Source organism: Sparus aurata, chromosome 21 (assembly GCF_900880675.1).
Source record: "Sparus aurata chromosome 21, fSpaAur1.1, whole genome shotgun sequence".
NCBI classification, from domain to species: Eukaryota; Metazoa; Chordata; class Actinopteri; order Spariformes; family Sparidae; genus Sparus; species Sparus aurata.
Window position 1 is genome coordinate 11,537,944 of NC_044207.1, and position 225,549 is coordinate 11,763,492.

At 42.0% G+C, this 225,549-nt stretch overlaps 12 protein-coding genes across 24 annotated transcripts in view; 5 read left to right on the top strand and 7 right to left on the bottom strand.

Annotated features, from left to right (window-relative positions):
- LOC115572929 (WW domain-containing adapter protein with coiled-coil-like) overlaps positions 1-851 on the bottom strand; it is an 11,454-nt gene extending 10,603 nt beyond the window's left edge. The window contains exons 1-2 of the mRNA XM_030403438.1: positions 509-851; positions 30-63 (exon numbers count right to left, since the gene is read on the bottom strand). Coding sequence (XP_030259298.1) covers positions 30-63; positions 509-549 — 75 coding nt within the window. The 5' untranslated portion in view covers positions 550-851. The remainder of the gene's footprint in view (positions 1-29; positions 64-508) is intronic.
- A 610-nt stretch (positions 852-1,461) lies between these two features.
- Positions 1,462-32,670, top strand: LOC115572057 (MAGUK p55 subfamily member 7-like). 2 transcript variants are annotated; one of them, XM_030401832.1, is made up of 19 exons: positions 1,462-1,640; positions 3,632-3,666; positions 3,971-4,089; positions 6,074-6,151; positions 7,646-7,726; positions 13,690-13,824; positions 15,984-16,065; positions 16,203-16,288; positions 18,141-18,218; positions 18,899-19,095; positions 19,207-19,265; positions 19,477-19,488; positions 19,969-20,013; positions 25,702-25,875; positions 27,650-27,730; positions 27,834-27,927; positions 28,063-28,171; positions 29,462-29,605; positions 30,564-32,670. In XM_030401832.1, exons 1-19 carry the CDS (start codon positions 1,594-1,596, stop codon positions 30,792-30,794), a joined length of 1,887 nt encoding a protein of 628 aa, XP_030257692.1. In that variant the 5' UTR covers positions 1,462-1,593; the 3' UTR covers positions 30,795-32,670. The 2 variants fall into 2 exon arrangements, with proteins under 2 accessions (XP_030257692.1, XP_030257693.1); XM_030401833.1 differs by lacking the exon at positions 19,477-19,488.
- A 4,381-nt stretch (positions 32,671-37,051) lies between these two features.
- On the top strand, positions 37,052-45,822 carry LOC115572955 (homeobox protein Mohawk-like). The gene is made up of 6 exons (XM_030403483.1): positions 37,052-37,525; positions 38,190-38,349; positions 38,438-38,591; positions 39,091-39,429; positions 44,870-44,903; positions 45,190-45,822. The coding sequence occupies exons 1-6, from the start codon at positions 37,332-37,334 to the stop codon at positions 45,527-45,529; spliced, it is 1,221 nt and encodes a 406-aa protein (XP_030259343.1). The 5' UTR covers positions 37,052-37,331; the 3' UTR covers positions 45,530-45,822.
- A 2,193-nt stretch (positions 45,823-48,015) lies between these two features.
- LOC115573229 (ras-related protein Rab-18) lies at positions 48,016-55,056 on the bottom strand. The gene is made up of 7 exons (XM_030403927.1): positions 54,842-55,056; positions 54,375-54,430; positions 54,203-54,264; positions 53,106-53,178; positions 50,916-51,034; positions 50,243-50,309; positions 48,016-49,568 (listed from the first exon to the last, which is right to left on the bottom strand). Exons 1-7 carry the CDS (start codon positions 54,907-54,909, stop codon positions 49,396-49,398), a joined length of 618 nt encoding a protein of 205 aa, XP_030259787.1. The 5' UTR covers positions 54,910-55,056; the 3' UTR covers positions 48,016-49,395.
- Positions 55,057-56,109: 1,053 nt separating this feature from the next.
- Positions 56,110-60,937, top strand: ptchd3b (patched domain containing 3b). The gene is made up of 4 exons (XM_030403463.1): positions 56,110-56,872; positions 57,290-57,411; positions 57,496-57,641; positions 58,549-60,937. The coding sequence occupies exons 1-4, from the start codon at positions 56,141-56,143 to the stop codon at positions 60,078-60,080; spliced, it is 2,532 nt and encodes an 843-aa protein (XP_030259323.1). The 5' UTR covers positions 56,110-56,140; the 3' UTR covers positions 60,081-60,937.
- Positions 60,938-60,972: 35 nt separating this feature from the next.
- On the bottom strand, positions 60,973-69,914 carry yme1l1b (YME1-like 1b). The gene is made up of 18 exons (XM_030403464.1): positions 69,707-69,914; positions 68,914-69,048; positions 68,557-68,734; positions 68,107-68,196; positions 67,534-67,640; positions 66,955-67,105; positions 66,791-66,874; positions 66,251-66,424; positions 65,993-66,145; positions 65,689-65,821; positions 64,778-64,840; positions 64,513-64,625; positions 64,204-64,359; positions 63,814-63,965; positions 63,606-63,732; positions 63,380-63,453; positions 62,950-63,036; positions 60,973-62,859 (listed from the first exon to the last, which is right to left on the bottom strand). Exons 1-18 carry the CDS (start codon positions 69,731-69,733, stop codon positions 62,716-62,718), a joined length of 2,148 nt encoding a protein of 715 aa, XP_030259324.1. The 5' UTR covers positions 69,734-69,914; the 3' UTR covers positions 60,973-62,715.
- Positions 69,915-71,041: 1,127 nt separating this feature from the next.
- LOC115573418 (acyl-CoA-binding domain-containing protein 5A-like) lies at positions 71,042-80,773 on the bottom strand. 2 transcript variants are annotated; one of them, XM_030404207.1, is made up of 14 exons: positions 80,668-80,773; positions 80,295-80,416; positions 79,838-79,961; positions 79,426-79,498; positions 77,628-77,778; positions 77,409-77,447; positions 76,851-77,081; positions 75,718-75,933; positions 74,723-74,817; positions 74,385-74,571; positions 74,006-74,214; positions 73,728-73,802; positions 73,495-73,610; positions 71,042-73,380 (listed from the first exon to the last, which is right to left on the bottom strand). In XM_030404207.1, the coding sequence occupies exons 2-14, from the start codon at positions 80,398-80,400 to the stop codon at positions 73,368-73,370; spliced, it is 1,635 nt and encodes a 544-aa protein (XP_030260067.1). In that variant the 5' UTR covers positions 80,401-80,416; positions 80,668-80,773; the 3' UTR covers positions 71,042-73,367. The 2 variants fall into 2 exon arrangements, with proteins under 2 accessions (XP_030260067.1, XP_030260068.1); XM_030404208.1 differs by lacking the exons at positions 76,851-77,081; positions 77,409-77,447.
- An 835-nt stretch (positions 80,774-81,608) lies between these two features.
- LOC115572267 (abl interactor 1-like) lies at positions 81,609-107,302 on the top strand. 4 transcript variants are annotated; one of them, XM_030402178.1, is made up of 11 exons: positions 81,609-81,867; positions 89,097-89,264; positions 94,594-94,770; positions 97,667-97,681; positions 98,215-98,318; positions 98,493-98,633; positions 99,738-99,838; positions 100,052-100,267; positions 101,822-101,911; positions 103,956-104,141; positions 104,240-107,302. In XM_030402178.1, exons 1-11 carry the CDS (start codon positions 81,751-81,753, stop codon positions 104,413-104,415), a joined length of 1,491 nt encoding a protein of 496 aa, XP_030258038.1. In that variant the 5' UTR covers positions 81,609-81,750; the 3' UTR covers positions 104,416-107,302. The 4 variants fall into 4 exon arrangements, with proteins under 4 accessions (XP_030258038.1, XP_030258040.1, XP_030258039.1 ...); XM_030402180.1 differs by lacking the exon at positions 101,822-101,911; XM_030402179.1 differs by lacking the exon at positions 97,667-97,681.
- LOC115572268 (amyloid beta A4 precursor protein-binding family B member 1-interacting protein-like) lies at positions 100,703-124,509 on the bottom strand. Of its 6 annotated transcripts, none has more exons than XM_030402183.1 (15): positions 124,241-124,431; positions 123,576-123,749; positions 119,397-119,456; positions 117,714-117,801; positions 116,285-116,475; positions 116,129-116,200; positions 115,888-116,047; positions 115,468-115,589; positions 115,288-115,362; positions 113,620-113,763; positions 111,143-111,253; positions 108,975-109,073; positions 108,502-108,574; positions 108,172-108,282; positions 100,703-100,829 (listed from the first exon to the last, which is right to left on the bottom strand). In XM_030402183.1, exons 2-14 carry the CDS (start codon positions 123,651-123,653, stop codon positions 108,200-108,202), a joined length of 1,356 nt encoding a protein of 451 aa, XP_030258043.1. In that variant the 5' UTR covers positions 123,654-123,749; positions 124,241-124,431; the 3' UTR covers positions 100,703-100,829; positions 108,172-108,199. The 6 variants fall into 6 exon arrangements, with proteins under 6 accessions (XP_030258043.1, XP_030258042.1, XP_030258046.1 ...); XM_030402182.1 differs by having other exon boundaries at positions 100,703-101,885; XM_030402186.1 differs by lacking the exon at positions 100,703-100,829 and adding an exon at positions 122,879-122,954 and having other exon boundaries at positions 106,674-108,282; positions 123,576-123,643; positions 124,371-124,494.
- Positions 123,833-134,945, top strand: LOC115572266 (uncharacterized). 3 transcript variants are annotated; one of them, XM_030402175.1, is made up of 8 exons: positions 123,833-123,985; positions 124,488-124,595; positions 126,727-127,343; positions 127,480-127,685; positions 128,031-128,201; positions 130,671-130,823; positions 131,981-132,047; positions 132,216-134,945. In XM_030402175.1, exons 2-8 carry the CDS (start codon positions 124,582-124,584, stop codon positions 133,787-133,789), a joined length of 2,802 nt encoding a protein of 933 aa, XP_030258035.1. In that variant the 5' UTR covers positions 123,833-123,985; positions 124,488-124,581; the 3' UTR covers positions 133,790-134,945. The 3 variants fall into 3 exon arrangements, with proteins under 3 accessions (XP_030258035.1, XP_030258037.1, XP_030258034.1); XM_030402177.1 differs by having other exon boundaries at positions 124,509-124,595; XM_030402174.1 differs by lacking the exons at positions 123,833-123,985; positions 124,488-124,595 and having other exon boundaries at positions 126,414-127,343.
- A 3,156-nt stretch (positions 134,946-138,101) lies between these two features.
- anxa13l (annexin A13, like) lies at positions 138,102-147,449 on the bottom strand. Its single transcript, XM_030403828.1, has 11 exons — positions 147,267-147,449; positions 146,429-146,504; positions 144,191-144,285; positions 143,917-144,087; positions 142,729-142,762; positions 142,385-142,464; positions 141,696-141,764; positions 140,444-140,545; positions 140,231-140,306; positions 140,021-140,133; positions 138,102-139,449 (listed from the first exon to the last, which is right to left on the bottom strand). Exons 1-11 carry the CDS (start codon positions 147,279-147,281, stop codon positions 139,330-139,332), a joined length of 951 nt encoding a protein of 316 aa, XP_030259688.1. The 5' UTR covers positions 147,282-147,449; the 3' UTR covers positions 138,102-139,329.
- A 1,678-nt stretch (positions 147,450-149,127) lies between these two features.
- On the bottom strand, positions 149,128-223,954 carry gpr158b (G protein-coupled receptor 158b). Its single transcript, XM_030403596.1, has 13 exons — positions 223,098-223,954; positions 214,349-214,454; positions 195,396-195,498; positions 187,685-187,896; positions 185,432-185,500; positions 174,721-174,830; positions 171,922-172,160; positions 162,987-163,125; positions 156,965-157,070; positions 154,306-154,452; positions 153,863-154,106; positions 152,713-153,269; positions 149,128-151,964 (listed from the first exon to the last, which is right to left on the bottom strand). The coding sequence occupies exons 1-13, from the start codon at positions 223,952-223,954 to the stop codon at positions 151,020-151,022; spliced, it is 3,834 nt and encodes a 1,277-aa protein (XP_030259456.1). The 3' UTR covers positions 149,128-151,019.
- Positions 223,955-225,549: the final 1,595 nt, after the last annotated feature.

A 225,549-nucleotide genomic window follows, 5' to 3' on the forward strand; every position in this document is an offset into this window, starting at 1 on the left:
TGACCGTTAGCAAATTGACAACATCATACCTGATAGGATTGTGAATCCCTTCTGTCGTTGCACCTGTGGAGACAAACAGGACAAAAAGTGTTAGGGGATGGTAATGTAACACGTATATAGGTTTTCTAACCGTAGTAACATACTTTCTGCAACATATTTCGCTAATTAGCGGCCGTTAGCCAAGTTAGCTAGCTAGATTTGTCACCCTAGCAACAGCTGTCTGCTCTTTATGTCACTGGTAGAAAATAATCGAATACGTTAAAATGTATACATCTCCAGTATGTGACATACCTACGCATGGTTTACTATTAACGTGTTATTTGACTAGCGTTACGTTAACGTCAGTCGGCTAGCTACAGGAAATAACCAGAACCCGTAGCTAACAGCAGGGAAACTGCTAGCTAGCTGCTAGCACTGGTAGCTAACAGATACACGCAAACGTAAATAAGACGCCTACAAATTAGAAAGCGCAAAGCTTTCAAAATGTTGACGTTGGTGCCTAATTTACCCATCGCTGACTCTTGCTGGTTTCCTTGCATACATCACCATCAAGGCCGTGGTGATGTATGTATGTGTGTGAGGGGGAACCGTGGCCTCCTGTCTGACTGCTCTCACAGTTCTCTTTTCTTCAGCTTCCTGATATCTAGACTCCGTCTATCTTGCCAAACAGATACCTACAAGCCGCGCGCCGGGCACCAGCACTGCATAGCGGGTGGTCTTTATTAAAAACCACCCTCAGTGCATCATATGGTATGTAGTTTCGGTATGCGTTTGGCTCGGCCGATGTAGCTCAGCGAAAAGCAGCAGAGTCAGGAGGAAACGGAGAAGACGGACTTCTTGGTAATGTTTAGCTAGGAGGCGAGTTTCCGGTTTTGCCTTTCAAGATAAGAGTAACTGCTAAACACCAAATGAGCGAAGAAAAAACAACAGTGGGGCAGACAGGGAAAATAGCATTAGATCGACTTGTTGAAACTCGTGACAGTGATGACTACAGTGTCTTGAAAACACATGCGCATAACTGTGTCAGGTAGACTCGTGAATTCGAGAGTTGAGATTTTTTCCCCCTTCTCCTTTACAACGCTTCATGATGATGAATAACACCACCCAAACATTGGATAAGAAAGAAAACATAACATAGCAAAGATTTACTGCCAAGCATGGCAAAATACAGTCACGTTATTCCTACTTCGCTACGAAACGTCTTTTGCGCTCAATCACTCTATAGTAATTTTGCTAATACTTCACGTTATAACTAGTTATTCGTTTATATTATACAACCAGAAACGGTATATTTATCCTGAATGTATGTTTTACAATGTTTTTCTCATTTTTTGTCAATATATAGAAAACAAGTGACTGCACGACAATTATTTGTTTCTCACAGTGGCGGATTTGAAGTTCGTGCTGTTATTTTGAAGTAAGTAGCTCCATTTCCGGTATTAGCCTAGCTGTCTCTGGATAACGTGACGCAGCTGAAACACGGCTCGCTGCTGCTGAGGGCTCCTCCTCTCCGTCCACATCCCGTTGGCTGGACGCTTTACGGGACACACCCACAGTCTGTCCGCTGGTCTGCTCCGTCGTCTCTAGACGTGAATGCTCGGAGGCGAGCATACTCCACAATGTCTTCTTCTACTTACTCGGTATGTTGACACTGAGGCAACGAGACACGCCTAATTGTCTGCTCAGTGTTCAGACGAGCAACAGATGGAGCTCTGTTTCTGCATTTACTCCATCACATTATTAAATATGCCCTTTGCAGTTTAATATAATCGAATATTGTGCCATAAAGTCTACGTTTGTGACAATTATAAAACGCCTCTCAGTGTGTGTAGCCCAGAAGAAAACGTCCTCTCGCTGTGAGCTCAGTAAAAACCACAAGCACTGATTTTACATGATTTTATGTCGACACAACCTGAACTCACATTTAGGACATGTATTAAAGCTGAGCCGTTATATTGTATAGTATCAGACTCTACAGGTGGAGGTTAAAGGAGCCACTTTGTGTGTCTTGGTCCCTAAATGGAAGGCTCAGTTATCTACTCACACAGAGGTCAGAGGTCACAGTGATACTGTGCTGTTGCACAGCTCACGGCCCTCATAGAAAGACCTGAAGGCAGTTAACAGGTGTAGCTGCATCACCCTCGAATCTCACCTGCTGTGATTGTTGAGGTGTTCCTGTTAACCCATTTCCTGACATGGTGCACCTTTAAAACCTCTAGGTATTTATCACCGTGGAGAAAAGTGTGAAATCAGTCTTTTAAAGCAAAAAAATGAATAAAATGTTAGTGAACAGGATGCATCTGCTGACCTCAGCTTCAGTTAAAATGGCGACAGTCGTATGTGGGGAGTGATCTGGTGCAGGCTGACATTACGCCCATTGCTCTTTGATTGCTGCATTGATTGCCCGCTGGCTTGATTTAGGTCAGAACCTGACACATATCGACTCAATAAGAGACAGTCTCTTTTACAATCCGGCCAGTCAAACACTATAGAGCCTCTACCGACAAGTGGATGTTCAAATGCAGCTCATGCTCTTCAGACATTAAGCGATATGGCTTGCCTGAACCGGGCCTAATGGACTGGACGGTCTGTGGTGAGTGCATTTTAAGGTTTGCTTGTTTGTTTGAACAGAAGATGGATTTGCTCTGCTTAGAATGTGTTTGACATAAACTTGTGTGTTACACTTATTGAAGGTATTGAATCCAAATTATTATAACAAGAATTTCATTTATTATCCCTCTGGCTTTGACATTTTACATTGAAATGAATGATGTTTTTTTTTTGTTTTTTTTTTTATCATCACCCTTTTAGGCCCTCAGTGACTCTCCCACAGTAGAAATAGCTACGTAGCCTACACACACAGAATTGTATCTGTTCTATGAGCTAATATCATTGTGTTTTATGCTCAAGCCCGAGGGTTTATTGTTGTATGTGGCCGGGGATTTAAGAAGGTTTAACTCACACTGAAATGGACTCAAAATAGATTTGAAACTGTTGTGTTTTCTTATTTTCATTCTTATTTTTTACTTTTATACTAGGCTGCCGCTATATGTTTTATTTATGATCAAAGGAGACCACTTTTTATTTTGTACATGCACCAAAACATGACATCTTTGAAATGGAAATGCAATGTTCAAGTACTTTCTAAGCACAAGTATCCCTTTGCAGAGCTGCAACATCATGTGAAAACATCAATGAACGCTCATTCAGGCCTGGTGATAATCCTGACAGGCGAATTTAGACTTTTTATGCAGTGTTACCTGTTTATTTGACACAAATGTGTTTTGCTGCTCCAGACAGATTTTTTTATTTATTTTTTTATTTTTTTTGCTGATTGACATGGGCAAAAATGGCTCTTTTGCTAGTAAAGGTTTCTGACCCCCTGACCTGGTGGAAGAGTGTATCACCTTAATGTTGAAATATTGCATATCAGCATTAGGGGGCAGTAATATCTCATAAGAAGCATCTTTTACATACCATGTGAGCAACAAATACATTTCCTCTCCTGCTCTAGTCATTTCTCTTTCTCTGTCTTGGCTGATAAAACCAAAGAAACACTGAAGCAGATAACTTACTTTGAATATATGAACTGTTTTTTAATGTTTGTTGAAATTTTCTTTCCATTTCTCAGAGTGAGGAGGATGCTGAGCAGAACAGAACACAGAGGTATGTCCAAAGTCCCTTTCCACCTCCCCTGTCCGGGCCTAATAGATAAAATACTCACAGAACTGGTAAATAAAAGCAATGATCCCAATAACAGTGACTCTTTTAAAGGCTGAACCCATGGGAGGCTTTTCAGCACACCTTCAAGTTAACCTTTGACCTCTCTTCTTGGGCTCTCGACCTCACCTCGTAACCTCCAAAACAGGCACTGTAAAAGAGTAACAGGCTCAGGTGGAGTACATATTGATGTGTGTTTATGTGCTGGCATGTCTTCCTCCTCCTCCTCCTCCTCCTCCTCCTCCTCCAGGCGTGTGCAGGCTGCTATCATCAGTGATGTCTGGAACGGAGTCTCATACAGACAGAGAGGAGGACTACAGGTTCCTCCACAGCATGTTGATGGAGAAGAAGCTCCACCTGCTCTTTAAGGTGAAGACACATCCAAGCTTGTTTGCTCCCACAAATTTCAGTCACAGCATCTGTTTTTTAAAACAGCACTATCGTCTGCAGGTTGGAAGTGTTACAGAAATAAAAGTACAGAAGTATTACCAGCAAAATGTTCATAAATAATCCACAGTAACCACAAAATGCCATAATGTTTTATATAGTAAGACAGGAAGAAGGGCTTCTTACTATTTTATAATTACTCAGCGCTACTCAGAAGAACTAGTAAAAGTAAAAGTAGAAATACCATAGTGTAGAAATACTCTGAATAAAGTTGTGTTTTTCAAATGTTCAAAAGTATTATTAGCATCAAAATATACTTAAAGTTGATACAATTACTCAATATGCAGATATAATATAATACAATATCTAATTATATAATATATTATTGCATTATAATCATTGATGCATTGAAGAGGCTATATGAAGCTTTGGAGATTAAATACAAACTCAAGATTCTAATATTTACAATATTAATGAGGTAGTAAGACACTCTCAGGAAATCTTCTGTTCTCAGGGGAAAATAACGTCCCAGAACGCTGTTTGAAGCTAGAAAGGTGGCAGGGTCCGCCACATGTAAACAAAGTAAAACAGTATAAATTGTGTTGTCCTTTAATGTCAGTTTGTTTAAACAGTTTATTCAGTCATGAAAACAGAGAGAGTTTGTTTAATTATTGTATTTAGCCATAAAAAGTCTGAATGAAAGTCGTTCTCCTCTCCTGATTTAAATGTCTTCCCCAGAACTATATAGTACTCCTTTAACCACTTGCAGTATGTGAGAATTTTAGTTAAAGAAATTGAAACGTTAACTCAAACGATCCACAAAGAGTGAAGAAATAACAGTATTGACGTTATGTTAGATATGCCTCGTATTGTGTTACAGTGATATCTACTGAAGTTAGCATGCTAACCAGCTAGCCCCGGCCTGTGCTGCTCCAAAGCTCCTGTGCTAGCGGTGTGAACTCCAAGACCATGTTCCGATATCCATACTTACCGTACTTACTATACTTAGTTTGAGTACTTAGGGTGTTCCGATATCGATTGCGGCAAAAAGAAGTGTAGGACCATATTGCAGGATTGTAGGATTGTAATTGTTAAAAAGTAAAGTCGTAGATGTCTTTTGTTCACCGTCAAAGTGGAATGTTTTTGGCGGGTGACGAGCCGCAGCGGCTGTCGCGATCGTAATTTCCAGTAAGTGCACCACAGAGTATTAGATTTGGAACAACACTCACCTGCTGAAATCTGCTTAGTAAGTGCGGATAGTGTACTACGTTTAAGTGTACCCATGGAAGTATGAATATTGGAACACAGCTCAGCACTCCCCTGGGGATCCGAGCTCCGCTAGCGCTCAATGAGCTTACCAAGCTAACTAGCCAACAGCAGCTAAAGTTAGTCAGCAGTTAGCAGTTATTCTGGTAAAGTTTGTGAATTTCCCCTTGGGCACCGATGAAGTTTAATCTTAATCAATAATCCTCAAACTATATCTGCAAATTAACTAGTAACTTAAGTATTCAAATAAATGTAGTAGAGTATAAAGTAAAATAGAGGAATAAAAGGTATAAAGTAGCATTAAATAGAAATATTCAAAAAAGTACCTCAAATTTGTACTTAGGTAAAGTACTCCCCATATATTTCCATATATACAAGTCATTGAGGGCATTGTTTGATGCTAGAAAGGTGGGTTCTTGGAGAAGTCTTTCTAAAATAAACTAAATAAAATAGTAAGAAATTGTGTTCACCTTTTAGGACAGTTTGCTTTTATCAGTTTCTCTTCTCTGAAAATGTCTTCTACAAAACTGCATACTGCACCTTTAATTATATTTGAATTATTTAATAAATTAATGTAATTAGTAGCCTAGTAGAATAGTAGTAGCAGCTTTGTACTTAGTACTTCATATTCGCAGTAGAAGTTTCAGAGAGTGCCTTTTCTGCTGCAGAGAAAACTTTTATTGTGATACTTTCCTAACAGATCCATGAGCGTCTGAAGCGGTTTGAGAAGCGAAGCCCCATCCCCGTCCAAGAGCACGCAGCGAGTCTGGCCTCAGATGTAAGCGACTCCCTCCAAACATCTTTTGCAGATAGACACGCTGCTGAGGATGACAGCTCGACGGCAGAGGGAACGGGGAAGATTTTTCATCATTCAAACTGTTTCCTCTGATATACAGACGACTTTCCTGTCACACAGAAGCACGAGTGGAACGCGCATTCCTCCCCATGTGTACTGAATTATGAAATGTTAACTCAAAGTTCTGTCACCTCGGAGATTATTGCCTGAAAGGCTGTGTTTGACAGCAGATATCATTCTGTAACTGTGTGCCAGGAGTTAGGTCACCGAGGACAGTGCCGAGCAAAAGGCTGCTAAAATCATTTTGTGTGTAGTCTAACGTTTCAGGTTGGAGGAATATAATTAATTTCAGATTTAAGATGAAGTGACAGAGAGCACTCCCACTACTGCTGCGACTGAAAACGGCACGACCGGTCCCTATTCCCCTTCATATTTCACTTTCCAGTCCTCTTCATTCCTGTCACCAACTCATCATTCTTATATTTCCATTTCATCCCGCTATCTTCTTTGAACCATCTTGGTCACGTTCCACCATCATTTCCTCATTTTTCCCCTCTTGTTTCTGGACAAAGTGTTAAACAAGGATGTTCTTTTGACGCTTTTCCCTTACGCTTTGCTTCCATCTTTTCTTCTCTCCATCCCCGAACCACCCTCTCCTTCCATTATTTCTATTCTTCCCCTTTCTATATTCTTTCCCTTTGTCTCCGTTTGCTTTCCGTTATCTTCTCTCTAATGTAAACCCTACGTAATGTAACTCCCGCCATGTTTCCATACCGTCTATCTACCCCTATCCTCTCCCCCTCACCCCTCACCCCTCTTCGTCTCCTTTCCTTCACTCCCTTCGCCTCAGATTTGGTTCGACAGCCACTCTCTGCCTGGCTTAAATCATCAGGACCTACTGGAAGGGCCAAACCATAGGTCTGTTTCCCTTCAGAGAGGCTTCTGTTTGCTCACAGTGGAAACTAATGACCTTCATGCATTGTGTCTCTGGAGTGTGCCTCGACATCTTGAAGCAGTAGAAGTCATTACAGTAATATGCTTGACAAGACGGGCGACTGCACACAGTCACCCTCCTCCGCCTCCTCACTTGCCGCTGACAGCCGAGGCTGCTCTGTTTTAGCTGTCGCCACAGCTGTCGTGTAGCCTTGAATATTCGGGAGCTTTTTTCCGACAGTGGCTAGAAGACACAAAACCGAAACAGGAACAGGGACAAACGGTCAACGCGAAGAAGAGAAAAGCAAAGTCCCAGTGAGGTGAATGGGGCCGTATGACAGTGTAGAAGGACAGGGTTGATGATGTGTCACTGCACATGAAGTTTAATATGACAGAACCTCTTTGACTCTCTGCACGTTTCTCTGTCTCCCTTGGGTAGCACGATGTAGACTACAGCAAACCTCATTTAGGCCATGATATAAATGTATACCTCTAATTATAAAAAAAACATATCCTGCCTCTCCTCTTTTCCTCTGCTTCCAGTTGGCGGAGGAGCTGATACACCAAGGCTGGAGCGATGAAGTCAAAGAACTGGTTGCCCTCTTTTCCCAACCCCACTTCAAGGTGAAGCCTATTCCCTTCCTGGTGGTGTGTTCCTTTAGCTTCAAGCTTGTGTGTGTCAGTCCAGGACTCCCTCAGCCAAGTCCTTTGTCCAGTCAAATAACATCATGTCCACCACAGGAGCACACTGTCGAAAGATCTAGTTTTGGGACAAGATTAATAAATATGAAACCACAGCCAGCAGCTAGTTAGCTTTGCTTAGCTTAGCTTAACACAAACATTAGAAAAAGAGAGATGCAACCAATCTGGCTTGTTGCAAGTTTCCTTATGAAACTGCAACTTTAGAGGTTTACTAATCAACTCTCCAATTGCACAATATAGTGTGACAAAGTGCATATTCACTTTATGAACCGCACTTCCTTTTTCTTCCAGTGTTAACTCTACAGTACATGTCTGTAGTTGGATCAGTGCTCTTTTTTTCGTAACTTACTCCCTTTATTCCGTTCACATATGTTGTTAACCCATAAGAACCCACCGTGACACAGGTGTCACACGTCCTTTAAATGTTCTGGAAAATTCTATGAGCAGCTTTATCCTTGATTTTAACTCATGAAGTCCCAGAGTGACACATACTTAACATCCTGGTGGGTCATGTGACAGGTCATGTGATTTGGTCTTCCCATAACAACATTTCCAAGATGTCTGTGTGCCAGGTTACGATTAGCGGCAGAGCTAGCTAAATTTAAATAGCTTGTTTTGGGTAGCCAGAGGTAAGATTCAAACCATTTAAGAATTGTAATGCAAACATAACATGTCCTTTATTACATTTAACCTGTTGTGAACACTTGTCATGAACAAGGTGACATAAAAAAAGTCAGGAAAATATCGTTGTGACGTATATGTCACATCGGACGTTTAACCTTAAAATTGTCATGGAAAACCCAATGTGACATATATGTCACAATAAGAAAAATATATTAAGATCTGCTCAGTTAACTTAACTTATTCAATGATATTTTGTTAATATATTTTATATTGTTAAATTTAAAGCATATTAAAACAAAAAAACATTAAATGAATCCAATTATTAATGAAATATGTAAGGAAACAATTTTTGCCCATCAGTAAATAAAATAAACAGACCCTATATCACTTTTTTCCAACCTATATTATTTGAAAATGTAATTAAAATAAATAAATAATAAAACATTTTAAAACATTTATTGAAAAATGTCATTTAATTGTATCTGCAGTATGGATAATAATCGATACAGTGTTCAGGATGCATTTGCAGTCATCCATGTGGACGACAGTGAGGGATGTGAAAGTAGCTCAGATGAAGACCTTGAAGACCGTGATTACACTCCCAAAGACATGGAGAATGATGAGTCAAGTGAGTCTAGTGATTCAGACTGCAGTGAATCAGGTGATTTAGATGAAGTACCTCAAACAAAGATAAACCCTGGACAGCAAAATACAACTACCCAGGACAATGACACATCTCCACCACCACCTCCCAAAAGAGTTTGTGTTGGAGTTCCAGGTGATGTTCACGTAGACCAGGTTGCACACTGGCCTGTGAAATGCAACAGGCATGGCCATTGAACATTCTGCAAAATCAGTGCAACCACCACACTTTGTGAGAAATGCGACATGCATCTTTGCTTCATTCAGAAAAGTAATTGTTTCAAATCTTTCCATTTGACCAAGGCTTAGCTGCCACACATGTTAATAACAATGGTTCAAACATGGTCCTGAGAATACAAACTTTTTTTTATTACACTTTTTTGTGTTTACAAGTTTACAAGTCTGTTGCTCAGTTTTCTACAGCTACAGTAACGTATTACGACCTCCAATATGAGGTATTTTTTAAATTTGACTCAATTTGCAGACTTTTGCAAATGTATTCATTTTTGTGTTGGAAAACAAATATGAAAAGATTTTGTTGTTACACCTAAGAGGTAAAGTTATAATCTTTGCTACCAAACAGAAAAACATGACCAGAAAAACACTGTTGCTCAGTTTTCTACAGTTACAGTGGCTTGTTGAGAAGACCTCCAATATGAATGGGCAGTCCTTTTTTTAATTCAGTTTGCAAACTTTTGTATTATGAAATAAATCAAAATTGTGCTGTTAAGGGTTTTGTTGTTAAACCTAACAGGTAAAATGATAATATTGTGGAAACGCAAATCACAAGACAATGCTTTGTTTTAGAACCAAAAAAGACGATGGATGATTTATTTTCAAATGAGGAATGAATTTACTATTAACACCCACTGACAGATCTTTGACACTAGGGAGGTATCCTTGATATTTTTTGAGAAAAAAATGTCAGAAATGTGTTCTATATGGTCTATTTAGTCTGTTTTATGTCCTCCATAATTTTCATTGATGGAGAAATTATCCAGGTTCTTAACGCCCAATGTGACATATATGTAACATTTCAGATCTCTGACAGTGGTGGGTGGCATTTTGAAAAAAATGTCAGAAATGTGTTCAATGTGGTCTATTTAGTCTGTTTTATGCCCCCCATAATTTTCCTTTAAGGAGAAATGTGTCTGGGTCCTTATGGGTTAATAATTTCCAGTTTGTTTTAGTGTATATTGTTTTCAGCATTTTTCATCATCAAATCACATAGGTGTTTTTAGCTAGTGAGTTTGGCATGTCAGTTCGCCTAGCTGACAGGCTATCTAGAAGATCTATAGTTACTGCTTCTTCATCCATAACTTCGTTAAAATACATTTTTTGTATATATTGTTTTTAAAATGTTTGATCCTTTCGTTAGATACATAATTGTTAGTAATGTTAGCTAGCCTCACGCAAACGTTAGGCCACTACAGCTCGCTTATACACTCAGTGCTTGGATGAGCTGCCAAAAATGACATACACCGTCTTGTGCACGCAAAAAGTGGACCTCTGACCTCGTTGCTAGATAAAGGATTTAAATCACATATCAGAGAGGAGAGAACTATTATGTGTATATGCAGACATTTTTAGGATAGGGGAGACTGGGGTAACATGAGCCATTTTTCATATTTAGGATCACTACATCAAGGCAATCATTGTTTTGTCACTAACTAATATATCTGCATATATTTCAGGATGTTGTGCATCCCTTCAAACAAACAGAATGAGTGTAAACATAACTGTTTCGATAATATAGCATGTCCAAAAAAAGTGGTCTTGTGGCACAATTTACCCTGTGTATGGGGCTAAATTGAGCCGTATCCCTACTCCCCTCCCCCCCTCACTTTCAAGAGTGAAAAATATTTTTGGAAATAAATGTCTAACCACTTTACCCATGTGGTTCTTACCTTCACAGACTCCATGAAATGATGCCTTTCTCCTAAATATTTGGTCACATGATCAATGTTTTTTACCGTTTACCAGCAACAAGGGGTGGCTCAACTTACCCCAGTCTCCCCTACCCGCTAGGCTAGCTGACGGGCTAACCTTGCTAGTTAAAAACACCTCTGTGATTATCTACATGATGGAATATGTTAAAAACTCTTTAAACAAAAACAAACAGTAAATTAATAACAATATGTAATGTATGTAAAGAAATCTGTCTTTTTTCATTTGCTTGCTGAGAGCTAAACAAGAAGCTTGTAAATATGAAATTACAACCAGAACCGTTAACTTTGCGGAGAGATTCAGAGCAGGGGGAACAGCTAGCTTTGCCCTGCAAAAGCAGAAAAACAGCTTTGGGGCAAATAAAACACACACGTGGCTTTGTGTATGAATTAAGGGTTTAAAAATATATCTATAGAGAGAATTTCATTTAAAACATTCATAAACTAACCTTAATTATCAACAGAAAGTGAGCAAATACCAGTTCTGACATTTTGTCAATGATGTTTATTGTATTGAAGCAATATCTATTAAAGTTAACATGCTAACCAGCTAGCCCCAGACCACCCTGTCTCGTAATGCCACTTTGTATCTCTAGAGGTGATAGCGGCTACTCAAATCCACTTCGGGCAACTAGCTGTACGGAGCTTAACTAACTAGTTAGCTGCAGCTAGTTCGTTGGGGTTTAGAGGTGCTGTATGGCAGATTGTATCATTTTGGACAGAGCCAGGCTAATGTTTCCCCTTTTCCAACTTTTATTCTACGCTTATTAAGCTAACTGGCAACTAGCTTCCAAAAAAAACAGACACGACAGTGATATCACCCTTCTCTGCTCTTCTCATTCTGAGGAAACAAATAAGTGTGTTTACAGGCATGTTGAACGATTCCCTCACACGGCTTCTTAACCTCTGTAATTTTACCCCAAATTGTGCCAGAGTTCAGTTTTTTATCACTGAAGCATCTCCTGTAATTGCCATTCACACGGACCATTTATGGAGCGAGAATGTGATTCACTCTGAAGATGTTGTTTTGCTTCCTTCAACTTTAATGCCCAGATGAATCACTAGAAATAAAAGAAACCTACCCGTGAATGGTGCGGTTCAGTCATCTCCTGACATGGCGAACACTGGAACTGTAGTCTGACAAACTAATTCACCATGCACTCACGCTTCATCTGAGCCATTCTGATGCCATTCAGGAGGCTGAACACACACATCAAACGGCCTGTAGTATTCTGTTTCCTACATTCAGCTCTCATTTGGGTCGCACAAATTGACAAATTAATCCGACTGTAAATTTTATTTAAATTGATTTCACCTCATCATCGTTCTGCCCACTGAGAGGTGCTGACATCCATTAAACACACTGGCATTGAAGCTAATCTACTCCCTAGTAATGTTTATTAGTGTTCGCTCATGCGGAGGCCCAGACTACTCAAATGCATGTTTCCTTATTTTAGATGTGCTGACAGTCATATTTCAGACACACACACACACACACACACACACACAGAGCGTATGGTTTTCCAGTGAGCTGCAGAAGTCGTGGCTTTTCTTAATGAGGAGCTGAAGCCAGCCGAGAACTAACAGGTTTGTTTAAACAGTCTTAATGACCTGTTTGTTCTTGGCCTCGTCGCTCGCGCTCACACATACTTATGAGAAACTCCAGGTTTAATATTCTGTAAATGAATGTTTGTTTTTTGAAAACCTGTCTCTGAAAGTGGCCAGAGACACATTGCTCACGCGCTGGCAGCTTCTGAGCAGAGCGACTGTCGACGGACACGGGGATAACAAGTAGACTAACTGACAGATGGATTGGCTGATTGTTAAAATTGAGTTGATGAGCAGATGTTTTCCCCCCCTCTTCTCTTTCGTTCTTATTACAGTAAATTCACTTTTCGGGGGGAATTGTACTCACGGTGAGAGATTAACGTTTATCCAGAATATTGTTTTTCTGCAAACAAACCTGTTTTCGCACTGCCAAAGTTAACAAAGAATGAACTTAAACGAACTGTCTGGGCATTGATAGTGAGTCATATATCAATTCACAGTCCTGCATTGGAAAAGGAGTTTTGTCATGTTTGAGCAGAGCCAGCACGACTGCAGGCGGAGGCACTGTAAGAAGTGTGGGGGGCTGATTTCAGGTGGCCCAAAGGCTGGCAGTATATTCCAAATTAAATCAAATTTGTCATGTTGGCACGGGCAAAGGTGAAGGTTTGCCACCGAGAAGAAAGGGCTGTGTTTGGATTCAGCTGCTGCAGTGAGTAGAGAAACGACTGCCGGACTTGTTGGAATTTAACCCAGTCACCTTTAATCAGTCAACAGGGATTGGTTGCATTTGTTGTTTGAGTGACTTTTAACCTTATCGATTACATTTAACCATCTTTAGCCTGGCCAGTCGATGTAAAAGTTTGTTTTGAACCTGCTCTGGTAAAACTGGTGACATTCGTTTTTTCGGTTCGTTCACAACGCCAAACTCGACAGCAGCCTGACAGCCAACACCCCGATTTCCATTTTGTTTGGAGTGTTCTGCTGGCCGCTGCCAGTTTCCATATAAAGTGAGTTGCTTTAGAGAATACTATCCCCAGCGTCACATCTGTTCGCAGGATCTAGAATTTAAAGTGACTTATGGGAATGCAGATCAACACCTTCACTGTATTTGTGTTTCCTTCACAGAGTCTGCTGTCCGTCCACGACACTGTTGCTCAGAGAGACTTTGAGCCCACTCTGCCACCGATACCTGACGATGTGCTGGACGAGGACGAGGATTCGGTCAAAATTGTCAGTCTGGTCAAAACCAATGAGCCCCTGGTCAGTACACGTCTTCATGTTTCAAAGGTTGAGGTTATAAGTGTTCTGACAACTGATGTAAATGGGGACAAAAACAACAGAAACGATACTTGATACTTGATATATAAGCTTTGGTACTTTACGCTAATTCTGTCTTTGAACAGAGGCAGTTTCCCCCTTTTTCCAAATTATTATTTAATTATTATTATGCTCAGCTAAGATAACCACCTGAGCAGCATGTTCATGTTCTTTTACAAACGTGAGTGGCATCTATCAATTTCATCTAACGCTTGTGAAAAAGCAAATGTGCATATTTTCCAGTGGAATCATATGCGTAACCTCTCAGTTAGAAAAATGTCAAGTCTGTAGTAAATACTGAAAAAGTTCATTTCTATTGTTGTCACAGCTCTTGCAGCAAAAGTTCAGTTAACCCTCATCAACAGAAAAAATGTATTTCCCACCTTTCCTTATGTGAATTCTCAAAAAGCTTCTAAAAATAGGTGCAACTGTACTTGACTACATGTCAGCCTGTGTCTGATTTGCTCTACGTGGCCTCATAATGCACACAAAACCAACACAAATGCTTGTGTTTAAGTTAAGACAACCATGTAACAGGGAAAATGGACTTAAACAAGTGTAATTTGTCCATCCAAAAAAACATCTGACACACACAGGCAGTTCAAAGCAGTAAACATACCCCGGGGACTCAGCTGAAGTTTTCTGTAATGACTGAATTTATATCATGTCGTCAAACAGCGTGACTGCTGCAGCCCTGTATGCCAGGGTGTAGCAGGCCCACAGGCTCTGGAGTGACAGGGAACAGAAGTACAGGTTCCAGCAGCAGCCTGGATCACCTTTGGGTCTGGCCTGCTGCTCAACCAGGAATTTACCTCATCAACTCTTCCACATCTTTGTTGCCATATATCTGCTGTGAAGCACAACATGGTTTCAGCATTGTTTGGTGTGTTTCTCTCTGAGTTCGTGCATATTACGCATGAGTGTGCACTGCGAAACCTGAGTTCTCTGGAGCAGCATTTAGACGGATCGGGATGATTTCACTTCTATCTCTGATGGAAATCAAGCACCGTTTCAAAGTCTTTAATCATCGCTCATTTTCAAGCAGCCGTATTCCAAGCCATTGTCACTTATTTCTATAAATTTCCTGGATCAAGTGAAACTGGACTGAAAACTTGTCAAAGTACAAAGAGCGCATACTTGCTCGCCAAATGCTGCAAAATCCTCTAAATTTCTTATTTTGATAATAAAAGAAAAGGTTCTAATTTTTTTTTTTTTTTTATCTGCATCTGGATCAAAATCTAAAACTCAAAGAGTGATGGACAGTTGTGGGGAATATCTGCCAGATCTCTTTTCATTCAAGTGGCTCCAGTGGTTCATTAAAATATATCAGAAATGTTCAAAAATGCCCTCAAGCACAAAGTTAGAAATTCCTTTAAAAAAATTCCTGGACCCACATCAGAGGCTGAGCGTTTGTTTCTTCGCCGTTAGTCTTACTTTCCACCAAATTTCACTGAAATCTGTCAACAGGTTTTGTAGATATCCTGCTAACTGAAAGACAAACAGGCAGCAGCCAAAAACACAACCCCTGTGGCGGAGATGGGTTGAATCTGTTTTAAGAAAAATTTGTTTTTAGGGGTAAACGTGATAATAATTGACTTAATGATGGCCTTTTTTTGTCAGTGTATGTACGCTGGTGCGTTAGTGGTTGAGCTCTCGGGGGGGAAATGTGCAGAGGACCAATAATAAAGAACACACTTTTGTATTGATCCCAAAACTAGATTGGAAGGGGACTGACCTCTTTCTGACACAGTCTCTTTGATCGATCCAGCATGTTCCCGTTTTTCCAGACAACGGGGTTACACCCGAGCGTGAGCTGATTGTAGTCAACTACATAAGATGCTCTTTCCATTGCGATTTGCTCCACATCAACAACATCTGTTGAAAATAATGCTGATTTGGGTAACCTTTTCCAGCGCTTTGTGTGTTACATGAAGGCAGCCGGCTAAATGGTCCCGTCTTGATACAAATAGCCTTCAGTGGAATGAAGAAGCTTGTCTGCGCTGTAATCAAATCAACGTGTTGTTTTCACTGTCCATGCTTGACCTCTTTGCCTCTGCGCATCATCCTTTTTTCTTTTTTTTTCACCAATCACTGTCTTCAAGGGGGCAACAATTAAGAAAGACAAATCCACCGGGGCTATTGTCGTGGCGAGGATCATGAGAGGAGGCGCAGCTGATAAAAGTGGTAAGCTTATGATAAACCTTATTTGTGTCCATTCTGTACTTTCCTGTACCTTTACATGAGGGTGTAGTGACATTGTCATGGTGCATAGAGAGGAGGATGTGGTACAAATGTCCGTATGTATGTCCAACATTTTGAAGGCCTGATCCATGAAGGAGATGAGCTGAAGGAGGTGAACGGAATCTCACTGGAGCACAGGAAGCCAAAGGAAATCCTTCCTCTCCTGGTTAGTCTCACCTGTGCTGTTCGGTCACATTGTTTTCTTCAGCGTTGTAAAAGATAAGGCTGGCTGTTTTATATTTTTCCATATTTTTCTTTTGCTCGAGGCATCAGTCAGTCTGTCAATGCCTTTCAATTTCTCCAGCAAGTCTGTGGCTCTCAGCTCCAACCTCCCCCCCCCCTTTTATTTTTTTTTACTGTGAAGATGTGAAACTTCTTAAAAAAGTCACATACGTGGACTCTTTTTCTAGAACAGAACAGAAAAAAAGAAAAGAAAAGAAAATCTCAGCTATTTCCTGAAGCAACTGGCCACTGCACTGTTTAGCTGATGTTACTTTACATCAAAACGTTTGTTTGGGACTATTTCCTGTTGTGGACTAATCTACATCTGGTTTATTGTGAGTGTGTACAGGAGCACAATGTGTATTTGTGTGTATTTGGGATTGATTCTAAACCATAACCACACTGCAGATGGTAATAATGATCGAGGAACATCATCGTCCTCTGCAACACTGTGGATCATTGATTTTGTTGGGACAACAGTGGAGCTCTGTGACACAGAGAATTAAGACCAATCAAGTTTTGGCTACACAAACAATGTTTGTCAGTAGAGTTTTTTCATTTATGTTCTGTCTTTCTGTCACAATTTCCCCACTCCTATCCTGGAATGGAATATGAAGCTACAACCCAGAATTGGTGAGCTTTGGGCCTGGTCCACATAAGGTGTCTTACAGTGATTACACTGTGAGTTTTAAAAGTTTGAGTTGACTCAGGAAACCAATCACCTCAGAATTACCAAGTAAAGTAGACTAATAAATCTAATGAATAAAGTTGTACAAGCTAAACTTATGCTAAAGCTAAAATTATGAGTCCATTCTACTTGGTAGTTTTGGTCACTTTGTCAGATTTTATCGTGTGGGAGAGCCTGGTTGAAATGCCTTCAAGGTGCGAGGGGAAAAGGCTCTGCATGCTGATGCTATGGATACAGAGCGCTGATAGACACTATAAAATCTGACTAAGTTACTGTACTTTGGAAAAAAAAAATCAAGGAAACCAATTTCAAGTAGGGTAGACTAATAATTTCAAGTTGATAAAACGTTTTAGCGTGCACAACTTAAATGTACTAGTCTACCTTAGTTGATAATCCTGAGCTAATTGGTTTCCTGATTTTTTTAAAGTGCAGTCAACTTTAAAAAAAAAAAAATGACATTGCAGCTGATGATGTGTACGGGGATAAAAGCTAAACACTAAGCTTAACACTAAACATTCTGTGTATGGACGATCTGCTCCTACAGATGGGCTGCTCTGTCTCCGTTATGATGAGTCTCTGGCTGATGAAGCTCAGGAAAGTTCAGAGCAAGCTTCTCCTCCAGGAGCGTTCAACTAAAAGTGCTTTTGACAAGGCGGCCGCACGCTGTTGCAGACGCTGTCTCCTTATTGGTAACAACTGACAAAAAGACACCGCCGCTCTGATGAAAACATTATGTGGACACGGGCCTCAGCTTAAATATAGACTATAAATAGGGGGAAATAGTCGTCTCACTACAAATCTACCAAGAAATCGTCTATGTTACTCTCCGTTCTTACTCTTCCATTTTCGACAAATGATATTAATATGTTGATTATTGAACTGGTCTGTGCTGGTATGCTCCTCTACTAAGAACTATGGCAGCTCCTTTCCCCCTGCTTCGATTCTGTATGCAGTGCTAAGCTAAGTTAATCGGCGGCTGACTGTAGCTCAACAGTTACCATATAGATGTGAGAGTTGCATCAGTCTCCTCGGATGAGTCTCAGCAAGAAAGCCCAGGAACTTTTCCCAAAACATCAAACTCATACTCCTCACTACTGTTCCTGTGCAGGCTTGTTCAAAGGGTGAAGTCAAATTCAAAATCATTCCTGCCTCCTTCAAGGAAGAAATGGCATCGAATAAGAAGAAGGTAAAGTAAATGCTATTAACTACACATATTTCGTGCTGTGAGTCCTTTTTAGTTTAGCATGCAACTTGACTGCGTGGAGAGAGCTGCCCACCTGGTTTCAGTAAAGGAGATGAAATCAGCGGTATCTTGTGTGTTTGGTTATATTTTTTGTGTGTTTGCCACAGTGCTGTCAGGACGGCAGCACGTTGTCAAGAAGTAAATTCAGATCAGACAGTCAAGGATAAGACACTCACTAACTGCTCCACAATTTACAGCATTTTGTGACATGTCCCCGCGCGTTGAGCCGCATCGAGTCAATTTAATATTAGCGGTTAATACAAGCGCCTCGTGTGGAAAAGATGGAGTTCCAAACGTCCCCTTTGTTTAGGATGAATTCTGGACCCCTGCCAGCACATACATGCAGTGGATGTCCAAGCTGGAAACGGTTAGAGCGCGGAGCATTTGTAAAGGATTAAGACAAATTATTCCTGTGATCGCCGCCATTTCTCAAAAATGACACCAACACATGTTAGAAAGCGCCAGACGAAGGTTGTGTGTTCGTCGCCAGGGTACAGAGGAAGTTCACGGAGCTGCAGTAGGAAAAATAAGAGAGGAATGAACAAATACACAGAATAGAACATTTCTTTTTCACCTGTTTGTCTGTTTGAAGGCAAAACCCAATCAGATGTTCTTTCCCCCAGCTGTTTTTGCGGGCTCTTTTTGACTACGATCCCGATGACGATCCCGCCGTTCCGTGCAAGGACGCAGCCATAGGCTTCAAACGGGGCGACGTCCTCCAGGTTGTCAGCATGGAGGACGACACCTGGTGGCAGGCCTGTCACCTCAGGGACGGCAACGCTCGGGGAGGGCTCATCCCCTCGCGGCAGCTCCACGAGAGGTGATAACAGGTGTCACATTTAGTCCGTGACTGATATTTTCATTTTTTTAATACACTGCAATATAAAATCTATAAGACATTTTGCTTGAGAATAATGTTACATTTCTACAGGAGAGTTGCACTGCAGCGACCCCAAGCCCTGTTCAGGCCTCGCCGAGTCAAACCACCAGGTGATGAGCCAACATTTGTTCAATAAAACCACAGCACCTGAAAAGAATAAAAACCTTTTAACACATCCCAATAAACAGATCAGAGCTCCTTTAGTGCTGAGCTGCGAGGTGGACGGGTCACGTCTGAGGATCACGGCCAAGGTCATGGGTGGGCTGCGCTGCCCTACTGTTGTACTCACGGCCTTTTGTTTTTTGTCCACATGCTCCGCAGATGAGGGCGAAGGTACTGTCTGTTTGAATTTGGCTTTTTAAAACTCACCTTCAGCATAATTTCAGATGATATCATGCGCGTGTGTATTGAAGGTTTTGGGTTTGGGGTTTTTAAAGATTTAAGAGGTGTGTTATCCAACAATAACAGTCGTGTAATGCTCCCCGTACCACATTTCCAAAATGGAAAGGATTCTGTTAAATGTTCCTCAGTTGTAAAGAAGCAGGTTTAAAGTGTGGCCCGCTGCAATGTGCTAGTTTTTCACTAACAATCACTTTGTAAGCGTAAGGTAGTTATTAATAGGTCTAAACTGTGGATATCATTTCTACATAAAACTATTATTTGAAGTTCCAAAGCAAAATATTAAGACATTTAGGTCAGAACACATGTTAATACTTTGAGTATGAAATTTCAGAGCAACACAGATATCATCCCCCTGTGGTTTGTGTCACGATTTCCTCACTCTTTCCCTTTTCTCTCTTCCTGTTATTCCAGTCATGGAAGATGTCGACTACAGTGCTTTAACAGGGATCCACATTGGTGAGTTGTTCGACTTGTTCCACGCTGATCCGAGTGGTACTGGAAAAGGGACCAGTATGATAAGAGAAAACACAACAACCCGCATATATTGAATATCAGTGGTCGAAAAAGTATGCAGATCTTTAACTTAAAGGTTACCTCCAACAATTTTACACACTCACGTGTGTTTACAGGTCTTGGGGAGTGATGCTGCAAATGTGAGAAAAGCAATATAAAGCCTTTTGTGGATCCAGAGGAAGTTGCTTGGAATCTGATTAATGCCCCCAGTGATGTCACTCAGTGGCAAAGATTCAATGTGGGTAATGTAGGTTTTTTAAAAAGTAAGAGGAACGTGTGGAATATAACAAGGGTGATATTTCTAGTTTGTTTTTAAACTGTGTTACAGACCTTAAATGCTGGACTAGCTGACTGCTTTCCAAAACCTGGTCCCTACATTAACCACTGCAACTTAGCCACTGAGCCACTTTATGATTTTTACATATATGCAGTAGTACTCCCCCGACGTGTAAACACACTTTGATGTGGAATATGAGTGCAATGATCTTTAAAGTCAAAGTAACAATACTAAAAACATATAAATATGTTATTAGTAAAGTTTATGCATTTGAAATTGTACTTAAAGGTATTATTGATAGCATTCAGCTGCTATAAATGTGCCGTTCCATCTCCCACCTTTTATTGCATTCACATCAAAACACAGCTGTTGTTTGAATCTTCAGCCCAAGGACGTCACATTAAAACATGGCACATGGACATGGGGCCACATTCATTCCAATGAAAGCTGCTCAGTGGTGCATGAAGCCAAAATGACTCGACTTCCCGGTGATAAACATACCTGGATCTTCAGTGTTGTGGGGCCCATAGAGCGAGCACACCAGAGCCTCCTGCCTATTGAGCTGGCTAACTTCGAATCATTTTTGTGGGGGCGTGATGCCCCCACAAAAATGTATCTACAGTTTTACAGCCCCTTCTTTAACAACATTAGCTTATGGGAAAAAGTATTTTTGAGCCGTTGTTCATCACGTGACGATGTTATTACACGTTTTGGCCATTACAAAACTGGCTTCAGAGCCTGGTGCTCCTCCTGGGAGCATCTGCCCCCATAAGTTGTTTGTGTGCTAGTTAACGTTGTTGCCAACCCTAGCTAGCAAATGTTGACGATGTCAAGGCTAGCTAAAGTTAACATTGCTAACACTAGGTAGCTAACATTAGAGCAGTAAAGTATGCTGGGCATATACTGTAGAACTCAGCCAGTCTGTCAACGAGAGTGTAGGGAGAGTGTTGATGCTGACGAAACACAGATACCACTTGATACCAACGGTGTTATACTATTGGCTGACAAAACCTCGCTAGAACCAACCGTCAGAATTCTTACACATACATAAACAAAACATCACAGACCTGAAAAAAGATTTTAAAATTACTGATAAACAATCCCATTAAGGTTTTTAATGAAAATAGATTGTTGATTATACAGCATTTGTTGTGATTTATATGAACTTTTAAAGCAACTGATAACTAAAGTTATCAGATACATATAGTAAAAAGTACATTTTCTTCTTAAGTCTACTGGAAGAATGGAGTGTGTACAAGTACGACCTTGAGTACAACTTGAGTAAATGGACTTTCGCCACCTCTTCAGACATAGCAATAAAAATAGATGGAGGAAAAACGAGCAACAACAGGAGACCCTGGTTATATTTTCAGTACAAACCGGTTCATGTGATGATGTAGTTTTGTGGTTTGGAGATTTGTTGGAGACGACTGGAACAGCAAATGTGGTTTTCAGCCTTCCCATTTATCCCATTTGTCTTGATCTGGTGGATTGGATACGATGTGCTTGATATAATGTGTGTGCATACGAGCCATGCAGGATGTTCCTAATGGGGGCGCGCACTTCAGGCTGATTGTAAAAAGGCTCCTCACGTTTGTACAAGGCGAGGTAATTAGAGGCGTTGCATTGTCGCATCAATTCTGAGAGTCATGTGCATTTAATAATCAGCAGTTCATCTTACTGCAGGCCAGGTTCCACCTGAGGACGTGGTTCAGACTCTGTTTCCTCTCTGTCTGGCATGTAAACCCTTATTGATGCCGCACGACCCAATGACTTCATGCAGGGTAATCAGAGCAGAGAGTGAGTGAGGGAGAGGGGAAATAGTTGAGCGCTATGTGTAGATGCACAAGTGAAGGCATGAAGAAGAGAAAAACAGACCAACAGCTCGTATCCTACAGGGTTCTTTTGCAAACAGATTTTTTGTTTTTTGATTTTTAATGGTTATCCGGCTGCCCATAAGTAATAATTTGACACTATGGGAAATGCTTTTCTCCCATCTCCCTTATTTTCCCAACAAGAAGATTTATACTACTCTCATATCCGTCTGTTGAACCTGGAGCTAAAAGCAGCAGCCAGTTAGCTTAGCATTAAGAGTGGAAAAAGGGGGGAGCACACAGTTCCCAAGAAACCCTACTAGCTCTTTTTACACATATGTTGCGCCATGAATTATACATATGAAGTTGGCCAATTTAAAAGATAATTTTCAAGAAGTCAGTTTGTTGTAAGGATGGTAAAATACTATTTAGTTTATTGTAAAACCACTTGGTGATCGTATCCCTCAATATAACCAACACCAACATGGCCGCCACCTGTACAACAACTCTGGTTATACTGACAGCTGCAGAGTTAGCTAGTATGCGTGATCAACACTACTGTACATGGTTTCAATTATGGGTTTTATTGAGCGTTAAATGAGACATCAATTACGCAGCTGTGGGATGCATTGTCTTTCAAATATGTACTTGATTGAACAAACTGCGATCTACTCAAGTTGAAAATTAAGTATTTTGAACTGACAGACATCATATCTGCGATTGTTATTGTCTACTGAGTTTTTCTATAAAAACACTGATGGACATTATTTTAAGCCACCGGCTGCTGGCTGGTTTACCTGCTCACCAGTCTTTATGCTGAGATAACCAGTTCAAGTTATAATCCTCTGTGTTAAATGTTTAGTTTACTTGTCTTTTTCTCTTCCTGTTTTGATGACACATATTGAACTCCAAGATTTTATAAACTAGCGACAAGCTAGTGATCATTTATAAAGCTGCACTTGACCGTCACCTGTAGGTCAGAATGATGAGCCTTCCGCTATCTGGCTATGAGTTATTTTGAGTTAGTATTAGTGGCTAGCAAATAAGGTTGAAAAATGCAATTTTTTCTATTTGAAGGATTTGATCACACCGAATCCGGTTGCTTCAGGTGCTTTAGCCTCAAAAACGCCTGGAAAGTGCATCGGGTGTGCCTGCTGAGCGTGGTGCAGCGGTTGTCTGGGCTGAGTGTGACACTGACATGCAGTGTGTGTCAACACTTTTCATTGAAAAGTTGAACAAATTTAATAACCACAAGAAAAATGTGACACGCCGAGCAAGAGTGGACATCAATGATTTTGCTGGCTACTCATTAGTAGCAACACATCTCGCCGCAATTGGCTGCTAACTCCTGTTTCATCATTACTTAATGAACAGATACTGTGTGTGGTAGCATTTTCTCATCTCACTCTTTGCAAAAATGCTAATAATTGCAATACTCAATATGTTGAGCTGTTTCTTTGAATGATAATGGTAGGAGCCCTGAATGGTCACATGTATGGAGGACTAAGATAAGAACTGCAGGTTGTGGCTCATATCATATAATCTTGACATTATATGTGCTGCATGTCATCGCTCTCCTCTCAGTCTTATCTCTCCTCTCATCCTTACTTACTGTCAAGTGAGGCAGAAACGTCTTGCAGCATTTCCAAAAAAGAAGCAAGATTTTACGGCTGAGAGCATTTTCAGTAACAGATGAGAATTCCGCTGCCAGAATTAGTTAAGATTGACAATTGCATAACGTTTTCCTCTCGACCTTATTCCATTGTCGGAGCGAAGATTTCTCATTGGCTGAATAATACTGGTTTTAAACACAGCGTGTATCACCTTTCACATTTCTGAGTGAAATCATCAGTTTAAATTCCACATAAACAAAAGTCCAAAATCTCTTCCCATAGTGCCGTGTTTCTCAGAATGAAGCCCGGAGTGGAAATGGACGGATATGCTTGCAAAGTGAAATTACAGCTGACGTCAAAGAAAGCCTGGCAGCGCTCCATCACTTAGCAGCAGTTAACATCATGAAGGAGAGTGGGTCTGCCAAGCCAGGCCAGACCACAGTCGCATGGCAGACGCTGGCTGTCAGACGGCCCACAAGCGATGCGTTACAGACAGAGATGCCGTGTCTTGAATGTGATTTGTGCTGTTAATGGCTGTGTTCGGGTGGCAGGGCTGATGGTTTTTTCTTACAGTGCGATGTGATCTCAAACTGTAGCTCTCCCTTCTGTCTAGGGATGTATATTGATAAGGATTTAGCGATTCCGATGCCTGTTTATCGATCTGTTTTTTTACCGATTCTCTTAGCGATTCCCAAATAGGCTGAAAAACAAGTAGTAAATGAGTACAGAAAAGAATACAACCTGGTTTATTAATATAAATCTTAATTATACACTGCTGAGAATAAACAATACACAAATGAGTCCTCAATAAACAAATAAACAATACTCAAATGAGTAAAATGAGTCCACAAGTCAAGTGGCTATTGGCTAAGGATAATCCCATAGAGGAACAAGAGGAACAACAAACAAGGAACGGGCAGGGCTGATTAAATTAACCTCATTTTTATCATTATCACACGACGTTAGCCAGTTGTTTAATTTTACCTGTTGTGCTAGTGCTAGCACTGGTGCTGCTAAGTGTGTCAAACACACGGCATTGCTGGAGTATAATGCCGTGTTGTGTGGCCAAATGCTTGGACATATTAGTTGTATTACCGCCTTTGGCGCGCAGATCCCTCTTACAGGTATTACAGGTGACGATCCCCGAGGTGTCGTCCTTCTTTGTGAAATGCAGCCAGACTTTGGATCGTTTTTGCCGGGACGACATTTCTCCACAGTGCATCGCATGTAGCAGCTCAGCTTACCTCTACTCTGCAGCAGCTTTCCTGTGTGTGACATCATCGCAAATTTGCGAGTAGGGTACGTTTGTTTACAGTGGCAGCGCAGCCCAGGAAAAATCGATAGCGGAATCGTGAAAGGTTTTTGTTGGCGATTCCAAAGAATCATTTGACTCAGAACCGGTTCCCAAACGAAACCGGTTAACGATGCACATCCCTACTTCTGTCATGGCCTGCGTTATCATCTGGTATCTCTGGTACTTGTTGCTTTACAATCAATCAATCTATCAATCTATCTATCTATCTATCTATCTATCTAGATAGATAGATTGATAGATAGATAGCCACTGCTGGTGAGCTTAGCAGAGCTTTTAGCAGCTAAAGAGCCTGTTGTTTCCCTCAGAAATCAGTGCAGGAAAAAAACAAAAAATAAAAAAAAGATAAAAGCAGGGTTCGTAGTAGACTTACATTCACCAGGTGGCCAGAAATGTGACTCTAAGTGAATGCTAACGTCGCTCTTGTTCCCTAACACATTCGCCTTACCGACTTTATAAGCCGACAATATGCTAGATGTTGTGTTGTGCTGCATTTTAGTGGCCCAAAAAGTAAATTAATACAGTTTTTAGGACTGTCGTAAAGAGTATATCCTCTTGTGAGTTTTTAAGTAATACACCTGGGATTTCTGAAGTCCATCTCTCTCTCCTATCCAGCCGGTTTAAGAAGGAGTTTCCGACTCGGAAGAAAGAGCAGTCGGGCCAGAGAAGCGGCGCGGCGCAGGAGGTGGAGCACAGGGGTACACGGCCCAACCCGTCCCCCTACCTACATAGAGGTGATCCCCTACCACAGAGACCCCAAGGAGAGACACCGCCTGGTCGTTCTGGTTGGTACGTATAAGCTAAAGAGGCAGCCTACCATCGCGTGCAGAAAGTTTGTTTTGAAAGCACAATGCAGCGGTAAACTGCATTCATGACATGCTTATAACCTTGATCCTTATAACGTGGGCGTTACTGCGGTAATATGCTCAGTATTGCACATTGTGGTCAGTCGTGTTCTGTTTTATATTATCCCACTGCCTCTTTTTTCCATTCAAAAAAATATAATTAAAAAAATCCAAATAACGTGATCCCATTCACTAAAAGGACAATATTCCTGAAGCTGTTGTTGATCAAAAGAAAACGTAATGCATTGATGAAGATTTATGTTCCCTGCTCTTGAGTGCAAGAACAATCCTTTCCCATCACAACTGCGTAAACACTGTCAGAAATCTCCAAGTCAGAATATATTGTGTTCTCTTAAGTTACCTTGTGGCCCACCCCAGATCCACTTCCCTGCCAATCCTGCAGGCCTGCTCTATGTATTTTTTGAGCTATATCTCTCCCCAGGGAATCGTATGCTGAGCCCTGCTGCGGGTCTTTTTAATGTCATATTACGATACAACTGTAGGTCATCAGTGACCGGGGAAAGAAGAGGAGAGACGGAGGACGAGGGGAAGGGAAAATCGCGGTCGGAAGGCAGAGCGGGGAGAAACACACAATGAAGGTGCAAAAGCAAAACCAGATAGAGAGGAGATAAATGATCGACGAATGGAGAGAAAGGATGAGTGGATTGCAAATAAGATCCCTCATAATGTCAGCCAAGTGCTCCATCATCAGACGAGAACAGTTAAGACAGCTTGGATTTAGATTTAGACCTCTATAATTGAGTTGGAGCTAAACCCGACTCTGGATTACGTTTTACTGTCTGCTCCGAAGGCTCTTCATTGACCGGAGGTCATCATTAAGAATATATTCTTATTGGCAATGAGAGTTATGGGCAGGAAAACCAAAACCTGGATCGCTAAAACAGGACCAGCTGGATAATGTCCGACCAGGTTGAAAATATATCCTTTTTTTTTTTTTGTTTGCATGGCACACGCACTTTGAAGGAAACAATAGGCCGTTATGCCCCGGGACCATTGGTGAAAGTGACTGCCAGCCGCTGTAAAGCCCTACAGATCGTGTGACTCCTGAAAAAAAAGGTCAGGAGAAAGTATCCACAGAGCCCCGATGATGCTCCTCTCCAGTTCGCTCTGTGGCGCAGCTGTGAAAGACATCAGCAGTGTAAGAGAGCACAGTCTATAAACTTGATATTTTGTAATGTATCGAGCTCATGCAACGCTGTGATGGAAAAGGCAGGTATGTCAGGAATCCTACTTTCAGACGGCGCTCCATTAGAGGCTGATGCAATCTGGGGCTGCACAGACCTACTTAAGGAGAAAATCCCAGATGCTACGGCGCGCGCGTTCGTGTGTGTGTGTGTGTGCGTTTCATCCTGTGCATCCTACACTATAACGACACTGATACTGTGTGACTTTGCAGATGTCACATTTAGATGGGATGCTATGGATTTACCAGAGGGTATGCGAGCATTTAACACAGGAGAGGAAGAGTGAGTCCGGTCGGAGAATCATTCTCAGACTGAAATCAGTATGAAATCAGAGCTCTGTCTGTCTGTCTGACTCTCTCTCTTGCTCCCTTTCTCCCTCTCTTGATGATAAAGACAGATGTGTCGCCAGATTGCTGCGCCTGTTTGATGTTGTCGTGAAGAGAAAACATTAGTGATGTTGGGAATGAATACCCACGTACGGAGCACAGTTCACAGTTTGATCTTTGTCTCCAGGGCCCGACGGCGTTGGCGTTAATGAACTGAAGAGGAGGCTTCTGCTATCCGACCCCGACCACTACGGAGTCACCGTACCGCGTAAGACGGACGGCCTCAAGTGTAACCTTTACCTTGTGGACACAATGTTTTTTTTCTCATCTTTTAAGAGCCGTCGTCGGCCTCCCGTCTTGCTCTCTTTCAGACACCACACGCGAGAAGAGGAGGCAGGAGAAGGAAGGGGTGGATTATCATTTTGTGTCAGTTCCCATGTTTGAAGAGGACATTCTCAACCATAGGTGTGCTCTTGTGGTTTCCTTTCCCATGGTGTTAAAAATTACCCACTTTTCATGAGGGTGAAGTCCTCCGTTTCTACTGCAGCCTGATCACCATTTTATACCATCTTTCCTGTCTGTGCCTGCCCCTCCCTCTAGGTTTATAGAATATGGCAGATACAATGGACACTACTATGGAACAAGTCTAGACTCTGTGAACAGAGTGATGGCTGAGGGCAAGGTGTGCCTCCTGGATGTGCACCCTGGGGTAAGTATAAGGACATCAAAAAAGTTCATTTTTGGCTAAAGTTGGTGATTTACACAAAACAAAAAATCTTAATCCCTGTCCATTCTGATACACCCGAAAAGGTGTTGAAAACACTGCCAGCAGCCATTTTTGTCTTTCTTTTCCACCACTGTAATATCAATGCCCGTCACTGACTACCACGGCTAAGTGATGAAGTACCCTCTAAACTTCTGCTAGAGGATGTGAATGCGGCACTAAATACCACACCTACTGAATCCACAACCGAAACCAACAGGCTGATACACACCACAGCAACAGTCATCCTTAGAGATGCTTGGATATAAAATGAACAACAGTCGCCACAAGAAACAGGATCCTCCATGATGAAGGAGGCTAGAGGGGAAAATCAAGGCAACACGGAGAGAAGTCAGCCAGTTATCAGAGCTGCAGGGAGGTTTGTTGAAGAAATGGGCTACCTGAGAAGTACAACAAGCTGTCCACACCTGAGGCACTGGAGACTGCCAAACAAACACTCACACATACCCGCTTAAGGAAGTAGAGGCCAGGAGAATAAACAGGTTGTTCGCCAATGTAACCATCACATAATCAACCAAAATAATCAAAAATCATTGTTGAGCAATCTTAATACAAAGAGCTGAAATCAACATCACCATTTTTATCCAACACGCTTTTTCCATGTTTCACCATCAACATAACACAAAACGTCTTGTGCCAGCATCAGGTTCTCTCAGTCACTCTGGACTCAGTCACATAGTGTTGTAGTACTCGAGACCAAGACGGATCTCGAGTACTACAACACTACCCAGTTCACATCTGCCACTGACGCTTCATACACTGATGAGACCCAGTCAGAAAGCAAACGTGGATTTCGTCATCATTGTTGCCAAAAATCTCAGTTTCAAAGGACTTAGTTTGTGATCATCTTTACCGCTGAAGAGGTTTTGCCAAAAGCTCTGTTGTCAGTGACCCAAAACATAATTTACATGTGTACAAAAGGCTAAATCGCACAACAAAACTTTGTTCAAGTGTGCGTGTGGACAGGGCCTTAACCAATAATGCTATTTAAATCATCAATATTACCAATCCTCTACACGGGGCAACCGCAGTGTGTTCCAAAAGTGAAGGGACCTCTTTCAAGTTTAATGCTAGTAGATTCAAACCATGCATTGGTCTCAAGGGGCAAATCTTCTAAAGTGGTGTTTCTTCATTGTTTAGACAACTTATAATAACACAAATATTGACTTCTGCCTTCATTTAAGCTCTGTCTTTTCTGTCTCTCCGTTACTGCAGAAAATAAAGCATGTGTACACATGTGAATACAAACCATACGTGGTGTTTGTGAAGCCCCCGGGTATCGAGGAGCTGCGCCTCACCAGGCGGAGAGCGAAGTTCATCTGCGGGGAGGAGGACAAGGGCTCAGTCAGGGTCTTTTCGGTGAGAGAAACTATGACACATCAGGTGCATGTGTGAGGTCAGGTGCTTGTTCCATATCTTGCTAACACGGAGGGCGGCGTGAGGTCGAACATCCACCCAAACGCCACAGACGTGCACACGCCTAAACTCCCTTACTCAGGCGTGCACCCTGCTTACACATGGTCGACCCCGTGGCGAGCGTTTAAGAGACGTTTAAGAGACGGGGGGGGAGTTACAAGGCTGCTCGGTGGGTGGCGTACAGGTGAGAACATTTTGTCCAGGAGATGAAGGCCTACGTATGTGTGATCAGCTGAATGACTCAATGAGGGGGGGCTTCACATTTTATGTTGTCCTGGAGGATATTTAAGCAAAAGTGTCCATGTTTGATGGTAGATATGTTTTAGACATGACAAAAAGATGACAGTAATTTTAATAATCCCATCTGGCTTCTAACTCACAGTTTGACCCCGGCTGCCCACGTTGCCCTTATTAAACCCACAAGGTCACACACCTGTGTTACAGCCCAGTGCCAGGCGCCGCAGCCCTCAGACGGTTCAGGCACATCTCACAGGACTGTGCCTTCACCTCACCGTACAGCTGGTGTGAAAAGGCCTCTTATCCTTTACTCTCAGCATGTAACGACGTGTTACGCCTTGGTCTGTATAGCTGAATGGTCATGTGGATCCGTTCCACTTCTTGTTACGTTACAGTATGTGCAGTTTATTGTACAACAACTTCCCAGAGGATGTTTTTTTTTTTTCTCAACACATGGCCGTGTTTCAGCAGGTCCGTTAACATTCTGTCAAAAGTACTAACAGTGAGATCATCGTTGATCATTAATTGCTGTTACTGTATGTTTTAATGCTCCTTTGCTGTGCATATGTATTTATCTTTTGCTTGATGGTCAGTCAAAGGACACACAAATCCAACTAGTAAACGTTAATACATTTTGTGATGCTCTGGTCATCTCTTGTCACAGGAGGAGGATTTTGAGGACATGATCAGCTTGGCTGACGACATGGAGAGCCAGTGCGGTCACTTGTTCGAAAAGGTGATCGTCAATGGCGATATCGCGATGGCGTTCAGAGAGCTGAAGGCGGACCTCGAGAGGGTTGAGCAGACAGAAGTCCAGTGGCTTCCCGCGGAGTGGATGTGCTCCTCACCAACGAAAGCTCGGAGAAGCTGTGGCCACTTGGATAGCTGGATATGAACTTTGAAGGAGAACATTTAAAAAAAAAAGAAAAAAAGAAAAACAATTCTCGATTATCTGTAGGCTATGAAGTTAGAATTTTTGTCATAGCTTGGATATTCCTTCGATTTGTAAACAACTCCTGTGACTGCAGCAGTTTTCCATCATGTCCCTCAGCGTGTCTCTCATTAAGCAAACAGAATCCTTCCCTCCCTCGCTCTCCCTCCGTCTGTCTCAGAGCCAGTTTTTCTGCTGGCATTTGGCTGAAATAACGTCGGCTCGCAGGACGGACGAGGAGAAGAAGAAGAAGAAGAAGAAGAAGGAGAGGGGGAAAAAAAGGAAATTCTCCAGAGCTTGTGGCCGAGTGTAATCCTTCCCTGCCAAGTCGCAAACATCAGCATGTAATTATTCTGACAGCTGCTGCACTTCAATTAAATGTAATGCACACCAGAGAAATATTATTAGTAGCAGTCAGGGAGACACTTTGCCAACAACATGCTCTACAAAATCGGGACACAAACAAGATGACAGTCAATTAGACCGTCGATGAAGGACAAGGAAAACCTGTTGTACACATGCAAGTACCAGAATTATGTACGTATTGTAGATGAGGACTATAGATGCTTTTACCAGTGTGTGTGTTTCAGTGAAGAATGTTGACTTTAGAAACTTAGTTGTCAGTATTTATAAGACTTATTTTGAAGATCTATTTTTTTAGTGACCTGAATCAACGGTCTAATGTCTGTCTTTGAATTTGGTTTAAGGAATGTAAATCACCATTACTTGAAAGACGGTCTAAACTGCTGAGATGGGTCGCTTTCTACCCCGAATTCAAGCCCGCAAGGATTGACGGGAGGTTTAAAAGTTGGTATAGTGGGGGGATTACTTCTCACTGCTCATCGAAGGGAGAATTGGATAGTTTTCAGAAAATTTCGGATACATATGCGTTAGAAAAATTGTATGTCTTATCTTCAAATCAGGTCTTATTTTAATGATGAGATAAAACCAACAGAGGAATGTGAGACCAACTTAATTGACATATTTATTGACATGTACAAAAATAATGCCAATGAGAAACTTCTTTCAAAACTGTACTCTCGTATTCGATCTAATAAGAAACACTCAACAGATAAGGTTAGATTGAAATGGGAAAAAGAATCTGGAACTGTCATTACAGGAGACGAATGGTTGAATAAATGCTCTGTGCAGTCAACTTCCACTAGCTCCACTAGTTCTGGTCTTTTGAGAGTTTTCTGCTGGCGGAATCTGGTTAGATATTTCATAACTCCTAAGTTAAAATGTGTGCAGACAGGGGAGACGGCCAGGGGTCTATGTTGGAGGAACTGTGGAGAACAGCGAGTACACATTTTCATATATTTTGGAGCTGCCCAGCTATTCAGTCATACTGGCAAGAGATTACACGGGTAATACAAAATATCTTTGCTCTTTTTCTACAATCTATTTGGGTAGTATTGCACCCCATTTACTGGTGCGAGACAAATATCTTTTAAAAATATTATTAGTAGCCAGCAAGAAAGCTGTAACCCCGAAAATGGTTGCAGGCCACACATCCAACAGAGACAGACTGGATTGATATTGTGACTAATATTCAAAATATGGAAAGAATGACCTTTTCGCTAAGTCTAAGGATGGATAAGTATTTGCAATACTGGGAAAAATGGATCGTGTTTGTGACCACAAGAGATGCTCACTGAGCCATTACTGTATGAACTGACTTGTATCTCCATCACTATAATGTCTGTATGAATGTGTAGGTGACCAACTGTTATATGTCTTTCTGTATGTTGCATGTTGTTTATGTTCTTTCTATGAAAATAAAGTACAAAAAAAGATATAATTTTTAACATCTCTGCATTAAAATGACTGCAAAAAAGAAGACCTTTGTTTTATGTTTTGTTGAGTTGTGCACTTACATTAAAGGTACAGCACGTAAGAATTGGTCACCTTGAATTGAAAAAAAAAAGGAACAGCATTTCACCAGAGCAACTGCTAACTGCATTATTTCTACAGGTTACATTCATGAGGGTAACTACTGTTAGCTTGTTAGCTTAGTTAGACATGCAGCTAGCCAGACCACCAGGTGAAGTAACCGTTGGTGTTAGCACAGGAGCTTTGGACTGCTTGGAGAAGGAGGCAGGGGGACTAGCTGGTTACTTCTACCTAACATCAATGCTCTCATTTCTTTAATATTTATTGAAATTGAAAAATTTAAATTTATGAAATTGTTGAATAATGCTCCTTTAACCTGAACGTTTTGAAACCCAGAGAAAATCTGTAATTCTATTCGAGGTCAAACTTGAACACATGACCTCATCTGTGAACATTTCTCCCTGAGTCACGTCGGATTTCATTGACCAAGGCGGTTGTTCGACAGCTCCCACGATCCCACGTTGATTCACAACATCATCAAAGTCCATCTTTTGTTTTCACTGCTTTGATTGAGCAGCAGAAATTACATGCACATTTAAGCACCTTATGCCCAGAATTAACTCCATTATGGGCCATCAATTGTGAAGATGTCTGACAAGGTGAGACAGTTAAAAATAATTGGCGGAGACTCACCCTTACCATCTCACTCCATTAACAAATACTCAAATTTGAGTGTCACAGCCGTCGGGTGCACACTCTACTGTTCTCCTTCGCTCAGGCTGCTTAATCTACTTCTTTTTAATGGCTGCATTCCTCTACATTCATGGTGTTTCCTTCCTCTTCTTGGACGCTGTGCTCAATTGGGTGTGAAGGAGCGTTAATGTGTCTATCATGTCGTGTTTGGGAGGAAGAGGGAGCTGCATGATGTGGGGAGACGGTAATGGCTTTCAAGGGACCCGGGCCTTCGCAGACGTACGGAGAAAAAATAGTTACGACCGCACATAAAAGCTTACTGTAAAAGCACGGTGAGGCTTTACATGGTGGATTAGGCTGCAGGGATAAAGAGCATGGCACTTATTTGACTTTGGCAGGCCCAGTGTTTGTCAGGCTCAGAGAAGGCACTAACACAAATGGACGAGCGGCGATGCACTCGTCGGCGTGTTTACATGTCTCCCAATCACCAAAACACACAGACTGTCAGGACAACAGTCGCACTTCTGCCAGGCCTCAGCAAAAAGCGTGGCAGTATAATTTCATCACACCACTGAGAATCTGCAGGCACCCTCTGAGATCATAACGATGCCATTTAAGACACCGGAGCGATCCAATGAAAACCCACCGTTTTATGTTCGCAGCAGCGCCCACTTCAAACATTACACAGAAGTATGATGTCAATTGGTCGCGGATAATTTGGCTCAATCATGTTAACTGTCCACTGGAAGTACGTGAAAATAAATACGGCTGGTGTTAAACAATATCTTCATCCTTGCATGAGATGTCCATAACTTTTAAACAACCAACCCAGCACAGCACATGCTGAAAGGATGTGGGGGTGGATTATGACAACCTAAAGCAGGAAAGGGCAAGGGCTTTTGGTTTGTTGACTGTACATTCCTATTTTCTGATTAACGGAAAACATTAAAGTCAGACTATGCAACTTTGAAAGAAGAAATAACAATATTCCTCTTAATAAGCAATAACGCTTCAGTGCTGATTTCTATACAGTTTAGTTTCTAACCCTAACCCTTTGCTAATGTAAGTGTAAAATGTAAGATTTTGTTGAATTTATACTCCAAACAAAAATCTACCAGAGTAATCGCTAACTGCTGCTAACTGTAAACTAGTTTGCTCAGCTAACCAGATAGCGAGCAGTCTAATCAGCTATTGATATTTGATCACCTTGTACAGTGATTACAGTGAACTGCAGTACAGTCGGAATAACAACTCAGCTAATCTGCTGTCTGCTAACAGAATGAACATACCCCAGTCTGACGGATGAACAGGCTCCTTTCAATCCGATGAAGCTTTTTTGACAACAACAACACAGACAGAGTCGACTGATGAATAAATAGTCACGTCATCAGGTGAGTCAGAGTCAGCTGTCAGTGCTGGTGATGTCAGCAGTAACATCACAGGTCACCTGTCGGCGGACGCCAGATCCATCAGCTTCGCTCTCCGTCCAGCAGGACTTGCTGTCTGACACTTACGACAGCTGGCTTTAGCAGTTGCCTATTTTCACGTCCAGCTTACATGGTGCAACATTACCATTCATGAGGAGTTGTGTTTCATACCACCTGATAAATGTACAGTTATTCCAATATTTAGTTTTCTATTAGCTCTGTTTTGTCAACTCCTGCACCGAATAGCTGGTTCCTTATTATTATTAAATGTTGAATTAGCTGGTTGCTAGCTTTGTTAGTTAGCTGTGTGGTGTTACGTAGTATAGAGAAAGTTCTTACCAAGCCCCCAGGAAGAGCACTCGGCTATGAAGCCAGAGTTTGTAGTGGCCAAACAGTGTCATTGTATCTCTATTCCAGTTAGCTGGGTGCTAAACCAAAGGTTAGCTGGCGTGGCCTGCAGAAGTCTCCAGTGCCACACAGCGCAGCGATCCTGGGGATGTTAAAGCGAAGGGGTCGAGCTTTTTTGGCTTCATGTGGCACCAAGCAGCTTTCAGGGGAATGAATAGGGCTTCACCTCTGAAGCTGCAGCTGTAGTGAACCAAAACAGTTCTCTTCTAGGCCATAAAACCAAAACAATGAGCTGAAAGACTATAAAACGCTTCCTGGAGCTGATGGGAGAGTTGTGGATAATTCTCTCACATTGCAGCGATTTGATGCATTGCTTATTATGAAAATATTGATTAGAGCAGCTTTGAAGCAACTAACTGTGTTTCGCAAAAGTCTTGGCACCGACAGTAACAGTAACCTAACAGCACAAAAAACATTTGACAAGTATTATGAATAATCTTCCATTTGGTTCTACTAAATTGTTAAATTTTCTTCAGGATATGTGAGTACACAATCAAGTTCCCCAGCACAGATTTTGCCAAATGCCTGGTCCCTTGGATAGGCCTGCAGTTTGTGAACCTGTGAGACACACACACACACACACACAAACACCAACACACACACGAGCGCCAAACTATCCAAACAAAAAAGAGATATATGTCCTTCCACTGTGTTTTTTACAGGTCTCCTGGCTGCCGAACGTGGGTGTGTTCCCAGCTTATATCAACAGTCAAGTCGGTGAACACATCACAGAGGGACAGGAGTCAATGGCGTGTGATAGCATGTAGCATTCTCTGACCACGGCCGAGGAATGTGAGCGAGGAATTTACGGCACCTAACGGGGATGCTTCTGGTCCATGTGTTTTTCAGCTCTGAAACCATCGAAACTCTACCTCCCCACTGATGCCGCTGCTGAATTATGAGCAGGGACGAGAGTTATGGGGTTCTCGAATATGATAAACGGTCAAACAAGTGCTGCCGTAGCCTTCAGAGGCTTCATCAGTTGCCGCATTTTTATCACGTTTGCTTAAAGATGATTAAGTTATGGATGCGCATGGCAAAGTCATTACTGTAGATCCAAACAGTCTTACGTAAGAGTGTTTGGATGTCAAGAGGAAAAACATACGTGGTTGACAACTACAGCCGAGCCACAGAGGCTTCGAATACTGGGCCCGGTGCCCGCATGTTCTAATATAGTCACACTAATGACGCTGCTGAGCTTCAGTCAAACCCAGTTTTTATTATTGTTCATGCACCATGTTGGAGACAAACAGGCGAATCTGAGCATAACGCTTGGATTCCCCGAACAAGGCCTGTAAGAGATGCACAATTCTGACGCTCAGACGCACACGCTCACACACTTCCTGGCTCGAGAAAACTGTCAACGACATGTGCGACGCTGGTTGAGGATTATACAGGCGAGGATCAGTTTCATTTTTCCAGTGTTTGCGTTGAATACATTATGAGGCAATTTGTACTGAAACCCATTTCGGCTCAGCAGGATTCGCCGCCCTAACACGAGGCACAGTTTGGCGGTTTCGCTGGTTATTAGCGACCGTGTAATTACACCCATAAATTTCCAGAATCCCCTCTTAAAACATGTATTATTTGCTGACCCGGTTTTTGGTAAAACCGCGAGGGATTCGCATGCCTCATGTAGAAAATATGATAGCGCGTGGAACTGCTTAGCACAGGCTGCAGTCGCAGCAGACGGAATCTCGCTAGTAAATCCGATGACCACATTTGCTGATATTCTTACATGTGCAATATTTTTTCATGCAGTCTGCTGAGGTGCTACTGGGGCTGCTGCTCTGCAAGCTTCTTGTTTTTTTCCCTCACACAGCTCCCCAGAGCAGCGATTGGACGGCGGGAGAGCCAATGGGCAGCCGAGCAGCAGGTTATTTGAACTCTCCTCACATAGCCTCGACTAAACCAGACAACATCCCCTGACTTTTCAAACATTATCCTCTCAGAAGAGTCTGTCATCAACAAGTGTGCTCAGTCACTGCTGCGGCGAGAGAGCAAGGGAGACTTTTTAACCCCTTTTTCTCTTTTTTTTATCACGTCAAGTATATCCAGGATGGGAACCTGCCACTTCTATTTACATCTGGAAGTCTGCTGATACACCTGTTGATTGAGGGAAAGCGCTCAGTGTTTAACCATGAACAAAGTTGCTGTGGTGAAGTCTGACACGCTGCTTCGTCTGGAGGACAGCAGGAGAGCGGAGACGGAGAGGAGCAGATTGGACTGCGTGGGCTTACCTCAGAGCAGTTTAACAGACGGCGAGAACACAGACCTGCTGCGATGCCAGGACGCCAGCGAAAACAGCTCTCCTATCAAGTACAGAAGATATGGGTACGCCCTTGAGTTGGAAAAATTACTTTTAATGGCATGATGAGCAGTTAAACAGGTGGTTGTGGGTTCTTTTTTGGAGTTGAAATGTGTATTTTAGAGAAGAAATTCAAACTTCTTTTGATATTTTGATATTTACAATATGAATTAGGTGAAAGTACAAACTCAGAAATGTGATTATTTTTTTCAATATTTGAATAAACAAGCTGTTCTCAGAGGAAAGCAAGGTTCCATGAACACTGTTTGTAGCTGGAAAGGTGGCAGGGTCCGCCACGTATAAACAAAGTAAGACAGTATGAACTTGTGTTGTCCTTTCAGCTTAGTTTGTTAATTCAGTTTATCGTGAAAACAGAGTTCTTTTTATTTACTTTTTTTTAGGTGTAAAACATCAGTCAGAGAAGATCTCCCTCTTCTGATAGGAATTTCTTCCCCAGAACTACAAAGTGCTTCTTTAATGTAGTTATACTTAGAAAGCACTATTTGAGAGTCCATCAAAACTGAAGATCCTTATCCAACCGGACATTTTGTCACGCTGAAATGTTTTTTGTTCTGCCTTTAGATGCATGATTGAACAGTTCTTTGCAAGTCTTAACACTGACATTAACATATAATTGTTACAGAGCGGATTTTAGTTGCTCTTTGTGAGTCTACCCTCTGCTTCCTCCAGGTCTCGTCTGGGTGGGGTCAAAGTTCGCCACAAGAGACAGGTGCTGCAGGACATGGCCCGACCGCTCAAACATTGGCTGTACAAACACCGGGACAACCCCTACCCCACCAAGACCGAGAAGGTCCTGCTGGCCCTGGGCTCACATATGACTCTGGTGCAGGTGAGAGACGAACCTCGAAATGCGTAAAACGAAGGGTGTGTGTTAAAATGAAGCAGATGCGGTCCTATAATAAGGTTCACGTGTGCAGGTCTCGAACTGGTTTGCGAACGCCCGGCGGAGGCTGAAGAACACCGTGAGACAGCCAGACCTGAGCTGGGCGCTGAGGATCAAACTGTACAATAAATACATCCAGGGAAATGCTGAGCGACTGAGCGTGTGCAGTGACGACACCGACTCAGACGGTATGAGCTTCAGTCTATACATTTATTTCTCTTATTATATTTGTGAGTAAAAAGACTTAATTAAAGGTGCATTATGTAGTTTTGGGGAAGAAATGTTAATCTTCATTGACTGATTATTATACTTTATATACCTAAACAAACTAAATAAACAAACTTGTATAAACACAATTTATACTGTTTGACTTTGTTTATATGTGGCGGACCCTGCCATCTTTCTGGCTTCAAACAGTATTCTGGGGAGCTTATTTTCCTCTGAGAACAGCTTGTTTATTCAGTTATGAAAAGTTAAAAAGAGTTTGCATTATCACTTCATTAATACTGTGAATATCAAGTTTCTGAGTTTGAATTTCTTCTCCAATACTCCAAAATGCCCTTTTAATATCTAAAAACTGCAGTACTTGTCATGGTTAAGTTGTGTAACATCTTATATATTCGATCGCTGAATCATTCCAGTCAGTTTAAAATGGAACAAGTCTAAGTTTTGTTTCCTTTACTGCAGATGAAGAGTGTCCCTTACAAACACCCATCAGCCAATCAGATTTTGGCAGGTCATCTTCTCACAAGAGCGTGCTCCAGAAACAGGGCAGCGTCCTCGCCATGGCGGACTCGGCCAACAGTGACGACAGCGCATCGCCTCCGTCCAAGTACAAGAGCAGCCTACTGAATCGTTATCTGAATGACACCCTGCGGCACATGATGGCGGCGAAGGCCGATGGCGTCACATCGGCCCGCAAGAGGAGGAGCCACTCCGAGTCATTCAGCTCCAACGAATGTGATCGAGATGTCGTCTCCCCGGCGTCGTCCTACGAAACTGAGGCCAACTTCGTCTACCACATGGGTGAGACATGTCAGTTTTTGTCAAAAATAGGTGGAAAACTGTGCGTTAACACCAAAATATGTGTGAACTGAACCACTGAGAGCGTGTTGTATTGCAAACACTGCATGAAGTTATGACAAGTTGAGCAATCAAAACAACGTAGACGGTAGACTGGGAGGAAAAGAGATGCTAGCACCCCCTGTCCACAGAAATCATTAAAGCATCTTCCTTGTTAATTGCAGATTTATGTTGAATGCGAGGTAAAATGACACTTTAACTAGCCTGCTTCCCCTCAGTTCAGTTTTAACACACCGCAGTGCACAGTAAAATAAGAACAGACCGAACAGAAACTTCCACATGGCTCCTCAGAGCTCCCTGACATTAATAAATCTCTGGCATTCCACTGCAAGTCAGAAGCTCTGCGAGATTCAATTATAAAGTTACAGCGAAACTGGGAGGGAGTTTGACACCTGGGTGCCCTCTCAGACCTATAGGGAGCACAGCACACTGACAACCCTCAAATCCGCTACGGTGCGGGAGCCAAAGCCTTTACAAACATCACTAATAAAGACTCATGCAGACGCTGAAATCCCTCATTTTAAAATTGGATGGAGCTCGTGCTGGCCACCGCTGCACACCGCAAATATCATTTCCATATACTAGAATGTGCCATTTGTTCCGCTTCAGCTTCTTGCCATGGTGGAAATGTCCAGTCCAGTCTCAAGGACAATTACAGAACGTCTGAGACTTTATTCTTCCCAGGGTGAGAAGTAGGAACCTCAGCCAAATGTACAAAATGGAGCAGTCCGTCAGCGAAGCACTGAAGACGTCTCGTAGAGTGGCTGTCAGAGCTGCCACTCAGCGAGTGAGACAACGCAGAGCCAGAACGCTAATATCCATTTGGCTCTCCCCATCAGTGCTAAGGGTGCAGCTTTGCTTCCTCGACCCGTGTGCTTTGGCATGCTGCTGCTCCCAAGTGTTACTTTCCGACTCAAAATCAATCTAAATTTACATTATATCATAAGAGCTGTGAAAAGATTTCTGTAACAGTTTATGCTTTTTTAGCATTTTTCCTTTAATCAAACAAGGCATGCTTTAAGTTCCTTTTTTATTATTTTGGCCCCACTCCCCTGGCAAACAGTAAATTCTTGTCCCAGTCTAAAGGTTACTGAATGGATATTATCATAGTCTGTGACGGGACTCAATATTTATCCAGGAAACTCAATTTAACCACAAATTGCCCTACAGATTGGTAATTTAACGATAATTAGCACAATTCGGCATGTTCACATGCTTGCACTGATAAAACAATTTGTTAATCAATGCAATGGTTTAGCTACACTGTCCTGCTAGGTGCATTGGATAAGAATTGGCCACCTCTTGAATTCACACGCGAAACAAATGTGGAACAACATATGACAAGAGTTACTGCTAAGTGCTGCTAATTGTAGTTGCCATTTGCTAGTTAGCTCAGCTAGCAACGCTGACAGCAGCCTGGATTAGGAGCTTGAAGTGGTATGAGAAAGGAAGGGCCGGGCTAACTGTTCTACATGCTAACTTCAGGAGTGATCTCTGCAACACATTTTTAAATCAATTCTGTTGATATTTAAGTTATTTTTCACTTTTTTTTTTCATCTAAATTTCTTACATATTGCACCTTTAAACTATTCAGAAACTATGATACAGTGGCACAAACATTTTACTGAGCATTTAAATACATTAAGCGATGGCAATACAGTTATTTTCACCAACCTTAGAGAGTTAGATGAGGAGATAGATACCACTCTCGTGCCTGTGCGCTAAACATGAAGTTACAGCTAGCAGCCAGTTGCGCAAGCTTAGCATTTAGAATGGAAACAGCATTACACGGCTAGCTTGTCTCTGCCCAACGGTAACAACACCCACTACCATCTGGCTTTTATCTTAAATGGGAAATATTACAATTGGCATTCATTCCTGCGTGTATACCGTCTGCCTCGATAGGCGGTGATGGAAACATGACAACCTGACACGCTAATGTCTGCGATGCAGTGACGCGCATTGAAGTTCGAGACGTTGGCGCTTAAATCGTCTTCCAGCCGTGTTCATTCAAGCAGCGCTCAACCATTGTTCATCCAGATTGAGTGTGAAAGCTAAACTCATGTAAAAGACGTAAAAAAAATTGACCACCATAACATTTTTACTGACCTGCGTGCTGCTAGCTAGCCTACTGCTGTCTGTTTTCCGACATGTTCACAACGTCAAATGTAACACAACATCAACTACAACAACAAAAGACATACACATACCTGCTAATTTGGGTTTGTTTAATTTTTTCAACAATTGGAAGCCTAAATATGGCAAATTGTATTATGGCAGACTACTTCCAAGCTAGGGGCACTAACGTTCTTCCTTCTGATTTTGAACAGATTAAGCAAATGAAACCCAACATGTTTATATATGAGTTTATAAAAGTTTTTTGTTAACTGTGGACAGAGCCAGGCTAGCTGCTTCCCCCTGTTTCCAGTCTTTATGCTATGCTAATTTAAGATAACAGTCTGCTGGCTGTGGCTTGACGTAAAGTCTACATGCGGGTGATATCAATCTCCTCAGGCCAGACAGCAAATAAGCGTATTTCCCAAAACGTTGAAATATATTCCAAAACATATTATTAGTCTCTCGTCAAATCATATTTCTTCTGGAGTATTTGGGGGTTCTTGATGTCATCACACACTGTGTGAGCAGCGCCGTTGAAATGTTTGTGCAAACCTTTAATGCATCCCTGCTGGTCACATTAAGGGTGTTTGCAACCCAGTACGGCTAGTCTGTGGAGGTGAAGTGGAAAGTCAAGCTGCCAAATTCATGACAGGCACTAACACCATTAACACGTTTATACTCCGCCCAGGAGACGACTTAAACAGTCACTAAACCTCAAGTGATGGACTAATAAGTGATGCCCACTACATGGTGTCTTATAACGACACTTTAAACCTATCAGTCTGAATCCCACAGGCAGTAAAAGTCTAATGGAATCGTTAGTATATGTTAGTGATGTTGCTATTTACCATCGACCCGCAGAACTATGAGGATGGCGACACCATGTAATATGGTACTCGCATCAACTTCTATGTTTCCCTTAAGAAGGCTGGAGAGCCGTAAATGTGACCGGCATCGTGCTTTATTGGACGCGGAGCGCCCAAAAACATATCTGGACAAACGCCTCGCTGTGTTTTCCACCCATTTGGTTTCAAATAAAAACAGGCATGCTGAGAGGGGAGTCTCTTGTTCGCAAGTGCACATCCGCATTGAGGAAGTAAGGTGTGACAGTGTTTTCTTAGTACACAGTTGTTTTCCTAATGACACACCTGTGAGATGACTTGGAGTAGGTTAACTGACCGTGGGTCGTCTGACTCTGCGGGAGAACATCCAAGACTTAAATCAGCTCATGGAGACATTATGTCACTGTGAGGCAATCAGGCCTCGTGAGACATAATTTATGGTGAAGAAAGCTAAATGCCGTGCATAGCATACACAACATTGTGGAAACGCCCCTACAAATTTGAATACGCTTTCTTGCGGATGATTGCCAGATGATGTTAGCTTAGCTTAGCACAAAGAGAGGAAGTAGGGGTACACAGCCACTTATGGTCACTTTGGACAAAAGCGTCTGCTAAATGCCCTAAATGTTAATGTAAATGGAGGAAACAGATTTCCTGTTTAGTAAGAGGTGTTGGCAGCTGTTTCCCCAGTGTTTATGCTAAGCTAAGCTAACCGACTGCTTGATGTAGCTTAATATTTTCTGTAACGCAGTACTGGTTCCCATTCATCCCGCTGCAAGAAAGTTAATATGCCTATTTTCCCTAATATTGAACTATTCCTCATCTGTTAATAAATAATGTTCGATGTTTGCGACACTAAAGACACCAGCGTTATTGCACCACTGCAGCACAATGTTATAATAAAAAAAATAACAGTCTGCAGCTTCGTTACCTCTGTAAACTTGTGTTGTAATTGATCGCTGCTGTAAATTTGAGAATCACCAGAAGTAAAACATTGTTTTTTTTTTCTTGCTAATAAATACAACAGAGGCACTGTAGTTCTTCTTTATTGGCAAAGCATGTTAGAGCTAAAGAGAGAAATGCTCAGGGACGTTCAGTAGCAAAAAAGCATAAAACAGCAAAATGATTTACTATCAATAAGTAGTTGCTCTTGGCCGTAGCATGGCTAAAGAAATCAGAGACAGGGATGTTTCGGGCTGTTAGCATTGAAAGACTGTGTTTCACAGTGGGCCTCTAATTTCCCTGTCTATTGCTCTCTGAAGAAAAATGTCGACCAGCCTCTATCTGCACCAATGAACAAAGGCAATATTCCAAAACTAAAATGGAAAATATGTTCTACATATCATGCACGCTTATGCACAGACCGCAAACTGAAAGTGCACAAGCAATATAACATTTCTCCAAAGTCCTATTTGTCCTGCTCATGCCTCTGAAAAAGACAGAGACACTGAAGTTTAAATTCAGGACTTTGTGAAATAAAGACAGGTCCTTGCTTAGATTTGTATGGGGTTCTCGGGGTATTCATTCATCAGACACTCCCCTGTCTGTTGGTAAAATGTTCAGGCATTTGTCAAAAAAGATAGGTGTGCAGGGACTGCTTTTGGAAAAGGGATGGCACACAGTGGACCGTCTCTACAGGTGCTAACAGCAGGGGCCCCCCTGGAAGCCACTGACAATCTTGGGGTGGCCACCAGAGAGGGAATTACATTTACAGACGGCAAAAATGCTTGGCTGGCTATGCATTTCTTATTTTCATATTTATTCACTGTTAATAAATATTACTGTTGTTACCAGTATTAGCGTTAAATAACACATAGAAAAATGTTATGCATGTGCAACTCACTAGCTGTTAAATAACACATAGAAAAATGTTATGCATGTGCAACTCACTAGAGGAAGGGCAGGCACTCCAGTAGGGGCAGGGTACTCGCAATTATAAAAGCGGGCCACGGCCTCCCCTGGCCCCCCTTAGGGATGCACCTGGCTAGCAGAGCTGGAAATGTGAAAACACAGCGTCAGTCCTCGAGACATGACGCAGATATCAGAATTTTTTTTATTTATTTTTTTCCCCTTTCAAAAGCTTAAAGAGGAACTCTGCATCGCATTTGTCTTGGCCGGAGTAGCGGAGCACAGGCGGACATGTGCACTTCACTGAGTCAAAGCTGTTTGGCACAGTAAAAAACATCTAGAAAGACAAATAGTGACTGAGAAATGAACTAATATTCAGAGATGCACGCACTTGAATTTTGTAGCACTCTGACAAGCACAAACAAAGTAAATCACCTATACTCAAACACTGATACTAAAAACTCTCATGCATTTATACCATCTTACAGGTGGCCATGAAGCCTAATCTGCTATTGACTGTTAAGTAAACTGCTTCATGTCATGTTTACGTGACCCCTTTTTCTTGTCTCTTGCAGATACAATGGACTATACTTCAACTAAATGTGATAGGTATGTTGAATTATTCATTTCTCCATCTGCAATCAGATCAGCTGATTGCACTTTTCAACTTTCATCAGTCTGAAAAGTAATCCTCTTTATGTTCTCCCGTGACGGTTGTTCTTGAAAGTGGACCGCCACATTTAATTCATCCATATTATTCAGGTTTTCTATCAAGGGGAGATATCCAAGCAAATGAATCGTTTGGATTTATTTTCCAGGTTAATCAGAGAAAGATGTGAAAGGAAATCCAGTAATTGACGTCAAAAACAGATGTTTTTCTTTCATATATTCACAGGGACCAGCAGCAGGGCCGAGGCCAGCCGAGACGAGTCGATCAAGGCTGGAGGGAGATCCACGCCGCTGTGGCTCTGACCAACTTGGCCCAGGGACAGAGCTGCCTGTCAGACCAGAGCAGCGTAATCGTGCCCAGCGCTGCCTCAGGGCAGAGCTGCACCCGAGAGCCCTACTCGATTACGAGGACCACTATCATAGACAGGATGTGTGTCACAGGACCCACCGCTGCTCTGAGACAGAGCTGCACCGCGGGGCCCACTCTCACCAGCCGCATCATCCAGAAGTCCTCTCATATCGCTGAGGTCCAGACTGTTAACGTGGCCCTGGCAAACACCGTGTAGGCATTTAATATGAGCATCTGGTCCAGGCACATGGTTCCATATGGGAATACCAGATGCTTAAGTGCCTTGCATTATATGTACAGCCTCTGTTATTTTGTAATGCTGATAAATTTTGACATTTTCAATCATTTTTACATTGTAAAATGGAAAAACTGACCTAACGCAATTGAGTATTTTCTACTGTTTTTGCCATGTTTTTCTAATGTCTTCCTATTGCCATCTGTTGCAGTAAGTTATATTAACTTCATGAGACTGGATTATCATCCAATGCTAAAGTTTGACAGCAGCTATTTGAATAAACCCAATGTGAAATGTTTTGACCAGTCGTTTGCTTTAAATCACTGCTTTGCAGTGGCTGTAAATGCATAGCTATGTTTGACTGAACTGTACTTAGTGGTACTTTTCATGTGTGCAATTGTGGGTCTCGCAGTTTCGTTATATCCTTTCAAATTGCTTTTTAAATGGTTGTAATATGGGCAGAAGGGTGGCATCCTGGACCGAGCAGCGAGACAGTTCTTCGAGCAGAGTAGACTGTGGTCGATGTTCTTCTGAAACGCATCGATCAAGGATTCACAGTGATAGCTGGACATGAGCAGTTTGGGATATTTAGTGCGGTACATGTCAATAAATCAGATTAAGTCCATGGAATAATATGTACAAGGCTAAAACTCACAGGGGACAAGTACATAGTATAAGAGCTGACTGTGAGTATGTGAAAGGGGGGACTTGTAGTGATGAAGGAACAGAGAATTATCACCCCATTCTGCTTTTTAACTGATTTGCTTCGGTTTTTCAGGCGACAACTTTACCATTTTGATTCACTCTGAACACTTACATAGCATCATTATGAGCCAAAACAGGCTACTTTAAAGGTGCAATATGGCCAAAATTGTAGTTATAAATTTCAAGTTCAACATTGACATCTGACATTATCAACAGAATTGAAAGTCTAGAAGGTTGGTCAAAGGCGTCAACGTATTCTATTGCAAAGATGTCTACTGCGGTAAGCATGCTAACCAGCTAGCACTGGCACATCCTGTTTCATCAGTTGGGGTAAGAGCTTCATCCAGGTCTAGCTGACTAGGGCCATACCTACAGGCAAACTGAGCTAACTAGCTATTGGCAGGTAGTAGCTACAGTCATGTACAGCTACAGCTAAGCAGCTGTTGGCAACTCTGGTGATAGGATGCCCTCTATTTGTTCACAGGTGGATGGCTATATGTTACACCCTAAACTGTTGTGAGAGAAATAGTCTGAACACTCAATGGGCTAATTTTTTCAGCACCAAACTGCAACAAAGTCACTACCTTGTAAACACAGAGCATTCAGAGCTAAAAGAAAAGTAAACATTACACTAATTGAGGTCACCATGAATATGACTAAATAAATGCTAACGTTGCTCCACATGGGCTGTGTGTGTACATAGCCAGCCAGTTTGACAGTGGCAAAACCTTGTATTAGCAGCATTATATGCTAGAAAGAAGCGACTTTAAAATGCTGGATACCTTTTTTTCTACGTCACAGTGGAAAGTCTAGAGGAGCGCCATGATTAAATGCTTTTTTCCCATTCAGTCAAGTGGAGGGCTAACCAAAAGTTAGCGCTAAGGACTCCACAAGGCAGAAGCTATGCAGAAGACCCGGGTAATTTAACATCCAGGAGGTCAAACTGTTTTGCTTTCGTGCACCACTGAGCAGCTTCCATTGAAATGAGCGTGGCCTCACGTCCAACGCTATTTTCGGGTTTTACTTAATTAAATCCATAGTACATAGGCTACTGCTAGCCAACATGTTCCTGTATCAACTTAAAAGTGATCAGTGTTGTTTACAGCTCGTTTTGGCTGCCACCAAATGGCCTAAAGGTCAATTAATGCGGAAATGGAAATGTATTGTAATGAAGGACTATGGTAAGTCGCTCACAAATACTTTGAGACTACTGAGCAGAATCTTGTTTTTTCTTCGTTCTCCTCAGCGGCAAACATTTTTACAATAAACACCACTGTCATCTGTTTTTGATGTTAAATGAGATCTCAGGAATTTCATGACCTCAATATGGGGTCAGCTACCAAAAAACTTATGTTAGTGGAAATGCAGAGAACACGATAAGCCTCGAGGGAATGTCTGGTACTCTGCCACTCTGAGGAGAGAGACTTGTGGGGAGCATCTTGTTCCATCTGGGGACATCCTAACACCAAACATAAGCTTGTAATCACAATCTGTCCTCTGGGACCATTCTACTAGACATGATTAACAGGATTTTTCCACTCATGTCCCAGTTCTGGTCTGTTTTTTTTTTTTTAATTCTGTGCAAGGAATGTTTTCAGTCTTGCATGTGCGACAGGCTCGTCATCAACAAAGTATTATGGAAAGAGCACCTCACTCCCGATCCCACCCTAAACCTGCTTTTGATTAGGTGGGCTTCGACACTACATGGAAACTAAATGGCAGCTCAAAAATGGCACTTAAAAAATGATTAGACTTGAGCGACAGCATCTTGAGGTTGTGGTTTATTTCAGTTTGAAACAATACAAACGTTACTGGACCATAACCCAAGCAAATGCCATTCAATGTTAAGGCAGATATCATGTTAACATATTGCTCAGTATGATTTAAATAGGTGCACTGCAAAGGCAACAGGGAAAAGTACAGGGGAGGGAAGGGTCATTATGATTCTAAACAAGAAAAAAAACAACTCAAACAAATAAGCAACAATACATCAAACAGGTCTTAGGAATGCTCTCATACCGTCATGTGTGAGAAATGCCTTCAATAAGTCAGTGGGACGTTACAGAGACCACAACTTCACACAGGAACTGCTAAATAAATGGGGAGAAAACAAGCTTACGGGGTCAAGCTGAGACTAAATTACATTTTGCCAGAGCTACTCAAGTTACTAAAAGAGTATATGTTATTGTAAGAGTCTTAAATACTGTAAACCTTAGACTTGTAGCGGTGGGAGTTATGGTCCAGGTCAGACATGCGAGGAAAAAGACAGGTTTGGTTGAAGAAAATCAGAAAAAAACAAAAAGATGATTACTTGTCCTGGATTTTTTTACACGGAACGAGGAAAAAGAAGAAAAAAAACAAGGACGTCCGTTTATTTGAGCGCTTCTGTACATACGTAGAATTTGATGCAAATCGCCATCAAACAAATAATTGATTAGGCTAACAGCAAAGATGAGCTCAGTAACTGTAAAAGTGTGTTTGTGAAATGTCTTATTTGACATTCACAGTGTTCTGATGTTAACGTTAACGCTAACATAACAAGTCTCCTCCACCACTGCCCTCCATCCAATTCACGTGTTATGCCCGAAATAAAAACTTTCAAATACACATGAAGTGGAACATTTTGTACTTTAACTCAGCTACATATGAGCCAACATTTACAGGAAACTAGTTTTTTTTTTGCATTGATTATAATAATTCACTGGGAGTAAAATTTGACAAGCTCTGTACTGTAATCTACAAATTGGTTCATGTTATAGGCACTATGCTATCAACCTGATGCCTTAATGCACAACAGAATCACTGTTGCCAATAGGATAAATTCAGACCAGACATGTACTCCTATGACGCACACTCTGCATGGTTATGTCAATTTAAAATGCTATACTTCCTTATAGGCGAGAGGCTTTTTTTTTTCCAAGTTCCTTTCATTCATGTTTTAAAAAGAAAGAGGTGACAGGTGATGGTTGAAAAGGAAGTGTGCAAACAGCAAAGTCCTCTCGACCAACAGAACCTCTCCAACTATTTTTTTTTAAAGTTCCACCTCTCTGTCTCCCTCTCCTTCTCTCTTCTCCTCTCCGTTTCTGGTCCGTAGTCGTTCCTTTCAGGATGGTGTTCTTTTTTTTTTTGGTTCTGTCCAGTTTTCAGGGTATGGAACAGTATCCTCCGCATGCCCTGCCACCGCCCTGCTCCTGCTCCCCCAGACGCAGCTTCTGACCCTGGTTTTCACTCTCCCAAAGCCCGGGCGTCTGCAGGATCTTCTCCACAAGCTCCTCGAAGGCACACTGTACGCCATCTTTGGTCTTCGCACTGGCCTCTGTACAAAGGAAAAAGAGTTACCAAGATTTATGAGATTAAGAAAAAAAAAACTGCAGAGCACTCGCAAAGAAACCAGCACGTCAGCTTTTAAATCCAAAACAGAGCAGAACATCTTTCTTTTTATAATACAATCAAACTCATGACAGAGATGTAAAAATATGTGTTGACAAACATGAAGATAAAGTATGAAATGACTTCATTACGGAAGCAGCAGATGTCCAGCGGGATGAAGACATCCTCGCAGCGGATTCAATCCACGACATCTTCCTGCCCAGCCCTCTTCAAAACCCCTTAATTTAGCCATTCTAAAATGGAAACTCCACAGAAACGTTAACCTAATTTCCCAGATTGGAGATGAGAATCAGGAACACGTGTAGACATGGATCCAATAAAATGAAAGCCCGCTAGATTTTAATCATAATGCAGTTCTTCTGGAGTGGCCGCATCTTTCAGTTAAGCTCTGACAGCAGAGACTCAAAAATGCAACAAGCCCAAACTAAACGCACGACTCTCCGAGTGATGTCTCCACTCGTTTCCAACTGCACAATTACAGTTCTGACTTTAGAGCACAGCACGGTACGTTTTAAAGGCTGTAAGTTTCATTTCATGGCTGTATTAGTTTAAACGACCATGTCTGACCACGTCTGATCTGACTGCAACATGGAGACTTACCAATAAAAAGCATAGAGTGTTTCCGAGCAAATTTCAACCCCTCATTTCTGTCCACCTCCTGGTCATCCTAAAAAAAAAATAAACGGGCATCTGAATGTTATTTGATCTATATTGAATACATGTTGTTTGATCATCATGTAAAACACAAGTCTAACAACACCATATACTGGTGAGTTTTGTAAAACACTTTTTAGCATTTCTGGTGCTGCATTATTTGAATTTTTCAATTTCAATTACGTTGGAGGTACAATATGAATATATGACATATGCAATGTTCACATTAAAAAGGGACGCTATGTAGTTTTTGGAGAAGAAATTCAAACAAACCGAATTTGAGTATTTACACTATCAATGAGTTGACAATAAAAACTTTAACTATGATTTTATTTATTTTATTTAACTATAATTTTTTATATCTATCTATCTATCTATCTATCTATCTATATATAGATAGATATATCTATATATAGATATATAGATACATATCATCTATAAAGATCTTTCTCTTCTGATTAAAATCTCTTCCCCAAAACTACATAGTGCTCCTTTAAAAGACATTACTGAGTCTTTATACTTAATATCCTGTACATTAGTGACTAGAAATCCAAGATCTGTCAAGGAGAACTGTTTAAATTAATTCTATGTGTCAAACTGGCCCAAGCTACACACTCACCTTATCAATTTTGTTCCCAACGAGCATTTTTACGATGTCATTGCGTGTTGTGTAGGTTTCCAGTTCATTCAGCCAGTTTTCAAGCTTGGTAAAAGTGTCACGCTTTGTGACGTCATACACTGTCAAAACATGCAAGCAGAAAAGACGAGTTAAAGGGATGAACTGATTTAAGTACAATAACATCTTCCTTACAAGCAAGAAGTGACAAACAGTTGCTGTGTCTCAATTCAGGGTCTGCATCCTTCGAAGGACTCGGCCTCTGCGGTCTTTGAAGGCGAGTCATTCGGAGAGACCTTGTTAACCGCGTCAGCCGTTGTTAAATTGTTAAATGGGACGGTTTAGCCTTTGGAGCATTACCTGGTTGTGTCTAGGGCTGCAACTAACGATTATTTTGGTTGTCAACTAATCTATCGATTATTTTTTCGATTAGTCACGATTATTTCGCATCTGTTTCTACTTTGGTTTTACCTCATATTCTCAGAGCAAATTAAAAACCCATGAAACATGCATTTGAAAACATAATTTTTTGAAACACAACTGGATTTTTAATATGTCAACTGAACTAATTAATACTAATTATTACCGTTTTTAATTGATTACATATCTTACAAATGAATTATTATGTTATAAATCATTGCATTAAGTGGAGGTTTGCTATTCAGTGTTTTATCCAATTTATATTATTACTGTTTACCGACTTAATATCCTACACATGAATTATTACTGATATCATTGCTGTCAGACAGAAACCTCTTATTTGCAAATTTGACTTATTTTTTCAGAATCATTTTACTGGCCACCCTTAACGTCTGTACACATTATTAGCCAATGAATGTATTAAAGAGCCTGTCTCCAGCTGGCCTCTTGGCTGATGACATGGGGCAGCACAACCACACTTGTTGTCATTCGAGATCTGTTGCATTTTTAATAACTATGAAATTTAATAAATCACTTTTTGGTTGCACACTAATGGATGAATATGTCTTAAAAATGCAAATCCATTTCAGTATGATGTGCTTGTAGGTTTGTAGGCTATTTTTTTTTTCAAATAACTCAAAATAATGAATGTATTTCCAGCTACAAAAGGGCAAATCTCTCTCCTCCCTCCATTGTCGTTTTGTCGCTGCGTGGTGTACACGTGAGTTCTCCTCATGCTAAAAACGTGACTTTTCGCACACGTGACATCACTTCTTGAGACGCAAGAAGAGAGCAAAAATATATATTTCTACCAAGGAAAATGACAGAATAATAGTAACGCACAGTGACTTGAGTAAGTAACGTTAATCTGATTACTGGTTTGGAAATTTTAACGCGGTGGATTACTCATTACTGAGGCTGGGCCGGCCGGGCCAGGACTCAACGTGCACCGGGTCGGGTCGGGTTTGATGTTTTTGGGCTCGATCTGAGCTCTACTACAGAGTGACACGTATTTAATGTCATATATTGATGATGGGAGGTTACCGCCCGAAAATGCTCCCAAACTTTGGACGTGTTTGGTTTCGCTTTCCTGCTCTCCTCAACATGTTCCGCCATCATTCATATTCTTCTTCTTCTGCGGAACCGTCTTCTGCTTCTATGCTTCACTGTGGTGCGCATTCTAGTAGCGGTGCTAAAGCGATTTGCTCCGGCTGAAATCTTTTTCTTTTTTTTAAATGATGATAAATAATAATAACAATAATAAATACGACGCGTCGACGCACAAATTTCGTGTCGACAAATTTTTATTGTCGACGTAATCGATTACGTCGACTAATCGTTGCAGCCCTAGTTGTGTCACCAGATGTTTTACCCTTACGTCACAATTTCTGCTGCCCAGGCCCGCGGAAGTGACTATCTACGTCATGCGATGTCGCCATTTTCTCTCTTTCTTTCTTCTTTTTTGGGCGCGCAAAGAATCTTGGGGTATGTGAGGCCACGAAGGACGGTAGCGGTGCATCCTCCAAAAAGAGGGAAAAGGCCGCATTTGTGGGCTGCATTTGGAGGAGCCTTCGAATTGGGTGAGTCTTCGCGCAGCGTTGTGACGTAATTGGCCTTCAAATGCTGCCTCCGAAGGATGCAGACCCTGAATTGAGACACAGCAAGTATGTCCTTGACCCTGGGAGGATCATGTGGAAATAAAGTGGAGAGACAATATTGTCTCTAGGTCCGGTAATAAACGTGTTGTGCAGCTTTTTAAGCATCAGTGTTTACCAAGTATGACTCCTTGTGCACCACGGTAGTAGCTGGGTGTCAGGGTGCGAAACCTTTCCTGTCCAGCTGTGTCCTGCAAAAGTAAAGACATTAGAGATCAATAGCAGATAAAGACTCCATGATACCAAACTTTTAAGACCAACTATAACCCCTTACTAAGCCTCACATCTCATTTACAGCTGATTTTACAATGTGAGCTGTATCCGGACACATTATCTGGATTTATGCAAAGTGTAAATGCAGCGCGATCAGAATGTGATCAGGTGTGCCGGCCCACATCTGGAGGAAGTCTGGTCTGCATTGTGTTCAGATCTTAGGTAGGTGTAAATGCATTTATACGCCACACATCAGGCAGCATTAACTGCCCTTGGGCAAGCCATTGAATGTCTAACTGCTCCTATGTGCCTCATACAACACAGCCCCCTCACTCTGACATCTCTTCAATAATGTGTGCCGGTCCCATAAAGGTCCCATTTGTGTGTGTATGTGTGTGTGTTTTTGGCCTGTGTATGTAAAAGAAATAACAACAGAGTGAAAAAACTACATTTCTCCATAAAGGATTAATAAAATACTCCTTCTTACTCGCCCTCTACATAAAAATGCTAGACATTTCTTTTTAGCTAAAATAAAGTAAAGTTTGTTTTACAAATTTAGAGAGTGAGCAAGCAAGAAAGCTGAGGGAGACGTGGCTCCAATGACTCAGATTACTGATCTGCTACTAAAGATGTAAGAATTGGCCATCTGGTGAATTTACTTCATACAACGAATACGGGCAGCACCACCAAAGTCGCTGCAAACTGCTGCTTACTGTACTCTGTGAGCCATGTTTACCTCAGGCCATGTGACTTCACACATAATAAAGGCCATGGTAGTGTTTAGGGCTCAGGTGGTGGCCTTGCTGTGTATGTTGTGTTCATGGGACATTAGGACAGGCCTACTTTATGCCTCATGAAAGGAGGTTTAACCTGTTTTTCAGATTCTTTCAGTGATTCTGGCTGTGCAATGTCACCATCTTGTGGGGTAACACCGTAGTTCATCATGTTTTTCCTGACAACACAAACAAACTGTAGACAATGCCTGAAGTACTTCAGCCTTACCCATATGGCCAGTTTTGCTCTGTTCCCATCGATTGCGAGTGTCTTTACTTTGAAATCCACACCTGCTCAATCATGACGAAGAGGAAAGAGGGACAGAGAAACGGCTTTAAACGATCAATTTAAAACACCTTCCATTTATCAGTGAATGTGCATTAATGGATGTGTGTATAACCTATTGTTGCCGACTGCTCTGGATCAAAAGTATCATCTGTGAACCTCAGGAGGAGACTGCAGGGGAAGAGAGATAACATGGAAATAAGCAGGGCGAACAGGACAAAGGGCTTTTGTGAGCTGACTAGAGGCCCCATCAGCCTTTACCTCTGTAAGTAACAAGGAAATTAACACAACTGTACAGTTTCAATGTTGACAACTGTCTGAAGATGAGCAACATCATCTCAAATCAGCAAAAAACACACAAGGAAAAGTTTTACAGCTTCATATGTGAAGGTGACGTCATGTGTCACCTAATTGTCAGCTTGTTAGCAGTAAGTATTAGGCCTGAACTGAAAGAAAAAAGGACAACAACATTCCCAGCTAGCTGTTGCAACAGCTGTTGAGAAGCGGCTAATAAACTTACATAACAAGAATATCAACACTCACAACAGGCTAGCTAAATGCTCGCTAAATACAGGGACGAACCTGGACTTCCCGACTCCACTTTCGCCAATTATCAACAGCTTCAGAGTCGTCAGCACGTCTTCGTCCATGTTCCCGTAGGAGTTAGTTTGACTTGCCCTTGGCGACGGTTTTATTCTTAAATTTCACTTGTTTTTAGGGCAGCAGTCCGCTAGCAGCTCCGGTGACAGCCTGCTGTTCACGCAACTTCCGGCAAACCTGCGACGCGTGACGTCACGGGGGTGGACGACGCTAGACGCTACCTGTCACGGGGTGGAAAATAAAATAAAATTAAAAAAATAATAATAATCAAATTAAAATAAAAGAAATGAATTAAAATCAATTTCAATAACATAAAGTAAAACAAAATTAATTTAAGTAATATAAAGTGAAATAAAATTGAATAAAATAACATCAGTATGTTACCAGTATTACCATATTCCTATAGACTGGGTTTTGTACCTGTCATTTTTCTGTATCTATTTGTATTTTTGGTAACATTTAATTAAACTAACTGAAAAAAATGAAAAACAAGATAGAAAATAACAAAAGTGATTAATATATATATATATATATATATATATATATATATATATATATATATATATATATATATATACTTCTTCTAGTCAGTATTTTCACATTCTAGCCTCTTCATTTTAAAACAGATATATATATATATATATATATATATATATATATATATATATATATATATATAGATATATATATATATATATATATATATATATATATATTTTGTCTTTGCCTATACACCACTACGCATCAAATTACCAACACTCCTTTCTTGTGAAAACTAACTTGGCAATAAAGTGAGTTCTTGTGCTCATACCCTGGAGCAGAAGTGGAGGGAGTGGAAGTCTACAATAGAGAATTACTGTCAATTGACAGGTAAGATCTCTGAATAGTCTTAAGATCCACATTATAATGCTTCTTTGTTCTGAGTCCTAGCTACATTTACTGAGTCCTCAAGTGCCCCAAATTTTAATGTTACCTCAACCATGAGAAGGAATCACCTGGGGGCTAAGCGGTTTTTAACCACTGACAGTAAGTATTGAAATAAAACCAGTGAGCCATATTACACCTCCTGTTTCCTCAACAGACTCTCTGACTGAGTCTTTCTTCATACCTCATCTGCCACCCTGTTATTATGCAAATCTTATCTCATGAAGCAGCTGAAAAGAGTCTGCAACACTATAAATACAGCTGGTTGGGAGTACTCACAACTCTTTTTAGTTACACTGCAGTTTGTGAGAATAGGTGCAGCTCTTCTTACCCCCATAAAATTGTTTTTTATTCTCAATGCCGACTATGATGGCCAGACTCCGCACAGACTGCATCGAGAGACCTCTACGCATCTGTTTTGAGCTGCTGGGTCATTTTATTGGATCTCATCCCTGGTTGTTCTGCATCACCCCCCTTATCCTCTCAGCCTGTCTGGGGAGCGGATTTTATCTCCTAAAGGACAGAATGTCAAACAACATCGAAGAGCAGTTCACACCTGTCGACGGACGAGCCAAGTTGGAGAGGAAATACATCCAGGAAACTTTTCCAGGAACTTATTCCATGTTTTCACCTTTAAGACTGAGCACGGATGGAAACTATGCGACTCTGATAGCTACAAGTGACAGGAATATTCTGACTGTGGAGGCACTTCAGGACATCCTCCACTTGGACTCAAGAGTTAAGAGTATGGTCGTGCAGTTTGACAACCAGGAATTTGAATATGTGGATGTTTGTGCGGAGGTGATGGGATCCTGCACCTCTAATGACATTTTAGGTATCATTCAATACAATGCCAACAATATAGACACAGTCAATTTGACATTTCCGTGGCATTATTCTGATTTCAGGAGCTTTGCGTTATATCTAAGTCTGGGGAGTGTGACGTTGTGCAAGGAGAGCTCAGTTGTTGAAAGGGCCAAAGCCATACAGCTCCATTACTATTTACATGAAGAGAATAAAACAAAAACTGATCTTTGGTTGGAAAGCTTCATTCATTTGGTCTCAAATGCATCATCAGCTTCCATTCAGGTAAGCAGAATCACAGTATACTGTTTTTGAACGGGCAATATGTCAGAAGTGTAAATGAATGTGTAAAATGTGTAAAATAGCTGTTTTGTCCATATGCTGTCTATGTATTGTGCTCGCTGTGATAGCTGAAGTTAGCTTGCTAATCACCTGGCTTGCTGGTATAAAGCCCTCGTGTTAGCAATGTAAACACTGACACTTTCTTGGTCCCCAAGCTCCCAGTCTTAGCCACTAGCTGCATGGCTAACTGAGCTAGCTAGTTAAGGCCGCTACAGTTAGCAGCAGTTAGCCATTACTCTGGTGATGTGCTACCACCCGTTTGTTTTAAGCATGAATTTGACAAGTGGCCAATTCTTACATATTGCACCTTTTTAATGATCAGCTTTTCATTCATTAAGCAGCTTCTGATTATCTTTCCAGGTGTCATACTCAACCTCCACATCAATGCAGTGGGAATTTGAAAAATCTCCGGCTTCGGTCGTCTATTTGTTCTCCATCACCTATGCCATCGCCATCACATTTTCCATCATATCATGTTGGAGGTTTGTAAAACATCTGCAAATCCAAAAATGTTATGCAATGGATTTTGGATGCACGGCTCTGTCTAATCACTGATTTTCTTTCAGGTTGGATAATGTGAGGACGAAGGTGTGGGTGGCAGCCTGTGGAGTGCTCTCCACAGGTCTAGCAGTGTTGAGCGGTTTCGGTGTGCTGTTGTTGCTAGATCAACCTTTTGTTATGACAGTTGCCTCCTGTCCTTTCATGATCTTGGGTAAGTCCTGTCCAACATCCAGATCCATGAGATCCACCTGTATTCAAAAAGTACATGAAACATTTACCTTGTTAACCAAAGAAGTAGAATAATCAGTGACATGACACAGCATTCATTCAACTGTTTTGATTTAAATAAAAAAGAGAGATTAACAACACCTACTGTAACACAGATTTGTTATGTCATATGTTTTAGTTCACATTTTTTAGACCAGATGTACTTGTCTGAAGACATTTCAATGTTTCATAATCTCAATACACACTACTGATGCACCCGTTGATGGATTAAACAATCAGGGGACCAATGGACAAACATTAGCCGTTGGCCCCCTTAGAGACTAGAGATAGTAAGTATTCAGATCCTTTACTTAAAGGTGCAATGTGTAAGAATGTTAGTTAAAAACATTCAAAAAATCAACCAAAGTTATAAAACGGAGAGTGATTAAATAACAGTTTTGTTGCAGAGATATCAGAGATATACAGTTAACAGCAGTTAGCACCTACTCTGGTGCTTTGTCACCCCCCATTTGTTTGGAGTGTACATTTGACAGGTGGCCAATTCGAACAACTTCAGCTCAATAACAAGTAAAACTCCTGTATTCAAAATTCCACCTAAAGATAATCAGTCAAATTGATGAGGATCGGCCTTCCCAATAGGTCACCAGATAACTGTGAAGGGTTGTTGAACTATAAAGTATTATATAATGGACAGCACAAGAAAAACTTCAGACTGAGAATGAATGGAGACACTGTGCCAATGGACAGTATGAGAAATGTATATTTTATTGAACATCAAGGCATGTAATAAAAATTTGATAGACGCAGAAAATAAAACTATGAACATTAAGTTGAACATAATATTGGACCTTTAAAATCTCTCTCTCCTCTGACTTTGAATGAATCCAAAGGTATTGGACTGGACGATATGTTCATCATGATCTCTTGCTGGCAGAGGACCCTTGTTCTAAACACCGTCCCCGACCGGCTGGCTGACACCTACAGGGACGCTGCCGTCTCTATCTCCATCACCTCCCTGACCGATGCCCTGGCACTCTTCCTGGGCTACAACTCGCCCTTTGGTTCGGTCCGGTCCTTCTGCCTGTATGCTGGGATTTCTGTATGCTTCTGCTATCTGTACAGCATCACTTTCCTGGGGGCGTGCATGGCTTTGAACGGACAGAGGGAAGCGGAGAACAAGCACTGGTTCAGCTGTGCCAAAATCCCAGAGGACTTACCGTCCAGCAACTGTAGAGCTTCCAGCATCTGCTGCGTTGGAGGGAGTTACGATCGAATGACTGAAAAGGAGGAAACTGAGCTCATGAGTCATATTTTTGAGCGGTTCTACGGACCATTTCTGGCCCACAAATTGGTAAAAGCATGTGTGTTTGTCATTTACGCATGCTATCTGGCTGTTAGCATCTACGGCTGCTTTATCTTAAAAGAAGGACTCGATATCAAGAATCTGGCTTTGGATGACTCCTACATCATCAGTTACTACAACGATCAGAGACAGCACTTCTCAGAATACAGCTGTTATGTGATGGTTGCGGTGAAGCAGCCCTTGCTCTACTGGGATGAGGTTGAACGGAAGCATCTGCATTCATGCATTTCAAAGTTTGAAAGTTTGAACTTTGTCAACAGCACCTTCGCTTGGTTTCTTTCCTTTCAGCGGTACGCAAATGCGACCAATCTAAACATAAGTTCTCGGGAGGCTTTCCAAACGCATCTGCGCCCTTTCTTAGAGCTCAACCCCATGTTCAAACAAGACATAAACATGACCACAGACAATGAGATTCTCGCCTCCCGCTTTTTCATTCAGACGCTCAATAGAACCGCAGTGGAGAACATGATGACCACACTCAGGAAAACAGCGGAGGATTGTCCAGCAGTGCTCCTGGTGTTCCACCCTGCTTTCATCTACTTCGACCAGTATACCGTCATCATGGACAACACCGTTCAAACCATCCTGGTGGCGGTGGTTGTGATGTTAGTCGTCTCACTCCTCCTGATACCCAGTCCTCTCTGTTCTCTATGGGTGGCTTTTGCAATTTGTTCAGTCATTGTTGGTGTGGCAGGCTTCATGGCGCTGTGGGGTGTAAACCTGGACTCCATTTCCATGATCAACCTGGTCATGTGCATCGGGTTTTCGGTCGACTTCTCAGCTCATATTTCTTACTCTTTTGTCTCCAGCCCCAAGAGTGATGTCAACGAGAAGGCCACGGATGCCTTGGCCCGTTTAGGCTACCCGATTCTGCAAGGAGCACTGTCCACTATTTTAGGAGTGATGGTGCTCTCCACCTCTGGGAGTTACATCTTCAGGACGTTCTTTAAGATTGTGTTCCTTGTGATCACGTTTGGGCTGCTCCATGGTTTACTGTTTATTCCAGTGTTTCTGACGCTGTTTGGGGCCTGTGGGAAGTGGTGTGAAGGACCAATTTAGGAACTTAAAATTACATTTTAATTCCTCACTCTTTTTATGTACAGAAACATAAGCTGTTGTGCATAATTAACAATTTTCAACAATCAACCAACATTAACCCAACATTGTGGTGTTGTGTCGAAGTGTGTTTTCCTCATTAATATGTGTTTTCCCCTTAATTTCTCTGAACCTCACCTTGAGCCCCCAAAACTCAACAGCAGAGAGCGGCACCACAGGAAGAAACACTACAAAGGGAACAAACTTCCGAACTAAGAGGGGCCTTTCCCATGGCAGCTGTTGACTGACATTTAAGGGTTGGCGTCACTAGGACATGTGCTGTGAAATCCTGCTGGGCTGGAGCAGATCATAGCCTTGTATAGCCTATGAATGTTGATATGTTTTTTGTCTAGTTTACAAGACCTGCTTATGGAAGTCAAGTATGGAAGCAAAAAACCTTTGAAAGTTGAGAATGGTCGTGTCTGCAATTATTTTTTTAAATGCTTGTATCTCGAGATCAACAAAAATAAATTGTATTGTGTGTGTGTGTGCCCACATGGTGTGAAAGTAAATAAAACCTACATTTCTCTATTTTGGTCATTACAAATTTGAGTAGCCACTTCAAAACACACAGAGGACGAATACTGTATATCAAATTGTTTATTTTCTTTTCGACCTCAATTCTTATTTTTTTTTAATTTCTTGTATACTACTTCTGTGTCGTATTAAGGAACAGAGTGACTGATTCTAAACATATTCTGTTTTAATGCATCAGATCTGTAAACCTTGTGCATGTTGTTTCATTTGTATCAATGTGCAGTGACGTACTGTTTTGTAAAAATTAGAAAAGAGATAAATAAATCTTCAGTAGCCTCCTACTCAGTGACCCCCCCCACAACCCAAAAATCAGCAGTTGTTTTTTTAATGTAGGCTTTTTATTTATTTCAGCTGCACAAACATTCATCAACTATTGCCTTCACATTGTCGAGAGATTTCGTCAATCAACAGCAGAGAGCCACTCAATGTGCTTAGAGCATAAAAGCATTCCTATACATCTATGTACAATGTTCCCACTCCCAATCATATATACAGCTAAACACGGATAAAAGGCTAATAAACAGAAGAAATAGTGTTGAATTGACGCAATAACAAAAAAGCAGGTAGAGTTCACACTATGAAGTAGAAGGTATGCTGGTAGAAATCTCGGCAAGAGCTACACCTTCAATCAAACCAATGTTCCAAAATGCTAAAATATGGATTACATACACGGTCGCTACAGAGACATTCAATATTACAACAGAGGCGCAACTGCAAGTCTACCCACAATCTGTGTTGAACAGCTGTCTTATTGAGAATCAAGGGTGTCAATTTACAATTAGACTTGCTACAGTTTAATGTCCTTTGTACACCGAGCAGCGCCTGTGAGCACCGAACACTGGCATCTTTCTTCCTCCGTACTGTGCAAAATGTGTTGAAACAGAAAGATAAAGAGCACTACGTGTGAGAAATCCCTCTGCCTTAAAGCATGAAGAAGGAGACAGCAATAGACAATACCTCACAGACACGGCCTTGTTGTTTGAATAATCTGAAGATTAAGAGTCTTTAATCTACTCATTTGCAATCATCAAACTGATATTTTGCTGAAAGGTTTTTCACAATTTCAGACATTTTAAACAAAACAGGTGAACGTCGCAGGGTTAAAATCCTAAAGATCCCAACGCTCTATCACTACATAAGCACAGCTTGTATTTGCAACGTGATTTGTGAGGCTGAGCGGCGGGTTTTTGATCCATCTGTACACGCAGCGTACATGAAATAAATTACATAAAGAGTGCGTAAGTGCTTTTTTTTTGTACACTTATCCAAAAGTGCTGAGACGCTATATACGTCCTACTGTACTTTGAAAAAAAAAAAAAAAAAGGTTCACACTCGCAGTACATTCCCCAAAAAAGGCCACCTTTAAAAATAAGTAACAGGGATGTATGCAGAGGGGTACAGCAGGACAGGAGAGGGTTTGTGCATGATCGTCAATGTATCAGCACCCCATCATCACAATTGAAGGAGCCCAATTGGGAAGCACACAAGCTAAAGTAGAGTATAAGACCATCAACACTGGAAGACGATTGACAAGTAGGAGCTGAGTGTTAAAATCTAGCTGTCAGGACACAGTAGCTCTTTGGGATAAAGACACTAGTGTTTTCTATTGACAGAATAGAAATCAGCGAACACCTGGCTGAGCAGAATGTGACAAAATTTCAACTAAAAGTAAAAAAGAATCCTTTTTCAGATGCCTTTTTCACGTTTGAGGTGTATAATCACGTCAGCATTATTTCCTCCCACCAGCCGATAACGTGACCTCAGCAACATCCTTGTCATGAGGCGTTTAATCCTTTAACCATTGTCATACAATGAACCTTAGAACTCTGGAGCGTCGTGCTTATGTTTCATATAACAGAACTACTTATCTGGGAACACTGATGAGATTACACAAAGGTGACAGCATGAAGATACGATACAGTCCCACGTGAGAATTTGTCAGTGCAGGCCGTGAATTCATCCTCTTCTGATTTGCTGCTCGTGAATTGAGTTCACCCTGAGCTCTTAAAATCTGACCCCTTCCCCAAGCCGCAACCCCCGACTGTTGCCGTCCCCGCTGGTTTCATCTGGTTTCCAGGGTCTTGCCCTCCAGCACCAACTGGATCTCTTTGGCGTCCAGCGTCTCATACATGAGCAGAGCGTCTGCCAGGTTCTTGTGCTCTTTGGCGTGAGACTTCAGCAGGGCTTTGGCTCGCTCATAAGACTCCTGGAGACGACAAGAGGAAAGTGGTCAGGAGGTTTTATACAGGTTTTTTTTTTGTTGTTATTCAGCTGTCCTAAACAAGCTGATACAGACCTTCAGTAACACCCTGATTTCATGCTCCACAGCTGCTTGCGTCTCTGGGCTCTGGGCTGTCACGTCAGCATAGGTCATCACACCCAGCTGGGAGATAAGAGGAGGAAAATGAATACATGTGTAAAATTATAGCAAAACTGTGGAAAAACACTGTGAAAAAAGGGCACTATGCAGTTTTGGAGAAGAAATTCAAAGTCAAAATTTCAATATTTATCAATGAGTTAATGTCTGAGGTAATAATACAAACTCAGAAATATTTTTTTCCATGAATGAATAAACGAGCTTTTCGGTGTCCAAAGTAAAACAGTATGAAATTGTGTTGTTCTTTAAGGTTCAGTTTGTTTATTTTGCAGTAATGAAAGCAAAAAGAGTTTGTATATATGACAGTAGTTTTTTTTTTTTAGGTGTATAAAGAAGTTATACGCCTTACCTTCTCACACATTCCGAATCTGGTCACCATCATCTTTGCGATCTTTGTGGCACTATCAAAGTCACTTGATGCACCTGGAGAAGAAGAAACGTGGCCTTTGTAAAAATTCCAGTATGCCAACCACCTTTCCTCGTGTAAGACAATCAAGATTTTCTACATTCAACCCCTCAATTATGTTGAAACCATTTTTGACCCCTGTTGTCCGTTTTAAGGAGCCCTTTCTTACCAGTTGTGATGTACTCATGACCGAATATGATCTCCTCTGCTACCCGGCCGCCCATACTGACGTCCATCTGGGCGAGCAGCTGAGAGCGGGTCTCACTCCAGCGATCGTCGTCTGGGAGCATGGACACCTGAGAAGAGACAGCAGAGAGGATTGAGAGGAGGAAGGTTTAAAAAATGACAGCTTGTTTACAAGTTTCATTTTTCCTTACATGTCCCAGACTGGGGCCTCTGGGCATGATGGTGGCCTTGTTGATCGGCATGGCATCTTTGGTGTAGTAAGCTACGATGGCGTGGCCTGATTCATGGTATGCAGTGATGCGTTTGTTCTTGCTGTCTATTTCTGCGCTCCTTCTCTCAGGGCCTTGAGGAACAGAGAGCGGGTGGATGAATTGAATTATTTCATAAACAAAAAGGAGGAATGAAACAAATAAAATTCAAGAAAAATGAAGATAGGAGGGCTTTTAGTCATAAAAATATGCTAGATTAAAACACAAGACCTGGATAAGAATTCTTAGAAAGATAAAGTATACCATAAAAATTGCAGGGAAGTAACGGAGAGGTCTTTCTTTGTCATCTAGATAAACTTCTTTATCACTCACCCATGAGGATTTTGTCTTTAGCGAACTCCAGCTCCTTCATGGTGACCATGTCTTTGCCATCCACTGCTGCCTTCAGGGCCGCCTGGTTCACCAGATTTTCCAGGTCAGCGCCAGAGAAGCCAACTGTGCCCCGGGCAATAATCTTGGCCTCAATAGCTGCAGAGACAACGCGCAACATTAACAGTCAGCCTGGGCCTCAGACTGGACCACAGTTAAAGCAGCAACGCATCCAAACAACATTGGGTTGTGTCCTACAGTGGTCAGAAGAACATATACCACATTAATGTGTTTGAGGAATGTTTCTCAGACCTGGATCCACTTTAATCTTCTTCAAATACCAGTTGAGGATCTCTGTGCGTCCTTTCACGTCCGGTTTGGGGACAGTAACCTGCATGTCAAAACGTCCCGGGCGGATCAGCGCGCTGAAACAGAACATCAGTTGGTCAGTTTAATACTGAAAGTGTGTCTCTGCAGTTAAAACCCATCTCATTCGTTCTTTGTTACTGAAAGAGAAAGCAGTGACTCAGAGGTTTGTTGACATTTGCACAGGCACGAGACTCGGAGGTAAACATACTTATCCAGAGCCTCTGGGAAGTTGGTTGCTCCGATGATGATCACGCCTTCATTTGGTTTGAACCTACAAATAATATTACAGGGTAAAAGTCAGTGTCTGCAATTCAGTGACTCTTAGTTTTGCAACTCAAATGCAGGCCAAGTTGCAACTAAATTATAGAAGTTTACCATAATTCATTGAGTGGATTATCTTAAAAACACATCACAATATGGTTATTTCATCTATGGATAGCTTCCTTATTCAATTTGATTAATCTACAATATCACAACATATAGTGTTATTGTAGTGCAGAATTATGCATATCATGATTGAAGATTTCATTCTGTTTTTACTATATCCAGGCTTCCCACCAATCTTGAACATTAAATTCAGTGACTTTCCAGGTCTAATAAAAAAAAGGACCCACTGCTACATATCTTGAGACATGGATCAAGTTGAATAACTGTTATAACACTAAAACATTTTTCATAATGAGAACTAGCAAATGTTGTAATACAGACAACCATAAAAAAAAAAAAATATTCATATTAATAAACTATGAGCCTTGAATGTGTAAACACTTGTGCTGTGTTACAGTGGTGGAACTAAACTGTGGGAGACACACATGCAAATATATATTTACTAATGTTAAAAAAGAAAATATTAAAAGGAACTTCAATTTCTAAAAGTCAAGCAGTTTCAAAGACTCATGTCTATTCTCTAAAACCTTTCAAGGTACTGATTGTTTTTCCTCAAAGTATTTCAAGGTCCTGTGAGAAATGTGCCGATCACAGACCCTTACCACATACACTGCAAACCCACCAAAATGCCAGAAGGATGTGCCAAATTTGCTTTAACCTGCATTAAATCAACTCCTCAATCATCAGTTTACTCAAACATGTAAAAACACAACAGATCATTTCAAAGATTACCCGTCCATCTCAGCAAGAAGTTGGTTAATAGTCTGTCTGGAGTATGGGTGCATGGGAGACTCAATCCTTTTGCCACCCACACTGTCCAGTTCATCTATGAAGATCACACAGGGAGCGTTGGCTTTAGCCTCCCCTAGAAAAAAGACACAACATTTAGGAGAGAAACGTTACAAGTTTAGATGGACCCAAGGAAAGAAACGGCTAACAGAAAGGTAACTTGTAATATTGATGTTTTAATAATAATAATAATAATGATAATAACAATAATAATAATAATAATAATAATATCTGAATAAAATCCCACTGAAAAGGTTCCTGATGCGGCTGGCTCCCACTCCAACAAACATCTCGTCAAACTCAGATCCCGAGGCGTAGTAGAAAGGAACATCCGCCTCTCCTGCCACAGCTCTGGCCAGCAGAGTCTTTCCGGTTCCTGGAGGGCCAACCAGTAGCACACCTACAGGAAAGAGAGTGTCATAAAAAGCGCTGTAATAATCACATCAGCTTTAAAGTTATCAAAGTCTTCATGCAGCTCAGAATGCACTGTGAAGCACAGCCCTACCTTTTGGCAACTTTCCTCCCAACACTGTGAACTTCTGCGGGTTTTTCAGGAACTCCACCACTTCCTGCAGTTCGTTCTTAGCTTCCTCAACCCCTTTGACGTGCTCAAACGTCACGTTTTTCATCTGGACGGGGTCAACTGCAGAGTCCAGGCCTGATGTGGTTCGGAACCGCACTATCAAAAATGGTTAGATTAAAGTTCGAAATCACACTGCATGGCACGGTTAATGAAACCCCACACACTCACATACACTGCCTGTTACTGAGGATTATTGAATGGCCACATGTGATGCATGCTAGAGCTTCAGTACAGCAGGTTAAAATGAGTTGTCAGGAAATCATTCAGTTATATCAGGCTTAGTCTTTTTCTTTGAAGGGTCAATACGCATTCAATATGCATTGATTAGTTTAACAGGCAAACGCAGATTTGTATTGTTAACATAAACATTTTTAATATATTAACAATGGAAGCATATTGGACAAGATCTCATGAATGCCATGAAATCAAAAAACAGGTTTAGAAGAGAAAAGGAGCCTTTACCCGATATGAAGGGGGTCTTTGAGATGCCATAGAGCCCGACAAGAAGCAGCACCAGCAGGATAAGACGAGTCCTCCTGAGAGAGTCTGGAACAGAAAACTAGACGTCAGTACTGTTTAATGCTTCATAATATATCAAATTAGATGGTGTTGTTATTAAATCTTGCCTTGTGTGCGTTGTGTCAAGGCTTGGGCTTTCAGGAAACCCTCGGCGAAGCCCCTCTTGAAAGCATCCTGCTGTCCATCAGGTACGTTCTTTTTCTTCAACAAGCTGTCTAGACTTTCAACTTCAATCCCCCTGTCACGTGTCAGGAAGCCCTGCAGTGTAAGGTAACACTGATCAGCAGGAGAATAACACTTCTAATACTTTCTCTTACCTTTACACTAAAGGCACTCACACTGTTTAGGCCTGTAAACGTAACGTACACCTGCCCTGCCGTTATTATTATCATCAGGAGCTGGAGGCCATTTTTGTTATCAGGCAACATCAAAGGCAGCTGCATAATTGATCCAATTAGCTTACTTAATAAGAAAAAAATGACTATCTATTTCAGTCATGAAATTATAGGCCTGAACGGACACCGACTAGGCAAAATTATAAATACCAACTTTTCCATCATTCTGTCTTGTGTGCAGAGAATCAATTGGAAGAGAGGCTAGTCTGGATTTTAATTAACTAGACAGAAGAGAAAAGAATGCAGTAATGTGGTGCATTTTCTACTATTTTAATTTCTGTAATTACATACCTTCATAAAAGACGATGTGAATCCTTCAGATTCCAGCGGGCGGTCGGCGGCTAACTGCATTCGTCTTGCTTTCCTCAAAGTTTTAAAGCCTCTGCTCTGGACCCACACTAGATATATACAGCAAGCACATGATTAAATCAGATAACAAGCTAACCATGTTTCCGAAGCATTTAACTTCACTAGATTAGCATGGACGTGGAAAATATATTAACTAATTTACTGGCCAAAATAAGAAAACTTGTCAGCCAACAGTTTGCTTAACTTGTGCATAATCAAAGGGTTGTCTTAATGGCAGAAATTTTCCTTTCATGCCGATGCAGATATTTCGTTTTACAGCCTTTATCAGCGAATATTAAAGTTAAATCAGTTAAATTAACAAGGTATGTGTAAAAATAGGAAACCAAAGATCATTTTGACAATTAACTGGAACATTTTGTCAGTCATGTTAATCTAAACTGTTTCCAGATAACATACACACCTATTGTTGTCATTTTTAGTAAGCCCTGAATAAAAACCTTTGGATCAGCAAGCAAACTATCACAGCACTTCTAAATGCTTGTAATCCATAGTTACCTGGCCAGTGTTGTAGCTCAATGCCGACAGCCTGAAGAGGTGAAGGGTGCTGCCTGGAAAACACCGGGGCTGTTGCACCAGATGAGAAGCCTGGGAACAGAGGACATAGTATAACTCTGTGATACCTCTAGGATAAAGTGGCAGCACAGGCCCTATTGCTTGTTAAGACGGCCAGCTAGGCCGATGAAAGATGAGATACATCCAAGTTTCACTTTTGCTGTATGCAGCAAAAGGGAAGAACCATGTTTAAAACTCTGTGTAAATTAGTAGTACTAGCATGTCGAATTCATTCATGAGTGACGAAAAGGCAAGGGGGTTCTGACATTCCAATAATCTTCTAGCAATGTAAAAGATGTTAAAAGTCACAGCTAATACCATGTTATGAGCACCAGCCATAGGCACACCTATTTAAGTGGGTCGAGGTACAGCAAAAAAGATGCACATCCTCACCATGCTTATTGTAAAAAAACGAAGGCGTGGAAAGATGTGACGTCCTCCAGGCCGTCTTTCCACCCAATGCAAGTGGCGCCTCCTCTGGACTCAAGCGTGGCAACACCCGGCTCACCAGCTCATCCAGCTGCTGCGCTCCCAGGTCTGATAAACCAAGCTCACGCAGGGTCCACATGGGCTGCACACACAGACATAGATGACACAGTCTGGGGTATTAGACTTGATTTATATTCCTCACCATCATATCTTGGAATAGGTTTTTGGTAAACAAAAGGAGAACAGTGGAAACAACTGTGCTGCATCACACACTCTCTGACTTGATGCAGCAATTGCAGATTATGTCCAACTTGTGTATACCTCTGTGCAGTGTAGATCCAAGTCTGGGGCATGCTCCTTGTGTTTTCTTGATGTGCAGGTGACACTGCTGCTGCTGCCAACTGAGCTCTTCATGGAGTGGAGGACATTGATGAGGTGGCTCAGGGGTACAGTCACCTGTGACCACATGTGAAGAGACAAAAAAATGTGAATGGCATGTTGTCAACATTAAAGAATTACCACTATCGTACATATTACAATTATCAACAACCTACTTTTTAGTAGTAGTAGTAGTAGTAGTAGTAGCAGGTAGTGCAAAGACAGCCTACATAGGTAGTACAACAGCTAGCTGGTGTTACAAAGCCAACATGATGGACACTTAGTTAAATCAAAGTAGCTTGTTCTAAATTTTAAAAAAGAAAGAAGCCGTATACCGATGATTAACATTAAGAATCTGTAGAAAAGTTGGTCAAAGTGCTGATTTATTAGACTATTCAAATCGTCAGTGTCAAACATGTCGCTCACTGACGCAGTTTCCCAACTGGCAGCTAAGGACACTGAACACATCCGCAGCTAGCTCAAACTTCTCTCAGCGGCCCACACAGTCTTCATTTCAGGTTCATTACGGTTAAACATAAATGTAATAACACTGACACAATGTTCACCGATGTGACTGTAATGTAGTGTTTCTTTCATTAAATCAAAACCACAACGAAAGGTCGTCCGGCTCGTAAGAGCGCGAGCTAAGGTTACCTATGGATGCTAGCAGGAACCTTAAAACCAAAACAACAACAATGCTAAGGTTAGCTCGGCCTAACGCTTCTTGCTCTCTTACCTGCGGTTGGACGGTCAAGGAAAACATCTTTTAACTCTCACTGGTCGTTAAAGGGTTAGGGGTTACAACACCGTTCCTGTCTGCTACGTGTTTCTTTCGCTTTACCCCTCAGTCGCAGGCATAGCAAGTCAAACAGCGAACTTCAGCGGTAAACTGACAGCTGAAAACAAACCGGATGTAACCTCTGCGGCGCTCTGACACATTTCTGTGTCCCCGTCGAAATCTTCTTTTAAGCTTTAAGTTCCGTTAATCAGTTGAAAAATATTATTCTGCTAATTTACCGTAGTCTAAAATATGATATACGCGATATCGTCTCTATATAATTATTACTTAACATTTTACAGCCTGTGGATTCTCATGCTGAAAATGGAGAAATAACGAAGATAGCAAATAAAATCCCACTTTCACAGGCAGTGGCAACTAACCCATTAAAGGATAAATTCGCCCTAAATTAAAATTTCAGTCAATATCCAGTCACATTAATTTGAACCCTCATGGAAAGTGAAGGGTCAAGTTTCTTAGTCCACAAAACATTTTTGGAATGTAGTATAAAATAACCATAGTAAGTAGATAGTGGTCAGTATAAAATAACCATAGTTCAAAGCTCAATGCTTTGAACCTGGGGTCAGTTTGTTTTTTTCACGGATTTTGTCTGTGTCTGATCTCGTTCTTTGTTGCCGGCAAATAAAGTCCAACTGCACTCAGCCTTGAAGACTCCTGGTGACTTTTTTGATCTTTGAAATCTTTTGGACCAACTGAGAAAGGTGAAGTCGATTTACAACAGGACCTATACAGAAAAATAGCGTTTCTGCATTCTTCTAAATAACTGACGCATATGGGGACTTGTTTTAAGAAGTTAAAAAAATCAACTGAAAAACAAACATAAAATGGCTCCCTACAGCTCACATGGCTTAGTTTCGAGTCTGGAGGAGCCCTTGAGTCACAAATTGATACAAAAATAATGTATACACGCCTTTTTAAAGTCGAAATCTTCACTTAAGTTGTTTAGCTGAAAGTGTTAGCACATCTGAAGTGGATGCACAAGCTCAGTCTCACATTGAGGTTTTAAATCACAGGATCTCAGGGCTTCCGGAGACTTCGATTATGCAGGGAGAGCTGTATCGAGTTATTTATTATTATTTTCATTATTTCTGTTCTAGCACAAATCCCCATCTACTTCAGATTTTTCGGAGAATGCTTCAATGCTTTTTTGCTGGAAAGTTCCAAAAATGTTTTGTGGGTAATAAAATTTCATCCGACTTCCCATCGGCACCGGAGTGAGTATATACCAACCAAGTGAACTTGTTCTGCATCAAAATCAGAGACTCACAAAAATAACTGTTTGTCACAAGAATGTGTTTATTGCGTTTCAGAATCTGGTTCATATACAGTCGTATTAGGTTTACAGATACTAAATGTATATCATGGCAGTCTTCAGTTCTTGTGATTTCTACAGCTCTCATTTTTCTGTGATGGAATGAGAGTAACACACACTACTTTGTCACAAGAAACATTCATGAAGCTTGGTTCATGTCTGAATTTATTATAGGTCTAGGAAAATGTGACCAAATCAACTGGGTAAAAAATATACATACAGTGACATGAGCAGTCAATTTAGATGATTATAGAATGTTGTGTGAATCAAAGTGTCTTTGTAGCACGGCCGCTCATCTTCTTCTGAGTGATTATGATCGATATTAGCTGGTGATTTGGGCCCAATTTAATAGGGCGTGTCTGATACACTAACAAGCCTCGGCAACGGACACTAGAATGAGAAAGTCTAAAGAGCTCAGCATTGATCTGAAAGAGCACATTATTGATTTAAAGTCAGACAAACAACTGCTTTTAAATATAAAGTGCACGGCATAGTTGTGTCACGGCCACGATCAGGAAGAAAAAGCAAACTATCACCTGCTGCTGAGAGAAAACTGGTCAAGATGGTCAAGAGTCAACCAAAAAAACACCAAAAAGTGATTCTGCACTTTTGCTGCTCACTGCTGGAAGACTGGTGACAGTGTCGACACTGTGTTTTGCATCAACGTGAGCTGAGAGGCTGCCATTCAAGAAAGAAGCCCGTACTCCACCTTAAAGCTTGACTGAAGTTTTCTGCTGATCACACAGACAAAAAAAAAAAAAAACCTCTGGAGGAAAACTCTGTGGTCAGATTAAACAAAAATTGAGTTAGTTGGCCACAGTGAGCAGCAATAAAGAGAAGATGAGACCTTTGGTGCTGGTAGTGCTACTGTATGCCGTGGGACTGTTTTGCTGCCAGTGAATCTGCTTCCCCTAAAGACAGTACATTGAATAATGAAAAAGGATGATCTCCAAATTCTTCAGGAAAACTTAAAGTCATCAGTCAGCAGATTGGGTCATGGGTTCAGTTGGGTGTTCCAACAGGACAATGATCCAAAACACACATCTAAAGTGGTAAAGGAGTGGCTAAAACAGGCTAGAGTTGAGGTTTTGGAATGGCTTTTTCAAAGTCCCGACTTGAACCCCCTCGAGAACATGTGGACTGAGCTGAAGGAACAAGAAAGCCAGCAAATGTAGTTGAACTATATCGGTTCTGTCAAGAGGAGAGGGTGAAAATTCCGCCAGAAGCTTGTGGATCTCTATCAAAAGCGCCAAACTGAGATGAAAATAGCAGGATAAATTCATCATTGAAGCAAACTTCATGAATGTTTTTTGTGACAGAGTAGTTTGTGTTCCACATGTTTGATCACAGAAAAAATCTGAGCTGTAGAAATCATTGGAACTAAAAACTGCCAAGATATACATGTTAGTTACAAGTGTATGTAAACTTTTGACAACGACAGTAATGTTGAGTGTGTATGTTTTACATTGGTATATTTGAAAGCACTGTACCCTTGCTCAAACAAAGTATTCTCCATTCTCATTGTACGGCTTACAAGACACGAGAATAAATATATGGATTGTCCTACTTTGTATCTCTTTTTTTTTTAAAGTGCAAACTTTTATTCTAATGCACTGAAACCACACAATAAATATACACTTTTACACATAAATAACCATATTTGTCACCATGTCTATTGGGTCTAAAAAGAAACCGCTCTAAAATATTTCTATATTTCGCATAATAAATATAAAATGCTGATGTCCTTCATTATTGGAAAAATTGTGTTGACAAAACATGAAAAGTAATATAAACAAATAATGCAACCAACACACAATCAATAAAACCAATGACAATGGGTAAAAGTCATTGCTTATGGTCCACAGCTACTGTATGATAGTGAATTTATTTCAATTTAAAGTTACCTCAGTTATGTGAGTTATGTGCATATTGACTTCCTGGTGATCTGTGAGATATGTCATAAATAACATCACCGGCTAATGCTACGCTAACACTACACTAACTGTAACAAAGAAAATGTGCCAGCATTTATAATGCATATATCTTCCCTTTCTTCCACACGTAGAAAGTATCCATAATGTCAAAATGCTACATTATATTGCAGAATCTCCCTTTAAACACATTCCTGACCGTTCGTTTATCTAAGTCACGGCCTCTCCATTTCTACTGCTGCATCATTACACTCAGGCTGTGGTGTGGGCTTGAAAAAGCCACGAGGCAACAAAAGTGCAACAATTTCACCCCAGGTTCGCCTTCTTTGATCGATGCCACTGGTTGTCAGACAATTCAAGGGATTTTCCTGTGAGGAGAAAGGTGAAACTGAGCTTAAACAGTCTGAAAAAAAAGGTTTAAAAGCCCTGCCAAAAAAGGGAATTAGAGTCAATCGGCCATTTTAGATCAGTATTTTGCTCACCTTCTCTTCCGCTGTAAGTAAACCTGGACCAGCCAATGAGCAATCAGAGGCCAAAGTGCAGTCAGCGCCACTGTTAGTGGACAGAAGTCAAAAGGCCACCAGGAAGGTCTCAGGAACTATGAAAACAGAAACTTGCACTGAACTGTTTGTTTTCTGACTGGATACTACTTGGTCATGACACTGCAATAATAAACAACAAAAACCGTTTAATTTGAAATACAAATTCAACGAACCTTAGAAAACGTTCTTACAAGGACCTTTTGTGTTAGGGCTAGGGAGTCCTCCTGTCTTGGCGAAGATGATCTTGACTGAAAAATGTGATAATATAGAAATCGATCAATAACTGTAAAAATCAATTGTATGGAGACAGCTGTTGCAATTTCAGTAAAGACGCCTGAAGGAAAATAAGTACAAAAATAATGGAAAAATAAATCAACATTTTGTGTGATAGCAAAAAAGAAATAACATTGTCTTGATCAGCACAGGCTACATAATGCAGCTGGTCTTTCACCTGCGACAGCGTAAGCGCCTCCAAAGCGTGCAGCCTGTCCAACACAGCAGCCATGTCGTGCTGCAGCCTCAGCAGAGCTGTAGCTATCTGCTCATTGACGTTTCCCCTGACAGCACTGACAGGACGGATGCTCTGTGACACACAACAGCAGGAGGCATCGACGGTGACACACGGCTGAGAGCTGCAGGTTGCCCTTGGTGATAGAGAACCTGACACGGGCGTCAGAATGTGACACGTTAATGTGGAAAACTGTCCTGTATTTGAGGGCATGTGATGCCTTTAAATGCTTAGGAACGTTGCAGAGAGTAGATGTGTCAGCAGACAGGTGAATTAGGGACAAAGCGTCGGCATAAATAAAAGTCGATTACTGTAGTCTCACCTCTCCCCCTTCTTGACAGGGAGCTGTTGTGGTGGCTTGTACTAATCCCTTCTTTAAGGTAGGAATCTCCCATGAGCACTTGATCCTCTCCTCCATTCAGAGTAGAGTTGCTCTCAAACCAGAGATCGTTTTGCCTCACTGAGGCAGCTCCTGAGCCAGGGGACAGGAGTTTTGATGTAGACAGCCCCTAGTTAGGAAAAGAAAGGGTCCATCACAATATGAATAAACTTGTTTAAGGGGGCTCTTTGTAACCATTTGTAGCAATTTACATGTATTTTTCACTCTTTATTGGCTACATGTGAGTAGATTGTAATGTGAGGTGAAAAATGAGACCCTACCTCTTCCATGGCCAGATGCTCCATTGAGTCACAGAATTCCTCGTTATCAGAGTCTGTGGATCGGTGGTTTCTCTCAGGAACAGCATTACTATGATCTGAACGGTGCAAGACACAGAACAACCAGCAATGATCAACATGGACTACATGGTGAATTATATAATTTACTGTATACTACATATTCAGTTTGTTCTATTCTCACAATGCGATATTGCAGTGTTTACTAATCTGTGTATTTATATATACAGCATATACACCAGAATGTTATCATTCATGTTTAAAATGGCTGTAAATCGAGAAAGGATCAAATAATGGTGTATGTGGAAGGGTTTGAGAGTTTCATTATCCCTTAACTCTTAAAGTTCTCCTCAGGTATACAGAGCCTTTAAGCGTTTTAGCTCATTGTTTTGGTTTTCCATCCTGCAATTTGACTTTTTTGGTTCACTGCTCACTGCTCTAATATCAATTTAGTCATCATACTCATTAAAAACAAATGGCTCAACACATATCCAGCACCAAACAATACAGAGAGTGTTAATGTATAGCTGCAGAACGTATCAATGCATTTAGCGGCTACTGAGCCAGATAGATCCTCCAAGAGCTGGTGGATAACAAAGCAGAGCCAGAAGGAGAGGGAACTTTGCACTGTATTAGTAATCGCAGACATAAGAAGGCTGTGGAGACCATTGGTAGCACACAGTATGACATCATGTGTAACATGTTCATACTGCTACAATTTTTTTAAGTGTTTTACTTTTTTTTTCTTGATTCTTTTTTACTTGATATTACTGGTTTACATCTGCTGCTGCAACATAAGCATAATTTATGTTTCACAATATCTTATTCATTATAGTATATTTCCCTACTTTTTTTTTTACAAAAAGCTAACTGGTCGAGCATAACTATTATTAATATTATTTGACAGATGCCTCATCACTTCCTGCGCTTTTTGTTAACACCGTTACACATGATATTTTTGCATCAATGTGTACACTTACTGTTCAGGTGTCCATTAAAGTGCATATAGGGGTTGTACTGCACACCTGGCTCTATGGAACAAGCCAGTTCCTCCTCCTCCATCTCGCTGTTGAGGGAGCTGTGCGTCCCGTTGGTGAAGGAGGACATGCTGGGCTCCATGCTGCTGCCGGACCCCCCGGTGTCAGACCTCCATCTCTTGTCCTCCACCATCAGCAGCCTTGGGTCAGGACTCCAGTCTGAGATGATGCAAAAAGAGAAAGAGAGAGAGAATGACAGGGCATTACAACAACAACAAAAAAAAGTAACGTGCCCTTTGTCCGGCCATATCTCAGCCTGTATGTACCATCTCTATGAAACGCTGTTCTCATTCATATAAGTATATTCAGAGGGAAAACACATCTCATTCAATTTAAATGTAATCTGTGTGTGTCTTTAAAACATAAAATTAACTGAAGGGTGTCATTTTACAATTCAATTCAAGTTTTGTGTCTTGTCGTTTACTCTGTTTATGAACAACTAAATAACACAGTAAAAATACTCAAACAGCTGCCTCCCTTCATCTTTACAGTAAGAAAACCGAGGCAAATGTAAAGGAAGACTAAAAGAAAGTAAAGCATGCACAAAAAAAAAGCATAGAATGAGAGAGTGCTCGTGTAAATAACTACTCTGTGTGGAATAGAAACTAAGAATTGTCTGTTTTCTGCTACAAACAAATCACAAATATATATAAATCCTTTTTTCCAAAGAAGGTAAGGACCTTCCTGAGACATCTTGGCTCTGTAGTTTTTGACAAATGTTACTCACACAGAAGTAAACTATATATCTTTCAGGGACTATTTTCAGCAGCGGACTGATACACATTTAGTACAATAGGGACTATTTGAAGGAGCAGAACGATTATAAATAACTACAGTGTCCGTATTCACTGTAGAAGAGGTGTTGATGTGTTTTTAGATGGCGTAGTAGAGCTCGATAGCAAAAAGGAATCAGATATGTCTGGCACTGTTTCGGTCTTTTCATGAGATCTACTGACATTGAGAAAAATATAAAACATCATATAAAACATCACCACCCAGCTCAGTATGTGAACTCCACAATACAGCAAACTTCACAGCACAAAACAGCCAGTGTCTATAACTACAGATACAGGTACCTTTCATATACTCCTCCTCCTCCTCCTCCTCCTCCTCCTCCTCCTCCTCGTCTTCGTCATCCGCATTCTCCTCTTCCTCACTTTTCCAATCACTACTTTCGTCCTTTTTCTCGATTTCACTATGTTCTTTGCTTCCCTCTGCCTCCTCACTACCGGCACTTAGGCCATGAACAGTGCTGTCTTTGTCAATCTCCTGGAGGTTTTGTATATCATCCCACAGATCCCCATAGCCTGAACAGTGAAGGAAACACGCTTGATTAAGTCGCTGTCAGAGTACATTTTGCACAGCGTACATCCACGCAAAGCAGTGACATACACTTCTACACACTGACGACTAAAGCCAACAACCAACACACTAACTACAGCACATACATGTCAGATTAATTGAGACATATGACACATCTAATTTTTTACAGTTACTGCAGTTTAAGCCAAGGACAATATAGAGGCATCTGTCTTGTGTCACCCACATGAAATGACAATAAAAGGAGCTTAATCATCTTTCACTGTGGGACCGGCCCATCAACTCTACAGCTGCTACGAACGCCAAAGACTTGCCTTCCATCGTTGGTTTCTGATATGGTATGACCCGCTCATCTAGTAATGAAAACACATGTAAGACAGGCTCAGCATTCAAAACATCATTAATCATTAATCAGTGTAATTAATTAACAGCAGTGCTACATCCCACTTGAGCTGCAGCGCCATCCCTGGGTTGTATATCTGACGTGCCTTCCAGTGTGGAGTTATTATGGCGCTGCTGATCACGTACAATACCTGTATGCGATGCAAAAGGCCTCGTGAAGGGTCTCTGGTCCACCTCGTTCTCTTCGGCTTCTTCTCCTTCTTGGTCCACCTCTGTGTAGAAGTCGCCAAGCTCATACACCAGCTCAGACACCTCATCTGAGATCGGCATGGTCTCCAAAATCTGACAAGACACACAAGTAATACTGCTTCAGCGTTGTGTTTTTGTATAATTGGTGTGGTAAGACTGTCAACAAAGCAGCCACCAGAAAACAAGTTAATTAGGTATAATTATACAAGTACAGGCTGACTGATTTATCTGTTGGACCAGTTAATTAAAGCTGATTAAAAACAGCTTGTAACTGGAGACGATGACTATCACAGAAGTGCCATGAGGTGAAAAATAAATAAGTACATTTGCAAAAGCAGTCTCTGCTGTTAAAAGAGTCTGTCACAGTTCAACAAGTTTCTTTCAACGCACACAAAAAAGTGAGCCATTTTTCATTAAAAAGGCTAAAAGTCTAATGTTAAACCAGCAGCTCCGTGCATTTCTAGTGAGACACAGCTACCTGCTAAAATTAGTAAGCCGACATGCTCACAATGAGGATGAAACATGCTAATGTTTTGCAGGTATGATGTTTACAGTGTTCACTATCTCAGTTCAGCCTGTTAACATGCTAAAATGTTCGAACTTTGGGTAAACACTAACTACAGAGGGTAACAGTGATGTCAATACCTTTGACAGAAGAAAATATTAAATTTCAATTTCTGCTGATAAAAGATTCTGTCACTGCTCAACACGTTTACAGTGAGCAATTTTTCATTAAAAAGGCTAGGAGACTCTGCAGCTCTGTGATCTTTTACTTAGGCTGCTAACATTAGTAAGCTAACATCCTAACATTGAAAATGAAATATGCTAATGTTTAGCAGGTATAATGTTTGCTGTGTGCCCTATCTTAGTTTAGCCTGTTAGCATGCTAACATTTTCTTACTGGAGTTAAACACAAACTACAGAGGCTAATGGTACTGTCACTATTTTTGACTGAACAAATGGAGATTTTGAGAAATTTCCATTTCTGCTGTTACTGCTTAACAAGTTTCTTAAACACACAGGAAAAAGTGAGACATTTTTATTTTTTTTATTAAAAAAGGCTAGGAGTCCAAAGTCAGGCTACCAGCTCTGTAACGTTCCGCTAAGGCAGCTACCATTAGTAAGATGACATCCAAACTATGAAAATGAAACATGCTAAAGTTTGCAGGTATAATGTTTTCTATGCTCAGTATCTTAGTTTAGCCTGTCAGCATGCTAACATTTTCCAATTAGCAGTAAACACAAACTGCTGAGCCACAGTCTGGCTTCCCTGCTGCCGTCTGGCAAAAGATATAGAAGTATCCACTGCTGTACCACCAGACCATGAAACAGCTTCTTTCCTCAGGCTGTGAGATTTGTTAAATAATTCAATGTGATACATGGACAAAGTGAAATTTTGCTCAATTAAAAGTTACTGTTTCACAATTCTGAGCCAGCCTTAGTATGGTACTGGATGAAAAGTCAGGGGATCACCATAGTCGTAAGACTTCATCCTCTGAGGACCATGATTATGACTCAGCTTTAAGACAGTTTATATAAGGAATATATCTATGCCTTGCATTATAAATAAACATATATATACTGTATGTGGTAAGCACACCAATGTCAAATCATTATTGTGAAGAGAGAAGCCTGCTCCAAATCTAACAACTGTTTATTATTCAGTGTGCTGCCTCTATTTAGTTCTATAAATCTATCAACATGCCTCTATTGAGCTTGATTTCCCTTGAAAAGACCTACCAGCTGGATGTTCTCAATGTAATTCTTCATGGCTTCCTCCTGTGTCATATTTCCCAAAGAGCTCCACGCATCCCTGGCAACAGAAAAAGTCTTAGTTCAACACTTGAGTACTGCCAACCCTGAGCAACTGCACAGCTACAGTGGTTTTCAGTGTTTCAGAAATCATCTCCAAATGTAATCTTTTCTGTATTACTGCGGGATTATCCTCTGGATTTACCTGCAGTACTGTGCAGTAATATTTGGATTATTCAAAATAAATCATGGATTTGGAACAATGGCAGTCTATAGCGGGCATGTGAAGTGTCTGTTCCTTTGTATGGACAGTGCATTTTCAAGTTAATGTCAACTATGCAAAGACATATTCTACTTCCTGTGTTTTGCTACCAGCCATGGTTTGAATTTGGTTGCTTACCATTTAGCTTTGCCACGGTTGTCCCAGAAGCCCATTGGTCTGGGGATGTCACAGGGCCCCAGGGTGGCCTGATTGTAGTAACTGTAGAACATCAGCATCATGTCATCGGATGGCTGGAAAGGACCTGAGAAGTAAAGGAAAATAATTATACAAAAGGTGAAAACATGCATGTGTGGGACCACTCGAAAATGTAATAAAAGCCAGAAATGTTATGATAATATACACGGGAGCTGCAGGAGTTGTTATTAGACTTAAGAAATGACTGATTCAGTTAATCAGCTCTTATCCTCACAGCAGCTTTATCAATAGAGGGCCAGGCAAGAGTGGCAGCTCTGCATCTAGGTCAGTCACCTGGGGTGTTTACACACCAGCAGGCACAGACTTCATACTACAATGCACCCGGCTGAACACTAAGTCCTGTCACTCTCATTCATAGATCAGGGTGGAGCAGAATCACCGTCTTCAGGCAAACTCCGGATTACTTTAACTGCTGCAGCGAATTTCGCCTCCAGGCTGTGTCTGTCCTCCTCCTGCGCCATGCTGAGTCCCACCAAGGATGGCATGAAGGAGTCCTCAGATCTTCAACATGAATATGAAACAGTTAATGGAGAGAAAAAAAAGATGGAGGCGGTCCACAAAGTGTTCAGTGGGGGACACATTTTCCCATCACCGCAGCTAGTTGCCACCTGTCTTATCTAAGGATGCAGACTGTTTCCTCCTTATTACAGGCTATTTTGGGGATATAATTGCTCTACATACTAAGCCCATGTCAGTTTAGCGCGAACAGACTATATTGTCTAACAGAAATGTTTCATTTGTTAGAAACTCACCATAAAGTTCATATTCGCCGGTGCAGTGATAATTTTATTAGCCCGGTGTCTGTGAGCAATCTGCAGCAGAAAGCCAATCTCGGCTCCGGTCAAGGATGAGCCAAACAGTCAACGCTTCATAATTAAATATTTATGGGAAATGTAGTTTTTCTCGAGCCTAACCGCGGCAAACGGTGGCTAAAGACACTCATATCCCACAAAGCCCTCTCAGCGGGTATTTAAACCGCGGTGAGCTCTGGGAAATGTAGTGTGGCCAATGAGGCACGTCGCGTAAGTTTTTTGTGCAGGTTATCTTTCTGTTCCTACTATCGTTATTGTTTTTGAGTCATTTAGATTATGAAATACCGTTTTTCTGCTAACAGGGTAATAAATTATGGAACACCCACAATGTAATAATGTTTTTCCATTCATGTTTGGTGACTGTGGTGAGAGGTGAGGCACGTGATGGTGATGTTGATGTTACCTTTTGTTTTGGAACTGTAAAATGTACCCTCACCTTTTCAGATATGAGCTCCTCAGCTTGTGATTCGGTCCTTCTTCTACGATCTGATCTGACTTTCTAGAATTACAATTTACAAATTTCCTTTTTGAGTTTTATTTTTTATTTTATTTTACTTTTTTTCCGGGGAAATTATATATTTATGTATTTAGGGGCAGAATGTCCTAATGGCCTATGTCAATATGATTTAATATGAATATAATCAATTCAACCTTAAATCGTTTTTAATAATAATACAGTTATTATACATTCACATATTTCTGGTAGTAGAAACTCAAACTGTTTATGTTAATGTTTTATTATTTGTAATATCATTACTTTAAGTTGCATTTAAATTGTACATTGGGGTTTTACGTCAACACAGTGAAATATCATTGGTCGACTCCTCTTCTCGCCGGCCTCTCAGCCAATCACCGGCCAGCGTTTATTACGTAGATGCTATTTGTCACGGGCTGGTTGTGAATCGAAGGCCAGCGGCCCCACAATGCCAGGCGGGGGAGCCCCTCTCTCAGCAACGCAGCACAGCATCACCGCCTCGCCTCACTGAAAAGGACAGAGAGGAGAGAAATGCAAAGGGATGTAAGATGGCAGAGCTACAAATGCTATTAGAGGAGGAAATCCCTGCCGGCAAAAGGGCTCTCGTGGAAAGCTACCAGAACCTGTCCCGGGTTGCGGAATACTGTGAAAACAATTATGTCCAGGTAAGACGAGGCTAACGGCCGTTAAATTGGGCGAATTTCTCCGATATCTCCGTCGTGTCTGCGGTGCCGTAGTAGAAGTGAGTGAAACCACAGGGACAGGAAATGCTGGTCGCAACTGAAAGGGACCCTCAAACCGCTAGCTACACGGAGTGGCCTCCTTTCTCCCGGTGTGTGTGGACTCGGTCGCGGCTCGGTGCCGTGTTGCTTCGTTTTTCGCTCGTCTGGGCCGGTCGGCCCGCTTTACTGGAGCCATGTTCACATTTAAAGACTACACTCGGTGTGTATAAAAGCTGCTGGGGGCTTTCAGAGGGTGTGTCGTTGTTATGACCCCAGTGGTTTGTCACTGACTGCATTCTCTTATAGGTATCTGTGTCAGAATATAATGTCGAGCCCCATTTTTATAAACACGTTCACATCAGCGTTAATTCTCCTATTAGGTTTTTTTTCTCATGGCTGTGAGGCAGGCGTCACACATTTGGGCCACATAACAGTGCTGTAAAGGAGGGAATCTCAAATTAAACAATTATTGTAGTGCAACATTAAGAAGCTAACATTAGCAAAACTATGAGTGATCACAAAGGAATATTTTATGGATGTAACTATACCAGAAAATTAATTACCACGAAACGCTTAGTCACTATAAACTCGCTATAACTGAGTAAAGACACCCTACTCACTTATACTGCTAAAACGATTTCCATGAGATACTCAGTCTTCCCCATTAGCTGTTAAGGCATCAGGCATCATTCATCTGTGGTTGCCTATCAGTAGTGGATATCCTTATGTAGGCCAGGCCCTTATAGACTTTAAAGGGAAAAACACAAGTCATGACAGAGAGTTAAGCCTCTCATGGTGCAGGTATCATGTGTCTGCTACAGGGGTTCCTAAGCATGTCAATGGATTTTGCTTGTAATCAAATGCACGGTGCAGGTTTGACATAGGTGTGTCTGCTTGTATTTTTTGCATACAGACTAAATGTTTAATCAGTGTGAGGAAAAGTATGAATCAGTAGTCACGAACCAGGGGACAGTTTCACTCAGCAGTGTGTTCATTTCGTTGACGAGAGTCATGATAGTGTGATTTCTCCACCTACAAAATGCTGTGAAATGTGATCCAGTCTGCACATGTTCAACTGCCAGATCTTTTCCCTCGGACTGGGAGTCTCCCCCGGATGAAATCACAGTGATCCATGCCTCAATTTGCATGAAATATTAAAACAATTTTGGGATTTCTACCCTGAAGAGCTGCTTGCACTAAACCTCATCACCCTGTTACTTTGCCGCAGCGAGAGTGTGCTCAGTAAATGTGTGTGAGAGTGTGAGCTGACTAGGTTGAATGGTCTGGTGTGTGTCAACAGCAGTGTCTGCTGACAGACCAGCATACACCAGACGCCCCGCTGTGCTCCGGCATGGTAATTTTTTGACTGTGGTGGTGAGAAAGCTCACAGTTGTGGCATAATAACAAGTCAGATCACTTCTCCCTGCTTGTCACTAAAACTGCAATGTGGGATACACCACTTGAATGTACGTTTAGATACTAATAAACTGTGTGTGTACCACAGTGTCAGCATGCAGAAAGCTATATGAGAATTTTGCATGGGTATGTTTTAAATGCCGATAATTCATATTATTTGGGGACACTAAATGGTGATTCTGGCACACTACATGTTGTGAAGTGCACTGGGTTGATAGCTTTACCCATCCTTGTCACTGCTTAGCAGAAAAGTGTGTGGTTCAGTTCATGTGGTTATGGATAAATCCTAGCAAGGACAGGAATTAAGCCTCCTGCACCACAACTCCAATTATTTTTGCTGATTGGTGACGCTCATGAATCATCAGTCTAGAATTTTTGATGCAGTGAAATTCATCTCAACAAGTCACAGCTAAAGGAAATGAAAAACCACATATGTGAGGTGTCGGCAGCACACACGTTCAGATCTGATTTTGATGTGTGATTGATGTGTAACGTTTCCCTGTAACGTTGTAGACGTTTTGTTTGTGTCATACTGCATGAAGCAAGAATGGAAAGGAGCAAAACAAGACAAAGCAGATGTGTATTTGTAGTGGACGGTGAGAAAAATATGTGTGTACTGGACAGCTTTTTAATTAGAGCTACAACAATTAATTGATTATTTGTCAATGATTAAATACGTCACATACTATTTGGATAATGTATTTGTCAGTTTGAATGTTTAAGGGAATTGAAGGTCAGAATTCCCTGATTGCAGCTTCTTAAATGTGAATATTTTGTGGTTTCTTCACTCCTGATAATAAACTGAATATCTATGGATGTGGACAAAACAAGAAATTTCAAGACATCATCTTCGTCATTGGGAAACACTGATGGCCATTTTTTTTTAATTTTATTGACCGAACGGCATCAATAATCAATCAATAATGGAGGAAATAACTGACAGATTTATTGACAAAGAAAGTAGTCTTTGGGTGTAGCCCTATTTTCGATTGTAGCGTGTTATGGCAGTGATCATTCTCAGTGCTGCAACATGTTTGCATCATATTACCATTCCTTTTTTTTATGAGTCACTTGATGCGAATAATTCCCAGAATGCACTGTGAGGATTTATTGGAAATCGCTGGCATCATTCAAACAAGATTCATTACCTTCATTGATGTTGCATCTGTGTGATACTTTCATGCACGATGGACCAAGAGATTTGAATGTAAGTCAGAAGATCTGTCAATTTAAAATGTCGTCAAAATGTGAAAAATTAAGCGTTGCATTTGACACAACTCACAACAGACTTTCAGAACCTTGTAACATAGTGTCACTTTCTGCTGCAGCATCGAAAATATCATGTGGAATATGAAAATACATGTAAGCAGCTTCTCCTGAATAATGATTTCTTCAGGGACATTAAAAACATTTGTCAGAATCCTGCACGCATATAAACAAACTTGACAAACACAACAAGGGAATTAAGCGTAAGAAAGCTGTGCAGGCCATTAAAGCTTATGCTGATATTGTGTACAGTAACACTGGATGTGGAATATGTTTCTCTTTTCTGAGTACACTTCTTAATTTAGCTTATTGCTCCCTCAGCATTAAAAAAAAAATGTCTTTAGTCAAATGCTGTTGTCATATAGCCAAACTAATACTTGGTTGTCTCGATTTTACATAGATCTGCATAATCCTGTGGGGGAAAACATTTTATAAATGCACTTTGTGTTCCGAGTATCAACTTGAACAATAAAAATGCACAAAACATCATAGAGGAAATGCATGCTGGATATTTAAATCCACTCAGGGAAGCTGGAGAAAAGAGTTTTATTCTTAGATTTGATGTTTGAAATGAACCATTTGAAAAAAAAGAACTGTCACACCCAGAATGATTGGTGGCTTGAAAGCAGAACTCAGCTTTGTTCACACCATCTTTAAGGCCTTTGTGTGCTAAAATAGCAACTCTTTGGATGATATCAAAGCTGTTTTGGGATGCTGATGGGCCTTTGCTGTTATTGGTTTGCAGTCTGGTCTAACATTTAGGTTTGTGAAATGTTCCATCATAAAATCTACACTACTTTCTTAATTTCGTTCGATGCAGTTTTTGCATAGCTCAAGCAAAAAGTGTCAGTCAGTATGTGTGTGTGGCACTTCTTTGGATGGACCAGTTGGGTCCATCCAAACAAGGGTAAGGTTTTTTGTCCACAAAACATTTCTGGAGCTTCACTGTAAAATAGTGTTGCAGTTTTCTCCTTAACAGCTGAAGTACTGTTGATGGGGATGTGTTTAAAACATAAAAATAACAAGTTTTAAACTAACATAAACTTGCTTCATGAAGCTTGTCTGCCAAATCCAAGTGTCTGGAAATTTAGGATACTAAATTGATCTGAAAAGACGGTATGTGCGTCCTTTTTTAAGATGAAATCTTCACTGTAGCTGCTAAGATAAAAGGGTTGGGACACACTAGGCCTGCAGGATATGAGGAAAATCTGCGATGTGCGATAACACTGTTCAGTATTGCGATGACGATATAACTTGCGATAAATAAACAAATATTGAAGTTTGCATATTATTAACTATACAGTTAATGATGGCTAACTTTTGAATTGTTCGTGTAGGTCTTTATGGTTGTATTGCAGGTGGTGGTGATGGATGTTGGTTGTATTTCCTCTAGAAGTTGCAACAACTGCTCGGCATGTTTTACACAGTACCTGTGTTTGTAACACGTCGTCTCTCCTGAATCCAAAATAAGTCCGTATAGCAGAAGTGCTGTTTCACCACAAGTTCTTCGTCAACCACATTTTCGTGGCTTTTCTCTCCTCCCTCAGCCATCATAACCTGGCAATCACCACCAAACTGATGCCGATTCATTTTGTCAGGGTAGCTAACGGCTAGCTGGGGCCTCATCTGAGTGGCCTTTGTATCCAGGGCTCTGTCTGAATGTTGGCATGCTCAAGGTGCATGCATGGCGCATCTAAACAAAATGATTTTTCTTATTCATGTGTGTCAGGCAGTCTTTTGCGATGTCTTTATTGCACATGTTCATATCGAGATGACAATGAAAATTTGATTTATCGGGCAGCCCTAGGACACACCACATCTGAAGTGGATGCACAAGCTCAGCGGCGCATATTTCCAAATCAATATAGGACTTTCGAGGCTTCTGGAGACTTGGATTACTATGAAACTTCACCTGACTTTAAAGGGCTGACTAAATTTCCTTTTTTGGATGAATTTATCCTGTAAAGAAAAATGGTTTCTACTCTCTTCTGGAGGATGTGTAGAGAAAAGGGTGCTGGGATAGAAGCCCATGAAATGACTTCAGATTTCCCTGGTGTTAACCCCCCACTTCAGCTCACATGATATCCCTCTGACTCATGGCTGCTTTGTTCATGACTCATGAGGTTAATGATATTCCAGGGACAGACCTGCTGATCAGTTTGATGTGACACTCAGAAATTACCTTATTTTTAATGCATTGTTCAGGTTGAGTCTGGTGCTTAACAAAAACGACATTCCAAGTGGAGCCTTAACAAAAAAGCCTATTGTGAGCTTAATGTGAAACATAATATCTCATAGCAGGAGAACGTGAGTAAAAGAGAGAGAAATCCATAATGAATTATGTGTGTTAGGGAGATGTAGGCTATTATTAACGTGGGGCTTTTATGCATATTATTTTCAGACTTTTTTAATTAGTTTGATACCGCTGAAAGATTTAACCTCTCTTTAAATCCCAGTTCACAGTTTTCTTCTTTAATCTCCCTCTCATTAATGCACTGCACTCTGTTAAAGATAATTGTGTGTATATGTCTAGTTCGTTTATGTATTCTCTAAATCTTTGAGTGTATGTGACTCATGAGGATAACGTAATGTGTGGATGTCCTTGGAAACATAAGTCAGCATTTTCCAAGCTCAGGTGTAAGGACCCATTCCAGTCTCTGTGATAGTGCTGAGCAAGCCAGCAGTGTTTCCTGTCTTTTACAAACTGGCAGTCAAAGATCTGCGGGGGACCGGCCGACCCGCAGGTCCAGCCAGATATCTGCAACAGATACTGGTGCTGCAGGTGGTTTGAGAAGTAGCAGGTGGGCAGGTGGTCCTGTTGTAAAATGGTGTCACCCTGGTGCAGACTGTTAGCCCCCTGCTACCACACACACACACACACACACACACACACACACACACACACCAAACCAAATAGTTGTTTGGTCACAGCTGGAAAATCATAGCTGATGTCTTCATGGCACTGACACTGCATTTATGGGATTGTAGATTAGAGCGTTAAAAGTAGGCACAAAATAATCATGGTGACTGAACAGCTTAAGATGGAGCAACAGATCCAACACAGTGGGAATAACCCACTCGTTTGCATTTTTTCTGAGACCTAGATGGGAAGACTTATCTTTCTCATGTCTGTCTGTTTACTACGAAGGCGGATTCGTGAAGTAATTCACTCAGATTAGTATAAAGACAGGAACCAGGGAGAAACAGGTAGCTTGCTTCAGCACGCAACCCTCCCATAGAGCTGCATTTTATTGCATTTCTGTTTTTACACTGTTCAGACAAGCAACTTATGTTAATAAGGGAGCACATTCTTTTTTTTTTTTTTTTCTAACTTTGGTTCGGAAAGAGCCAAGCTAGCTGTTTCCCCTTTCTTTCACTTTTCATGATAAACCACATTTATTGTTTTTCTGGCCTCTTGCTATATATATAATGCAAAGATATGAGAGTGATATTGATCTGATAATTCAACTCTTGGCAAGAAAGCCAACACAATTATTTCCTAAAATATCAATTCGCTTGCACAAACGTACCAAGTCATGCACTCAAGAGGGTGTCGGTTTTTCAGTTTTATTCAGTTTCATGCATTAAAGTTTTGGCATTTGATTGTGTTGAATGTACGTCATAGCTACCATGGAGCAGCAAGATGCCATTTCATTGTTCAGTTCAGAGTGTTGCACAGTGATGTAACTCATTCTTAACTTCCTCTTGCTTAATAAAGCTTCATGAATAACACAATTCATAGTTTTAAGTAGGACAAACAATATAAAGTTAATTTACCTTGAGAATAAGTACCTATTAAATTTAAGTCTAATTAACTCTATTTCTTAAGGTAAGGTGAGGCATTTTTTTCAGCTCTGACATTTCCTTCACTTAATAAGGAATTTATGAATGAAAAAAAAAAATCAATAGAATAATTTATATTGAAGCTAATTGCTGGTTGCAATCCTGCTTCCAGTTTCCTGGCAGTTCTATATTGGACTGGTTCTCTATGTGACTGCATTGTCCCTGTGTTGTTTCCAAGCTATAAATATGTCCATTCAGTCCCTTTGCTATTTAAAGGCATCCAGAAACAGATGGTTTGTGCAGGCTGGTGGAGATTTGGGACCCTATGAAATGCCTTGGCATTCCTGTTCACTGGGCTCTACTCCCACCACGCACCTGTCCCATGTTGTCCATCGGAGTTATTCAGAAGTTATTGTTGTCTGTTTCCAGGCTGCTTTGCATCCACAAAGTCATTCCCTCTTGAGAATCCTAAACTCTTGTTCCCTTCCCTTCAGATCTTAACCGGGCTTTGCAGTTTAAAAACAGTTGAGAATGAATGGTCCTGTCAAATACAGAAGGCTGCCCTCTCACTCACCACTCAAACTGATGGGAGAGTAATAATGAGAGTGCAGCATTTTTCTTTAGAGTTTTTTTGAAGCTTATATCTTAACCACCCACCCTTCCATTAATTTCTCTCCCTCTTTGTCCTTCTGTCCTCTCTCTGCAAGGCTCAAGACAAGAAGAAGGCCCTGGAGGAGACCAAGGCCTACACCACCCAGTCTCTGGCCAGTGTGGCCTACCAGATCAATGCCTTAGCTAACAATGTGCTGCAGCTGCTGGACATCCAAGCCTCGCAACTACGACGCATGGAGTCTTCCATCAACCACATCTCCCAGGTACACACCCCAGCACTGGAAGATACACACAAACACACCGTATGCATGAATGAATTGTCTTTATTTTGCCATTGTGCAAAATGGCTTGAGGGCCTTTATTTACCTTATCTGCAGAAAAAAGATAACCTTTATTTGACAGTATTAGACACAGGTTTACTTGAAATTCAATCTATTTTCAAAGTTTTTATATATTTCAGTGAGATGTTTTCCTGCTTTCTGATCTACTTTTGTTTTTATTGTTAATGCAATCTTAAAACTTCCACCATGTTTACCTGATGTATTAGTAAATCCAGGTTGTTGTATATTACCAAAGCAGTCATGTCATACATGCCAACAGTTAAGCACCACTTTGCTGCTTCTAAGCTTTCAGTGAAAGTCAACATTTAATACACAGGTGTTTCAGATTAAAAGATGTCTGCAGAAGGGAGTTTTATTGATGGTACCTTAATAGTGATTGAAAAAAGGTGGGTAAAAAAAATTAGTAAGTTAAAAAAACAATGTATCTTTTGAATAGAGAAATGTGGGGAGTTTGATGGAACTCAGTTGTTAGTAGTAGTGGATAGTACTGGTGTGGAAATGTACATCATCCTGATTTAATTTTTTCTTCATCTGTGACTTATACTGTCAGGCTTTATACTATACTGGCTTTTGTTTGTGAATGTATAATGTACCATTACTGGATATTCAAGTTCATAACTGTTCCTGGTTTCTACATCCTCAAGGTGTGGTTTTGAGGATTGTAATCTGAAGATTGAATTTACTCAAGTATTTGTATTTGTTAATATGATAGGGAGGATGCGATTTAACATATACAGACCAGAAAAAAAAATGTGCTTCACAGAGTTTCTAACTATTGCTTATTTTCGTTGAGCTTTTACACAGTCAGTATACAAATCTACAGCTTTCAGTATCATAAAGCCAAAAGAAGTGCAACAGAAAAACAAGAGAGTAAGATAATATTCAAAGAAACAATCAAAATTGAACACAGTTGAATTCATGAGTTTAAACGTCGTCTTAAAAATATTCTGTATATTATAAGAGCCATTTGCGACCCCATGGCTGCGGGACATCAACTCAAGAACAGAGGGCTGTTGTCTGAGACACATGAAGTGTTGTAATGTGTGCGCATGGGCATGTTACAGAGTAGTATATCTACCTTTATAATCCCCTTTCTTACTGAATGTATCTGTAATCTGATTACATCTTTTATCTGTAACATTACTGGACTACAGTTGCCCATTTTTGTGTCCTGATCACATAATCCCATTACTCCCCAAGAGTGACATTAATACAGTTGTAATAGATTAAACAGACTGGTATGTCTGGTGATGAGGGGGGTAACTAGTCGACTAATCGCAAACTTCACTGGGACAGACTTACTATTCTGTGTCAGAGCATCAAAGTGCACAATGACACAGCGGTACATTATAAAAACAGACAGATATGGCGGGGCATGGATCGTGCTGGAGCTGCCAAACCTCCACAGCCCCTGTTCAGTCCCTCTTGCTTCATCAGCAGTCCTCTCTCTATCTCTCTGTGCGCTTCATGCGGCCACCCTGCCTGTCAGCCAGTGAATGTCCCCTCGTCCCCTCCCTGTGTGCTTCATTAAGCCTGTCAGGGATGAAGTGAAATCCTGACGCCAGCTCTTTCGCCTGGTTAGCATTTTCAGCTCCCGCTCTACTCCACAGGCAGCAGGATGGAGCACAGTTAGGTGCAGTCTAATGACGAACAACCAAAGTCTTTTATTGATCCTTTATAGATGGTCAGTGGTGTTTTATGCACCACTCTTTGATATTTCTGCTCATATACAACAGCTCTATAGGGCTGTGGAACCACTCTGATGTCAAAACACTTGACAGCTACCCAGTAACCAGCTGTTACGATCATTTAACTGGAGGTGGTATTTTTGTCTTCAGCCCCAGTCTGTCCATTATGTTCAGTATAGTTCTTTTCATCTCAGCCATTTTGACTTTTCATAGCAGTAAAAGCACATTGATGTTGTAAATGTCAGTAAATTAGGCTTACTTGGGGTCCTAGTACCATTATACATCACACATTTTGGCCTGTGGCCCAACATCAAATTTTAAAATCAAGTTTTATCACTCCAAGCAAGAAAATTGTTCCTACCTGTATTGTTAACTCATCAGCTTTATCCAAGTCAACAGAGCTGACCCCATACACGATTTACGAGCAGCATTACAATAGACATGGCTGCACGAATAGTAGATATCTCAGGCACGGATGGGTTGGAGGCGATTCTAAAAAGTTTAATAACTTTTGCATGCATCTCATACAGGTATGTCTCCGGGGCTTGATTCATTATTCTAGAGATGATGCGTCCACAAAATTTAATTTTAACATGCTTCCTTGTGCCAAGCATTTTTCTGGCTCAGGTTGTGCAAATGGTCTTGACTTGAAAGGGTTAAAATGGGATTAGAGAGAAAAGGTAGCCAAACATTGCTGCCAAATCCAAGTCCCATCTCTGTAGGATTTAAAAGCCCACAGCAGAGGAGACAAAATTATACAAGAAATGCTACTACAACTGTATGTTTAATCAAAGCTGAGCTGCTGCAGCTCATTTCTCTCTAGTTTTATTGAATGGTTGTATCTAAAAAAAAATGTGTGTGTGTGTGTGTGTGTGTGCGTGCATTCCCTTCTGGTGTCTTAACCCAAACCAGTGATTCTGGTGTGATCCAAAACATGACGGACCTTCCCATGAGTCTCCTTATCGCTCTTTTCCATTTTCTTGAGTCCGGCTGTTTGCTTTTAGATTCATCTATTCCCTTTTCTCATGAGTTGTCATCATCTCAGTGTGCCCACCGTTTCAATTTGTCAGATCCTCTGAAGTTCAGAATATACATTCACATACTGATAATGACGCATTAACGACACTTGCAAGGTTTCATTCGTAGCTAGAATTGCCTGAATTTGTCACCAAGCCATATATGAGATCAGCGATGTATGAAATCACACATGTTGACACGCCTTGGATTCTCAATACAGACTACATCATGTGTCCCTCATGCCAGTAACACTTCAGCAAGGCTTAAAAAAAGTGCAACTTGTCCGACAGCACTGCACAGACTGATCATTAGCTAAAACACAGATTTATTTATCTGAAACTACTGTATAGATCCAGCAGTGAAAATCACAGCTGTGCCATCTGCTCTCAGCAGCACACTGCAGAGGTTGAGCACTGCCAGATGTTTATTAGAGTAAAGAGATTACAAAAGAAAATGAGATTGAGGGAGCACAGGAAGGGCAGAATGAGGTCCGTCGTCAATGATTAGGTAACAGTTATTATGTCTAGATGTTCCATAAAGATTACCTCACTTAGCTGACTTCCTTTTTAGCCATGGGTGTGTAGAGGAAATGCTGGAATGGAGCTGACAGGGTCCAGTCATCAGCTGCAGATGTGGGTCATACTTGTTGAACAGCTGCAGTTTTGATGGCTCTTCTATGGTATAATTAATAAAGATGCCTTCATTTTGGGGACAAACATTTTCTTAGCATCTACACAATCGCCATTTTGCTTTCTTCTCCTTTTGTTTTTGATCGTAACAGTCCACCAGAATCTGCTTCTAGTTTGACAAATAATATTATCTCTCTTTATCTCATCTTGCCTTTATGTCCTTTTGTTCATTGTTGTTCTCACTTTCTCTAATCTCTACCTCTACTCGCCTATCACTGGCAGGAAATATGCGGGTCTTTTTTTCTTACTTCCCAGCTGAAGCTGGGCGTGTTGCTTCAGTTTCCTCTCCTAAAAAAAATAGAGCTTTTTTTCTATATATATATATCTGTCACATGCAGCACACAGACGTCAGACACAGGGAGAGGCTTTAACAGCAATAGGCAACAGCAGTTGCAGGTCCACTTCACAGCGGCCATCAGACTTTCAGTTTCTCAGTTCTTCATCTCCAGAGCCCAGAAAGAGGCGGTGGTAGGAGTGGTGCTGTCTGAGTGGTGATTGATGCGTGACCTCGTTGATGTGTGGGTCTCGCACACTCATACAAGCACACATCTACTTGCAAAACTCTGCTCTCAAATGTACATGCACATATACACTAATGGGTTTTTACTTTACAAAGACAAATTCCATTCTAGTGTCTTTTATTTATGGTAGGACTAACATTAACACTTGTCAGCACTCTTTCCCAAGTATGACCTCGCATTCCAGTGATGAAGACATCTGTCCACCCTGTCTTCCCTATTTTCCGTTTAGCTTTCCTCCCCTCACTCCATCACTCACCCTTCCAGTTTCATCTATCATTCATAAATTGAAGGCCAGTCCATCAGGCGCCTGCTGTGAATGGGTGCTGAGAGCGATGATGTCTGTAATCGCAGAAGTGATGGAGGTCACTGGTATTTCCAATCGCTCCTGGTGGGGGGGCTTAAAGGGGAGCTTCGTTAAATGGGCCCCAGGGTGTAGGGCAATAGAGCAGAATAGTGGGAGTTCAAAGGCTGAACCCAGAGTGTGTGTCGAAACAGTGGGAGGGCAAGGGATTTAAAAACCACAGAAGGATTAACTCTGTGAAATTCAAAAAACGTGATTACCTTTTTTGTAATTACTTGTTTATTTTGCGGCTCTCTATTGCTAACTGATATTACACAACATGGGCTATAAGGGTCAAGATATGAAATACTTGCAGATTTTGATGCTATCGTGCCCATAGCATTCCCATTGAAAATGAGTTTGACCCGAAAACGAAAATACGGTAAATCTCAGTGTCTCTTTCGTCGTAATTATGCTTTTACACGAAGGTTTGACTTGAGTACATTCACAAAAAAAGGCTAGGTTGCATTTTGGCAAGAGTTTGCCACTGCATTCGTCAGTTGGCCAATTTTTACATATTGCACTTTTGAATAAAAATAGTTGGAAGAGTGGGCCTAAACACATCCCTGAGGGACCCCACAAATGTTCTTCTTTTAAATGTGCAGCAGTCATTTGAACACTTTAAGATGGATTCATAGAATAAAAATGTCTAAAAACTATCTTATAAAAAGTCCCTCCATTGAATCAGAGGGAGGCAATTATGCCCCTTGAGCTCCGGGGAGGCTTTTAACAGGAACCAGATGCAGGAAGTGTCAGAGTTGCATTAAAAGCAGATTACTGAAACAGGCACTGGGGCGGCCTTTTAGTAAAATAAAATCCAATCTCTTTTTGGGGAAATCAGAAATCGTGCACGTCTCTAATAGTAACCTCTAAAATAAAGGCGACTCTTGAGTTACATTAAATACGTTTTGGGAATTTTAAGTATAAACAGTATGAGAAATAAAGAGTCTGTTGTAACCCCTCTCTCATGTCCCCCTTCATTTCTCCCCCCTGCAGACAGTGGATATTCATAAGGAGAAGGTGGCCCGTCGAGAGATCGGCATCCTTACCACAAACAAGAACACCTCTCGCACCCACAAGATCATCGCCCCGGGTAACATGGAGCGGCCGGTGCGCTACATTCGAAAGCCCATCGACTACACACTGCTTGATGATGTGGGACACGGTGTCAAAGTAAGAAGGGTTTAAGTCATTGTGCTCAAAACAGACATACATTTACTGCATTTATTTACTCGTATCAAAAGCCTTTCTAGTTTCTGTTCATTTCATTGCTTCTGGTTTTCAGAAAGCACGTATACATTATTCTAGCTTCACCACAGCCACTGTTGCAGCTAAATCCCAAAGTCATTACTTGGATATATATCGTATTGATTTCCAGTGTTCATCAATTCTGCCAGACAGGAAAACACATACTTAGTCGAGTTCACACCTGGCACCTTCATGTGAAGAACGTGGTGGTCTGCTTTCATGATTCACTGGCTCACGTCCACTCACACTCCCAGTCAATCAATACACAGGTCTTTTAGGTAATAAAGTACAGAAACACTGAGAATAAAATGCTCAGTTTGTAGCTGACTGTGGCTAAAAAATCTTTGTATGTTAGAGGTTTTGTTTGTCATGTCCAGTAACAACTCAAGTTAGCTAGAAGTTCATGAAAAGGTTTGTGTGTTGCAAGGACAACACATTGTGGCCAAGTGGTACTCACACCATCACATCTCTTATTGAATTGTGGGAAAACATTCTTTCAAGCCTTTTTCCGGCTCATTCTTCAATTCTTTATTCTCTCTCCACATGATTCATCCGCCGTTTCCTCTCCTTTCCTCTCCTCTCCTTTCCTCTCCCCTCTTCTTCTTCTTTTTCTTGTTTTCCTCTTTTGAAAAACATTCTGTCTGTTTTTGCTTGTGTGCAAGTGTGTTATGTGCATTGACCGCTGCTGTCACACACTTCCGCAGCGTGTTTGAGAAAGCCTCCTCACCCCTGTCTGTCTCTGTTGAGATAGTGGCTGTCTGCTGATTTTCAAACATCCAACGATTCAAATTCAAAAGCTAGTGTTTCCTCCTCTGAGAGCTGGCTTACAACCGAGACAGATTTGGCCTAGCCCGCTATGCAAATGAGGCATCATTCATGGATGCTGCAGATAATGGATTTCTGCAGAAATCAGTGTAGATGCTAGAAATCAGTCTTTTCAAATGTACCTGCACAGGAAAACGGCAGCTCTTCCTGCCAGCACTTACAAAAGCATGACTCAGACATCTGTGAAATGACACATTCTGGCGGTCAACATTTGCGGAGCACCTTGAATTTAGCTATTTTAAAAGGGGTTAGATCATTGTTAAAGTAAGAAAGGATTGAAGGCTGCTTGGCTACTGCTTCATTTTGTATTCTCTGTGATTTCCTTGTCTGGTTTGTGTGTGTGTGTGTGTGTGTGTGTGTGTGTGTGTGTGTGTGCAGCTGCATTTTTGTTCATGGATGTGCATTTGTCTGGTCTGGTGTGGACAGAAATGTATATCTCATTCCATATTTCTTCTCCAGAACACATTTCTTTCTTACACACGTCTGTGAATAATTCAGGAGGATTGATGTAATTTCATACTCACCACCAAACACACACTAAATAGACATATAATCAACCCTATTTGTAGGTTCCAGCTTAATGTACTTTATGATAGTAAATAAAGATTTTTCAGGCTTTTAACTGTTGGTTGGACAATAAAAGGAATTTGAAGACATCATCTTTGGCTCTGGTACATTGTGATTACCATTTTGTACAATTTCTTGCCAATTTACAAGCTAATCGATCATTCATGAATAATGGAAATAATCGTTAGTTGCAGCCCTTGTAAGTGTGTTTGCATTTCATGTTTATGGTGTGCTCATACTGTGTGGGAAATCACAGCTTTTTGGCACCGCAGCCTTGCAGCCTGTTTGCTCCTGGCTGATGTTAGAATCCCTCAAGCGTTCAGGGCATGATCATCACCCCTCTACAGTTCATCCACACAACCAGGGGAAACTCACCAACGTCGGGCTAGATGGGAAGTCAGACCTAAGCATGCAGAGACCCATTCGCACATTCACGGATGACTGTCACCCCTCCACCATAACAGCCTTTATTGGCATTGCTGGCAGTTACCAGGGTGACATAGTTTCAGCCACTCCGACGGCCTGAACACCTCACTGCTGTTATTTATGACCTCACTGTGCTTTACTGCACTGTTTTTTCTTCTCTGCGCAACACTTAAATTGTCAGCGCAGCCACATGTAGCTCAGCACTGCTCATTATTTGTAGTATGTCTAGAGGTTTAAGTGATTCTCATTCTGATTACAGTCTGTAGCACAAGTCTAGACGCTGAGGCACACAGAATACATTTACATATACACACACAAACAGGGTTGGGGAGTCGTTTCACTATGCATATTTGATCCAGAGTTAGGTGGTGGTTTAACTTTTGATTACAAAATGGAAAAAGGAAGTTATTTCTTCCTCTTTGTTGCGTAAAACCTATATTGTGTTTTTTGGTGGGGAGTGGGTTTCATATCTGGCAGGAAGTTGTCTGTGGGTTTATTCTGACAAAAGTTGATTACTTAATTAGTTCTGAATAAATTAACAACGTTGATAAATTATTTCCAAACCTTATAGTGATAAAACCAGTTATTTCAACAAAACAATACACCATTACTTCATAAAGAGAATGGCATTTTGACTTCTAATGTATATCATCAGAGATGGACAACTTTACTTGTTGTTCAGCGTTATTAAATCATCAGAAGAAAATGTGATTAACATTTATTGCTGTAATTCAAGGAATAAAACTTCTAACCAAACATTCGGTCCTGCATAGACTTAGATTTATTTTATTCTAGCATGTGTTCTTGTATTAGTCTCTTAGATGTTCTACACCCTTTCCCTGCTGCCTTCATTGTCGCTCTTACAACTTTATTTACTGTATGTTAAAAAATAACTGAATGAAGAGTAGATGTGGTTCATGCTCTTTCTTAACTCTCTTTTTTAACCATTAACCAATCAGCGTATCTTGTTTTCTGTCTTCCCTTTTTGCCTGCTTGCACTCAGTGGCTTAAGGCCAAGGTAAGAAATAGTTGTCTTTCTCCTCTTTTTGTCATGTATTGATAAAATTCCAAACAGTCAAGGTATCCATGCACCAATTAAAGCTGTCAGATTTTAGATTTTTGATTACATGGAATTAAGTTTTCTCATGGAAAAAATCCTATTCCATGAAAAGCTGATGCATTACAGTGCGTCATAGCAGCATCTTTACACATCAGAGTTTTAATGTGTTGTTGCCTGTTCAATGTAACTACCTATATCAATTAGTGACATCCAATTTTAAATGCACCTACTTACTTTCTGTCCTCCTTCTCCTCGTCTCCTGTTTTGTGTCTTTATATCCATCTGAGGACAGAACATTTTTTGTGCCAGTGTTTCTCCTATAAAATGATGCCCCGCTAAAACTAAAGATGAGATGCTCATTTGAAAGTAATTCAGTTTTGCTCAGTAATTTTAAGTGACCCCTCAACCTTAATATTCAGGCAGGGGAAACGCTGGTGTTAACGAATCCGATTCTACAAAAGCAGTGTTTTAACTTGTCTCTGCCCCTTTAGCAACATGGGAACAATGCGGCAGGAAGAGGTGGGACTCTTTCCAGGACCAACCCACCCACACAGAAACCCCCAAGCCCCCCCATGGCAGGTCGTGGTACCCTGGGGTAAGATCAACAGTGACATTGTAGTTGAACATAGTTTGAATTCTGGTTATCCTACATCTGTGTATACCTTTTTATATATTGATACATTGTCTCTTTAAGCCCAAAGTACTTTCTCTCACATCATGGAAGTATTGAAACTTGTGTTCTCTTTGGCACTGTTTTACCTTCATCCAGGCGTAACACTCCCTACAAGACCCTGGAGCCAGTGAAGCCTCCTGTGGTGCCCAATGACTACATGACAAGCCCGGCCCGACTGGGCAGCCAGCACAGCCCCGCACGCACAGCCTCTCTCAACCAGAGGCCAAGGACACACAGGTAAGAGACATTAACATATGATCTGTGCTTGGACACATTAATACTGATACACTGATAGAGCCCAAAGCTGTTCACTTAAACCACATCAGCGTCAGACCAGTTTCGTTACTTATGAAGTTATTTCTAGAGCAGATCTCAACAAGTCTCTTCTGTAGTGGAATTAACACATCATTATTCATACTCTAATCAGGATTGTCCAATGGCTGATGCAGATATACAATCCTCTTCAAAATGAACACATTCACTAGGTGATCAAGGAAAACTACTTACTGCAGTCAACGGTTTGTGATTCATGCATATAATCATGCGTCATCTTATCATTCTGTCACATTGACAGAAATGTTATTTTTAGATCGTCAAGTATTTGAGCCGTTATCGGCTGACATTATCGCGCAGCCCTCGTCCCTTTCAGCCAATATACATAAAACAGCCCGTAAATTAAGGTCAGCACTTGATTATCAAGTTCATAGTTTAATTCAGAGCTGTGTGCTGAGAATAGATCCATTTATCCATCCATTCTATTTGTTAATCCACAAATAAAAAACAGTGACAGTGTGCTAGTGCTTCCTACAAATAAGGGCTGTATGTCCTATTAAATCATGGTCTCTTGTGCAAAGAAGATGGGTTGCTAACTCAAGCTATTCACAGTTATTTGCCTTTCTTTGCATTTGATGACCACACCAGTATTTCCAATTCAATGCAATAATTTATTCATGTTCAGATTTACAATTCAGCAGCTAAAGGCAGAGTCTTAATTACTCCTTTAGTCTGAGCTGTTGAGATTTGAACGTGATTCTCCTCCTTGCATCCCAAACGGGCCTTGGCTTTGTGTTGTTTTTGTTACACTGTGTGTAATGTAACTGTGGCTCGCATGGACAGTGTCCATATGTGAATGTGCCAACAGCATTGTCACTGTGAATGTGTGTCCACAGTGATGAGAATATTGTTATGTCGGAATGACACATGAGAGAGTAATGATAGGATGTCAGAAGCAGTCATGTAATTAGATTCATCTCACACATTCTCTAATGATCACCACAATGACTGTCTCTCTCTCTCTCTCTCTCTCTCTCTCTCTCTCTGTCTCTCTCTGTCTCTCTGCAGTGGCAGCAGCGGTGGTAGTGGCGGCAGGGAGAACAGTGGAGGCAGTGGAGTTGGAATCCCTCTCGCAGTTCCCACCCCCTCCCCTCCCAGCATGGGGCAAGGTGAGTCTCAGCAGCTGTGACCTTACTGCTCATCACAGGTGTCCACAGTATGGACTCACTGCTGTTTACACTAATGGACATTTATTGCACCTCCCTCTGTGCCACTTGTCCTCTCTCATTGGTCCAGTCTTATCCTGTGAATCAATATTATCACATTTACTTAAATGGACATTTGTCAGGATTTGCTCACGTATCTCCTCTCCTCTCGTACAGTGGCAACCTCCTCGGCCTCAGTGCCTCAGGGCCCGGGACTCGGCCCAATACCCATGTCCCAGTTTGGCACCATCTCCCGCCAGATCTCCCGTCACAGCTCCTCCACCACCTCCTCGGCCTCCATGGTGTCGGCCACCGGCACCTACCGCCGCGCGCCCTCCGTCTCCTCCCAGCAGCCACACATCAACGGAGGCCCTGCTTACCCACAGAACTCAGGTTTGATACTTTTATTGATCAGTGATGTAAAGTAGGTGTGTCACAAACAGAATGGTTTACTCTACATTTGGCAAAAGAGAGGAAGCTTGTGTTTTTATTATTAAATTCTCTATTCTTTTCATTTTTAAGTTTTCCATGATTATGTTAAACTGCTAAAGACTGTCCTCTGGGACTGAAAGATATGCATGAACCAGCCCTTTCAGAGGCTAATGAAAATGAATGATGAGCCATAATTACTGAAGTCAGGGTTGTTGAAGCCTTCCCACCTCAGAACTGCCGTGCAGTGTTTCATTATCATTTCTAATTGAGTTATGACTTTATCACTCTAGTCAGCCAGAGAAGGCATCTTGTTCAGGAGAGACAGGCAGGAGGCATTTCAGGGAAGAAAAGACATAAACACATGCAAGACAGGGGGAAATCCAGGACATGTTCATATTTTCTGTCAGAAGAGTAGAATTTATTTTGGCAGGCATCACTCTGAGCCATTCTCCTCTAATGGCTCCTCTCTCAAAGGACGAGCATCTTCCTCGGCACAGACGGAGGAGGAGGCTGTCTATCGTGTCTGGGAGGAGAGAGAGAGAGACAATGATGCAGAGCTGCATCCACCAGGGACTTAAACTGGGACATCATATGTAATTAAAGCAAAAGATACGTTTGTATTTCTGCTGAACGTAATGAAAGGTTTTAGAGCACACAAAGCTAGCTCCGCTACGTGACGGAGCTCATTGATCTCACAGGGTGTAGCTGTGGTGAGAGCAGGGTGGAATAATAAGACATTAGTGCCCAGTGAGATTACAGACGTCCCTCCATTACATGTGATTTATGAGTCAGACCTGGCATTGAGTGTGTGTGACATCATGTCTTTGAGCAAGGACAGCTGTGTTTGTCTATTCATGTTTTTCCCTTTTTAAGGCAATGTTGAGAAAAGCCTCATTACAGAAGCAGAAGATGGAGGTTATAACGTGTGTGATTGAACTAAATGTTGCACTTTCAGTTCTGCAAAATATAACTTTGAGTTTCTATTATTAGTTCATTAATGTTGTCAATAAGAGTTGGAATTTCTTCTCCAAAATGGCTGGAATCACAGAAAACAGTCAGAATAGCTGCAGCTCTAATTACCAGGCACATCAGATACAGATGCTACAGCTCTACCTGTAAATGCTTCTATTTCTGTTGTGTCATTCTGACCACAAACCATCACTGTCAACTCTTTCACTGTTGCACAAGCCCACTACAAGCCATTGCTTCTGACTTAAAACAGATGCTGGTGAGGTCGATTCTCAGACCGAGACGAGATGAACACCTCTTTAGCCCAGCTTGGAAAACGCAGAACAAAAGAACACTGATTGGAAATGTGTACATGAATTGCTCAGCAAAGCTTCCTGCACTGTTTCGCTCACTCACAAGCTTTTTGTTTTCTTTAATTCCTCCTCTATTTCTCTTACATCTTTTTTTACACTTTACACTTTTCTCTTGCCTTCCTGTCCACCCCTCCACCGCTCTTGTGTCTCTTTGCCGCTCTGTCCGCTGCCTCTCTGGGTGTTGCTGCTCCAGTGTCTGTGGCTCCTCCGCCTCCTCCTCCAATGGTCCAGCTCACCCCACAGATCCCTTTGACCGGCTTTGTGGCCAGAATGCAGGAGAGCAGTAAGTAGAAAATCCATACAGAGACATGCATATGCACTTACTTAAGCAGCGATACATTCATCAGAATGATAAAATCCATTATGTACACACACATATGCACGCTCACAATCCTGCTGTGCATTTTAAAACAAGTCAGTTGAATAATCAGTCTCTCTATGCAAGAGAAGATGCATAGAGAGCCCTTTGATTATATCTCTTATCATCACTCTGATACTGTCCACACACTGCCTCATTCTCTCCTCTGTGGCTTGCTACACTCGGCACACCTTTTCTCGCACTGTATTTGGGGTCGAGGGGGGAGCCCACACCCCTTGGACGTCTGTCTGTTGCCATGGTGATAGATCACTGAAAGCGTGCATCCTTTCCCTCTGTCCAGTGAAGAGAGAAAATGTGACCTGATGCCGTGTCCTGATTCACCACCCTCCTGTCTGGAGAGATGCAGCTGTGTAGGGATCTAACTGTCTGTACCGCTCTGGTCAAACGTAGCCGTCAAAGTGAACTGAAGCACACTACTTGATTTGCGTCATACAGTCAGATAAAAAAATAGGCGACCCTTTAAACCTTAAACCTTTTTCCCTTCCTTCCTCTAAACAGCCGGATTCTGCGTTGCCATTTTCAGTCGAGGCACTTTGTCACGACGGAAGTGATGCGTTTAACATTTCCAGCAGCAGAAACAGGGATTAGTATGTAAATGAGAGAAGAACTGGGTAGTTAGTATGATCAGCAATAGCTACCCTGACAGCACAGACAAAGAAAAGAGTGCCACAGTCAAAAAGAGGTCACAGCGCTGAACACACACTCATTGTTTTACCAAGTAAAAACACTTCAACAATGAGCCAAGAAAAGCTGGATAACACTTACAAACAGCACCCACACAATCATTTTTTTCCTTTGATAGAGAATGTCCTGATTGTTCCGTCTGCCTGGATCGTAATTTACTATTGTTTTTACAGGGAATGGTTGATAGACTCCTACAAGCTCTGACTAGATGTCATGTTTGCTGAGTTAACACAGATCTTATGGCAGTAATGGATCGGGCTAATAAAATCCAAGATGACTATTGTTATATTGTGAAGGATATTCAGCTTTCAGGGCTTAAATGGATTTAAAGTCTGTCATCAGACGAGTGGAAGAGCGCAAGCAGTTCAGAATTGAAGGGATGCATTACATTCAGTCCTCCTGTACAATATTTCATTCAAGAGCAGGTTTATGATCTGAATAGAGGTGCAGCTTTTTCTCTGATTGCTGAACTTGTGTTTATAAGCCTGTAGGGAGAGTTCCTCCATGACGACAGAAGATGGTGTCAGGACTTTTAAACAAATCACACTGATCCACCCTGTGTACCAAATCGCACTTGTGGTAAATAAAAGTATAAATGATGGTGATAGATAAAAAAATGATAGTTCCTTTTCTGCTTTTACCCTTACACTGACTGTAAGTGTAGATACACACAATCTCTCTCTCAGTATTTATTTTTCAAGTGTATGTTTAAAAGGCCACTGCTAATTTCTCAGGGGAATGACCAATGCAACAACTAAAATACATATCACGCAAATGAGTGACAAGCTTAAGAGGACGCTACAGAACAGGTATATAAGCTTTAAAGATTACAATAAAAAAATGAAATTGAAATTAGCAGTAGTATCAGAAGCAGTAGTATTTGCAGTAGAAGTGTTAGCGATAGTACTAGATGTTGTAGGATGACTGCCTGACTAGAGAGTAAAAAGGACCCTAAGCTGCCCTCTAGTGAACACTTGGATCACTGCACATCAACTGTAGCATTTACTCTTTGCATTGGTTTTTATAGTAAAAGATTAATAAGGTTTTCTTAACTAGTAGTTAGTAGTAGTGGCACTCCGACCCAGTCCCAGAGAAAAAATTATAATAATAGAGGTTCTGAAAAGAATTGAATTTAGAAATGGAATATGTACACTCACTCTGCAGCAACAGATCTGATCAGAAGAGCAAACACCTGATCAGGGAACTCCTGCTCTCATCCTTTTTTTCCATCATCTTTTCTGATCCTCCTCCTGTCCTCATTCAGTAACAGACAGCCCCGCCCCGCCTCCTCCGCCTCCCCCAGAAGACATTGGTGTGTTTGAGGAGCCCTCCCCTCCTCCTCCTCCTCCACCTGTGGACTACGAGGAAGAGGAGGCCGCCGTGGTTCATTACAGCGATCCTTACTCTGACGGTGACCCCCAATGGGCCCCCAAGGCTTATTTAGAGAAAGGTCAGTGACGGGCAAGTTACGACTGTGTGGTTACCAGCGATTCTTCAACCCAATGCATTTTAGTAATGATAACTCTCTGGTGTCATTGTTTTTCCCAGTTGTGGCCATCTATGACTACAGCAAGGACAAGGAGGATGAGCTGTCCTTCATGGAGGGAGCCATCATCTACATCATCAAGAAAAACGATGACGGCTGGTTCGAAGGCGTCTGCAACGGCGTCACCGGACTCTTCCCAGGAAACTACGTCGAGTCGATCATGCACTATGCTGACTAAAAGAAGAAGAAGAAGAAGAAAAAAAACACCCAAAAACAGCACTGCAGTTTACCGTGAACATGTACAGATGTATGCAGTCCAGCGATTGCAGTTCATAGAGCTCCCATTTTGACTGAAGTGCCATGGTGAATTTACAGATGGTTTTTCCTTTGGGGGACTTGTGCTTGCACTGTTTTGTTGTGCTCTTGATAAAATGAAGGAGAAAAAAAAGCATTGCACAAAAAAGGGAGGGTGCTGAACCTTTCGGAGACCGTGGGTCTGTTAGTTTACACTGTGGACCAAAGGGAGCAGAAAATGGCCTTTTTGCTTCCACTGTTCCATCTACGGTGGTTGATAGGACTTCTATAACTTTGCCTCACAAGAAATTACACAAAATCAGAATAGTTCAAAGGTCCCATATTGTAGAAAATGTAATTTGTTTTTTAATTATAATGCATGTCTTGATGCTCTACATATACTCTGACAGTACCAAAATGCTCAACCCTCAGAGAAGTGTACGTAGCACGTATTCAGAAACTGTCTTCAAATGAGCCATCAGGACTTCCGTAACATTGTGATGTCACACTGTACAGTCACCACCCTCAGCCATGCCCCCAGTATGATCGTGGTTGCAAGACCACTGGCAGAGCTGATGTAGCAACATAGATAGTGGGCGGTGCCCCGCTTAGGCCTGTGAAAGCTGACCAATCAGAGTAGTCTGGGATTTTCAATAGGGAGGCCTTAAAGAGACGGGCACGAAAACAGAAGATGAAAAATAATGTTTTTTGAACATTAAACCATGTAAACATTATCTTGTAGACATCCAAAATAAAAGTATAACATGGGACCTTTTTAAAGAATTAGTTCATTATGTGTAACCAACATTTTCAGTATTTCCAGTATGCAGTAAATCTAGACAGTGAAGTATTCCTGCGAGTTCACGAACACGAGGCAGAGTAGCATTGTTATGATTAAATGCTGCACAGACTCTCTTGCCCCTTTATTTGCACTGTAGACCAGCAGACCAACCCTTCCCTCCTGTCAAAAAAACATCCATCTTACCGTATCAAAAACAACAACAACAACAAAAAAAGGACAAACATCAACAAGTGCATTAGGACACGACTGAATGTTCAATGCCGTCGATGTCCAAATCACACAAGATGTTTAAGAGGGAACAAAAAGGTATTGACTATGCTCTGTGTCGGCTGTTAAAAAGGGTGAACTGAGTGTATAGAATACATTACAAAAAAAAAAAAAAGACAACAGTTTCTTCTTTCTGGTGGAGTTTCCTTTCTGTTCTCTAACTTGTATATAAAGTGTAACGTGAGAAGCTGCCAGTACAGTACATTTGTCAGTTAGTGTGTTTCACCTGTGAGTCTCCATCAGCGTCAGTGGAGGTGATGCCAAGATCGGATGGTGTTTTTTTCAAAATGTATTTGTTTTTTTATTTTTACTTGAATATTAATTTTATTCATCACTCACAGTGCCATTTTAACTTAGGCAAAGTGGCCGTGTATAAACTTTTATTTTTCTATGTTGAGTCACGACTATTATCATTTTGATCATGATATGTGGTGATGCTGTCCAGCCACTGTAGCAGAGCTCTGAGATGGAAGCAGAGGAAGGACTAACCCGTATGTTTTAATGTTGTTTCTCCATTGTGTCGAAAATAGCTGCACTGATGATTAGTTGTAAACGACTGTGATGACCTTACAAATACCGTCATGGCTTTGATTTGCTATCCAGAAGTACAGACTAACCTTTACACTCGTCGTCTCTTCTCTCAGTGGTTGCTGGTGTGGTGCTTTACATTGGTGCTCAATAACCATAATCACCAAGCCAAACAACCTCAAAACTAAACTGGTTTATATACAGTAGGTTTTTTTTAGACTCGTTACTTTGTTCCACAGGGTGAACAACCATCAGATTTGATTGTAATTGTCTTCAATCACATGTGCATTTTAGTGAATGTAGGCAACTCAGCAGTAATGTACTAAAGTTAGATTCAGTCTGCTGCTTACAATATGTTTGTCTATTAACACACAGATAAGTCTGTGCTACATATGAATGGCAGCTGCTAGCTGCAGTGAAGGAATGAATTGCAATCCCAAGGTCTTAAATCAGCGCTGACGTGTGAAGACTTCTGTTGTGATTTTTGCAAAATAAGATGCCTGCTCTTACAAAGTTGATTGTCGGGGCGGTAAAACCTGCTGTCAAATGTTTATCTCAGCATCCATGTTCGTAACAAGCCACAAAAAAACAAACATGATCAAATGTACTTGGGGTATAACGGGCATTGAAGAAGAACTTTTATTTTGAAATGGATACAGACCTCCTCCTGCTGTGAGGGCAATGTGATCCAGAGGTGACTCAAAAAGACTCACGTGAACAGTATTCATTCAGCCTCTGTGCATGAAAGTATCTACACATCATTACAGTGAATGATCTGCCACTACATCCCATTCTTGATTGTATTTTTTCCATCATGACGTCATTTTTTTGTGAGGAAACTTTTTTCTACCTAACGTATTTCTAGCTTTTGCGTCGTTTTTGTGTCGGAGACTGCTGAAGGAAGGTTCGCTAGCAGTTTGTATGTAAAGGATTAATTTATACTTTTTTCATAGAGAAATCATGAGACAACCACTGATGTGCAGAGAACTTTGTAATGTTTACCACTTAACGTCTAGCATTTCAGGGCATCACAGGTCAAGGCGCCTTTCTTTGATGTGTGTTTTCTTAATGATGAAACATGGGGGGAGGCGAGGGTGGTGGGGGGGTCAGTAACTTAAATGTTCTTGGGAACAGAATCCAATATTTGTCTTCTCCTCTCAGTTTGTACATAGGATGTGTTCATTGAAATTTATGTACAGTCTTTTTGTAATAAACAGCTCATTGAAACAATGAACAGACGTGTGCGTTTTGTGTGTAGTAAAGCGTGAAAAGTAGAGTTTATGCAAAACAAAGTACAAATAAATATCAGTATGCATCTGAAAATAAATAAAAAAGCTTTAAAAATATGGTCTTATGCATCATAGGTATGTAACAACACCTGTGTGTGCGTGTGTTACTGAAACATCACATCTGTGGCTCCATGTTGGACATTTGTTCAGACCTGAGCACAGTGGTGGCTAAATTGTCAATATTCACGTCAGCCATTTTCCTTTGACATCACGCTCAGGGTTGCTTGGAAATGTTACGCTGTTGTGTTCCAGGCTGGAAGTTGTCTAAATTAAGGGAATCTGATAAATTGTTGTCAGATTGACATTTACCAGATGATCGTAAACTGTACATATCATAGGCCGTGAAAATCTGGAGGGACGTCAGGCCGTATTTCAAGGTTAATAACTAATCTGATAACATGTTAGCCAACGTTAGGATTCTACAACTTCCAAGCTAATGTCATGGTTTGATTAGATCCGGTGCTTCAAATAAATATGTCCAAGACAAGCGTTGATACTTTTTAATTTGCCTTTCCTATCATATAATTTAACTATCACAGTACTGGTTACATGCTAACGTTAGCTGATGTTGTTTTACTTTGAAATACAGGTCAGTGTCCCTCTGGATTTTCACAATCCAGCATATTTATAGTTGCTGATCAATATGAAGTAGCGATGTAGTGAAATGATTGCAATTTGTCACATTTTCCACATTTAAACCTGGAAAAGAGCAGTACGATAGTTGAGCTTCCCGCCCTGAGAGATATGTCAGAGGAAAATGGCTGCCGTGTGAACATGGTCTGTGGGCGAAAATCCAGGATAGTTGAAGTCCAACCTGAAACAGAGGGAGGCGAAGATGTGTCTCAAATGTGCGACTGTCCAGGAGGAGGAGGAGGGATGAAGCTGGGTGGAGGCTCATGTGGATCGTCTTCAACGTGGCTGTTGGCTGTAAAGACAGTCAGATGAGAATTACACTCAGAGGTGAAGGGGTTAAAGGGCTTCAACATGTAGTATTTTAACCTTTACACAGACTTTAAAACCTATATTAGTACAAGTTCCTGCTGTCCGACAATAATCCTGTCATTGTTCAAGAGCTGCAGTAGTCTGACCTTCAGACATAATGGTGCTCATACAGGACCAATTCTGTTCTAATGATCAGACTTACCTTTGTGTACAGTTTGCCAAGTGGATGCTCTCTTCACTGCAGCCTGGTAGTTCTGATACAGGACAGTCCCATACTGAACACAGACAAGGACATACACTTGAAATGAAATGTCTATATGTGCTGATTTTATTCTTAAATTTGAAGCTTAATTCCAATCCTTATTTAACTGCTCACGTAATAATATTCAAAATGATGTGTTATTAGTGTATAAAAACTTCAAACTAAGAATCGATATGTTGGGTTTTTCAACTTTAGAATTACCCATTTATCTCTATAGAATCCATTGTGATTCACCACCATGTTTCTACAGTAGTGCAGGACAGACAAAGCAAACATTAGCTCTAGGGAGGGCCTTATGCATTTTTTGTGTTAGGTGAGACGAGGGGTATTCAGTTGGTTCCAGTTTTCGACTTTGCTGCTAGATACCACTAACTCCTACAGACCAGATCTTTGAAGTGATTTGCGTTACAGACCTTGGCTATTCTGATGGAGTTGACCCACAGCAACAGAGTGTGTTCATCGTCACAGCACAGGAACTTGATATAGTGCGACTCCTTCTGGATGCAGGGATGCTGCGGGAAAGAGTACAGGCAGAGAAAGCAGAAACGTTACAGTGGCACTCCCATGATTCAGCAGTGCGCTTCCATTAAGTTCGGGGACTTAAGAGAGGCATGTTAAAGAGGGATGGTGAAAAAATATATCAATTGTAGTACGTAGTGTCGGTCGGGCTGCAGAAACACTTCCTCCTACTCTTCCCATAATGCAACTCTCCAAACTCTGTAGAGTCTGTTGGCGAACCCTGCCACCTGTCTTCTCCAGAGGCCCCAGGGTTTCCTTTAAAAATGTGTAGTCTCTAAATCTCACACTGAAATTACCCTGATGACATCATTATAGCATCATTAGGGGTTATTTTCTCAAGAAACTGGTGGAGTGAATATTTGTTATATTCATATATTTATTTAGTTAGTTATTTTATTCTCTTATTCCAACACTGTCTTCTATTACTTATGTTCTTTTTCTCCTTATACATTGAACTGGTTTGACTGATTGTTTGTACATTACTAAATACATAAAACTAATAACACTCAGTTAATACAAAAAATAACTGATGAAAGCTGTCTCTCTGTCCTGTTTGTGTATTTGTAGTACACAGAAAAGCCAGCAGAGGGCAGCTCATACCAAGCTGTAAGTGCACTGTCACTGTGGACCGAGGAGCATGAAGAACACAGCTGTCTGACCAGGACCAAACATTTTTCACTGGGAACGTGGCTGTGTCTTGATTGAGTTATTTTAATTAAAAACAAACAGGAAATAACTGAAAATACTTGATGTGGCTGTGATTGTTTGCATTAGAGGAAGAAAAAACAGACATCACAGTTTCTGCAAAAATAACACTATATACTTCTTGTTGACATAGAGGCCACTAACAATAAATCTCGTCTGCTGACATCTTGACCTGTTGCAGTGTAGTTGTAGAGTCCTGCTCTCATCATATTTAGACTTCCGCTCATGTTTAATGTTTCAAACTTGCAAATGAGCATTCAGTCAGTAAAAACTTGACCCTACCAGAGATGGGAAGTTACAAATACTGTACTTTGTTATTGTACATAAGTAGATTTTTTACAGTGTAAATTCAGACATCTTTTCAGTTTCAGTCGCAGAACTCCAGGTGGATTGGAACCTCGACCTCAGTGACCTGCATGAGGCACGTGCTTCACCAGATGAGCTTTTCAAGCTAAGCTAGTAGCTAATATTCCAACATTACATTGTCAACAAGGAACATTTAAAGACGACGAAAAGAGACGTCATTCTGGCTCTCCACTGGACGTCTTTTCAGCGAGAACGAAGACGTAGAATTCATGTCTGTTTAATATGTTTATGTCGGGTGGATTTAGTTTGAATGCATTTGAGGGGAACAATGGATTTTTTTTTTATTCATGTCATCGAACGCCGCCTTCCCAACATCACAAGACAGATTTCAATCTGTCAGTGCAATCACAAACGGCAGACTCAGCAAGATGAAACCACATATCAAGATGGAAACAGACTTGACTTTGAGACTGTACTTCTACTTGTGTACTTGTGTTTACTTTTGCCACCTTTGGTTACTGCAGTACACACAAGCGTACCAGCAGCAGCAGCAGCAGCAGCAGCAGCCGACAGGTTGTTCTAAATTAAAAAGTTTTTTCTGAGGTAAAATATCACCAGACGGTTGCATCATGTGTGCTATTGATGTACTAATAAGTCCCTCAAACGCTCCAAACAGCTTTATTTAAACATACACACGAGCTGAGACATCTCTGACAGGACTGTGTTAAGACTGCTTGTCAGAAAGAAAAATGTGGTTTCAGTAATTCCTTCACTTGTCTACACTCACAACCTGTTTTACTGATTCAGATTTATTGTTTCAGACGTCGGCCTGCCTTCATTTTTCTCTCTCCTCTTCTCAAACCAGAACCATGTATTCCAGTGAAACAGCTGCTAATTGTGTAATATTTACATGGATTTTTGTTTCTGGAGATGCAGAGTTAAGGTATCATAAACAGGGGGAAATCTTTCTATTGATCCTTTGAGCGGTTTAATAATCCATTACATAGCTTGACCTCATCAAACCTCCGGTGATCACTTCTGTTGAGCTTACCTTCAGCAGGAAGCAGAAGTCTGTGGGAGCTCTGTACTTCTGTCTGTAGCTATTGGTGGAGTAGATGCTGACTTTCTCAAAGCGGGTGAAGCAGACAAGATCACTGGAGCACTGAGAAAAAAGCAAAGACATGTGGAAATATTCAAATGTAGAACGTATTTATTGCTGGGGACTAACTCACATGTGATGACCCGTCAGGTAACCTGCAAATGTGTTGTGCACAGTAGAGCTCCTGGATGTTTGACAGGAAGAGTTCAAAATATAGTGACACCAGATGATAATCAATTTTTGATCATTTTCTAACTTTAAAGCACGGCAGTTGTGTTTTTTTTTTTTGGGTAGCATAAATCAGAGTCGTCTAAACTCTGGATGTTTTCATTGTCTTAGTTTATCATGTTGTAGAGGAAATACATGTTCTCAGTCTCTTACTGTATGCTACCTATTAAAATGAAGACACTTCAAATAAAACAATTCAATGTGAGGCCACTTTTCTAAATTCCACTTTCAAAGACAGTCAAGACTTGAGCTCCATGTCAGCGAAAATATGTTTTTCTCTTGAAAGCATTTTCGACATTCCTTTTTGTTTTGATTGTAAGCAGAGACACATCGTGTTCGCACACTGAACCGCTCTGACAAAGATGCTGTTGTTCACAGTGAGCATGACGAAGTGGAGGTGACTGTCGTTCTTCTTTTTTTCTTTTTCTTCCTGACCTCTTCAGGCACCTTTCTTCTCCCCTTCTGTATCTTCTTCCATCTCTTACCTTTTGTCCGACTCTACTACTTGATCTTCACAGCTTCATTATCCTCTCATCTTCATACTTTACAGTGGTTTCTGTGTCAGTGTGAGTTAAGTTACAGGTCGATGTCACAGCACTGTGAAAGCTTATTTCAGTCTGATTTTGTCCATTCCTCTTTCCCCGGTTTGCCTGATGAGCTTTGGTCTCTTTTCCAGATCTCCCTCTGCTTCATGTGTCCTTGGCCTCAGATGATTCCTGCAGCTCTCTCTTGTTTGCCATTTGTACATCTGCCTTGCACAGTTTCCACGACATCTATTCCTCCCTCTTTTTCTGCATTATCTAAGTGACAGCACAACATGCTTTTTTTTCATAGAGCAGTGAGGGCTTGATTCACACCATCTGTCTTCATACATTAAATGGACAGGCACTTGAACAGAGCTGAATAAAGCTGCTGCAGCACTGGACAGTATGAGAGAAAATACTAAGCTATAATAAGTGTATAATAAGTTTTTTAAGTATGTAAACGTTTTCGATGAGACACCCACAATGACAGAATGAACCTGAAAATGAGGCATGACTGCTGGTTAGCATAGCATAAGACTGGTAGTAGGGCGAATAAGCTAGCCCAAATGTAAATGAATGGATGAATGGATTAATAAATAAATAAATAAATACTACCGACAAGTTATAGAGTAATAAAGCTTGTCAAATAATATATTGTATTTGTTACTTTTATCCATAAAACACAGCTTGAGGTTGTATAGAGGGGTTTGTGTGAGGCTGATTCTCTGTTCAGCTAGCTAGCTCAACGTAAAACCACAATTTGATATTTTGACTTTTTTTTGATAGAAATAAACACACACAAGAGTTCACCATCTGTCGATTTTTACGCAAAACATATGAGGCAGGATATCACCAGAGTAACTGCTGTTAGCTAGTTAGCTCAGTTAGCCATGCAGCTAGTGGCCCAGACTGGGAGCTCAGGGACCAGGAGAGTGTGGGTGTTTACACTGCTACCACAGGAGCTTTGGATCGGGACGGGCTAGCTGTTTAGCTTGCCAACTTCAGGAGATACCTCTACAACACAATAGGCCTACAAAGACGTCATGACGAACAGCTTTGGCACATTTTCTTCATAATTTTAGTTCATTTTTAATGTTGAGTTCTAACAGCTATTTAACACATTGCACCTGAACTGTGTTGGTAAACTTAAATATCTCACATATACATTTTACTGTATGAAATGTCAAATATTGTTGACTTTACATAAAGCCTGCCAAGTATAACATCAGGTACCCAAATGAGAAGTACAATCATCCACCCTGTTGCACACTAAAAATACCTACCTGCAAATGATTTTAACAATTTCTGTGGGTGTTGAAATAAGTAGTGTGAGTTTAAACAGCTAGAAGTGACAGTGAGTAAGATGCAACTTAAGTGGGTTCTCTTTTTTTCTCATGTTCGTGGCGCCAAAAATCCCCTCATGAAATGTAACCATCAGACAGTGTTTACTAGTTTCATTGTCCTGACGACAGCTCACCAGAACTTTTCTCCCGGCTAAAGTGTGGGTGGTGGTTTCACACACACACAGGTTGCTGAATGCAATCCCTCACCTTCCTGTTGTCTCCGGAGCAACAATACATAAGTATCAACAGTGCACCACACACACATGCTTGTGATTTAAATAAAATATGCTGTGTTTTGCTTTAACTTTTAAACAACTAATTTGATCTGCCAAACCTTAGTCTTTCCTTTGGGTACGTAGTAGATGCCAGAGGCCCTGAGCACGAAGTAGCGAGGTTTCCAAACCTTTTTCCCATCTTCCTTCAGGTATAGCGTGCCCTCAAGATCGGGAACAATCAGAGCAGAGCCTCCAAAATGCTCCTGCAGAGTCAGAGGGCAAAGATTGCATGTGCAAAACAGAAATGATCACAGTTTGTAAAACAATGCATTCTGGAGAGGTGAAATTATTGGAATATTCAAAGGAGGAACATGCGAGAATTGACCAATACTCAGTTTACCAATACTGTTGTTATATTATATCTAGTTAGCTCAATTAGCCATGCAGCTAGCCATCCATACTGGGAGTGCGGAGAACAATGGAAGTGTTGGTGTTTAGACTGGGATGGTACGGGGTTAATGGGTGAGCAAGCCAACTTATATCTTTACAGCCTAATACAAAGACGTCATAACTGTTATTCACATTTTGTTGGTGATTTGTGAATTCTATCCCATTAAATCAAATGTTCACATAATACCTTTAATTGATGAGTACAATTGAATACAAACCCAGAAGTTATAGGTTAAAAGTACATCTATAAATGTGAATAATCTATTAGTGACTGTCAACCTATTCAACAGTTAAGGGCCAAACCAGCTGGGTGGTTAAAAATAAACAAATAAAATAGGGCCAAATATGGAGCCGTGTGGTACTCTACATGAGATGGGTGCACAGGAAGAGGAGACATCATCAATAGAAACAAGAACTGATCTATGCTTGAGGTTGGAGGAAAACCACTGAGGGACCTGTGGTTCAAGAAGATGGATTGACTGACAGAGTAGAAAGCAGAAGAGACATCTAAAATAATTCAATTGAGTCTATTCAGACAAGAGTGACTCATTCCTCACCCTCAAGAGAACAGACTCTGTACTATGGTACATCCTAAAACCAGACTAATTCATCATTTTAAGACACAGTTCTAGATCTTCACAGGTATTCAATGTTGCTTCAGCACAATGTGTGATTGCCAGGTTGAGGACTGTATTCAATGTGATAACTAAGACTTTGATGGCCATGTTTGAAGGTAATATCAGAAATAATATTTGATTTAGGACACTTTTATCCATTTTCCTATACTCTCTTGCACTCAATCCTAACTACACAAGTGGCAAAATCAGTTCCAACTGTGCCCCAGGCCAGCAGGGGGCGCTTTAATTGGCTTTAAAAAAGGGTAGAAGACAGATTTGGATCTGAGACACTGAGATGTTATTTAAGTTAAAGTTTAATGCTGCTGGACTGTGGATTTCTCTGTGAAGGACTCGGGTAGGATTTTAAGAGACAGTCCGAAGAATGTAACTTCCTGCACATTCTGGAAAAAACCTTGTGTCAGTGCCCCCCTCCTCCAAGCCAACAAAGAACAGCAGCAGTGTATTGTTTTTTTAGAGATGGAGTTCGCTAACTTAAAGCAAAGAGCCCCTTTTAAATATCACATATCAAGATTTATAAAGAATCACATTGTCAGGGTTGATTTAACAGAAAATCACTAAGAACAATACAAATTTACTTTATTGTTATACTTTTTCAATAGGTACATCTCTGTGTTGTTAAAAAGCCTGAATTAATTTTGAACTATTTTCACCTATAGTTCCAGTAATAAGGTAATGTGGGGGCGTGGTACGGTGACTGACCTTGACTAACAGCTGTTTGGCTTGCTCGTTAATCCCACTCAAACATGCTTTCTTCTTTTTCCACATGTAAAACAGCTCCAGGGTGAGAAAAGCATACGTCAAGTTAGTGACTGAGAGTTAATCCACGTAATCAATCTTTGGCGAGAGCAAACTGCATGCACAGCTGCTCGCTCAGCTCACCTGAGGGTCCCTGAACATCACATACTTCTGAGGTCTTGACACAAAATAGATTTTGTTCTCGCTGTGGCGAGTCCACGCAGACAGCGGCTCCACCAGATATTCATGGTCCTCAAAGCCCCTTTCTGAAATGATGATATGATTATTTATTCATTTTTAAACACATGCAGTTTTAGCTAGACTTCAGTTTTTATCATTCAGTATAAAATATATACCATACTATATTAAGTATAAAATGATAAGTACAATAACAATCATGTTTTATTTAAGTATTTAAATAATTTTGTTTACCACATATTAAAATGTGTGTGTCTGCTGCTAGTAATCTGTCCATTTAATCCAGCCCTGCCTTCACATGCATTTTGTGCTGGCCTGCGTGTGATCTGATTGCATGTGCAGCATGTGTGCTTGTGCTCATCTCACCGATCTGCAGCTCGGGGTTGGTCTCACACAGGCTCCAGTCGATGTTGCCGTCACAGTGCGTCTTCTCAAACAGCTTTTCCAAAACCTCTCGCACCGTCTGTCTCTCGTCCACCATTATTGTCCTGGAGCTGCCGTCACCCATCAGCACCTTCACTATCAACTTGGTAAGGCAGAGGGATCAGTTACTTTAGCTGTGTAGCTTTGTGATGAAGAGAGACGCACAAAAAACTGCTGATTTTACCTTCCTCACTTTGGCTTCTTTCAGCTTCTCCAGAGCCAATTTGATTTTGTCAGCCTTGGTCTGTTGTTCATACTGAAAGCATAACATGAGCACAGTTATCATTTAGTCATGAAATCACAACTTCATTTTAATGATCATTGACATATTCTAGATTACCATCTGCAGCGCTGCAGAGAATTCAGCTGTGTTTGCTGGTTTCAGAGGGGCAGCTGCTGCCTCACACTCCTGAGTCTTAGCTGATGTTGCCATTTGATGATCTGTACCACCACAAGCATTGTTGTTCGATTTTGATCCAAGGTCGGCCACCAGAGCATCCAGGTCCTGGTCCTCGAGTTCATGAAGAGACTCTATAAAGAGATGAGGCCTTGAGGTTAGACAGGACTGCTGCTCAGTAGCCAGCAGACCAGGCTGGGGTTGATCTGTGAAGTCTCATTAAAGCTTCACTGCAAAAATAAGATAAAAAAAAGACTGTTTTTCATTTAGCAAGATGACTCAAAATAATATTTCAAAGTAAACATGGAGAATAAATGGAATTCTTACCTGTGTCCAATGCTGAGTAGATGCTAATCAGCTAAAAATGTTTCTAACCAGCATAATTTGATGGATTACAACATAGGTGAGCAATAAGATCGATACTTAGTCAAATGACAGGAATGACTTTCACCATTACATTTGCTTAGCTTATGACTAAAAACAGGAAACAGCCCTTCTCTGTCTGAAGGTAACCTAATCCCTGCTGGAAAAAACAACATAGACCAGCACCAAAACATAACATATGCTGGTCACCAGCAAGGCCAGCATATGTTGTGTTTTGGAGCTGGTTTTGGTGCTGGTCTTTGCTGGTTTTTCCAGCAGATATCTGCTAACCAGCACCTTTAAAGCTCACTAGCACATGATATATGTAATATGTTTGATCCACACAAAAACCTAAGTGAAGAAGACAATACGATTTACAAGGGGCTATGTGTCAGACTATTTACTATTTCCAGTCTTAATGCTAAGTTAAGCTAACAGTTGACACTTGAGTTGTTTTTTTAAGTCTATTTTGTTCACTTATAAGACAAACTGACCGCTTTTACATCTCTAACTACAATTCTATCTACATCTTACAAATGACCCCTTAAATTCAACTTTTTCACTTAATTAAAGCAGATTTTGTCAAAGCAAGGAACTTGCTTGGTTGGTTGGCCCAACTTTTCTTTTATAAAATTGTATTTATTTATTCATCTAAATCATTTATATTTATTTATCTCTCTAATTTATATGTGACGTCCTATCAAATCTTAATCCCTGTTTATCGCGAAGAATTTGGCGTCTTCACAGTTGTGCCACAACAATCAGCTAATCCTTTATTTACCCAAACAGATAATCTCCACCTGGTGTCTAGAGGCCGGTCTGACCTTCTGGCGTAAAGAAAAAGCACTCACTCCCCACCTCCCCACAGAAGTGTTATCTCTTGAAAGACTGCCTCATGTCTCCTCCGCTTGCATCCGTCTACTTCACACACACTTCCAGGGCAGTGTGACTCTTTGAAGCTTTATCTATGGTTCTTGGGTGAGACCATCACGATCTGAGTGACGGTTACCATTTAAGTCTGCGAAGCCGACGGAGAAGGTGCTCTGTCTCTGCTGGGCAGGATCCACATCTGGCGCGTCCGCCGCGTGCACTAAACTCTGTAACAAGGTAATATGAAGAGATGAATTAACAACATCTCACACAACAGGGGTCCCACGACAACAATTGACAGTCGTGTGCTGTGAAAACTTGAATATGGTTCATTTTTAAACAGAAGTCATGTCCTTGACAGATGCTGCACTTTGTGGTTTCTGATAACACTTGTCATCAGAGAGAGGCCTCAAAAATCGAAGCCATGTGTGTCCTTGAACTCCTCTGAACTGTTGTTTAATTATATGTTACACGAGCCTGTTATTTATCAGTGACACTCTTTGTTTCCTTGCCCTTTATCATGCTCTGTTTTCAAGCTGTAACTGTAATGGAGAACACATTTCTTCCAGCTCACTGTATGCATTGATGATAAATCATACGTCAGCTCATTACGAGAAATTAATTTGTCAAAACTGTGATGTACGATGTGTTTCCTCTTTTTTTTGGTAACAAGCCCGGTTCTGAACCTGTGTTCCTATTAAAGGAACTTGAGTATCACAAAGAGGAGGGCCACAATCCAAACTGCGATGTTTTAATTGTTACCATAAGTCTCCACGGGCACAATCATATTCTGTTAACAAGCCGGGCAGCCTGCCAACCTGTACACAGAATGATGCCTGCCAGCGTGCAGTCAGCTCGACCCTGATGACTGTGTCTGAAAACACATGTCATCATGCTGGAGCTGCCGCTGAAATGACACCTCCGAGCTCTGTGAGTCCAGAATAAGAATCACTTTCTCTGCTCCGAGGCAGGGAGCGGACCCAATCAAGGCAATGAGTGGAATTACTTTAAATCCTTTTGTTTCTCAGTCTCGTTGCTTTAATCAGAATGTTTTACTTTCCAGCTCTGGTAATAGTCTGAAGGGGTGTTTGACATATAGAGCCTTTGTCTTATGTGTCTGATGTAATGTTTAAGATTCCATTTACAGGGCTGCAGCCATTTAGCATACACAGAGAAATTTGAAATAGAGGATAATGATTTAGGCCTCAGGCTGAGGTTGCATCAGTCAGAAGTGTGTAATGTTTTTCTTGGCGAGCCGCTGGTTATATGATGAGCAGCTTATGTGTGCTTAAGGGGAATCTGTGGCGATCGCCCGCGGTCCGATCCAGATGCAATGACTTCATATCTCAGCGTCGCCTTACATTTTTTCTGTCTGATGCTCAGTCTCAAAACAAAGACTGCCATGGGTAATCGGATAATGTCCAGCTTAGCGAGGTAAACACGGAGTGATTTGTCAGATTCACTTCTTGTAACCTGCTCCTACTTCAAAAGCACTGATGGGAACGTTGAGTGAGAGCGTGGCTCATCTGGTCATGTTTTGAGAAAGAATGCGACCAAATATGTTTGATATCATGCTGTTATTTTGAGTAACACTTTATTTGAAGGGGTGTGGAAAAGACTGACATGACAAATGTCATTACCATGAAGGAATCTGTAAATATTTAGGATTTGTCACGAGGTGTTGTTCAGGCAATTAACCCTAACCCCGTCATCAGTGCAAAATGTTAACCCGTCCGATACTTTGGTTCATGACCAAATACCTACAAAATTAAGTGATTTTCCTTCAGCGTCAGCTTTATGTGTCTGATAAATCACAACTCACCTGAGAGAGATAATCCATCTCCCCGAGCAGGTGACTGAACATGGCATCTATGTCATCCATCTAAGAGACGTAGAAGAAAACATTTGACGTTTTAGCGGCAGCAGCACAGGGATTAAACAGAAACGGAAAGTAGATTATAGGAGACTGCAGCAGGAGCATCCGGAACTGAAAAACATTGTTGAATTTCAGTTCACATTGAATTCAGTTTCTACCAACACCTGGTCTTGAAGTGTTTCACATGCAGCAAGCGGAAAATCGTCAGATAAACTCTACTGAGAGGCCTGCATACAGCCTCCAACAGACATTTTTGTGGTTTTGGGTTACAAACACTCTTGGACACATGCAGGCACATTTACAAAGTTTGTCCGTCATTGCTGTGAACAATCCACAAAGAGGGTTTAATCTCTCAACAGGGGGAAAAAAACACAGAAATGCCATCTTTATTTTTGAAATATGTTTAAAGTCAGTGCCATGACTCTGCAGAGTGACAAAGCAGTATGTGTGGGGGGCTGAAATGGTTTCCATGTTGCTCTGGTGATGAAGTCATACAAATTGTTTTTATCACTTTCCAGCAAAAAGGAAGGGACGCCATCTTCAATTAGGCGTGAAGTGAGGTGGCTGAATAATACAGAGCTGCGTTCATTTTACTCTGTCAAGGATACATTGACCACAATTTGACATGTGACCAAACACCAAATAATCTGTGAATTGTGGACGTTATCTAAAGCCAAAAATAAATCATATTGTATGCATCAGTCACCGATCAGTTCTGAAAAAAAGGGCGTTTTTTTTTATCAAAGATTTTCATCAGGCAAAATTGTGTGGAACTCAGTGTCGGGTTCGTCCATATGTAGGCGGCGCCTTGCCAGTTTTAGGGTCAAAAATACACTTTGCATGTGGAGTGGCTTTAAAAGCAAACAGAAAAATGAGCCATCTGCTTCTTAGAACTTAGATCGGGCCCAAAAATCAAGCCCCTGCGCGCATTGTGTCTGAGCCAGACCCGGCCCGACACATTAACTGTAATTATGAGCCCGAGCCCAATTTAAACTCGACAATTTTTAAAATACGTGGGATTAATCTCTAATCTGACCACTTTTTCAGGAATGAGTAATTTAATGCGTTAACATTTCCAAACCAGTAATCAGATTAAAGTTACTTATTCTAAGTCACTGTGCGTTGATATTATTTTTCTCATTTTCCATAGTAGAAATATATATTTTTGCGTCCTTCTTGTGTCTTGGGGAGTGATGTCACGTGTTAAGTCACATTTTCAGCAAGAGGACAACTCACGTCTAACACCACGCAGCGACACAAACACAAACAACAATGGAGGGAGGAGAGAGATGCATGTTTTCTAGCTGGAAATACAGTCATTATTTTGAGTTATTCAATAAAATAAATCAATAAAAAACACAAATGCTTGATCAAGGGCCCAGCCCGGCCCGAGGATAGTGGTGGGAAATATCCCGACCTGACCTGGCCCGGGTCGGGCTCGGGCGAGAATCTAAACTCTACTGCTTCTTGCCAATTCCTTGAGATGGCGTTGCTATGTGCAGAACATAACAATAGAAACTAGACATGGTACATTTAGACAGAGGAAACAACAAATATAGACGCAGTGTCCGTGGGGGGATTTTAATATAGCAAGTTTTTTTTTAATCATCACCAGATTCTTGTCTGCATGTCAACTTGTAGAGGATGGATGTGGTGCACTGTTGCTGAACAGCGAGGAGCAATTCCACTGGTTTCAAAACGAACTCTGAATGTATGTAAGCTAATGAAAAAATGACCATACTTCTCACTTGATTTATTACCACAGGAAACAGTTTCCTGATGAGTTTGTGGTCTCGATCTCTATTTTCAAAAGCTCTTGAGAGCAACATAATGTTTGTTTAGTAAATTGTGGTCCCATTTAGAGTAAAATTGATGGCCAAGCGAGGTATGCGGTAGAGGCCTGATTGACAAGTTACTAGCACCACCTGTTCTCAGGTTCTCAGCTCCGCCCTCTTGTCCAAATAAGGTCACTTCTGGCTCCCAAAAAACAAGATAGCAATGGCCTTAATGCCAAACATGAGGCTGTAAAACCACAAGGCAATGGGTGACGTCATGGCAGTTTTTATTTTCGAGGCTATGATGTAACAAGGTTAATATAATATGACCCATGTCTGAAATTCATGCATACAGTGTGTGTTACTCCATGTGCTAACAGCTTCTCACCACTGGTGTTTATTATATTTTATGAAATCACATTTTGTGTTGTACATGCTGTGTTTTCATTCTTTTCTGCATCTGATTAAGTTGTTGTGTTGTGTTTCAAAGCATTATTCTGTAATTCATTAACCGCGATCCACTTCACATTTCTTAGTATTCAGCTGGCCTCCCTGCTCAGTGGATTCTGGGAAAGGTTCCAACCCCCCCTGCAAAGCTTAAAACAACAAAATCTGTATTCAAGCAGTCGGTTGTGAGCCTATGTGCTTTAAGGCCAGTTAAGCCAATCTTCATTATCTGGTTCCTTGTTAAACCTACTCACACAGATTTTATTTTTTTTTTGCCCACAATCTTTCAACACAGCACTGATATTTTATCTCCACTTGCCGACAGACATGAGGCAACATAGTGTTAATTTAGAATCGGGTTTCTGGCCACCTGGCAAATACCCAATATTCAGTCTCCTCTTAGCTCTGTTTTTGGTCTCTGCCAGCTCATAAGATATCTGGTTCTGTAGCTGCTGTAAACTCCACATATATGAAATGCTCTGTAGCGCTGAGGGGAGCTGCTGAGCTAGGTAAAAATTATCTGTGGGTCCGTTGCTATGAGCAACCCCTTTAAAACACAGGTAGCTGGGTGATAAATCGTTGAAATAATATATTGATTTCTTTTTATCCATTACATTACTTTTAAAACTTTTTCAGGCAATTTCTCAACTAAGACTGCTATCGTCTCGTCTTCAACCACAGCCGTATCAGACTGTGATAAAGCCGGACATATCTGCTGAGAAAGAGTGAGTAAATTCTCAGAAGTGAACATCAGAGTGAGTCTAAATATTGGACGAGCGCGGCGGACATCTGTTTGGCTCTGGTTAACCTCAAGCTGATGTGTTCTGTACATTAAAGCCGCAGCCTGAGCTATGCAAAGTGCATATACTGTCCTGTATACAGCGACTCATGCGCAGTGTTTGAGGCGTTTTATACATTTAGAGCCTCTTTGTTGCTCTCTGCACCATTTGTTCTTCTTCACACACACAGATTTATACATGGAGTATATACACGCTCAGCCTTATGTGCATACACACAAACAGAATAACATACACTATGGAGTCCTGCCCGAGCTGTTCAGTTTCATTCCCTGTTTATGCTGAACAGTAAACAGACCATCCATTAAACTGTAATGAGGTAGAAGGGGAAGAGTGGAGATGATGGTAGTAAACGGAGTATTGTTTCCATATGAAAGTGAGATTTTTGGACCAAGAAAGTGAACTTCACCTCTGCGGCCTCTCAGGACTTCTGCCTCGCATATGTGCAAGTCAGTCCTCACTTCTGTTTCTGTGGCTCGGCTCTCCTAGGAAAGAAACTCAAGTGCATCCATTTTCAACATTAATTACTTGTACATCTCAGGCGTGCACTCATCAAAGCGTCATCACAAAACCACGTTTGTTTATGAATTCCATGCTCTCATCGGGCATGTCAGATTGCTGCTGCCGTCTCCCACTGTGGTCTCACACATCAACGGGACGGGAACCGCCAACAGACAGACAGACAGACAGACAGGCAGACAGACAGGCTGAGCAGCTGACGAGCCAAAGCCCGGGTACAAAGAGCGATTTATTGAGACTTATATGCATGACGAGGATCAGAGAGCAATGTCTGCTGACGGTAAAACCAACCTGTTTTCTGTTTTCCTGCGGTTGAGAGCTTCTTACTATTTTCTAATTAGTTGCACAACCATCCATTGGCTGCTCTGGGAGGACATGTGTTTGTCCTAAACAAAGCTGATGTGGCTGCTCAAGTATTTAACTCTTCAGGAGACCCACAGAAGCAAGAAATGTATATGTGTACATTTATCACACAATAGGTCAAGATGTAACATTAGAACATTTGTAGTTAATTGTATTACTACACAGCTGACATAGACAAATATCAGTGATAAACTTCTTTGAAACAAACATCCCATAGTTCTTACCTTGTCTGGTCTCTTGTCACTCGACGGTATGAGGTACCACTTGTATATGTGAGGCCTGCCTCCACTACCTAAGCACATATCATGTGAACTTCCTGTGTAATCAGGAAGTAGATATATCTGCTTCGCTGGTTGAAGCAGAGGGAGGTTTTTCTAATTATGTCGCATGTCTGCGGCGGTGTGCTGCAGATAATAACCATAATTGCCTCTTCACTTCATTTCTCACAGCCTGACACGGTCACATCAGAGTCTCGCACAGGTGCTCCTGCCTGATTGGACCTGTGCTCAACACCGAGAGGGCACGTACAGAGTGTAACTTACGCCTGATTGACAGGTCAATCACTATCCTGTTAGTTTTGTTTGTGATTCAGTGCGGGGAGTTTGGTGACATCAACGAAACAGAAGGAAAAAATGTGAGGATTTTAATTAAAAACTTAAAAGCAGTAACTAAATGTATTGAAAGAATGTGAACGTATATGTTTTGCAGTTATGACGACTATGAATTGTGTTGCAAAGATAGAGCATTAACTTAAGTGCTAGTCCAGCTAGTCCGACGCTCCTTAGCTAGCTTTGTAAATATCAACTCTCCCTGTATGCACGGCTAATCGAGCTAACTAGCAAACAGCAGCTACACTTATGAACTCGACAGGCAGACCACTCTTACATATTGCACCTTTAAAACGTCTTTCTTTGCCTAAGAAAAACAGAACTTTCATATCTCTTACCGCACTGTAACTGCAGTGTAATTCTCGCTCTCCTGTTTATCTGTTGCGTTTTAATCAATGAAACTTATCTTACCCCTCTATTTCATGTTCCTCTTTTTAAATCCTCTGTGTCTTTTTCATTTTGCCTTGTCATTCCGTCTTGCATTAATGCCTTTTTAACGTCTAAACTGCTTCGCCTTGTTTTTTGGAGGGTGCCCTACACACAAACCAGGTGTCCCCCAACGAGGTCTAATCAACCACAGTAAGTGGAAACACCTGCGCGGGCTTCCAGGGCCTTTGGATACATGGGTCACTTAAGGTAATGTGGCATTAAACTAAGTAATGACTTACAGTGTTTGATGAGAGAAGCCACATTACTCCGATATATGTGACTTACTGGTTGTGAAACAGACAGACAAACGGATCTTTGTCAAGTGGAAAGTACTGAAAAGTGACAGTTGTAGTAAAGTAAACCCAGAGTGTAACTATATAGAATTACTGGCTCAAGTAATATATGGTTAAAGCAAGCAGCTGTTACTCTCCAACAAAATTATAGAAGACAAAGTTAATTATTGGCAAATACAAAGACATATTTAAAGCACTGTTATGTTGAAATTTGCATTTTGTGCGATTTGGCGCCCCCCACAGTTTAAATAACATCACTGCCTCAGAGCCGATCTGAGGTCTGAAACACAGTCGCGGCCCTAGTTCATTTATACTTTCTGTCGATAAATAATTAAATGTAATTGATATGTCCCTTCTCTCGTCCTAATTTGCATATGTTCTGTGTTGAGGTAATCCAAAAGAGAACAGAAAGTAATCGAGATAGATGACTGCCACACCGTGTGCGCAACCAACTACATTTTTGAACAAGTAATTAGTGACTGTATTGGATTGCATTTTTAAAGTGATTACAAGTGATTGTACCGTCGAAATGGTTTTGAAACTGTTATTTTGAGGTAAAAAAAAAAAAAAAAAGTTACATAATGTTTCTGTAATCAATAACAACAAAGTACTGCTAACATAGACAAATACACTCAGTTGGCAGTTTATTAGGACTAGCTAGAACTGTCACTATGAAGAATTTAGACAGTGAGAGAGATGTGTGAAGTCTGAGGGTGTGAAAACAAAAGTACAAACAGACATGAACCTTTGTCTCAGTGGGCCGTTTGTCTCTCCAGAAGCGCGGGGTTGATGTCAGTAGCTACATTCAGACTCATGTGTGGTCTGACTTCAGCCTCAGTGAGTTAGAAATTAGTAACTGTGACTAAGTGTGACCTGGCTATCACTTGCTGCATATGTGCATGTGTGTGTGCACAAGTTACAGTAAAATGTCTTTTTGAATTCTTTTTCATTCACACTCAATATACTCACGGTTTACTGTTTATGAGCATTTCTGAATGATTCATAACAAATTACTGCAAGGAAGGATGGAGGATTTATGTACTGACCTTCAGTGTGTGTGTGTGTGTGTGTGTGTGTGTGTGTGTGTGTGTGTGCGTGCGTGAGGGAAAATGACAAGAGAGAGAACTGTAAGTGTTTCTAATGTGGGTTAAAGCTTTAATCAAAGCCATGCGGGGTCCGGGAGGGGAAATGAGAGTGGTAATAAAGAGTAATAAAGTTTACATTCTGCAGGAGAGGCAGCTTTGGCTCCAGCTTTACGATATCACAGAGTTGTGTCTTAAAAGTCCTCCCTCTGCACCCTAATCCAGTTCTACAGACGAGATCAAAGCTGTGATGCCACATAAAGCAGAGATTTTAATTCTGACAGGGCTTATTAAAAGCCCACAGTGCTGATCCTGTCATTACGAAGAATGGCTGAAGAAAAGGAAAGACGTCTTTGAATGATACAGTTAAACGCAGAAAAACTCTATAAAAGTAAATCTCTGAAATTCCCCTGGACCATTTGGAGTTTGTCATGAACTTCTCATAACTGTGCGTAAAAAAAAAAAAAGGTTAGAAATGACCCGCCGGAGTGTGAGAATAAAAATAACACTAGAATAGTCCAAATATCTACCACATGCACAGCTTCAATAGGATTGGAGTGACTCGGCAGAGTGGTATGTCCGGGAAAGCTACGGGTTAATTTAAGACTAGGAGCAAAGCCTGTTGCCAATTAGGAGCAGTGAGCGCCACATGTGGGCTAGACTTAGCTATCTCCAGAAGGGGGCAAGGGGGGCAGAAACCGCGGTGCGCGCAATGGAGACAAGCTGACAGTCTGTGCAATCACTTCTTCTAAATCAATTGGCAGTTACGTGTTTGGACGGTTTCTAATTTGTGGGATTTTTTTTTTCTCCTGAGAGATGATTAAACAGGATCTGCAGGGCTGAAGAACTGGTGCGTAAAAGGACCACCGCTTATTCGTGGCCTGAATCCATTTTCACCTTTCAGCATTGCAACATGGCACGCATCTCTGCCATGTTTTTACTCTGTGTAACATCTATACTCAGTGGAGCAGAGAGCGTAGCTGAGACCTGCCGGGGGACGCGCTGCTTCGCTGGCCAGGACTGGAGAAGACCGTGCGTCGGAGCGCACTGCCAGGGGCGCACGGAGGCAGCAGCGCCCCGACGACAGTTTCACCCCTCTGCTCAGTCGAGACAAGGACAAGTCTACCCGAGTTATCAACAGGATGGCCATTTCAATCACCACCAAGCGCAGAGCTCGCCGTTATCACCGTACACCATCGTCCAACCTCAGCAGGGGGGCTTTGCGCAACAAGCGGGTACGGATGGCACCAGGAGGACCAACCCGAGAACCGTCACTGCGGAGGTGTTCCATCCTGGTTGCGCCGGTGGGACGTGTCCCACCACAGTCTCCCATCACCCGACGAGTGATGACAGTGCAACATGGGACTGTAAAGGGATTGGATGTAAACTTCCCCTCCGGATGCGCCAGAAGTCCAAGTCTTGCGTTGGAGACGGTTGCGGTGCGCACGGAGGAGACGACGGGAGAGGACACTCATCCCCGGTTCATGTGACAGACAGAGCGGCGCAGTTTCTGGATGAGCTTCCAGACTTTGGTTCGGAACGAGGCGCGTGGATACAGTTAACATGTGACATGAAACCAGGTCAGTATCAGCCTGCCAGTGATTAGACACAAACTGGAAAGAAAGATAAGTTGATCTCATTCCAACTGCAACCTTCTCAGTGAGAAAATGATAATTACTTAAATAGCTGTGTAATAGTTTTGTATTTTTGCCACAGGGAACAATGAGGTTCCCTCAGAGGATGCTCTGGTGCTGCAGCTGCAGCTGTCTAAGAGCCAGGACAAACTGGTTGAGGCCCTCAGGGGCCAACAGGACGAGGTCAGGGAGCTGCAGAGGCTCCTCAGTGAGCAGCAGGGGACGCTGGTCAACCAGCAGAGAGAAATACTGGAGCAACAGAGGAGGATGTACGAACAGATGGAACAAGTAAGGCGGCTGTGACTGAGGATGATGATGATTAATAGAGTGTTAATAGCTGGGGGATTTGTTATTGGCCGGTGATTAGAGAAACATTAAACATTTAGTTAGATGAGGTGCACTGAAAGCACTTGATGATGTGGACCGCTGACCTCTCTGTGGACAATGTGGTCCATATGGGGATCAGAGGTTTGAATGTTCTGTAGAAGCTGAAATCAGGATCTAAATAATACGGACAGCACGTAATAATCATTCATTTTGTAGTTTAATTGTGTTTTCTTAAAAGTCATGATGATTAATACTATGATCACACTTAAGTGTTTGAACTTTTTAATTATATTCTTCCCCTTCCAGGTCAAAGCCCAGTACAACATCATGATGGACAGCATCAAACAGACATCCTTCCAGGGCCTGCAGGGGGAGCTAGACAGTCACATGGACACCCTGAGTGGGCAGGTCAGAACCCACCAAGCTCAGCAGGCTCTCTCTCTGCACAAGGTAGACATGGAGGCCAGCGTGATGGAGGTGAGCTGCAAGTGGAATCAGGGATCAGGAGTACAAAAGTGTTCAGAATACAGTGTACCAAACTATATGTGTGATACCAGATGTTTCAATCTGACCAAACTCATTTGTAAGACAAGGCCTTATTCGTAACTAAAGGAATGTACAAAATGAACTTTAATTTAATGCAAGCCATCATCTTGCAAGACCATGTGCCTGTTTTTTTTATATGTTGTGGATATGTTTTGATTCAAAGTATCTAAGTACCTTAAATCAATCAGCAAATCAAACAATGTACTTCCAATTTTAATGCACTTATATTTTATTTTCCATTTTCTGCTACTTTATGTTTTCAATATGCAAACTACACCTTCTGTTCTGTACCCAACTATAATCATAGGGAAATATTATATTTTATACATTTAGTTACTAGATACTTTGCAGACTCAGCACAATGCAACAATATGTGATCAACAAATTAATGTATATGTTTGTATATGTTTCTCAAGTTTTTAAAATTAGCCATAGCTATATTAGCTTCAGTACTATCATAATCCATTATTAATTATGATAATAATCCAATCATATTATATACATTATTCTACAATGGGCCATACTCCATATTTAATACTTTTACTTTTGGTATTTCAAGTAAAAGTTTGATGCTTATACATTCGTATGTTTAATTAAAGGGGCACTATGTAGATTTGGAGATGAAAATTCAAACTCAGAATTTGAATATTAATTAAAGCTGCAGTCTGGAGTTTTGAGAAAAAAGTGGACTTAGTCAGAATATTTTAATGATACAGCTCCCGGGTCCCTCCTTCTTCCTCTCTGCTGCCTGCACTCCTGCCTTCAAAGCCCCTCCCCACAGAGGAGCCTGCTGTGCACAAGCAGGCTTGTAACTACAGTAACAGAGGACGCCAGATAACCAAGATGTCACATTCAAAATAACAACAACAAGATAAGCTCCGATTGTTCTATTTCTGATCAATACAACTAAATTACAATGACGGGTGCCCCATGCAGATCACTGTAGATATCCCGAGTAACAAACAATATTCCTCACATCGCTGTAGACGAAGTTACCAGCTAATCATTCAGGTAATCATCATCACCCTGCTGCCTTTCTGAGGCATGAGTAACATTATTTCTCTAAACCAATTCAACCACTTCAGCGTACTGAACACAAACTAACATTATAACTGCAAGACACTTTTGCTAACCAGTAGCCATAAAGACAGAGCTAAACACCAGAGTTAGAATACAAGCTAACAAGCTAAATTTAGCAGCAAGCTACGTAGCTTGACTGCAACATCGTATGGCGATATGCGCTATTGTGTGTAGTACTGTAACCGGCGCCACCATAGTCTCTTGGTTAAAAGATAGAATAAAACATATATCAAGCAAGAGTCCTTACTTGTCAAGCAGAAAAGTCCTTACAGATCCTGCAGCTCACTCCGTCTCTGAAATGACACTCCGAAATTCATCCTTATTTTCTCTCTGGCTCGGTCCAATTCTTTGTTTTTACACTGCTTTTCTTCACCAGTCTTCTTATTTCTTCTCTTTGACGTGGGCAATGGTGGGGCAATTTTCGGCTCAGTTGTTGTTGTCTGTTCTCCTCCATAGTTTACAGTTTGGGATTGAATGTATCTGACCAGGTCAGAGCAGACATTGTGCCTGTGCGGGGGAGGAGCACTGCCCAGTATTCGTGAGGGAGGGGGGCTGCCAGCAGGGTATGCACGAGAGTGATTGACACTTCTCAGACACTCCCCTTGGCTCTGATTGGTTGTGTTGATCTGGGAGAGGTGGATTCTTGCTAATCAAATTAGTGCCACTGGGTGGAGCCACAGACAGTGGATTTTTACACAGCTGACCTGTATCTCATTCTACTGTCAGATCAAAATGTCAATTTTAGCAAATATGACAAAAAAATAGTTACAGACTACAGCTTTAACATTAATCAAATATCAACAAGGTAGTGACAGAAAGGTGTATATAACTGAACTATAACTGAATTTACAAGCTGTTCTCAGTGGAAAATAAGGTCCACAGACCTCTGTTTGAAGCTAGAAACGTGGCAGGGTTCACCACATATAAACGTAAAACAGTACGAAATAGTGTTGTGTGTTATAGTCAGTTTGTTTATTCAGTCACTAAAACAAAGTGAGTTTGTTCATTCAGTTTGTTTAGGCATGAAAATCAGTCAATTAAAATTTCTTCCCCATAATCACACAGTGCACCTTTAAAGTAAAAATTTCAATGCTGGATATTTAGTTTTAATCACCCAAGTTCTTACATTAATACCTTGAATCTTGCATACAATAACTTCTGCTCTAATGTTCCATCATTCTTCGACCAACATATATTAAATTGCCTGGAAAAAGTAAAGTTGATATCAGCAATATATGACATTACTATGTTCATATGATATGCAGACCTGACTATGATGTTCATGTCGGATTATCACACTGACATGTTTGATGCCATCAGGTGGGTCGCTCCCTGATTGCCTGTGGAAGTTGTGGTCCTGACGAGTACTGCGGCTTCAGCAGCGGTCAGCCTCGCTGTGAGAAGTGTACCATCTGTCCTGCAGGCTTCTTCCTGGTCGCCCAGTGTTCAATCCACGCAGACAGAATCTGCCAGGTAAGCACTACTGTCTTTTTATAGTGTGCCCAAAGACAACATTCCAACTCAAAGCACAGAAGAAAAAGCATAGTTTGTGCTGGTGGTTATAGCAAATGTTAATAAATATTCAGTGTTTCACCACCAACTACTATCAAATGTAGAATTGTCATAATGGACATAAAAAGACCAAAGGAAACAAGAAGCAGCTGGAGACAGGACAAGAAAGCTACCAGGCTTAAATTTGAACTCCTTCTATGACCTGTTAATCACACAGTCAATCCTGCAATAACAGATTTTTTGGCTGATTGAGGACTGCAGAAACAAGTTATGAGCTCAACACAGTCATGCTATCAACTTTAAGGTTGATATCACATACGTCTTTGAAAGCAGTTGCCTGTTTGAAGTAACAGTTACAGGATAACTTTAGAATTTCTGGCCACCGTCTGAAAGTCCAAGCATCACTGTGTTTTAGCTCTGTTTGTGGTCTTCACTCTACACTCTACATTCACTCCTCTTGCTCTTTAGGTGCTAAATGCTTTACTGGAAACGTTTTGCTGTTAACATCTGCCACCTGCTGCTGCAGGCAGTTGTTGGCCAGAAAACCAAACCAAAACTGAAAGATATAAAACTGCTCTGTAGAGATTTCTGTGGGTTCCCCACAAGGAGCAATTTTACTTCAAGTAGTCATATTTTACAATTAGTCAAGTATAATTGTAGCTCATTTAAAGATAAAGGTAATAATTCTGCATTAAAATGTATATAAATTGGGGCACACACTGTCTCAATTGGTGGAGCAGGCTTCCCATGTACAGATGCCTTGTCCTCACTGCAGTGGCCCAGGCTTCGAGTCCAACGTGCAGCCCCTTGCTTCATGTTTACAGCCATCTCTGAGCAGCTGTATCAATAAAGCCATGAAAAGGCCCTAAAAAATAACTAAAAATACATATTTTGTTTGACATGTGTATACATTTCATTTGGTAGCTGTATCTTCTGGGACAGAATGAGGAAGTCTGTGAGTGTGATTAAACGTAAAGTTAAACACACTAAAACAAACAGCCAAAATGAATGTACTGTATGTTAGCAGTAAGTTAGCAAGTTAGTACGTTTTGCTCTGAAGAAACTATAAATAATTTGTTTAAAATGGATTCAAAGTGTCGATTTATTCATCATTACAGGACAGAGATGAATGTCTTGAAATAACTGATCTGTGTGGAGATCCACAGAAGTGTCTCAATACTCCAGGTAGGAATTTCTGAGATCCTTTTCTAAATATTGCCTGCACTGTTTACAACTTATCAACTAGAAATTACCGACAGTCCCACACTTCCTCCATTTGTTGAACTTCTGACTGATTATTTCTTGTAAAAGGCTGTGCTTCAGACACTGAAATACTTTTTACCCCGTCATCAGGTGGATTCAGGTGTCAGGGCATGACAGAACGAGATGCCACCTCTGGAATGTGCAGCCATGGCTACTTCTACAACTCAGACATGGATGAGTGTCAGGCCTGTAATGAATGCGATGGTGAGCCCATAGCTTCACCTTGTACCTCCACCTCAGACGCCATGTGCTCTGGCCCTGCTGCTGGTGACAGTGCCCTCTCTCTTGCCTGGGCTGGAGATGCAAGTCTGCCTGGCGCAAAAGGCCACATCCTTGCTCACGCCTTCCCTAGCGTGCAGCTTCACCTCCAAGGGAAAGGCGATGCAAGTCTGGTGGCCCCTGAAGACGGGCACCTGGTGCTTCGGCAGCACGGCCTGATCTGGCTGGATGACAATCTCTCAGTGACTCACGGCTGTCGTAGTTTCATCCAGGTGTGTCTGCGAATGAACAACACGGACGGCTCTGAAAGTCGTGACCTCAGTGGTGTACGAATCGAGCAGCAGGACGTAAGGTCGCTACAGAGCGTGAGCATCAGTGGGGTAGCAGAGGTGGCACCAGGTCACATCATCTCCCTCTTACTCCGGAGTGCCAACCAGCACTGTAACCAAAGCAGTGAAGGTCTGCAGCTGTACAATCCTTCAGCAGCTTCGCTCAGTCTCCTCTGGCTCTCACATGACACTGGGGCGGTTGCCATGACAGCACAGGCTATGGTGTCTGCACACTACCATACAACCTATCGCCCAGTTTTCCGCACCACCTCCACATCTGACCCTTATGTGGTGGGGCTGACTCATGACGGCCGCGGGATCCGTTTTGCCGAGAGTGGCACGGTACGTTTTGTATTCCAGCAGGCATTGTACTCTATGGGCCAGGCGTGTGTGAGCGAGGGCTTCCAAATATTGGCATACCTCAACCATAATGGAACTGGCATGGAGCTGTGTCGTACCTTCAAACCAGGCGTGCACTATCGAGACACATCCATATCTCTGTCTGGAGCCTCTAAAGTTGACCCTGGGGACACACTAGCCTTTGAGATCCTCTCTCCTGCTCAGTGCAACGTACGTTTCTTTGGCGATGAAACAGGCATCAGCACCCTCAGCTTGGTTTGGGTCCCGGCTGCAATCTCTTCCTCTTTGTCTGCCTCGATATCTCACACAGGCCTTCCCTCAGGAGCAGTCCGAAACAAGCCTCTGTTCTTCCGCCAGACCAGCACCCAGGTGTCCCAGATGGAGCTGCTAGGGAAGGGATCCACAGATCAGAGACGAGATTTTGTCTTCAAGGAGAGTGGCACTGCCAGTGTGGCTCTGGATCTCAAACTTATTCACTCCTGCAACCTGGTCAAGGTGACTCTTCTAAGGCGAAGTGATCCAGAAGGGTCAGGAGGAGACCGGGACGCAGAGGGAGCACGACCTGTCCTTCTGGCCCAACAAGTGAGTGGTCAGATGACTGAGGGCAGCCACTGGGCCAGAGTGAGCCTGCGGGCATCCTTCCAGGTTCATAATGGCACAGCGGTGTTCTTCATACTTGACTGTGTACGTGGACGGGTAAACCAGATCAGCCACCACTCAGGAAGTGGAGTGTCAGTCCTCTGGGTGGCAGCATAACATAAAACAAAACTTTATTGAGTTGTTTCTTGATATGGTTTCCAGTTCAAATGACCAGATGTTGAGCGATTTATATGATGGACTAATTTTGTTGGTTTGTTTGTAAAGGAATAGTTAGACAGGTTGGAAAAGATGCTTATTTGTTTCTTGCCAAGAATAAGATGAAGAGATAGATATCACTCTCACTTATGTCTGCTCAGTGTTAAGAGTGTTAAGCTGCCTGTTAGCTTAGTTTAGATTAGTTTAGTTTAGTTTAGTTTAGCGTAAAGACTGGAACCAGCTAACCGTGCTCCATTCAAACATGAAAAACTACACTTAAAGGTTAAGCACCTGTGAAGCTCAATGTTGAACAGTTCTATCTTGCTTGTCTAATCCGTGCTTAAAGCAAATTGGCACCAAGTTGTGGTTACATACCAAGCTAGCCCCTTCCCAGCCTTTGTAGCTACTAAGCAAAACTAAGCTAAGCTAACCATTTCTGGTCATCATCTTCTCATTTACCTTTAACAAGCATATCTCCCAAACTTTGAACTATTCACTTAAGCTGCCTTTTTTTAAAGACTTTTGTAAAAAAAAAACAAAAAAAAAAACAACTTTAAAAGCTTAAGTATGGACTTATTTTAAAAAGCATAGCATTATGCATCAATATGAATGCAAGTATTAGTATTGTGTAATGATTTCTGCAAAAGTTCAAACTATGGCCCTTAAGAACAGTCTCCAGCTTCAAATACACTCAATTTTTCTCATGCTTGAGTCGTCCATGAAATTCCATGTGCTTTAACTATGTCTGTCTTTTATTTATGTAATTCATTCACACCAAAGGACTTCGTCACTCCCCCTGTGACTACAGCATTTTTCTGCTGTCGCCAAAAGCGATTCTCTGGTGCTGTTTTAATCCAGGAGTGTGTTTTTTTAAGAGCACATGTTTAATGTTAGCTGCCATTTTCTAATGTGAATATCTACTGCATGCCTTGTTTAATGACCACTTTCTGCATAAGAGAGTCATGTGTTCTTCGCTAAGGCCCTGTTGATTAAACTATCCTGGGGAGACAGCATGTTATTTTGTTATACAATGGCCTTAAGAGTTACTGTTTACTCAAAATGTAATAAAGTGTATATTTGATGTTTTGTATTAATGCAATAAAAGTGTTTTGCTTGACTCTCGGCTCTCTCTGTATAGGGACTCTGCTTGGTGTGCTTGCTCAGCCAGGTGGTGGACTGGCAGCGCGGTGCACCAGGGTATTGTTGGTGTCTACACCATGAGCAAAGGGGCTTCGGATAGTAGGTCTGGCCTGCTGTATGGTGGTTTATGTTAGCTAATGTTAGCAAACGTTAAGAACAATAAAGCTGTGAATGCTAACTGGCATTTCTTATCTAGTTAGTTGACTTATGACTCTTCTATTGGCTACTTGTGCTGTTGTTCCTAAAACATTTCAACACTGTTGAATGCTAAAATGTTTTAGCGCTAGAAGCTATTACGACACAGGTTCTAGATTTAACTGTGCTTTAACAATAGTAGCCTAAGTATCCACGGCAAAGCTACAACTAGCATACAAGAATAACTCGTAAGCCTTCAAATTTGTCTTGTCTTCAGGTTCCTTTCTTATTCACAATCAATACAAACAATATCAGGGTGCTATAGCCTATCACAGATGACAATTTTTATAATGACAGAGATGCAATTGTTCTGTGCATATAACCTCGTGTCTGTTAGGCTAATGCTTGCATGAGCTTTTCCCTCTTGCCGCAGTTAGAAAAATGGAGACTGAATTGTACGTGTTTGCTCCTGGCAGAAGCTGCCAGGTGTTTCCTGTTACACATCAAAGAACATAGGTCCTTTATCATGAATTTAAACAGTTGAAATTATATTAGGCGGGTAGTTAACCTCCTAATGGCCTTCCTACACACGTCCACCAACATCCCCTCTCTTTCTCAGAGTGCTGCTCTGCTTTGGCCCAAGATCAAAAAGCATATTACGACCCTGGGCATATGTTCTATGAAAAGCAGTCGACCAGTTGATGTTATTATTTCAGCCTTTGAAGTCATGACCCGGAGGTTAGTGTGTGCTATAGATTATTCAATAAATCGTGACTTTTAGGGGATTAGCGCCATTAATATGCAGGCCTGTGTCTTGAAGGTGCCAGTATGGAGTCTACTGGATCAAAAGAGTGCCGACTCAACCATTTCCCACTTCAGTCCTCTGATTCTCTCTAGTTCAAGGTTACTTGACCGGACTGTTACCGTGAATAAAAAATGGGCACAGTTTATGAACATGGCCTAACTTTTTATGTGGAACCTTTGTGAGAAACTAGACAAAAAGAACAAAGACAACAAGCGAACCTGGAAGTTGACAAACAGACCGGAGAGAGAGCATATCATGAGACAAATTGAAACCACCTCCAGGCTGACGGATGACGGATGACTGGCTGGGTGAGTTATGGTGGTCTGAGGATGATAAATGCTCAAGGAAAAAGGTCAGAGCCCCACAGTATAGAGAGTGGGGCTCCGTCTGGAAGGACTAGTTGCCCTAACACATTAGCACTGGATGATAGTTAATAGGCTACAGATGGATGGAGAGACAGCCTCAACAGCACATGTGTGTGTCCAGTAGGTATGGGTGTGTCTTTAGCGCCTGGGCTGTATGCACATATGTTCACTTTTAGGATTTGGTCGAAGATTCTTAGACACTTCTGTGGCCTCCAAAATATTTTGATGAGATCAAAAGAATAAGAATCAACATTATTTATTCTAAAAGGAGAATTAGATCCACTAATCTGTAAAGTATTGCATGTTTATTAAAAGGAGCAGTTCCAAAGAAGAAATTCAAACTATTAAATAATTTTAATATTTACAATATTAATCAGGTAATACAACAAACTCAGAAATATTTATTGTTTCTACCACTGAATAAACCAGCTGTTCTCAGAGGAAGATAAGGTCCCCAGAACACTGCTGGAAGCTAGAAAGGTGGCGGGGTCTGCCACATATAAACAAAGTGAAACAGTATGAAACTGTGTTGTCCTTTAAGATCAGTTTGTTTAAATTAAGCGTACTCAGTCATGAGAGTTTGTTTATTTAGGTGTTTAGGCATGAAACATACCAGTCAATGAGAATTTTCACCATTAAAATGTCTTCCCTAAAACTACATAGAGCTCCTTTAGGAAAATTTATGAAAGTTGTTAGGAAGAGGGGATGGTCCAAAAAGGGAATGTTAAGTGTTTTATCGCTTCGTTAAAGGGAGAGTATACTAAAGTTTTTGCGGTAACAAATCGTTTTTTTTTTCAAAGTGGAAGGTCCAAATATCAAAACCCTGTCTATGCTCTTGGTTCTAAAAAGTTAAAAGGTTGACCCCCATCCCAGCACCTCTAGTCCCTTATATGTTTTTATTAAAATCAATCCTTGTTGTAATAACATAATTTCTTTAACAAAATACAATATATTGAGTCTTGATGCTTCAGATTGTAATGCTCCCTAAGGCGCTGTTATTCGTGATTTCGGGCAAAATAGATAAAATATGACTTGCCTTGTCTTGAAAAGTGATTCTAACACTTCATACTCGTGTCCATACAATGCTTGGAATGTACACTCCCCAGCTTTAACAGGCATGTGTGGAGCTCACAGTCTACAGTAGACAGGCTGCCAGATTTAAAGTGTAGCATGAGGTGGATGGTGGGACGACTGGGCCACATATGGTGCACAGACTGCATATGTACACGACAGGTAGCAGGAATGTGCGGAGGGCAGGTACGCTCCAAACCTTGCCCTCGATACTGAAACAAGCTTAACATCAAGGCAACAGAAAGAGAAAAAGACACGGAGGAAGGGATTGGGAGAAAGACAAGAAGAAAGCTGTGGGAAAATAAAGAGAGAAATCGGCTGCTCCTGTGTCCGTGCATCTGGAAGCAGTTCTCGCTTGTTTTTGAACTTTCTGCCTTTAACTCGCCCAGAGGTTTCTGTGCTCTGCAGTGAGACATAATGTTTGGAGCTGGATGTTGTACAAAAAAAAAAAAAAAAGCAACTTATATATAGCTTTGAATTACAGGCCACTGACACACAAACATTATGAAATGGTTAGCAACCCAGTAAATTTGTATGTTCACCATCAGAGGAAAAGCTTGATTACAAAGAATATCACAATGCATGTTAACGCACACGACAGGTTGCACATATTAGAAAGTATATGAACACTTAACTGTTCATTTCATTGTAATTTCACCAATGTCCAGTTATTGATTCCTAAAAAGCAGAGCAGACTTAATCCTACTGGTGCGATACTGCCCTCTACAGGAGATAAAAGGAACACAACATGATTTTATTTTAGTTTTTTGGTGGGGTTAAATTTATTATTATATATTATATCACTGCATACATATGCCACGTTCTATACCACAATGTTAACAATGACTTATTTCATATTATTCAATTCATCAATTTGCTCTTTGACAATACAACCAATGTTAGAAGAGTAATATAGATCACTGTAATCTTATTTGGGAATAGATTCAGTTAAGATACAATGCCACACGTCACCCAATGATCTCAAAGTTTTACACAATTATCAAGTAGGACTATATTACTCTAGGTAAAGTTAATTATTATTCAATGATAGCAGAAAAACAGCAACTGTTTGATAAAGTGTGTAAACATGAGCTGTGATTGAAGAAAAGACTACAAAGTTAAAAATCCCAGATATCATTTCAGGATGTGACTACAAAAACCTAACAGTGTGTACTTAAAGAGTTCAGGCTTTTTCATATAAGTCTCCTTTTTTTTGCCATTAGTATAATGAATCCTTCAAAGCATTCAGATAACAGAGATCAGACGTGACAATTCGGCACTTAAGTGTTGAGTGTTGCAGCATGAAGGAAATTATGTCGCCATCATCCCATGAAAAGGCATCTCTGAGGCTTACGGTGGTGGAGTTAATGGGTGACGATGAAACGAAAAGGAACAAAGCGAGGAATGAAAGAGGCTGCGTGGTGTGTGTTGAGCAGCGGCAGCCTCTCAGTGTTTACAGCTTTGGGATACGCTTGAAATGGTGAAGCGCAGCTGAAATACAAAAAAGGCTGTGAGGCTGCTGATTGTGAATGACGACCATCGGTTTGGATAAACGCATTAACGTGACGCTCAGCTGCGCGATTTCCATATTAGTTACACAATGCTGCAATAACGCTGTCGACGGGACAACAAATAGTCAATGCACCTCGGTTGTACTGGGTTAAAACAGTAAGGCAGTCTCCACTCGGTGTGATGTTCTTGGCAAAACAGTGTATTTAAAGCTTGTGAGTGTAAGTTTATGTGTAAAACACTGTATCGTATGATAATACATCGCTTTTTGGTCCCATGCTGCGAATACAACTGACTGTCTCCAAGATGTGAGACGACAAAAGACGTGAGAAAGATGAAAGATAGAAAGAGCGAATGAGTGAGAAAGGAGTATACTGTGAAGAAGAAGAGGAGGAAGGATGAGCGGGTACAGAGGAGAGAGGGTGTTGCGTTGGTTAAATAAGGCCTTTAGGGAAGGAGGTGAGAGTGAGACAGTTTCAGTGCAGGATCTCGATGAGGAGGCGTTTGAAGTCTCCACCGCACTCGGAATCCAGGGCGTCTTTCAGGGTGACGTCGTATTTCTCCAGGTACATGTCCTTCACGGTCTCCAGGTCGATCTGTGGGTGAACGACATGACACCGCTGTCAACACGACAAACTCCTTTCATTGCTAGCGTCTGTTTGTTGAAATGGACGGTCGTGAATTAGAAACAGCCTGGTGCAGAGCCGGAACCTTGTGGAGGAATAAACACCACCAGTCACATTGGACTCTGCTCTAATTTGTAGTCGTTTACAAATAGGAGGAGAGCACAGGAATTAGTTTTGAATTTTTGGGATTCAAATGTGGATTCATTTTCATTTATCATCCCGACTGCAGCATTGATCCGCAGAGGTGATCTCCATTGTCGGGTGTTTATTTACGTTAATGTTGGCTGCTGGCTAGAGCTGGAGGGGAAACTTACTTTATTTCATGAACAGAGAGGAGAGGGGAAAAGAAGAGAGAGAACCACAGACTCTGGTGCGTACTGAGTTCAGTTAGAGGTTGAACTGAACTGAAATGCATTGTTAACTTGAGGGATTTTAACGCAGAAATTTGGTTTTGAAGATCTGCAATCTCTACGATTCATTAAATAACTATGCGGCTACTATGTATGATCAGACATTTGGCCGTGTGGTGACAGGGACTCGCCTCAGAACGGCCTACAATGATGCGGATGAGCGTGTCTTCATCGGTGCCCGCTCCCTTCATGGCGGCATTAAGGCGTCGGGCAAAATAAAGCTGAGGGTTCTTGGCACACCGGACTACAAAACACAAAAAGGCACCGAGCGTTATCAAGAGAACTTGTCTTTGATTATGTATTTCACGGCTCGCGAACAATCCTGTCACTGTGTTACCTACCCAGAGTGATGTAGCACTCCTTGAGAGTTCCTGTCGCCTCAGAGTCAATGGTGTCCAAAATGTCTGTGCCTGAAAGCTGCGAGACAGTGAGTCAATGAAAAGAAGAGGACAATAAGATAACAAGACCACCTTTTAATGTCTACAATGAGGAGAGGTCAGTCGGAAATCATCTTGCAGAACCCGCTTTCTTGGCAGGAAGCAGTGTGTCCTTACCGACTCATAGGCCTTAAAGGTGGCCTGAAGCTGCATGTAGTTCCTGTGTGTCAGGATGTAGGTGAAGGTCGACTCATCAGTGCCAAATCTGCCTTCTCCTGCCTGACGGGCACAAAAACAGGAAATAATATGCCAACATTTGTGAGTTTATGTCTTGCTACTTTTGGTCAGCATTCCCATCAGTAAGGGGCCTGTACTCAAATTCATGTGCTCTAGGAACATGGTGAGTACAATGTTATCCTGGCTGATGAAAAGTAGGGATAGCACTGCGAAAATAAGACACTGTGTCATTCTTTTATGGAAAGAGTTCCAAAGATGACTATATAACCTCATGACGGCAGCAACGCTAACGCTAAGTCTCATTTCTTTTTACCCCTAAGCCAATTTTTACAACTTCTACCCTCCTGCCTATCAGAACAGAGTGAACATTAGTAGTTAAAAACTCCACCTATGAAATAGATAGGCGCGTCACGGTGAGGCTGGGCTCAGACGCTGTGACGTGCGGTTCTTTGCAGGCATAACATTTACCATGATCTCCATTTTAGCACGTCAGCTAACTGGCTTTACGATGCCGTGCCATTGTTCAAATAGGCCCAATATTTTGTTCCCACCATATTTCCTCAAAGACCTGCCTAAACTCTGTCTCTGATTGGCTCTGACGCGGTGACATTCTTTCTAACGCTAACCATCTAACCAATCATCTGACCCTCAGCAAAGAACAGCCTTTGACCTTTAAATTTTGACCTGATGGTTGCGCAAGACGAAAAGTTAAGGGTTGATCAAAGTGATGACAACTCCAGCAATCTATCAAAAAGTTTGCCGGATATTTTCACTAAATCCTCACAGTGCTAAAAGAACCGACTCAGGATCAGTCATTTTTTATATAGAAGACGGAATGTTAGAAGTTGGTAAAACATTTTTGGCAGACCTTGCCACATCACCGTCCCCGCACACATTCATTGCTGTACTGTATTACTGTGAAACCTAAAATATGAAGCTTCACAACATAGTGAAATTCCACAAAGGTTTCTCAATCCTGTACTGTAAGAAATGCCACAGCACGGCGTTACCAAAAGCCAAAACAAGCTCTGATTTTTAATAAAAACCTGTGCTTGTGAGATTTTCGCAGCCATCCATCTCAGTCTGGGATCAGATTTCCGTACAAACACTGATGTTATTTTCGGGGCAGACCATGAATAAGATCTCTAATTCGAAGGAAACTGTGCGGCGCAGATCTCATCTGTCAAAGTACCTCAAACAAAGATGTGGCATCCTGTTGGGCTAAATCCTCATCCACTTCATAGCCCTCGTCTCTGCTCGCCTGTGAAAAGAAAGCAGGGTACAGGAGAGCAGAGGGGAGAAAAAGGGAGAGGAGAGGTTTAAGTGGACGGATAAAGCATCCGGTGCGGTGGGGGAAAAAGATTTTGTGAGCGGAGGAAAGGTCAAAACGATGGATTACAAAATAATCTCTGGCATTTAGCAGGATAACAATCATCTGCCACACATTAGAGGGAAGTATGTGAAGGCCATTGAAGCTCTCTGGATAAATGTCGCTGTAGAACATGAGTCACAATGTGTTTGTCTTTTCTCTTTCTGAGGGAAGGAAAAGAGAGGGGAAGCAGAAAAAAAAATGGGTGGGAGCGCTGGAAAGCCGGAGAAGGCATGGAGGCCGAGGCATGCCAGACAATGATGTGATGTGTGACGAATGCCTCAGTGGGCGAGACGCAGCGTGGAGAACAATCCTGCCAGCTATTATCAAAGGAGGACAAGTACTGTTGTCCTTGTCTTTATGGCTTCCCTCCAGATACATGACTTCCACCTCAATATCAAATCGCGCTTGAAACTCACGCCGCCTCGTGTGCTGCAGCGCCCCTTGTAACTGTCAGAGCTGTTAGTGCCTGTCACGGTTAAATAAAGCAAAAAAAATGATGAGTCTTTTACCTGCAGCAGTGACATCAGCAAGTTCCTCACATCTCCACTGGTGTCATCCTCGATGTCTGCGTCCAGCTCACGCTCATGAACTGGAAGGTAAGACACAAGAAGAGCTCAGGATATTTTGTGAAACTGGAGCTCGAGGAGGATCATCTACATTGCTGTACTTGTGGTCAGCGATGGATCATTTCAGCATGAATCACTCCTTAAGAGTGAAAACACCCACAACATTATGAATAAGTGCAACGGAGTGTTTATCTGTTCCATGTGCTGCGCAAATGACCACACTTTCCAGCACGAGATGAGCAGCAATTTTGTAGCCGTTAGATGAGTCAGCATGGGAGGAAGCTCACCCTGGGCGTAAGCCTGCTTGTAGCTCAAGATGTCCTGTTAGGAAGCAGAAGAAAGATGAGAATAAGAGATATTGGAGCTGCTGCTGGAATAAACTAGAAACACGAAACTTGACACAATAGGTGGACTTGATGTGAAAGACCGCCATGACGGTTTTTCGACACACATTTCTTACATCTCCTCTTAAACCCTACACCTGATTGCTACCAAAATTCCTCTAGATCATTACTGGACCAAGCGTATCAGAAGTGGCACAAGGCTTGTTGATATCTTATTTAGGTTTCAAGATATTGACCAATGAAGGTTAAGGAAAATGGCCATAGCTTAATCTTGGTACACATCTTCAGGCTGAGTTCGGGAATAGTTTCACCGGATTATTTGACCCATGGTGGGCGCCACAAGTGCCAATAATATGCACCTGAAGACTAAGTAGACAGCATTTTGCCAGTTTTGTTGCGCATGAATTAACCAACATCAGAAGTGGTACATTGATGGGTGCAAGTGGGCGTGGCTTATCACACATGTGCAAACCCTGATTAAACTCCCTGGAGACGTCCTGCGCAATCACTCCAACACGCACCTCAACTTTCGTTCAGTCTGATTAAGGGGGACGAATGGCAACACTTTGAGTGTGCAATTACTCAACAGCTGCAGGCTTTGTTCCAACGAAACACAAGTGTGTTTGCTCACCTGTGTGAAGCCTGAAACCCACTCAAAGGGAGTGAAAAAGAGCTTAACATTTGAGATGGATCAAATGACTGTCTAACAGTTCAGATCTTTGGAGTGTTTAGCATCTTTTAGCTCAATTAAGTTTTGGTTTTACAGCCTCAAACTTTACTGTTTTGGGTCATTCCCACTGCTACCATCTGCATTATGTCCGGCAGCAGGCGGCTGCTTTCAGCAAAAAACACTGAACTGAACAACAGTTTGGTTTATTAATAGAAAATATACTGGCAGCGAGTACCGACTCTATCTGAAGCCGATGATCGTGATAAGCACTCCGTCCTCTTGGGTGCCCTTTGATAAATAAATCATTATAAAGTGCCCTCACAGGTGCCCTTTGAGTGGAGAAACAAGTTGCAGTGCCATATAGACTGCCCTACATGCCAGAAAAGGGCTTGATACCGTTTTACCTTAACTGTATCATGGCCCTGCTGCTTGCACAACAACAATATCCCATATTGACAGACCTCATTGGTGGCCGTGCACAGGATCTCCACGAGCACATCTTCATCTGTGCCCGCCCCCTTCATTGCCTTCCTCAGCTCCTTGGCAAAGTAGATCTGAGGAGGGTCCAACATAGCCATGGTGGCATTCTCAAAACTACCGGTCAGCTCCTTTTTCAGGACCTCTTCCAGCTCCTGAGCAAACACAGTGAACACAGAGGTGACGTGATGTGTGGTTGTCGTGTGTGTGTGTTTTTGTATACCAGCGCATTGAACGTATTGACAGACAGGTACTCACATCATCGTACTTCTCGAAGTAGGCCTGTTTGATCTCCACACGCTGAGCTGCACAGCGATTGGCCAGGATCTGAATAATGGCCTCTTCATCTGTGCCTGGAGAATACACATCAGCACACACACGAAGGGTTAACTTCACATGCAAATACAGTTAAGTACGACATCGTTGCTCAACGCCTAAAAAGGCACTTCAAAGACTGAAGGCTGTGTAGGAATCGTGCCAATCAACCTGTGCACAACTTTTATTAAAAGGTGCAACATGTACGAATTTTAGTTGAAAAGTAACCCAAATTATCGAGAGAACGTGAAGAATTAACTGTTTTGACGTCTGTATCATGTTGCAGAAGTTAGCGTGCTAACAATCTAGGCCCGGTCCAAAGCTCCTGTGCTCAGGATGTAAACACTCACATTCCCCTGGTCGTCCGAGCTCCCAGACAGGACCACTAGCTGCACTGCTAATTGAGCTAATAAGCTAAAGGCTACTGTTAGCAGGTTACTGTGGCTGCCTGCTATTGTTTTGAGTAAGATCGGTGGCCACTTCCTCCATATTGCACCTTTGAAATGGCTGCAAGACTTAAAGACGTATTTCTGTTAAAACTGGGTCAAACCACCGTTTGTGATATGTGTGTTTGTGTTATATTCACGATGAATGAACCTCATGTGACAACATACAGTAATGCATAGCTGACAGGCCATCCTGGAGCCATTCAAGACATTCAAGACATAAAAATTGTGTCATATTTATGCCAACTTGCTTATTCTCATAATCATGTAATTTTGTTTCATTTGATGTCTCTTCAAATTTAGTGGGTATTTCTGTGCTGTAGCTGCCTCTCATTCATCACCTCATTTACCAGAGGTCAGCGGAGGAGATGAGACGGAAAGGGTTCGACACTGTGCGTTGATGCCTGTCACTGTTACACCAGCCATTCACCGTGATGCAAAGTAAACTTAAAGGAGAATTTCAGTCGATTTAAACATGCAGCTTCATTGCTCAAGCTACCCTTGACTTGCCAGTACCAAGTCCAATCCGTCGAGCGTGCACTTACTCCCTCACTGGCAGAGACGGAAACGTATTCCAGCATTTTCGTGTTTCTGTTCATAATGTACATGTCCATGTTACAGCCTGTCATGAGCCATGAGCCTTACAATAGCCTGTTAAGCCTGTTAAGTGCACACTCGGTGGATATACTAGTTTGGTCTAGCTACCGGAAGACGCGGATGTCAACCAACAGGTAAGTAGCTGCTTGCACAAACACACTGTTTTAACTACTTTTTTATTCATTGTGAGTCATAAACGCTACAGTGCTGTGTTGTAAGGTGTCTGCTGATGTTGCATAACTTTTGGTGTGAGATGTGGAGCATGTTAAGACGCTTAAAACACAGTGTAAAGTTCTGACCCCATGCTGTTAGCGTTCAATGCTAAGTCTCCGTTCACGGAGCTCTGTAATGGTTGGACCAAATGTTTTCGCGTCTTCGGTACTGGCAAGTCAAGGGTAGCTTGAGCAATGAAGCTGCATGTTTAAATCGACCAAAGTTCTCCTTTAATATGTTTAGTCCGTTTCTGTGAGGCTGTAACCTGTAATGTCAGCAGAAAATGATTGCAAAGATGGAGAATGGAACAGATCAAAAAAGGAGGAAGTGTTGGCTACATATTGCTGATATACAGCAGCTCCCAGTGAACGGATGTTATTGACAAATTGCCTTGAAATGTTCTGCAAAGTTTTCTGCAGGATGTCTGGCACACTATTAACTTAAGTCACTTTAAAAGGGCTAAACTGACCTTAAAGGACAACACACAACTGTTTTGATTTGTTTATATGTGGCAGACCCTGCCACGTTTATAGCTTTAAACAGTGTTTTGGGGACCTTATACCAGCTTGTTTGTTCAGTGATGGATAAGATCAATATTTCTTGAGTGTGTATTGTCAAACTAAAAGTGTTCTGCGCTCTGGAGTGGAGATGTCGCGTTTTGATATCAGGTAAATCAGTTGATTTCTGATTTAGTTATTCATCTATGAATGCTTTACAGGTCCTGTGTGTAAGAAAAGTTCATGTTTGAGTCTCATTACCCAACTCACTTCGGGACTGTAGGACGGGTCGGCTGCCATCCCAAAAGCAACACTTTTTAACAAGTTGGGACTCAAAAAAGGTCTTTTAATCATATCCAAATAGAGAAAGAGAATATACAAGAACTTCTAGAAGACTTAGCCAAACCTCTGTTACTCTGTACACTTACCTAAACCTTTACATGCCTTCCTGATGGCCTTGATATCAGCTGTGACATCAAAGTCCTCATATGGGACTATGGTGGGCTAGAGGATAGAAAGTCAATATGGACATCATTCATAAAAAACTACAAAATCATCCACTTCAAAACGTACTTCCTGGGATCAAGTCACTGACAGACTGTACCAGGGAAAGCAGCCTGCAGAAAGTAATGTAGTCTATAATAAAATTGATATAAAAAGAATTAGAAAAAAAAACAAAAACACCAGTATGAAGCTGTAATCATAACGCTCTCCGGTCAGACGGGTGAAAGAGTGCAGAGAGGATGTTTTACAGCAGATCCAGGGCAGAGCGAGTCTCCCTGCAGGAAAAGGGTGCAGCCCTGCTGTGCTAGCTGAGTCATGGTTCAGCAGCAGCAGCAGAAGTGTGCAGCCTCCCCTCCTCTCCTCTCATCCCCCCTCCTCTCCTCTACCACCCCCCGGTTAATACAATGCGGCCTTATTGATCAGCGTTTCTGGGAAATTCCTCATCTCTGCTGCTGGCTGCTGGGCCTGGCAGGGCTTCACTGTCTGTGCCCGAGTTAACTGCGCAACTTTCTCAGTGCTCACACTGTCCACACAGTTCGTGCATACAGTCTCCCGATGAGAGACATAAACTTACATCATGACGCTTCAGTGATCCTGCTGCTCACCACGACTTCTCATTTTTCCACATCCCAATTACATCACCGCAAAAACCCGACCGTCCAGCACAGAAACGAGAGTTTTCTAAGTAAAATCCCGGCGACACCACTGTGATGCACTTGATACAACAGCTGAGAAGTTGTAGAAAACACACGTTTTTCTTACCTGAGCGTTGCCCATGATTGTTCCGCTTTTACAAGGTGGCAAATGAGGGCTGGAGAGAGTGTGTGTATGTTTGGGTGTCGGTGCTGTGTTGTTTGCGCTGCAGCTGGTGTGTGATGCGTGTCAGGTCGGATGGGCTGTTCCTGCATGGAGGCAGCCCTGTCCGGTGCTGCAGGGTGACGTCACTGCCGCTTATTAATTTAGCAGGATGGAGCTGGGTCCTAACACATGATCATTAACCAGTTGTTGGACCGGTTCTGACAACTGGATTATTAATTATTTCTCTTATGTGTGCCCACTGCTGGAATTTAACAAAGTACTTTCACTCAACGGCCATTTGAAAGTTCTTCTACCGAACTTAAAGGGGCACTAATGTGGCTTCAAACTTTGAATTTTATAATTGGAATGTTAATTATGTAATAATAAGAACTCAGATATTTAGATTTATTTATTCCCATAGCTGAATAAACAAGTTGTTCTCAGAGGAAAATAAGGTCCCCAGAACACTGTTTGGAGCTTGAAAGGTGGCAGGGTCCGCCACATACAAACAAAGAAATACATTATAAAATTGCGTTTATTCAGTCATGCAAACAAAGGCCGTTTTTTATTTAGTTTGTTCAAGCGTGAAAAACATCAGTCCATGAAGATCTTTCTCTTCTGATTAAATTGTTTCCTTTAAACTACATACTGCTCCTTTAAAAGGGTCAGTCAAGCAATGTTATGTATTAAAGTGTGTTTACAGGTCTTGGAGTACTGTACTGCTGCATATGTGACAAAAGTAGTATAAACCTTTTATGGCTCCAGAGGAAGCTGCATTTAATCTGATAAACTGCCTCCAGTGATGTCACTCAGTGGCCAAATTGCATTGTGGGTAATGTAGGCATCAGTGAAGAAATGATCATGGCAATTATAAAGTGTTACCCAGTGTAGAAATACTTCTTTAAGTTCCTGCATTAAACATTTAAAATTTTAGTCAAGCAAAAGTAACATCAGAAAAACGTTTTAAAAAATCAAAGATTGAAGTATTCATTAGTTAAGTAATATCTTAAAAAAAGTGAGAAGCATTGTAATGTTGATGAGGTGCCGCTAATTTACTTTGACAACAAGAAGAGTTCATCTCTATCAATGGACTGAATTTTATAAGATATGTTTTGTTTGTCTGGAAAGGATCTTAACCAGTTACAACAGCAAAAGAGGCCATGTCGTTGAGCAACAAAAGTACAATATTTCCCTCTGAAATGGACTCATAAAGTAGAAAATACTAAGGTAAAGCACAACTACCTCACTTACAGGTCTTCGGTAAATGTAGTAAGTTTCCAAAACTGTCTTATCTGGAGCATCAAGAGTCTCCACGTGGTGGCAGTGTTGTACAGACTAGAACAAAGACAATTGATCCTACAGTAGAATTGACAGGGCTGGCTGAAGATGTGGAGATGTGGCAGACAGAAGCAGGTATTCGAAGCTTGAAAGACTAACGAATATGTTGCTTTGTATGAGAAATATATACACTTGTCCTTTCTTCTCCCTCATGGATTAAGATGAAGATTCCTTTTTTAGGTTTTAAGACTGAAAAGTGGCTGTAATGTTTCATGTTCAAAGTATATTTACTATAAGATGATGATGTTTTGTATACTTGGTATCTTTGGGGATGAATGACTGATCAATCGACTGTATATAAGGGAACAGCAAACAGCCTCTGGCACCACCCTCATGATGTTAAGGAAGCCGATTGGTTTCATTCCGTGAGGTGATCCAACCTTGGCGTTGTGGAGAAAACACTGGCAGCTGATCAAGACATATGGATTATTACTGTGAACCTCGCGCAAACAATATTGAACACAACAGAGAGAGTCTCGAAGCAAACTGGGGCTTTATAGAAAGATTTAATCCAGAGTTGAGAACAGGGTATTTACTATATGTACATGCAACACAATATGAATGTACAATATACTGTAAACACTCCCACGTGGATGCTACAACATGTTGTAACGTCTTGGAGCCACACTGTACAATAAAACAAGCATCAAATACATGAAGTGGGCAAGTTACATCATTCCATTTCAAACAGCCTTAAACCACCAGATAGGAAAAAAAAACCATGTGAGAGTTAGAGAGAGTGGTGGGTCATGTTTATTTATCAAGCCAGTCACTTTGTGGATGCACCTTTCTGAATGCTCAATGGGCAAAACAGATTATTTACACAGGAAGTCCTTCCCTCAAAATGCTTGATAAATAAATGACAACATCTGACATTTAGTTTTGAAAAACCTTTGTGCTCCCAAGTCTTCTTTAAGTATCTCATAAGATATGCAATTATTTATTTTTTTTAAGCCTTCTGGTGAATGTATTTTCACGGACATGCACTCACAGCCGTAATGAAGCTGAACTGTCTACCGTTTGATGCGCTGCATTTGGCGTCGACCGCGCTGCATTAGGTGTCAATGGTGGGAGGCTGATCGCAGGACAGAGAGGCTGGCAGTTGCTGTTCTCCACGGATGTGACGTCCAAATTTTCAATGACTCACTTTCTGTCGGCGGACGAGTGGCCAAAAAAACGCTTCGTTCATGCATAGTCGTGGTTTTAGCGATCGAACATGTGCAAAGATTTGAAGGAAGGTGCATTCAAGCTGATGTGAAACGGGCAACTAAGTGACAGAAAAAAATGCATTATTCACATCATCCGCCCTATTCAGGCTTGGTTTTGGTCCTCCAGCACATTTTCTTTTTTTTTTTTTTAGACATGGAAATACTACAGCCTCTGAGAAGGGACATCTAGGGCGAGAATACGGAGTAAACAGTAACTAAATATCGACAGAAAGGAGAGCCTCGTGGATATTTCAGTACTGCTCAACTGTAAGCCGTCTGAACAGGTGTGTGCGTTGTTGATGGCGATGCACGTCATTTCAAAAAGCATGTGGTACGTAAGGAGACAAATACCAGAAGCAACAACATCAAAAGTTCCATATTTGAGTACAAGTTAACCAATAAACATTCAGTTATTGGATTCTTGACAGTTTACCACATGCAATGAATTTTTATAGAAAAATACACACTGTATATTGAGCATCGGAACTGAAAGATACCGTTTTTCTCGTTTTGAAATGAAGCCATACTACAATCCTTTGTTTTTCCTGTGTTCCACTAATCAAACAGATCATATCATGAATTATGCATTTGGCCTCAAGGTATGACATCACAGCTGTGTCTGGGGCTTTGGTCCTGCTTCTCAGAGCTGATAGCTTATTTTTTCCTACAGTTATTTTTCCCCCTGCTGCCTGCTTGTTTTCATCATCAGCATCTTATACAGTCAGTCTCCACTGATTTACCACGCAACGTAGAGCATCATCAGCGTAACAAAGGAAAACATTCATCTGGATTCGATAAACTCATTCGGTGAAGCATTTGCTGTGTGACTAATGATTGTCTGATCCGTTGGTAAATATAGATATGATCACTTTTCTCAACGTGTAGTCAACGTGATAGAACATACCTACAATGTAACTTTGACAAAATGTGCAAGCAAAAGTGCAGACTGAAAATATTCCTTTAAAGTGACTTCAAGGTTGCATTCAATGCAATGTAACAACGAGACCTTTGCTGTTTAGCAAATGTCTGGGTTGCGTCGATGGACAGCAGAATAAATGTTCTTTTCCGTCTTGGGTCACCCAGAGAAAAGCTTTCTCATCAACTGCAGTGTTCTGTCTTTATCAATGTGTCCTCTGTGAATACAAAAAAAGTACAATCATCACACCAGTCATCATGCCCTCTCCCCAGAGTCTTGCTCCTGGAATTCCCAGGGGCAAACATCTGCCGTGACCGCCGGTTTGTGACTAGAACTCATTGAGCTCCCCTTCTTCTTCTCTGGTGATTTTTTAGTCTGAGCAAAGCTGGTGTGCGAGGGCTCGCCCCCCCTCCTGTTCTCCATGGCCTCTGGGTCTCTGGTGGAGCTCCTCCGGCGCTCAGAAACCGGCCCGCCGCACTCCGACGACTGGCTGGTCCGCCTCCTCTCCGACTGTGGCTTGCTGGAGGAGCTCCGCCTCTCTCTGCTTTTCTCCCTTGCTTTCTCCCTCTCGGCCTTGTAGTTGGATGAGCTGGAGCCTTTCCGTTTCTTCTTGTGCGTGGTGGGGCTGTTGCATGTCTTCTCCTGCTTCGGTGAAGGTGGGCCATTGTAATCCCACGGGCAGATCTCTACCATCAGAGAGGGAGGCTGCAAAAGGCTCCCCGTGGACTTGGAGTAGTCTGAGTGGAGCCCCTTGGGTTTGCCGTCAGTTGGCGTGACGCTTTTCTTACGCCTGATCCGGTCTGGGGAGATGGAATCGGAATCTCCCGCCAGCATGGGCTGCTCATCAAACTCCCAGGGGCAGACGTCCGGCTTGAGAGGGAGAGGTGACCTGGGTGGCCGAGATTTCCGCGTTTCCCTTCCGTCCTCCCTCTCTCCTCCTTTATCTTTGGAGCGTCGTCTGTTGGAAGGCGACTGGCCTGCTCTCTGCCTCTGCTGGGAGCGGCTCCCTTTGCTGATTCCAGAGCTGCTGCTGCTGCCTCTCCGGCCGCTGGTAGTTTCTCCAGGAGCGATGGAAACATGTTTCTGGGTCTTTCCCTCAGACGGAGTCTGAGGTTCTTCCAGCTCCCAGGGACAAACCTCGGACACATCGTAGAGGTTCCTGCCGGTTTCGGAGCAAATGGAAGGCTGGCTTCCACTTACCTGTTCAAATCAATTGGAACAAAAACTGCGAATCAATTACTGTATTAATCAAATTATTTGAGAGCTAAAGAGGGCTTACGGATTGCGTAATATAATGTTACGTAATAAACTGATTTTTTGAATCTATAGCAGCTAAATGGAGAGCATAGGGGAGCATTTACACTAGCTGCTCATTTACAAAACAAATGCAAATATTTGCTCTGTTTCTGCTCTAAATGTAAATAGGCATAGGTTTTGTTTACAACTTGTTTTATTGCTGTCAAGTGGCCAAAAGAATCAGTGGAACCAGAATTGCTGGTTTAAAGGCCAGATGTTTCAACCACCCAGACACATAATATGGTCCCACTGGGATGCTTTTGTTCGGCCTTTATTGGTGTCCTTCCTGTGCTAAAGTTGGGACAGAATTCAAATTATCCTCTTCTTGTCTGGCCATTGAAACTGACAAAGCAACCTCACCTCCATCTCTCTATTCTTCTTCTCACTAATAAGATGCTCTACTGGAATGTCATTGATAGATCCAGAATGAGCTGGTTAATGGAGTTTGAGCTACGATTTTGAGTTAAGAACTACGAGGTAAAGAAAGAATCCCAAAAAAACAAACAAGTACTTCTATTTAAGAAGCTGAAAATAAATGACTTGTTGTTGATACATTTTCCATTAATGGACTAACTATTTAGTCTAGTAACATTTCAGCACTAGAGCTCAATAACATCAATCAGGTTGGATTTTAATAAAGATGTAGAAGTACCTGTTGTTTCATGATGCCCATCTTCAAGGGAGACTTGGAGTACTCCACTGACTGGCTGATGATCATCTTGGGGTAGTGCTCAGGAGTCTCATCCACCTCAGACAGCATCCTCTCCTCCTGCCCCTTTATACCCTTCTTACTGGCATCCTCCACACTTTGTGTCTTGTTGGTCAGGCCTGGCATCTTCTCCTTGGCACTCGCAATCACGCTCAGAGACTTCTGCATGATGGAGGTCCGCAGGTGGACTGGTTTCTTCTCATGCGTTAGGTTGTGAGCGCTCGCCGATTTCCAGAACAGTGGGACCGACTCGGTGGACTCAGCTGGTTCCAGTCTCGGAGGGGTCGCAGCTGGTTCCAGCTGCTTCTTAGTGTGTTTGCGGCCAATCAGGGAACCCAGAAGTGATCCTTCCCCGCCTTCTCTAACGGGAGTCATTTTGTCTCCTGCAGTCGAGCCAGTCTGGCTTCCAGTTTCCTCATCCTGGTCACAAACGTGGTCGTAGCTGAGTGATTTCTTCAAGCCCATGACTTTGTTCTTCAGAGAGTCATCCCGAGATTTGCCTGAGGTTAGATTAAAGGAGACATAATTTCCTCATTTTCTGGTTTATTCTGATCCACTATTAGAATAGGTTTACATGCCTTAGGGCCTAAAAAACAGTTTTAGAAAATCAGTTTTCGCATTCTGTCAGGTGCTGCAGCAGTATATTCCTAGGTCTTTCTGAAGCTTCTGTCTCTTTAAGGCCCCCTCTCGAATACCCGGTCTCATCTGATTGGTCAGCTCACGCACGCCTGAGCCAGCAAAGCTAACAAATCAAAATCAATTCTTACGTGCCAAACTAGCCACTAAACATAAATTATGCAAATGTGTTTTCTGTGATGTGGCGTGATGTCACAAAGTCAAGGTATTAAAGGCGGGTCTACAGACGAGGCGTTTCTGGAGCAGTGTTTACTGTGGGAGAAAGGAGCTTCTGTTGGGTTATGTGTTTGAAGATAAGCCAATTCAATTTATTTAAAATTTTATTTCTGAAAATAGTTTAACAATAAATAGCCTTTATGCATTAGCTCATTGAAGAACTCACATGTACTGCATGTAAAGGTTAAAACTCCCTAAAATTATCTGAACCTACATGAAACAGCTGGAACCATGACCTTACCGTGGTGGCTCGCTTCAAACGGGTTCCTCCTCAAAGTGCTGCGGTTGCTGCCGTGTTCGCTGCCGTCCTCGCGGCTGCACTGCCGGTGTAAGTGCATGGTCTCCGGGATCTCTGTTATCCGTTTCATCAGGGAGCGGCCCAGGCCTTTCTTGGAATTGCGCTTCTTTTGGAGGTGCGGGTTGTTGGCGAGCATCTTCTTCCGTTTGTAGACTTCCAACTGGGCGTACAGCTTCTTCAACTCATCCTAGAGAGAAAAGGGAGACTGTAAATGTTAAACGGTTTTGAAAGAACTCCCTACTGTGTAAATGTTTGATTCATTTTTTCATGATTGTAGCTGATTTGGTATTGGTACAAGGCACTGACGGCTCATGTGTGACACCTTATATAAGGAGTAACAAATAATTTGGAACCATATTTAGATCGTGCCATGAATGCTCCTTTACCCGTATGTCCTCAGGGTCCAAGCTGTGCTCGCTCCAGGCTGAAGTAATGCTGTTGTTGAGGTAAGAGCCAGATCGTCCCATGTCTAGCTCCTCCTCGTAGGCCTCGGTGGCAATATCGTCCCTGGCCTGTGTCCCTTTGGACAGGAACTAAGACAGATGGAGAGCAAGGTCAAAGAATGGCAACACTGAGTCAGCGGGAAGGGTGAGAAAAAGATGTAAAACTGTAAACGTAGCTTCTCAAATAAGATAAGTCCGGCCCGTAGGACGCCTCTGATTAGATTCATCGTTTGACAATATAAATATGTTGGTTAAAGAGGTCAGTTGAGGAGGACCGCTGGTGAAAATCATTTTCCTGCAGCAAAATATTTACTGGTATTCATTTAATTCAACGAATGTTACTTCCCTCCCCACGATTGACTTTGTTGAACTTAAATGACTCTTTTTTGCCAAAAAAATGTAAATTGCAGACTTAAGTCCATGACTGACTTAAAGGACAACAGAATTTCACATTGTTTTACTTTGTTTATACGTGGCGGACCCTGCCACCCTTCCAGCTTCAAACAGTGTTCTGGGGACCTTATTTACCTCTGAGAACAGCTTGTTTATTCAGACATTGAAAAGATAAATATTTCTGAGTTTGTATTATTACCTCATTAATAATGTAAATATTAAAAGTGTGAGTGTGAATTTCAACCCCCGAAACCACAAAAGTTTACTAGAATGCCCCTTTACTGGCTCTGAAATGTATCTGAAATCAGAGTTACTTATGTTTAAATATAAGTTAAGTTATGTTAGTTGAAATTGTTTTTCACTAACTTGTTCACTGCAGTTATTGTGTATAACAAACTCAAATGTATGCAGCTCAGTTTTTGCAGCCACAGAAACAAAAGGTGAGATATGGTTGGATTATTACAATAACACATTCTGCCCAGAAGAGAATGATTTGCAATGATCTGTCTGATTTCAACTTCATCTTCAGGGGCCAGATAATTTAGATTTGCTTGAATAACAAATCTGGGAACAAAGAAAGACCAAATATTCATCCCGTATTCAAGAAGAGACGCTGTGCGAGATTAACGTCCTCCCATTGTGCTTAGTTATCCCAGTGTACCCAACCGACTTCTGAGGTGCCTAATTAAGAAAGAATGAAAGAACAACGAGTGCTGATGGTGTATTGTATTTCTCACACAGTGAGAGAATTAAATGTTTTCCATCAGACTTGAGAGATTGCACACCCGCGGGAGTGCTCAGCTAAATTACAATAACCACTAGCGCAGTTTGAATGAGTTTAAGGTAATGGTAGTGAATGCGCCTGTGTGCATCCGCGTGTACGTGTATGTTCCAGATAGCTAATGCCAAATTAACTTAAGATGATTAATGGATTGTTTTGTGTACGAGCTACGGTACAGCAGCAGCCATTATGGAAATCTCTCATCTCATGAATATACCCATTCCAATCGCAGTGTTTTCCACCATTTCAGCAAAGAAAAGTTAGACTTCATGCAGCTTTTTAAATGGCAGCTGCTTCTCTTCTCCAGATTGGTTTCCCTGCCAAGTTGTGCAAATACCTGTGGGATTACATTTGTGCCAAAATCATGAACAAGCGATGGCACATTTTGAGCACAGAACAAATATGTTTCGTAAGTCTATAAATGATGTTTTGCGTAGAAATTATTATGCAAATAAAACTGGATTTGACTGAACTAAAATGAATGTTGTGGTCATAAATTTACTACATCTTTGCTGCTATCATGTGCAGTGCACTATTACAACCTCTTTCACTAAGTTTTACCAGTTTTCCATCTTTCATATTTATTCCCATTTTGTACTCTTTTTTTCTTTTACTTCTACGTCTAATCTTTTCGGTTGAACACTGAGTAATCTGACCTCAAACAGTTATTCAAATTAAACAATGTGAGGAGGTTAAAGGGGCTCTGTGAAACTTCCGTGTTGCGGTAGAAGCTGGTCGTATGTTTACGTTAGCAGGCTACATAAAATTTTGTTGCTAACATTAACTTCTGTAGCTCTCTGTTAGCCGAGTGGAGAGAGGTGTTGGGACGAGGCAGTCAAGAGTGTGCATGAAATCACACCTTGCTGACATATGGCCAGTAAAAAAAGTGACATAGGGCCCCTTTAAAGGGTAAAAAACGTCTCTCCTCGGTGGAACTACAAACAACTCATAAACATCTGAAGCATGACATGTTTTTTATACTCTTTTTATACAAAATCTTAATCTATAAAGTAACTAGTTGTTAAAAAAGTTAAATATTTGTCTGAAATTTAAAGGAGTAGATGTCAAAAATGGATATACTCAAGTACAAGTACCTTAAAATTTACCTCAAAAAGGATTAAGTGTTAAAGCAACATTATGTAGAGATTTGCATTTTGTGCGAGTGGGCGCCCCCTACAGTTTCTGAGTGCAACACCACTGTCATAAATACAAATCCCAGGTCTGCTAACTACTTGTAACTTGTATGTTGAAGTGAACATGTGTGTAACGCTGTGATCCTGCCCTCTCACTGAAGTTACATAGTGCAGAAACAAGTGATAGAGTGATAGATTCACCCTGTTAAAAGACGCTGTGCAATCAACATGATTTTGAGTCTGTTCTTTTAGGGTGAAAAAAGTTTAATGTTCCTTTAAAGGTATGAAGCGTTACCTTTGGGATGAGCAGCAGGCCCAGAGTCACAGTCACAGTCAGATGAGTGTGTGCGAAGAACAACATGAGCATCCAGTCGGGGTGAAGCCCCGGCACCAGAGAGAACCTGCAGAGGAGAGAAACATCAACATCATCACGTTACCAAAGGTAATATTTGCTGGACGGAGTGCTCGGTGTGTGACTGTGAAATACACCAAGACACACAAACACACATCAGGAAGCAGCCTTTGGTGATGTGATTCTCTGGACGCGGAGAACAGAAAGAAATGTAGGCTAACACCACAACCCTGAAGCCCTCCTCTTCCATAAAACAATGAACAGAGGCATGGAGGCAAACCTGGGGGAAATTATTAAAGTAGAAGTATTTTGGAAGCACTTTTATTCCTTTTGAGAGGCTCCTGTAAAGGATATGACTGATCTGTTCGCCTGAACTCAGCTTTGAGGGCAGTGCAGTGGATCTGTGGCGAGATACACTATAAGTGTGTCACGCCAAAAAGCCACAGACAGTTACGAAAAAAAAACAACCTTTTTTCAACAGACTTTGGCCATGTTTTAACCTCAATGATAAGGTATTCTACTGTGTTCTTGCTTATTGGCATTATGCTAGCTTGCTAACATACTGACTAAAATGGTGACCATGGTAAACATTGTACTTGATATAGATTCGTCATTGTGAGCATATAAGCAGCCTATGCAGAAATTAGCATTTAGCTTAATATGCACCAGTGTGTGTGAACGCAGCCTCACAGAGCTGCTAGCATCGCCTCTTTAGTCTTGTATTCATGTATTTTCTGCTGTTTCTTCCCACATTGTACAAAGTCTTTCTGTGTCCGTCTGTCTCTCTGTGTGGTCCTCACATGGTCCGGTCTTCTAAACTGAGTCACCTGGAGCTGCCCTCCAGGTTTAGCTCGTTAAAGTTTGCCTGACCATCACAGTTTTCCGAAGAAGACCTATTATCAGCCTTTACCCTGTTGGCTACAGTGAAATATTGACAGCTCATGCTGTGTGTTTTCAGCTTTATGTGGGCTGCAACATTTCCCGAAAGATTCAGTGATTTAAAATCAGCCTTAAACGCGACTGTGTTTGGGTTGTCACCTGCTAAGATTTCGCAGAAGGCTATCATCTTCTACTGAGGCTACATAAAATCGATGGCGTGTATGGACCCTGACCGCGATCTGGACCCTGTGCAGTGAAGTAATGAAGTGTGTGAAGAGCAGCAGGAACAAGTCCTTAAACCTAGAAACAAGTTACCAGGAGAACAGATTTGAATGGATTTCAGTATGATTGCCTAAAATAAGATCTGTGGTTAACACAGGCTTAAGAGATTTTCTCAATTATTTCTGACATAAAATATGCAAATACCCCCTGATCTATTTAAAAAGCCTTTAAATGTCTTTTAGAAAAAGAGGTTGCTTACAAGTGGCAGAATGAGACCACAGTTGTTGTCAGGGCGTTTAACATCATTAGGGGAGACCGGGGGCAATTGTGACATCTTGAATTGCTCATAGCAGAAGCAATGCAGAGCCGTGAAATTCATGTTCTCTGATGATCCCTCTCTGCCTGCCAAAGGACAAACTGATGTCTCATACCTGTCTACCTGTTTTCGGTGTTTGTTTTTTTTTGCCAAAGCTCATTTTGAGGTATTAAGTCATTTTTTCGGTCCTTAGTATTTTCCTCATACACTGTTAACCTTCAATGTCCTCAAATTCAAATGGACGAAAATGTTCTAACAATGTCAGAATAGTCTTTTGTGTTTAAATCCCTATTCATAGCAACAACCTCTCTGTACCAGCCAACCGATGTCTCAACCAAGACTATAAACTTTAGACTTAAATTGGAATCAGTAATTTAATCTATTTTCAATTGTTTTACAAATATCTCTATCTATTTTTTCGAGAGTGTATTGAGGTCCTCGGTTTTTATATGTGGGTGTCACACTCGCCCCTGTACGCGGGGGCAAATATTGTGACTTCACTTGCAAACTATTGTAACTCTAATTCTATAATTAGCAGAATGATCAGTGTATCATAAAGTGTGTAGTGTAGTAAGGCTTAGGTTTAATGTTGAAGCCATAGTTTGTTTATAGCCTATCCATAGCTTTCTTTACCTCTGGTGATTTAACTTACCTGTCATAAATGTGTATGTGTTTGCCACAAAGCTTACTTTCTGTGATAATCCCAAATTAAATTAACAAAATACCACAGTCTTTATTTTTCAGAAACCAGGTCAATGCTACCTTTGGGTTAGCCTACAAAAAAATCCCTACAGCACTCTATAGTTACCTAAAATACCCGGCCCTGATTGTACATGTCACCCGAGGGCAGCCTCGACTGGTCACATCCAAATGCAGACTTACTGTATGTAGAATGCCGACTGATGTGATCTTGCGTGTCCTTCTTGCCCTTCACTGGCTGAGTGATTACATTAAAATTGATTTTACTGCTGGTATTTTAAAGTTCGGCACGGTCAGGCTCCTGCTTGTAGTTTTGTTTACCCCCATCAGTCTGGAGAAATCCACCCATATTTGTTTTATCTTTTCATTTATTTCATTCCTTGTTTCACCCCGTTCATCACTTCCTTTAAATATCTGTTGCTGTTATCTTTATTTCTATACTGTATAGCTATTTGTCACATTGTTTAAAATGTGCATCCCGTTTCTGTCACCGCTGACTCAATCCAGCCACGTGCAGAATCTGTGTCAAAGCTCACAGCAGCGATTTTGGTCGCTTGTGGCTTCCTTTAAAACGCCTCATGTCATCATTCCCATTACTGCAGCTGTTTCAAATCATAGTTTGTATTGTTCTCAGGAGCAGCAGTACAGGTAATTGCTCCAATTACTGCCGCAGAATGTTAAAAGTACACAAAAGCCTAAATGGGCTCTGACAAGTGGCTGCGACCCATCAAAGCCAGACACCCTGATGGATAAATCAACAGTTATTAGACAGCATCAAGCTGAGTATTGTGCGATGTTTTTGTGTGAAAAGTCTGTGGAAAGATTTCTCTGTGCCAGCACCAAATGCCTTCGTGTGTGTGTGTGTGTGTGTGTGTGTGTGTGTGTGTGGGTGCATGCATGAGAGAGAGAGAGAGAGAGAGAGAGAGAGAGAGAGAGACCTAGAGGATTGTTTTATTGTTGTTTATCAGAGGTCCACCAAGGTGGCTCAGATGGTGTTGGTTCTTTGGCATCGCCTCCAATTCACATTCATAATTCACATTAGGTATCTAAAAAGCATAGTGTGTGTGTTTTCATCAATGCCACCACACACACAGACACACACACACACACACACACACACACACACACACACACACACTACATCCCGCACAAGTCCAGCCTTATCTCTGGGCGGCAGCAGCATACTGACTCTGTCAGCTCCCCAAAAGCACCCTCATGTTTTATTCCCCAGCTAACAGGAACAGCTTGATTTATAACTGTTTCATACCACTGATGAAGGTGTACCCACCGGACAACAGATTAAAAGGATGCGATCTTTTCCCTTTTTGTCCAACTGAGCACAATGGACCTCTGCCTAAATGAAAGGATATTCAATCAGCAGCAGTTTTATCTGCGAAAAGTGTGACAAATGGAATTTTTTGCCCCAGGCTCCTGCAGGCACGCTATAAAAACCACCTGACCTTTTTTTTTTTTATTCCCACTGCAATAGGATTGACGAAATCGTCTTTGCTTTACGAGTCTTGTAAAAAATGTGGCTGTTACTACTTCCACCATCCACCATCCCAACTCAGACAGTCTAAACACATAAGAGCATAAAACACAGCTTGCCTGTAAATCAGCTCCCAAGAAACACAAGAATGCGCAGTTGCGAGTCGGAATTTACCAAGTCGAATCTGATTTAGCAGCTCGATGATTCAAGCTTTCACAATATCATTTCTGAGTGAGGCAGTAATGGAGTTTTCCAAACCTCCCACATGGATTTTCATTTTTACGGGGTTTTATTTTTCCAAACAGACTCTACCTTCAACTGTGTTCTAACAAAACTGTATGATGTGGAAAACGTGGGGTATAAAACGGACGAAAAAATCTATTATGCTTTTCAGTCAAGTGTCTCTGTTGCTGCCTGAGGGGAGAAAATCACAATCATCAAACCAGACTCCAGTCTGCCTTGACGAACACTGACAACAAAATGATGTGTAACTTGTAAAACTTTTCTAGCCTAAGCTGTTGCGCTGTGAAATTAAAATGTACAGCAATTACAATAACAGTTTTGGCTACTTGAGGGCAGCTGAACAAGTTAGAAACACAACATTAACATATAATCAAACTAAAGTCGTTATATTTAATATAAGCGAACAGTTTCCTAGTCAGACCTCCAGCAGACATGTAGCAACAGTAGCATTCATTTGGAGTCATGTCTCACGTCATTTACTCCCCTTTTCGCTCATTTTTGGTCTCCACCAACTAGGTTCACCAGCTAGCCATAGAGGTCATTAATCCGCCCAAAATATAACATCATGATCAATTGCAATCTTGATCTATAATCTTAATAGTGATCATTGTCTCAATTTTGAAACATCCCGTGGACTACTGCCAGACTTGAAACAGCCTGTGAATTAAAGATAGTTTGGTGGAAAAAATTCTCATTCACCATGCTGCTAATGGTATTCATGGATTTAATGGTTTAAATGGCTGGTAATGCGGCCCGATGAATGTGTGTAGTGGAGTTTGTCCCCCCCCCCCCCCCCGTTGTGATGTTGTCACTTATTTTTAAAGCTATACTACATAGAAAAAGTAATAATTGTCCTTGTTTGCAGTTTCATGTGACCTTTCAACTGTTTGACAAATGTATCTTCTATAATGGGTGCCAATGGGAAAATTGGTCCTTTCTGGGAATTTGTTTATGCTGCAATAACACGAGTGGCCACTGCAAAAAATCGGAAGCAAGGCCGAGCGGTGCTGCAGTATCCAGGTCTACAGTACATTCATGCTCACGTTGCATTGTTCACAATATGTCACCCAAGCAAGTGCCACATGGAGTAATTTGTCCAATCAGCAATCTCTCTATTGGTTTATTCACGTAGTTGTGATCAGCTGGTCAATTAAGTTATGAAGGTTTTAAAAGTGGGATGACAATAAAAACAACGTTTATGGGCGCCGTTTAGCTCAGTGGGTAGAGCGCGCGTCCCATGTGCCGAGGCTCTGCAGCGGACCCGGGTTCGACTCCCGGCCTGGGTCCCTTTGCTGCGTGTCACTCCCCCTCTCTCTCCCTGTTTCCTGTCATATCTTCAGCTGCTCTATCAATAAAAGGCCAAAAAAATATAAAAAAAAACAAAACAAATGTTGATCACAGCCTCAAACAGTCGGCTCGGTCACCTCTCGTTAGCCGCTAACTTTGTCTGACGCTTGGTGTTGAGCTGGTGGTGTGGAGTGGGTTTATAAAGGCTTCCATGGTGAGAACGCTAAGAGGGAATGGAAACAGTTAATATTCAATGAGTATTGTTCATGTGAATAACAGGAAATAAATCAGAGGTTATTAAATATATGATGATTACTCGATAAATTGACATTTAAAATGCCCACATGTTGTTTAATTGAGTATATTACATAGCACTCCACCTCTAAGTGAGAGTAACAGATAGACAGACTGAGTTTATTTTGGGCTCTGGCACAGTAGATCTATGCCGTGTCTCCGCCGGGGGAAGAGATTTTTTATCCACCCCCTTTCAACTGGCTTACCCAGGCGCTGTTGACACCTTTCATTTCCCTGATGAAGGGGGCGGGTGAACCCTGCCTTTCATCTGACATGCTGAACACTTGTTATACTCTTTCAAACAAGCAAATACCCCTACCTTTACATTAAACACCAGCCTGTGTAGCAAGAAGGGGTGAAGTCGTCTAAGTCCTTTGCCATTGTCGACATTATGTCATCATTACCGCCCGTTCATCAAGAACGTTTAGATGCTTGTTTTGTATCCCCTCCTCTCTATCCTCCCTTTATCTTTTTCTTTTTCTCTGTCAGCACACACATCTCTTCTCTCACTGACTGTTCCAATTCTCCGTACCCACCTGATGATGTGGAAGATGGCTGATATGAGGAGCTCATTGTAGATGGCCACGGCCATGTAGCGTGGCTCGTGGAAAGCCGAGGGTACGGTGCGGACGGCATAGCAGAGGTACACACCCCACAGCAGGAACAGGAACTCCGCTGGCAACCAAAAGGAAAAACAACGTAAAAGTTACTATCTTTATTGTCTTTTCATTCCTTTCCGAATGAAGTTCAGGTGAGTGTTTGTATACGCCTCAAGCTGGGACAACATGCAATCTAGAAAGTTGGATTTTTTAGTAAAAGGCCTCTCGTCAGGCTGGAAACTTTTAAAAGAACAAAGTTACAAAATCAGTCTACTGCTTTAAACCTGCAGTGTGGGACATTTACATATAAATCAAGGTCTAAATTCAAGCCTACAGCTAGAAAAATCTCAGTATTTCACAGTGTACCAGAGTTTTTAGATCTTAGAGTCTGTGGCTACGTACCTATGCCCGTGCACTGGTAGCAATGTGTTTTATGTCAACCAATAAAGTTTTTACTGTTAGTTAGCTAGTTTGTTTGTGTAATTAGATGGAGACAAAAGTTCTGCACTGCACTGCCAAAGTAAAATATTTCTCAAAAAACATTCTGAGAAAGACACTCATTCTCTTTCTCTCCAACACAGAGGAAGAAGAAGAGTGATACCACTCTCATGCCTTTAGTGCGAAGCTAGGGCTGGGAAGCAATTAGCTTAGCCAAGCTTAAAGGCAGGAAGTAGGGAGAATCAGCTAGCCTGGCTCTCTCTGAAGTTAAAAAATCATATTCTTATATTCAATAATAATATTCTCACCAACACCTGTAAAGCTCACTGATTAAAAAGCTGCACTTCCACTGTTGGAATGCCAAAAGTTTGTGGTCTTCGGATTGTTAATCCATCCACCCAGCTAGCCAGAAATGGCTGGTGACCACAGGATGAACAGGCTTCTTCAGGCAACCAGCTGTTTCAGTTACCCTTCCTGAACTGTTATTTTTTGTACTTTTCAGTTTGTGTATGGATTAAACACATGAGAGACAGCATGTTTAAAATCGTGCTTTACAGGCGATTAACCCTGTTTTTAGTCTTCGTACTCGAGCCCTGTATGCAACACACAGACATGAAATCGGGAGACATCCTCTCTTCTAACTCTCAGAGAGACTTTTCCCAACATACATTTTCTAAAATTTTACTTTTACTTTTGAGCATTGATTGAATCTCTGCTTTATCTGCATGTTAATTGAGTGCAGTACTGTTCTGTTACTCTGGGCACAAAGAAGTGGATCCTCATCCGCGCTGACACTGCTGACACCAAGAAGGTAATTTCAAATTTAGCAGTTGCTAATTGAGCGAGGATTCCCCGCGTTTGCAGTGTTTCCCCTTAGAGAGACGGCTGCTTCCTTGACAGTGTGTTATTTTCCTGCCGGCGTCTCATCTCACCGAGGACACACAGCAGTTCACAAAGAAGACGGTTATCAACACATATCAGAATAAATATGTGCACAGAAAGCTCATTATCGCCTCAATTGTCAATGTAATAGAATTTTAAAGAACATCAGTTGCAAAAATCAATATTAATTATTTGAAATGTGGTGGAGAGGACTCATTTCGGAGGGATGAAATTATGTCTTGAAGCAATCTAATAGATATTTGCTGCTCTCTGGTGTAGAACAAAAAGATGATGCTTATTTTACTGCCAGGGGAAAAACCAGTACGCAGCCTCTCGAAAGTTTGGAGTCACTTAGAAAAGTACTTTTTTCCATCAAAATAACAAATTGATCAGTGACAGAGTCTAGCCAATATTAATCTGGTAAATTACAATTTTATTTTGAAATGACTATTTCTTCTCAACTATTTTTAATGAAATATCTACATAAGTGGACAAAAGACCATTTTCAACAGCCATCACTCCTGCAGTCCAATGTCACATTGTGTTAGCTAATACCAGTTTCTTACGTTAAAAGGCTAATTGATCATAAATAAAACCCTTGTGCAATTATGTCAGCACAGCTGGAAGCTTTTTTGCTGATTAAAGAAGCAATAAAATCGGCCTTAAGTATCATCATCTTTGGGTTCAATTACAGTCTCAAATGGCCAGAAAACTTCTGAGACTTGTCAGTCTTTTCTTGTTCTGAGAAAAGAGGGCTATTCCATGCAAGGAATTGCCAAGAAACTGAAGATCTCATAAAACGGCGTGTACTACTCCCTTCAAGGAAAAGTGCCAACTGGCTCTAACCAGAATAGAAAGAAAGTGGGAGGCCCCAGTGCACAACTGAGCAAGAACAAGTACATCCCAGTCTCTAGCCGGAGAAACTGACGCCTCACAGGTCCCCAGCTGGCAGCTTCATTGTATGGAACCTGCAAAACATGACTCCAGGATGCTGGCCTTCTAGGCATAGTAGAGAAGACAAAGTAATAACCTAGAACGGCCAATTAAAGATTATAACGGGTAAAAGAACAAAAATGTAGTGGGCAGATGAATCTAAGTTTGAGGTGTTTGGATCACATAGAAGAACATTTGTGAGGCGCAGAACAAATGGAAAGATGCTGGAGGAGTGCTTGGCACCATCTGCCCAGCATGATGGAGGAAATGTGTGGAAAGGGACCTTGAATAAAGGGAGGCGACATTTTCACGGCTGAATAAACTGAGTAAACAAACTGACCTTAAATGACAGCGCAGTTTCATACATTTTTACTTTGTTTATACGGGGCGAACCCTGCCACGTTTTTAGCTTCAAACAGTGTTCCGGGGACCTTATTATCCTCTGAGAACAGCTTGTTTATTCGTTTGTTTGTTGTGGAGAAGTGTGAATATTTCTGAGTGTGTATTATTACCTCATTAATATTGTACATCTTCTCCAATTCCTTCTCCAGAGCAACATGGTGCCCCTAAAAAATTGGAAATGAGCCTCACCAAGTCAGAGGCTTTTCCTCTGACACAAGCTTTTATACGGGCGTGCTGTTTTGTTTGCATGCGGCGAAGAGCACGAGGAACCGAGCCAAGGACTGTGTTAGCATATAAGTCCATAAAGTCTTTACAGTGATTACAGGCCATTAATATTCATGAACAGACCTAGGCTATAAATCATCACTAATTACATGGTACTTAGCCTCTGAATCGGGATGCACTTAGAGCTGCTTGCAAGACGGAAAAGGATAACAATTCCCATTAATGCAGATTAATTACGGATTCAAATGAATTCCTTATTGTTGACATTATCAATACTGTTTTGACTCAGCGCCGTTTCGCTGTGCGTCTCGAGACAAAACAGGAGGATTTATGCATTTCTAGGAAGACAAAGGTTCCCTTGTCAGCATTATGACCAAACAAGTGAAAACACAGAAAAAGCAATTAGTTGAATTTTCACACGCGTCGCATCGCTAGTTGTTGGAATCCTGCGGGGCAGCTTCGCGGGGGGTTTCCTTCCGTGTATCCCCGGCGCAACAGCGTGTTCTCACTGTTCTGTCAGAGCGGAACAGCACGGATCCCTTATTTCCTGTTTCGTCTCGAGCGCGCGCCCAAATGCGCACCGACACACACAACATAGACAGAGGGTCTTTTTGGGGGGGGGGGGTTATGTGTTTCATTCCATCTAAAGTGTTTCTTCCTCTCTCTGAAGATGCTGCGCTCCTCCGTCCCGTCTCCCGAGTGTCCTCAACTGTCCTCCCCTCACCAGCCTCCCGCCTCTTCCTCCTTTTCTCTCAACTCCCCCCCCCCCCCCCCCCCCCTCCCCCAGCTGGTGGAAAACACTCTCTGCATCGCTGCTCTCATCCCTTCAAGCTTCATACTTAACAGGCTTCACTCTTCTTTTTCTCCCTGCCACTCTCTCTCTCACTCTCTCCTCTCTCTGTCTGTCTGTTTGTCTGTCTATCTGTCAGTTTTCAGAGGCAGACCGAGCATCTCTCAGAAATCCATCCTTTCCTCCTTTCCAAACAGGATTAGTCTCCCCTGCTGTCACACTGGCTTCAGTGTGGTGCCTGCTGCTTCAAGACTCGGTCAGTAGGAAGCTACTGTATCACACACACACACACACACACACACACACACACACACACACACACACACACACACACACAAAGCCATCTGGGAAAGCACAGGAAGACCAATGGGACGGTACCTGCAGCCTCTTACCAAAACTACCAGTCTTCATGCTTGTTCACAATAAAGTCTGGTTATTTCATAGACCGCACCTAAGTTGGAGAATGGGGTCAGAATTTTGCCGAGGGTCTCGGGTGGTCATGGTCATGTTCACTATGACACTGTATGCAGTTAAACACAACGGTCTGACACATCTGACATGTGTACTGTGCTCAGTTTACGTACTGTCTTGCTTTGCTCGGCATCTCTGATGAACCAAATCTACCCAGCACTGACATCTCACAGAGGTTTTTCACCAGGAAGGTATGAATGAATGGTTTTAATCTTTGTCAGTTTTTCTGTTCCTTTCCCTTCTTCTGATCTGCACTTCCTTTTCTTCAGTTTTGTTGCTTACATTTTGAACTATTTTGAGCAGCCGAGGTGCTTCGTAAGTAAGTGTACCATTTGATACGCAGACGTGGGAACCAGGGCTGCAGCACCTCATAAACCACCAATTGATTAAAAAAAAAAAAAAAAATGTAAAAAGCTTGATGCAGACTCTCAGCAGAGAGAGAGAGAGCTCTTGTGGACGAGCGAGACAGAGGGAGCGTGAGAATATGAACTTATCCACTGGCTATACAAGTCTTTGATCGTGAAGCCTAACGTTGCTCGACAATTCTGTGGGGTTTTTTTTCCAGCCAAGTGTAAGAACCACACTTCAGACTGGAATCTCTGTGGCGTGCAGGTAGACCTGCTTCATGGTCTTTCGTCTCCTATATGAAACGTCTGTGTCCTCACTGCACACCAGCCGCTTGGGTGATCCGAAGGGGACAGCTAGTTGTATAATGCGTCTCAACATGCGTGCACTTGGGATTCAAATACAGACATATATCATTAGGACACAATGTTTCTACACAAAGAGAGAACAAACTTAATGGATAACATTTGCCAAATTTACAAGAAGGCCCAACTAGTTAAGAATGTGTCCTAGAAAGCTTTATCCAGAGTTTAAAGTTGCTAATAACTCAACTTCTCACAAAATTGAGTGATTTTATAAGGGAGTCTGGGGGATTTTGCTCCCTCTTAATCTTCTTGCTGTTGCTGGCTGCGGTTGATGTGGCTGCTCTGCACTATTACATGCTCATGTTTACTGTCCGCTGTACGGCAGGCCATTCAAATCAATACAAAATGTTAATGGTGCGCACCATTTACAATGATATCAAGAAATCAAGAGTTGAATTGAAATATTGAGGAGGAGGATGTTGCAAATTATCTCAAAGTAAAGCGGAGGGCCCAAAGCAATCAGTTTTGTACAGTCCCTTAGAGCCTGCTCCTACACTACAGGGAAAAACTAGTATCTTTATAGGTGAGTTAAAAAACAAAACCTCATTCTTGGAGTCTGGATTATTTGATTCATACTATTTAGAACCTCTGGATACATGTGAATCAAGAGCAAGTGAGCTCAAAACAGTGTGAGCACTTTATAAAAGGCAGGCTGAATAATACAAGGTGAAGTTGTGGTAGCAACAATATAAGACTCATATTCAGAGACAATTCCGTGAGGAAGGTATTACACTTCAGCTTCCATACTAAAGCCTGTAAATAGTCTGTTTTGTAATGTTCCATAATACTGATAGCGTAGCTTTTTATTCTGTGATAGCTCGCGTCTAGTCGTGTTTAAACTTGACAAGCTTATCCTCTGGAAGGTCCTTGGAGACACGCTCGTCATAAAGAGCTGTAAAAATAACAAAGGGACGCGGTGGCACCTCCTGTCCTCTGGAGCTGTTTTGCTTTAAGACGCTGTCAGAGAGGCGTCCTCCGACTTGTTTATCAGAGCATCCCGCTGTTAACTCTGTGCGCAGCGTCATTCATTAGACTGTCTGTGAGCGAACCCATTAGAGAAAGGTGAATCCAACAATGGACACCATCATCAACATTCATAACTGCATCCATTTAAGAGCAGAGGTTTTTTTCAAAGTGCTGCCTGGAGGGCACAGCACTCGATAAACAGTCCTTTTATGGCGCGATGACGTTATCCATCGAGCAGGCTTTTGGAGCGTTCTGTGACTTTGCTTAATGAGGTGGCTCCGTTCGAAGCAGAGACGTTTATCACATTTATACGAGACGGAGATTTCCCAGCCCACACCTCTTTATTTCTGTCTCGCACGATTGGTCACTTGAACAACTATGGATGCATTGTGCTCGAGATTGGCTGGAAATTTCAAGATGCAGTTTAACGACATCCCTCTATTTCCGTGTAATCTATTTGCTGTAGGCACCATCAGCGGTAAGGAGAATCCAGAACAGATGAGATGCCAGACAGGGTGCGGCTCCATCCCTGAAAACTCTATTCCTATGGGGTCGGAGAGCGCCTGTTTGCCTTACTGTGTCCATCAATTTCTGAACCGTCGCAGGCTGTTTACCCTTTGACCAAACTTTCATTGGGGCCTCCAGACTTCGAAACACTCAGAGCTGAGCCGGCACGCTGCCATTAATCCTCAGGAACTTGTTTTTTTGAGATTCCACCAGTCCCAGTGAAGGAGTTGCAAAATAAGTTTTCTCAAAAAATAGCTATCAACAGTACTTTTCTGTATTTCTATGTTATTTCATGTAGACTACTTTAATAGCCATAATGTAAACCTGACATTCCATTCGGCTGTGATATTCCGATAACATCAGCTATCATTGGCCCAATCGATCATCATAAAGCAGCCTCCGATTGAAATAAAATGAGGAGAGAAGGATTGAAGGTAACTGATTTTGCAACATTCTCAAGGAACAATTTGATTTTAATCGCCTTGAGCCCAGCAAATTAAGCCTATAATCACACTTACTTACTGATTGAGGATTTACAGGAAATAAAAAATAATGCATCAGTTTGGAAATATCATGAGCCGATTTTCTGATATCTTTGGTTTAAGTCTGGGATGTCTGGAATGATGACGTGATGCCCCGTCCTTGTTTTATAGGTCCTTGCTCAAAAAAAAAAAAAGAAGAAAGAAATTGACAATCGCAGGTTGTTTTTCAATCTAATGTCAAACATGCGGCATGTGCGTTTATAGACCAAGCTTCATTCAACATATCTTAAAGGGAAAGAAGCTTCAGGTCGATTTTATAACGAGTATGTGACTTGACACCATTTCTCTCTGTTTGCTTCCTGAGTCAACATTCAGTCTGACAACATCACGGATCCTTCACTGCGAGGCTTCGAAATAAAAAAAGAAATGTCTCACACTCACACCCACGCAGTAATGTTATAAGAGCAAACAACTGTAATGTGGTAGTAGGAAAAGTCCTTTTCTGTTAGGAGGAAATTTCTGAATTGATATGTGGAAAAGTTCTAGCGATGCTGTCAGTCCTCATAATGTCTTTGTTGCTGTCCATGATACACAGTGGGTCAGGATCTCTGTCACTGCACAATATCACAGCATCTGCAAGATTATAAAAGGAAACTGGCTGAAAAACTGCAGATCTTATTGACACGCTGTATTTTTATGGTTCCAATCATCGATCGTTGAAAGTTTTCACACAATTGGTCCAAACTACCAAAGAAAAAAATGATGTACTGTTGCATTTTAGTTCCGGTCTAGTATCTGGTCACTGACTTTTAACAAACAAACCAAGAGGAGTAAACAGGAAGTGCTACAGACTGGCTCATTGATTGGACGGTTACGGTGAACATCATTCTGCGTCATTTGCGCATCGTCGTGACCCGCAGGTTCACGCAGTACTTTAAAAGCGTACTCATGTAGTTTTGGAAAAGAAATTAAAACTCGGGAAGGTATTATTTACAGTATTAATAGGGTAATCAAACAAACGCATGAATATTCATTTGATTAATGTTTTTCTATGAGTAAATAAACGAGTTACCCTAAGAGGGAAATGAGGTCCCAAGAACAGTTTTGAGCTTGAACGGTGGCGACTCAGAGCAGTCCTGCGAAATTACTAAAGTAAAGCCGTGTGAAACTGAAACTGCAATAACTTGTCGTCAGCATTATTAGTAAAACTGGATTGCTATGTAATGAATAATGGCTAATAAAGGAGACTTCTTGTACAGTTATGTTTTTGGGGCTTATTGCTGTTGGATCGCTGTCAGACACTTTTAATGGACGTTAATGAACTGACAAAGTGCACAGAGTAGGATCCAGCAGTTAAACAGGTCTGAACTATTAATCAGGGGAAATCCCCACACCGACGTGCATACGTGTTCCTGTGAGATGATTTAACTTAATGACACGGGTTGTAGGCTACAGATTGATTTCACGATTGCTCGCTGAACAGTTCGTGCTCAGCAGATTGATTTATTAGGCCAGTAATTCAGCTTTTTATATTGCAATTAAAAATGCCTGTGGTTGGGTGGCTTGCTTTCAGACCACAAACGAATCGCACAGGAGTCCATTTCGAAGCGGACGTTTTCAGGCGGTCTCCGTCTAGTTGTTTGGGCTGCACCGGGGTTCAAATGAACCAAACAGGTGCAAAATCACTTCTAAAGTATCCGTGCAAAGCTCGGGTTTTTATTCAACATGTTTCACTGAGAATGATTTTATATTGACAGCTTTTTCCAGGCCCTTTTGTCAAATATAGACCAGGTGCTTCATGGCGCTATGGGGGGTCTACAGTGTTAAAAGAGAAACGTTGACTCAAACAAAAGTTGAGAAAAACTGTGTCAGAGCAAAGGGTGTTTTCCAAAAGCAAAGTTTCTAAACTTAATCTTTTGCCTCACTCAAGCAGCCCAGACCAAAGCTCTAAGCCCAAAAGCTCCTTACAGTGAACTGAGACCCACATTTCCTCACTTGTCCTGTAAAGATGTCGCTTCACATAAGGCACACATAAGTACAGAAAAAAGAGAAAAAAACACACTTACCGACAGCCATCATGTAGTCCCATCGGTCCAGCAGACACATGCTGAACTGCAGTCCCTCCGGGGTGAGTCCGGCTGAGATCAGGGCCTGACTCAGCTCAGGGCTCTGGCACACAGCGGAGGTCCAGGCCACCAGGAACCACAGCACCACCAGCAGAATCACAGCCAGCAGCCGCAGGACGCGCCAGCTGGTCATGTAAGGTGTCCTCTGGGCCGTGCGGGACAGGAACACCTTCAACACCCTGGGAGAAGGAGCAGAGAGGAGGAGGAGGCTGCTGCTGGGTGAAATCATGACCGGCAGGGAATAAGAGGTTCTCTCCCTGCGATTGGTAACTCAAAGCCTGCAGCTCTTATCATCATGCCCACTTGAATCAAAAGGAGCAGGGAGAACAAGGATGTGTTCCTTGAAATCATTCATGTTCATTAAACATATTCCTTTTAATGTTGTAATATCTCTGGAGCTGAAGGGAAAAGAAATATACAGAGGGCAGGAGAATGTCTATGAGGAGAACGAGGGTGCAGCAATACTTATAATCCAAAAGATCATATTAAGTATTTCACTTCACATTTCTGGACATGTATGCCAATTAGCACACACCTAATTGGCTTCATTTGCATATTGAAACATATTAGTGAGGTTTCATGTTGATATAAAATACTTAAAATTACAATCTAATCACATATCACTGTGTTGGTGTTTTTCCTGGAATATCATCTTTAATGTTGCTCCAGGCCCATCATTGAGACTGACAAAATCACTTTTAATTTGTAATGTCATAGCATGTTAACTCAGGGGAAAAGACCAGAACACATACACACATAGGATAAACCCAAATCATGTTTTCCCAAACCTAACCAAGCATTTTTGTTGGCTGGACTTAATCAAGTATTTTTTGTTACATAAATCAAGCCAAGTATTTTAGTTCCCTAAATGTAAGCAAACATTTTTGTAAGCTAAATCTAAGTATATTAGTTCCCTTACCTAACCAAGTACTTTAGTTTCCTAATCTTAATCAAGTATTTTTTGTTGGCTAAATCTAGCAAAGTATTTTAGTTCCCTAAACCAAACCAAGTTTTTTGTCCCCTAAACTTAATCAAGTGTTTTAGTTCCCTAAATCTAAGCAAGTATATTAGTTCCCTTACCTAACCAAGTACTTTATTTACCTAAACTTAATCAAGTGTTTTTGTTACATAAATTTAGAAAAGTATTTTAGTTTTTTGTCCCCTTAACCTAACAGAAGTATATTTGATGCCCCAAACTAACAAACGGTATTTTGGTTCCCTAAATGTAAGCAAGTATTTTTGGTGCCTGACCCTTTAGATAATAGATAAGGCATCATTGTCAGAAAAGTTGTAAATGTAAATTAATGTAAGCAATCGAGTGGGGATGTTTCACGGTGATATATCTTTTAGAGAAAAAAAAATGTGGTGTCAGCTTGTATTGCTTCAGCTTGGAGGTGACTGAACAAATGTGACCAACACATTGGACTGAATGCAAGCAGAGGCAGTTTATTTATAAGCTGCACAGTATTCACTACATTCTCTGCATGCACGCGAGACAATACTGCCTCTGTAAAGGGAATTAAAAATGCAACACATCAGCCTAAAGTGATCTGACGCTGTGCAAGGGGAATTATATGGAGACAAAGATAGCACGCGGTGATAGAAATATTACCATTCAGACGCAGAAACAGTCAATTCTCTGTTTACTATCTGTGCACCGTGCTCATCTGCTGTCTTCGCCCAGACTGTGACAAATCTATCTTATCTCTGATATATTCAGCGGGACTGGGCAGTAAGGAGCTGGCCCCGGGGGCGCACTTCACACCCGCCAAGCTAGGAAAAAAATCTAATTGGTAATTTTGCCATGGGAACACTCTGGCCAGCCTTTGACCCCCTTCTCCCATCTCGGCAACACTCGCTCGGAGCTGAAGAGCAGGAAGTGAGAGTGTGTGTGTGTCTGAATAGATACTTCAACAGGCAGGAAGGACCCAACCTGATGTGAAATTCAAATGTGCTTACCGGCAGGACCACATGTATGTGTGTGTGTGTGTCTTCATAAGTGTGCAAACTGAGAGGGAGCTGAATTATTGAAACAGAGAAAGGCCAACTCGCAGGGCAAGTTAATATCAGGAGTGGAGAGGAGGGAACTGGGAGAGGAGGCAGGGAGAGAAGAAGGGAAATGATGAGGTGAGGAAAGCAGTAGGGAGCAGATGTGAAGAGAGGAAAGGAGATGGGAAAAGAGGAGAGGAGACAAGGAGATGAGAGGGGAGGAAAGGAGACGGGAAAAGAGAAGAGGGCGGACAGGAGAGCTCAAGAGGAGAGAGGAGACGAGGATGGAAGATGAAAGGAAATAGGAAGGGACGTGAATATGGAGAGGAGATGAGAGGACAAGAAGAGGAGATAGAAAGAAAATACACTAGGAGAGAAGAAGAAAGGAGATAGGAGAGGATGGAGAAGAAAGGATGACAGTACCGAAGTGGGAGGCTGATAGGAATAGAGGAAACGTTCGGAGGGGAAAGAAAAAGATAAGAGGAGACAAGGAGAACAGAGGAAAGGAGATAGGAAGAGAGAAGGGGCGGAAGAAAGTAGGGGAACGAGGAGAGGGGCAGAGACAAAATGAGATGAGGAGGCGAGGAGGTTTGCCTTTTTTTTCAGTTTTTCTCTCCACTTCTGCACTCAACGCCAGAGACAGGAATAATTCATAGGGACGGGAGAAATCATACAGGAAATGTCGTGTCCCACTCAGACGACGATCGCCACCCTTTTGATTCCAGTGCTGTTGGTTGGAGTCGACAGTACCTGTACAGCTTGAGGATGACAGTGCCGTACATCACGGCGAAACCCAGGAGGCGAACCCACCGCAGGAGCACACATCGAAACACGCTGGGGTGGAAATACAGGATCATCACCTGTAAGAGTGATACAGCAGTGTTAGTATTCATGTTGACACACACGGGTGCTGTCAGTCTTGCTCAAACTTAGCTTATTGTCAATATTTACTATGTATCAATAAAGTGTAACTAAAGCCTTGTTATACGTCCTGTCCACTAGAGGGCATTCCACTGTTACAAATGACCAACATTTTGCAATTACCAACAGGCGATAGCTTTCATGGGGAGTTATAATTGAGCTTAGGCACAAATAAGCCCTGTGATGAGGAGGGAGGCATCGTTCTCTGACCGTAGCGTTAGAGGTTAACAGTAGCACAGTGAACGTGATTCAGAAAACGTTATTGTTCGTCAGATGTTGCGAAAGCATTGCACCTTTACGCGCTCGTAGGCCAGGAACTACCATGACAGAGACAGAAAACCAATGTTGTGCTTTCATCACGCATGTGTTGTAAGCTAGTCGTTAGCTATTAAGTCAACACGTGAATATCTACTCTTCAGACCTGGATACAACGGAGCCGCTCAGCCATGAACCGCAAAAACGAGGTCAATAATGACTCTTTCTTTTAAGAATCTTTGATCCAAGGAGGATTTAATCTCGTACAACTTTCCTCCGGGTGAGAATTTAATTTCAGTTCAAATCAGTGCCTTCCTCACCATGTGAAGTCTATAAGCAAAGTGGGAATTCTTGTGCGGAGCCAGCAGGAGAAACTGTACAGTGGGCCACATAACCAGAGGGTAAACCCAAAAACTAAAACCATTTTTTTTTTTTCCCCATCGCACTGAATGGGTGCCATCTTTGTGTTAACTATCTAGTCCAACTGTAAATCTATGAGTCAACGTAGCTGATGTCTCACCTGGGGCTGGGCAGTATGGCCTTAAAACAATATCACAATACTTTAGGCTGCATGTATCTGGATAGTTTGAAATGAAATGAAATGAATGAGCAACAAAATCACAATATTTTTGACCGAGTACCTCTATGTTGATACTGCAGCAATACTGTCGGGTTGACCATTAGTACTTTCACAAAAAATCAAAATGAAAATGAATGACAAATAATCAGTAATGTGGATTTAATGTGGGTAAAGACAAGTGTTGGAACAAGTAGAGCTTAAGAAAAATACGCTATGCTGTCTCACTTCATAATATCGATATATATCGTATATATTGCCCAGCCCTAATCTCACTGCACAACAACTCATCCCAGAAAAGTCACATTAACTGGCTCACATTAACCAACACACAACAAAAAAAACCCAGAAAAATGAAGATTTGATTCCTAATTTCAGAATGTAATTAGCCATCTTTATTTTAAAACTATTCAATTTATATTCAACTCCAGAAATTCATCCCAACAGCCCTATCACACACGCCCACCCACACACACACACACACTAAAGCATTAATTACATTTTATCATTGTTGCAAGCAGAGAATCACACACTTCCATATCCACACAGAGGGAATCAGAAGTGAAAATGAGATGAGTCTCCTGCACGTGAGAACCAGAGCTGGAGGCAGATTTGGCCACGCAGAGATATCGTACGCCTCCAGAGCTCCCGCTGACATCGCTTCACTGTATGTAGCTCGTATGTCAGCTGCCAGAACGCGTTAGACATGACAGTTTGAAGGCTCGGTTTCTTATTTAATCTTTTACGCGCATCTGTATGATAATTTTCATGTTGATTTTAATTTACACGTCATTTCATGTTCACATGTTTCTCTGTGTGCACGGTCGTCATGACCTGCCCGTGTGGGATCCGTGCAGAAACAGAGAAGTTGCCAGGGGCTCATACAACGGCGGCCTATCATTTTCTGCTCGGCGTGAGGTATATTCACCCCTATTACTGTTAAAGACCAGCCAGCGGCAGAGACAAAGCCTCACCTGGCGAGCCGCACGGGCCCGGGCCTCCATTTGCATGCCTATTACACCTGCGTTTCATTTTGTTAGTGTGTATGTCAGAGAGACGCTGCGTGTCAAATCTCCGGTGACCCACGTGAGGCGGAGCAACTCTTTCTGCTCTGCAGATCCAGTGCAGTGTGTGCTCACTTCCACTGAAGCAGAGACAGCCCGCTTCACTCAGCTGCTGGATACACAGCCTCCGTGATGTTAAAGTACGACCCTTGTCTGAGTCAGCCTCGGCTCGGTGCTGAAGTGTTCGCTGCACTGATTCAGACAAAGCGAACGCAGACACTCAAGTTTTAACCTTGATGGATACTGACTGCTGAAAGCCTCACTTGACACCTGATGAAAAATACCGATCTGTAATCCATTCACATATTATTGCCTTCATGTTGAGCGCCTTTATATCAGCTCCCATGGAAACTTGATCTTGAACACTTTAAGCTGCACTGACTGAGCACTCCAAACCAGCAAGTGCAAAGCGTCGTCATGTAGGTGTTTAACTGGTGGACCAAAGAAAAAGAAGATTTCGCCTAACTTTTTGTACAATGGCGAAAAACGCACTAAAGATGGGATTAGCCTTGGACCTTTCCACCGGCAGAGAGTGCCCACAGATCTCCATTCACATTTATTTTAAATGGATGATGAGAAAATAAGTTTTCTGGTTGCAGTAATTCTTCAGATTGCATCACATAACTGAAGTAAAATTCAAAAAGTGGCCATTTTTACTTCACAAGGCCGTCACAAAGCTAAGAGCTGTGGAGGCACTAGCCAGGGAGAAAGCTTTCGTTGAATGCTTTTGTCACTGCATTTCAACAGGGTGAAACCAGCGGATATGTCTGTAGGACGAGGGCCGGTACAAAGCTAAGAGCTACGCACGGGGACTGCTCAGTTATTGGCTGCAAGAATCAACATTCAAATCTTCATCAAAGTGTTTTTGATGAAATGTGACAGAAATGTCCCCGTAAGAAACAGTGCGAGCTCCAGAGGGGATCCACACCAGCTGTCCATGACCCGACTTCAAACTCTGAAGCGGTAAGTTTTGTAGTTCAGCCTGTTAGTTCAGGCGTTAGCATGTTGCCCAGCTAATGTGGCTAGTCCCATCGTGGGGCAACGTTGGACTGATGTTGTGATATTGAGAGACGTTCAAGGGAAACTATGTGAATGTTACTTTCTCATTTGAAGCCAATTGCACAACAAGTTGCATGTTTGTTGCCAGCAACTGCAGGAAGCTGGAAGCTAACAGCATGTATAGCGGCGCTAGCACAAGAGATGAGAAAGCTGAAGCGTTGTTTTAGAAGATCAGAGTGCGTAAGCCTATTTTAGGAGTCACCCATAATGAAAGTATGAAAAGGAGCTTGTGAGTCCTCTAAGCCAGTGTACCAGAATGAAACAATGAGGTTTTTTTTTCTATCCAGTGAATTATTAAAGTCACTTTTACTGAGAAACATGCCAGACCTGTTTACTATTGTATTGTTCTGTTTACCCTCCTGCCAAAGAGACAATAGGGCACAGTGAGATATTTCCTTTATTATTTTATTTCTTTATTTTTTTCCCTGTTGTCTGAGAAGATCATTAATCTAACGTGCTATCTCTCTGGTAGACTGGCGAACCTGTTCAGGGCGTGGCTGAATCAGGCATGTTGATTACAGATGCGGTCGGTATAAACTGATCCCCGAGGTCGGGGAAGCGCGGCCAGCCTACGGTGCCTCAGCATTCGAGAGGCGGCAGCTATTCAGAGTAATTAAGCTTCAGTAACAGCAGCACCTGTAAGCTCCTTCCCTCGGAAAAGAAAGCCGAACATCTGCGGCACGACAGAGCAGAACAACCAGCCGACCCTGAGGCTGCAGCAGTGTGTGTGTGCAAGATGTGTTTAATGAAAAAGGGAAACACATGACTAATTGGGAATATCAATAATAGTGCACTCTACAATAGAAGATTCAGAAAAAGGAGGCATCAAGAGAATCTGACATCTTCCACAACTATTCGGGAAGCTACAGTAAAGTAGTGCCTTGAGATGACAGGTAGTGAAGGCGTTCTGAAGTCATGTCACAGGAACACGAGCAGGGAACTAATCCACAGCTTGGCTTTGTTGCCACAAGTTTGCCGTGTTGCTTTGTGAGATTGGAAAAAAGCTTCCAAAAACGGGGGAAGCTCAGTTTCACCCGCTCCACTCAAAGTGTCTCGCTTCGCCATTAAACCGCCATAACCTCCCAGTTTTCCGGCCTTCAGTCTGACACCGTCAGTCCAGCTCCGGCACGCAATTCTCTCGCCTCCTGATTAACAATGTGACACAAAGCACAGGGCGCACGTGGCAACAACGGTTTCCCCCTCCATCCACAATCCTCATCAAAACCTCGCAGCACCCAAAAGTCTGTCATTGGTATGCCGTGCACAAGAGAGCGCGGAGCAGAGTCCATTTTATACCCAAGAACAGGAATTATAGCTCTTCCCTTTTAATGCTCCACTACCGAGTCAGCGCTGCAGCTCAGGATCTGATAAATGAGCTGGTACGTGGAAGGCGGACGGGTTTGTATCAATTTTGAAAAGAAATTGGTACCAAAAAATAATCCCTGAGCAAAGCTTTGGAATGACAGCGATTCGGCGGGAGACGGCTGTAACAAGACTCCTGACTCTAATATCAGTAATGAGTTTGATTCAAGACGAACTTATTTACACACATTTTGGGAACTTTGGCAGATGGCTTTTGTTCAAATAGATGACAAGATTTATATCAGTTTCACGTCGGAGCATTAAGTAAGGAGCTGAAACCAAGGAGCAATTAGCTTAGCATAAAGGATCAGCCAGCCGCCTACCAACGTATTATTTAAATCTATTTTGCTGGTTACATTCGTACACAAACAGAGGTGTAGGGGCAGCCGTGGCTCTGGTAAAGCCAGCGTCTTGTTATCCGAAAGGTCGCTGGTTCGATTCCCTTAGTCTGCATGTTGAAGTGTCCTTGGATAAGATACTGAACCCCAAACTACCTCTGATGTGCTGGTCGGCACCTTGCATGGCAGCCATTCAGTGTATGAATGACTTACTGTAAGTCGCTTTGGACAAAAGTGTCTGCTAAATGTAAATGTGTACGAATGAAACAATCTTAATATAACAGATTGTTGTATCAGTCATTTCTGTTGCAGTCATGTTATAGCAGAATGGCTTTTCTGTGAAGTCACCCTCCTCGAACTGATTTTTAATTTTTTCCATCTGCTATTTCTTCTCCTGCTCTTAGTCTGTTGATCTGTTTTTAATTCCTCTCCTGTGATGTCCTTTTCCTACCGTCCTCGACTGCTTTTATTTGTTATTTTTAATCTATAACTCTTTTTACCTTCTGTAATCTTAATTCGTTTGATGTGATGTCGTCTTTTTGTTGCCCTTCATTGATTTGATTCTTTTATTTATTTCTAGTTTTGCATCACCTTTTTGTTGTTTTTCCTCTTTTTCTCTGTCTTTGTCTTTTTATTGCTTTTATTCCTTTCACTTGTAAGTTAATTATATTGACTTTTTGTGTTCTTACATTTTCTGTTCTGCTGTTTTGTTCTAACTCGGCTTCCTTGTGTTTGTCTTGACTGTTGAGCATTTATTCTGTAATGTTTTCGTCCTGAGTTTCCTGCTTTAGCTTGTTTGTCAATGCACTTTGTAAACTCTGTTTTAAAAGGCACTATTATAAATAAAGTTTGTTATGTTGATTATTATTATTATTATTATTATTATTACAGAAGCAGCATACATGCGATGTGGCTAATAACAGCTGGGCTCAGTGACTGTGTAGCTCCAAGAGTCTGGTTGTATGTGAGGTTGCCAAGTGTTCAGTAGCATTGTGTAGCAATACTTACTGTATCTGGCAACCCACAGTGTGGCCAGAGATGCTGCAGAGAGCTTCTGAGCTGACTGACAGCCTGTTCAACAAATAGCTACAGCGCATAACTCCTCGTAAAACCACAGATAAGCATGTTTACATTCATGTTTGTAGAGCTTGAAAAAACAAGATACAACATGTGAACTGGTATTGGTAGGCATAATCTTAAAAAAAATTATCAGAGCCAGGCTGACTTGTTTTTTATTTGCAGTTTTAAAGCGAAGCTAAGCCAACAAGGTCGTGGCTCCAGCTCTATACCTGATGCGCAAACATGAGACCTTAGCAATTCTCATATTACTCTCAGAAAGAAGGGGAGTAAGTATATTTCCAAAAATGTTAAGCTATCCTTTGAAAAAACACACATTCATTGATGATCACATGATGAACATGTAGATTCCACAGTGGCTTATTTACACATCAAGAAGACACAGAGCAAAATAAGCATTCATTGCGAATCATTATTCTGTCAACCTGATGAATATAGTTCCAATATTCACTTTTTTTTTTAGCTCTGTTTTTGTCTTCACTAACTCCTGGTGTAAATATCGGTACGGCTCTTTAGCTGCTAAATGTTCATCTGTGTTCACCAGCTACTCGCTAACTTTTACTGTAACTTTTTGTCTCTGCGGGTCTCTCCAAACGACCTCTTTGAAACATTGAAGCTGGAAGGTGCTGAGGGTGCTGCAGCGCTCCCTACAGACGAGGGGTGGAACACACAGTGTATGAATAGTCGGCTATTTTACCGTGACTAAAGGGCGATCTGAAAGTTTGCTTTAAAACGTGAAAAGGTAATTAATACGAGACAACAGGTCAGGTCAAAGTGCAGAGGTTGGGCAGAGTCTGCTGGCTAAAGGAACGCAGAGAAGAATATTGGAAGCCCAAAAGCAACCACAACAACACACCAGTGTGTCTGTCACACCTGCTGAACCTTCATCCACCATACCGAGCTCTGCTGCTACTGGAGCAACCCAGCAGCCGCAGCTCCTGCCTTTGCTCGCGCCAGAGATAGTCAGGCCAACTCCAGCTTTCCAGGAGGGAGATTTGAGACAGAAAAACTTTTGAACGATCATTTCAGCCTGGCTGGTTTTCAGACTGGCAGAGGCTGCACGTGTCAGATATAAACTGTGTTTTTTGGCTTTATCCGCTGCGAGGCAAGAGAGAAGAGGGATCGCGCTGACGGGAAGCTGAGTGACTGGCGTAAGGTGACCATTAGGTTTGCCCGCCATGACTCAGACAGGCATCCGGAGTCGGCGCGAATGCATTTACATTTCGTTATTGTGCAGCATCCCCCAGAGAAAACACATTCCCGCGCAATGAATCAATGTTAACATGCAAACATTGATCGGAGCATTGTCTCTTCAAAATCAAATGTAGAGGTCGAAATGACACTTGATCTGACTGAAGATTAGTTTAATGGCACAATGCGGATTTTTCATCTGAATTTGTGAACACGGCAATCAAAGCCGGTCCCTCCCCTCAGGGTTCTTCCACTTTTATAACTTCCTTTTGGATGCCCGTCTACAATCTGGCATCTGGCGCTATGTTTTTTATTGAGCCCCCCCCCCCCCCACCACCCTGCGAGCTGTTACTGACTTACACACAGTGGCAGAACTGTCTCGACCACAGCTAAACAAGAAAACACAGGCAGAGGGCAGGTTCTCTGCAGATACCCCCACACACACTTGTAGTCAGTCAGAGGTAAGGATTCTGTATCCGTCTGTGTTTTTGCGGCTATGAAGTCAAGCTAAATCAGCTCACTTTTAGGGTTAAATCAAATAATGGAGCAGACGAAATCACAAAGCAACCCTTGAGAGGGCGACAATTCATCAGACAGTTGCTGTGCACACTCTGTTTTCTCCTCCTCCAACCCTGTGCCTCTTCACGTCTCACTCTAATGCTGACCTGTGGTTAGGATTAGCATCCCGCCTGGCACCTTCATCTCTTTCGCCTCCAGAGCAAACATGCAGCCTTTCCAGCTCTCTGGACCGAAACAATAAATCACCTCCACAAATAAGAGGTAAAAGTAGGCCATGCTGTTTTTTTCCTACGCCCACACGTACATACAGACATGCAAATCCATGTGCAAATGCACACACTGACACGAAAATATTAAGTTTTAAAGCCACTTTAAACACACTCATGATCCATCCTCCGTCCTGCCGTTACTCACACACGCAAACACGTGCACACAAACACGCGCGGAGATCAGCAGACACAAACAGTGTCACGCCCTTTCTGCAGTGCTACCCATGTGGACTACAAAGTCCCGGGGGGGGGGAGACTGCACGATAAAAAGCCACATTTTCGCATCGCCCGGGAGAAGGTGGCCCTCTTGGTTTCGCATCCAACCTCCCATGCCTCCTCCATCAATTAATCAGCAGATGTATTTTTAAAACAAGTTGTGCTAGAACTTGATGGACTGTTTAAAAATGCATTGAGCACCGGAGCAGAGCAGCTGCGCCGAGCTCAGCCGAGGAAGGCTTGCGGTGGCAAGCAACAAAGAAACGGCAGCGGCAAACAAACGCTAAGGCTGCAGGAGAGGAGACAGACACAAAGGTGAGACGGAGAGAGAACAAGAAGAGGGGTAATGAAAGGGAAACACGAGGGAAAGGCGGGGCAGGAAAAAAGGTGGAGGCAGGCAGGCAATGTGCTAAGAAATGCAGGAAATAGATGGAGAGACAGCAGAGCAGCGGGAGGGAGAGACCCTTGAGTGGATCCAAGTGTGTGAACATAAGAGAGTGGCTGGATATTTTTGGGGGGGAGCTATTATTGGTACTTGAGTTATCCTCGGGGTGAACGGAGGAGAGGGTGGGTGGATGGATGGATGGATGGATGCAAAACCAAATCCATTTCGAGTGTCACGGCAGAAATATAAAAAAAGTGGTCACATCAGGACGAGCCTGCAATACCTGTGGCCCTTTTTTCTGCTGCAACAACCCCCCCCCCCCCAGGCTTCCTATGCAAATGCCGATATCATTCTTATGGTAACACTCCAGTAACTTCAGAATAAGATCAAAACCTTCATCCCAAGAGGCAGCCGAGCGCTCTGAAGCTTTTTCCTCCTCAACAGATTTGGTGTTTTTTTTGTTTCCTCTTCTGAAAAATGGCTAACATCCAAGCCATCAGGCTTTGTGTTTGAGGAGAGCGGCGGCTCACTGTTGGCAGTCCGCGCAAGTATTTGAAGGGAGCGAATTCCCCCGGTCGCATCAGATCTCCCCGTTACATTGCGCTCAGGTTCCTTCCATCTGTTTGCCTGCTAAAGATGGGTTTCTGACGCTGCACTCCAGGTGCACTGTGGGCTGTGTGCACAAACGCAAATACACAGAAACACAGAGACACAGTGCAGGCTGGCACCTGGACGTGCTCACACACACACAGACAATAGACAGGCTGGCAAAGGCGCACGCACAGTAATTCGCACTGTGACGTCCAACTCTTTGTTTTGGTGCAGACCGCGATCAGAAGTACATTACACTGTAACAGCGCTTTATTTACATAGCAATGTCTTCTGAACATAAGGAACAGGGACGCCTTTTCAACATGAAGCGCCGGTTTAATTCAATCTGGGCCACATTTAGCTTTACTCAGAGAAAAAAAAAATAGTGTTATATCAGAATCGACACCTCCGCGCGCACACAGGGAGCGCTGTGTAGTTTGGGGGAAGACATTTTAATCAGAACAGAAAGATCTTCATTGATTGTTTTTATGCCTGATCAAACTAACGGACCTTAAAGGACAACACAATTTTCATACTGTTTTACTGTGCTTGTCTGTGGCGGACCCTGCCACCTCTCTAGCTTCAAACCGTGTTCTCTGGACCTTATTCTCCTCAGAGAACAGCTTGTTTACTCAGTCATGAAAACATGAATATTTCTGTGTTTGTGTTATTTCCTTAATCGTGTCGTAAATCTTCAAATTCTGAGATTGAACTACAAAGTGTCCCTTTAATGTCAGCATACTAAACAATTTTTTACAAATGAAATTCGATTTTTGATGCGGTTTATGATCATGGTGTTTTGAATGCATGTCTCATTTTCTGCAATTACCTCCACACACGGCCGCTGTCACTGTTAGCGGCGGAGTACCAAATTGGATTCAAATTGCCTTCATACACAGGAGGGATTAACAGGAAACAATGCTTGTATTTAATCCAGCATTACCGTGTGTAATTGTTCTCCAGCAGCCGTAACAGAGCTGTCGCTGCTAGTGCTAATGCCTCGACCTCGTACTCAAAGCTGCTGTAAGTGACATGTTTTATCAGAATACGTGTTAAATAGCTCCGCATTCCAACTGTGATCACTGTTACAGAGCGTTTGGTCAGTCAGCCATGTCTCTCTCATCCCCCCGCTCCCATGCAGCGAAAGAGAAAATGCATTTCTCTGGTATCCCTGCCCACTTTGTCCAATCAGGACTGAGAACTCCACAAAGAGGCGGTGCTGACTTCTTCCTGTCTGCCGCTGATTACAGCTGCAGGTAATATGGTGACTGAGAGGAGGGAGGGGACCGGACCACTGAACTGATGGTACATGGGATGGCTTTTATCGGAGCGCTGCACAGGTGATGTCATGTATTCGTCACCGTGTTTAGTGCGTTGTTCCCTTAAAAAATATGTCTCCAAAACAAGACAACAGCTTAATTTCTTTGCAAGTTCTTGACAGTAGGTTTGTTATAAGCAGCAAGCGTGCACACCTCCAGCTCCTCGGCAAGGTAATCAGCATCCAGGTAATCAACTCCAGCGCAACTAATTGCGGTTGTCATGGCGTCTGTTGTATTTGTAACAAAGGGAGCGGCTCGAGGAGTGTTTTTCTGACGGGTAAATTGCGGTTGCTGTTTAATATCAGAACACAGACTCACCGGGAAGTAGAGCAGCAGCGCCCCGCACAAGATGGCTTCCAGAAGGATGAGACCAGATGTACGGATGCTCTGTTAATGAGGAAAGAGAGAAACGACAACAAAAAACATCAGTCGGTCGTTGACATGTGATTTGATGCGCTGAGGGAGGACAAACATGTTTGGCTTCTTTGAGAGGTCCGGCTTAAAGAATTCGAGGCAGCAGATTGGAACCAAAACCATGAGAAACTATGGTAGCTGCTAAAAAAAAAAAAAAAAGGCAAAGAAATGCCACCGGTGTTTGATTTGTCCATTCTGGGCTACTGTAGAAAAACAAAGTGGCACAATAGAAATATAAACGGCTCATTCTAACATAAGTAAACCCGACAAGTGTTAGTTTTCTATTTTTATTTCTGCCCTTAAATCCTTCACACTGGACCGTTGTCAGTTTCAGGTCTTGCTCTTGCTTTGTGTGTTTGCATCATGTCAGCAAGACAAGACAGCAACATGTCGAAACATGTCAGAAGGGTGCGTCAAATTCATGCCGTCTTAATATAAAGCATGACACACGCTCAGAGGGAGGGCCACGGTTTATTCTTCAAGTCCTGTTGCTGTAAATCTCAATCTGCAATCTGCATCTGTTGTCGCTATGCAAATGCTAAACTGTTGCCTCTTTGAAAGCAAACATAAAGAGGGCTTGAATATATATATATATATTTTTTACGTTTTGCCTCTCCCTGAAACAATAATACGAGGGACGACAGCGCCTTTTCTGGGTTGGATTTAATTATCCACATTACCTCCTGGAAGATTTGCTATGTTTTTTATGTAAATCCAAAGGGCTCCAGGGACATTTCTTGTGAACTGAAGAAACGTAGGAAAATTCTGAAGCCCTAATGTCTATAAATAGCACACGGGGAGAGATTCAACTCAACTTTGCCTGTGGACTGGTTGTAATTACCCGACGCCGCGAGGATCTCATGTTTATTTCCCTTTATTCTATTAGCAGAGTGGAGATTACGCAACGCAGCTTCACAGCGGTGCCGGTTCAAATGAAGCGCTCAGGTACATTTGTGGTAACTGGTAATTATGTTAATGTGTATCAACAACAGCAACAAAAAAAAACTAAAATGGATTCGCAGATTGCATTTAATTTGTCTTAGATTAAAGAAGGCATCCCTTTGTAAAAATGCATGCGGTGTTAAATGATATGCATTTTGAAACATAATGCAGCTAATTAATGTTTATGTGTCAGACTTGCTCCTCTAAGTTACGGAAACGCAGCGACAGTGTGAAACCCTGTCTATCCACCGACAGAAAAGTTTCTAATTTAACTCCTGTGTGAGAGTTCAGAGGGAGTGTTTGCCTTGTTTCATAAATCTTAACTTTCACCTGTGTCCCTTCACCATCTTCCATTTACACTTTTACAAATATCTTGCAAAGAGACATACAGACATCTCCTGCTAATGTTATGAAAGGAGCACTCTGGGGATTTAATATCGCTTGTTTGCAGATGATGTCACGTCGTTCCGCTGACTAGAGTGATTTATGACACACAGTGATGCGTTTAGAGATACGTGAGGCTCCCTGGCTGTCCAAGCCTTCATCCTGCAAAGTTACTGTTATCTTTTCTTTCCTTTGCTGGAGTTTGTACTATTGTGCTCAAGCTATCCAACAATGCCCCTAATGTTTGGGACAAAATGGTGGGTGCTGCGGCTCCCATAACGCAATTCCACGCTGTCTCTTTCTAGAACAGTCGCATTAGTTTTCCATTAAATCAAATTGCCCCGTGCTCAGCCCTGAATCAGGATATGTCATGGTTACAATGTGGGTTATGAATGAAAAATTGAGCAGAGCGATCATAAAGTGTAAACTCTGTGGGAACACTGCTGCAGTTTGAGGTCTGGTAATGTAATGCTGTATTGATGGAAGGGAATTATTACCTTTAAACTTCCAAACACAGCCCTTAAAGGTGCAGTTGGCAAGATTTGGCCACCTGTCGAAGTTATCCTCCAAACGAACAGGGGGCCAGCATTTCACAAGAAAAACTGCTAACTGCTGCGAACTGTAGCTGCCATTAGCTTTTTAGCTATATTAGCTTTGCAGTTAGTGGTCTGGACTGAGACCAACGAAGTAAGCATGATAACTCACCTCTCTGCAAGGCGTGTCAAGGTGTCAAAACTGTTATTTCTTCACTCTCTGTTGATAATTTGAATTCATTTTCAAATGTTTTCAAGGCAACCTCCCACATATCGCACCCTGTTCTCCCCCCCTCACCTTGTTCCTCCTGAAGTGGTAGACCACCACCATGCTGCCCAGGTCCAGCACCATGCACAGACCCTGGAAGGAGGCCACAGCGAGCCGCAGAGCGCCATCCTCCTGTATCAGGCAGGGCGTGTCGTCCCGGCAGTAGGGGCAGCCCTCGCGACACGGCAGGCACTTACTGGACACGTCAGAGGCCTCGTCTCTGTAAGAGCCCTTCTCCTTACCTGAGGACGGGAGATATCACAATCAGATATTTAAATGTTGGGTGGAGCTCAAGCGTTTCCACCAGAGGAAGAAGAACAGCCCTTTGAAGATTTTAATATCCAAACGCGACTCAGAACCCGGGCCCGCTTTACTGGGGTGTTTTCGTGGATTATCATTGTAATTAATTTGCATTTAGCTGTCACACACTGACATCTTATTAAATTCTCCGTTAATCAATTTGAAGGAGCAGGAATCATCAATCCAATAAATCACAAAGCCTCGGGGGTGATAATTACGAGAATACAGCCTTTAATTAGGCAGATGAGGGAATAATGAAGGAGGGGGGGATAAAATATTGTGACACCGCTCGCTTCATCACTGCGCTCTGCACAATTGTTGTTATATCAGCATGTGGCACACTTGGATGTGGTTTATCAAGTCTGGCCCTAGATTACTTTCTCCATCTCATTTTAGAGTTCACATTAGCATTGACTGGACGCGTTCTCCTAAGTGCCTTTGAAACCGGAATTGAATCAGTTACATGTAAAGAAACGCCTGCCAGAAATATAATTTCTCCCATTCTAGCGCCTCGTCTGCTGTGGCAGGATTTGGAGTCAATATTTAGCTTAAATCCTCCATTTCCACCGCACAGACACTGTGCTGCTCTGCTCGGAAACGATGCTTGATAAGCATGTAATTCCTCCGTAAGTCCCAGAGCTCGTACAGTATGAAAACACTGCGCCCAAGTTGTACAGAGCTTCACTGGAGCGGGATTGCAACAGAATGTGTTAAAAGTTAACAGTCGAACAAGTTAAGAAGGAGCTGCGTATTACATCTGGTGGGCTTTGCTCTTCCAGTTAGTCTCACTGTGTTTGATGGTTCAGAAAGGAAGGAGTGGAGGGTGCTTTGATAGGAAAATGACTTGATCCCCCCCCCCCCTCACTATCTTCTGCCATCTTCGCTGTAGAGAAGCTGTTTATCTTCTCTTGCTATTTGCATTGCATTCATCTCCGTTACATTGGTGCCAGAATGTCGCTAGCTGTCTGTCATGTGCGACTATCTATATCTGTATCTGTTTATGCGACCGAGTATCACCCCGAGCTGTGTAATAGACTCGCCGGTCCACTGTGTCACTGTCACGTTTGGCCTTCCCCCGTCTGTGAAAACAACACAGTCACACCGTCTCCTCCAAGGTCAATGACCTTCAGCACGTTCTGGTTACATTTTCAGTCGCTTGGTTCATTTTATGCAAGAAGGGACGATGCATATTGATACAACACATGGTGATACATGAGCGTTGTTGCCCCACAATCCCACACCTCCTCCTGATACAGACTCTCTGGCTCTTTCAATTGCGTTCATCCTTTTTCAATCCACGCCAAACCGTCATACTCATGCAGGTCTTTGGCCTGAGAGTGGCCTGACCCAGCCACGAAATATCTGTGTTTGTATCCGTCCTTGGATTTTTTTAAACAAATATGGTTTGACAATGAAGGCTGTTTGAAGCTGTCTATTCTGCTTGATTTTCCTTCATACTCCATACGTCCATGAGTTCAGCTGCCAACGAAATAACATTTTAACCACTAAGCTGAATTAATGAAGTAATAAAGCGCGATTTGTATTGGAACCCCGCCTTTCAAAAGGTCTGAGTCTAAATGAAAGCTAACGTCAAAGGTCTGGATGGAAATCAATAGTGGAGGTAAAAGAGATTAGAAGAATAATACGAGTTGGCTTTAGTGTGAAGAGCATTAAAAAGCCCTCCCTCGACCCATTTTAGCGCGCGCTTTTCCGACGGCCCCTAACTAACTCTTCAGTAAGAGATGTCAAGTCGTACGAGGTGCAGCAGCAAACCTGCCATACGTGGGCTGTGTAAAAGAGTGAGACTTTCAAGGGTATCGGCAAACAGCCCACCCTCAATGCACCCACCTCCACACGCCATATAATCCTACGCCACACAATGATGGATAAATTCAAGGATGTGAAAGGAAAATGGCTTGAATTCATAGCTCGTGTTGAAATAAATAAAAAGAAACATACATGATGTAACACTTCTCTAAAACCAATAGAATCTCTGTATAAACGAACAGTTAAAATCCTTGACAAGAAACCAGTAACATTTTCATCATTGCTCAATATTAAGAAAATATAACCTGCTGAGTTGGGACAATTTGATTAAATATGTAAATACTTGTCTTATTTACAAGATTATATATGGTTCCACCTCTCCTCCGCTCAGACAGTTCATCAACATAAGAACAACTGCATATGGGTTCACAAGAGGTGCAGCAAGAGGAGTTCTTTTAGTCAGTCTGCATTCTCTGTTAGAGCTGCACTAGAATGGAATTCCATCCCAGCAACTATTAGAGACCTGAATAGCTATAGTTTATTCAGAGCTCATTTGAAGAGATGGTTAATTGGTGCTCAGCTCTGTCAGCACTAACACTTGATTACACCTTCCTGTCCTCGGTCCGTCTGTGCTGAACCTGTAGCCATCTTCCCTTTTTACTGCGTGCTGTCTTATTGTGGTCTTATTTTTATTGTGTTGCATGCATTCTGTATTTGTGCTTCTGCTTTGCATGCTGTGGTGTGATGTGTCTTGCGTCTTGAATGATGTTTTCTAAATTGATGTTATATACGCTATTTTGTCATGTTTGTTAACTGCTGTGCATGTTTTGTAGATTGCCCTGGCTAGTAATCTTGTAATTTTAATCTTATTTTTTATATATTCTGTTTTGTTTTTAGGGTGACTTTAACATCTGTCTAGGGACTACAGATGCAAAATAGCCTCTTGGCTAATTCTGGCGCATTTACAGTAATGTTATTAATGTGCACTGTCCCTGTTTTCAAATAAACTAAATTTCAAAAAAAGGGGATCAAAAGTCAACATCTGAAAAAAAACCATCATTACCAGGTGGACCTTCAAAAAGTAAAGAGGAAGGCGGTGGTGGTGTTGTCCAGTACAGACTACAGAGGAGCAAGTGACAGGAGAGGCTAATGTCAATAAAGGGGAACGTCTTGCACTTAGATTATTTCTATATCTTGGGACCTGTTTCATCCGTTTCTAGCTCCAAACTGAGCAGCGTGGAGGGACTGAGCGAGCACAGCGACAAATGAAACACTTCAAGGCTGGGTCTTCTGCACATTACCCAAACCCTCATCTCTGCCTGTGGGTGGGGTTCGCCAGGTACCCCGACACTTATCCCACACCGACACTGAGAGGAACCCATTTGATCTGTGGCACTTTCAAATAAATCAGGAGATCAACAGGAGAAATTACAATTCTGGAGGGCACTATGAGAACAATACAGAGATAATTGGGGCACAGCGTACCTGTTGGCGCGTATGCATCAGTCAAACTTTATCCTGTGCTGCAAAACCAATCTGGTGAAAACTAATGAGAGGTTATTGAGGACGGGATGTTATTGCAAAAACGTGGTTGTTTTTTCCATATCTGCTCAGAGAGTGTTATCTGCGCATATCTAATCGCAGTAGCTTACACCTACGTATGCGTGTGTGATTATGAGAAGACTCATCTGAGACCACAGTCTGTTCTTAGATTCAACTTTTGGGGGGTGAAATCATCGACACGATGAAAGGAGAGAGATATGAGAAAAAGAACAGAAAGCAAGAAAGAGAAACCCCACTGTGTTGTCTCGAATCAGTTTCACACTTCCAGTCTGCGGCCAGATGTTCATTTTGATTCCACACCTCTCTGTCTGGGGTCAGCTGTCAGGTTCAGGCAGCACCTGCCATCCATCAGTTGAACTATCAGGAGTGATCTTTCAGAGGGTTTATAACTGCAAAAAAGGTTGTTTTTTTTCTCCAGTAATTTGCTGCTGTCGTTTTGTTCTAATTTATTTTTAACACGGCTGTAGTTACACAATGGCCTTCATTTTTTAAGCTGCTGCAGAGCTCACTTTGCCTGAACACACTCATACAGTAAGCATTTGCATTGAGAGGAGTTGGAAAATTGAAAACTTGTGTTTGTTGGGTTTTTGCTTAGACTGGGTAGGTTTGTGGCCATTATCTAGCTCAGGGGGTTTGCAGTCAAAAGTCTTTCAATTAACTCTAACCCTCAAACTGGAAAAAAAACATGTTGCTAGAAAAATAAAAAGTATAAATTGTCACAACAAAGGTGTTGAAAAACATGTGGAAAATGTTCATTATTCCAACAACGCTACAGAGTCAGCTCCAGGACTCCGCTCAGAGCTGTGGATCATTATTACGGTGGACAGTGTTGCACAGAATCTGGTGAGGGAGAAACACTTGTTTTTAGGTAAGAAAAGCTCTCGTTGCTGTGAGCTGTCCGACTGGCTGTTTGATGAACGTTCGTCAGACTCTGTGATCGGCGCTCTGCTGGTCAGCCTGGCGGTTCAGTGTTGATCTTGGTCAGAGCTGACAGAGGAGCAGACAGATGGCTCTGGATGGAAGATGCGTCACGTTATGACGCGTGTCATTTTTGGAGAGAAAAAAGATATCAAACCAGGTCTGAGCACTCTCCTCGTGATTATGTGTGACTGATGAATGCTACTGATTAAATTCTGTTTTGACACAGTTTGTTGCAAATTAATTTTACACTGCAGTGTTTTTAATGTAACACCTCTTGCAATATCTAATGTTGAGGAGCATTTATGAATATAACATCCAGGGTGCTTCTGGGTTCTTGACTTGACTCTTGAAGCAGGCGAACGTCACGTTTTTAATGCTGACGTTATTTGTGTGAGGGCGGGCTTCTGTGCAGCCAGTCGATATTATATAACACTTAAGTCTGTGTATAGCCTAACCCCTGCTACTATTTGACATTTCTGAAAAGAATAGGGTGCTGCTGGATGACTTCTTTTTTATTTACATTTTTTGCTAACCCTCTGGTTACCTCTACAAAAAGCTTATACGATTCTTCAATTAGATTTGGGATTTTTGCAGAAAAGCAAACTCTGCGGCAGGCACAAGTTTATAATACTAAAACATTTTGTTCAGCAGGATCATCTTCACAGATGAGCACCACTTTATAGATATTGAAGTGTAAACGCAGTTGGCCAGAAGTAAAAAGCTAAGGTTAACGACAACTAGATCACTTAACTTCACTGTCACCACAACTAAGCGTCTTACTACACTATGCTGTAGACGTTTTGCTATAAATTGGTCAACCTACAAGTTTGTTAGGTTCAGAATAATTTGCAACTCAAGTCCAAAAAGAGGCACTGATGACTCTCGGTGTTCGGTGTGTGCCTGACAACCCATTTAGCCGCTTGTTGCCAATCACCTTTGTTGTCGAAAAAGAAAAAGTCTCCAATACATGTAGCCTATTAAATGCATAGCAGTGTTTCCCACACATACACTTTAATATACTGAGCCTACAGTTGGCATGAATGGTTATTACATTGGAGGACACACAATCTAGTTGGTATAGTCACAGCTATCAAGACCAAATGTCTGAGGTTAGGAGCATAAAAGTAGATTGTGACATTCAGATCAAATGTCTCGTTTCCCGAAGTTCAACTGCACATTTCCAAATAATGCATTTTGTTATTGCACGCTGTGTTTCCCTTTCTCAAACCTTTCTCCCCTTTAATATCTGTCCCTTTGGCCTGTTGCTAGGGAACAATACAAAATCTGTTTCCAGTCTTGTCTGTTTTTCGGGGATGCACCAGAAATAACAGACGAGTTCCGGGGGGGAAATCAGGGTCGCCGGCTACTGCGGCCCAATCTGAGCTGCAGCGATTTTTAATGACGTGTTCGGCGTGGGGTTTGGAAGATGAGGCTCTTCACAGACTAAGCCGTTTGACTACGGGCCTCATCACGCTGCATTACAATAAAGCTCCAGCTTAGCATATCACCCCCCTTGGGGTGCTGCATTGTTGGAGTCAGGAATGAGAACCACCGCCGTTGCTTGATTATCTCGACATCAGGGCCGAGCTCTCTGCCGGAGGACACTGCAGCGCTTTCAGTCAAGGTGTCAGAATACAGGCATTCAAATCCAAAGCACGAGCAGGGAGGTAAAGTTAAGGATACTTGAATATTGCAAGGGTAAAAAAAGAGGCGCATCAGTGGAGAAAATGTGCAAAGCCCAGTTGTGTGTACATATTGAGCTTTTACTGCAAGATATCAACCATCATTCACGTTGTCTGTCACCTAAATTAAATATAAGGAATAATGGAAATTTGAGAGTAACAGCCACATCTGTTGGACAGATTATATCAATTGAACATTAAGTCTCAAACATGGATTGTCTTATCATATCTTAGAAACCTGTGGATAGAGTGCAACAGGAATGAGTCCTACAACCAGAAAAATAAATTAGCATCATTTTTTATCGTTCCTGTTCCCTCATCTCGAGGTCAATGGGATTTTTGAATGAGTTGTCAGTTAAATACCTGAAATCAGGTCTGTAGTTAGTGTGGACTTGAGAGATTTTCACATTTTCACACAAGCATTCATTATTATTATACAGTGTAGCAGGAAGCTTAGTGGTGGTGACGTAAAAGTCATGCTCCTGCAATGAAGCTCATTTACAGCCTAACATTAGCTTTTTACTGCTGCTTTTACCGATTGTATTTACACATCAGAAGTCATAAGTCAATATTATCTTGCTTAACAAAAGGTGTAAGTATCATCTGTTTGCCACAGAGTTAATTTTCTGCAATAATCCAAATTCCAATAGATAAATTCCATTGGCTTTTGTCTGGATCATCCAGCCTGTGGGATCCAAAATGCTAGTATAACTATATCAGTAGTAGTATTTTCAATAAGCATCCATACCATCACGTGACATGTCAGAAAGAATACAATTTTAATTAGTAATATTTTGATGCATAACATTGTACTATATGACACAGGGTAAATAGCTTTATTTCCACGTCCTTTGCTGGATTCAGCTGGAAACATTAAATAGTCAGCCAGAGTATGAGCATCAGCATTAGCTTACGCTAGCTAGCTACTGACAGGCGACAAAATCCATGGATGTTGGCTAGAAACTCAGGCCGCTTTTGTTCACTGTGGTATGAAATCAAAGTGCCATTGTCGGAAAAATGTCAAAGAATTTCATATGCTGAACCTGCCTTGTGACAATGGGGAGCCTCATGGGCATAACAACGGTAGGCTAACTAAAGGTTTCTGGGCTCGGTGACGACCAATTAAACTCTGACTAAAAATGTATTCAGGTTTATTTCCCCAACACTCTTACAACCGCCCCCTAATCCAACAGGTCTGTGATTCATGCCAACTGTGGCTCCCTCTGGAGCTCAGAATAGAAACATAGCAGGTAGACACTTCCACAATAAGAACAGCTGGAATCCTTTGACTGAAGATGGAGGTTTCATAACCTCACTAGCCCCAGGACACCCATTCAAAGACATAAGAAGAATTTTAAGAAAAATGTGTGCCTGTCGACTGAAAAAAAAAAGAGTGTTTTTGTTTTTTTCATAAATCCCAAAAGCTTGCTTCTGAAATATTCAAAGTTTTGATCTGACAGCTCACTGAAAAACGTTTTTTTTATATCACAGAGGGATTTGTAACCTACTTTTAAAGCCATTGAGCGCCACTCGGCTCGGATGGTAGAATCCTCTCCTGCACTGGCACTTGTACTTGTCCAGCACAAATCCGTGGCCGACGATGGGAGTGCACTGGGGGGAAATAAATGCAGAGAAAGACAAGTGGAGATTAGCAAAATTAGTGTTCACATACCTAACAGGACTATCAGTGGATTTAGCTGCATGGGGGCAAAAGAGAGAAGCTGAAGAGGAAAGAAGGTGAAACAATAGGATGGAGAGAGATGCTCGACCAAGATGGAGACTCAGTCATCGCAACTTTGTTTTGCTAATTTAATCAAATTAAAAAAAATCACGGGACTCATTAACGAAAAACATAATCAGATAATTAGCAGTTCCTCCCAAAGAAATTGTACAATGTGTTTGTTATTTAGAGTAATAAATGAATATCTGAAGGAGTAGTCACCGCACGCTTTTATAAATGGTTCATTATTTACTGACATTTTGCAGGACATATTTGAGGGAAAAATGTGCAGATAAATCAAAACGAATTGTTAATCGCGGCCCTACAGTGAGAAAGAAAGCCAATTATATCATCCAGACATGAAATTGAACCAGAACGGATGTCACGTTAACACAAGGTCGGAGTCACAGACGCAGAAAAAACACAAACAGCGATCGTGTTGATTGTTCTCCTCAGACATTCATTAATATTTCCAGTATTTCTGGCTCCACAACATGCCGCTTGAGTAAATATTAATTATCTATTAATGGAGCTTCTAAATATTTGTATTTTTAGGAAAATATTGTCGAGATCTGGATGATTCATGGCGACTAACAGTGGGATTATCACATCTCACTGATAAAGCATGCTGTTACATTTATAATGCAAAAGACTAAACATAGACTGCAGCGTTTTATAGACTCCTCTTGCATCACTGGAATCAAAGGATTTGGATATTATACAGGGTCTCACAAGTTAAAACATAAGCTCAATAAAGTACAGTTCCTATGTGTTTTCCCTACCCTGCTTCTCAGGCATACTGAGTGAATGGACTTGTTTCAATCATGTTATTGAGTCTCCTACATCGTCGACATGCTTTTCTGCAGCATGAAGCAGCAGCAGCAGACGCCCCACTTATAAACACGCCTGGCATCAGGGGAAATCACAGGGCTTTGCCAAGTAACAGGGAAACTAATTAATATCTAAATTAAGAATTAAGGGTTGTTTGCAGAATTAAAGCGCGTCTGCATAAATCCAGCTTTCACTGATAACTGTGGGAGCTACATGGGCTTACACGCCATCTGGAGCGAAAAACACACCCGGCGACATGCGACGCGCAGGCACCAATATGGATACTGCACACTCATGTGAATGCACACACTCCTGTACTAAAAAAAAAAAAGCTGTAATAAATTTGACATGAACGTTCATAAATAGTGTATTACATTGCATGCTAGCGGTAAAAAAAACAGTATAGGCTTGTCTCCTCTGGGACGACTGCGATGGAGAGCAGCAGGACTAAATTTATAGCTCATGAATCAGTGACAGTCACTGAGAGGCTCTTTTTATTTTACTGGTATTTAAAGCTGAGCATATGCTGAAGCAACAGTTTGACATTTTGAGAAATATGGTTATTTTCTAACGTCCGAGCTCAAACCCAGCTAGCGTAATTGAAATAGTTTAAAAGTAACCAAATACTGTGCAGTCTCGGCGGGCTGAGTCGGCATCGTCTCTGTCGTGTGGTAGGGCTGTAACGTGGACCGGGAACAGCGCGGGTAGTTCTGGGTTGAATCTCAAGGATCTGGCCAAGTCCGGGCTGAGACATACGGCTGCAGGGTGGCCCGGGTCCAACAACACACATCTAAGCCTAAAGTACCGCACAAGTGCCATATGGCCTTCTGCTGTTGTCCTGAGTCTTTCACCCAGAACTCAACCGCTTGCTTACTACGGCTATGTGATCAGGCTCGGCCCAAATGACATCTGCGTACCACTCATATGCGGCCCAATAGTTCACTATTAGCTGGGAGTGTGGAGCTACATGTCCAGCCAGGAGGCAGTTAGCTTAGCAAGGACTGGAAGCAGTGGAAACAGCTAGCTTGGCTCTTTTCATTTCAAAAACAGAACTAACAGCACCTCTAAAGCTCAGAAATCAACACGTTGTATGACGTTTGGTTAGCCCAACTCAAGATGTTGTGCCGTAGGTGACTTTCTGAACTTTCACATGAGCTGTTTTCCTTTCTGCCAGATGGTTTGTTACTTTGAACCACCCGGCTGGAAACGGTTTGGAAAAGGGCAGGAACTTTGAAAATATGCTTTGCAGGTTATTGTAGGGATCTGTCTATCACAGGCTCACTTCAACCAATCGGGTCAACACCCGGAGAGTGGTACCACCAGCGAAGCCAGCAAGAAAATTAAACTATTAGCAAAAACCATGTGAGAGATGGGGGGGAAAACCATCAGTGCCGTTCTTTCCTCTTCTTTCAATGAAATACACTTGTCAGTTCTGGTATTACTGGAACAGTCTCCAGTAGTTCCTCACAGGACGCTGATTGGTACAACCAGTGTGTCTGTTAGGCGGCCACAAGTGAGTAGCCTGAAGCTTGAATCTTGCAAATCCAGACGCCTCGCTAGGTAAGTTTTCCCTAACTTCCGGTCTTAATGTAAAGTTAAGCTTACCTCCTCCTGAGTCTACATCTGCCTCCGGCTATATTAATGCTGCATCAGTGGCGCCAACTTGGGTTAAATACTGAGGGAGCAAAAAATGCAGGTAGGGTGTGATGACTTCATGTTGGGAGGAGGCTCTGCACGCTCCGACTGCGTTTGGGCTGTTAAAGGAAGTCATCTACAGTATAGGTGGGGAAGGGTTTCAGTGTTTCTGCTGGTCAAGTCTTGCCACCACACGCAAAATAAAATCCCCCAAAAGAATTAAACATTCCACGATCAACCATCTGATACATACATGGTTGTTGCTGCACAACACGTTTGTTACACTACACACGGGAGCCAGATTTCGTAATTAGCTTGGCTGCATGTGTTACATTTCTAGGTAACTTAGGTCTTTATTTTCTGAAGTGAAAGCGCTCTGTATGCTAAAGCTTCCCCTGAACTTTGGCTCAGATCAGTTGTTTTATAAAGCTGACAAACAGCCCCAAACCTCTGAACTGGGAAGCAGCAGCACGAGGGCAGGGCTGAACAGCGTATAACAGAATAAACAGCAAATCATTGCTCCACTGTTGCACCAGTGAAGACACGCAGGCCTGGGAGTTACGATGCACGTTCTATTTGGATGAAAGAATGCGAGCTTTACACCTCCGAGTCTTCTCCTCTTGATTTTTGCATTTTTCTTTTGAGGTACTGGCTGACTGAAGTTGGCAGGTACTGCTCTAACATGTGAACTGTGTCAGATGGGGACCCTTAAAGCTATTTTGGATTGCGTTGGAATAAAATTTAGCAGACCAAAAAACTAGGTAAAAATACAAGCATAATGATTGTACAGTGTTCAAAATATGAGTGCTGTTTTCGTGTTTTCTAGCCGCTTTGTTTCAATAGTTACAAAACATTCTTGAACATATCTGCCTCTTTATTTCAGCCTTCCTTATGTAACAAGGGAAATCCAAGCATACTGGTTTTTCTAAGGGATAAATGTCATCATTGGCCCTCATAATAAAGATCCAGAGCGCCAAATTATGTTTTACATACAACATACTGTACATAATGGCTTTACAATGGCTGTATTTGAATGTAAAACATAATTCTGCACATCGCAAAGCAAAAGAGGATATGCAAGAGACTTTTAAAGAAAGGTTTTGAAATATCTGTTGCATTCACATGACATTATGAGCACATTATGCAAACTTATGTACATCTGTTACAGTAGCTGTGGGCAATTCATCGACTTTAACTGGCACTGGGAACACTGTAATGTACAAGAAACCATCTTATGAGCCATAATGAAACAGGACTAAGAGTCTACAGCCACATTAAAAGCACCGTGAGGCTGTGTTTAGGAACAGTGGTACTTTGAGCTTAATGCTAACATTATAACTATGACAATGTCACATAGTCATAACCAGGCAATATTTGCCATGTTCATCTGATCTTAGTTTAGCAAGTTAGCATGTAATTTAGCATTAAAAACGCTAATTACAACTGCTCAAGCTAGCACTAGAGTCAACTATATCTACAACTATACTTTTTCAGATCTGGAACTTATCCACTAAACTCTACACTTTGCATTCAAAGCCTGAATCGCAACCCAGCAAGTATAAAAAAAACAGAATATAAGCCACTTCGAGCTGCAGTTCCTCGACTACTGAAGAGAATCTTTGCATGTGTGTGTTTATTTGTGTGCGTATTCTCTCCCGGGAGATAAGCATACCTGTGAAATTAAAGTCTACAAAATGCAGGTAGGGGGTCACTGCTCTGAGCCGGAGCCTGATCATTTTTAATTCCTCCTGCCGAGAATGAATCTGGGTCTCGGCCAGGATGTTTCTACCTCTGACTGGAGGAGCAGGTGGCGAGACGAGGACTCAGGCTCCCTGAGGGGCCCCAAACACTGTTGGAGGCCAACTCTGAAACTTTCAACATCTGCTGCGAGGAAAAGATGAGAGGCGTAGATAGATAGATAGATAGATAGATAGATAGATAGATAGATAGATAGATAGATAGATAGATAGATAGATAGATAGAGGAGAGAGAGAGAGAGAGAGAGAGATAGATAGATAGATAGATAGATAGATAGATAGATAGATAGATAGATAGATAGACAGATAGATAGATAGATAGATAGATAGATAGATAGATATTATGACACAGATATGGCAAATTGAAGAACTGGCCGACCACAACCAACCACACACACACTCACGCAAATACAGACATAAACATTCCCCAGCACCATTTGTTATGAAGTTATTTTCTGCTTACTCCAAAGGAAGCGGAGACTCGTTAAGATAAGACATACCCAGGGACACCGAGGTGGGCACGGATGAAATATGATTCTTATTCCAGACCTTTATTAGGCTCCGTGCATCAGAACTGTTGCATTTATTAAACCTGTCTTTGCTATAACAGCACAAGCAGCTTCGGGCTTACCAGGTGCGTTTAAAGCACAGCAAATAAGACTGTGGAGTACGTGAGCCCACATGACTTGAACATCTCCCCTAATTTCAACCTCGTATGAGAGGAGTAACATTGCCGTTTCCAACCTGCCCTCCTACATCTCTCGAAACTAGTTCAAGTACAGATCCCATGCGTGTTACACTGGAAAGAAACACGCATGTCGCACAGTAGATTGACAGAGGGACCATCAAGACTGGATTAATGTCACCCAGTAGCCCTGAACTGCCTCGCTAGCACACAGCTCCATACGTCGTCTATCACAAGCACTGCTTTTTCCAGCACAATTATACACACCGATGCAGCAAAACACACACACACACATCTAGAGGCGGGGAGTATAACGGTGCCAAGGCCAGCCTCGTTTTTCCTCAGCCACTATGAAAGCGCTGTGAAACGGTCGTTTGACGTGTCTCAGTTTGATGAATCACCTTCATCAGGCCGCAGGCTCAAAGTGTGAAAGTATTTTATAATTGCACCTTACTTTGGATGCAGCAGGGACATTTAATTCCACTTCTTTTCTCTTTTTTTTATAACTCTTGAGTGACAGGGTTCAAGGTTGCGTTGTCAATCACAGAAAGCACAGAGAGACTTCTCTTTTCAGATGGACACCCTGGGGAGGGGATGTTTTATTAACGAGCCAAGACCTTATCCTTGTATTCTCTCAGACCTAGTATAGTTGATCAATGGCATGTGCTCATTAAAATGCAAATTTTGAGGGAGAGGATAGGGTGGCATAACACATAATAATGGGGTTTTAAATGTAAACAGTGTGTTTTGGGTTATGCACGATGGCAGTGGTCTTATAGTTACTGCAAAAAAACACAAGTGCCCCGATTTCCTGAAACACAAATAGAACACCCACTGAAGACCAGACTGATTAGTCATTTAGTTTTTGTTCGTTTATTTAGCCTGACATTGTATTAATGTTAGCCTAATTTTTTTTTTGATGAATCCTAATCCCTAATATCTGCATATGAATACAGAATCTGCAGGCAAGACGTAAGATTTCGGTTTTGGAAGTGTTCTGGTTTCTGTTTGTAGTCCATCTATAGTCTAAGTAGTATTGACCAATCAAATCTGAGAAGGCTTTGGTTGCAAGGAGGTAAACAGTCCATGTGGAGAGCAAAAGAGTTTGCTCCCATTGGCCCAAATGCAATCTCAGAACCAATCAGCTATTATCTGACGACAAGCCTTAACTGTTAACTGTTAACTGAATGTAAACTAGCAACTTTTAGACTTTTTATTCATCCCACATCTGGGAAATTCACTTGTTAGACAGACGTACAATAGCACAAGACTTAAAAAATACTAAAAAAAGATTTAGACAGGAGAGAAAGATACAATATAGAAAGGACTATATGCTATGTGCATTATATACATCTAAATAAATTGTAAAAGTACTGCCTTGTTAAAGGCTAGATGCATAAAAAAATACAGTGTTTGAAATAAACAGACTCAGTGTAAAAATATGAATATGTAAGAAAAAAAGAAAAAAAAAATGGTATTATTGCACACGTTTGCGGAGGTATAAGTGGTAAGTAGTGCAAGATAAGCAGGTGCTTATGGTGCTTTAAGGGTTATTTGTGTTGAACAGCCTGACAGCAGTTGGAATGAATGACCTGCGGTTACTTGTAAAACAACTTTAGATTTAGACTAGATTTAGTCTCTCAGCATTGTCTCCAAGATGTTAAATGGACTGTAACAATGACCGGCACACAGATGAGAGGAAGCATGACAAGGCAGCGGATGTTGCGAAAAGTGGTTAACTTAACATTTTTACAACAATAAAAAAAATATTGTGATTTGAGTTGCTGTGACTTACAACACTTTATTTCTATTGCATTGTGTCACTATATTTTGCAAATAGAGCTAGATAGATAGCTAGCGATGTACAAAGTTGACATCCAAATCTTAATGCCACCTTTCAAGCTCTGACCCACTGAGTCTTCTCTGCAGCTGCCGTCAATGACCACAGCACAAATTCTGGACACTGGATGTGCACAATGCTGGAAAACTCACCAGTCATCTAGCTTGAGATGAGTTTGACCTGAGTTCACACCCCTCAATCCCAACAAACCTGGCTGCATTACTGCTCTCTGCTGTAGGGTTCTTCTTTGTGCTAACATTAGCCGCGGGTGTCGTTGTCATCATTAACAGTATCTTGCTCGAACTATCGTAATGTGCGCAACAACAAAGAAGGCTATCGTTAATACTCACCAATATCGAGCTAACATATTAGCATTGGGAAACGTTGGCTGCACTTTCTCCTCCATTTGTGTGCTACTATAGCTTGGTGCTAGCTTAAACAATATACCCACCTAGCCTCGAGTGCACAGGAAGAGTGCGAGCAGGTACATAGGTAAACAGACAGGTAGCCTATCCAGTCAGTTTACAGGGGCCACATGAAAGGATTGGGTTGGCTTATTAGACACCTGCAACAGCCATGTTATTTGTCAGAGCATCAGAGTAACTTTCCTACCGTAGCTGTAAAAGAACAATCTTAGCAAAACAGCTCTATAGGACCTCTCCAACATCTTCAGAGCTCCCAGCAGAACGCTACACAACCATAGAACTTGATATTGTCATACAGTGTTCAGAACATCCCTCTCCTGAGAGTGAATACAATTCCTCCACAGACTGAAAATGAGTTATGTGTAACTTTTACATGGAGGACTCTTCATGTTTGGACCACAGCCAGCGATACCTGTTTCGGTTTTCTCATCAAGCTATTTGATAAAAAGCTGTGAACACGACACCAAGATGGCAGTTGGCAAGAGAGGAAAGGAGAGAGAGACAGAGAGAGGGGGAGAGAGAGGGAGAGAGGAAGAGAGCACTCTGCGTCCCTCAGAGATCTATAAATACACTGAAAGCATTAAACCCTAAAAGCATTACAATCACTGTGTCCCCTGGGCAGGGAATCTGCCTGCTGCTGTTTCACAAGACCACCAGCAACTGAAACAGTGGATGTCTGAGGAGAGGAGACCTTGGACTTAAGCCTGTCTGGAATTTCTCCATCAATGTAAGAGGCAAAAACAGCGATATATAGTCGGTTATTGATTGGTGGCTTGTTGCGGTTACAGTGCTGTGACAAGAGATAGAGTCACCAGGCTGGCTGAGCTGAGTGGCGCTGCTGGCTTCTCTGCATCCATTAGCTGTGGGAGAGGAGGTGATCAGATTGTAAATTCAGACATTTTCGGGCTGTGATTTATATTTAGGTTTGTTAAAGGGGGAAAATGTTCAAAATGCCACTGCTGAGGGTGTGGGGCGTCTGGAAACGTGTCAGGAGTGAAATTCATGTCTCACTCCGCATTACGACTTATGAGATGAACCCTCAGCTTCCCCACGCAGGCATCAGGGTGGGTGGTCCCCAGCTCCCCGCGTGGACTCGTCTGGGAGGCCTCCCTCAATTAAGATCCAACTGCCGCCGCTGACTTGACAGCCTCTTACATTTTGCCGTGGCAGCCACTGAGCTGCAGGCAACAGATTAGAGAGTGAATGGTGCTTCTCTGTGGAGGATGAAGCCTCCCCGACGACTGTCCCTCTCCGCTGTCACTCCTCAGCCCTCCCTCCCCGTCCTCATCTCTCTCTCTCCATCCTATATGCATCCTTGTCCTTCTGTTCTCCTTCATCACTTTCTGCTACAATGCATGCGTCATCAAGCTAATTAAAGATCAAAGAAGAAATGAGCCAGAATTGCCAGAAAATACTGCAGAGCCTATGCACTGACTACCTATGGTTTTATTGAAATGTTGTATTATTTATGTTGTGTTTTATTCATGATACTTATAATGGTGTATTGTAATAATTAAGTAAGTCTCAAGAGCAAAGAATCTTGCAAGAGACAAGTATTAAAGGGTAATTCTACCAATTTTACAAACTAAAGTGTGTAAACAGGTCCTCGGGCGAGACTACTGCATATGTGTAAAAAGCAGTATAAAGCCTTTTATCAGATTACATGCATGATTTCATATACATTTATACTGTGTTTAATTGGTGGAGTTACCCTTCAGGAAAGAATAGTCAAAATCAAAGCTGAGGAAGTTGAGGTATCCTATGTTTTAGTGTGTTGTTTGGGTTAAGAAAACCTGAATTTTGCTCTATTGAAGGAGCCTTTACAGCAAGGACAGCAGAAGACAGAAGAACATGAAGGTGAGCCAAGGTGCATTTTGAACCATCTGAATGTCCAAGCGATGACGTAAAAAAAGCAATCCAACTAATCGCTTCAACAGCAATGTCGATTTGATCCTGTTTCATGGTTCTGAATGCCGGCAGGAAACCAAAGCTGGTAAGCGCAGGATTGAGGCATTCCACAATGGATGCGCTACGTGCCTGGTTTAACAAGATTACACCCTTCGAATCATACAGAAAATCAAAAGCAAGAACATCGTGACGGCAGAGGTGACTGTGATGGCTGAGCCCTGTGCCTCCAGGGGAGGCAGATTGTACCCTGAAGTTTGCTCTGACTCGACTCCTGGAAGATCAAATATAACCCTGGTGCAGAACTGCCAAGTTGAACTGGACTAGGGTTGTCATAGAAGAACAATGGAGGAAGCTCAATGCTGGCTTTATGTCCATATATATTCATTCTCCCAGCCTCTGGAGAAAATAGGCTTTAAGAAAAACAACAGATTTCACTTTGAAGAGTGAGTTAAGTTGAATGTCAGATGTCAAAAACATCCATACCATTATATACACCGATCAACCACAACATTAAAACGACTGACAGGTGAAGTAAATAACATCAATCAGTTTGTTACAATTAAACCTTCTACAGGGAAGTCTTGGGTCCTTTGACACACACCACCCACAAAACACAGCTGCAGACCAAGTTCACCCCCTCATGGCAATGTCCCAGCAGGACAATGTGCCCTGAAACACCACAAAGACTGCTAATAAATGGCCCGAGGTGTCAACCTGGCCTTCAACTTCCCCAGATTCCAATCAGATTGAGCATCAGTGTGACCTCCTGGGACAAGTCCAATCAATGGCGGCCCCACAGTGGCTCAGACATAGCCTGACCCAAGAAGGCACGTAAACAGGACCTCTGGGGTTGTCCTGGTCTCTGGCACCTGGGTGTTGGCAGTGGATCCTTTGGGTCCTGTGGTGAGCGACATGGGGCCTCCATGGATTGGGCTTTTTCCAGTAGGGCCCAAGGATGTTCTGGAATTTGGAGGCCATGTCGATACCCTGGGCTCCTCGTCAAGTTTCTTGGACCACTGAGCAGTTTTTGTCATTGTCTTGTTGGATGGACAACAGGGTGCTGTTGTCATGAGGGAGTGAATTTGGCTCTATTTTGGTGAGTATACCTGTTAAATAGGACTCAATGTTTTCCAGCAGAACATTTTAACAAGATGATCAATGTTAATAGCTTCACCCATCACTGGTTTTAAAGTTGCGGCTGCTTGGTGTACATTCCTCAAACTCTACAACAGCTAACTTTCCAATCAATAGTCTGGACTAATTGTTATTTGTACAGCCGCAAAGTACTGTCACATTTAAATTCAGGTCAAGAACGTCTTGTTTTTACGGGGTAGTACCATCAATAAATACTGTAATTTGTTTAAAACAGAGATAGAGAAAGCCCCAGGCAGTTGCTTGCAGTATCTTTCCACTGAGTGTTTTGTAAAGAGATAAGTTCTTGCAAAATTCCCTTTTTAATAAGAAGTGTTGATGGTCGGTGCACGAATATTGAGAACAACTGAACACCGTGGAGTCTGACATGAAACTGTGTTTCCTCTTGTGGCTATTTCTAATGTCACACAATATGGACATTTTTCTGACAATCATTACCTAGTTCTCCTGGCCGACACCAATGATATAAATACTTTATATTTTACAGCAACATTATGTAGCTTTTTTTTTGCTTTTTTTTTTTTTTTTTTACTTTATATTTAATAACAGCTTCAAAATCATGTTGATGCTACAGTGTCTTGTAACAGGGTGAATGGTGTCTCCCACTCAGCCACTGCGCCCCATCACTTGTTTCTGCACTATGTCACTTCAGTGAGAGGGTCGGATCACAGCATTACATACATGTTTACTTCAACCTACAAGTTCTCAACACATGACATTATTATGATGTCATGAGTTTTGTCTGTAGTTAGCACCTATATATATGTCTGGCAAATGTTGCAGACCTGGGATTTACGACACCAGTGTTGCACTCCAAATCAGACAAAATGTCAGTTTTACATAATGTTGCTTCAAGAAGAAGTTCCTAACCTGAAGTGTATGCATATAAATTCCCCCAAATTATAACTTAATAAAATATATAACTGATAATATGCATCCCCTGCTATTAATATTAACAAAGGTCAAGCCATTAAATCCACATTGACAAACTTTGCTGTGTTTACATTTTCTTTTTCAGATCTGCATTTCATAACCTGGACTTTGTATCAGTCTCCATTAACCACCATCTTGTCACAGTCTGCACACGACCCTCCGCACCTACGGTACAAGAAGAAACCTGGCAGGTCGATTTATGCAAAAATAATCAGTGAACGTTAAAAACCACAACAAACACATTGCAGTGTTCTTCATGTCTTGCGTGCGTGGGCCCGTCTGAAAAGAAACACCTTAGTGTTACAGCTCTGGAGGTGTGCAGGATCGCTGCTGAAGTCACGATGTGAAGTCATGCTCACGCTGTTATGTATGTCTCCCCTCAGCCGCCAAAAGAGAAAAAGGGTTGTTGACTGTAAAGCTTTACGCACAAAAAGCCTCTTACGTTTCCACAGCTGGAGGGTAAAGCTCCGTTCATCAAATTGAGTTTTTTTTTTTTTTTTTACCTTGCATTGACCTTTTTTGTAAATGCATCTTTCAATACAAACACTAACGGTCTCTTTGATGATGAAAAAGTGAAGAAAAACACTTAAACAGGCACATACACACACACACACACGCATTCTTTGCCAACTGGTGTACAGATGCAGCGAGTCTTGAAACACTTCAACCCAGCTTTAGCTGTAGAGCCTCAAACTCCCAGAGGAGAGACGGAGAGCCTCTGGCAGAACAAAACAGAAATGAGGAGAAGCGAAACAGGAAAAGACAGAGCCGAACAGGTTCTTTTCTGCCTCTTCTTTTCTCAAGTTGCCTTTTTTTTTTTTTAAACCAGCAAGAGAGAAGGCAGGTGAAAAAAAAAAAACAAAACAGGTATTGTGAGTGTCTACTTTCCTGACAAATACAGACCGACACATCTTAGAAGAAACCCCAAATCCAGCATATTCCTTCTACATGAATATCCATTGCTGCAAACATTCTGCAGGCGATGTCTTATTCTGCTGGGTATCCCTTTCCTTATATACTGTATTTAAAGTGACTTTAAGACTTTTTAAGTTTAAATCCTCCCCTTTTGCCGCAATGTGCCAGAGACGATAAGGATTGCAAAAGGCGCACAGTAATGCAGAGGCAAATATTTAAGTTGTCCCTTTTTTCACCCCATATATATACAGACCGAGTCTGCAGAGCCAGCCTGGTTTCCTTGCAGCCGGGCCGAGCAGTGCCACATGTGTCCAGGTAATTAATGTTTCAGAATAAAGGGGCTCACATGTCGCTGTGAAATCATCAGCCGAGCTGCAGAGAGAAATGCAGCCTTATTGGTCTGTCAGACGGTGTGTCCTGTGTCTGAATAAAGGTAAATCCACAAATTAGGCGTGCCCTGAAATAAAAAGGCTGCAACGATAACAGCCGGGCTCAGCTATGTATGCCGAGGAGGATGCTGCTACAGCGTTTACAGCAGTAGAAGAGGAAGAGGAAAATGTCTCAATTATAACTTGGTCAGTTCAAATGATGATTTAACATGCCTTAACATGCCTGACAAAGGGAAGAGAATGGCATGTTGACAGATGGAGGTATAATTTCTGGCTCGTCTTCCTGCCCTCCTCAGAGGAGGTAATTGGTTCCGAGGAGATGGCGACGACACGGAGTCATGGGTTGGGGTGACGGAAAAAGGCGAAACTGGGAAAACAAGAAAGCACACGAGAAACGGGAAGGGGGTGACAGCCAAAGATAGAGAGGATTTTGGGAGAGGGTGAATAGCCATGGAAACAGAGAGTGTGGAAAAGAGCAGGGAAAAGGAGAAGAGGAAGTGTGGCTGATTGAGGAGAGAGGAGACAGAGGGGGTAACCCTCCTTGGCTGTCACAGCAGTTTACACTCATTAGCAGAGCTGTGCCTTTGAAGCTCTTTATCTCCAGCGGCACGTTTCACAGACATACACAGACACACACACACACACACACACACACACACAGAAAGAGAGAGAGAGAGATGATGCTTACTTAAATTTACAAAACACACAAAGAAAAAAAACATATAAACATCAGATGAATCCAGTCACAAATCACCCACACTAATTACTCTCCAAGTCCTCGTCTAATTATATAAGCAGCGATTCCTTACGTAAGAAGCTTCCCCCTATGACTATCCATAATGCATTAAGTCTTGTATTTGGTTCACGGTGACACATCCTACCTTCCTCCACAGCCTCGCTGTATCTGGGCAGACCAGAACAGAGGCCAAGAAGAAGAAGAAGAAGAAGAAGCAAAAGCTTGCTCAACCATAATACGCCTGATTTAAAACACAATCAGCTGACCAAAGTTCCCTTAAGATCTTAAAAAAAGATCACTGATCAATATTTTTTTATATCAATGATGGATCAAATGTCAGTGAATGTGTAAATAATAATGACAAACCCATATAGAAATACAGATGAACTGCATGAACCATCAGATCTGGAGAGTTTTCTTCGTCCTTTAATTTAAGATTGCATTATCTCAGCAAAACTATAAGAACAGGAAAACCTTCACAAGGTTTCCCGCACTGCCAGTCCTGTAATCGCACCATTGAAGTAGCCTAAATTGTAACAAGCCATAAAACAACAATATGTTGAAATTTGCATTTTTGGGGGATTTGGCCGATCTAAATGATATTAAAGCTGTTATTTTAAGGTGAAAAAGTTACATAATGTTGCTTTAAACGGGACTTTTACCACAAGTGAATGTGGCTTTGCAGCCATTTTGCCAAAGTTTGTTGTCGCCTCTTTGGCTCGTCTCGTCCACTGTCAGAGATCACAGCCACAGCTGTCAGGCTAACATCCTTTTGATTTTCCAGCCGGCCAAATCTCTCATCAAATCAGTTTCCAGACACAGAAGAAAGGCTCTGATAAACTTGCTGCCTGCCCAGCACCAAACGACAGGTATATGGCAGTTAGCAACTAACCCTAGCTGGTGAATGTAGTGGTGCTAAAGAGACTTCTCTCAGGAGTTAATGAGACCAAAACAGAACAAAAAGGAGATCAAATATTTGACTTACAGCTTTTATATGGTCAGAAGCAGGACTCTAAATTATTGTTAATTTTGTTACGCATCGTCTGATGTACAACAGTTTGCTAGCATAGCGTAGTGTGTAGTGCTGCCCCCAAGTGGCCAGTGCACACAAGACAGTGACTCGTGCACGTTTAAGCACCTCAGCCGTCTTGGATTTGATGATATTTTTCTTCAGTTATGACTGTAAAACTAGAAGTTCTGTGATATTTATTCCATCTATGTAGCCTCTTATTTCCTGTTTCACTAAGGCTTTCACCTGAGCCAGACCACATAGCAGTCAGAGTTCAGGAGCGGAGTCAGAATCTGAAAGGAAAGAATGGTGTCAGAACATCCCTGCTAAAGACACTCTATTCTATTAAAGATGATAAAGACTGCAGAGCGCTGAATAAAACTGACTGATCATCAGAGATACAATGAGAAGGGAACTGTCGTAGTAATACTCCGTCACATTACTAGACACTGTCTCCTTATTATCTTTCTCTCTGAGACGGAGCCTCGGGGTGCGTTTGTACTTGATGGGGAAAGCAATGAGCCTCACATCGGCTTTCCACAGCCCATTTCCCCAAAAATGTATTCAACGGGATTTAGAAATGAACCGTTTTTTAATAAGGACTTTGGGACAAAAAGCAATTCTTTTCTACTCGGCCCATGATAACAAGCTAAAACAACACTTTATTTAATCTTTATTAAAGTTTTACCTGGTGTGTGTGTGTGTGTGTGTGTGTGTGAGAGTGAGTGTGCGTGTGCGTGTGCGAGTGAGTGTGCGTGTGTGTGGTGTGTCTGGACACTGTTTTGGCACCCAAATCATATTTCACGGAAGGCTTTTGACTGCATCGTTTTCAGACCTTAATTTGAAGAAGAAAATTGAGGTTAGGTCCCAAAAGTGTTACACCAAAGCACAGGCAATGAGGCTGGCTGAAGAACAGCTCCAAACAATTGATTACAGCAAATAGGAACCAGCTGGGAGAAGAAACGATAGGAGTGAACCATTACGAGAGAAACAGCACAAAATCAGAAACGACGGGAGGGGTAGAGGGAACAAAACACTGAACATTTCGCATCCAAAAATATGAAACAAAATCTAAATTTCATATGGCACTCTGTGATCGTGAGTTCAAACAGACTCACTGATAGGGGATATATACTGTTTGTCAATCCATATTCCTACTAATCCTTGTAATACTAGGCAAGCAAACTGCTTGTATTTCCACTTGTCTAATGGCATTTAAGTCATTTTTTCCACTCGACCCCTTATTCTCACCTCCCATTATACTGGATTTGATCACCTTCACGGCATGAATGGCTGAAAAGGTCACATGAGACGTCGGATACACAGTTTGCTGTCCTGCTCATGGCTGGAAATTCATTTTAAAAGAAAATGAAAACCCTTAACTATTAATGTTAGCATAACAAAATTGTCACATTATTGTTCATTCATGTGGCACTTTTGGTAATACTGATCGTAAAATCGTGCAGAGGGCAAAATTATCGTAGCAATGATTTTATTATCTGGCAAAGCTGCTGGTCTGGCAGTCAGCCAAGTGCTTTGTCTCAAAGTTAGGGAAACGTGTCCACAACTATGGAACTGACTGCCGTTCAATTTGCTCCAGACATTTATCCGCTGTCTTCTGTTTACACGTAGAGTGGGCATCTGTAATACATCTGAATTAATTCCCCAAGAAAAGTCAGTTCCTATTGTTGATTTCATTACAAAATGAAATTACCCCTGGAAGGAGCAGACTGATGACACTGTTAGAAACAGAGTTTCATGGTCAGTACTTGTCTCCTCCAACGAAACATCTGTGATTAATGTATATAATTCGATGTTGTTTTACTGAGTCTTAATTCCTGCTTCCAACGTCCCAACGTTTGAAACAGCGAGAGACGAATAGCACTGATGATTCAAGGTGGCACTGAATCACTCGCTGCCGCTTGACCAAATATGGTGTTTGCGGAGATTCATCAGAAGGGGAGAGCGATGAGGGACGAGCTCTGTGCTGATCACCTCTCGTAATGTTTCGTCGTTCATGTTAATTTCAATAAATTGAGAGCGGCGGGGAAAAGTCTACGCGCAGTCACATAAATGCGCCAGATATTAGCAGACATACACACACACACACACACACAGGAGACACCTCGGATAATTCAAAGTATTTCCATGAAACTGATCTCAAATAGAGAGGCTGGAATGGCCTTGCTAACTTAAATGGCTGACTGTGCCCACTACAGTGATTATAATAAAAAGCCACCACGCACACCATCTGCACACCGAGCCTGTACAGATCTAAGCAGAAGAACTACGGTACTCTAATCAGCACCATTCAGAGTTTACCAGCGAGCAGTCACGAGAGAGAGTCTCTTATAAAGCTGCAACAATGCGGAGGAGGCAGCGCAACAGATCAAGACGAACATGGAGACCTCCTGTGTCTCCTCTGTAGTTTGCCCCCCATGACAAACTGAGAGGGGGGGAGGAACACAGACAAAGAGCATGGTCAATTATTCACTACCTCTTGCTGCAATCCATTACCCTGCATTTATAATACATCATATGGCCAGCGACATGCCACGCAAGCCTGAGCAGCTCCTGGAGTCAGAGAGGCTTCCTGCAATACATCACGTAAAAACTCGCATTGGCACTGACATGAGTGAGGCAGCGGGCGCACAGGCGGGACCACACGCTGACACAGGCACACGCACACAGCACACGTACATGCAAACAGCACACTGACAGATACAGATGATGTGTGGCCGCTGTCAGTTCCATCACAGCGGTCACACAGGTAAAAAAACACTGTACCACGGAGGAGACACTTACAGACGTGTCACCATCGTCACCCCTCACCATCACAGACAAGGAGCCTGCAGCAGACTCGATGACATCCACAGACTCTGGACTGCTGTCTGGGGTTTTGCCTTCTCAGGCGATTTATCATGCAATGATGAGAGCAATTCTCAAGGGAGTTTTGATGAGCTTTGTCGGAGTCGTGGCTCTGTGAGTGACAGTGTTAGTCTGTCAGGCCTTCGCTTTCAGACCAGAAATGTCTTCAACTATTGGATGGCTTGCTGAGCGGACAGGCACAAAAAGGCACTGACAGTAATGGACCAGAACGACGGATGTGGACAATAACGAAACGCTGCCATGAAATGTGGTTCAGAAAGACATTCACGCTCCTCTAACCCCTAAACTCCACCAGATCCATGTTCAGTCCGTCTCCGATCCACCACCTTAGTGCAGCTGATAGGTTTCACTCTAATCTATGTGTGAACTCCCACCGGCTCCACTGCGTTGCGTATCCACTCCAACTCAATTGCAGCAGTCCAGACCCTTTCAGAACAGATCCGCCATGCTCCGATTCAGCCGAATTCAGCACACAGACTGAAACAACATCCTGGCATCTGGTTCATTTTCAGAATGAAACGCTCCATGTTGACACCAGCACAAACATCTCAATAAAGAGACAAACCCAAGGAAATCAAACCTTCCTCTAATAATCCGTGGTTTGGGAACACTAACCTTTTGTCTGTTTGTTGTTGTGTTCATAACACATACAAGTATAATTGCGATTGTACGTGATTCTGCAATCACCGAAGGAACTCGTTGGTCTCGCCACTCCAGCTGTTCAGCAGTGCTGCACCGTGCTGCGCTCAAAATGGTACCGGGTGGGTGTTGACAGACGAGGGAGCACGCAACAAAACCGAAGCGGAGCCATTGTAACCTGCACATGTAACCTGTGGAATTCTCGGGTGAGGGTGAATTTTAGTAACTTCAGCGATTGCTCCAAAATAGATACTCATGTCAGGGCTCCAGACGGACTATTTACAGTGGTCGCGCTCGTGTGCTGAGCGTTTTCCTTAAGGCGCACCAGCATGTACATTTACATGACGTCTTCACATATTATGCAAATGAAGTGCTTGACAAACTCAAATAAGTAATTCAATCTCAAATAGTAGTGTTCAATGACTCAATGTTGGTTAAAAGATATTTTACCTCGCGTACGGCATTTAGCTCCGTGCCCACGTTACGTAGAGCCCTCACAGGGCTGCTATCGTGGCTGTGGACTGTCGAATGCTCCGTAGATATTATGTTTCATACAATGTGGCTGAGTGAACAGACTTAAGATCTTTACTCTTTCAGTTTTTGGTCAATTAGCTGATGCTTTCAACCGGAGAGCCTTACAGTGAGGTCATGGACAGTTTAATAGGGAACATGGCTACAAGAGGAAATGGTGAGCAAGAATAATATCCAACAGTAGAAGGCTCCTATGGAACGGCTCTTTGATGGATTAAATCATATATTCTGTCAACGTTTTTCTGTTTTTCCTAGTTTTTTGCTTGATGCACCTATTTCCCCAGTCAAGTTTAAAGTTAGTAATGAACAGACTGAAGGGTATACAGCTGAAACAAATGGTTGAATGTGCCAATAAAATACATTTGCTTCGTAAACAGTCCAGAATGACCAAACAAGACAAGTGAAGTGAAATGAGAGCGTTTTTCTGTTGCTGTTGGTCGATCGTGATCGGAGCAGAGGGGACTCACTTCCATGCTGGTTAGATTACAGCGGTGAGTCCCAGCGAACCAGCCACTGGTGGAGCACTGGTCAATGTCCACGTCCTGCAGGTTCACGTCCACGCGAACCACGCCCCTGCCGGAGAGAGAGGAGGAAGGAAATAAATAAGCAGAAGAAGGAGAAGAGGGGGAAGGGGAGGAAGGAGGACGGTGGTGAAATTATTTGTTAAAGGAAATAGTGGGGGGGGGGAGATGGTGCAGAGATAGAGTGGGGGAGAGATAAATGAATGGAAATGATAAGGAGGCTAAGTTAAATGAGATGGGGGAAATGAAAGAAAGTGAAAATGGAAAATGCCGAATCAGTAGATTGGAATAAATGATAACAAAGAAAAGAAGTCAAATAATTTCACGGGAATGTAAGAAAAGGGAAATAGAAGGGAAGGGAAGGTGAGATTTAGTCAGACAAGGAAAGAGAAGGGGGAAAGGTGATTGAAGATTGTACAAGGTTAACCAAATTGGTGCGAGGAAGCGAAAGGTAGAGAAGGCCAGAGTGAAAGTGAAGAAAATTAAAAAGAGCAGGAAGAGCGATGCTCGGGGGAAGTAAGGTCAGGGGTGAGAGACGCAGGGAAATGTGGGTGGTAATTGAGAGGAATGAATGAAATGGATTGAAAGTGGTAAAGAAATCAAGAGTGATGGGAGCGAAAAGTAAAGGGAAAGGTGAAGAAAGAAGACAGAAGCACGGCTGAAGTTTTAATGAATACCTGCCAACAGGGTTATACTATTTCTTTCTGTAAATGCACTTTAGAGCTGAAAGTTATATGGTTTTGGTCAGAAAGGGACACGTAATATCAAGCTGTCATTAGCTTCTCCTTACTTCTATATAGTAAAGCCTTCATTTGCCCTCATTCTATTCATTCTCAACTTCTGTTTTTTCCCCTCTCATTCTCTACGCTTAAGTTCTAGTAGTGCTTATTCAACAGAGGATCATTTCTCGAGTCCAATCTGGACAACATTTGGATGCTGTTAGCGGTGTCAGTGTCACGACCGCTGCCCGAGGAGCTGACTCTGGAGCTCTCCCGGGTGTTTGCTAATCATTGTGCCAGCTGGCTGAAACCTCTCTGGCATACCATGCTGTTGTCGGTGAAAAGAGCTCAATTTGGAGCACAGTGGAGCATTGGAGCGGCTAAAGAGACATATTTTACTCAGGAGGGAGGTGGAGACCCAAACAGAGCTGAAGGAGAGATTATTGGGCTCTGCCTCGCCAGGTGCCCAGAAACGCGACCCCATATGAACGTCCCTCTGTGCTCGATGTGCTGGACTGTACTGCATAACTTGGAGAGATATTGTTGAAAGCAAGGCAAAGCGAGTTTATTTGTATAGCACAATTCAGACACAAGGAAACTCAAAGTGCTTTACAGGGGCATACAATCACATTAAAACAAGTAATGGACATGACTAAAGAATAAATGCCATAGTGCAGTTCAAAGCCTTAAAATTGCTTCAATGAAGGTTCTCAGTCATCCAGCTCAGTAATTCTAGGTGCTATATCGTAGGCAACTGGACTTGTTTTAGCTTCTTGAAGACGTTTCACCTCTAATCCAAGAGGCTTCTTCAGTTCTAACTAACTGGAGGGGAGTCGCAGGCTATTAAACCATGTGTGGGAGTGTCCTTACAGAGTCGTTAAGGAGTTTTAGAGTCGCCACTTGTGTTCTGTTGACCCAACCAGCCTTCATGTGGGTTGCTAGGGCTAGGTGAGCACAGGTGTGAATGGTTGTCAAGCTGTCTGGGGAGGGAACTCAGTGCTGCACTGTAGGCGGGTGATAAGTAAAGTCATAGGCCACCTCTTCTGTTCAAAGACGGTCGCTCCAGTTTGACATAGATGGATTCTTTAACGCCTCTTTCAAACCATCTGTCCTCTCTGGCAAAGATGTTTACATTGTTGTCCTCAAAGGAATGAATTTTCACCTTCAAATATAAGTAATGTAGTTTATGTTGTTCAATGCAGCCAGGACTGCACAGATCTGTACATGGGGGCGACAAAACAACCTCTCCATTAACGCATGACACATATGTCAAACTGAAACAACCGTCTTTGAACAGAGGATGCCGCCTACGACATTACTTATCACCAAACAACAATTCAGTGCTGAGATCCCTCCACAGAGAGCTAGCCTAGAGACACTGATGTAAATGGGGTGGACAAAATAATAGAAACACTTCTTTTGTTCACGCAACAAGGGATCAATCAATTAGGGATCTCAGGGGTCCCAGAGTCTTGGTTTACACTGGACGAACTTCCTGTCACCATTGTTGGGGGGAGGAGATATGTTTTTAATGTTTTAAAACAAGTCCCTATACTTCAGTGGCTAAAGAGGAGGCCATTTTGCTGTATAGCTCCAGAAATGTTTTGTGGACTACAACATTTTCACTGACTTTCCATAAGCAAGGCGGTGAACAGATGACGGAATTTGCTTTTTTATTCTAACTTGGTGATTTGGTGAGGCTCGAGTGTACAACAGTGTAGGGTTTATGCGATTAACCCCAAATAAACTACAGTGTGTGTGTGTGATGACAGGCCACATCGGCAAGTGTGACAGGGTGGAACAATGGAACTCTGTCGACAGCAGAATAAGATGGATGAAGCTCTGGCGACACAGAAAACACCTCTTGGAAAAATTAACTCATTGTGTTTTCAGGGGATTTGTTGACAATGGGAAATATATAGAAAATAACACAGACATACATACCGTGGGCATTAATTTAGCCCAGCTAGTTTAGTTTTTATGCCTGTGGCATCTGCAGACAGTCCTGGAAGCAGCTTGTCTTGTTTGTATTTCGATATAAAGTTTTAAAAACAGTTATTACACATGGAGTGTGTTCTCTGCCTGTGGGTGCCACTCATCAACAATGCAGAGGTGAGAACCGTTCTCATGTAGACAAAACTTCTCTGCAGGACATTGGTGCAGTTTTTTAGTTCAATACATAGAGACTGCTGACCTGTGCTGTAGTGAACCATCACAGATGCACAGTGTGAAGTGAATAAGATGAAATACTGTTCAGGGATGTGATTGCAGTACAGCACTGGAGGGAAAATGTTAAACTAGTGGAACTGAGTTCGCTTGAGCTGTTGCCGTACAGCCAAGCCAAGCTCATCTCTCGTTGTCATGTGTAAAGCATGCATGGTCTTTCTCTGATTTACCCTCTCCTGCTAATTTCCTCCATCACTGTACGAGCTGAACATTCACATGCATTCTCCCTCTCTCGTCTTTCTCCCTCTCCTCTGTGGTTCTGTGGATGAGCCTGACACCCGTTACCTCCATCTGCCTGCTGGGAAGTGGAACAAACAAGCACAAGGGAATGAGAGAAAGGCTTTGGCCACATCTCTCCTGCAGTACACAACCAGACAGAGAGAGAGGAGGCAAAGGTGCTGATACCTTTGAATGACTGTGTGTGTGTGTGTGTGTGTGTGTGTGTGTGTGTGTGTGTGTGTGTGTGTGTGTGTGTGTGTGTGTGTGTGACTTGGTAGAGACTGAAAGCAGTAGAAACAGCAGAAACATGTGATGGTTGTGCGATCTGAGAACCTCCAAATGCCCGTTGTTCTAAAAATACACACTCATAAACTCACGAATGTTTTTATTGTTAGGTTATTGTTATGGGGGGTTAGGGTATGTCATTAGGTGAAAGGCCAGAACATGGGTATTCAGTCCAATGAGACATTTCTTTGGACTCAGTTTGCAATAACAGGCCCAATGTGGATGTTGTGATTTAGCCTCCCTCCTCTCTCTAGCAGCCATGGCCATCACTAATAAAGGGTCATTTAGACTTAATTCAATGTAGTTAATAGTAATTTGACTGTTAACAAACAATTATTTTTATAAACCATTTATTAAGCCATTATAAAGCTTCATAAACATCAGTTAAATAATGTTCATCCAAACAATGTAAATAGATGAACTACACAATATTTATGAACCATTTATGAAGATTATAGACATTGTAATTTTACAATAAGCACCCGCTAAATGGTTGATAAAGCAAGTCATTGGTTGTTAACCGGGAAATAACTATTAACTAAAACTTGACTAACTTTAAATGTACCATGTATGTATGATAGGTAAGTTTTACCGAAAGCAGTTTCCACCAAGAAAAGAAAATCAACACTAAAAGTCTTCTGCTATGATTCATGTTTTAACATTGCTACATTAATCTGAGTTTAGCTAGATTGAATTACTAGCTAACTAACTCACAGATGTCACTTGAAGTTAGCTAGACCTTCCCTGCACTGACAGGCAGTTCTGTACACTGATAGGGTGATTTGAGCTGGATGCTAAGCTAACATGCTCAGAATAGTTTGTGATAGGCAACATTAAGATAATGGTTACTGTGCTCATGATCTTTGTGCAGAATGTCAACATGCCAACATTAGTATTGAACACAAAGCTGAGCCAAGGCTTATGGGAATGTCAGCAGTTTGAAGGTATTTGGTCAAAGTACTGGACATATTAGAAGTTGGATGAGGATGGTGAAAGATGAAAAGTTTCTTTAAGGCCATACTACTAGTGTAGCTAGAAACATGAAAGTGTCTCCTAAGTGTCTCCGTAGATCAAAACATTCTACTTACTGAGTCAAACAGTGACTTGTGATTTTGAGTAAACCTACTTTTTCATTAAATAATCACATTACTTTATATATTTCTGCCGCGCTTAATGCAGTCCCTCTCGCCCTAACTCGTGATTCTACTTTAAATCCGCAACTGTCATTTACACTTTGATAAGAGTTCTACGTTTGTCCTGGAAGCACATTGAGAAAGGAAAAAGAAGTGGCTTTGAGGTAGAAGGTAGAAAACATGGTAGAACTGACTCCATCATCTACACTAGCTTTCTGTCCAGAGCCGACCAACTTTCTATATTTATAAATGTCATCACAGGCCTGCGATGAGTGGGAGATACCACAGAGATGTTGCAGACCACAAGTCACATTACGAGAAGAAGAGCATAGAGGGAAACAGCACGCATCCGCTTGTAGAGCTGCAGCAAAGCGTTACACTGAACTAGAGTGTATCTTTGTCTGCGACAAACTTAAACATTATGTTTCCTGCTAACCTGGTTCCCTCTGCTGACATCATAACTGCTGTCTGCTGACGAACACTACAATCATTTTACCCTCCTGTTGCCTTCTGGTCAGTTTGACCCATTTTCAAAAGGCAACTGATGGGTCAAACTGACCCGAAGAGAACAGGAGGGTTTTAAGCCTGATGAGTAGCAAGTCAGCTCTTGATGGTGGGAAGAGTTATTTGAGAAAATTATTCCAACTTAAAGGGGCACTACGTAGATTTGGATAATAAGAAAGGTGTAAGGAACTGAGTTTTTTTTAGGTCAGTTTATTTATTCAGTCTTGACAAAGTGACTTTGTTTATTTAGTGTGTAAAAACCAGCCAATAAAAATCTTTCTCTGCTGATTAAAATTTCCTTCCCAAAACTACATAGTGCTCCTTTAATATCTACTTTTTGGTGCTTTCAGCTTCTTCAGCATAATGCCATTCGCTGTTTGGTCAATAAAATGTCAAAGCTTGTGAAAAATGTCGATCAGTGTTTTCAGATGCCCAAAGAAAAGCATCCTCAAATGTCTTGCTTTGTCCACAACCCAAAAATATTCAGTTTGCTGTTGGAGGCGTAAAGAAACAGGGAAATATTCACATTTAAGAAGCTTTTTTTCTCTTAAAAAGTTACTGAAAAAATCTGTTATGAAAATAGCTGGGGGAATAATTTAATAGCTGACAACTAATCGTCTATTTGACATGCTCGCTCTGTAGTTGTTAAGATTTCATTCATACCCTTTTTTAGTATTTTTCTCACATTTTGGCTTCAGATTAGGCAACATTGCCCTGCAAAAAGAGCTGGTAAGTGGACCTTGAGTAGCAGTTTCATCAAAACTAGCAATTTAATTAGTAACTGACTTCACAAGTGTAACTTGTAAGGTGTAATATGTAAGAACTGGTCACCTGGTGAATTCAAACTCCAAAACAACAGTCAAAGGCATATCACTGGAGAAACCACTATCTGCTGCTAACTATATTCTCTTTATGTTCTTCTCAATGACTGTCGCTGTTATTAGCTAGTTAGCACTGTTTGCTGTGCAGCTGGCCGGACCCCCTGGGAGTGTTGGTGTTTGTTTGGACTGCCAACACAAAGGTTTAATATGTAAGAATTTTTGTTTGAAATATTTAAAAATGAACGTCAACAGAATGTGAAGAAGTAACAGTTTTGACGTTATGTCGGAAATGACTATGTATTGTGTTATAGATGTATCTACTGTGCTTAGCATGCTAACCAGCTAGCCTCAGCCTGTCCCGTCTCGGAACACCGCTCCAAGCTTCCAGACTGGAGCACTAGCAGCATGGCTAACTGAGCTAACAGCAGCTACAGTCAACAGCAGTTGACGGTAACTCTGGTGATACGCTGCCCTCGATTTGTTCCGAGTGACCTTTGACGTGTGGCAAACTCTTACATATTGCACCTTTAAGCCAACATGGCTAAAAAAGTGCTTTGGATAAAATCATAACTGTTCTCACATTTCACACACACATATTTGACGCTGGTAAGAAACTACGTGACATGCCGGAAACCCTGGAAAAAGCTGGTAAGTGTCAAACTACATTCCGTTACACATCCTTAATTAGGAATGGAAATCAGAAAACCTTTTAGTCTTCAGGGGTTTTGTTATGGTCTAAGAATGAAAAATGACTTGAGAACCATCAAAACCTCCAAAAAATATGTTGTTTGATAATACAACGACAGAGTTTTCTCCACTGTTTCTTCTTCTTTTTCTGTCACAAATCACTGTCACTTGTAAAATGCCACGGCCATATTAACACTCACTCAAAAAGCATCTTGGCAGAGCTTGAATAGTCGTTTGATTGATTGTGAAGTCCATTACTGGATTCATTTAATGAAACTCAACATTAACAGATGCTTGAGGCGACCGGCGCGAGCAGCTCTCTCCCAGAGACTGGGGAGAGACAGGCTGCACGTCTTTTTGTTGGAGACAAATGGAGCATCAAAGCCAGATATATGTGAGCTGTTACTGCAAATCAAACCGAACGGTAATTCAAATGTTAAGTGTCTTGTGCAGTAGTCTTTGTAAAGGCTCAGTGTTGTGTGGAAGACGGTGGTGATTCTGATACCGCAGTGCATCTCCCCCTAAAAAATGTCCAGAGCGGCTCCTCCTGGCCACATCACAAGCCCCATAACCCAGGAGAGACTGTCCCTGGAGCAGGTAGTGATGCAGCACTTTGCTCGGGGACACGTCAACAGGGTGGACGCGTGCCAACCTGCGGCCTAAATCACCAGCACCACACACACCGCCGCTGCCTACGAACCACTGAGCAACATTCATGTGTCATCCAAACAAAATGTCACCCACATCCTTCGCTTCCTGTTTACTCTCTCGTTGCAGTTAAGGTAGGATTTTTAGTCAACATTTTTTTTTTCTGGAGGTGTGAGAAGATGTAGGCGTGAGTTTGTGGTAGAATTTGTTTGGCTCCAGAAATTGAGAAAGCGTTTGGCACCAAGGCCGAGGCTTCTTTCTTTTCTTTGCAGGTTTTTTCCTGAACACGCACCACCTGAGCTGTGTGATGGGATCAGAGTAGACATCTGTGTGTGTGTGTGTGTGTGTGTGTGTGTGTGTGTGTGTGTGTTTGATGAATCTCTGCTCAGACGGATGTGAAGATTTAGAGCACCTGAAATTCAGAGTGCAGTTTGTGATCTTTCATTGTTTATTCATGATTTAATTGATCTTTTCTCGAGACACTCTTGGACTGCAGCCTTGAAATATGAGATCCCTGGGTGATTTAGCTGCTGTGCGCGCGCACACACGCACGCACACACATACACACACACACACAGCAGCCTGTATAGATCCCTTCATCCAACAAATACAGTGTAAAGCCTGCAGTGTTCATTAGATGGCGGGATGCAGCAGTGGAGATGCACAGCTGTGCTTTGACAGGCGAGCATATTAAATGAGAGACGTCTACCTGTGTCTGTGAAGCCCCTTTTACACCATCTGTTTCCTGCATCACGCCTGCACTTGATCAGGATCCATATTTACATAAAAGTCTCGCAGAACATAACCGTCAATCAAATGTGGGGCACTTGGTTCTGGTCGGCTGTGAAGTGATTTTTACGGCTGGAGCTGATTGTTGGACAGACTATTTAATATATGCTCTATGTTCGTGGACTAAAATGTGGGGAAAAAACTAAAGGAGAAGTTCACCCAAAAATGGACTATTCAGTCATTATCTAGTCCCCTCCATGCTGCTGGAAAGTCAAGGGAAGTTTTGTAGTCCAGAAGACATTTCTGGAGCTGCACAGCAAAACAGCGTTCTCCTAAACAACTGAAGTAGAGGCTGGACACTAACGCGTTAAGCTTAGCAGCTACAGAGAAGATTTGTAAATTACGTCTTCCAAAATCAATTTGGGCTCCAGTGATTTGGAATATACTTTACAATCTGTATGGAGCCATTTTATGCTTATTTTCCTTTTGTCTTATTTTTGTTGCATTTTAAATTAAGTTCCCATTAACTTTAGGAGAATGCTGCCATGCTGTTTTGCTGCAAATCTGTTTTCTGGACCATAAAACTACAACTGACTTTGCATCCTCACTTCCATTACCACATCATTTTGGGGTGAACTTCTCCTTTAATAAGAAATAGAGGACCGAAAAGTGCAGTCACTGACCTGAACAAACACAAAGTTCTTTCCACACACTTTGCTCTCACCTGAACTCTGGTGCAGAGTTGCTCTTCAGTCCATAGAAGCCGGCAGACAGGGTGAGCAGCCAGTGCGGCACGAACGCGCCGTGCTCACACTCCAGGTACGGAGCAGACCACTTGATCTGGTTCTTGTCTAGCAGGTAACTTCCGCTCTTGGTGCCGGGCGCCTCCAGGACTCTTCTGTGCATGTGTGGTCTCCTGCCGTCCCTGAACTCATTGAACCAGTCGGACTCCGGGCTCCTGCTCTTCAGGCGGCGGTGCGCGGAGCTGGACAGGTCCTGCAGCACCACCTCTTTCTCGGTTCTGGTCGCCTGGAGGAAAACCTGGGGGCCCGGCGTCAGCGCGTCCGCGTGGAAGGTCACCACCGCCCTGTGGATTTTGGGGTCCCCCTCGAGGATGCTCTGGACCAGCGCGTGGTACCAGTGGATGTCCCGGTGCAGGGTGTGCTCCCTGGACCTGTTGGCCTGCAGGATCATGTTCAGGAAGTTTGTGGCGTGCGCTACGGTGTCCAGGATGCTGTGCAGGGAGTAGTGGGAGGCGACGTGCAGGCCGCCTCGCAGGCTGCTCAGCTCGTACCTCCGGGAGCAGTTGACATGCCTCAGCGCGGAGGAGTCCCCGGTGTGCAGGAAAGCGGTCACCACCCTCGGCAGGTCCTCCTCGATTTTGTGCGCCACCACGGCGCGCTCGGTGGTTGGTACCGAGTAGTAGGTCGGGTGGTGGGGCGGCTCCCTGTTGATGTTTTGGGTGCTGAGGACCGGCGGGCTCTTCTCGTCTCGGTCGCTGTCCGACCACTCCACATAGCCGTAGTTCGAGCCCAGAACCAGCCCCGTGTGCAGAAGCAGCGGGACGACCAGGAGAGCCATGTCGGTCCTCTTCACGGGCGCACAGAAGAAAGCGGGGACACTTGGCAAAGTGCGGCGAACATAACCAGAGCCGCCCTCCCTCTCCTGCTGCTTCACGGGACTACAGACACTTTGGAGAACCAGAGGATGTCCTCAGCCTCACACTCATGGTCGAGCTGGAGACGATGGAGGCTCCTCACTTCTTTGCATCTTTTCTTCCTCGCCGGAGAAAACGCACTTTCCCTCCTCTTCTACTCCGTTCGTGTGTGTGTGTGAGTGTGAGAGTGTGTTTGTTTTCCACAGCACCTCTGTCAGATCCAAAGAGCTGCGGACGCGGACCCCCTCCAGCCTCCTAACTCGTGGAAAAAACAGCACCGACTCCTCACCGCTCCGCGATCCATTCACACGCAGCGACGTCGGGACCGAGCGCTCACGCTGCCTCTCCGCTCCTGCGAGGAGAGATCCATGTGAGAGGAGCGGGATGACGAGGGGACGGAGAGCGAATTGTTCTTGAAGTTCCGTCCCTCCCAGTGAACGCCTAATAGGCCACCTGAAGTGTTGCCCACCGGTGTGTGTGGTTGTTTCCCTCTGCCAGTCTGCCGGAGGTGGGCGGGGCGTGGGGGAAAGGCGGGAGCTGTCCGGTGCTGAAAGTGGCGCCCATAGGAAGAAAAGCGAGGGTGGTGGTGGTGATGATGAAGATGATGAAGATGAGGATGAGGATGATTGGAATGAAGATGAGGATGATGATGTTGAGGGTGATGATGATGATGATGATGATGAAGGTGACGAGGATGAGGATGAGGATGATTAGAATGAAGATGAGGATGATGATGTTGAGGGTGATGATGATGATGATGATGAAGGTGATGAGGAAGATGATGAGGACGATTAGAGTGAAGATGAGGATGATGATGTTGATGATGATGATGATGATGATGATGATGATGAAGGGCTCCCAGTGATGAGCATGGAGCAGCAGCCTAAAATTAGAATACAAAAGCGCAGTGTGAATGAGACTTAATACAGAAAAACCACACACGCTAATGCGTACAGTTTTCTGTTTACGACCAAAAGTATTTGGACGCATATTTCAGCCTAAAACAGTTGGCATTTTTTAATATATTTTGTCTTTGTATGAGAGACGGGGGGGACATGCAGCAATGGGCCCCAGGTCGGGACTTGAAAGCCAGGGCTGCTGCAGCAAGGACGAAGCCTCTGTACATGCGACACCCACTCTACCTACTGATCTAATGGGCGCCCAAACAGTGGGCATTAAAGTTTTTCTCAACTGCTTGCTCACATTTCTAAAAATAAACCGCAAGTTACCAACAGCACAATCACGATTCCCTCAAACTGCACACACTTTTTTTTACCAAACATCACGCTTTCCAACCAGAGTGAAGCCCTGGTTTTATAAGCATCTCACTAATCTATAATTCTGTCATCCGGATAATTCATACATTCATGTTGGTCTATTCTGAACACCAACATTTATTTCACGTTGTCCGTCCTGATTTTTCAGACCAATAGTGTGATGATGTGACGTAGGCATGACGTTAAGGCCATGGAACTTTGTGACTTTTGTGACTTTTGACATGCTGATTAAATTGCTAGAA

Bases quoted from the DNA above. Each gene is read 5' to 3' on its own strand.
- LOC115572268 (XM_030402183.1), bottom strand. From the start codon at position 123,653: ATGTGCTTAGGTAGTGGAGGCAGGCCTCACATATACAAGTGGTACCTC. The intron at 117,802-119,396 runs GTGAGTTGTGAT...ACCTTGTTACAG, and splicing joins AGATGGATTATCTCTCTCAG to AGTTTAGTGCACGCGGCGGA. The intron at 116,048-116,128 runs GTAAAATCAGCA...TGCCTTACCAAG, and splicing joins AAGAAGCCAAAGTGAGGAAG to TTGATAGTGAAGGTGCTGAT.
- ptchd3b (XM_030403463.1), top strand. From the start codon at position 56,141: ATGCCGACTATGATGGCCAGACTCCGCACAGACTGCATCGAGAGACCT. The intron at 56,873-57,289 runs GTAAGCAGAATC...TTATCTTTCCAG, and splicing joins CATCATCAGCTTCCATTCAG to GTGTCATACTCAACCTCCAC. The intron at 57,412-57,495 runs GTTTGTAAAACA...ATTTTCTTTCAG, and splicing joins TCCATCATATCATGTTGGAG to GTTGGATAATGTGAGGACGA.
- yme1l1b (XM_030403464.1), bottom strand. From the start codon at position 69,733: ATGTTTTCCTTGACCGTCCAACCGCAG. The intron at 67,641-68,106 runs GTAACTATGGAT...GTATATATCTAG, and splicing joins TGAGCTACAACACTGGCCAG to TGTGGGTCCAGAGCAGAGGC. The intron at 65,822-65,992 runs GTGGGATTTTAT...TCTTTTTTCTAG, and splicing joins CCGCATCAGGAACCTTTTCA to GGGAGGCTAAAGCCAACGCT.
- LOC115573418 (XM_030404207.1), bottom strand. From the start codon at position 80,400: ATGCCATCCTTGGTGGGACTCAGCATGGCGCAGGAGGAGGACAGACAC. The intron at 75,934-76,850 runs GTACCTGTATCT...GCATCATCTCAG, and splicing joins GGAGGAGGAGTATATGAAAG to ACTGGAGTCCTGACCCAAGG. The intron at 73,611-73,727 runs GTTCGTTGAATT...CTGTTTTCATAG, and splicing joins TTGTAAGAACGTTTTCTAAG to TTCCTGAGACCTTCCTGGTG.
- LOC115572057 (XM_030401832.1), top strand. From the start codon at position 1,594: ATGCTCGGAGGCGAGCATACTCCACAATGTCTTCTTCTACTTACTCG. The intron at 1,641-3,631 runs GTATGTTGACAC...TCCATTTCTCAG, and splicing joins TGTCTTCTTCTACTTACTCG to AGTGAGGAGGATGCTGAGCA. The intron at 28,172-29,461 runs GTAAGTATAAGG...CCGTTACTGCAG, and splicing joins TCCTGGATGTGCACCCTGGG to AAAATAAAGCATGTGTACAC.
- LOC115573229 (XM_030403927.1), bottom strand. From the start codon at position 54,909: ATGGACGAAGACGTGCTGACGACTCTGAAGCTGTTGATAATTGGCGAA. The intron at 51,035-53,105 runs GTAAACACTGAT...ATGTTTTGACAG, and splicing joins TGCACAAGGAGTCATACTTG to TGTATGACGTCACAAAGCGT. The intron at 49,569-50,242 runs GTAAGTCTCCAT...TCCTTTGTACAG, and splicing joins ACACTCTATGCTTTTTATTG to AGGCCAGTGCGAAGACCAAA.
- LOC115572266 (XM_030402174.1), top strand. From the start codon at position 126,677: ATGGCACGCATCTCTGCCATGTTTTTACTCTGTGTAACATCTATACTC. The intron at 127,344-127,479 runs GTCAGTATCAGC...TTTTTGCCACAG, and splicing joins AACATGTGACATGAAACCAG to GGAACAATGAGGTTCCCTCA. The intron at 132,048-132,215 runs GTAGGAATTTCT...CCCCGTCATCAG, and splicing joins GAAGTGTCTCAATACTCCAG to GTGGATTCAGGTGTCAGGGC.
- gpr158b (XM_030403596.1), bottom strand. From the start codon at position 223,954: ATGGCTCTCCTGGTCGTCCCGCTGCTTCTGCACACGGGGCTGGTTCTG. The intron at 172,161-174,720 runs GTACTGTCGACT...TCCTTCTCCCAG, and splicing joins GTCATCCTCAAGCTGTACAG to GGTGTTGAAGGTGTTCCTGT. The intron at 157,071-162,986 runs GTGGGTACGGAG...TCTCCTCTGCAG, and splicing joins GCCATCTTCCACATCATCAG to GTTCTCTCTGGTGCCGGGGC.
- anxa13l (XM_030403828.1), bottom strand. The intron at 140,307-140,443 runs GTAAGGACACAC...ACTGTCTCGCAG, and splicing joins CCTTTAAGGCCTATGAGTCG to CTTTCAGGCACAGACATTTT. The intron at 140,134-140,230 runs GTAGGTAACACA...TGTGTTTTGTAG, and splicing joins GGAGTGCTACATCACTCTGG to TCCGGTGTGCCAAGAACCCT.
- LOC115572267 (XM_030402178.1), top strand. From the start codon at position 81,751: ATGGCAGAGCTACAAATGCTATTAGAGGAGGAAATCCCTGCCGGCAAA. The intron at 98,634-99,737 runs GTAAGAGACATT...GTCTCTCTGCAG, and splicing joins CAGAGGCCAAGGACACACAG to TGGCAGCAGCGGTGGTAGTG. The intron at 99,839-100,051 runs GTGAGTCTCAGC...CCTCTCGTACAG, and splicing joins CCCTCCCAGCATGGGGCAAG to TGGCAACCTCCTCGGCCTCA.
- LOC115572955 (XM_030403483.1), top strand. From the start codon at position 37,332: ATGAACAAAGTTGCTGTGGTGAAGTCTGACACGCTGCTTCGTCTGGAG. The intron at 37,526-38,189 runs GTACGCCCTTGA...TGCTTCCTCCAG, and splicing joins ATCAAGTACAGAAGATATGG to GTCTCGTCTGGGTGGGGTCA. The intron at 39,430-44,869 runs GTGAGACATGTC...TGTCTCTTGCAG, and splicing joins CAACTTCGTCTACCACATGG to ATACAATGGACTATACTTCA.